This window comes from Eschrichtius robustus, chromosome 1, assembly GCF_028021215.1.
Source record: "Eschrichtius robustus isolate mEscRob2 chromosome 1, mEscRob2.pri, whole genome shotgun sequence".
NCBI lineage: Eukaryota > Metazoa > Chordata > Mammalia > Artiodactyla > Eschrichtiidae > Eschrichtius > Eschrichtius robustus.
Window position 1 is genome coordinate 166,639,158 of NC_090824.1, and position 234,832 is coordinate 166,873,989.

At 48.5% G+C, this 234,832-nt stretch overlaps 4 protein-coding genes, 1 long non-coding RNA gene and 1 other non-coding gene across 7 annotated transcripts; 3 read left to right on the forward strand and 3 right to left on the reverse strand.

Moving 5' to 3' along the window:
* Window positions 1-14,517: 14,517 nt before the first annotated feature.
* Window positions 14,518-17,376, reverse strand: TLNRD1 (talin rod domain containing 1). The gene has a single exon (XM_068558935.1). The coding sequence runs from the start codon at window positions 16,274-16,276 to the stop codon at window positions 15,188-15,190; it is 1,089 nt and encodes a 362-aa protein (XP_068415036.1). The 5' UTR covers window positions 16,277-17,376; the 3' UTR covers window positions 14,518-15,187.
* LOC137773875 (uncharacterized) lies at window positions 16,774-26,099 on the forward strand. The gene is made up of 5 exons (XM_068558947.1): window positions 16,774-18,520; window positions 19,894-20,090; window positions 23,329-23,432; window positions 24,965-25,090; window positions 25,858-26,099. Exon 1 carries the CDS (start codon window positions 16,999-17,001, stop codon window positions 17,614-17,616), a length of 618 nt encoding a protein of 205 aa, XP_068415048.1. The 5' UTR covers window positions 16,774-16,998; the 3' UTR covers window positions 17,617-18,520; window positions 19,894-20,090; window positions 23,329-23,432; window positions 24,965-25,090; window positions 25,858-26,099.
* A 2,326-nt stretch (window positions 26,100-28,425) lies between these two features.
* MESD (mesoderm development LRP chaperone) lies at window positions 28,426-38,166 on the forward strand. The gene is made up of 3 exons (XM_068558953.1): window positions 28,426-28,683; window positions 35,316-35,548; window positions 36,901-38,166. Exons 1-3 carry the CDS (start codon window positions 28,477-28,479, stop codon window positions 37,157-37,159), a joined length of 699 nt encoding a protein of 232 aa, XP_068415054.1. The 5' UTR covers window positions 28,426-28,476; the 3' UTR covers window positions 37,160-38,166.
* A 16,189-nt stretch (window positions 38,167-54,355) lies between these two features.
* On the reverse strand, window positions 54,356-215,213 carry CEMIP (cell migration inducing hyaluronidase 1). 2 transcript variants are annotated; one of them, XM_068558975.1, is made up of 29 exons: window positions 214,959-215,213; window positions 127,428-127,537; window positions 123,207-123,353; window positions 122,557-122,695; window positions 121,597-121,833; window positions 118,254-118,433; window positions 115,782-115,852; window positions 114,912-115,007; window positions 114,182-114,303; window positions 108,734-108,866; window positions 107,747-107,938; window positions 96,180-96,355; window positions 93,858-94,067; window positions 85,050-85,255; window positions 84,199-84,268; window positions 83,046-83,174; window positions 80,517-80,602; window positions 79,438-79,569; window positions 76,398-76,433; window positions 76,162-76,317; window positions 73,411-73,591; window positions 71,771-71,986; window positions 68,393-68,604; window positions 67,213-67,398; window positions 63,383-63,587; window positions 63,100-63,183; window positions 62,224-62,381; window positions 59,004-59,104; window positions 54,356-57,322 (listed from the first exon to the last, which is right to left on the reverse strand). In XM_068558975.1, exons 2-29 carry the CDS (start codon window positions 127,519-127,521, stop codon window positions 57,195-57,197), a joined length of 4,083 nt encoding a protein of 1,360 aa, XP_068415076.1. In that variant the 5' UTR covers window positions 127,522-127,537; window positions 214,959-215,213; the 3' UTR covers window positions 54,356-57,194. The 2 variants fall into 2 exon arrangements, with proteins under 2 accessions (XP_068415076.1, XP_068415067.1); XM_068558966.1 differs by having other exon boundaries at window positions 63,100-63,186.
* Window positions 215,214-217,583: 2,370 nt separating this feature from the next.
* LOC137761139 (uncharacterized) lies at window positions 217,584-224,729 on the forward strand. The gene is made up of 3 exons (XR_011073395.1): window positions 217,584-217,854; window positions 218,293-218,456; window positions 223,785-224,729. It is a non-coding gene; the product is annotated as an uncharacterized lncRNA (long non-coding RNA).
* Window positions 221,605-221,677, reverse strand: TRNAA-UGC (transfer RNA alanine (anticodon UGC)). Its single transcript has one exon. It is a non-coding gene; the product is annotated as a tRNA-Ala (tRNA).
* Window positions 224,730-234,832: the final 10,103 nt, after the last annotated feature.

A 234,832-nucleotide genomic window follows, 5' to 3' on the forward strand; every position in this document is an offset into this window, starting at 1 on the left:
AGAAAGCCCTCTCACAGAAACAAAGACCCAACACAGCCATAAATAAATAAACAAATAAATAAATAAATAAAAGTTCCTCCTTTTAAAAGCTCTTCATTTCTCAGCTCCTCTTTGCAAGAAGCCTGGACCCTGCTCCTTCATCAGTAATTTGGTTTGTACAAAGGTGTCATGCTAGACAGCCCAAGTCAGAAATGGACCCTGGGCAACTTCAATGCCTTCCAGCAAGTCCCATGGAAACTGTCCCAGATTGTTAGACATAATTAGATACCTAAAAAAGGAAAGTATACACTCATGCTTACCCACACCATTCAAGTATTTAAGGGGCCTAAAACAGCATCTCTAGAAGTGACCTAATCCAATGACCTCATTTAAAGATGAGAAAACCAAAGCCTAGAAAAGACAACTCATCCGAGGTCACGTAGTCTTGTGAAGGCAACCCTGATTAGAACCCTTGTCTTTGACTCCCAGGGAGCCCTGAATTCTTCTTCTAGGTGTTCATGTGCCCTAAGAAGGAAGGTTTTTCGGAAACCGCTTGTAGAGGTAACTATAGTTCTCCTTCTCTTTGAGATCAGAGCTGGTTGTATCTCTACCTAGACCCTGAGCTACTTGAAGGCAGGAAGCAAGTTCAATAATTTCTCCACCAATGCCTGGTACCGACTAAATACATGTTGCTAAGTGTAGAGACAGTTTCTGTACAATAACAGATCATTAAAATAAAGCTGTTCATTTAGTTCTAGAAATCTATCCAAGTGACCAGAAGGATGAAGGAAAAAAAGTCATTCATAAAGATGTCCATGCAAGTACTACCTGTAATTGTACAGTAGTGACAAAAAATAACCAAAGTATCTAACTATGAGGGAACGACCAATTATATGGTAGTATATCCATGCAATAGCAATGATAGTGTATTTAAATCATATTTTATTTAACTTAATTTTAACAAAATGGGAAAATGCTAAGTTAAAAGACCAAGTTACAAAATAATTTTTTTAAAACAATTAACCGTGTTAAAGAATGTGTATAGAAAAAAATTCTTGGAAAGACACACACCAGAAACAAAGAGCGGTTATCCCTAGGTAGTGGGCTGTAGGGATTTCTTTTCCTTAGATTTTCTGGTGTCTTCTAAATTGTCTACAATAAGTAAGCATTTTATGACAGAAAAAAGTCACTGTAAAAGTAACAATTGAGAAGCCAGCTTTTAGAAGAGTAGGTGCATCAGGTCTCACTCTACCAGGGAACTACCAATGCACCAGAGAAACTTACTCCTGCCCAAATGCCACGTGCTCCTCTATATTCCCAGATCTCTTACGATTAGGGCACATGATGACTTCTGCTCAGCCAATTTGTGTCACTCCTGGGCTGAATCACCGAGGAACTAGCAGCCTACTTCCTTCTCTGCTGCAGGGACAGAGAGCATTAGTTCCCGGTGGTGTAGACCACACTAGCCCGGGTACTTGAGGGACTGTGTGAATCAGAACACTTCCCTCTTCTCTACATCCTATTTGGATGCATAGGATGAGAAATAAACTTTTGTGGTTAAGTCACAAAGATCTTCAGAGTTACATCTGTTACCTAGTCCAGTGGTTCTCAAACTTGGCCAATCACTTGGACCCTTTTAAGAATCCCAGTACCCGAGGTATCTCAAACAATTAAATCAGAATCTCTGCGGGTTAGGACCCAGGCATCATTATTATTATTATTTTTTAACTCCCCAAGTGAATCCAACGTGCAGCCAAGGTTGAGAATCAGGGGCCTGCTCCAGTGGTTCTCAAAATGTGGACCGAAGCACAGCATAAGTATCACCCTGGAACTCGTTATGGGTGCAGATTTTCAGGCGCCATCTGAACTTACTGATTCAGAAGCTCTGGGGGCGGGGTCCAACAACTCATGTGTAACAAACCCCCCAGGTGACTCTGTTGCATACCCAAGTTTGAGAACCAGTGGCCTGGTTCCCTTGGTCTTGAGTAATACAGTCATATTTCCTCAAGTTGGTTAATTGGCAATAAATGTATTAATAAAATTAAGTAGTTGTTTTGTTATAACAAGGTATGCCGTGGCTCTTCAGAAGGGCTTCTTTGCTTGGGTTTACCTTTGAAAGTGTTTTTGCATATACTTTTTCAAAAATGATTGCACTAACTCAAACATGTTACTAAAGAAAAACCCTAGAACTCAAAATATTGCATGGGTGGTCAAGGTCAGTGGTTCTCAGACTTTGAGATTTTTGAGCACACAATATATATATTTTTAATGTTGGGAGGACCAAAATAAGGTTAATGGCTAATTTTGCAATGCAAGAATATTTTTTAAAATTGCAACTACCACCACCTACCACCATTATTTTCATAAGATGACATTTTGACAGTAAAGACAAAGGAAGGATATAATCTCAGAATAAAGAAAAGTCAATGGAAGTCCTATTAGGAACCTTACATTTCACTGTCCTCTTTTTCCGTTTTGCTCAGACTGGTGAAATCTTTGTCACAGGCAGGCTCTGCTCCTCAACCAGCATCTTGGAACCACTGATCTAGGTGACAATTAAGGCCAACTCTCTATTCCTCAGGACATTATGTAACAACCAAAGCCTTCCAAATGGTACCAGAAGTTGAAATGTCTAAGCATTGCTGTAACCTTCAGCATTAAATTATTACAATTCTCAAATTCTTGTTTCTTCCCATGCCCCTGTTCTATGTAGGCCTCAAAGCTTAGCTATTTCATCCATGGCATAATTCACATATTTCCCCAATCTTCAATATTGAAAACAATGACCAGGTCAGAGCATGTTGATAAGAATGTCCATAAGTAAGGTCCATTTATAAAGACAGAAGTTATGCTCAGTCCAACTCCCCACTGCCACCCCAGGAAGACACCACCACTAAAGGGACAGAGGACATCTCTCCTAGGGGACAAGTCACCAAGTACAATCTCAATCATTTTTTTAATCACTTTCAGTTATGAGTTGGTGGATTGTCTGGGAACCAAATATGACATCCTCCTTTTTGGCGGGGGGAGGGGGTCAGGCCCTGAAATCGATGCTCAGAGATGAGTTTGTAAGTATAAAGGGAGGGCAGAGAGATGTCAGTTGAGCAATTCAAGGGTTGCTGAGTCCAGATTTCCGTTCCAATATGTTTTGCCCCCAAAAACACCACCTCAGATTTATTCCTCTGAGCCTTGCAGGATTTGAGAGTTTCAGGGATCGCTACCAAAATGCAAGTTATGTTCTACAAGCATTCATTCTTCTTTGAGCATAGGGAGTGAGTCTTACTTTTGTATCATTGATGCCTGACCCCAGAGTAGGTTTCTGGGAGCTGCTGGCTGACATGACTCAAGCAGATCCAGGCTGGCAGTGGAGAGGCGCCTGGTATATTAGAAGGACCCGCTTGATAGAAAGAGAGGCAGTCATGTGTTAGGTAGTCAGGCAGTGAGCTGAGAAGAGCTTCCCTCCAAGAAATTAAAGGCGGGGTTGTTCTGAGAAGGTCGGTGAGCCTGGCTCTGCTGCTAGGAGCTAATCTCTAAGGATCAGGATGCAGGCATCCTAGGATAGGAAATATTTGGAGTGTCTGGGGAGTGGGCAGGGCGGTGCAAAGACAGAAAGCACAGACTTCACCGATCACAATCACGCTTTCATACTGTGAATGGTGATTCCTCCTTTGGCTGGGGGAACAGGACCCTAGATTGTGCCTGAGCCCTCTGGTAAGTTTCTGTGTGTGGGACCACTAAAATCGTTCTTCTTTTCACTTAGTCTTCTCAGCATTTTTTTCAAAGTTGACCCCACCGTCTGAGAGAAGCAGGGTCACTTGGTGACCCTCACACCATGGCTCCACACCACAGCCACTCAGCTTGTGAGAAAAGCAAGGCTTCCGGGCACACCCCAGTGTCCCCAGCCATGCCCGATGCTCTTATGATCCGTGTCACGTCACCAGAAAGGGGACACGAGCAACTCAGTTCAGTTTTTGTGGAAACTGTCATGGCAATTCACTGTGGTCACGGTAACCCTACCTGCTTATTACTCCACTGAAACTGGAGTGTCAATGGTGGAAGGGAAAAGTTAAGTAAGTAGATGTAATGCCTTTGTTTTAAGCAATTCCTTTAATTTTGATAAGACAACCATCATTTTATATTTTTTAGGTAGTGTCAACAATCAAATGCAAAACAAATCAAATTTAATGTAGCTACTCAAAGGGCAGGTATAAAATAGCAATTCAACCCCAAGGCCCAAGTGCCAGTTTGCTGCCGACATTGAGGCCCTTGAGGCTTTTAGTGGCCCCCATTTCCAGGGGGCTTTGGGGCAGCACCTCCTTTTTCCTCCCTAAGGCTTCAGCTTTTTTTCTCCATTCACAAGAGCCTGGGCAGGAAAGACGTAGGCAGAGGATGCCACTGAGCGTCCGCTCACCCCAGAGCTCTACTTAAGTACACTATTACAGCCCAAACCTGATTATGGAAAGCCGTGAGTAATTTTTGTATTATAACAATTATGGGATTGAAAGCCAGAACCCACTCCCTCAGTCAATTCTCACGCTGGCTTCAAGGGCTCCCCAGGGAATATGGTTCTAAGTCCATTTGTGGGGGGGGAAAAAAAAACAAAAAACAAACTCACTTCTCCAGGCGGTGCCTCATTTCCACATCCCCACTGGGCCCAGCACCACCCTGAGGAGGCTTCCAAGAATCCTCACCAGGTCGGCACCCACTCCTGCCTCTCACAAACCAGAGCCCAAACTTAGCTAAGGCTCTGAGGTAAGAGAGAGAAGAGAGTTTGGTCCATCCAGGGCCTCTCAAGCACCCCTCTGGAATCCACACAAATCCCTGGAGGGTCTCCAAAAGGCCAGATATGTCTGGGCCAACCCATACAGCAGTCAAGAGTACCAATCTTAGGACCCTGGAAGCGGTCTGCACTCAAGGGGTCAGTAACTGTTCAGAAGGATGGGAAAGACATTTCGTGTAGAGGCCAACAAAAGCAAAAGCACAGAGCTAGGAATAAGAGTGCGTGGGATGGCCTGAGATTCCTTATGCTAGGACAGTGGCTTGAGTTGGGGGTGGTAGATGAGGGCCACAGCCTGAGTAAGGCCTGGTCCTATCCACTGTGGGAGCCGTCCAGTGGCACACCATTGGTACTCAAGAAATGTGTTGAGCTATTGGCTACTTGAAGGTGCAGTTTAGGGTCTAAATTTGCTGCACCAAAGGCATGAATGATGGGCAGGGAGATGAGGAAAAGCAGGCCCAATTTGGCTGCACGGTCCAAGCTGTAGCCAATCTCCAGTGAGATTCGTTCTGCAGCATCGTCCAGATGGAGGCCAGTGGACTGGACCTGGACTGGGGGAAAGGAACAGAAACTGAGGGTACTAGAAGGGAGAATTTGGATGAACTTCGTAACTAACTTAAGGGGACCTAGGCAAAGGGAAAGGCTAATGATATCTTTTACCTCTGGGCTCTTCCTCTCTAAAAGCTTGATATGACTCATGAACACTACATCTGTTCATGCAGGAATGTTTATTAGGGCCTACTATGTGTGAGGCAACTCCATTAGTCACTGGAGACAAAAAGATGACTCTTCCCACCCCCCCCCGCCCCCATGAGGATACAGACTGGGAATGTGGGTAAGTAAACAGAGGGTTACAAGAACTTGGTAAGTACTCATATAAAGGAAGTAAGGGGTACTACAGGGACCCATGGGAAGGGTTGCCACCCAGGCTGGAGTCAGGGGAGGTGGGGAGAAAAGCTGGGTGCAGGATGAGCTGCCCAAGAAGACACAGCTGTGCAAGAGCTCAGGTGAAAAAGCAAGCACGGCAACGGGAGGGACAGTGCAGGTGCCATCGCGGGTGGAATGCAGTATGCGGGGAGCTGTGAGGGACCAGACTAGCTAGAAATCCCTCAGTTAGGCGTTTGGCTTTTATCCTAAAGTCAAGGAGGAAACCATGGAGTGTTGCAAGTGGGCAAATAACAAAGATATTTGCATTTTAGAAATCCGAGTGGAGGTTACTTGACGAACCAGAGGTCGATCTTCAAGCATTCTCTAGGACACCAGGATCATGCGGCAGGTAGAAAGTCTGTGGCTTTATGAGGGAGCTGTGGGTATCTAGGGCCCACTACAAAAGGCCAAGGAAGGGCTCAGACCAAAGGCTCAGGAGGAAACCCGCACAAATTGTCATTCATACAGTTTAAAAAAAAATGGGGGGGGAGCATTTCAACCTCAAAAGGCAGAGGGACTCCATCCTAGAAATTCATTCATTCACTGTAGCCAAGCGGCGAAGGATGCTGGGCTCCATGAGACAGACCTTGATTTTTACCCTTATCCCACTACTTCCTAGCTTTGGGACTCTGGGCAAGTGCTTTCAGTCCAGCATTCTCAACTGTAACATGAGAACAACTCTTCATACCTCAAAGGGTTGCTTTAAAGAGACACAACGTAAAGTTCCTAGCATACACAGGGGCTCAAAAAATGTCGGCTATTGCTTTTCTTTCACTGAACAAACATTTATTGAGTACGCTGGCCACCTGCTAGGGACGACAGAGATGAAAAAGTCCCGGTTCTTGCCTTGGAAGACTCCCAAGTCTATCAGCCAGCCCCTACTCCCGGCCACATACATCTTCAGGTACCCCCATCTGAGCTCTAGGTGATCCCCAAAGGTGATGAGCAGCCAGGCCCAGGACTCCTCTGCAGGTAAGCTGGTCCCAGCAGCCCCACCCAGGGCTCCTGATCCAAGGCCAGGCCAGCAGCTTGAATAAAGAGAGAAAAAGCTGTTCTGCTTCCGGTACAGCAGAGCTAGTCCAGGAATAGCCCTACACCCTGCATCAACACTACTCAAAATTAATGAGCAGAAAAAGAAAATGATGCTTAAGCCTTGGAATAAGGCCCACTCTTGAAGGCGCCTGCAATCTCTAACTGAAAACTACCCTCCGGTTTTGGTAGTTTTTGGTGAAAACTACCAAAAATAAATTCAATGAAATTCCCACTTAAATTATATTCAGTCACCTGGCACCCGAGAGTAGGAAAGACCAGTTCTGATGCCAAAATCACTCCCCCGTCGCCACGACAATATATCTATTTTGATCAACTCTAGGAGCTACAAAGGTCCCAAACAGCCGAAGACCTAGACTAGAGGATCCTCATTAACATTAATTATGATGCTTATCCCAGTCTCATGTAATTTGTTCTCCCTTTCTATCACTTGTACTACATTTTAAGCTCATCTCCATATTCCCAGCTCCCAGTACAGAATCAGTCTTAAGAAATGTCCACTGGAGATGGCTGAAAAATCCAGAGAAAGGCTCCCAGTATCTTGACGTCCCCCTGAGGCACCAATTAATGTCCTGTCCTCTGTGAGGAGTTTGTGAGCCATTCTCTTTTCAGCCAGAAAAAAATGGGTCAAAACAGTGTAGGAGGAACAATCTAGGTTAGGCAATTAGGAAGTGCTTCAAAAAATCTAAATGAATTCCCAATAGACACTGCAGAATTCACTTCTCAAAGTATTAGGATAGAAACATCTAAAGTCTCTCAGCCCTGATATTTAACAATCCATAGACATGCACACCATATGGAATTTCATGAACATGTTTACATGGGAAAAGATCAAAAGGCCTTTCATTTTTAATATGTATTTAAAACCGTTTATTGGAGCATTTAAAGTGAATAACCCTCAGATACCCAGGAAGGAATCAACCCCCGTGATACCAAAACCATTTACTGTATCTGAAAGGGAAGATGCTCTGGTGAATCACGGCAGCACCTACATACTAATCCTTAGTCATCCAAACAATGAGTCCTCTGAAAGCCATGCTTTCTCAGGCTTGTCTTTTGCAGTTATATAGATGTAACACAAAAGGATGGTGGACTTGGAAAACATCTCTGTTGGAAGACAAACCACATCACAAATAGATTTTATTGAGGATGACAAAGGATGGGGCTTCTGGGTCTGTTTCTAACATTGTGTGGCTTTGAGTCATTCCTCTTAAATAAGGTAATATAAAGAATGTGCCTAAATACTGTCCCAGATGCTGAGTCAACGTCTACTAAATCAGGAATGTTTTACCATCAGACTTGCTAAACCTGACACTATTCTAGACCCAACTAATGAGAGTGTAATCATCAACAACTTGATCCTATGTGACAATGGTCTCACACCCTCATCTATTATTACTGCGGCTCTATCAGGTGTTCTGTGGTTGTCCGGGATGAAGCAAGAAGTCCTAGTGAGGTCAAGAACTGCCTGTTTCTAAAAACCATGGTGGGCAAGAAGGTTTGAGTTGAGCTCCAGAAAGAGAAGGACGAAGGAACTAGAACACTTGAGCCACCTGCAAGGATGCATGCTTCAAATTATCTCAGATTTCATATCCATTCAGTTCCACTTCAGTTATGTGAGTAATCTAGGTGGAAAAACTTCTATTTTGTCCTGAATTATCAGAGCATTGTGGCTGAGCCACATTGGATTTAAAGCCATCTCCATGGGACTATGTTTGGTCACTGGCCTCATCTACCCAATGTCCATTGCAGAGACTCCACTTAAAATTTACAGGAGGTATCAAGGAAATTGGTATGGAGTATATGACTCCATCAAGACAGGTGAAATATCAGATGATCTATTTTTGTCAGTTCTATGGACAACTTTCCATAGCATTAACTGACACAAAATGCCTACACACCTTAAAAATTAAGTTCCAAGTGATAATAAAACTAGAATCATATTCATGTTTTTAGAACTATCTTTATCATGGAACTTACCAAAGAAGGAATATTTAAGTAAAACCCAGCCTCCAAGGGAACTTTTAGGAAAATTTTTATACCAAAATTCTATCTGAAGGAAGGTACTGGAATGACTTACCTATTCATTTTAGAACAGGAAGCTGATGGTCATCAAAAAAAGTCGAAATGGAAAGGGCATCAGTAAGCACTAAACTCACCTAGGTTTCCTACAATATCTCTCTACTGATTTCTAGAGGTCTGACATCAATCCAGGTCTCCTATACCCCAGGCCACCAATTTGTGATTTTTCACTTGATCAGTATCTTGACTGCCATCTAAAACTTAGGCAAATTAGAAAAAAGTCAGAAACTATTAAATATTAACACTGAGGTTATGCATTGCAATTGTGGCAGAAGTTTTTCAGGGCAATATGCTCATTAACCTTGCATGCATAGCATATATATTTCCCTTCCCGAAACAGAGGATTTTTTTTTTTAAAGCTCCCTCTCTGTGTCCCACTTCAGCATAAATCAGGATACATGTATGTTATTAGTGAATACTTAGAAGAGTTTGAAATTAGTACATGGATTCATTTTTAAACTATGCCAACAAATCTAAATTAGGGGCTTCCCTGGTGGCGCAGTGGTTGAGAATCTGCCTGCCAATGCAGGGGACACAGGTTCGAGCCCTGGTCTGGGAAGATCCCACATGCCGCGGAGCAACTGGGCCCGTGAGCCACCATTACTGAGCCTGCGCGTCTGGAGCCTGTGCTCCGCAACGAGAGAGGCCGCGACGGTGAGAGGCCCGCGCACCGCGATGAAGAGTGGCCCCCGCTTGTCGCAACTAGAGAAAGCCCTCGCACAGAAACGAAGACCCAACACAGCCATAAATAAAATAAATAAATAAAATTTTAAAAAAAAAAGTCAAAAAAAATAAAATCTAAATTAGCATTTAAATGCTTCCCGGAAGTTTGACATTTTGAAGAACTTAAGACATCCAATGTTTCCAAGAACCTGGATAGGTTTGCCACATAGAATAACAGAAGACTTAGAAGACAGGGCTATGCTCTTTATTTGGGCCATCCTTGAGGATATCACAATACAGCTGCTGTGTCAAGTTACCGGAAGGGTAAAAGCAAGATCATTAGGGGAAACTGACTTTAACATAAAGTGTTTCAGATAATACTTTTGATGATCTTGTAAGTGGATAGGTCTAGTCTATGGAGCTCATCACAAGGTCTTGCACTTCATGGGAATTCATCATAAATATTTGTTACAATGGGAAAACAGAAGTACAAATGTTTAGATGACATGCACAGTGAGTAAGACCTGCCTACTTCACAAGACTGCTCTAAGGACCCAATTACATAACATACATGAACACACTTTATAAACGGAAAAGATCTAAATAAGCATAATAAATGCCTAAGTTCCCACAGTAAAGAGTAAAGCAATGATTTGGTCATAACTACTACACAGCATCTCCTCCAACAGTGCTTCTCAAAGTGAAGTGTGCCCAGAAATCACAGGGAGATCTTGCCAAAGCAAATTCTATTGGGTAGGTCTGGCATGGGGCCAAGATTCTGCTATCTACCAAGTTCCTAGGCGATGCCAATGCCAGCTCCCGGAACCACCCGTGTGAGTATGGAGGCTCTAAAAGACCATCCTAATCCTTGGTGCACGGTTGGCCTTACAGGACATATTTCCTGAGTATATTACAAACTTTGGTTATCCCTAAAATGAGCTTTGGAATAAGCAAATAAGTCTGTATGCTTCATTTGGATCTGAATAGAGTACTTTACAAACTCAACAGCAAAGTGTTCTTTCTTGGGCAGCCAAAGAGCTAAAGGGTTGGTTTTTAATTAGGTTGTCTGCTAGTTCCAGTTTTCTAGGACAAGAGTCAACAGCATTGCAAAAACATAGAAAGCTAAGTTGCCAGTTTACTATTATATGACTTCAGTTCATCTCAAAAAGGAGGTAAGAGAAGGAGGACACTGTACTTATAAATACACACACACACACACACACACACACACACACACACACCCAAAAGAAAAACCTGCCAATTCCAAACTGGCAGGAGAGACTAAATTATCTTTTCTAACTGAAGAAAAGGGCTCAAAATATCCAGGAGAAAAAAAACACCTGAGCAAACAAGCAACTTGCAGAAATGCTGCTGCCTCTGGACACAGAAGCTCTCTGGTCTTACAGAGGCAGTAGGGAGTACAAAGAAACCAGCAGGCCCTGCAGACCAGTGCTTCTGCAGACTGGGTCTGCAGCAGAATCACCTGGGAGGGCTGGATGACACTCAGATTGCTCCCACACCCTGTGTTTCTGATAGAAATAGCCCTGAGGTAGGGTCCAGGATTACGCTGTGGTTGCTACTGCCAGACCACTGACCAAGTCTGGAGCAGCGCCGAGTCTTTGCAAGGGGAGGAACCATGACCCCCTCACATCTGGACCCCAGGGCCTGGTACAGTGGCTGGCACCCAATCAATAGTTGCTGAATGAATGCCCATTATAACTTTCATTTCCAGAAACAATTTGACTACTTGCTTAGTACACTTGCTGCAGGCATCTTGTACACACATTCATTTAAAAAAAACTACACACGTGAAAGGCATGACAGCCCATGACCTGAAGGGGCTTTACAGTTCAATTAAATCAATTCCAATCATAGATACAAGTAACACAATTTTCCCCTATACTATCGGAACAGTTCAATCTTTGAGCCTCTGCCACTGAGGTGGAGCCAGACAACTCACCTATCCAAACGACCCTAAAGAAAAACCCTACTTCAGTAAAATAAGCCAATTCATTTCACACATACTCATGCAAAAAAAATATATTTTTTTTTCATCAAGACAAGAATTTGCCTGGAGGGAACACAAATATCTGTGTCCACACTGGAAACCCAGAGATGGCCTCCTTCAGGGCTCTTCCAGGAGCTGGAAACCTAGGCACCAAGGAGCCAGTGCACCGCCCCATAGGTGAAAGCACTACTAAGGCTTCACAGATTTCTTCTCTAACTCCTGTTTACCGAGCAAAGCTCAGAAGGGGCTTTGGCAGGAGTTTTTCAAATCCTCTGCCTGACTGGCATGTTACCATAGTCACATTCATTCCGACAAAAACAGGTGTTTCTGTTAAAATTAGCCGTTTCAAACTGTCAAATATTTTAGATCCCTATGCCAGCTTTAAAAAAAAAAGTATTTGTAAAATAACCAATCAGGTGTAAGTGATGCTTCCAGAATTATAAACTCTTTAGATAATTTTTGAGAAACATGACCTGAAATTAGAAAAACAAACAAACAAAAAAAACTGGGTGGAGATGAGGATGGGGGAGAAACATACACACATACAGACACACACACACAGACACACACACACACACACACACATAATTTTTGCATTTCCTAAAATCAACCCAGAATGAATAACAGAAAAAGGCCAAGCTTAAACAGCCAAGGAAAGACAGAGCTGTGCTTTTTCTAGCTAAGCCTTGTGTTTGAAAGCCTTTTGTCCCATTGACTTTGGTGGACTGTCATAAATAATGGCTTTTGTTCCAAGAACACACAGCCATAATGATTTCCTTCTCTCATGACCATTCAGAGGAAGCTTTTCAACATCCCTGGTCAGGATGGTGCCCATTAAGCCCGTGTAAGAAAACTTGCCCTCGGAAGTCAGAAGAGCCCAAGGATAGATGTCTTAAATTAACCCGTGTGGTTTAATTTAACAACAACAACAACAACAAAAATCAGGCCACTCTGATTTTATTCCTGGAAACAGTATCTCTGCTGCCCTTATTAAACCCAATGAAATAGGTCTGAGATGTTCCTTTTACAAAATCAGGGCTATTTCAAAAACAAGTTTAGCCACCTGGTACACTGGGAGAAAAGTTAAAATGTCAAAGACCTGTGCCCAGCTAAGTGAGTGATACACACAGAAACACTGTGCACTCCTCACTCTGCTTTCCTGAAGCCTGCTGAAAACACACAAGCAGAATTCACTTCAAGCCACCTGCTGGATGAAAAATCCTAAGCTTTATCGTAGAGACAGAAGGAGGAAAAAAGAGGTCAACACATCACTGAACCTTTTAACTTCAGAGGACAGAGATTTTGACTACAAGTCAAAAAACCTTTAATATACAGAAATATTAAAAGCAACTACCACTTAGCTAAGAGGAAGAGAAGTTTCAAAATTAATTTGGTGACTAGCTAGTTAACTGCATCCAAGTAGATAGGAAAAGTGATTTTTTTGGCTTGCACTGTCCTGAAAATTGCTTCTGCAAGGAATGAGTCCAAGAAACAATTGGCAATTCTTTTTTTCCTAATCAGATACCAAATTTGCAGATTTCTGGCTCTGATTGTATTTTACTTTGTTCCTTTCAGTTGACTCTTTGTGATCTGCATAGGCTAAAGGAACCATACAATTATAAACTTCAGCATTACTTATGTAAATTCAATGGATAAAAATAAGTAAAAATTTCTATATGCAAGCAGGATTGTCATTGGCACACGGGTTAGGTAGGTTTCCTTCCCTCAAATACTTCCTGAACCTGACTGATCTAGACTTAAAGAAGGGCAGGGGGAGAGGAATAAACATGCAAGATCATTTTCATCTTTTAAAGACTTCAGAAACTTAAATCTACCAGGACCTAAGACAGCAAAACAACTGCTCCCTTGACCGTTTTTAAGAATGTATACACTCGACCACTTGGAAGACTTTTTCAAACTTCAGAGCTCAACAGTTGTAGTAAACCCAACACAGGTTTAAGAGGTTCTATAGGCTGAACATGATGTTCATATAATAAATACAGCCATTCAAGTAAAACCAGTCACTACAACTTTCCTCTCCGACATATCACTGTTGAAAAACCTTTCTTTTCAGATCTGTGTGAACTGCAAATGCTTAGGCACAACAAATCCCAAGAAAAATGTAAACGGAGCAAATTTAAAGCATGTATGAGTTTTATCCATGTGGCTCTCTCAGGATAAGCACGGCAAATACATTTGTTGTTCTTTCAGTGGGAAAATGTTCAAAACTCAGCTAGGGTCAGCAAAACCATACAGCCCCTCCCCCAAAAGATTTTCTTATAATTGTCTGCAGAAGGGACCAACTACCTTAAAATAACTCCAAATTTCATTGAACAAAGCATCCTTCCAACATACAATCAACCGGGGCATATCAGATCAAGGTCACAAAAATGAGCCCTTTGCCTGCAATCATGCTGTGGGTCTAGAAAGTTCTTCTCACACTTTCCAGAATACCTCTCCCTCTATTAAAACAGTCTAGAACACTCTACGTTTTTGTGTTGTCTTTTTCTCCTAAAATCATGAGCAACTGGATCTTGTCTGAACAGACCTGTCTACATACTCTCGCTTGATATACAGTACTTTTGCAGGTCCATACACAGATTCTCTGACCTGGGAAGGCGGGCATTCCACACAGGATTAGGAAGAGCCTTACCCTGAAAAAGACAGGCGGAATACAAATCAGACTGCAGTCAGTCTGAACCCTGTTCATTAGGACAGAAAAATCAGAGGGGACAAAGGAAGCAAAACTACTTTCCAGGAGAAACAGGAAAAAAAACCCACTCTAGCACTATACGTAATCCAACCATATATGTGTCCCCTGCCTCTACAAGGAGAGTGTTACACACAGTTCTCTCTTCTTGAATTCTAGGCTGCTCAAAGAAGTTAACTCTTGAGGAAAAAGCAGAAAGGGCTGAAGATTGGGAACCCACCTCATTGCTCCCAAGCAAACTTCCCAGGGCGCCTTTCCATAGATGACATGCAGCCTGCAACATTACAATGATTAAAAGTCAACAATACTTGCAAAAAGCCATCTGAGAAACATAACATTTTATTAATAGATGAAATAAATACTCCAGTACATGCAAGGTAAAAACTTGACATTGGGGGCGGGGGGGAAATCATTCTATAGTGTAAATTAAAAAATAGAACACACACTCACAGTAGCTTTTCCCCCCATTTGCAAATCACATGGCAAAGTCATACTCTTTCCACACCAAGTATACGCCTAACCCATCACGACTGCTTAAAAAAATAACAACATACAAAAAAGGTAGCTACATCCATGTCTAAGGAGTGAAAACTGAGGTAACCTTTCTCTTAATTAGGGGAAAAAAAAAAAAAAAGACCAAAAAAGAAATGAACCCATGACCTCCTTCCTGCCCAATTAATAATAAAATTTAGTGGAGGAATTCCGGAAGAGGAGCCGGGGTAGGGGGCAGGGGTAATACCGCACCCAGCAGATGACACATCTTCCATCTCCTGGCGTGGGCTGCTGGGCACCGGGGGCCCTCCGAGTGCGAGTGCGCGTGTAAATGGTCTGCATGGCCCTGCCTTCTGGAAGATTCCTCTCGAGCATTTAACATGGGGTGGGGGAGTTCACTTTTGATTTCTTTGGTATAAATGGAGAGGGGCAGAGAATAAGTATCTTCCTTTAGCCTGGGGGTGGGGGGGTGGAAGAATGGGATGAGGGTGGGAGGGTGCTAATTCACAGAATTGGAATTCACTGGCGGTAAAGTCCTGGGCGAAGACCTCTCCCTTAAAGCCTGAGATAGCAGGGTGCAGCCTTCAGACACGGCGCAGGCCGAGTTCCTCAGCCTCTCCCTGTGGTCCGACATCTTGGCGCCCCCGTCAGGGTGCTGCGCCAGATCCCTGAGGCACTGGGTCAGGAGCACGCAGGCCGACACCACACTCATGGCGCCGCCGAGGATGGCGGTCTGCACCGCCTTGCCCTCGGCGCTCACGGCCGCCGCGCGACCCAGGAACTGCGGCTCGGTGGCGAAGCCCACCAGTGCGCTAACCGCCTGCACCAACGGCCCGCTGAAGAGCGCGCAGCGGCTCCGCGCCAGCTCGCTGGGCGCCGCCTTCACCTCGCGCACGCAGGCCAGCAGCGCCGACGCGCTCGTGCTCATGCACTTGACGCCCAGCTTAAACTGCTCGCGCGAAAAGCGGTCCCGGGACTTGTCGCTGGCCAGGGCGCACGCGTCCGTCAGGAACTTGAGGTTGCGCGACAGGCCCTGCGACACCTCCAGCAGCAGCTGCGGGGTCAGGTCGGCCAGCGGGGTGGCGCGCAGCACTGCGCAGCCCTGCTCCACCTCGTGGCGGCAGCGTGTCACGCGGTAGCGGTCCACCAGGCCCGGCTGCGCGGGCTGCGCGCCCGGCGTGGCCACAGCCGCCAGATAGGCCGCGTGGGCGGAGCACTCGGTCAAGGACACCACCAGGTCGCCCAGCTCCACCAGGCTGTCCCCCGCTTCCCCAAAGCGGCCCATGTTGAGCTGGCTCTGCACGTCGTGGGTGAGGATGGAGAGCCCCTTGGTGCGCGCGATGATGGTGTCCCGGCACTGCTCGAAGGACTCGGCACCGGCACAAGAGGAGGCGGGGCCCTCGAAGAGCACAGGCCGCGCCTCGCTCGACAGCAGCAGCAGGTCGGCCACCAGCTGCATCTTGCCCTTGCAGTGGTCGCAGACAGACACCAGCCTCTTCCGGGGCTGCGAGCAAGCCCCGCCGACGGCGCTCGCTGGAGCCGGAGAAGCCGCCTCGCCAGTGGGCTTCCCAGCGCTGCCGCTAGCCATCGCGCCCGGGGGGCACTGGCATGCCGCTGGGGAGCCCGCTACCACCGCCGCTGCCGATGCCGCCGCCCCCGCGGCCGTCGCGACTCAGCTGGCCAAGGCCGCGGTGCCTTCCCCGCACCATCATGCCATCCACCGCCGCGGGCAGAGGGCACTGGGCTGCGGCGGCCGGAGCCCGGGCGGCGCGGAGCGGGCCCGGGGGCCAGAGAACGCAGGAGGCTCTTCGGGGCGCGGGGAGGGGGCGCAGCGTTCGGCCTCTTGGAGGGCTTGCAGGAACCATGAACCGGAGCAAAGCAAACTCACAGACCGCGCTCCTCGTCGCCGGACTGCCAGGAAAGTCCCTTCTGCTGGGCTGCTGCCGCCGCCGCCGCCGCCGCCGCCGCCTTCCTGGGCATGGCCCGGTCCGACCGCCCGAGCGGGGGGGCGGGGGGGGGGAGTGGGGCGGGAGAGGGAAGCTGGGAGTTGTCCTTCCTTCCTTCCTTTGAAATCAAAATCCTTTCCTCGGGGAGGAGAGCGGGCGGCGTCTCAGGCGGGCTCTGCTGTCAGCCACCTCGGGCTCGGCGGCGCACGTGGGCTTCAGGCGCCCAGACACCGCCAGGCGGCACTTCCCCGCGACGGCGGCCGGGGCTGGCCCTCTGGGACGCGCGGCCACCCCGTGGGCATCTCCTGCCTCCCGCTCTCGGGAAGCGGCGCCGGCGGCGGCGGCAGGGCCGAGGGTGTGGCCGATGCTGGCGCGGCCGAGTCAGAGTCGGGCGGGAGCCTGCACTGATTGCGCTCAGCGGCCGCCCCGCTCGCGCTCTCGCCCGCCCGCCACGCCCGGGCGTGCCGGGAGCCGCGGCGGCCCCTTCCCGCCTCGCCGGTTCACAGAGCGCGGCCCGGCGCCGAGGCGGCACGCCCTCCCGGACCGCGCGCCCCGCGGCCCGCCGCCGGCTGTCGGCGCGAGTCCATCCCCGTCGCCTCCTCCTCGCCTTGGGCCCGCAGCGGCTGAGCTCTCCCGAGACCCCGGGCCCTGCGCATCGGACGTCGCCGCGCGCGTCTCCCCGGCGGCCCGGCCAACTCAGAAGGTCCCCGCGGCGCTGCGGCAACTCGCCCGGGCCCCGGCTCCTGCCATTTTTGTCAACCTCCAACTTCCGAGCGAGCCGGGAGAAACTGAAAGGAAGGGCGGGGGCCGAAAAGCAGAGGGGAAAACACCCGCTTCCTCTCCCCGCGCGGCTTCACCTCTGAGCGCGGCCGTGGGTGCGCCACCGCCCGCTCACCCGCCGGGGCTGCTGGAGGCTTTTCCTCTTCCCGGCCGCGCCTCGCCCCCCAGCTCGCCACCGCCGCCGCCGCCGCCTCGGCCGTAACCTCCCTGGAGCCTATAGAAATCTTTTGTGTGGCGTCACCGCCTTTCGTTTAAATCCCGCTTCCTCCTCTCGCCCTTCCTCCCGCCCCCTCCGCCGCTCCCGGATGCTTGCGCGATGCGCTGCTCCTCCCCCGGGAAGCTGGGTGGCAGCGGGGGGACGACCCCGCCCAACGCGGACGCCGGCGGCGCCCGGCCGGTGGTCCCCGGCGGAGAGGCGTGGGGAGCGGACCGGAGGCAGGCCCGCCCGGGCCGGGGGCTCGGAGCACACCCTTGGGAGACCGGGGCGCAGCCGCCAGTTGGCCATACGTAAACTCTCAGCCCAACCGGGGGGCTCCACGCCTCCTCCCCGCCCAGGGAGCAAGTCTAAAAGGTGGCCTGTGTTCTGGACCGAAGGGAGGAGGACACTGGATACCATCCCCTAGAGGTTTGCTGGGGTCCGGTCATCGCTTTTTGCGGGACGTCGACCGGTTTGCCAAGCTCTCCCCCGCCCTTTGTCGTGTTTGCTCCTCTTCCACGGTGGGATTCTGGAGGGGCTGTGCGGGATGAGAAAAGAGCCCTGGAGATGGAGCCCGCAGAGCCCGGCTAGACGCTTCCCGCTTCCGTCCTTTAACTGAATAGCCCTTGTATAGTTAGAGCGCGAACTTTGAACCAGACTTCCTGGGGTCAGTCTTCCCCCAGCCATTTATGAGTTGTGTGACCTTATGCAAGTTATCTCTCCAAGTTTCCGTTTTCTCCTTTCGAAATCAGATACTGTGCACTGACCGCCTGAGTACTTGGCTCATAAATGTAGCTCTTAGACTTGTGAGCCTTCACCGGCACAGTTTGCCCTCTCGTAACTTCTGTGTCTCCAGCTGTATAATGGAATGATAGTGGCCACAGTGAAATAAGAGAAACAGCCCTTGAAGGTAAGCGTTATTATTCCCATTTTACAGATAAGGAAAGTGATGCTCAGGTGCCTTAAGTGCCTTCCTAAGGTCAAGAAGAGAGCAAATGCATGAGCAGGGAGCCAACCGCCAACCTCATTTTCATTTTACCCAGTCCTTACTCTTCAGGAAGTGGTTGAAGCATCTAGGCTTCCCCCATTCCCCCCACCCAGGGGTCCCCCCACCTCTTAGTCCTGAAACACGTCTAGCTGCCCAGCCCAGCACAAGCTGGGTGTGTACAGCCAACGGAAATGTTTGTTCTTCTGCCCCTTCCTCGGACCTGGTGTCACCTTTTTTCAACCCGTTGTAAATGTCACTTGTAACTAGGACGACCTTGCAATTTATTGTCCAACCCGAAACAGTTTCGAGAGTGCCTGTGAGACATGTTACTAATAAATTAACCGGTAACAACAGATCCAAACCTAAATGGATAGTCACCCTGCTTATATCAGTAACTTAAAGGGTCCTTATATATCTTCTAAAATCTAAATGAACCCACTTATTTTGCAAACCAAGGCCAATAATACTGCTGATTTGCTAAACTAGTAGCAATTCCTGTAGGATTAATCCCTTTTATTTTTCTACCAGAGAAAAACAGTTGGATAAGTCAAGGTCTTCCCATGGTAACCCCGGAATAGCATCCTAGTCCGACTTAGCTCTGAAAACTTATGAGAAAGTCAGACCCTTCCCTCCATGCCTAGTTTATTCATGAAACTGCTCTGGGATCAGGGGATTTTTTTTTCCAAAGCCACTTGGTGCCCCTGGGGTCCTATTTTCCTTTTCTTCTACATAGGCACTTTCTTTGCTTGGTGTTGCTGGAAATCTTGTACCCCAACAATGAGCTGTGTGACACGTAAAATGTCTCGCTATATTCAGTGACGTTTGGTTTAGCTTTTAAAATCGGATAGGATTGGTTTCTTGGCCCTCCCTGCTTCATTTTTCAGATATGGCATCTCTTCCTAAACTAATCCTTCCAGATACTGACTCCACCTTCCTCTAGGTCACCTTTACTTTCTGCCATCTTTCATCCACTCTACAAACACTGGGCACCTACCATGTGCCAGGCCCTGTTAGAGAATAAGTAATGTGAGGGCTCTACCCCTTCTGAAGAGTAGAGTCCAGAAAGAGCAACAGGGAAAACAGGTCACCACAGCTTCACTATTGGTACAGTGAGAGCACAGAGTCCAGAAACTAGAGTCGAGAGAGGGGTGCTCACCAGATAGTCCAGTTGCAATTAGGCAGGACCACGTCATCAGTTCTGAGCAATGAAATGTAAGTGGTGGTGATGTGCGTTATCTCGGACGGAGGCTGTGGAAAGCCAATCCGTAATTGTCCACTCTCCTCCCCTGCTGCAGCTGCTCGGGAGACTGTTCTAGGTGGTGCAGCTGAAAGATGATGGAGCCGCCATAAGCCTAGGTGACCGTGGAGCAGACCCTCTACTGACTGTGTGGAACATGTAACATGAGCAAAAAGTAAACTCAACTGTGAAGCCACTGAGATCTGAGGGTTGTTTGTTGCTGAAGCATATTTTCGTCTAACTGGGTTGACAGAGGTAGGCAGCATCTATCCCTAGACTCACAGCAGTAAGGGCTTTTTCTGTAGAAAACGCCACCCAGTACTTCTTCTAATCCTCTTTTAAAATTCAAATATGATATGAACCAAAGGTACCATGCAAAGTATTTTTCATTACAGTGAAAATTGACAGAAGCAAGCTGAAAAGTTGTGGGCTGAAGGACTGGCTGGGGGAAGGTGAATAGAACAGACAGGAGGAAGCTGGGGGCTGTACAGAAAATGGCTTGGCCACTGGAGAATGTATTCTCAGTGCCCAGCTCAGGGCCAACACGAAGTAGGCATTTTTTTTTTTTTTTTGAATGCAAACTAAGACCACTTGACTGTTACTGAAATGAATAGCCCAGTTTGCTTTTTTTTTTTTTTAAAGAAATTCACGTTCTTTTATTTATTTATTTATTTATTTATTTATGACTGTGTTGAGTCTTCGTTTCTGTGCGAGGGCTTTCTCTAGTTGCGGCAAGTGGGGACCACTCCTCATCGCGGTGCGCGGGCCTCTCACCATCGCGGCCTCTCTTGTTGCGGAGCACAGGCTCCAGACGCGCAGGCTCAGTAATTGTGGCTCACGGGCCCAGTTGCTCCGTGGCATGTGGGATCTTCCCAGACCAGGGCTCGAACCCGTGTCCCCTGCATTGGCAGGCAGACTCTCAACCACTGCGCCACCAGGGAAGCCCACGTAGTAGGCATTTAATAAATAAATGAATGAACATGATGCAAATAGAGAGCTGACTGAGGATTTGGGGAGGAAAGGTGGAAATGACAAAGGCCAGATTAGGGAAACATCCTTTCCTTCCTTCTTTGCCTATTCCAGTAGGTGCATCTTCCACCTGGACTTTAAGCACGTATAAGACAACAGTATGAGCCTCTGATTTTTTTTTTATTGTGGTAAAATATTCATAACATAGAATTTACCATTTGGCCATTTTTGTGAACCTAGCCACAGGTCCGTGGTATTAAGTGCGTTCACATTGTTGTGCAATCATCACCACCATCCATCTCCAGAAACCTTTCATCTTCTCAAACTGAAATTCTGAATCCACTAAACAATAACTCCTCATTCCCCTGGAAGCCACCATTCTACTTTCTATCACTATAAATGTGACTATTCTAAGTAACTTATATAAGTGGGATCATATATTTGTCCTTTTCTATCTGGCTTATTTCACGTAGAATAATGTCTTCGTGGTTCACTGATACTGTCACATGTGTCCGAATTTTTTTCCCTTTTAAGACTGAATAATTTTCCATTGTATGTATCTAGCCCTATTGGGTTTTGATACCCAACTTTCACACTGCACTCCAGACTTTAGCAGACTAACAACCAAGCTGTGTCTGGTCTACAGTGCCACCTGGTGGTCAGTAAGGGGCATTCTCTGCCCTAATGTATCTTTCCTTTGCAGCAGTGTGGCTCTGTTTTGTTTTTGTGCTCCTAGGTGGGCCAGTTCATTCTCAGGCATTCTTTCTTACACGTGGCCAAGCATCATCCTTAATATCTTCCTTTCAATGTCTCTTCTAAAGGAGAGAAATTTATATCTGGAAAAATTTACCCCTAACCCTCCTTTTCCCTGATTCACTCATCCGCACAGGTGATGAATGACAGTCTGACATACATTGGACCACAGTTCATTTAAGAAGCAGGATCACTGTGTGACAGGTCACTCTCCTAACCCAGCATGTCCTCTTTCTCTCTGGTGTATTTTGTTTCCATACAATAAGAGCACCTGGGCAGGATCTCATCCATCACTCCCAGATACCAACCTCCCACCCTCCCACCTTCCACCCTCCCTCCCTCCCTCCGTGCTGTCTCTCTGTTCACCTGAAGCTGAGTGTGTGAGAGAGGCCTGTGTGCAGGGCCAGTCATAGCATGGCAGGCACACCTGAGCCTTCAGGTCCCAAGATCTGGGAGATCTGGAACTTTCTGCGATCTAGTTTACCAGGGAGCCCTACATGGAGGTGAAGGTTGCTTTCACAGATAAATTCTCTACCCCATTTCCCTACTGGTTAATGATCTTTGGATTTATTTTCCATTTTCCAGAATTCTGTAGGGGAGAAAAAATAAGTACTGAGACCTAGGCTCCCCAGACTCCTAACACTAATTATGCCTAACCATTTTTTGATATCTCTCATGGTGCCTAGCACATAATTAGTCAATAGCTACAGATTGACTAGCTTTATTGCTCCTTTACATGGAGCCTCCCTGACCCCCAGACATACTCAGGCATTTCTGCCCCCTTGTGCCTACTGTGCTGTGTGCCCAGCTTCAGTGTGGCCATGAGCATAGTGTATTTGTAACTGTCAGCTTAACTCTCTCCCCACCACCCTGTCATCTCTTTAAGGACAGGATTTGATCTGTTCATCTCTTCCCCACACTCAGTGCGTTGCGTGGTTGTCAATAAATGTCTGTGTAAGTAATAAATTAATGAATTAATTCATTTGCAGTTCTCTGCAAGGAAGGCATCCTTTCATTGAACCAAAATCCTGTTGCCCGCAGCTCTTACTCAGTAATGAACAGAGAGTCATGGACATTCATGAACCCACAGCAGGGGCGCGGCCTGTGTGTGATCATGATCTACCGCTCACAGCTCTAAGATTGAATGCTTGGCCTTTGCTTAGCAAGTGTGTTCACCCCATTTCTCTTACCAGCTTGTTTTGGAGGGTCCAGGAAGCTAATTCTCTGGAAACAGAGATTGTGAGTTCTCTAAACGTAATTGCATATATCTGTGCTGCAACGTATAGGTGATGTTTCAGATAACACAGATAAAATTCCTACCTTTTCCTCTTAGGAGAGGAATTCAAATCACTTCCCTAAATTTTCAAGGCAACTGCAGTATTATAGACAATTTGAATTAAGTGTATTATTTTGAGAATTTCAGTTGAAATTAGACTTTTTTTTCTTACATGTTGGTGAAGAGAACAGTATCAATCAGTATTTTAGGAGCATCGGTGCATTTATGTGGGTCCCTCACCCCCTTTAAAATACAACTGATTTGAAATCCCATGCTCAGAGGCAGCCACGATGTACATGTTTGCAGCTACTTTCCCATACATACGTATACATATCTATATCATTTTAATACCACGTTATAACATTTTGTCATTTAATAATATAAAATAAACATCTTTGATATCAACAAATATACATCTATGACATCATATTTAACGACTGCATTGTTTTGCATTGTAAATGTGGATTTTACAGTCTACTATGGTTGAACACTTAGGGTGGTTCCTGCTTTCTCCTCTTACGGAGAGTGTTACATAAGATTGTTACAATGCGTAAATGAAGAAATACACGTACAGCATTCAGAAGAGTGCCTGCCACATAGTAAGTGCTCTGTATTATTACCATTTCTATTATTTTCATTGTCTGTTTCCGCAGAATCATTCTTGGCAGTGGAATTACGCATTTTTTTTAGAGTTTTGATACATTTCACCTAATTTTCACGCAGAAAGTCCCCATCCCCATAAGTGAATGAGAATGCTTTTTTACTGAGCCTTGCCAACGATGTACAGTATCTTTATTTTTATTCTGGCCCCACTGATAGGCAAAAAATTATATCTTATTTGAATTTGCGTTTCTTTGATATCTCGTGAGATATCACTTCTGCACTTTTTTTAATGTATAAACAGGTTCATTTATTTTGGAGAAATAAAAATATTATTCATCTCCTTTCCCATTTTTCAATCAAGGAGTTCATCTTTTTCGTACTGATTTGTAAGCTATTTTTGTCTCTGCCATGTTGGAGTTTTCCTCCCAATTTACCATTTGCCTTTTAACTTTTCTTCATGGTGTTTGGCAAACACAAGTATTTTTGTTTGTTTGTTTGTTTGTTTTTGGAGTATGGTTGCTTTACAATGTTGTGTTAGCCTCCACTGCACAACAAAATGAATCAGCCATACACATACGGATATCCCCTCCCTTTTGGATTTCCCTCCCATTTAGGTCACCACAGTGCATTACTAGAGTTCCCTGTGCTATAGGTATGTTCCCATCAGCTGTCTATTTTATACATAGTGTCACTAATATATATGTGTCAATCCCAGTCTCCCAATTCCTCCCACCCCGCCCGCCCGCCCGCCCTTTCCCTCTTGCAAACACAAGTTTTAAGTCTTAAATTTTTTTTTTTTTCAAATTTTTATTTATTTATTATTTTTGGCTGTGTTGGGTCTTCGTTTCCGTGCGAGGGCTTCCTCCAGTTGCGGCAAGTGGGGGCCATTCCTCATCGCGGCGCGCGGGCTTCTCACTGTCGTGGCCTCTCTTGTTGCGGAGCACAGGCTCCAGACGCGCAGGCTCAGTAGTTGTGGCTCACGGGCCTAGTCGCTCCGCGGCATGTGGGATCTTCCCAGACCAGGGCTCGAACCCGTGTCCCCTGCATTGGCAGGCAGATTCTCAACCACTGTGCCACCAGGGAAGCCCTAAGTCTTAAATTTAATGATACGAGTCCTGTTCACAAGTAATGATGGTGACCAGGAACAGACACCCACCCCAGCCTGGGCCAATCACATCCTCTCCTGGAAATCTGTAATTGTAGTCAAAAGATAATCAACTAGTTGCTACATGTGAGTAAATATAAAGCTCAGGAGATAGGTGGTGACTCTTCTTGCACCGAGGTAAAAAGTACTAAAGTAAAGAATGATAAATAGTCATGGCCGCCCCTGTCTCCGCCTCAGCCCCAACCTCAGGACCCTCTTCCCATGATTACCCATGATTCAGTCTTTAAAGGGTTAATATTTGGCACCCCAGAGCCTCCAGAGCCGAGCTGTACCCTTCAGGTCGTAGGACTCGGTTCTGAATAGCTGGAAACTGTGCCATTCCAGTTTTTCAGTATTTTGAATATCATCCCTGCTTGATTACAGATATTGCTAGACGTCCTTGTGTGCTGTGGCATGACACAAGCCAGGAGGAGCCCAGCTGAGGCCACCTAAGATGGAGAGTAGATGGGGGCTTGATTTTACCATCTGCAGTCACTGAACCACTCAGAGGTACGGTTAGTATTAAACCCCGGGGCAGTAGTGGCTGCGTTTAAGCCATGACCACACAATCTCTTTCACTTCTGTCCCCTCCTCTCCTGCCCTACTACACGGCCTCAGGTCAGGTTCACACTCTTATCTCATCCCATCTGAGCATTCCCACCTCCAGGCTCCTTTTCAACGGGTCTTCCATCTGGCCTCCACTTTAACTCTCCTGAGTGCCTCGGCGATTAACCCAGATGGAGATGGTGCTACGCTGGGAGAGAGATACACCTCGTCATCCAATAGACCTGGGCTAGGCTTCTTGCCTGCCACTTCACAAGCTGTGTGACTTCAGACAAATGACGCCGTTCCAAAACCAGGGTTTCCTCTTGTTTAAAATAAGGATATTATTATCATCGTATTATCCCTTCAGGTCCTGACCTCCTGCAATCTGCATTATACTTACTGTGTATTGTTTATCTCCTCTGCTAGTTTGCAGGCTCTTTAGTGCAGGGACCTTCTTATAGTAATCTTTCCATCAGTGCCCCCATGTGGTTCTTGATTGACAGTAGACCCTTAGTAAAACTACACTCTCGCAGGGTTGAACTGAATCAAGTTCCAAACCTCAAATTGGTGAAAATGCAATCAATCCAGATGTTTGCACATCACTGGATAATAAACTGAATTGATTTCCTCCTTAGATGAAAGGAGCCCTGGAATTTTGTTTTACACAACTCCAACAGTTTCTGTAAAACACTAAACGCCTTTTTTTTTTTTTTTTTTTCCTGTATCACTAGGTACTATGGACCAGGAATCCCAGCACTTCTGCACCTTAACTTGGCAGCTGGCAAAATGACCAGGGTGACCCCTCCCAGCAGAGCACATGATCGGCCACAGCTGTGCATGTTTTTTAGCATGACTGCACCAGGACAGGGCACTGAGCCACTGGGTGGAGCAATGCGCTCCGGGGAGAAAGCTTATGACATTTCCCCTATGATTTCAGAAAAGAAAAGAGAAGAAAAAAACGATTTTTTCCTTATGAGTTGTTTCTGCTCAATGTCAATAGGAAATGGCATAGCGTGTGTATATATAGATGTATGCACAATCTCAGCCACCCTACAGTGGGAGGGCTTTAAACTTCAGTGGTCCTAAGCTTGAAGGTGAGGCAGACATTGTTAACTAATAGTTACCTGCTCAACGTCCACTTCCTCTTTTCCCTTAATAACAGAATCCCAGTTTTATTTGGAGTGACAATGTAGACAGCCAGAAGACAGCCTCCCTGAGAAGGCTAGGTTCCAGCCCATGAGATGTAAACAGAAGTGCTGTGTGGAACATCCAAGTAGGCTGCTGAAAAGAAGCTGACTCCATTAAAAGGTGTGCTCCTATTGGCTTTCCTTCCTTCCTCCTTCCTCTGGATGAACGTCATCTTGATGGCTGGGGCTCCAGTAGCTATTTAGGAACTTGTGACCTTGAGGATGGAAGCCACAGGCCAGTATGATGGAACAGGATGAGAAAGAGACTAGGTGCCAGATGACCAAAGAGCCAAAATACCAGCCCTAGATGCTTAGTATCCAACTGTTTCTGTGAAAGAAAAATCAGACAATAACAACAACACTCTCTTGCCTTGTTTAAGCCACTTTTTTACAAATTCAGTTTTCTCTTATATGTAGCCTGTAATCCTATCCAAGCAAGATATATTAGCTTGCTAGGGCTGCCATAACAAAGTACAGACCAGGTGGCTTAAACAACAGAAATTTATTTTCTCACTGTTCTGGAGGGTAGAAGTCCCAGATCAAGGTGTCAGCAGGGTTGGTTTCTTCTGAGACGTCTCTCCTTGGCTTGTCAATGGCCATCTTCTCCCTGTGTCTTCACATGGTCTCCCCTCTATACATGACTGTGTCCAAATTTCCTCTTCTTTTACAAGGACACCAGTCATATTGGATCAGGGTCCACCCTAACAACCTCATTTTAACTTAATTACCTCTTTAAAGATCCTATCTCCAAATACAGTCACATTCTGAGGTCCTGAGGAGTTAGGACTTCAACATATGAAATTCGGGGGGATACAATTCAGCCCATAACACAAGGCATGAATAAAGAGGTTTATTATGGCTCTTTTTTTTTTTTCTTTTGGTAATAGCAGAAGAATTGGTAGTAAATGCCCATCAGTAGGGTAATAAGGAAATAAACTATTGGCATATTAATACCAAAACATACTATACTGCAGTATAAAGAATGAAAGTTCATCACGTCATACTGGTAAGTGGAAAACCCTTAAAGAGCTGATACGCATACCGATTTGTAGTGTGCTGCCATAAACACACATATAAATGCAACAAAACCATTTCTAGAGACACTTTGATGTTTGTAAATGTATAGAAAAATGTATACAGTATTCGACAGGCTGATAACTGTTCGGTGTGAAACAGAATTGTGACTGGTGTGGAATAGAGTAGACTGTTTTTGTACAATGGTCGAATATTTTACAGCTTCAGTAAGTGATTCGTGTCTTATTTATCCAATTAAAAGTTTAAAAGAAGTCAGCAGATCAGCCATTTAAAATCCGTGGAATTTTAAAGCATCTCTGGGCTGAATCTTTTTAAGTAAGAAACAAAAAACAGAATGATTCAACCTTGAAAAGGATTAAACAGAGCCGACAGTATTACGTTAAAATCAGAAGAGATACTGAAGCTGTTTTACAGATGAGAAGTAATGATTTTTTAAAAACCTTTTTCAAGTTCAAGAGATGACAGTAATATTGAGAGACGAATTGAACTCTCTGCTGAGCAGCAAAGCCCTGGGCCCGATCTATTTACGATCTCCTAAGAAAGTTGCTCTACCTGCCACTCACGCCTTTTCAACAGGCTGTTTTCAAAGGAAATTGCAGGAGACTGGGAGGAAACGTGTGACCTCGTGAAACCGGCTTTCTTAGAGCAAAGGAAGCTCCTAGAAGTTCCAGCTCTAATTCATTTCACAGGCGAAAACCTGAGGCCTCGTGAAGCGCTGTTTGAAGATTCCTAGAGGCCCTGAGGGAATTTTTGGACCTGGCCTGCGTGTTAGAGAGAAAAACGTCGGCCTCTGGAGGAAAATGAAGACGAGCACTCGGGTCCGAACCAGCCCGAGCAGAAAGCCTCAGCCGGACCAGCGGGAGAAACCCGTGGGGCGGGGCCAAGATGGCGGAGGAGGCGGGGCTTCAGGAGGTCGGGGCTGGAGGAAATGGGCCGGGGCGGGGCCTGGTAGGCTACCGAGGGCAGGGAGGCGGAGCCACGGGGGCCTCCAGCCTGTAGAGGCGGGGCTGGAGGCGTGTCCCGCTCAGGCGACGGCAGAGGGCGGGCCCGGGAAAGTGGTGGCCTGGGGCGGGGCCGGCGGTTCGCGCAGGTCCGGTCCCCGCGGCGGCACGGCGCTGCGCGACGAAGATGGCGGCCTCCGGCTGGGCCCGTGCCGCCGTGGTCCTTCTCTGTGCCTCTGAACTGCTGCTGCTTCTACTGCTGCCGCTGAGGGCCTTCGCCGCTGAGGGCCCAGCCGAGACGCCCGGCGAGGCCACCCCACCTCTCCGGAAGAAGAAGAAGGATATTCGCGACTACAATGATGCGGACATGGCTCGTCTTTTGGAACAGTGGGAGGTCCGCGGCGCGCGCACACCCTCTAGGCTCTTCTCTGTGCCGGGCCCCTTCCCAGTGACCTCTTACCTTCTCCGTCTTGGGACCCTTTAGACCTCCGTCTCGGAATCTTCCGACCCACTAACCTCCTCTCTACGCATGCCATGAGCCCTTACTGACCCACTCCAGCCACCGCTAATCTTCATGCCTCCTCTGACCCCCGATCACCCTGCCGACCCCCGTCCCAGGCCATTCATCCCAGTGTCCTCTTCCACCATTCCCCGGGCCACTCCAATCACGGGTCAGCCTCTCCCTATTCAGCCCTACTTTGCCTTCTGTGCCCTGGTCGCCGCCGCGTTGCTCCCCGTGGTCAGTGCGCCCTCCTAATGGGGAGGGAGACCTTTTCCATTACACTCCTGAAGAATGGGACGAGTGGATGGGAGAGGGGCATGGTGAGGATTATCTTTCAAGAGGGCCGTTTCAACTTTCATAGTTCTCCCGTGTTCTAAATTAGTAGGAATTCAGAGTGCCCATTTTGGTTATATGTCCCTGCTGAGAGTTTTTGTAATTTTGGAGTGGCTTTAATTTGAGGGGGGAGTGGTGTGGGAGGCGGTAGCAGAGGCTAGTGGCGCTCTCTCTTGGAGCTCACATTTTTCGCTTAAGGGAGCAATGATTTGTTTTTGTGAGAGTCAGTTTTCTGATTTGTTACTTGAATGCACTGGAGTGTGTCATTACAGGGGGTGGGTAATAACCTTTTTAGGTAAGGTTGACTAACCAAAACCACGTTGCTGCCTCTTTTGCATCCAGAGGTGGGTGTCTTGTCCTGGTTCATTTGCACAGCTGGCGAACCAGAGTCAGAAGCTTGGGTTCTGCTCACTGTGTAACCTTGGGCAAGTAGGTCTCCACTCTAGACCTCTGGTTCCTTATGTGCAGAATGAAATTTTACTGGATGATTTCTTTCAACCCTGATGTTTTGTTATTTTGTGGTTTATCTGTGTGTGTTTGTATTGGATAGAGGCTTTCAGACATGAGTTTAAAGTACCATCCGATGCATTTGACTGGAAGAAAGCAGTTTTCATGTTGACCTGCAGCTGAAGGAAAGCTCGGGGTCGATCTGGGTGTTTGCCAACCACTGAGGAGAAAGGAACTTGGTGCAGCAGTTCCTTCCCCACTTTCCATCTCCCTTGCAATCTCCCAATCTCTTTTTGGACTCTGGCAAATGCAGTTTTTGATCCACCAAAGTGAGAATCGCATCTCATGCAGAAACCCTAGCCTGGAAATACTCAGACCCTGAGCGAGACAAAAAAGGGTGCTGCAGAGGTGTACAAGGGATCCAACCATCAGGAATAGCAGTTAACAGTAAAAATAACTGCAGTACACAGTAGAAATGGCTGAGTGCTATAAAAAGAAAGTGCTGTGGGAATCTCAAAGGGTTTCAGGAAGGAAATGGTGTTTTAGGTAGACCAGGGAATGTGGGAGAATGGCATTACTAACTGAGTAGCATGAGCTGAGGTGGATGGGACGTGAGGAGACTGGGCAGAATGGTGTAAATGTTAATAGCCCAGGCTGTGGAGTTAGACTGCCTGGGTTCAGACCACTTCAGCTTGGAAATCTGGACTGGTATAGAGCCCCTCTGGACTTTAGTTTCCTCACCTGCAAAATAGAGGTGTTAGTACCCACCTCAGAGTTGTTGTGAGGATTAACTGAGAAAACTTGGAAAGAACCTAGAGTAGTGCAGCTCTAACTATTAGCTACGCTGATATAATAAATTGGTTAGGTTGGCTGGAACAGACTTTCTGAAGCCACATAGTGAGAGGTAAGGATGGAAAGGTTAGTGAGAACCAGGCCCTGCTAGGCCTTGAATCCTGTGGGGTTTGGACTTTATTTAGAAGGAAAAATGTAGTCCCTGATGAGTTTGAAAAGTTGTGTTACCCAAATGTTATAATACTGGCATGTTTAATCATCCATAACTTCATCCCAGAACATGTGTTGTAGTCTTTTGGTTCTGCTTCTGTATTCAGACATAGTTTTTACAGCTGAAAGCATAGCATCAATAGAATTTTTTGCTGTTCTTTTTTTCTTTTGCTATATATTAAGCATTTCCCCAGGTTACTGCATAATCCTTGTAATATTTTTAAAAGGCTTCAGAGTATGCCCTAGAGTGGTTGTTTCAGCTGTCAAACGTTTTTGAATAGTGGAATATCATGATTAGGGCTGAAATTCAGGAAAATTAATTGGTCAGCAAAGTTTAAGATGGAGGAGAAACTCTGAAGGCAGAGACAGCCTAATATTTATTGAGTGTTCATTAGCTAATAAGGCTAAACACTCTTATCTCATTTAATCCTCTTACCTGTTTGTGGAGGGAGGTACTTATCTCTGTTTTCTAGATGATGATATTGAGGCACAGAGAGGTTAAGTAACTTGCCCAAAGGCACACAGCAAATTAGCTTAATTTTAAATTCAGTCACTTGACTTTAAAGCTTGTTCTTTTCACCATTTTACTACACTGCCATACAGATTGGTGAACAGAGTGCAAACGAAGGGAGATGAGGAGGGCCTGGGTTAAGCTAGAAGCTGCAGTAATGGATTAGAAGGGAGAAAGATATGTGAGAGATTTTATGCTCTTAACACGACTTGGCAGTTGATTGACTGCATAACCAGGAAGGTGACAAGGATAATGCAGTGAAAGGACAGAGGTTTTGAACTCAGCCTTAACCCTTGGTAACTGTGTGATCCTCATTTTTCTTATCCGTGAAGCCAGAGAACATCCCACTTCGCAGGGTTCCTTGCAGATGAAATGAGCTCATGTTTGCAGACGCTCTGCAAGCGTGAGCGCCCTTCCCCAGTAGCAGTGATTTTTTTCGGTGGGAGAGCAGATCCATCTCTGGTCGCTTTTTTGAAGGAAGCAGTGCTTCCTCCCCTGCTGGCAATCCCTGAATTCTTCCCGCACTCCTCTGCTACTGTGAGCTTCATGCCCGCAGCGAGAGGCCTGCCTCGGGGGTGGAGTGGGGCAGGAAGGGGAGAACTCCTTCCACTTCCACCGTGTTGCAACTACTGCTGAGTCCCGGCTGGTATAGGAAAACCGAAGGTGATTCCTTCTTACATTACTGTAACCAGGTGCCGCGGAGGGGTAGGTGGGGAGGGATCCAGAGCCAGACTGTGAGTCTGTACTTCAGCATCAACCCCTTCAAGCCTGTGGCCTCGAGTAGGTTACTTACCTTCTCTGAGCCTCATCCACTTCTCTATTCAATGGGGATCTTGCAGAATTGTCCTGAGGTGGGAAATAACAAATGCCTGAGACACAGTAGCTACACGGTAGATGGTAGCTGGTATTATTATCAAGGACCCTGGGAGGAAGAAAAGGATTTACAGGAAAAGGGAGTTCAGCTCTGTAGCTGTTTAATTTGACAAACAGCAGTGGAGAAGTGGTGAAGCCGGTCAGAAATGCAAGACTGGCCTAGAGGCAAGCCTGGGTAGGGTGTGGGGAGGGCCGCTTGGTCTTCCCGCCCCCCCCCCCACCCCGGCCCTGCTTGGGGGTAAGCGTTTGATTGCTTTCGGTTTAGGGAAAGTGATAGAACAGGTAAGCTTACTCAGGGAAGCGGTGGAACTAAGAATAGACCTGGACAATTGCTTGCGTCTAGTGTACTGGTTTTCTTTTCCTTTTGTAACTGAAACTCACCCTCAAACATATAAAATGGAAATTAAAAGTTCTTGAAACGATCCTAACCTTGGCTGTATGCACTAGACCTCTGATTATTTAATTATATTTTCATGAAAAAGAAATGGTGCTTGTGACCTACTGAGTTAATGTCATGACCATCAGTAGGATCAGCTTGAAAAATAAAAATATTCTAGGTAATTGAACCAACTAGACGTCTCGAAGTATTTTAAGGCAACCGTAACAGATGTTATGGAGAAATAGAAGAGAATACAGTCAGAAACAGCCTGTGAATTTGGCCACCGGGAGCTCCTGTGTACTTTGAGAGGGTGATTTCCATAGTCGGCTGGAGGCCAGGTTACAGAGGGCCAGGTGGTAATAGGCAACATGTATTAAGTATTTACTGCTTGCCTTTGTGTCATTAAATCCCCCAAACAAGCTTAGGAGGGAGATGCCGTCATTACCCTCTGCCCGCATTGTAGGTGAGGAAAGTGATTTTCCACTTCTCCAAGCTATAGGGGTGGGACCTGGAGCCGAACCCAGGTCCGTGTGCCGGTGCAGCCCATGCTCCTCCCTGCAGGTCACCAGCAGCTCTTTCAGAGCAAAATGAGGAAGAAGTGGGTCAGTTGAGAGGGTGGCGGAGTTGAGGAAAAGGCTGGCTTCACACTGCTAGGGCCTTGGAGATCACCTAGTTCTGCTTTTCCTCTTACGGACGAGGAAACAGGCCTTGAGGATTGTGGAGTCTTGTCCAGGGCCACACAGGTTACTTAGGTGGAGCTGAAGTCAGATCCGAGGTCTGATACAAATATGAATCACCTTCAAACACTGCTTCAGAATTCTTTCATTCTCATCTTTTATTAAAAATGTTTACTACAGTACATTAGTGTTGTGTCTTAAGCCTTGGCCCTTCAATGATTTGTCAAGAGGCCCAGGTAGTATACAGGGGCTTTTTGTTTCATTTTAGGTTGGGTTTTTTCGTGTGATTTTTCTTCTTTTTTTTGATAACAGCTTTATTGAGATATAATTCACATGCCATACAGTTCTCATTTAAAGTGTACATTTCAATGGTTTTTATAATATTCAGAGAGTTGTGCAGCCATCACCACAGTCAATTTTAGAACATTTGCATCACCCCGAGAAGAAACTCCGTAGTCTCAGTCACCCCTCCCTGAGTTCCTCCCAGCCCTCCAGCCAGCCCTAGGCAACCTCTCATCTTTCTGTCTCCATAGATTTGTTGGCTCTGGACATTTCATATAAGTAGAAGCATACAATGTGTATGTAGTCTTTTGTGTCTGGCTTCTTTCACTTACCATAATGTTGTCAAGGATCATCCATGTGATAACATCGAGCAGTACTGCACTTCCTTTTTTTGGGGGGGGAGGGGCTGTGTTGGGTCTTCGTTGCTGTGCGCGGGCTGTCTCTAGTTGTGGTGAGCGGGGGTGCTCTTCGTTGCGGTGCGTGGGCTTCTCATTGCGGTGGGTACTGTTGCGGAACACGGGCTCTAGGCGCAAGGGCTTCAGTAGTTGTGGCTCGCGGGCTCTAGAGTGCAGGCTCAGTAGTTGTGGCGCACGGGCTTAGTTGCTCTGCGGCATTTGGGATCTTCCCGGCCCAGGGCTCGAACCCGTGTCCCCTGCATTGGCAGGCGGGTTCTTAACCACTGCGCCACCAGGGAAGTCCCTGCATTTCTTTTTGCTGCTGGGAGTAGCCTTTTCTCCAACGAACACAGGTTCTTTTATGTGGTTTTAATTCATTTATCTTCTATTTATTGGTTGGCATTCTACCATTAGCAGTTAACTCACTTGTTTGTTTATATGGGTCTGGATTCAGTGGTTCTTATTTTATTTGGGAGTTATAAATCATTCTGTCATTATTTTGATTTTCAGATTATTCCAGATTAGGCCCATGAGCTCTGTTTCATGTTGGCTTCTGTGTCATTCTGACACATCCCATAATTCTCTGAGCACTTTTTCACTTTCTGATACAAGACGATATTCCAGACTCATCTTCTGTTTTCTTTGCTGGAATTAGCCTTTTCTCTGTGGAACCCTGGTTCTTTTAAATATTATTATCTATCTGTCTATCAAAAATCATAAGTTCCTTCTGCTGCCTCCAATGCCAGCCCAGTACCTCAGGTGCATTCTTCCCCCTTCTGTATTTGTAGCTCCCTTCCCCAAAGGGAGGAACCTGGTTCTCATTAGCCTCAATACAGTTACTCCTTTGCTCAAGCCTAGAATTCACAGATTGTGGTTCAGAATTGCTAGCTTACACCACTGCAACAACCAAACCTACTACCTAGAATTGAATATTTGTTTATGGTTCTTATTTTTTAGGTGGAATTGATGTACACGAAATGCAGATTTTCAGTATTCAGTGAAAATTCATGAGTTTTGACAAATGGATACATCTGTTACGTTATCCACACCCCTGTGAAAATACAGAGCATTCCCATCACCGCAGAAAGTACCCTTGTGTCCCTTCTCAGTCAGTCCCACCTTGTAACCCTCTCCCCCAGAGGCAGCCACTGTTCTCACTTCTGTCAGCCTGGATTAATTTTACCTGTTCTTGAATTTCAAATAAATGAATTGTATAACGTGTCTGATTTTTGTGCCCGGCTCTGTCACTCAATACAGTATTTTTGAGATTGGTTGCATGTATCAGTATTTGTTTTTCTTTGTCGCTGTGTAGTATTTAATTGTATGACCAAACCCGAATGTGGCCGTTCTTATAATCTACCATACTGGGTAGATTCTTTGAGGGTGAAAAAGCTTTAGAAACCCATCACGTGGGGTTCTCTGTGACTGGTGACCTGGAGTGATGAGTGCTGCCTGAAATTTAGACTTTGCTTGAAAGTCAAGTGGAGGAGGGAATCCCCTGGGTTTACTTCTTTCTGTTATAATTTAGATCATAAACCTACACCTGACATCATACGCAGATGTTCTTGCCTTTGCCAGTTGAAATGCACACTTTATGTGATGCTTTTTTTCCCCCATCCTTATAGAAAGATGACGACATAGAAGAAGGAGATCTCCCAGAGCACAAAAGACCCTCTGCACCTATAGACTTCTCACGGATAGACCCGGGCAAGCCTGAGAGCATATTGAAGATGACAAAGAAGGGCAAGACTCTCATGATGTTTGTCACTGTATCAGGAAGCCCCACGGAGAAGGAGACGGAGGAAATCACAAGCCTCTGGCAGGGCAGTCTTTTCAACGCCAACTACGATGTCCAGAGGTAAAGCAGCAACAGCCTTGCCGAGAAAATGGGGGCTGTGCTGGGGCTTTTTCTGTGTCTGTGTAATGGCATATCCTTCCTGGCAGTATTTATAAGGGCCCTGGACCTTTCCTATCTAGTCTGTCTTCTTTTACATTTATTTATTTACCTTTTTTCTTTTCTTTGAAGAAGAGCACTCATTTTTCGTCAAAGCCAGTAAATTTATTTATTTGTTTGTTTTAATATCTCATTTGATCCTAAAGCTATTTATGTTTGTGTCTTTAACTTTTCTTTTATCTGAGTAAGAAGCTGTATAGCTTAGCCTCTGTGGGGGGCAAATTAGTTACAGTTTGACAGTAGTGTGCCTCATCCTTTAGAAGTCTCTGGTTGTCAGAGAATGCTTCTCTGTGTAGCTATGTTTACACATAAGCTTGGACCAGATTGTTACTTTAAAGTGAAGGAGCCCAGTTGTCAGAGGTCAGTATACTCCTAAGATGCAATTTTAAGGAATTTCCTTTTTCTTCCCCAGTAACAGTTCTGAAATTTAGGGTCTTCAAATATCTTAGTTCGGGAAATGTAAAAGGAATGAAGGAGTACTCAGAGCATGTCTAGGATGGCAGAATGCTTTTGTTAGCTTAAGTAGACACTTAAGGGAACAAATCAGTGCTGTGGTGGTTACTGGTCCAGAGCTCTCACCGATCTCTGGAGTGGTGGGGCGTTACAAACGGAAGGGTGGTGTCGTAGGTGTAGCCCCTCGGGAACAGAAGGATTGTGCCCACTGGCCGCACTAGTGGTCCATCCACCCGGGCTCCATCCTGTTCCTCTCTGCTCCTTGGGGCCTGGTGAGTGTGGACGTACTTGGACGCTTGCTGTAACTTCCAGGGTTAGGATTTCTGTCCAGTAGCCGAGCATCCTCCTGAGCCCTTCATGGGCCTCTTATGACCTGATCTAAACTGGTGTTTTTCAGCATTTATCAGCAGAGGCCTTTTGTCAAATGAAAACTTAGCTGGACCCTTCAGGATGTAAAACGGACCCAAATGGCAGCCTCCCCCTCGCTGCCCCGGCGGAGGCCCTGAGCCCGTCTGCAGCCTCCCAAGGCCCTCTTCCTAATCCCGCCCTTCATGTGAGCAGCCACTTCTACATCACACACCTCCCCCCAGGTTCTCCTTTGTTTTGATCTGAGCCAAGGTGTTAAATAGTTCAGCCAGCTAGTATTTTCAAACAGTGACTGTCAGACCTTCGAAAATAGAATGTTTTGTTCTGTATTCATGTAGAATTTGAAAAAGCTTTCTCGCTTAAGTGCCACAGGACCGCTCTGACCCATTAGCCCTGTACTAGCGGTGAGCTGACTGTGGTCCCGTCTCTCTGTCAAGGTTCATCGTGGGGTCAGACCGTGCCATCTTCATGCTGCGTGACGGCAGCTACGCCTGGGAGATCAAGGACTTCTTGGTCAGTCAAGACAGGTGTGCCGATGTAACTCTGGAGGGACAGGTGTACCCTGGCAAAGGAAGAGGAAGCAAAGAGAAAAATAAAACCAAGCAAGAGAAAGGCAAAAAGAAGGAGTGGGGAGAGCCGAAACCCCGGGCTTCGAAGGAAGGCAATCGAGCTGGGAGTAAAAGAGAAGAGCTGTAGCAGGGCAGCTGCGGGCTCTGCAGAGGAGCGCGGGGAGCTCAGCCAGGGCGCCTGGGCCGGGGGCGGGCGTGGGAAACCCTGAGTTCTCTGCTGGAAAAGGTCTGCCACATGACCAGTTTCTGGTCAGTGTAAGAATTACTGTTGAAAAGGCTTCAAGTCAGAGGGTTTTGTAATTAACATGGGACACTGACAAATTCACGTTTACTATAAAATCACTTTAAATGGAAACCTGGTGGTGTTGCTCTTTCCCATAAATGTGAGGAGTCTCTGGCCGGACTGTGGCACCGCTCCCTTCGCTGCACCTGCTCTCATCCGGCAGCCTGCTGTATCCATACTTTTTATTTCTGTTAACTGAAAGGATACCAGGTTCTCATCGGACAAACTTAAGACTCCTGACTTAATTGAATCAGGCTCTCCATGCCACAGACATCACTTCATTACTGTGAGATTAAAAACGCTCCACAGGAGCACTGCACAGAGCTCCGGTATCTAAACATACAATCAGGACGCCAGGATGCGTAAACCCCAAATCTGTGCGGAAAATGCAGAGAACAGGAAATAATGCAACTTGGAAATCCTAAGTATTCACTTTGAGTTTCTTGGACTTGAATCCCTCTCGTCAGTTATAGAGAACTCTTGGTATCTGTCAGGTTTCATGTGGTCTGTAAGGCCAGGGGTTCTATCAGAATAGAACTTTATTTAGGAAAGAGTAATGCCGGTGTTGAGAGTTGTGTGTTCCATTTAATGTGATGATTTTCAAGGGTGTAAATCGGGCATCAGCAGAGTTCTTTGCAGAGTGAAGCGGAAGACTCAGTAACCTCATTCACTTCTAAACATTTTTCTTTGATAAAGTGCCTAAATTTGTGGTGTTTTTGTGTGGTACTAATATGATGTGCTACCTGTTACTGTCTGATGTTGCTATTCATACGTCAGAGCCTACTCTAAGAGTTACAGAATTTATACACAGGTGTCATTTTTAAGAACTAAAATTATTTGTTCAAAAAGTCTCCCATTGTGATTTTAACAAATTAAAAACAGCACGCACACGGTTAGAAAACGTCATCGTTAAAGAACGGTACAAAGCAAAAAGCCTTGGCCTCCCCTGCTGCCACTGCCTTGTCCCAGTGGAAGCTACTGTTAATTTGTTTTCAAAGAGAAAAGAAAGGTACACTTACTGGTTTATAGTGATATGTATTTGTTTTGGCCTTACAGCCTCTATTTCCCCTTCTTTTGGTAACTATTCAGATCTCCCCACGGTGATCCACGCCCTCTTCGTTTTCTGTTCTGTGCTGTAAGGGGATGTTTGCCCTGCAGGCCCCCCACTCCAGGGAGGAATTAATCCCAGGGTGAGTCTGCTTGAGCCACCTCAGGAAGAGGCGTTCTGTGTTTCTCATACAATCTGAACCCAGGGGAGTGAGGCTGGAGCTGCTGCCGCCCTCTTGCCCCCTCCAGGGGAGGGCTGTCTGAGGATGAAGCCGGCAGTGGGGAGAAGCAGGGAGAGAGCCGGGTCCTGGTGGTATCGCCTAAGCCCCTGCATCCAGCCTCGTCTGAAACCAGCCCTGCCCCTGGGTTTTTTCGGTTTTTACTTGGGCGATTTGTTGGGTTTCTGTCATCTGTAGCCGTGATGGCCTCGTATATAGGGCAGCCGTCCTGATTGGATGCTTGTCTTCATTAAACAGAAGGGCGCACACCCTCCACCCTGCCCAGGACCTTGTGTTGCCACTTAGCTGGCTTTCCGTGTCACAGTGTACACGTCTGTCTCATTGCTTCCTATGGGATATGCGGCCACATCAGCCTGTATTGACAAAGCTTCTGTTACATGCTGGGCACCACTAGATGCCAGCAACAGTGTGGATACAGCCCCTGCCATCGTGAAACAGTGATTTGGTGGGGAAAGACAAATATTAATCCTATACAAAGTGAAATGGCAACCGTTGAAATAGGAAAGAAGTACAGTGCCAAGAAGTGGAGGAATCTTGGGATGGTCAGAGGGGGGACCTCTCTGAGGCAGGAGGACGGAGTAACCTAGGCAGAGGAAACAGTCCATGCAAAGGCCCTGTGGTTAGACGGAACAGAGGAGGGACAGTGGGAAGGCCAATGAAGAGGCTGGGGCACAGCACAGGACCAGGCTGGACAGGTGAGTTATGGAGGTTTTATGGGGGCCTGAGAGCTTATACAAGTCTGTGGGATCTCTTAAAGAAACAGTACACCTTTATGAATAAGAATTATGAAAGTGAAGATTTATTTGGAAGATTCCTATGTAAGAGGGGCCCATTCACTTAGAAAATCCACCTCTGCAAGCCAGCTGTTCAGGTACGGAACTGCCTTACCAGGCGATAAAGCTAAATGCCTGCTGTCCTGACTCCTGTCTCCCTAGCTACCCTCCCCCGCTCCCCCTGGGAAGCCCTAGACCTTGTACGTTCCAGTAATGAGGATGAAAGCTGGAACTGTAGCATCTGTGTCGGGTGCACAGGGTCTGGTAGAGATTCAGGAGGACTGAAGGATGTTAGCTGTGGTGGGGTGGATTCGAGCGGTAATCTGATTTGCACTGGCTACACCAGAGAATTGATTGGAAGCGGGCAGTGGTTGGTGTGAGAGGCAAGTTGGGAGGGTCTTTGAGTAGTGCAGGCCTTGCTTGAAGGTGGCGCAGGATGAGCTGGGTGGTGGTGAGGTTTGACCCACGGTTCCCCTGCACAGTCCCTGCTGATGCACATTGAGTTTTCAGGGTCTCGCTAGTACGTACAGTGCTGCGCTGGACATTTTAACAGATATTACCAACTATTTTGGTAAACTTGTGTTTATATCTGAGGGGCAAATTCCTAGCAGTGGAATTGCTAGAAGAAACAAATTTTAACCTTCCCATGTAGACTGCCAAATGACCCTCCAATGTGGTTTTGTTAACTTAGCTTTGCTAACGGTAGACCTCAAATCCTGGCCAGCACTGGGCATTACACTTGCCAATTTAATAGATGTGAAAACCACATCTTCATTGGCTACCCTGAAGCCACCCTAGTGGAGAGGCCACGTATAGGAGCCACACAGAGAGAGAGATGCTCAGAGAGCCCCACCTGTTCCAGCCCCAGCTAGGAGTCATCCCAGCCCAGGCGCAGACAGGTGAGCAAGTGAGCCTTCAAATGCTTCCAGCCCTCAAGACGTCCCAGCCATGCAGGAAGCAGAAAAGCCACGCCCAGCCTGCAGATTCATGAACAAGAGAAATGTCATGTTTAAGGGAGGGGCGGGGGGTATGTAATACATATACACATGCACATATATAAATTCATTTTTACTTTTCTTTTTAAATTTTTAAAAATTTTGTCCACGCTGTGCGGCATGCAGGATCTTAGTTCCCCGACCAGGGATCGAACCCATGCCCGCTGCACTGGGAGCGTGGAGTCTTAACCACTGAACCACCAAGGAAGTCCCCAATTTTACTTTTTCATGTTTGTTTTCATGTCTCTTGATTTAATACATTCACATGACATCTTTGACTATCAACTATGAAACATGAGAACTTAATAATTAGACATCCTTCCACCCCCCGGTTTTTGATAGTTAGGTGTGGTTTCTAGTACTTGTTTCCTTTATAATGTTAAACCTCTTTTTCTTTTTAAATTAAACCAACTTAGTATGTATTAATCCCTCATCAAGGTGGAGGAATTCTCAAACTTCCTTCCGTCTCCTGATTCTTCTTTAAGAGTGTTATTTGTACACTGACAAGTTGTGTAACACATCCATTGGAGTGGTCTGAGGCCAGCCTTATCTTTCCTCTTAGAAGCGACTGCTTTTTCGATCAGATCCTGGGGATCCTGCCTCTTTCCTATCGTTCAGTAATTTTGCTAAAAAGATTTTTCAAAATCTTTTTTTATTCTCCTAGAATATGGTGTGTCATTTCCAACTGCAATTTAGGTGGTTTTTTTCCCATCATGTGAAAAAAAAAATTATCTTCTATTGTTAACTTATTTTCAGTTTTGTGTTGGTGTTTTGGGCACCAATTTTTTTCTTAGCTCTGAAATGAGTTTTTTAAAATCTCGTTCTGTTTTTAATCTGTTTTTATTGAGCTGTTTTTATTAGAAACCAAGTTTTTATTAAATTCTGTGAATTCAGGAAGTCCAAATGGAGACTCTGTACCTTGCGGATTTTGTTTGTTTGTTTGTTTGTTTGCTTTTCTGCAAGAAACTGCCAACTTTGTTTTTGTATCTCATGTTTTTTCATGTTTGCTTTTTATTTATTTTCTTAAATTTTATTGAAGTATAGTCGATTTACACCTTGTGTTATATTTTTTCCCAGAATAGAATATTTTTCTATGTTTGTACATATATTCTTTTGTGGTGGTTGTTTTCTAGTTGCAGCATGTTTGGATAGATACCACGTCTTTGTTTTTTCCCCTCTTGTTCATGCTTTGTAGACACAACCTTTCCCAGACCTTGGCCTAGACCATCTGTCTTTGGTGAATTCTCCTGACTCCCTTCCCTCCTTATCTGAGCATTGTTTGTTTTCCTGGAGCTGCAATTCAAGGCCTGAGTATTGCTTTTTCTCAGCTTTTCTATAACCTAACAGGAAAGGGAGGGGGCTCAGGCTGTGTGGCCTTGCTTGATGAGTAGGCTGTGCCCTCCTGTGATTTTTACCAAATGTCCTAGACCTTGGTGGGGTCAGTGTGGGGGGGGTGGGTAACACTCTTCCTAGAAGGTTTCCTGTCCAGCCTTCGGAGAGTCCCTCTGATTAGCAATGGACCTCGGAGCCCTGGCTGCCCTCTGGGAGGGTCAGGCTGGAGTGTTCCTCTCTATCTAATAACCATGTTTCTCCCGCCCCTGTAGAAGGAGGAAAGGCCATGCCAAATGCTGCTTTTGGCCAGGGAAGGGCTAGGCATGGACAGTGAAGCACTTGCTACAGGCACATGATGTAAGGGGCATCACAAAACTCAGTAAAGAGAAATAATATTTTAATTCTGTATTTAAAAAATCAAGTTAATGTTAAAAAAAAAACTGATGATGAAAAGATGAAAATGTTAAAAGCAGGAGCAGTCAGAGCAAGGATGAGGGTGAGACAGTGAGGCTATGCAGGTATGGGGTCGAATCTAAGGTCTTAAACCAGCGGTCTTTAAGAAGTATTTCTTCATATTTTAAGAGTTCATATTCCCTGACTTACCAGGTTCGTGCTTTCAGAATAAGACTTGAAAGCCTTATTGTACAGATGTTACAAGATCTCCATGAAAGAAAGAAATTCACCCACCTGCACAGCCTCCCAGCTATTCAAGCCTTGTTCATTTGACCAAGCTTCCTTTCAGGTTATTATCTCTGAACTTTCAAATCACGTAGTTGTCATCATAGCAGAAATAGAATTTTGTTTTCGGCTTTTTCCACTTAGCCTTGTGTCATAATAAAGCTTCCCTGTTGCTATACGGTCTTCACATTTAACATTTCAGTGGCTGTGTAACTGTCCCATCCTTTTCCTGCAGAGAAAGTTGGGCCAGACCGCAGCGTCAGACGTGGCACTGCTACTTACAAGGGCAAGAGTCTAATCTGTGTCTCATCCGCCTCCCCTTCCAGGAGCGTCTGCTTCATCCCAAGGCTGCCCTGTTCCCAGGAGTGACCCTACTCCCCTATCCCACCCCCCTTGGATGGTCACAGTCACTTGGACCAGAGGTGGGCACCTCACCCTGGGCACACACCTGGTTGGCAAATCAGATCCTCTCGGCTAGAGATTGAATGATTTGGTAGCTGAGTCATCAGCAGTGGGACAACTAGAGTGAAGGTTTCAGAACTTCTGTTGGTGAAATTTCTGGACTTGCCCTGAGTTTCTGACCTCCTGGGTCTTGATTATTCTGGTTGTTCCTGGATTCTGAGAGCTCTGGATTCTGAGAGCTCTAGATCCTTATGAGCTTTTCACTAGAGCTACTTTGAAGAAGTTTCTGCAATTGGTCTGATCTCCCCACTCTAACTTTTTTTATTCTCTGTTTTTATCTGTCTAAACAAGGTATGAAACAAAGCAAAGATGTCAGGACCCTCGTTCTGTGCTGTATCGCTACTCTCTTGACCTCTTCCTATATTGTTGAATATTTGGGTTCTTTTTAGTTACCCACAATTGTCAATTTCATTGAAATTAGTTTTTCTCCTGCCTTAAGATGACTCCTTTAGTAGTGTTTTCAAGATTACTGGAACAAAGGACATGTTTTTATTATATGTTGTCATTTTACTTCCAAAAGGATTATATCAGTTTGCACGGTCACCAGCAGTATATGAGCAGACCCATCCATTCTGCCAAAAACTCACTAGAATTGGGCATTATTTTTAATTCATTAATGTATTTATTCATTCAGAAATATTTATTGATCATCTACATGGCAGGCATAGTTTGAGGTATAAAATGTTAATTTATTTTAATTTGCATGCTTCTCAATCTCTTGGTGGACTCTGTTAAAGAAAAATTTTGTACTAGACACTTGCTAAAAATGGCAAGGAAGATTTTATTTACGACTGTTGCAAAAGGGGAAAGAGATTGAATTCAAGTCTGAATGCAGTTAGTCAGAGAGCAGAGTGAGAGGGTCAGTGGATGGAGAATTAGATTAGCTATCAAGGGTAGGGGAATGCTTGCTAAACTGGCTTCACTGGATTCTTACCAAAGACTGGCCCAAGGCTGAGCTTTCAAGGCGGGGGAGGATTAACCTGACCTGGGAGGATTCTTTGCTAAAAGAGGGCTCAGCAGGCTGAGGTTGAGGCCTAGTTGAGATGAGGCTTCAGAGGAACCTGACTCAAGTTTGCTCAAGGAGGGCGTCTTTGTCCACTCCAATTTTTTTTTTCAACTCCAATTTTTTTTTTCAACTCCAGTTTTTGTAATGTGTGTGCTCCTTATTAAACAGAGAAATTAACCCTTTGACTGAAAGCTGATGAAAAAAATGTTTTCCTGTGATGATGCGGTGAGGTACCTTGTTGACCAGGCTGGGTGAGGCCAGGGCTTGAAGCTGAGGGGCCTTTACAGGAGCCAAAGCTTGGGCTCTTCACTCGGGGGTCCTTGAGGGTGGACATCCGGGAGGAAAGTCCCGAAGAACAGGCCAGGCTGAACTCAGCTGGGGAGCAGAGGAGGAAGATGTGGATGGTAATGACTACAACAAACACGTTTTGGACTTGAGAACTTCCACCGGCCTCCCATTATTATCCATCACGTGTGAACCTCACACCTGCTCTGCCTTGGAGGTGTGGGCGGTCCCTGTTCACAGGTGAAACGGGGTGGGGGTGGGGAGGGGGTTTGCCCCTGATCACAGGACCAGCCAGTGCTCTGCCTGTTTCATAAAACCCCTATCAGGTGAGGTAGAAATGTTCATTCTCTCCACCTCACCGTCCAGAGAACCAAGGCACAGCTGGGGAAAGTGATTTGGCCAGAACCCTCTAGAGCAGGGGTCCCCCTGAAGAGACCATTAGCATCTTCCTGTGAAAGAAAATAAGTCAAAAATTTAAGGGACACCATCGACATGTCCATTGACAGAGGAATGCATAAAGAAGATGTGGTACATATATACAATGGAATATTACTCAGCCATAAAAAAGAATGAAATAATGCCATTTGCAGCAACATGGATGGACCTAGAGATTGTCATACTGAGTGAAGTACGTCAGAGAAAGAGAAATATCGTATGAAATCCCTTATATGCGGACTCTAAAAAGAAACGATACAAATGAACTTATTTACAAAACAGAAACAGACATACAGACTTAGAGAATGAACTAATGGTTACCAGGGGGGAAGGGTGGAAGGAAGGAATAGTTAGGGAGTTTGGGATTGACATGTACACACTGCTATATTTAAAACGGATAACCAACGAGGACCTACTATATAGCACAGGGAACTCTGCTCAGTGTTAATGTGACAGCCTGGATGGGAGGGGAGTCTGGCGGAGAATGGATACATGTATATGTATGGCTGAAACTATCACAACATTATTAATCGGCTATACTCCAATATAAAATGAAAAGTTTAAAAAAACAAAGAAACCAAAATAAATAAATAAAATTTCATTTATTCATTAATTTAAAAAAAGTTAAGGGACATGCCCACTAGGGGGCAGCAGAGACCAGCATGCTTCACGGCATCCACATTGCTCGAAGCTCTGACTTTGCCACCCACCCTTCGGGCAGAATTCTTCAGCTATTATTTTAATGAACAGATCACTCAATCTGTGCTTGCCAAATATTTGTGAACATCTGCATACGCCTCTCTCTCTGGATTTCTCTTTGAAACCTAAAAGATGATCTGCGCCGTGTGTCCTGTTCTACATAAATTAATTTACGTCATCCTCCTAGCAACCCTGTGCAGTCGATACTATAGTATCATCCCCATTTTACACACAGGGAAACTGAAGCACAGAGAAGTTAAGTATTTCTTCCGCGGTCGCACCACTAGGGAGTGTCAAAGCCAGCACTTGAACTCAGGTCGTGGGGCTCTGCCTGGAAAGAGGGCTGCTCCTGTCCATCTGGCCTCATTGCACACCCGCTCGCCAAGTATGTACCTACTGAACACCTACAAGTTCCAGGCAGAACAAGTAAAGAGCAGGCTCTTTACATACTTTACTTCATTTACTCTCCACAGCCCTGCAGGGTTGCAATTCGTTAGCTGTTAGTGTGAGGCCCGTTAGAGCACAGCTTAGGAGTTGCACTGCCAGGTCCTGCATTTTAGGAGCTGTATCATCTTGGGCACATCATCTAAGCTCTTCGCTTAAGGGCACTAATAAAAGTTCCTGCCTCACAGACGTGTTGTGAGGATTAAATGAGTGAATCCACGTGAAGTGCTTAACACAGCATCCTGTACGTGTTAACTGTTATTGTATTTTTCTTTTTTTATAAATTTATTCATTTTATTTCTTTATATTTTTGGCTGCGTTGGGTCTTCGTTGCTGCGCCTGGGCTTTCTCTAGCTGTGGCGAGCAGGGGCTACTCTTCGTTGTGGTGCACGGGCCTCTCATTGTGGTGGCTTCTCTTGTTGCAGAGCACGGGCTCTAGGCGCGCGGGCTTCAGTAGTTGTGGTGCACGGGCTCAGTAGTTGTGGCTCGTGGGCTCTAGAGCGCAGGCTCAGTAGTTGTGGCGCACGGGCTTAGTTGCTCCGTGGCATGTGGGATCTTCCCGGACCAGGGCTCAAACCTGTGTCCCCTGCATTGGCAGGCGGATTCTTAACCACTGCGCCACCAGGGAAGCCCTTGTTTGTTTTTTTAGATGATTAAACAGAGACTCATAGGGTTAAGCCTCTGGCCCAAGGTCACTGCTAACAAGGAAGGAATGGCATCCTTCCCTTCTGGAGGCAGTGCTCTATTCACTGGAGCACCACAGCCTAAGGAGGGGGATGGGATAGAAGTCTGCATGGGCTGCAGAGATTGTTCCGGAGGAGTGGCCATCTGCCCAGTGCAATGTATGCAAGAGCAGAGTGGGTCTCCTTCTGTTCAGGCGGGAACATCCACCGCTCCCACCTCCTTGGCACTGCACTCCCAGATACTTGCATGGTTGAGGACCTTCACGCTTAGGTCATGTGGCGTCACCCTGAAAATGACTAGGGGCAGAGCTGCCCTAGTCCAGGATGGACTGCAGGCTGACTGTGCTGTTTGCTAGGACAAGGAAATTTCCAGGGGGCAGATTTCAGGTCTCATCCAAGTGTCATAAGCCAGAAACTCCGGGGCCCTCTCCACTTGGCCCAGCATCTGGGGAAATCTGAGCTGGCAGCCGGGGCCACGTGGTAAACTCTCCCTAGATCTTGTTGAATTGATTCAAGCCTGTCAATGAGCCCATCACTCAAGTTCTGTCAAACTCTGGATCTGAGCAGCCCCCCTTGCAGGATTTTTAGATCTTAGTGCACAGTGCCCTAGCACACTCAGAGCAATTTTTTTTTTTTTTTCCTCCAGAGAAGTCTGCCGAAGTTGCCAGGGTGAAGTTTCTGAGCCCACAAATCTGAGGCCTGGAGTTGGGGCCGCAAGGAGGGCTGCCCTCCTGGAATGTCAGGAATTCCAGGGACATCTGGCCAGCTTTGCCTCTGCTGGGCCCGACAACCGGCATTCTTCCTTGTGGGGAGCGAGGCTTCAGTGATGGGCCTGGAAACACTGAGGCCCCTTTGATCCCGGCCTCCTGCTGCAGCCCACGTTGGATGACCTTGAGTGCCAATTTGATGTCCCTGGGCCTCACCTCTTCTATAAACAAGGGTGACAAGTTCTGCCAGGCCTGGAATCCACATACCAAGGTCTGGAAGAAACTGAACTAGAGGAATTCATTCCAGCGCCAAGGAGGTCCCTGAACCCCTAGTAGAGAAGCTTCTTTCCAAATGCCCTAAGGTCTTTGCTCCTCCTTTAAATTCTCTTGGGCAAAGATGGCGTTTTCTGCCTTTGGGCTCCTACTTATAGTTTGTTGTTTTTTGTTTTGTTTTTTTTTCTACTTCTAGTTTTAGATCAATGTATGCCCCGGGCTAGAATGGATCACCTCTCTGTACCTCAGATGGACCAGACAGCTCTCACCAAGGGAATTTAACCAAGGGAAGCGGCCACCGAGGAGGACTTTGCTATCGCAAGCTAGTTCCTTGGGCTTTTGAGAGGCAGGATCAGGAAGGAGGGAGAAGGGGAGGGAGGAGGAGGCACAAAGGCTGGAGGGACCAGCGTGGAGGCTGTGGAACTGCTACCCTCAGAAGGAACGCGAGTGTGGGCTTGGTGGAGGTGGCAGGGCTGGAGGGGTGCGTGTGTGTGTGTGTGTGTGTGTGTGTGTGTGTGTGTGTGTGTGTATGTCTGAGAACATCTCTCACTTGCAGAATGCCAGGCCAATTGAGCTCCAAGGTCTTTTAGCCTGTAATATTCTGTGACTTACAGAACCCACAACGATTTTGCAACTGACTTTGCAAATGTGCAGTTTGTTATTACAAACTCTTTGTCAATATTATTTCAGTGAGGTGTAATAGTTCATCAAATGAGACTGTAATTTATTTAGTCACTCCCGTGGAGTCAAACGTTTAGATTCTTTGAACGTGTCAAATGATTATAAATAATGCCATAAAGAACATCTTTATACCTAAGCTTTGTTTCCTTAGGCTACATTCCCAGATAAATAATTAGTAGGTCAATGAAAAGGACTATTTCTAAGGCTCTTGATCCGTAATGCTAAGTACTTTCTAAATAGTTATTTCCAATTTCCAGAAGTTTTTTATTAAGGAAGTATTTTAAATGTACACACAAACATGCAACTAGAGTGAGTGGTATAATGAATTGCCGTTCCTTATCACCCAGCATTCATAATTATCAACATTTCAACAGTCTTTTTTAAAATTTTATTTATTTATTTATTTATGGCTGTGTTGGGTCTTCGTTTCTGTGTGAGGGCTTTCACTAGTTGCGGCAAGTGGGGGCCACTCTTCATCACGGTGCGCGGGCCTCTCACTATCGCGGCCTCTCTTGTTGCGGAGCACAGGCTCCAGACGTGCAGGCTCAGTAATTGTGGCTCACGGGCCTAGTTGCTCCGCGGCATGTGGGATCTTCCCAGACCAGGGCTCGAACCCGCGTCCCCTGCATTGGCAGGCGGATTCTCAACCACTGCGCCACCAGGGAAGCCCTCAACAGTCATTTTTAATCTTCATTTTGGGAAAGGGACTGTATCTCGATGTAGCCAGTCTGATTGCTGACTATTTAGATTGTTTCAAAGTTTTCATTATCATATAAAATGCTGCAGTGAATATCCTTGTCACAAATGCTGTGCACTACTGTAAACTCTTTCTTTTTTTAAAAATCAATTAATTAATTAATTAATTTTATTTATTTAGTTTTGGCTGCGATGGGTCTTCATTGCTGTGCGCGGGCTTTCTCTAGTTGCGGCGAGAGGGGGCTATTGTTTGTTGCAGTGCGTGGGCTTCTCATTGCGGTGGCTTCTCTTGTTGTAGAGCATGGGTTCTATGCACGCAGGTTCAGTAGTTGTGGCTTGTGGGCTCAGTAGTTGTGGCGCATGGGCTTAGTTGCTCCATGGCATGTGGGATCTTCCCGGACCAGGGATTGAACCTGTGTCGCCTGCATTGGCAGGCGGATTCTTAACGACTGCGCCACCAGGGAAGTCCCAGCTCTTTCTTGAGATAAATTCTTGGGCAGAATTTTGGAGCCAGAGTCTGCACAAATTTTCAATTCACTTTTACATAGTACAGAATTGCTTTATGGAAAAGATGCACCAAATTATTTTTCTGTCCTCATCTAAGAATGTCTGTTTCTTCTTGCCTTGTAGCATTCTTTGCAATATTTTCAGTTTGATAGGTGATTAATAGTATCTCCCTGTTGTTTCAATTTGCATCTTATAATCACCAATGAGGCTGAATTTTTTTTTTTTCTAACTAGAGACTCTTTTATTTTATTTTTTTATTTCCCCCCCGCCCCGGACTAAAGTTTCTTCCTTCCTTCCTTTCTTTCTTTCTTTCTTTTCTCTCTTTCTTTCTTTCTTTCTTTATATAAATTATATAAAGAAAATTATATAAATACATATATTTATTTCCCATTTAAATATTTTTTCTGTGAACTGACGCCTTCCTGTTTTCTTTTGGTGTTCCCCACCCTCCCTTTACTGCTTTGTAAGAGTGTCTCATATATAAAATATCAGCGGAGTCCCAGTAGAAAGCAGATGGCATCGTACCAATCCTTTAATGAAGGGACCATTTGCAAATTATGTGAATAAAGTTTAGGGACCCCAACAAGGAGCATAATCCTGCCATAATCCTGGGCTTGCAAACGTGTGTTACCAACCAGGGTTCTTGGCCTTCCCCAAACAGTAGAAATTGACCAGAGGCCAGACAAGCAACTCAGGCAAGGCTTTATTGGGGCCCCTGCTGCGGCTGGGGAGCGAGAACAAACAACAGGTGCCCTTGCTTGCTCGCTCCCCGAGGGAGGGCAAGCTTCTTTCTTATATGGGGTGAGGGTAGGGGTGTGTCCAGGGGTCAGGCCAGGGGGGTGGCTTAGGTAGTCTGCCCACCCCTTAGGTGGTGTTGTGTGCAGGGGGCATGCGCAGTACCCTGCTTTTGCTCCAGGCTCTTCAAAAGTGGCAGTTGAGTTTTTTGGTCTTTTTAAACTCATTTCCTCAATTTATTTTTTTACAATTTTAAATTTTAATGATTTTATGTCATCCTATGAACAAATCTTGGTGATTTCGCCTTTGGGGTTTTGCTTAGGAGAGCGTTCTCCATACCCAACATTGTAGCATTATTCAACCTGATGTAATGTTTTCCCTCTAGAGTCGGAAGGGGAAAAAAAGATCTGTTTAAAAGCTATAAACAAGCAAAACTCTTATTTGAGCAGCTTCCTTCTTCTAGGGAGTTGACATGACACTTTCCAGGGGAGTATAATCCTTATACTCTTCCCTTCCACTCCTTGTAATTGTTTTGTTGAAGGAGATGATTTTGAAGGATACAAACTAGCAGAGCTGTATTTTTTCTCAGCGCCGCCTTCAACTCCCCTCTGTCGACTGAGCCTTCGCTGAAGCCAGCAAGTACCAGCTTGCAGAACCAGTGGTTAAATAGACAGGAATCTTGGGATCTGGCTATTAAACCACTGTAGCTGGAAATTGGCCGATGAGAGTATTTACACCGTGGACATCAGCAAAGGCTAAAAACCAGGGCTCTCTCTTCCTGCTCCTTAAAGTGAGTTTACCTGTTCTCCACCTACTTGGGCCCTGTCTGAGCCCCTGCAGGGGAGATGGGGGTGGAGAAGTGGGGCTATTTTTTCTCTTCTTCCGCCTTGCTTCCCACTCCACTTCTCCCATCATTCCCCATTCCTGCTGGCTCCTACTGGTTTGGGGCACAGAGGGGGGGATTAGAGGAAAAGGGGTAAAAAGTCTTCAGTAATTTGCGCTATTGCAAACTGTCCTTAAGTGCCCTCTGTTATGGCAGGTGTTATGGCTCTTTGGCACCGGATGTCTTCTGGTTTCTTCCCAAATACTCCCTTACCCACTTGGATCTGAGCAGTACATTTCCCAGCTGAATACGGGTGGCGCCTCTTCCTTTTTCAGCTCCTGCCTTTGGAGATGCCCCGTAGCCTCTTTCTGCCAGGTATCCCTTCACCTGAGCAGGCAGCTGTTTGGGGCAGGGTCCCTTCAAGCTAGCTCACTTGCACTAAGCTCCACGATGTGCTCTTTAAAAAAAAAAAAAAAAAAAAAAATTTATTTATTCATTTTTTGGCTGCACGGCTTGTGGGATCTTAGTTCCCCAACCAGGGATCGAACCCACACCCCCTGCAGTGGAAGCTCGGAGTCTTAACATTGGACCACCAGGGAAGTCCCTCCATGATGTGCTCTTGATGCATGGAAACCTCATGCATCCTCACCCAGCCAGCGGGTGGAGGGGCATTTACCCAGAGGCTGTTCTCCTGGGAACCTTGGGCAGCTCCAGCCTGCATCCACCTTCTGTCACCCCAGGACGAGAGCAGAGGCACCTTCAGCCTCTACTCTCCCAAATGACAGGGAAGTTATACGCCAGAGAATTCTCATCCCCAGCTCCGGCAGTGGTCCGGTGGCCTGTGAGTCTAGGGCCTCAGTAAGCACTGAGAAGTAAAATGTCAGTCTCTTCTTCCTGCAGATACTCCCAATCTCCCCACGAGGGGTTCTCTTGGCCCCCCCTCACTTGCTTAGGGATGAGCCCTTAAGAGAGGGGAACCCCCATAGCATACTCCACTCTTCTGAATTTCCTATCTTCCTCTATTTTCTTTCTTTTTTTTTTTTTTTTTTTTTTTATCTTTTTTTTTTTTTTTCTTTCTTTTTTTTAATTAAAATATGGTTGATTTACAATATTGTGCTTGTCTCAGGTCTACAGCTAAGTGATTTGTTTATACATATATATGTATATATCTAGATTCTTTTTTAATTCTTTCCCATTATAGTTTGTTACAAGATATTGAATACAGTTCCCTGTGCTATACAGTAAGCCCTTGCTGTTTATTTTATATATAGTAGTGTGCATCTGTTAATCCCATACTCCCAATTTATCCCTCTGCCGCTTCCCCTTTGGTAACCATAAATTTGTTTTCTGTATCTATGAGTCTGATTCTGTTTTGTAAATAAGTTCGTTTGTGCTGTTTTTTTAGATTCCACCTGTAAGTGATAGCATATGCTATTTGTCTTTCTCTTTCTGACTTACTTCACTCAGTATGATAATCTCTAAGTCCATCCATGTTGCTGCAAGTGGCTTTACTTCATTCTTTTTTATGGCTGAGTAATATTCCATTGTATATATGTACCACATCTTCTTAATCCATTCCTCTGTCAATGGACACTTAGGTTGCGTCCATATTTTTATGGCTGTCTCCATGCAGACAGGGGCTAGGTGTGCTCACCTTGTCACGTAACAGCCTGGCGGTGACTCCCCTGGGCGTCTGGTGACTGTTGAAGAGACAAGTGTGGGAGGGGCCCCCAAGTCCATCCTGTCTCTCCACTCTGGGCTGTCTCTTGCTCCGTGCGCCCTGTGCTGAGCTGGCTACAGTCTCCTGTTGCTCAACCAACACTTCCTTTGAGCCTGGTCTCCCAATCCTCCCAAATGCCTCTTCGACTTCACCGACTGAACCAGTGGGCTGTGCACTCACTCAAGCAGCGAAACTGCTGGCTGACGCGTCACAAGGGACCCCCTCCCACAGTCAAATCCAGGGGTCCCTAAAACCTGCCCAATGTCTGGCCAACCCACCTTCCCTCTCAGGATTGCTCTCTGGTTTATGCCCAGCCGTCCTCAAGTCCACACCTCTGGTTACTTTCCTGGCCCGCAGGCTGTGCCTCTTATGAAAAGGCCCCATCCCTCGTCTGACCCTGTTTCCCAGGCTGACTCCACTCCCACCTCTGCTCATTGACCCCTGACCACTGCAGCTGGTAATTCCTCCCTGCCCTGGGAGCTCTGCCACACCACTCACTGGGCGTGAGGACTGCCGGGTCCCCACGGCGCTCCTTTATGCTCCTCTTTGTGCTGCGCCGGCACAGAGCAAGTGCCCGACAATAGCTGTTGAATGAGTGTACAAATGTGATCTCTCCCTCCAGGTGAAGTTTCTTGAGGGCAGGGGCCATGTGTCTTCCACTGCACACTGACCTAGGATGCTCAGGCTGCTCTGCCAGGTGGACAGCTGGCCCTCCATATCCGCAGGTTCTGTGTTCGCAGATTCAACCAGCCGCGGATGGAAAATACCACACAATCAGAGGCTGGTTGAATTCCCAGATGCAGAACCCACAGAAACAGAGGGCAGACTGTAAGGGATTTGAGTATCCTCGGATTTTGGTATCCATGGAGGTCTTGGAGCCAATCCCCTGCGGTTACCGAGAGACGACTGTATTTGTTTATTGACAATTTGATAGCACCAATCTGGTGCCAGCCGCTTTAAGTGGACTGAACACACACACACACACACACACACACACACATATATTAGGAGCATAGATTTTTTAAAAGTCCAGTGTATGAGCCCCAGAAGCTTTCTGGAAATCATTAAGAGAAGAACTTTCTTTGTTGATGGAAATATTTTACATCTTCCCTGTCCGGTATGGTAACCACTAGACATGTGAACTGTTGAGTGCTTCAAATGTGGCTAGTGCGGCCAAGGAACTGAATTTTTATTTGTATTTCATTTTACTTCATTTCAATATAGGTGACCTCATGTGGCCAGTGGCTGCCTTACTGGAGAGAACAGCTCTAAGACTTTCCCATTCACCCCGTTCTAAGCTTCTCGCTTTGTCCTCTCCAGGCCCCCTGAGCCCCTCTCACCTCTGCCTAGGTGCTTCTGCCCCTGTTGTCTGGCAGCTTGATTTGGACCTATTTCTCCAAATCCTCCTATTTCTTCAACCTCAGTCTCCACATTCTTCTCAGATACCGTGTTTGGCCTCTGACCAAACTGTGCCCATGAGGAAGAAACAGTCTGGCTTCGAGTCCAGACTGCTGACCCCTGGCTTCCCCTCGGGGAGGGTGCTGCCCTGACAGCTTACTGATGGCTTAGGAGTAAGAAGGACGTAGTCCATCCTGGATGCGGCCGGCCACATGAACAACATATTTCCTCTCCTAGGACCATCTCCACCTGCTCTCTTGGGCGCCCCCTTGGGGCAGGACAAGGTAGGACTCTGACACATGAATAGTTCTTGGAAGTGAGAGGCAGATGCAAAGGGAGATGTCCTCAATCTTATTTTCTGTAGCTCTCTGGCTTAAAATGAGGCCCACTTTAATGGAAAACAAAACAAGCAGACAGGTGGATGACATCCTTTGTATGTTTACTATGGTACAGCAAGATCTTCCAAACCAGAGCCCGTGTCCTCTGCTGCAAGCAGAAGGCCCTGGGTACACCCCTTTCAAGTGGTCCAAAGGACATCCCCAAACATGACATTTAAGACAATTCTTCATTTCTCTGACAATGACTTCTCGAAGTGTACACAGAATAAATAAATAGAAAATATATCTTTGTTCATGGTGACGCCTACAAGAAATGTTTACAGGCAGAACACACTGTACATCTAATTCCCGAAAAAGGACCAGCTATTTCGGCAACAGGAAAAAGACAAGCATTTCAGAGGAGTGTGCTTTTTGTTTTTTTGTTTTTTAAAGGCCTAACTCATTTTGAGGCTTACAAACAGAAAGAACAACAAGAACAGTTTTCTAAGCAGTAAGAAAATTTGTGCTACCAAGAACATGCCCAGACACGGGCTCTCGGTGAATGGTTTAGGAAGGAAAGTTTTATGCACAGATCCTGCACTGTTAGACATATATACAACTCTGAGGATTTTCAAATAGATTTTTTTTTTTTCCATGAACTGAACCAAAGACAGTCAACATTCCTGGCCATCTGAAGTGATCACATCCTAAGTGGTTCACAGTATGAGACCCTTGCATTAAGAGTTTAGGAAAACTCAACGGAACTATAGACAAGAAGAACATGAGGTCATTGAACTCTCCTCCCCATGGCCTCTGATCTGCCTGGAAGAGGTCCTTCCTGGGACCTGGGCCTTTGAAGCTGCCAAGTCTTAAGCAGCAGAGTCCCACTGTCACCTGCTAGCAGCGAAAGACCTGTTTAGTGGGGAAGACCTCTTTGGCAACTGGCTCAACCTGGGGAGTGGACTCTTGGGCCGAGTCTCATTGGGTGCAGCTGGGCAGATGGAGCCAAGGAAGGAAAGAATTTGTGGTTGGGGCAGGAAAGGGGACGAGACCCAGAGCGACCCTGGTGTCTCACGAGGGAGTATAAGCCACAGATAAGAGTTTTCTTTCTCTGGAAGCTCTCCTGGCTCTCTCCAAGGTGGGCAAGGGAGAGAGCAGGTTATTAGGCAGTGGCTGAGAGGGCCTGGGGTGGACCCAAAGCTCTTCAGACCCCGGAGCCACCTAGCTGGCTCACCGAAAACGTGTCTGCTGGGCGCGCCTGCAGACCTGCAGAAGCAGGTAGCACCAGTGCAGTCACCGCAGCTGCTGGGCGCTGCTCGGGAGGGCAGGTAGTTTGAGCCAAGCGGAGGCTGCAGGACCTCCACAGCCCGGAGGAGGGCGCCCTTGTGCGAGCGGAGGACCAGGAGAGAAACAGTCATCGGCCAACTCTCTTTCTATTCTGATCTTTTTTCCCTTCAAGGGGACTTGCCCCCGTTTCGCGAAGCCACGCAGGCCGGCTGTTGAGGCAGCGTGGTGTGGCAGTAAGTGCGGGGAGTGGGGCTCCCGTCCTGACCCTGCCCTGGCCGTGTGGTTCTTCCCCAGCTTGGGGTCTCATGTGTCCCATCCATACAACGAAGGCTTTGGACTAGGTGTTTCCTAAGGTCCTTTCCAGCTCTGAAACCCCAGGCTCACTGAGGTGTGAGCGTGTCCGTGTGGGGCTCCGCGAGGGCTCTCAGGGCCCCCGATGCAGGAGCTCCCCTTTCTCGACTTGACTCCGCCCTCTCTTGGAGTGGTTGGTGGGCCGGCTGACCCAGCGCTCTGGCCATAATGAGCTCAGCCCATCACCCCCTCTGATGCCCGCTTCTCTATTACGGGTGGCCAGCAAGTCGAGGGCAAAGGGCGACCTTGAAGTCACCCATCTTCGGCAGATGTGGGCAGGAACCACTCCAGAGGCTGCCTCATCTCTGCCCACCCAAATGCCCCTGCCCTTCGTTCCTGCAGGAAGCTTCCTGACCACCTGAGGGCGTAAGCTCTTTCCCTCCGGGAACTGGCGCTGGCATCCTCTTTACCTCTCTTGGCTTTCTCCGCCTGGCATCAGAGGTCCACACACCCGACCACCTGTTCCACCAGACTGTGAGCCCCTTGCCTTAGGGAGTGCTTCTCCCCGCTCCGTCCTGTACGCCCGGAGCACCCAGCATCATGGATGTTGGCTGAAAGGGACGTTCTCACCTACTGCTGGGTTCCGGGCACAATGTGAAAAGCCACAGCATCGCAGTTCTGGCATCTCAGAACTGAAAGGACCTTTAAAAGTCACCTAGTCCAACTCCCAACCTGGGTGCCATAGTCTTCTGAAAGGTTGAACCCCTCCGGAGGCAGGCTCGCCCTTCTCCGAGGGTAGCCGGTTCCATCTTGGTGAACGGAAGACGGAATCCCGGTCTACACTCCAGCTCCGAATCCCGCGGAGGTCGGTTCTTGCTCACAGTTATGAAGATTTCCTTAGGACCAGGGCTCTTCCTCCTACACCGACCACCCTAACGTGCGTGCTGGAGAGCATGGGGATCTGTGGACGAACCAGCACCCCCTCCAGGCTGCCTCCCAGCTGGGTCAGAGCTCCCGCCAAAGTGGACTTTTGCTGCCAGCGCAGCGCAGGTCTCCTCGTACGGTCCTCACACCCCCCCACCGCAGAGGCACAGATAGGAGAGAAGCACCCAAGAGGCTGCAGGAAAGAGAAGGTTTCCAGCATCAGCCAACACTGCCCCTGGGGCTGCAGGTAGACACTTGAGTGGGGGCAGGTGGCAGCACCGGGGGTCTCTGATACCCTCCCCTTGGCCCATCAGGGCTGACACGTGGCCTTCCCCGGCAGCTGCTGGACAGGGGCTGGGGGACCAGCCAGGCTGCCCCAGACGGCTGCCAGGAGTCCACCGTCAGAGTCGACTGTGGGGCGGCGCTGAGGTGGCAGCGGTCCTCACAGCTTCTTCTTCCTCACCACGGGGACGGGCACAACTTGGAATATTTTGGCATGGTGGTCCTCGGTGTCCAGAGTCACCCAGGTGGGCCGGAAGCTGCCTTTGAAGCCAACGAATGCCATTTTCTCTGAAAAGCAGTGATGTCACATGAGCAGAAACTTCACGAGAGCATGGCTATGTGCCACCACCTTCCAGGGTTCCCCATCGCCATTCCCCTGCCCCCACCAGGCACCCCCTCCTCTAGCCACACTGGACTGTCCCCCTCCGGGAAGAGCTTTGTGGCCGGTTACTGGTGGTACCCGGCATTGGTTTGTACGGGACACACAGGGTCTCACCTGAGCCTCCCAGCCACCTGTGCAGAGTGCTGGCTCTGGTTCCCACAGGAGACCTCCCAGGAACCCCAGCCACCTTTGAGCTGACCCTACAATTAGCAGCGAGTCTCTGAAGCCCAGTGTCCCTATCTGTCAAATAATGGCATTCATCTACGAGATTTCTGCCCCAGCTCCAACATTCTGTGGCCTTAGAAGGGACTTCTGAGAAGTGGAGGAATTTGCCCGAGGGCACCGAGTAGATGGTGCAGCCCAGACCAGAACTCTAGACTCCCGAGCCCCACGCAGGGCCCTCTGTCTCACAGCTCAGAGCTTGACCCCGTCCGAGGGACTTGGAGATCCATGTCTACACTCAGGAACGGCCCGGCCTGGCAGGCAGCACACACCCATCACCACTGGGAAAGTGTCCCTTGACTTATGTCACCTTTATGTTCATCAACTTTTGGCAACAGGGTCTGAATTTAAAGGATAGAGGCCCCCAAATGCTTTCAGGACCAGGCTGGAGAAGATGCTTCTATTTTCCTTGTGTTCTCTTTTGGATTGTTTGAAGGACTTTCACTGTTCCTGATTTTTCTCTGAGAGCTGCCTGGGATAAGCGTCCCATATGATAGATAGGCTGCTAGCTTTGATGTGTTTTGCAGTCAGGATGGCATGGCCACTAAGGATGGCTGGCTTTGGATTAGAAAAAATAAGGATCCAAATTCTAACCTTAAATTACTTAACTAATTCTGTTTCTTCACCTTAAGTGGAAATAACAGTACCTGTCACACAGGTTATTAATGAATAACTGAGATCGTTATTGGATGTTCGGCAAGGTGCAAGGCTGAGCATTACATGGTAACTACGATGGACATTATCATTATTATCTGGAGGGTTGCTCGGCCTCCCCTCTCGACCTCCCCCAGGACTCTCCCATCACACAGTCTGTAATGACGATAATGAAATGCTGACATTTTTGTCCTGGCTGGCTTCTTCCCTAAGGGGTCTGTGCCAGGCTTTATGGCAGAAGAGCTGTGTGTGTGACCTTGGACACGCCACATAGCTTCTCATATGAGAGACTTGCCAACTGCAAAGGGCTGTACAAATGCTGGCCATCAGCTGGAAAGCTGCAGAAGACGTAGGGCCCCTGGCCGACTGGAGTAGCAGGAACTGGGTAGGAGGGTCAAACCGAGCCACTTTTCTGCTGATACTTTTGCGGAAAAAAAGGGCCACCTGCTGAGTCGTTAGGTGAGCAACTCGAGCAGTTTCCTTCCGGTGTCCAGTCACAAGTTGGAATGCTGTTGCTGCGGGGCTGGGATGGTGACGAGGTGATCTCTTGCCCACACACACCTGCAGACCACTAGTTGTGTTGAGGATTCTGAGACCCCACCCAGGTTTGGGGGGAAAGTGGTCTGGTCTCAGCAGCGGGTAGCAGCAGCCTGCGCACCGGGCATCTGGATTCACTCACGGTCAGGGTAAGGCCCCGACCACACCCCTTACCTTTCAGTTTGAGGCCCTTGTCTGCCCCGAGCTTTTCCAGCACTCGAGTCCACGGGCCTCTGGAGATGTATCTTCCCTTCGATGCCATGAGAACTATGGAGCTGAGCAAGAAGGGATGGATGAGAGGACTTGACGACAAGCTGGAGTCGGGGGTTCCCTGGGAGGGATGCTGGATTGTGCCTGGTGGGACGTGAGCTAGCAGTGCCCAGAGGCCCGCCAGGGACTGGGGAAGGGCAGCCTCTCCCGCGTGCCGAGCTGACCGGCTCTTTCCATGGGATAACCCACATCCTGCGCACCCTCCCACACATCTGGCTGCAGTTGGTGCCCATGGCCTTCTCTGCGCCTGCTCTCAGCTCACTGCTGCTCCCTGTCTGTCCCCACAGGGGACACAGCAGGTACGCAGAGCACACCATCTGGGGGCCAGCGCCTATGCCGGGGCTGGGCACACAAACGACTGCAGCACGCATCTCTTAACTTAAATATGCGAACCCTGTTTGAGCAGGACTGGATGGAGACATGGTGCTGGAAGAAGCCAGAGTGCGGAGTCACCCGGTGCTCAGCGGAGGGTTAACCCCTTAGGTTCACATCCTCCCTCTCCGCTCAGGCAGGACGGTCTAACTGTTCCATTTTACAAAGGGGGTGATGGAGGCAAATAGTATCTGAGAGGACCTGCCAAAGGGGAAGCCGTGCCTGGGCGGAGGCAGAGGCCTGGGGCAATGGGCGTGCCCAGCCTGAAGGTCCTGACTTGCAAAAGCCCAGCTTGGGAGCAGAGAGTCTCTATTCCCCTGCCCTGGTTGCATTCAGGCCAAAATGCTGGGAAAACAGCCGTCGTCGTGGGGGCAGACTCAGCCTGCTGGACCAGACGGCAGGAAGTGCACACCTCCCCCAGGAATAGAAACAGGGGCAGAGGCCCGACTGGGGCTTCTAGTTTGCAGCTCAGAGGAATCCTGTAACCACAGACCACAGTCCAGACGTGGAAAAACTGTATAGGATTCTGGAAGCCGTTGTTACCCCCATTTGTGTCCCATTGGGAGCGGAAGGCAAGCTCTTAAAATGCAAAGAGCTCGTGTGCAGGAGGGGCAGAGGGGAAGGGAGCTGGGACTGCATCTGGCTCTTCAGGAAAGCAGAGGGATTGATTGGTGGCTGTTAGGAGATAGGGAGCATCGCAAACACATCCTCAGCTTTGGATTCGGGCTCTGTTCCCGTTCAGAAGAAAAGCTAACATCCCTTTGGCTCAATTAAGCCTTCTTGCTGGGCTGGACTCAGACAAAGGTCATGCCCTCCAGACGGGGCTCCCAGAAGCGGGACAGGGAGACAGAGCTACTCGTGCGCCCAGCCTCCTGACAGCACCCAGAAGCTGCCTGCACACTTCAGGTGTCCCTCTCTGTCTCATATGGGCATCTCATGCCCTCCAAGCCCCTGACCTGTCAGCACGGAGGTCCCCACAGGGTGGCTGGGCAGAGACAGCCCCTGAGAGCATCCCTGAAGGTTCGGGTGTGAGCAGCGGCCTCCTTCTTTCCCTGGGACCTGGGGCAAGGCTGACCCTGTGGAGGGGGTGGGAAAGGGGGGCGGCCTGGCTTGGGCCTGCGGTGACAGTGGGGCAGGACCTGCCTTGCCCCATCCCCTGCCGCTTTCCCGGAGGTCAGAGCGGGGTCTGGTGGTACCCAATTCCTGTCTGGGTACCCAGTGCCAACCCAGGGTGCGGCTCACACCAGGTACTTGGCAAGGTGCACCAGGGCTGCAGCACGGGCTGAAAGCAGCCCTGCATGGGGTAGCCCCACGCCTCTCACCCCTGGTTCTAAACAGAGCAGCTCCGCATTTCAGTTTCTTATTCCAGGCTTCTGCATCCTGTTTCATTTCCAGAAAAAGTCCTTTGGCCCCAAAAGGCATGAAAGCTAAAAATCTCTAGATGATCATGTATTTCCCCAAATTGGCAAATCCGGTCCTTCTGTATGAATCTGCACGTGAAAATGTCATGCTAAAGAAGCTTGTGATGGGGGAAGAGAGTGGAGACCAGAGGTGGTTAAGCGAAACCCCATTCTTTGGAATCTCACATAGCGTCTAGTTCAATTCATGCCCATCATGCGGCATCTCGGAAGTGCATTTGTTTTCGTCAATAAATATTTACCAAGCACCTCCTATATGACAGGTACCACGTTAAGCACTTAGACTGTCTGCTGTGCCAGGTTGTGGCTTTGGAGTGAACTCTCCACCCATTATACTAGGAACGTAAATATGAGTTAGATATGGTCCCCACATCAAGAAGTCCATACCCTACATGGGGGAGTAGATATGTCCACTGGTCCTACGGGGTGCGGGGGGTAGGTAGAGCTTTTTGGCTGGATTGGAAGAGACCTCACCAAAGAGGTGATATGTGAGTTAGATTTGGAAGGTGGTGGGGGGATTACCAAAGATTTCTAGGAAGGGGACAGGAGATACATGTATTTAAGAAGCTCAACCCCCCCAGTATGGTGGGTGGATTCGAGAGGGGGAGGCTGGACAAGGGAGCCTGCTGGGTGACTGCCGACAGTGTGGGTGGCAGACAGGGAGGCCCCAGACAGAGCAGCGATGCAGAGGATGCCGCAGGATAACTAGCAGGAGAGCAACGGTGCCGGTAGAGTTGACAGGACGTGGTTATAGAGCGTGGTGGTGGCGCAACAGAAGAAAGACAAGAGCCCAGCATGATGCCCAGACTCGAGGGTTTTTCCCACCAAAACGTGGAAAAGAGGAGTGACTGGTTTGGGGGATTAAAAAAAAAAAAAAAGAAATGATGAGAATTCAGTTCCATAGGAGACATCCAGGTGGCATGGTCCAGGTAGCAGTTGGATTAAAAGTATCTGGTGTTTCAGAGGGAGATCTGGGCTGGAGATTCTCAAGAGCCACCAGCATTTGGATCATACTGAAAGTGTGGGAGGGGATGAGCTCATGCCGCGAGAGTGGGTCGTGATGGGGGCATAGGGCCAGGGCAGGCTTCCCATTTGTAGCTGGGTAGACCATCCACCTCAGCCTGACCTACCTTCACCGCGGCCCTGGCTCCAAAGGCAGAGGCACCAGGCAGGGAAGCTTCCCAGCCAGCACCCATGATGTGTGGGCAGACCGTGGACACTCCCCAAGCCTTCTCAGACCGGACTGTGCTGAAGGTCTCAGGGACAGGGAGGGGGACTCGGGCAGGGGTCTGCGGCGCCATCGGCCAGTTCCCGAAGCAGAGGTGCACACTCACTTGTCGGGGATGGCCAGCACGTAATTGAAGAGCTGCCACGGGATGCCCTGCAGGATGGCGGTCCTGAAGCTGGCTTGGCTCAACACGTGCCCTTGTCTCCCATCAATTACCACCACCTGGATGCCATCCTCCGAGCTCGGGTACTTCTTCCCATCCACCTGCAGACAACAAGCAGCACACGGTGTGATGCAGGGGTTCCCAAAGGCAGCAGAGCCCCGAGGTTCTCCTGCCCCGGGGGGTTCCCACGCAGACTCTGAAGACAGAGGTCGCCGGTGCGGCTCTTCAAAGCATAAAACTCACTTCAGTCAGTTCCTTGCAAACCTCTGTAGTGGGCTGAGTGATGGCCTCCCCCAAAGATACATCTACTGCAACCTGTGAAAGTGACCTTATTTGGAACTAGGGCCTTTGCAGAGGTAATTAAGTTAAGGATCTTGAGATGAGGTCATCCTGGATTTCAGATGGGCCCTAAATCCAGTGGCAGATGTCCTTATAAGGACTAGGCAGAGGGAGGTGTAAGGCTCAGACACATGGGGGAGAGACCATGTGAGACAGAGGCAGAGGTTGGAGGGACGCAGCTACAGCCAAGGAACATCCAGGGCTGCCGGCAGCACCAGAGGCTAGAAGAGGCCTGGAATGGACCCTCCCTCAGAGCCTCCAGGGGGAACCAACCCCGCCAGCGCCTTGACTTGGGACTTCTGGCTTGTGAACTGTGAGAGGATAAGTTTCTGTTGTTTTAAGCCACCGGGTTTGCGGTCATTTGTGACAAGAGCCCTAGGAAACTAACACCACGTCTCAGTGAGCAAAGCCCCTCTGGGCAGGGGTGAGGGCACGTCTCAGTGAGCAAAGCCCCTCTGGGCGGGGGTGAGGGTTGCTTACTTCGATGTAGGCAAAGTCGTTCAGAAGGTGGAAGAAGCGCTGCTTGGCACTTTCCATCTTCACCTCCAGGAAGTGGTCCTTGGTCTTCTGGAAAATAAACAAAACCCAGTGCGGTTGTCAGGTTTGTGGAGTCAAGTGCACGGCCCGATGGGTGGTCAGCCCCCTCACCGCCCCGTACCCCCGGTCACGGGAAACGGTCTGAGGAGCGCAGCAGATGCCTGGAGGGGACCCTGGTGGGGTCTGGGCCCCCTTGGAAGGCCCGGGCTCGCTGTCGGCCACTCACCAGCTGAGAACCAAAGAGCTTCTTGGGCATCGGCACGTCCACGACGGCCTTCTCCGCGAACTTGGGGTAGGCTGTGGCCGCGCAGTTGCTGACGCCGGCGTTCTTTGGGATCAGAGCTTTAATCTTTATTCTCTCGCAGCCTTTCACAGAGCAGAAGGCGAACTTCTCTCTCTCGTTCTGAGCTTTCAGCTTCAGGAAAAGCAGCCTGCGCACAGGAGCAGAGCGGGGTGGTTCCCTCCGGCGTCCACAGCCTCCTCTTCCTCCCCCTCCTCCCCCACCCCTCCTCTCCCAAAGAACTCCTCACCCAGAACTACGTGCCGGCCACAGTGGTCAGAGCCGGTGGGCCCTACAAAATGGATCTGTGTCTACCACAAGGTTTTTTGTGTTTTGTTTCTAATTTTATTTATTTTTGGCTGCGTTGGGTCTTCGTTGCTGCGCGTGGGCTTTCTCTAGTTGCGGTGAGCGGGGGCTACTCTTTGTTGCGGTGCGTGGGCTTCTCATTGCGGTGGCTTCTCTTGTTGCAGAGCACGAGCTCTAGGTGCGTGGGCTTCAGTAGTTGTGGCATGCGGGCTCAGTAGTTTTGGTTCGCGGGCTTTAGGGCCCAGGCTCAGTAGTTGTGGTGCACGGGCTCAGTAGTTGTGGCTCATGGGCTTAGTTACTCTGTGGCCTGTGGGATCTTCCCAGACCAGGGCCCGAACCCATGTCCCCTGCATTGGCAGGTGGATTCTTAAACACTACGCTACCAGGGAAGTCCTACCACAAGGTTTTATGTGGTTGGAGAAATTAAAAACAAATGCATTGAAGAAAAAGCTAACACTGACACTTTTCATTTTCTGAGCACGTACTCTATGCCACGCTCTGCACATGCCGTAAACTGATATATTATCTCATTTAATCCTCAGACGGTCCAGTCCAGCAGGCACTGTTATCATCCCAATTTCTCAGATCCCAACGGCTCAGAGAAGTGAAGTAACTTGCCAGGACCACACAGCACGAAGGGGACAGAGCTGGGATTTTCCATCCCAACCCTGTGCCTGGTGAGGAAAATGCTCACCAAGGGAACGTGTGTGAATGTGAGGAGAAAGAGGGAAGCAGAACTGGGCGGGCCATCTGGTCCCTAGGGCTTGGCTGTTTTCAGCACAGGAGCCCAGGAAGCCCAGCTGGGATGACTTCCTGAAGATGCCTTGCTTCCCTCTCAGGAACACCTCCACTTTGTTTGAGTTCACTTGAGTGGCTTTACGTTTCTTGACATCAAGCAACCCCTGAATAGAATAGTGTTCATATGGAAGAACTGCTGGGGGAATCTATGCTCCGGCTGAGAACAGAGCTTCTTCCTCTGCATTCCATGCTCTGCATGGGGCGGGGGAAGCTTTGAGCTGCTTAGGAGGAAGGCAGTTCAGTGCTGCCTGTCATCATTTCTCCACCAGAGGCTCCCACACAAGGTCAGAAACCACCCCAGGGGACAAGGTCATGAGCAAAATCCCAGAAAGAGACCCAGAGACTCTGTTCCTAGGGCTTCTGCACAAGACTATCAGTATTCAGGTTTCCCTGCTGTCATGGTATATCAAATTATCCAAACTGGAGGGCCCTAGAAGACCGTCTAGCTTCCACTCCTTATTTTCCAGACAGCAGCTGCCCTCTCTAACCCTCACCTTCGACATGCATGTGTCCCAGTCAGCTGGAGTGGGAGGCCCTGGCATCAGTAAGCCTGGGCTCAAATCCTGGCTGTGACCAGGTGGTATTTCAGAGCAGCCCTACTGATGGCCGTGCACCTGAATACTACACTTATGTATAGTTTAGCAGTACCTCGCTTAGGTGGCATCTGGCAAACTCCAGGACACAGATGAAATCACCTGAGTGGTTTTTTTTTTTTAACCTCGAAGGATTTACAGAGGTGATTCAGGGTGTGAAATATATTTCACACTTCGGGACCCCTTCACTTGTAGCCTACTTACTTTTTATTTTACCCCCAATTATAACAAGCTGGTGGTCAAGTGTCCTAGGCCATAGCAGAATAGAAGGTAGCCATTGAAAGCAGGTGCTCTGAACGTGAGTAAGAAAGAGCAACACATTTGTAAGGCAGAAAGATCATGAAAACAGCCCTAAGAATTCAAAAAGCCCAAGAGTTTGGGCTTTTGCACAGGCAACAGACATCCTGTAACCTATCTCATAGTCCCTAAGGCTATCATTGAATTAAAGCACAGCATAATAATCAATAGGTATGATGATTAACTAAGCTACCAACAAAAAGGTTGAATTAAGCAGCAAAATCTGCTTGAAGGGGAAAAATCACAAATTTTTAAATGTGTTGATCAAAAAGGTTCAACTTGTTTAGTGGCCGTTTGCGTTTGAAAAATTCACACCTTTGCAACATCCCAATTCTCACGATCCCATCGATAAAAGAAGAAATTATGCACAGGTGGTGCTATGAAGACTTTTACCTTATTACCATTTTTTAAATCATAATATTGATCGTTTCCGCTGTTGTATGAAGGACATTTAATTCCCCCTCTGGTTTTCACATGGAAGGGTTTTTCTAAACACTCCTGGACCCAGCCCATCCCCTCACTGACGTCTTCCCGGGCGAAGTGGAGTGACTCGTGTGGTTGCTGGATGGGGGTACATAGGTCAGCCCACAGAGAGGCGGACTCTGGTCTGCTCCCCCTGCACTCTAAGTTTTGGGAGTTGGGCTCTGAGTGGGGAGCCCCCCGGTTGCTCAGGGCTGCCTGGGACTGGGTAGGTGCACCCGGGGACAGCATTGGGAAGATCTGTTCCCCAGCAGCTCCGTCATCAGTAGGACAGACAGTTCCTTCTTCACCTGCTGTCGTGCTCCACCACTGGCTTAGAACTGATGTGGGAAGAGGGGTGCTACTTGCTGCTTCCCCTAACCCCAACATTTTTACTTACGCTTCTGACTTTCAAATTTGAATTTTCCTTTAATCAAACCGATAAAGCCCTACCTTTATAGATATTTCTAAGCATCTTCTATCTATCTCATTATCCTTGATTTCACTACAAGAATGGAAAAAATGGCCGTAAAACAATCCTTTACCCTTAGTCCCCGGAGGGCTGGCTAACAACAGCTTCACCGCTTTGGAGACGTACTGGCATTCTGCAGATGTTAGAATACTCTCTTTTTAGGGGAGGCGACCAAATAGCTCACTGTCTCCGGGAACAGTACTCTGTCCCCATTGGATCCCTGCTGAATAGAACCTAGTGCAGTTCAGCAAAAGGGGGAGGATTTTGGTTACAGGTAGGTGTGAGCTCAAAACTAGCCATGCCAAGTTTGTGCGGTGTCCCCGGAGCAAGTCATTCCTATTTATCCTGTGCCTTCTTTGACCCTCTCTAATTTTTTTTTTTTTTTGGCCGCACTGCGCAGCACGCGGGATCTTAGTTCCCCAACTGTGGCTCAAACCTGTGCCCCCTGCAGTGGAAGCGGGGAGTCTCAACCACTGGACCACCGGGGAAGTCCCTGCCCGTCTCTAAATTAGGGATAATATCATCTGCTCCGACTGAGTTGTATGGAACTGAGGTCCTGTACCACATTTTCTCAGTTCTAAGATTCACTGCTTTCACGTTTTTTTCCCCTGAAATAGGTATATTCACTACAATCCATGTGTATATTAATAGAGTGCTTATTTTACTCCCAAAGTGTCACAGCTTTTAAAATGTCATTGGTGGACGGCACAAACTGCCTGAGAATAGAGGTGCCTAGGAAAGGATCCTACATTAACCGGCACCAACTGCATGGCAGGTCTGAGGATTGTTGGAAAGGCCGGGGGACAGCATGAGAATGACCGCTTTCCAGCAGCCAAGAGGGGGCTCCTCACCCCGAGTCCTCGTCCCAGTAATAGTGGCTCTTGCCAGGGTAGCTTTGCTCCACTTTGTCCATCTGCAAGGTCCTCACGAAGATGCCCGTCTTGGACGTTTGCTTCAGCAGGCGATTGTGAACATCCGAGAGGATAGAAAAGGTGGTGCCCCGGGGGTAGCAGAGCCCCACTCGGATCCAGTCGCCCCTAGAACCGGAAGTGCAGGCAGGTTACAAGCGAGGATGTCCAGGCCACAGGGCCTCCTCGGTGTGCCTTGGCCAGAGACCAAAGCATTCTCCACCAAGTGGCACTTTTCAGTGGGAATTTTTGAAAGAAGGCTTGCTGTTGGTAATGACTGCGTCACAAAGTGTTAAGGAGAGAGGGAGAAACGGTGACTGCAGTGAATGAGAGGGATCATTGCAATGGGTCGGTGGGGCGTCCCCAGGGCCTGCATTGGGTGCTCTATGTGGATTGTTGGCTCGGGGCGGGGCGGGGGGGTGGGTGGTGGCGGAAATGAACGTTCTTTCAATAGGGCTGGAGTGAAAGAGCCAGGATCTGTAAGACCTGGATTCAGCCCCTTCCTGGTCCAGCCTGACTGTGGGGCCCATTTCAACTCTTTGGGTGTCATTTTCTGCAACTGATAAGTGTCTGTCTCACGGGACTACTGTGACAAGTTAATGATGTGCATAGAAAATACGTGAATGTAAATACATGAAGCTCTCTCCACATGCCCTCAGCTTAATCCCTCTAACTCGCAGAGCCTTGTTCCCACCCCCTTCCCCCACATAAAATGGTAACAAGAGCCACCAGGGATTTTTGACCATATACTGAGCCCTTCATAAAGCCAGGTCCTGGGTGAAACGCCTGCCAAACACTGTCCCACTCGATCCCCATTGCAGTTCTGCAGAGTAAGACTATCCCCATCTCCTAGATGAAGGAACTAAGGTTCCCAGGGGTGAGATGCCCTGCCCGAGGTCACCCACGCCCAGAACAAGGGCTCAGCCCAGGTCTTCTGATTCTTAACCACCGAGTGGTGTCACGTCTAGATCCATCCTCGTGCAGGGATGGCGTGGGCGAGCCTGAGGGTCTGTGAGCGGGAAGCCCGGGGCTTTGCAACGAGGCATCGTTACCACTGCTGCTTTGAGCTCAGCCAGAGCAGCTGTCCCCATGTCGCACTGCTCCTGGCCAGGCACCCACTCACTTGTTGAAGTTGATGAGCCAGATGGTGAGCTCGGCAGGGGCCGTCTGGTCCCAGTGGATGGTGTAGCCCTTCCGCAGGGTGATGACTGGCTGGTACTGCTGGTAGTGGGTGCTCCTGGTCAGGGCCCCCTCCAGGTAGAGAGGGTGGCTGGGGAAGTCATTCTTGATGATCTTCATTCGCAGATTACTGGTCTTGTAGGCCTGAATGTACATCTTTTAAAGCCCAGAGAGGAAACACACAACGAGGCAATGACAAGGGATTATTCCAAGAGCGTCTGGTTAGCATCTGACTACAGACTACACTTTCAAAAGCACTTTCTCTTCACAGAGCCCTTTTTAGAAAGCTTGAATGAAAGAAGGCCAAATAAGGGGGCATCTCTTTCTGCCGGTGAATGCAGCCTGAGCCGTACCGTGCAATCCAGCTAACGCTTTCTGTACATCCTCAAAAAAAGTGTAGAGGAGAGACCAGTGTAAACTTGAGGGGAGTCGGCTTAATAGTCAGCGAATTTTGGAAAAGGAGGGGTATCAGGAAGGAGGAGGAAGGGAGAGAGTTTTATTACACTTCTGCTGCAAATGCAACTCCCCTTTAACCGGCTGCTGTCCTGTCTGTATCTGAGAAAGAGCCTGATGTGTTGCCTAATTCTCCCTCTGATTCTCAGTGTCTGGCCTGTGTGGCCAGTCCATGTGGCTATCAGTGCACGTCGGGGGATGAATGGCATCTCATTTCAGAGACAAATATGAAAGCAAGACTGTCAGCACTGAGTCCAAGGGACAGAACAAAAGAGCCCGGATGATTTGGGCCACCCTTGGTTTAAAACACTGTGTCCCGATAGAGAACAGACCTGTGGTTGCCAAGGGGAAGGGAGGGAGGGAGAGGGATGAACTGGGAGTTTGGGGTTGGCAGATGCAAACTATTATATTTAGAATAGATAAACAACAAGGTCCTACTGTATAGCACGGGGAAGTATATTCAATATCCTGTGATAAACCTTAATGGAAAAGAATATAAAAACAAGAATGTCTGTATGTGTATAACTGAGTCACTTTGCTGTACAGCAGAGATTGGCACAGCACTGGAAATCAACTCTACTTCAATAAAAAATTCGTTTAAAAAAAAAAAACACTGTGTCCTGTTTTAGGACCTGTCCCATTTCATTAGGTGACATCCCTGTAGCTGTGGCCAAGAGAGACCATCGCATCAAGATGCAATAATGTTGTGCCTTTGGAAAGAAGGGGTTATCTTCCTCTCTAGTTGTATCACATATAAAATGGGAAGAGAAACTTCAACCCTGCCCTAGTATGGCGTTGTCATGGGTATAAGAATTTAAAGGTATAGTAAAGCCTTTTGTAAGCTGCAAAGTGGAGGGAGGAGATTATTAATAATAATTCACCAGTAGCCAGGTATGGTAACCTCCAAGCTCTAACTAACAATCAGCCCTTTTCGGCAGAAAATAAAATAAGCAATGTATCAGAAAGAAAGGGTGGGAGGGAAGCTCAAGATCAAGGCTCCACATGGGATGTCTCGCCCTTGAATCAGGGATGCTATGATGCCCGCAGTGTGCCTGCAAGCCTTAAGGGTTTGGTCAGCCTTTAGTTATTCAGGTCATGACCCCAATCTGTCAGCTCCTTCTGACTCTACTTCCCTTCTTATCTGCCCTAGACCATCAGGTCAACCACTCGCTCCCGTAGCATCAGATCCCTTGCCCTGCCCACCCATCCAGACGCCTCGGCCTGGATCATTCCACAGGTCCACCTCCTCTGCAGGGCTCTGGAGCAGGGCTGAGAAAGTCCTGCAGCCAGGGAGAACGGTGCCCCTTCCATGCTCCGTCTGCAGTCTCCACTGGGTTTGCAGCACCACCTGGCACTCCTTCCACACGCCTCTGTCAGCATTTTCCAGTCTCCACGGCACCTCTTCCCAACCTGATCGCTCTTTGCAGGCCCCCCGGCTCAGGCCCACTCTCTGCCCTCTCAGTGCATGACCTCCCCTTCTACTGCGGAAAGAAATACCCTGGACCTCCCTGCCCCTGGCCCCTGCCTTCCTCTTTGCCCCCCTCCTGCTAACACTGGCCCCTCCCACCTCCGCTGGCACCTGCTCCCAGCACGGCCCCGCCTCCAGGGGCCCACCTCGCCCCCCATGGCCCTTCCCCTTCACTGGCACTAGCCCCCTGCCCCATCCCTCCCCAGACCCGAAATCACTTTTAGCTCTTTTCTCTTTTTTGGGGGGCCGTGCCTCGGGGGTTGTGGGATTTTAGTTCCCTGAGGGATCGAACCCAGGTCCCCTGCAGTGAAAGCATGGAGTCTTAACCACCGGACCACCAGGGAAGTCCACCTTTATCTCTTTTCTAATGCCCGGAATGCTGATGCCCACAGTGGTGACAGTGATGCCTGCCTGTGGGATGGTTGTGAGGATTCCTCATTCCTACGTTTTCCTGCCCCTTCGGGAGTCACTGGGCTCATGTGCTTCCCTCCTGACCTGACAGCTCTTCGTTTCCTCGGGGGCTCTCTCCCCCTGCTTATCTAGTCCTCAGCTATCCTTCCAAATAACATCAGTAACAACACTACAGTAACTCATGTTTTCACATTCCAGGCTCTGACTCAGCCTGCTGTCCCATGTGGCCACTGGGCACTGGAAATGCGGCCGGTGTGGCTGAGGACCTGAATTTTAATTCATTTAAATTTCAAACCCAAAGCGGGTAAAATAGTTTTCCAGCTGAATAGTTAAACATAGCTTTATTGTTTGGGTAGGACTAGCTTTTACTTTAATTGTAGAAAATTCGAATCCAAATTGAGTGGGCTATAAGTATAAAATATGCAGGGAGTTTCCTAAGACTTAGAACAGGAAAAAAATATGAATGTAAAGTGCCTCATTAATGATTTTTTTATACTGATTACATGTTGAGATGGTAGTATTTTGAATATATTGAGTTTAACAAAGTATATTATTAAAATAGATTTCACCCATTTCTTCTGCCTTTTTAACGTGGCTACTAGAACATTTAAGATCACCCGGACGGCTTACGTTGTATTTCTGGTGGAGAGGGCTGGTAAAGCACTCCATGTGCTCATTAAAAGGGTTCAACTATTATCCTGATTTTACAGATGAGGAAATTGACACTCCAAGAGTTTAGGTAACTTGCCCAAGGTCACACAGTTAGTAGGTGCCAAAGCCTGACTTCTTTTTCTAAGCATTCTGCTTACAAAGTGTTTTCACTTGGACTTTTTGAAAACCCTACTGGGTTAGCAGAAAAAAATAAAAAGAAAGAAAGAAGAATGAAGAAGAAACCTATGTCCCTTTCTGGCCTGGCAGAGGCTCTCACTCAATGCTTGTCCCGTGAGTGGGTGACTGGTGACACTGAGGAGGTGTGCCCTGCATCCCCACCTGTGCATAGCGCCCACTGCAGATGGCACCTCTCCAGTCCGGAACGTTGATGCAGTCTGGGTGCCGGACCAGCCAGTTGTCGTCCTTGGTGAGGTAGGACCCAGGGTACTCGGACACGGAGCCGTCCACGTCATGGAACACTGATGTCTTGTCCCCGTCCATATCCAGCTGGTTGAACCAAGGCCCAGGCTCTCCGAAGAACACTCTGGAAGTAATCTAAACAGAGCCCAGGAATGTGAGGCTGGACCAGAAGGTGAGAGGAAGCAGCAGCTGTCGTCAGGCCAGGGCGAAGTTTCCGATTTCCAGACGTTACAAACCAGCCAAACCAAAGATGCTCTGGGGCAGCATAGGAAAGCGCATGGCTGACCTCTCGGACGGAGCCAGAGAAACAGCCAAACGTTCACTGTGCCTCAGCTCTCAGACCCAGCACGTTCCTTTGGCCTCTGCTCACTGGAGGGTTGGCTGCTGTGTGTGACCCTGGAGAGAGCTCTAATACGCGGCTCAAAACACTGCAGGGATGGGGAGGCAGGCACAGGAGTGTGTGCGTGTGAGAGTGTGTGTGTGAGAGAGTGTGTGCGTGTGTGCGCGTGTGTGTGTGAGAGTGTGTACGTGAGTGTGTGTGAGTGGGTGAGTGTGCGTGAGAGTGTGTGTGAGTGCACGCGTGTGTGCGTGCGTGGGTGTGTGTGTGAGTGAATGTGTGAGAGTGTGTACGTGAGTGTGTGCACGCGTGTGTGCATGAGTGGGTGTGAGTGTGTGTGTGTGTGAGTGTGTGTACGTGGAGAGGGAATGAGGCTGAGGTGGCAGTGAATGTATGAGAAAGTACATATACATGTATAATAAACGCACACACACACGTCGCGTGGATACGTGTGAGAGAGAACGTGTGTGAGAGTGTGCGGTGTGTTTCAGGAAGACAGTCTTTCAACACGAGCCCTTGCAGATTTCCATGGCTGACCTCTTTCAGGCCCTCCGTGGCCTGAGTAAAGAAATTCAGTAACTTGAGTTCCACATCTTTTCCCTGAGGCTGCCAGGAACTGGGCAGACAGGCAAAGGGCAGGAGCAGAGAGCTGGAGGAGGAGGGGAGGTCTGGGAAAGCTGTAACCCAGACAAAAGGCACCAGGAGCCCTGGACCTGCCTCGTCTCAAAGCGCAGCCCTTTGTCCTGACCTCCTCAGCCCCGGCTCCTAACTTGTTGGCTGCCGAGGGCTAGGAGGGAGAAATTAAACAGAGCATCTTCAGGGACGATTCCTTTGGGCATTGCTGGGGGGTTTTTTTAGATGAATTGTGCTAACTGAAGTGGCCCGGTCACCAGACTCGGTAGGTCGAACCCAAGAGCCTTGGAGGAACACAGCCTCAGGACCTTGAGGGCAGTGGAAAGTTCCTTCTGAGGCTTGGGTGGGTTCTGAGCAGGGTGAGGGCAAGGGGGCATTTACCCAGACTTGACCTGTGGGGCAGCCTACACTTGTACTTTTCCAGTTTGGATGCAGACAGACCTGGGACGTGGCCCAGCCTGCTTGAAGGAGAATGTTCAACCCCTGCGGTGGTGGCAACGGCTCAAACTCCAGGCCCCCCAGGGACTTGTGAATCACCGCCCAAAGTCTGGGTTTGCTGGGAGCTTGCCCTGGCGCCTCGAGGACTCACCGGGACGTCCTCAAAGGCAATGCCGGTTACGTTGTTATGGGGGCAGCTCTGCCAGGCGTTGTTCAGACGGAAGGCCAGGGCGCTGGTGTGCCGGCCCTCCAGGGCTGCAAACTTGCGGAAAGTGCAGTTCTGGATGTTGATGGGGCCGTCGTAGAACTGAATTCCTCGGATCGGGAAATTCCTATGGAGTTAAGGAAGCCAGATGTCAGGCTGATTGCCATGTCGTGCCGCCACATTGTTTACACCCTCCGAGGTGGATGGTAAGAGACCTTCTGGGTAAAACCATTCCTGATTCCCACCCCCAAAACTCCCCCTATAACAGAACATTATTGATGCATTAATTAATTCACTGAGAAAGCATTTATGGACACAGTAAATGTCAATAGATGATTACTCAATGAATTATTAGATGGATGGATGGATGGATGGAGAGATGGATGTCTAGCTGCTGGCTTGGGGTTTGAGAGATGGTCCTCTATACAAACATTTCCCCACATATTCCCATCCTGTGAAGAGTCATTGGATAAATACTGTAAATATTACTGGAGAGAGCCAGTATCATGTCCCTTGGGAGGGTAGAGCCATTACTCAGTATTGCCTTGGTCTCAGTTGCTATAACAATTTAATTAGATTAAGACCCAGATGAGCTTCCTCTCTGTGAGTAAGCCTTTCGATTGGCAGTATGCTGGGTTTGGGAAACTAGGGAGAGGAAGGACACAGAATGGAAGGTGATAATGAAATGGAAAAATAGCTGCCTGGTGATGTTTCAAGCTTCCCTAGAAGGGAGGGCAGGCCCCCCTGGGAGGGCAAGACTGTGAACTGCCAGGGGACCCCAAGAAGGGCCTGATACCCCAGAAGCAGGGAAAGATGGAGGAAGAGGCAAAAGGCTTGGAGCTGGAGCTAGGAGGGGCTGGAGGAGAACTGGGGACTTGGAAATTCTGCCTTCGGCCCAGCAAGGGGGCAGAGAGCTCGAGATGCCTCTCTCCTTTGCCACGGACTCCCGAGCAGGGCGTGGGAAACAAGGGCCTAGGAGGGGCTGGCTGGGCTGATCCTTTCTGGGCCTGGCCCCAAAGCTAGGCTTGCTCATTCTTCAAGCCCAATGTTTATGCTTTTACTGGTATCTCTACTTCTGGGTCAGGGCCTTCTCCTTCCATGGTGAACATAAAGAAGAAAGGGCAGAAAGAGGGACAAGAAAGCAGAAAAAGGCAATCTATGGGGAGAAGTCACATTCCAGCTGGTCCCTGTCTTCAGCGCTGAGCTCCCCTCATCAGATACGGTTCCCTGAGGAAGGGCCTGGTAGCACCAGTCTCGGCAATGCGCCTTCAGCACACGGTATGCCAAGGGCTTCTGGTATTTCTGTATTTTTATATTTGTAATTGATTAATGTCATCGCCTTGAATCCTGGCTCTCATGGAGTGGCTCCATGCATTTTTCCATTTAAGGTATTTTAGGGACAGCCCGTTCTCACTAGCTCTATATTTAAACTGTGTGCTTACTTTACCCTTGGACCCCGACCCAGGCCCATACAGGATGAATCCCTCACGATCAGGACCGTGAGGTCCCGGGCTCCTGCTCACAAATGCAGTTTGAGGGACCTGCCTGAGTCTGACAAAGCTGTCAGGCCTCCATAAACAAACTCACCTCTGGAAGTCGTCAGAACATTCTGGCCCTGGGGAGGCTGGTAACCCTCAGCGAAGAAACCCAAATATGCAGACCCAGAGTTGCTCATAAAAATGATCTGAAGGGATTGCTACACCACTTAGGCTAGACAGAAACAAGGGCTTCTGGATCACTCATGCCAAAGGAGACTGTGGTTCTCTCTGCAAAATCTTTTCAAAGATACCCATCCCACTAGCGCTGGGAGTTTAGGCCTATGTCCTACCTGTAGAGGCAGGAAGGACATATTCCTAGAGAAAGAGAAGAAAGCTCAGAGGGGCAGAAGGGGCTAATCTTAGCCCTCTGCTGCTTGTGGCTCAGAGTCTTGTTCTCTGGCTTGAATTCCTGTCTGAGCAGAAACACCATCAGAAGGAGAGACTTCCTCACCACTGACCCAAGCTGCAGCTTTCCGAGGAGTTAACCAAGTCCCTTTGCTCTGTTGGTGCGTCAGCTCTCCAAGTCACCCCCTCCCTCTCCAACCACCTGCTTATCATCCAGCAACAGAGAGCCCGTGACCCTCCAGGACAGGCATGCTATTCTGCTCTTTAACAAACCTGACTGCTAGAAAATTCTTTCCTGCACAAAACCAATTCTAACCCTAACATAGAGCGAGTTTCATCCTGTATGCGCACAGCAACCCTGAGAATGTGTGACAGCATCTCCTGGGCTGTTCCCCCAAGTCTGGTCCCAGCTTCTGGTTGAAGATCCCAATCTGTGTGTGACTATCACTCTACCACCATCAGAGGTGGATGAGATGCTCTGAGTGGGTGTGCTGTCCGAGGAGAGAGGAAGCCATGGTCGCCCATCCTGGACACTAAATTCCCGTTAACGTAGCTCAGAACCACGTTATACGTTTTGACAGCTGTGTCTCCCTGTTGAGTCATATTCAACACAGTTGTTTGACTTCTCTCTCTGATTCTAGATTTCACCCCCCTGCTGGTTAATCTCAATTGTTTCAGTGATTTCTCTGACCAGTAGAGGACGGAGGAATTCATAGTCAACAGGTAGAAATCACATCCTAGCATCTTCCCTTCCACTGCTGTCGTTTAGGTTAAGCCACGCAGAACAAAGAAGCTGCCATGCTTGCAAACCTACTGGCCTATGGGGAGGGTCCTTCCGCTGTGGTCCAAGCCACCTGGGCCCCAGATCCTGTTGTCCATCATCTCCGTCCCCACATTGCCACTCTCGCCAACAAACAAGCTGTTCTTGATCTCCTGCTTGGAGCCATCATCATACGGGAAGGTCCCACCACTGTAGAGAGAAGATGTCTGGAATGAGATGTCCAGAGACAGCAACCCACAGGGTGCCAAGGGCAATGACCTGGCTCTTACCTGGCCAGGGTCAGGCCAATGCCATTGTCAGCAAACCTGGGGACAAGAGGAGACAGTCAGTGAAGTCGTGGAGGGAAGGACTCCTGCCTGCCCTGGTGTCATACCGTGGATCCTGTGTAGGGGAAGGGTCTTTGCATAAGCACAGGGTTTGCTGAGGGAGCTGTGGCTCACACATTCTGCATAATAATGGGATCGCCTAGATTCCCGCCCACTCAGTGTCTGACTCCAAAGAGAGAAGAGTGAATGCAGGGGCTCTCAGCGTTTGATGCCACGTTGCATTAGCAGCATTCAGACTGGACTCCATGGGCCTCCCTCTCCAGCCCACCCCCATCTGTGATTCCAGGGCTCAGTGGGATACTGGACCAAGGGGACGTGGAGGGTCTTGCTACCCTCAGGACCAGCCCGCCCTGGGTGATGATGGGAGTACATGGATGCAGTTCCATTGCCCGTAGCCATCCTCACTACTGTTTCAGCCACAGCAGGAAGGACCACTAATAGCTGATTTCTAAGTTTCCCAGAAGTCAGGCAGATGTTGGCCCTGAGAAGTAAGTTTGCAATTACACTGTAGCGATCTCATCAGCTCCCTTTTGCCTTTGTCCATTGTGAGGGTCAGGAGGAACACGTTTCTGGAGGGAGTCTGGTTGTGAGTGATAAGGGGTCCCACAGAATCTGAGCCGAGCCTTGGGTCTGCACTGCCGTGGACCGTGGGTCCAAATATGGCGGCTGCCTTCACTTCCTTTGTCCCAGGGGTGTACAGCCCCTCGAAGTGCCACTCTCTGCTTCCTAAACTCTGGTGGCTTCATAGCAGCCATAAACCTAAGCCAAATCCTTGCCCTCATGCTTCAGGCCCAAGTGAATCCACTTTCCCTCTGCTCCAGGGAGGGTCCCGGCCGCCTGAAGTCTCCCTAGTTCCCGGTTTGCTTCTGCTTACCCTGTTCCCCGTCCTCGGGGACGCGTGCACTTCTCCCTGTCTGAAGCCCATCCAGTTCAAATTCACCGTTCAAGGCCCATCTTCCAGGGCCCTGTGCTCGCTAGTTCTCTCCCAGGACTCCCTGATTTTTGTTTCTCAGTCTCTTCATGGCTTTCCCTTACCACCGCTGTACCCCAGTGCTCTGCCCAAGGTCCTCTCCTTCTGCACTGTGCCCCTGGGGACGGCATGAAGACTCACAGCCTCCACCCCTACCAGTCTGCTGGTGACTCTAAAATCAGCCACTCTTCCCCCCTGCACTTCCAAACTTTGGTGTATTTCCATGGAGTATCTCAAAAGCATCTCACACTTAACGCACATAAAACAAAACAGCTATCGTCCACCTAAGCCTGTTCACTCTCCCAAAGCATATTTTCACCTAAGTTCTCACTGTAATTCCTTCTCCTCTGGACTACTGCCGTATTATTAGTTGTCCCTCCCACTTCTAGGAGTGCGTCCACCCACGGAGTGGTTGCTGGAGTGACCTTTCTAAGAAATGGACACAATGGCCAAATACTCAAAGCTTCTCAAGGGATCCCCATCTTCTGTCAGCCCCTGGCTGTGCCCACTCATGGGATGACAACCTCTGCACCAGCCAGATTCTGGGCTACCTTGGAAGGAGGCTGGTGAAGGGTTAGAAGATCCACCCCCGCTGGCAGGGGCGTGCGTCACAATTTGTCTTTCGGCCCCAAGTCTGGCATCCACTCCCTCTATGGGGACCTGAACTTCCAACAAGCCAGAATCTGGACATTCACTGGCTGCAGAACACCGCAGAGAATTTTAGCTTTGACCCCCATCTGTTTTCTCTTTCACTCACCTCTTGCATAACTTCTCTCTCAAGTGTCCTTGGGCCTCTATTCTAGGGATGAGCAGCTTATCTCATTGACTAGCCTCTTGTGCTGCTGGAAAGTTCTTCCTGCTACTGAGTGGAAATCTGCCCAGATCTGCAACTTCTGCTCTCTAGAGCCAATCACAGAGCAAGCCTGCCTCCCGTCTGATACCCTAAATGCCCTTCAGAAGCCCAGAAGAGGCTCTCTTCTTCCCTTTCCCCTGTCCTCAAAACTCTCAAAATCCTCTTCTTTCCCTTCCTCTCTTCTCTGACCCCACAAAAAACCCCACCCCGGTTTCTCTGCCAGCGACATTCCCTTTCCATCCCTGTGTGTGTCTGGCTCTCTCTGGGGTCCATCCATGGGTCAGTGTCTGTCTTGCCCAGGCCTCTGCTTTTCTGAGAAGCCTTTACATGTGTGAGCATGTGTGTGTGTGTTTGTGTGTGTGTGTGTGTGTGTGAAATCTGTCTCTCTCCTCACACACTCTCACTTCCTCTTGCTCCTGTCACGAGCAATTCTCCCTTCATTTCTCCTTTAATTGGTCGTGATAAAATGGAGAAACACACTTATTTCCCACGTAGAGTTTCTGATTCCCATTTTTTAGCACCGAAGGCAGATGAGGAGAACATTCCATGCTGCTCCTTTAGAGGAAGTCCCAACTCAGCTGCCTCTCCCTCTGGTCCTCGTCCAGTGTGGGCCGGGGCTCTCCATGGGGACCTTGTATCAGAACTCGGGGTTCCTTGTCTTCTTCCTTTGCACCTTGGAGTCTGATGTGCTGACATTTCAAGTCCCAGTTCAACTATTCACCTTTCGGAAAATTCATTCAACTGAGCCTCACTGTCTAAGACGGAGATGAGAATTTATATCTCCAAGAAACACGGTAAGAAATAAATGCAACCAAGGATCCAGCACACGGTAGGTGCCTAGAAAGTACTGGTTTCCTTCCTCCTTCCTTCCTTCCTTTCGCTGACTGGTTATATGACAAGTTATGTGACTTACAGCCAAGCCCAGTGACTATCTGGGGGCAAGTCATGCCCCACAGCCCCTGGCATGGTGGGCTGAAGCCACATGCTGCTTCTAGGGGGTTCTCTGGGTCACTGCCCACTGCCATTCCATTCTCCTGCCTGGGTGGGAGACCAGAAGGTCAAACACCGGTATGTCTGGATTCCTCTCTCTGTCTTGCTTGTGTCTGTCCCCTGCCCAGGGGAGAAGCATCGTCCCCACGCTGTGCCAACGCCACACTCACCGGCAGCTGTCCAGCCACACGTCCCCGCCACGCAGCCAGGCCCCATGGTCCTGGTTCTTGTAGGCGGTGAAGTGCTTGATGATGGCCGGCTCCCGGGGCTTCAGAGGGTCGGCGTCCTGGTGGGGGCTGTATCTGGAACACAGCACGGGGAGGCACAGGTGGCCGTGTTGGGGGGACCCCTGAGCTGACTCCCTTCTGGGCAGTGAGTTTCTCTCTGCTTATGGTGCTCGGAAGACTCGGGCTAAACAGCGACCAACTTGCACCCCCTGGGCTCTGCAGTGAACTTCCTGAGCTTGCTGCGGAAGTCAGAGGTCTTGTCCCCAGGGCCCAGCCCCATGCATCCTACACACATGTCACTTCTCTTGTTCATCATCACCACTGGGGAACCCCGCCGCCCCAAGGAGGAGTCAGATCACAGAAGGAATTTCAGACAGCCAGTCCCAAACCTGGCATGCAATGCAGCCCTGGGGCCGGGAAGGGGAGTCTGAGGTGCCCAGCTCTCTACTCCCCTAGGGGGTAACCTTGACCTGGTGCCTTTCCTGGGCTTCTACATCTTAGCCACCGAATGGAGCACTGAGCCTGGATGCTCCTGATGTCCAGGCCAGCAAAAGTCTTCCATGTCATGTCTTCCACGGACATGATCATGTCATTGGTGTTACCCACTTTTGACAGAGACCAAGCACTTGGTCTCCTTAAAGCGTACTGATTTGCCTAACTACCTTGAGGTTTTGACAGCATCTCTTAAAAGCAGCTCCCGGCCTTGGGCTGAGCCCCAGATGTACTTATAGGTACAACCTGAATGTTCCTTCCTATTAAATTGATAGCGAAATTCCTCCCTTCTTTTCTCTTCACCTTTTTATCCTGGTCCAACCTGCTGGGGCCCTGGCCAGTCCTGTCAACTTACCAAAAAGCAGGTATTGGATTCTGCTGATTTTTTTAGAAACCTCTCGGAGTTTATTTTTCCCTTCAGCTGCTGAAGCCTCAACCCTGACTCAGATTTGGCCCTGCTCAGATGTTCACCACGGTACCCACAGCAACGAGCTCAATGTGCAGCACACAGAACGTGCCCATAGAATTACCTGGCAGAGATAACGGAGAGGAAGGGCCGCTTGTCCTTGGCAGAGGCCTGGGTAGTTTTGACTCCGTTGTCTATGATCATGCCAGCCTGGGGAGAGGGGACATTCAGGGACACATGAGCTTGGACAGCAGATTGCAGGCATCTTCTCACACCCAGCCTCACTGCGTACTCTTGAATACTCCAGTGAAACCAGCTTCGCTCTCAGGATGCATTAATAGAGGTAGGGGGTCTGCAACGAGGGAGGTGAAGAACCTGCATTGCTCTGCATTGCTCAAGTCAAATCTGGAATAAGGTGTCCTCTCGGAGGTGCAGACGAGGACCCTGAGGTTTAAATTTATTTTTTAAATTTATTTATTTATGGCTGTGTTGGGTCTTTGTTTCTGTTGCGGCGAGGGGGGCGCCAGTTGCGGCGAGGGGGGGCCACTCTTCATCGCGGTGCGCGGGCCTCTCACTGTCGCGGCCTCTCCAGTTGTGGAACACAGGCTCCAGACGCGCAGGCTCAGTAGTTGCGGCTCACGGGCCCAGCTGCCCCGCGGCACGTGGGATCTTCCCAGACCAGGGCTCGAACCCGCATCCCCTGCATTGGCAGGCGGATTCTCAACCACTGCGCCACCAGGGAAGCCCTGGACCCTGAGGTTTAGAGGGGTTAAGTATCTTGTCCAAGGCCACACAGCGAAGTCCATGCCCCAAACTCACACTGCATTGGGCAGTCATAAGCCCAGGCCCCAAATTAAGGATGACAGATGTGCTTTCTTGGGAAATGTGTCTGCAGTGATGCAAAGAAAATGCTGAACTTAAGTCCCGTCTTTACCTTGGGGCAGGGGTCTGGGATCCTGCCCCAGTCTTGTCTTGGTTTTCGCCTGACCCAAGGAAAGACCCTGCTTTCTTATTTGGCTCCAAAGGTGTCCACTTTGTCAGCCATGGGTGAGCGGGAGTGAGGCTGCCCAGTGAGGCCCCATTCAGTCCGCCTTCAGGGCTGGATGCCCTTGGCCTCCTAGGGAGGCTTGGGCTCCTTATCTCTTCTTTACAGAACTGGAGGACACTGGCTATTGTGATCTTCAACTGACTTCTAATTAAGCAGTGGTGATGTGAGTCAGGAGAAGTGGGACTTGATTCCCAGCTCTCTCTCATGAGCTAGGACCTTGGGTAAATCCCTTCACCTCTCGGGCCTCAGTTGCAGTCTCTGTAAGACGGGATGATAACACTGAATTCCTGCTGTGAGGACCAAATAAGAGAAGCCAGGTAAAGAGTCCGGGGAGCAGGACCCTTACACGGTGGCACGGAGGCAGGGCTCACTGGGTGTGAACACCACGCGCGGGGATCCTCCTTGGCTCAGGCAGCGGAATCCATCCGGCTCGAGGGTCCTCTTCGCTCCGTTCCCACCCTGCCACCCCTGAGGGCCCCTCCCTCCATCTGTGTGTGGCCAGGAGTCCTTGCCTACTTCCCTGTCGGAAGCCATCCTCCCTCACGTATTCCTCCCCTTTCCAAACACCCGGGTACTGCGTGGCCCACCTGCGCCTCATGGGAAGGCTTCTCAAGGAAGGGATCTCGACAAGCAGCACTGCCCCCTGCTCCCCACCGTCCCCAGAGCCTCTGCACCTGCTCTGCATGGAGACGGCTCTCCCAGGCCCACGGCAGCCTCAGGTACGCCCTGCGCTAACTCTCTCCTCTGTCCAGGTGACATTGTTGCCCTCTTGCCTCCACCCTCTGCCCCATGAGACTCTTCTTTCTTGGCTTCTAAGACATGACACTGCCTGGGGTCCTCCCTCTGCCCACACTGCCCAGTCCTCGTCACAGCCCACCCCACCTCCTAGCTGTATACACAGGTCTATTCTGAGATTATTTCTCATCTTCATGGGCTTCTCCCTAGTTGAGTCTCTTTGGTTGTGACCCTGAATGCATCCATTCTCCTCTAGGACCCTCTGTTTCTTCATCTGTACCACTAGGGAGTGGACCAGAAGAACAGCCTTGACATTCGGGCCTCTACCTGCACACTGCCCCTGCGTCCCCAAGACCATCTCTGTCCCCAGCACGGCGTCTCTGGTCTCAGTCTCCCTCCCCAGCTCCGCTGCCACATGCCCACGACTCTGGTCTGGATGCTGTCCTCAACTGGGGGCCCTTGACACGCTCGAGAGCCCGGTCCCTTTCCCCAGCACCTGGCTTGGTGCTGGACACACAGAACTACCGATGAGCAAACGAAGAGGACAGAAATTTCTGTTTTCCACCTGCCTCCTTGGCACTGCAGGGATGGAGGCCCCGCTTCCCAGAAAAAGAAAGCGGCCAGAGGAGAGGATGCTGGTGCTGCCTGCATCTTCCTGCAGAGCCAGGTCCTGACCTTCCCCAGCTCACACATCAGGCCTGGCTTTCCGGAGTCACCACCGCGCCCATCCCCACCAAGTGAACCGCGAAAGCAAACTCAGGGGCCCGGCTCCGGGGCTGCCAGGGGGAGCTGTGGCTCTTCCGGCTCTAATCATGCGCAGGCCTGGGAAGGAGGACGAGTGGGCGGGCGGGGAGGCCTGGAAGGACTTACCCGGTAGTTGGAGTGTGCTCGGTTGTTAAGGAATTTCCCCAGTGGGATGTGCTCTGAATAACCTGGGGAGTACATTCCGGCTGAGGGGCCCGTCGGTACGTGGTGGAAAATGAACCAAAATCCAGTTTCCTGGTGGAGGAGGACATGGGGGGAAAGCCACAGGATTCAGCACCAGGGAGCTTCTTGTTGGGGGTGACTGGATTGCCCAAACTAGGGATGGGCCTAGCGCTATCACCCAAATGGCCCCAACGCCCATTCCCAAACACACCCGCAGGAAACAGCGAGAAGTTTGAGGCAAATATATTTTGGGGGGTGGGCATCCATCCTGACTGTTAAAACCCTTCTGTGGTCCTACTGTGTCTGTGGTCCTACTGTATCAGCCATGGGCGCCAGATGGCTGGATTTCAGAGTCACTGCCAGGGTTAATCTCCCCCTCCTGACACATAATGGGAGGATTTCCTGAGTGTTCCTGGCTTTACCCTTTCATTCTGCAGCTATGGAAGCTGAGGCCCAGAGATGGCACCTGACCTGCTCCCAAGGACGGTAAGCAGCACGGAGGGGTGGGTAAGGGCAGGGCTGTGTAGACAGAATACCGTGTTTGTATCCTGTGCATGTTCCTGCCTTACTTTCCTCCCCACCATAGTACAAACCTCATAGGGTTGACACAAGAATTAAATTATTGGAGCTTATGGGACATCCCCGGAAGTCCAGGGGTTAAGATTCCATGCTCCCAAAGCAGGGGGCACAGGTTCAATCCCTGGATGGGGAACTAAGATCCCGCATGCTGCGTGGCATGGCCAAAAATAAATAAATAAAAATAAGTGAACTTGTGCACACACCAACACACACAAAAAATAAAAAATAAATAAAGTGTGAAAAATATAATTAAAAAATTCGAGCTTAGAACACTGATGGGCCAGGCATCTAATAATGCTACTGATTACTCATTAGCTATGCTCACCAGTGTGACAAAGGGCCAGAGGCATCACTTAAAAGCTAGTCCATCTGCCTCCCAAGCTGGCTTTTCCCTCTTCACGCTAAGCCTGACTGCGTGGATACCTAGACTGGGGGCTCAGGGCACACATCTTTCAGGGTTGGCCCCGGCCGTCTCCTCTCCCCCAGCTCCACCCAAAAAAGGGATGTTTCTGCTCACCTCGGATCCCGCAGCAGCACAGTTTATGAGGTTGTTGTTGGGATTGGCCATCCAGAAGGTGGACACAGCACTGTGGGCAGGGGGCAGAGATTGAATGGTGTCAGACCGAGGGCTACTGGCTCCCATCCTGCTGCCCGGGGCGGAGGGGTGGCCCGTGTCAGGGACTCTAACATTGCTTTGATGAGCCTCTTATCAGTGACTTGAGATGCCCTTGATTTGTTGATCTGAAACCCAGTTTTCTCATTAAAGTGGGGTGCATTTATGCCTTGAACACGTTCAGAATTTGAATGGGGCATGGCTCTTGAAGGTATAAGCAAGTTTGTGGGTTAAATCTGAGATGGACCCTAGAAGAAATATGTCAGGAGAACCCAGAAAAATGGCTGTCTCTGAGGGAGAGGCCCTGGACTCAGAAGGTTGACCGTACAGGAAGCTCTCTCTCTCTTGCTCTCTCCCTCTCTCTCTCTCTCTCTCTCTCTCTGTCTCTGACTCTCTCATGGCAAGAAACAGACCAGTGCAGCTGGTGCCCACGTGTACACGCTGTGGGCTCCGAGGTGGCCGCCTGCTTCCTCTCCTCAAAGGAGCGCGGCGTGGCCTCAGGAAAAGCCTGAGGATGACAGCAGTGGTTCTCTTTGGCCAAAATCGATGCCCGTGAGGCACACTGAGAAGGGAGAAGTAGAAAGCACACTCCTGCCCTCTGTCTGAGCAGCTGAGAGCCTCAGGTGCTTAAGGGCTGTGAGGTCCAAGCCGCTCAGGAGCCCAGGAGTGAGAAGTCAGATGCTGGGCTGGGCAGTCGTGTGAGCACGTGCACACAGGCCCGGCATGGTGCAGGGCAGGGAGAGGGAGGTGCTTACTTGCAGTCCTGCCTGGGCTTGGGGATGTACCCCGGGTAGGAGTCTTCTGTGATCATCTTGCACATCTTGCTGTCGCGGTCGGAGGGGAGGAGGGTTCCAGACTTGACAAGGAGGCCGAGACAGTGCTCAAAGGTGTTGCGTTCCTCTGGCCCATCTTCCGTGAAGAAGCAGTGGCCCAAAGAATTATAGCCCACAATGTCCTTGACCTGCAGGGGTCAAGACAGGGCGACAGTTCACCCAGCGTCGTTACTCATGTGCTCATTCATCCATTCAACAAACATTAAACAGCCTCAGCCAGGCACCAGGCTCTGAGAGGGGATCTGGGGGTTTGGAGATGGACCTGACATGGGTACGACGGAGCCGTGACTTTAAAGTCCTTTCCAGCTGGAGGTGTTGCAACTGAGCCTTCATGGGGTGGGGAGAAGAACAAAATGCTAGAAGTGGGCCCGACTGGAGACCGTGGCCGAGGCCTTGTGAGCCTAATCTGGTGAGGACACAGCGAGTACACGTCTCACAAGGACTTTATGTGGAGGCTTTCACCAAGAGGTCCCACCAGAAAGGGGGGGGGAGGGAGAGCTCCGTCTGAGCCAGGCCAGGGGGCCTTCTTAATAAGACTGGTTCCTCACTGCGCCCTCTCCGTGGATCCAAGCCAGCTTCGAAGCCCGCAACCACATCAAGCCACACTTGCAGAAAACCAGAAAATGCTGCAAACTCCAGCTCTTCAATATTCCTCTTGGAATCACAGAGTCAGTGGGCCAAGTGGAGAAACCACTTGAAGACACAGAGAGACGCGGAGTACAGTCTTAGCTGTACTTAGCTGCCCACAAGCATCACAGGCTCTTAGACAAGTCTGCCAACCTCTCGCCAACACACTTTCCCCACCACACAATGGAGGAGTCCAAGTCCAGGATCTCCGAGGCCCCTTCCGGGTCTGAATCTCTATGAACTCATCAATCTGAGAACGAGAAGGTGGGTAGAGGGCCTCTGGCCTGAGCCCTAGCTCCCTTTCTCAAGCAGGACTCTGTTCACGAGCATCCCTGACAAACGGGCATCCTGCTTCACCTGAACACCCCACAGGTGAGATGCTCGCTACCTCCCAAGGTGCCCTGTCCACAGCGGGGCATGAGGATGGTGAGAGACACCTCACTAGCTGTCTGAGATCTTCCATCCTCATGCCCACCCCCAGGGTCCTGACTGCCCAATGATGTCACCCAACCAGGGAAGCTCCTGCTCCCCTATGACATCATTCTACCCACACCTATTAAGTGCCCACTGCCGCACCAGGCCCTGGAAAATTCATACATCATCCCCAAACAACTCCCCCGTCAGCACTGTTACCATTTCGAGGGGCGTCCTGTACATTGTAGGAAGTTGAGCAACATCCCTGGCCCCTACCCACTAGATGCCAGCAGAACCTTCTCAGCTGTGATAACCAAAAATGTCTCCATTCGTTGCCAAGTATTCCACTGGGGAAGGGAGGTGTCCAGACCCGGGCCCGTAGCTCCTCGTAAATCCTAGGCACCCAGTTCCCCGCTGTCTGGATCACACTTTGGGTGTCCTCTTTGAATGCAAGTGAATAATGAATTGGGTACATTCTTATTCTAACAAATGCCTGAATAAGAAATTCCCTCCAGGCCCCTTGAGTTGTGCTCTGGAGAGAAAAACCCTTTTGGAAAGGAATAAAAATAACTACTGGGGCTTCCCTGGTGGCGCAGTGGTTGAGAATCTGCCTGCCAATGCAGGAGGCACGGGTTCGAGCCCTGGTCTGGGAAGATCCCACATGCCGCAGAGCGGCTGGGCCCGTGAGCCACAATTGCTGAGCCTGAGCGTCTGGAGCCTGTGCTCCACAACAAGAGAGGCCGTGATAGTGAGAGGCCCACGCACCGCGATGAAGAGTGGCCCCCGCTTGCCGCAACTAGAGAAAGCCCTGGCACAGAAACGAAGACCCAACACAGCCATGAATAAATAAATAAATAAATAAAATTAAAAAAAAAAAAAAATAACTACTGTTTACTGGGTGTGACATGTTTTACATACATTATCTCATTTAATCCTTATCGAAACTACTATTCCCTTTCTACTGATGGCACCGAGACTTAGAAAGTTGCCTGAGTCACTTCTCTTGCAAGGATGGATTGAGACTTGCTTCTCCATCTGTCTGATCCAAAACCTGTGTCCTAATCAATTCTCAACAGCACCAGAAAAGAAACCTCCCATCTTGGGTTGCATTTCTTTCTTCTCATTAGTAGTGGGGTGAGGTGGCATACAGAGTCCAGAGAGGAGCATGAGAAGGTCGAAGAAAGCCCTGGGCTGGGAGTAGAAGACACAAGTTCAAGTTTGGTTTCATCACAAACTTGCGGTGTAATTTGCCTCAGTGTCCTTAGGGACACTTCTGAAATCCCTTCCAGCTCTGACATTGTACGATTGTTCTTCCTTAGAACATTTCCCAGAATTAGATACTAACTGTGACATAGCTTGAGATGGACAGACAGAGAGAGATGACAGATAGATAGGTAGATAGTAAGTAGCTGGATAAACAGACACATACGTATGGACTTACGGGTGCCCACTGAATCCCCATGCATGCTATCCAGAAGCAGTGTGTAAGCTCCCTGCCGTTCTCTTGCACAAACTGTATTTTCCCTTTGTTCTACTGGACATATTCCCTTATGATTGACAATCATGAAAGCGATTCTTGAGAGCTGTTTTAAGTCTTCAGCTGTTGTTAGGTGGAGTCTAGGCATGACATTGTGAAGGATGAAACTCCCCAGCTCTCAGGAACTGCTTCAATTAGGGTGACCATTTAGTTTGTTGTCTGAACCAGGACATTATCGAGAGTGAAAGGGGGTACCGATAGTCATTAATCTGGGATAGCAGGTGTAAAATGGAACTGTTCTTTGCAAATCAGGGCATAGAGTCACCCCAAGTGATGACTTCCCCCTGAAACCTGTACACAGTACGAAAAATAAATTTCTGTTTAAAACAAGTACACACAGAAATGAACTATATCTCTGACTCTGCCTTCTAGGGTGGGTATGATATAATTCATCTTAGTCAGAAACCTGGCTACAAATAGGATCCTATTAAAAGAAAGACTGTAACTTCTGAGCTTCTGCTGTTTACTTTTCTATTTTTCTTTTTTTTTGAGCTGCTAAAGAAAAGAGCCTTGGAGTAGGTGGTAATTTGCTTTGCAGGGTGTGTTAATGAGTTTCTGAATATGCAAATAGAAGCTGGAAGAGGAAACGGAGAACCCAATCACTCTGCCTAATAAGGAGAAGAATGTGTTTTTTGTTGTTGTTGTTTTGCCCCGCTGCGTGGCACTGGGATCGTAGTTCCCCAAGCAGGGATAGAACTCATGCCCCCTGCAGTGGAAGCGCAGAGTCCTAACCACTGGACCGCCAGGGAAGTCCCGAGAATGAGTTTCTAAGGCGGCCCAGGAGCGGTGGGGGAGGAGGAGGAAGGACCCCCCGCAGCCAGGTGGAGAGGAGGGGAGGGGAGGGGAGTGGAGCGGAGGGGAGGGTTTATGAAGAGGGACCTGTTTCTCCATTTCCAGTTGATTTCTGTGCTGATCTATGATGCACCCCTACCTCCTTCCCATCTCTTTCCCACTCTGCCAGCAGAAGCCCTGGCCAGTGAAACTTTGGGGGAAAACAAGCCCAGGAGTCTGGGTTCCTCATTTGGGCTCAGGAGGGAAGGAGAGATGAGAGCAGCTCATGAAGCAAGAAATGAGTGAGACCGAATTCAAGAAACTGGAAAAAGGGGAAACCAGGGAAAACAGAAGCCTCGCCCACAATCCCCAGAGCTCTGAGACTGGGACAGAGGGCACTGAGTTTCCCACCAAAGAGGTAAAGGAGCTCCAGTCCTCTTTAGTGCAACGCCAAAGGGAAGGTGTCTCCCTAAGGCTGGAGGGCTTGAGGGCTGGCTGCAGTGCATGTAGGGCGCCCCCTGCATAGTCAACGTGGCAGCCTGTTGAGGACGTCCTGGTTGCTACTGGAGGCCTTTATAGCAAAGGTAACACATTTGGAGCAGTGAATGAGGTGAGAAAGAAGGACAGGACATGTTTACTTCTCCCATCCACTCTGCCGTAAAAAAGGAAAAGAGGAGAAAACAGAATCCATACCGGAGTCTTTTTTACCTTTCTCAAGACAACTGGAATGGATTCATTGTCTTCCAGGAAGGAACACTTAGGTGACCCCGGGTCCTGCCTCAGAGCTCAGAAACACACAGTAAGATGCGGCGTGAGCCCATCTTACACCCACAGCTGTCCGCCCGCAGATAATGTGCAGTAGCCCCTTCCTCTGAAGGCAGGCTTTGCCCCCCATCTGCCAGCATCCTGGAGCTTTGGTGCAAACCCCCCAGTTTCAAGAAGGACACCATCAACAGTGTCAGTATCACGAAAGGCATTTCCCAGGCTCTGTTCTGTAGAACACTAACTCTGTGAAAGGCAAAGGTTGTATGAAAAAAGGGCTCTGCGGTGAAATGAGTTTTGACATTGCTAGGATCCTCAGCATTAAGTGCATTTTTACTGCAACCTTGACAATGCTAGTGTGCACGGTGAATTCCTAAAATGGGGAGGAGAGACACATACTCAATGTTTGCCAAGGTCATTTAATTATTGGGTTTACCCTGTGTGTGGGAGGGATACCTACTACTATCTCATGGAACCAGTGAGGTTTACACAGAACACAGGGAAAGAGGCACAGTGACAATACTATTTAATATCATTGCTAAGTATGTCACATGCATTATCTGCCTTAATCTTCCCCCAAAGCCTTTGAGATGGGTTCTATCATCACCCTCACTTGACACAGGAGGACACAGGCTCAGAAAGTATCCATCAGTCAAATTCACGCTGGCAGGATTAGAACACAGGTTGCTACGACTCTATCCTTTTAACCTCGCTAGTTGACTGATGCCGGCAATCACTGTCACGATGGGAATGGGTAAGGAGTCGGATGAGGAGGGAGCAGGGGGCAGTGGGCTTGCAGAGCAGGAGCTGAGTGCTAGTGTGTGGCGTTACATTACTGACAGCCGTCACCAGGGCTCAGGGGGGCAAAAGTTGCGAAGCCCACCTTTTTGTTGGTTAAGAGATGCTGGCAGAAATCTTAAGTTCAGAACACTCCTTCCAAAAGTTGGTGGTGAAGAAAGGGAAAGACCAAAGGTGGGCCGCCCCAGGAGGAGGTGGGGATGAGGGAAGCTGTTCTCTGAGGATGGGGGTACCAGGGCGTGTCTAGCAGTGGCAAGGGAGGGGCAACACCTCCCAGCTGGGCACACGTAGGAACCCCTTTTTCCAACAAGCCAGTGACTGCCTGTCTGGGGTCTAGGGCACCTCCAGATTGGGGATGGCGTGAGGGAAAAGGCATTCACGATGTTACTGAGTGGCCTCTGCTCTCTAAATGAGAATAAAGTCTTTGTCTGCTGTTGGCCTCCTTTCATCCCATCAGCTAAAAACATCCTTCCAAACATAGCCGTTGGTAAATCCTTAGAGCCAACATGAAGGAAGCAAATGTGAAATCCCGGTGGAGGGAGTGCAGCTGCCAAGGCAGCGTTTCTGAACCTGGAAGTGTCTGCCCCAGCGATGGAGCCTTTATAGGGTGAGGTGCTAATCCGTAAAACCCCAACTCCCGTCCAGGGGTGCGGCTCTCAGAGAAGGGCACAGAATGCCCTCCCTTATCCTGCTGCCTCTTTGGCTCAGAGATGTAGAGGCCTGTACATCGTCGAGATTCTAAGCCATGGCTGTTTGGTTTCCCCTTGAAAGGCCACAGAGATCTGCAGGCTCCAAATCCTTAGCACCAGCTTGGCTGTCAAGCGCGGGCCTGAGCGGAGTGTGGTTGGAGCCCCGTGTGGCCATCGAGATAAGGCTGTGCTGGCACCTCGGCAAGGCCTGTGCAAAGCACCTGGGCCACCTGGCGTCTGGATGACATCCAGGGAACTGATGGATGCGCCCTCCCAGTCTGGTGACTGGCATCCCTGGCGGCCAGACGGGAGGAAGGCTTTGGTAGGCAGGGTCTTCGGGTCCTGAGTTGTCCAAAGCTCTGGCTCTAAAAATCTATCCCTGCCGTGGGTGCAACTCACCCATTTGGCTGTTCTGAAGGCAGCAGTTCCGCGGCGACTCCTCGCCTCCTGCCTTCCATGCCACCCCACACAGCTCTCCGTCCGCTGCCCATATCCATGAACTTGGACGCCTGGCCTGTGCTAACTTTCCCCACCTCTCCCCAGCCTGCATGTCCGCGGAGATGCTTCCTCTTAGCGCTGCCGTGATGAGTGCCCCCGAGAACGGGCCCTCTGGCTCCACCCACAGCACTTTTCTTGCCCTGCCTCCCCCTCCATGAGCCCGTTCTTGTGGCTGAGACCTGGGATCACTGCTCAGAGGAAGGTCTGTATTACTACCTTGGCCCAAAATATCGCATATATAGTTTCTAACCGAACAGCCATGGGGGATTGCCATCCTGTTCTGCACAGCACGTATGAGGAAACTGAAGACCTAAGTGACTAAATAGCTTGCCCGAGATCACACAGCAAGTGGGTGGGAAAGCACAGCCATACGTCCACAGGGCAAGTATGTGTGTGTTTGTGTGTGTGTGCGTGTGTGTGCGCACACGTATGTGATTGCCCAGAGATTCAGAACAGCTTCCACTCAAATCAACCCAAATCTGGAATTACAGACTTCTTGTAATCTTCGTATTTTTTCTCTTAGGAACATTAGACACAGTCGAATTTAAGTTAAACTTAAGGACAAAACTTTAGAACAAATGCTTAAAGCAGGTCCAGCTCCTAAGGCTCAGCCCTGTGATGTTTCCTCACCACTTCTACGTTGTTCTTTTCAGCACGCGTTCTCAGCTTAGTCACCAACTGCCTTCAGTGCATTCACTCAGCACACCGCACGGGCGAACGGGACCACCAGACGCCTGCTCCCAGGGCCCGACCTGGGCCAGGCCCTCGGCGCGGCATGTCCATGTCCTTTGCTCCCCATTTTACAGAAGAGGAAACAGAGGCATGGAGACGACCTGACCCAGGTCACACAGCTAGGAAGTGGCAGCCAGATGGGAACCCATAGTGTCTGGCTCCAGAGCCCAAGTTCATCCTGTGTCTTCTACTGCATCCCTAACCTTCCGAATTTATTCGAAATCCTGTTATCTTTCTGCTTTTGCCAGAAAACATCTTCCTTTGCCTCTTTCTTGGACCCGAAAAATAATCCCATGTCTCTCAGCAACTACTCCAGCTGCAACCCTCTATCCCCCTGCTGGGGGAACCGGCCCTGGTTCCTAGCCAACATTCGCACGTGAGCCCAGCGGGCAGGGCCCCGGGTCTTGGGTCTCCCTCGTGGCGCTGGCCCCTCAGAGCCCTATGTGTTTGGTGTTATGTCCCCAACCTGATGGAGGAGGGAGCTGAGGTTGAGAGAGGATAAGCAACTTGCCCGAGGTCCACAGCCCATGACCTGTGGACCAGGCCCTTCTAGACTGTGCCCCCAAACCCATGCTCTCTTCTTTATACTCGGGGGTTTTAAGTCAGAGCATTGGAAATACAGAAACAGCAGGCATTCCTTTGTAAGAGCACACTGGAGAGAACTGCAAGTGGCTTCACCCGCCTGACACTGACAGGCCTCCTCCTCTTCCTATCCCCGCATGCGTGGTGGGAGGCTCCTTATGTGTGGATTAAAGCAGGGGTCACAGACTCAAATGCCCACGGAGGCCAACAGGCAACGAGGTGAGTGGCCCTGCCCGGGGCATTTGCTGTAGGGTACTAGGAAGTGGTGGGCAGGGCGTAAACCAGAGAGCATAAGCCCAGCTTGGTGGGGTGCTATGACTTTGCCTGAATCCATTGCTGCCAGGCAGGAACGTGGGTCTAGTGTTGCCAATTCCATCTACTTTTCAAGAGAAGCCAAGAATCCAGAGTTTTATGTGAAATCTCTACACGTTTGAATGATGAAAACTAATTCAAATGTTTCTTGAAACACTTAAGCCAAACAAAGCACATCTGGCCACCAGGTTCAGTGTGCTGGGTGCCATTTTGTGACATCCAGTTTAAAAGTTCATAGAGGATATGAGCTTAGTGCATTGAAAGAAAGTTCCATTTTGTGTAAAATTATCAAATGTTTCTCTAAACATGATATAAGCCAAACCAAACACAAGCTGGATTCAGCATGCAGGGTGCCATTTTGTAATGTCCAGCTTGAAAAATTTATGGAGGATATAAGTTGAACTCATTTAAAGAAGGATCAATTTAGTGTAAAAATTATCTGTGCAAATCAAGACAAGCCACACACACACACACACACACACCCCAATTTACTAATGAAGGCATTTCTCCCAGCAGTGCTTGCTCTGATGACACTTGGTTCAACAGAAGAAAAGGGAAAAGGGCCCACTGCTGCCACTACCTCAAGCCTGTCAGGCAGATGCCACAGTACAGAGTCTTGGCGTGACCCCTGCCTTGTCTGCAGTTAACAGATTTGCCATGGCACACAGTCATGGAATGATCCTTGGGGAAACCTAGGTGCAGCAAGAGCTAGACTCCCAGTGACCACTAATTGCTCACCCATCTCTGTAGCTTGGTGCCTTCGGCAAAGATACACCCCTACTTTCTCCTTCTTCTTTGGTCAGTGACCTGTTCTCAATCGATACTGTTCTAAAATCTGAGCTAAGGATGGTTCAACCCCCAATGGCCCTGGACCAAGTGACTAGATCTAAGCATACTGCCATTGCTAACGGTCCCTGGGCCCAGCAGTGAGCAGACTGGCATGCAGGGAAGGGATGAGAGGGTGAAGGGGCTCTGGATCCCTGGCTTCCCCGGGAAGGATGTGCTCACCAACAAGCCATTGGAGCCGTGGACAGTGACGCAGCGAGAGAACGTGTGGTGGATGGAGAGGTCCTTGACATACGTGGGCGGGTCGTAACCTCCCTTCTCATCCACATCGCCCGCCAGGTGGAAGTGAATTGGGTACTGACCCACCAGCTGCTGGCCCATGTTCTTCAGCTCCACGCCCTCCAGGTGTGCGGCCTTGAACCCCAGTGCAAACTGGGAGAGGAGAGCCCAGAGTCAGAAGGAGTCCATGAGATGCTCCCTGATACCCCTCGCTGCTGCCCACACTCCAGAAATGCACACGTGTTGTCTTCAATGTGCTTTGCTGATCCCCACCTCGGGTACTCAGTGAATCAAAGACATTCTCTGCAAATGGGTTAAGATGCCTGACTCTTCCCATCTCAAGGGAGACAGGCTGCTGCTAATAACACAGGAATGTTGCAAGGCAGTGAACTGCTTGGAATCAAGAGGTGCAGTGGGACAGTGCAGCGGCTGGGGCTTGCCTCAACCCTCTTTTCCTGCCTCCTAAGCCACTGAGTGTTATGAGAAAGAGATAACCCTGGGTAATCTGGGGGAGACTGGCAAACAGCATGCCCTAGGACGGTTGGGGAATCCAGGACAGGCTGGACCTTGGGGCAGTAAGAGCCCGTGCTTGGTCCACCATCTGAGGCCCTCTCTTGGCTGTAAGAAGGGGATGCTGAGCTCGGGGTCTTTGTCAGCCTGTGACTCTGGCAGCGTGTGTGTGAGCTGTGGGACGCTCCACATGCTCACATCATAGTACACCCAGAGCCATTCCTACACATTCCAAAGGAACCACCTGATCACACTCAGTGTCTACACTCCAGGAGCTCACCATAAAAGCACAGTTCAGAAATGATTCCTGTCCCAAGCTGAGCTCAGCTAACTTCTACTAGAGAAGGATGCCTTATGGACATGCTAACCATGCCTTCCAAAAACAGGTGTCAGCTGGAATGCCAACTCCAGTAGTGGCTGCCCTGGAGAGCTGTGTTAAGAATGATTCTGAGGCCTAGTTTGGGCAAAGTGGGAAGGAGTGCTCTGATCACTTAGGGATTACTCTCAAAATGGGAAATGGGGTTGCAGCAGCTTGAGTAACATAAACCTGCTATTTTTGCTTTAGTCTCCCTAATGAGTTTCTCAGCTGAAGATTATACCACCACCTCTGTCCCCATCTCATCCCTTGAAACTGACTGGAAATATGGAGAAGTGTTTTTGGAGGTTGCAATGACTGGGAAGCACTGCTAGCATTTAATGAGCAGGGGCCAGGGATGCTAGAAATCTTATACTAGGCCCGTATGACAGAAAAAATGGTCTTACCTATGCCAGTAGGGCCCCCATTATGAACTCTCTAAGTTTCACTCAATTATTCCTTTCAGTTAGATTACCAAAAAGTCTCATTCTTAAAGCATATGAGTTTAACTTCTAAAGAACTGTCTTTACAAAACACCAAGGTAATATTGTTATTCTACCAGCTTTAATCTCAAATCATTGGAAGCAATGGCCTCGTGAAGAACATTGGGGTGTCTTATGATATTTAATATGCCAGATAAAGGCACCTTACAGAGAGATGCAAAAGGAATTCCTCTTTGAGTTGAATGCTAGGAAAACATGAGCTCCAATGAATTGATACCATTTTCCTTCACTGCGCAGTGAGAACTCTGCAGCTCATCATCTCTGTCTTGGTCTTGAGTCTCCACCAGGAAACTCACAGGTAAATGTAATGCTAGAACTTCTAGTTCTTCTCCCCTGCTTATCATCTTCTCTGTTTTTTTGTTTTCTTGTTTTCTTCTTTGGCCGCGCCGTGAAGCATGCGGGATCCTAGTTCCCCAACCAGGGATCAAACCCACGTCCCTTGTTGTGGGAGCACGGAGTCTTAACCACTGGACCGCCAGGGAAGTTCCCATCTTATCTGTATTTTAATGGATCTATTGCAAATGCAAGTTTTTGTGAGTTAAATGCCCGTTCTTTTAGGAAGTGGCCAGGGTTAAACAATGAAGAAAGGGAATGAAAGCTATGATTGAAAGTTGAAAATCATGAAGGCAGGGAGCATGAAGGCAGTGTGACATGTGCCATGTGACTGCAGGGTAAGAGGCGTTCCTCTGTCATCTCTCTTGTTCCCAAGTATTGACAGATGGAATTGCACACAGATGGATAATACATAAGACTCCTCCAATTTCCAGAAAGGTACCCTTCCTTTGGTCCTACCTTTTGCCCCTCCATCCCCTTCCCTACCGAGAATCCCTGCCTATAGGCTGGCATCACTGGAATCCTCCTGGTTGGGTTGATGGCCTCAGCCAGGCAGACTCATACCTTGATGTGGCCCCCAAAGGTGTCGAAGTCAAAGAAGTTGCAGATGTGGTTGCTGTAGGGGTAGCATTCATCCTCCATCTCCCCCATCACCACGATGTTCCGGCTTAGGAGCCCAACCTCGGCCCGCATGTCCACACCATCTACCTCCTCCCCAATGTGCAGGTACATTGGTTTCCCTAGGGCAGAAAGGAGGGAAAGTGTGAAATCAGAGGTCCTGCGTGTGCCCACTGTCTTCCAGGGCCCTGCCAGGTGCTTCCGCTGCTTACATGGTGCATGGTGGTCCCCGTGGCCCCGAGTCCCATTTTATAAAAGCATGAAGCCCAGGGAGGTGAAATTACTTGCCTGAATGAAGAGGCAGGATTCACAGCGTTGCATGCTTATGTCTGAAGCCCATGGCAAAAATGACTATTTGTCCCTCAGTTTCTGTCCCCTCTTCTTGCTTGTCCGTACTAGAATCTTCTATTTTAACTAGACACAAGGCTCCCCGGGACAAGCACATTTCCCAGCCTCCCTGCAGGTCAGTGTGGTCACAGGATAGCAGAAGCAATGTGTGTACCCTTCAGGTGGCTCCTGCTCTCCCATAGGGCTGGGATATGGAAGCTGTGGGTGGGCCAGCCTCGCCCATGCGGGTGTGAACATACCCTGGAGATGGCACAGCAACGTGAGAGAAGAAACGCGGTCTCTGGATGATCCCACAGAGCTCACGCCCTGGACCGCCTACCAGCTGGGAGTCTTACAGACACAAAACCAACCCTCGCTTTAAAGCGGTGCAAATCCATATTCTGCTGAAGTAGGCAAATCTATGTTTTGCTTCCTCAACCTCCTGTAGGGTGTGTGTCTACAACTGAATTTTCTAGAAAGAACTAGATTGGAGCTTCTGTGTCCAGCACTGCCGGGCTCTGGATGCCACTATGGCAGCACATAGAACAATGAAAGAGAGCTTGCACCCCACTCTGTGTTGACCTCACCACCACCTCCCTCCCTCCCGCTGACCTTGGAGGAGAGGAAGCTCTCTCTCCCTCATACCACTGACCTCAGCCCCAGCCCTTCCCATAAGCTCAAGAGCCTTGAATCCAATAGCCCTCCCCTTCTAGTAGCTTCATGTCATCCCTCATTTGGGTTCATGTTCTGTTTTGAGACTCGTCTAGGCCTTCCTGTCTATTTTTTTTCTTGATGTTATAAATTTTTTTGAACTTTTTTTTTAATTGGAGTATAGCTGCTTTACAATTAGGCCTTCCTATCTTTAAAAACTAACAATCAAAAGACCTTCTTCTTCTTCTTCTTCTTTTTTTCTTAATCTTTTGGCTGTGCCACACAGCATGTGGGGATCTTAGTTCCCCGACCAGGGATCGAACCTGTGCCCCCTGCACTGGCAGCTCGGAGTCTTAACCACTGGACCGCCAGGGAAGTCCCCCAAAGACCTTCTTGCCAGACTCTGCTGCCCCTTCTAGTTACTGTCAGTCACCTTCCGGCCATCGCCAGGGTCCCTCGACTTTGGTCTGTACCTGCCCCTCTGTTTTCTCTCTGCTGTCTCTCTCCCACCCACCACTCCACTCAATCTCTTGTCAAATCCACTTTGCTTTTCCCTCCCGTCTCCGCCTCCTCCTCCACCTGCGCAGCAAATGCACCTTAAGAAAGGTGCAGGGTGACAGGAGTTTGGAACTGTGGAACTGTCTTTGATTGTCGCCTCCACAACAATCCCAAATTCTTCTCTGGAATAAAGAGACCTCAGGCTGCCTCTAGATTCAGCTGGTCACTGAGACTGCTGACCTGGCTTGTAGGTGCTTTCTCTTCTTTTTGAGGATGCAACTGTAGAAAGAGCAACGACCTCTCATGACGATTCACAGCCTGAACCACACCACAGACACCACTTGGCTTTCACTTGACTTGAGCAACAGGGCACAGCTCAGCCCCGTGACACCACTGGTGCCCACGTGCAAAGGCTGTGGTTATAAAAGCCCTGAGCAGCACCCACTAATGGTGACCTCACCCTGCTCTCTCATCCCCGGGGAGGGCTGGCTTCCCTGCCCACCCCTTCACCCAGCTTACATCCTGTGTGTGGGTCTGCAGCCTTTCAAAGGATGTTTGTTGTTTTGGAATTCTGCAGACTCAGGGGGACGGTGGTTTCTTTGAAGCATCTCAGTTTAAGATGTGAGACGGGTGCACGGCAAAGCTGAGAAAATATTCCCTTTGGAATCGGTATTCGCCTCCTCTGGCTGCTGTAACAACTTACCACAAACTTAGTGGCTTAAAACAACAGAAATTTCTATTCTGATAATCCTGGGGGTCAGAAGTCCAAAATCCGTTTCACCGGGTCAGCAGTCAGGAAGTTGCCAGGGCTGGTTCCATCAGGGGCTCCAGGGGAGAACCCGTTCCTGGCCTTTTGCAGACCCTCGCAGCTGCCAGCACTCCTCGGCTGGTGGCCCCTGCCTCCAATACGCTATGTCATCACATCTGGCTCTGACCCTCCTGTATCCCTCCTTTTAAGGACCCTTTTGATTCCACTGAACCCACCCAGATAATCCGGGTTCACCTCCCATCTCGTGAGCCTTAATCACATCTGCAAAGTCCCTTTTGCCACATAAGGTAACACATTCCCAGTTGCCAAGGATTAGCACATGGACACCTTTGAGGGCTGTTAGTCAGTCTATAACAGAGTCCTTCTTTTAAAAAGTCTCAGGTAATAAAAAAAAATTAACTTTTCAAAGAGTCTATTTACTGGAATTTACTGTTATCCCCTGAGCCGAAGGTCTGTGTCCCCTGTCAAAGGGGTGCCACGGATAGGGGCTGTCAGGCCTTCAGTCTCATCCAGGGTCCTGACATCAACCAGTGGAAAGAGTTTAAACAAGTTAGTGCTGCAGAATACTGGTGCCTCATCCACCAGCACATCCCACTGTGGCTTCTGGTTTGGGTCACAGGGCCACGAGTCTGTCCAGTTTTAAGGTCCAGAAGCAGAGTCCCCTGTAGCACCCACGCAGGAACCTCTCTCCCATCCCTGGCTCGTCCTCTGCCCATTGGCTCTGGGGACTTTACAAGCAGCCAGTTACGAGGCCCTCAGGTCGGTGGGAGGTTAGGGTCTTCTGCAAAAAGAGCTTTGCCCTGGGTTCTGAGTGACCCCAGCTGGACAGAAAGCTGCACCCAAAGCAGCGTCTGAGGCTGATAAGGAAAGAGACTCCCATGCATGCCAGCTTTGAACACCCGAAGTCCAGTGACTGATATACTGAGCATTGATCATAATTGTATCTAAGGATAGACAGTCAGACCCGGAAGGATACAGAATGGCTTTCTGCCGTCACTTAAGCCAGCTCCCTAACTTCACATTTGAGGAAATGGAAGGCAGACGGTGCTCAGGGCCGGCCTGGTGGAGACAGGGCAAGAATGGGGGGACACGGCCCCCAGGAAAGGATGCCCTTTCAAGCCCTTATGACTGGTGCTGGGGGCACTTTCTCTTCACCACCAGGCTCTGGCTCTGGGACCCAGTGAGCGCCATGAACCTGGACCTTCGCCATAAGCACATGAAACGTGACACCTGTCTTTCCAGCACCTCTTTACTCTCCGTGGACCCTTGACTCTGACTTCGAGGGCTGAGCATGTCACCTACGTCCAGGCAGCAGTGATCTCTCATGATAGCCACTGGGGGTGCACTGCCTCCCCTCTCTCTCGGGGAGAACCTGCTGCAAGGGGGTAGTCAACAGACGGCCTCCAGCTCAGGAGCCACCTGTGTTTGCTCCAAGGTCATGCTCTCCTTGGGGTCCCAGTGACTAAAGCACAGCCGAGGTCCTGGAGCCTGCCCACTGCTTCCCCACGCAGGATCCCCTGATAGGCAGGCTGTGCTCGGAGGCCCCCCCTCTCCCTAGTCTCCCGAACCACCCATCTCAGAACACTCCCTGCAGGTAAGTGGGTCAGGAGAAACGGACCCTTCTTTTTTCCCAGAGCTGGGCATCTCTCCCTAAGTACTTGCAGGCTCCTGGTCTTCCGGGCCTCATGCCTCTGGGCACGGTGGACCCAGACCTCTTCTTCACTAGTGGACACCCCAATGAACAGCTCTCCTGGCAATGCCCAGAAAAACTTCCAAAGGCTTCCTCAACCAAGCAAAGCCACCTGGGACTGTTCTTGGGGTGCAGAAGGAAGCGCTGCCTGCCAGTGCCCTAGAGGCAGTTCAGAGGTGAACTTGCCAAAGCAAGTGATGGGGGCCTGAGGGTCTGGTCCCGAGAGGCACAGCATAGAGCATGCTTCCCAAAGGGATGTTCCCCCGAGCCCCGCCACTCAGGGCTGAGCACGTTACAGAAGAGGTTGCAGGGAGCAGCAAGCTCCGTCCTAGCAGCCAGAGGCGCGGGACAGGAGCTTCCCATGCAGCGCCGGGGAGCACAGCGGCTGCCTAGCCGCCCGCAGGATGGAGAGAGTAAAACCCAAACTCTTGTGGGCTTACCCGCCATCACTCCCACACGTCCCCTTCTGCTCCAGCCAGACCCGACCACCCATCATTCCCCGAGCAAGCTTCTGCTCATTTACATCTCAGAGCTTTTATCAAAGCTGCTGTCTCTAGTTGGGAGAGCCTCCTCCATTTGTCCATGGAGCGAATCACTTTGTCCCTCAAGATCCAGCTCTGATGGCTCCTTCTCAGTGAAGTCTTCTCCGACTACCCTCAGCATTAGCCTTTGCATCTTGGGGTCTCCACAGTGCTTGGGAGAGCCAGGAAACCAGGCCAAGCCTCCCCATCTCTAGGCTATGCATCTCCAGATTCCCAACCATCCCGCAAAGTGTATGCATTTCAGAGTCCAGGAGGCTCCTCTCAATTTGTCAGCACCCGCCCCCCCCACCCCCCGCCCGTAAAATATGGTGTCCAGGGACTTCCCTGGAGGTTCCAGTGTTTAAGACACTGAGCTTCCAATGCAGGGCGCGCGGGTTCAATCCCTGGTCGGGGGCTAAGGACCCACATGCAGTGCAACGCGTGAGGAAAAAAAAAAAAAAAATGGTGTCCAGGCAGGGTGCTGACCAGAGGCTTCTGTTCCTGTGGGTGGCCAGAGGGCCTTCCTCGGGGATCCAGTGTCAGCACAACTGGAGGGGTGGCACAGTGGATGCGGAGGACCGTGGCTCTGCAGCCAGGCTGTCCGGGTGCGATTCTGACTCAGATCATAGCCGTGAGTCCCTGAACACATTATTTAAGCTCCAGAACCTCAGACCCTTTATCTATAAAATGGAGACAACAATAGCACATATCTCGAAAGGTAGCTATGGTTGTGAAATGAGTTAATCCATGGAATGTGCCTGGAACAGCCCCGAGGGCAAGGTAGGGGGCTACTGTGACAGAAGTGACACATGCAGCTGTCCCCAAGTGAAGGCTGGAACCCAGGGCTCCCACCACTAGCTTCACGCCTATAATGATGGGGAGTTGGAAGGTAACAGGTTTGACAGCTTTCTTTGTGCCACGGGGGAAAGCAGCCAGGGGATAGGGGTGACTTCCAGGTAGATGGACGAACTGTGCTGATTAGACTCCTGGGAGCAGACTCAGTAAGACAGATTGAGAGCTGAAAGAATATTCCAGTCCCACCGCCTCCTTCCCCTGTGTGGAGCTCCCTATCAGGATTTTACACATCTTACAGCCAGTTTATCTGTCCCGCTGCTGCATTTACAGCCCACTCCCAGGCCACTATCCCAGGGAAGCTGTGCACCCCGCTTTCCCAGCATCCCATCCTGTCTGTGGAACTCTCCCACGCGGCCTTCACCCCTCCCTTCTGTCTCCAGGCTCTGATACCGGAAGGCCAACCAGGGGAAAGCAGACGTGGCCAAGCCAGATTTGTCCCGGATAATCCACAAGGCCCATGAGCACGGATGAGGGGTGGGGAAGGCGTGGGATGCAGAGGGACTCTGCACAGTTGCCCCGCACAGGAATAAAACATTGACCTTTCCAAGTGCTCACCCTACGGCTGGCCCGGTTCCACAATCCGCCCTCTTCCAAGCCCTCTCCACAGGGCAAGCATGGCACTAAACACTCTGGGGTCGAGAAGAGTAAAACATCAAGGATCTTCCAGTGGGAGAAACAGACCCCTGTACGTGTGGCTCAGACACAGCAGGGCCCAGGGATTCTGCGGGAGGGGGCAGTGGGGCCTGCCCTTCTCAGACCACGAGGACAAGCCCAGAGGGACTTAGGCTGGAGGGTCCCAGAAAGGCAAATTTAAACTACAGAGCTCCCAGATTCCTCCTCCAGTCCAGTCATCTTTGAGAGAAGATGTTGGGAACAGGGTCCCTCCTGGAGGAAGGACGAAGCGGAACATATCACCTTAGAGCCAGAGAGCTCTGAGTTTGAATCCTGGCTCAGATCGACCAAGTAGACTTGCTTGGTCTATACCAGCAGCCCTCACTAGAAAGTTCTGAGATGATGGAAATGCTCTATTCCGTGTTGTCCGATATGGTAGCCACTAGCCACATGTGGCCAGTGAACTCTTGAAATCTGGCCTGCAGGGCTGAGGAACGGAATTTTTAATTTTATTAGTTTTAATTAGATTTATACAGCCACATGTAGCTGCTGCCTACCATATTGGAAAGCATGAGTCTAGACGTTTAATTCCCATGGACTTCAGTTTCCCCATCTGTGTCATGGAGAAAACAGTAGCACCCACCTTGTTAGGTTGTCATGAAGAGTGAGCAAGATGGTTTACGTAAAGTGCTTTAGCATATCACAGGAAACTCAAACAATGTTAATACTAATTAGTAGTAGTACTTAAAAGTGTGTGATGCGGAGCTTACAAACAAAGTGGGAAGTTGAGAATGAAAATAGGGTAGAAAATTGAGGGGATTTCTTTTTTTTTTCTTTTCTTTTTTTTTTACTGACAAAGGATGTATTTATTTTAAACCATTACATAAGATTCAGCTTAAGAATCATAAAGAGGAGATTTCTAATTGCCATGTCGGGAGGTGTTGAAAATCACACTGTGGTTGGCAAAACTTTGAAATATTGTTTTAGATGATTCACACATTTTCATGACTTTGTTACCCCCATCTGTTTCTCGTCAGAAAATCCTTAACATGCAAAAAGACCTGTTTACTGGAATTTGTGGGCAGTGAGGAAGGAGGATCCAGGAAGGCTGTGTCCCTCTCTGCAGCCAGCCTGGGGAGGAGAACACTAATTGGTAATTGGATGGGGGCACAGTTTTGGAAAAGAACAAAGCCGGTGGAGTCCTTGCTCCATGTCAATGGGGGATGGAGGGCCAGAGAATGGGCTTGGAGCTGAAGAGGAGAAATGTGAGCCTCCCAGGACAGACAGACAAACAGAAAGACACACACACACACACACACACACACACACACACACACCCCTCCCAGATACCCCTCCCTGGGGCTTTTCCAATGCTGTCCACCAGGAGGCACTGTTTTCACGTAAGCCCTAAAGCTTCTGAGCAAGATGGTCCACTCTGAGCCTAGTAACTTTCAGGAGGGAGGGGCTCGGCAGGGTTGCGGGGCTGGTGGAGATACAGACACAGGCAGTCCTAAACCAAGGGCGTTTGGAGGGTCCTGAGGGGGATGCATCATCTTCTCCACTTACCCTTTCCTCCCTTGGTAGTCAGGGCCCAGAGCAGCCCCATCTCACACTCTGTCCAGCCTGCACAGCCCTCAGGAAGCCCCTGGAACTGTTGGCCAAACATTGCCACCTGCAGCAACGCGCCATCATTCACAACCAAACCACGCCGTTGGGTGGAGGCGGGCGTGCCCCAGTATCGCATGGGTTCCTCATTCTCAGGGTCACTCTTGACACACACCGCTGCCCTATTAGGACCTGCTCAAGATGAAATTTCCCCTCCAGGCCTAGGGTGCTCAACACTGAGGTGCAGATGAGGGCTGGTGTGAACAAAGTGCCTCTCCCAGGGGTGCGCCTCCTTCTACCTCCCTGCAGACAAGGCCTTAAAGGCAAGCTTTCACCCGCCCAGAAGCCACAAGGGCAGCCCCAGCTCCATGGGTCACTTAACAGTGAGCAGTGACATCACCTCAAATGGCCTGAATGCCACTCCTGACAAGAGTCCCAGAGGACACCTGGCATCCCGGAAGGCCTGTCCACAGGTATTGTCCTCAGGAGACACAGAAGTCACCCAGTGAAGACCCAAGGGTCCAACACTCACTAGGAATTGCTTCTCTTGGTGCTGTCCTGTAAGTGGGGATCTAGGAAGTCTGATAAGCCATTGTACCCAGAAGAAAGCCCCAAGGTGCCATTTGGGGTCTCCTCTTCCTCCAGCCCCACGCAGCTCCCCCGTTTCCCTCTCAAGCTACCTGGGTCTTCTTCTGGAGCTGGAACGCTGCCTGCTCTTCCCGGCACAGGGTCTTTGCTGCCCCTCCCCTCTTTCCTGGTTACCTCTCTGCCCAATCATTAATTCCTGTGGGGAGTCTTCCGCGCCTTTGCCAAACCCCCCTCTCCGACGCTCCCGTCAATCCCCCATCTTCCTCTTCCACAGCCTTTCTCACGTTTGGGATTTCGTTTTTATTGGGATGATTCTTTGCTGGATATCCATTTTCACTGCTGCCTAAGGGCAGAGAACTTGTCTACGTGGTTCACCATGGCTTCCCAAAGCCTGGAGCATTGCCTGGCATAGAATATGCGCTCTTTGTTTGTTGAATCCATGATGGCCTGCTCCTTGCCACCTCCCTGCGGGCATCCCTGTGATGCAGGAGTGAGGATACCTGTCTAGTCTGAGGGTGGGGGAAGGGCGGGGCATGCACATTCACAGGAACGGCCACCATACCCAGAAGCATCGGGACACGTCGACAGCTGCAGGCCTGGCAGACCTCGTGTGTCTGTTACTAATAATGACAGAAATGGCTTGCTTCTCTCCCTCTACAACTGCCTTTAAACTGGATGTCCCCAAAGAGCAGAATCGATAAGCTATAAAATATACAGGTTTCAACCACTGGCCTGTGGCTCATGCCCCTTCCTTCCTTTCCATCCTTAAGTTCAGTTGCTAAACTATTGCACCTAATTCTACTACTAGTAACAGCTAACACTGATGGAGCACTTACCACGTGCTAGGCACTATTTTATGTAACTCTTTAAGTATCTCTTTAACTCCTTTAATCTTCACAACAGCCCTTTGAAGTAGTTGTGATCATTATCTCCATTTTATACACGAGAAAACAGAGGCAAAGGGAAGTTACATAATTGTCTAACGTTCTTTGGCTAATAACTGCCATTCCTAGAATGTGAATCCTCTTTAAACTATTTTGCCTCTACAAAAAAAAAAAAAAAAAAAAGTCTTCCTCAAAATGTCTTCAGAAAATGTGACAACCAGCATGACCCTCCGTCTAACATGATAAATCAGACCGTAAATAGCCACACACAGAGAGCACCTTTGCATCAAACAGTTTCCAGGGTGACGGTTCACGTTGTTGTGCAGTATCCATCACGTGAAAGCCCCTATGACAGATTCCCCAGTAGCCCAGAGCTAAGGGAAAGTTGCCTCTCTTGGCTTCCGGTCACCTTCCTTTTATTAGACAATATTAGTTAAGTAATTTGTGAAGTTCCTTTCTCTGCTCTGGCTGACGGGAAGCTCAGAGATACATTTTATGGTCTATTTCAGTAGCTTCTGCTAACTTCATTTCCCACCCCCCTTTCTGCTGACTTTATTCTCCATGCATCAGTCTTTCATTACTTAGACATGTATCTTTCACTCTGTTCTTTTTTTTTTTTTTCCCCTGGATGAAGATCTACCTGGACTTGTGTTCATCCTAAGAGACCCCGAAAACTTTTTTGAAGAAGGTAGGGGTTTCAAACAAATTATCATTTAAGGTATCATTCTGTTACCTTGTCAAGGAACAAATGTTTGGTCATCTCAGCCTCTGCCCACAAACTGCTGCCTCCTTCCCTCTCTCTCGCCACACCCACCGCATCACCATCTCTGGAAACATTTACAGCCTTCCTTTTGCAGTTCTGAGTCTAGAGTTGGTGCCTCAGGATCACAGCTGCAGCATTTGTGGACCGCCTCAGCTACATGCCCTCCAGGGTCCCCATCCCCATGAATAAAATAATGGCATTGGACTCCATCACAGGTTCTCACTTTTTTAAACCTTTGTGCCCCCAAATTCTTTCTCAAGCACACTTCCACTAGCCAAAAAGATTCTGTTGAATTTTACCTTTTGTAGTTTTATTTTCAAAATAATAGATATTCTGAATATATTGGTAACGCTTTCCCAATTCATAGTCTTCCTTCTACCCCCAAATTCTAATACTTCTCCAGGTGCAATGGTTCTGTGGCAGCCAATATATATATTTTTAAAATTTTTATTGGGGTATAGTTGATTTACAGTGTTGTGTTAGTTTCAGGTGTACAGCAAAGTGATTCAGTTATGTATATACATATATCTACTCTTTTTTAGATTCTTTTCCCATATAGGCCATTACAGAGTATTAATAGAGTTCCCTGTGCTATACAGTAGATCTTTATTAGTTATCCATTTTATATATAGTAGTGTGTATATGTTAATTCCAATCTTCCAATTTATCCCTACCCCCCTTTACCCCCTGGTAACCATAAGTTTGTTTTCTATATCTGTAACTCTCTTTGTTTTGTAGATAAGTTCATTTGTACCCTTTTTTTTAGATTCCACATACAGCAGCTGATATTTTTAATGCCCAGTATTGCTAGCCAGAGGGTGAGCACATGAGACACCAGCCCAATCAGTGCCATCTCCCTGGAAGGTAACTTTTGAGCACCATGTCCCAGGATGTGCAAACAGTGATGCCTTAAGGATGCTGCCCATTCGTTCCTGCTACCCAGACCCCTGAAGCTGCCCTGTTCCTGGTCCTTTATTGCAGCTTGGCCACGCAGCTTTTACTTAGTTCTCTAAATTGAATAGCCTCAATGAATTCGTTTTTTTGTTTAAGATAGTCAAGTTGGATTCTGTTGCTTACAACAAAGAACTCTAACTGATACAAAACTCTCCCAACTAAGAATAACTGACCTGGACTATACTTGAGGTCTCTTTTACCTCTAACGATCTGTAATTCCAGTAACCTCACACAACATAAATGACAGGGCATCGAAGTCAAGATTTAGGAGAAGAAAAAGGAAAATGTGAAAGCTACAGAAAGAAGAGATTTAAAATTTTGTGGTAGGTTAATTATTGCCTAGCAAATGTTCATTCCCTCCCTTCTATCTTAATGGGAAAAATAGAGTTCCCCATTCATGTTGAGTTGGACCATGTGATCTGTTTTGGTCCATGGAAAGTGGGTGTGAAAGGGTGCTAGTTCTGAGTGCAAGGCCTTAAGAGTCCTCCCATGTTTCAGTTCACTTCTCCCCCGTGAGAAGAGTATGTCCTGGGAAGAATGAGACTCACATGGAGCTGACCTGAACCCAACTCTCAGCCTGGAGCCAAGTTTAGTGTAGAGAAGCTGAACCCTAGACAGCCTGTAGATGCATGAGTAAGAAATAAATGCTTGCCATGGAACTTTAAGGATTTTTTTTGTCATGCAGCATTATTATGGCAATAGCTGACTGACACAAATTTGTTTTGATTTCAGTCAACTTTAAGCCTAACAATTTTCAGTTTCATCAGGCCTAGGGAGGGGTGAAGGAATGTCCTACCTGCTACTTTGACCTGCTTGGAGGCACAGGCTTTGCAGGGGAGCACCTGGAACTCTTCTGCCTGGTACATGGAGTAATCGGTACTGGCAACGACCAGGATATCTCCGGGCTTCCATGATTGTACATTGTCTTCCAGATTGAGGATGGTGCTGTTCACGTTGGTGTCGATGGTGACGGTGAGTTTCGGCCTCACTGTAACCCAAAACAGGAGAGACTGAGAGATAAAGCTTTGCTCCTGGCAAACTTCTGACTCCCCACCTCTTCCCTTCCCCTCCCTAAATCAGTAAATGCCAGGTTTGCCTATCCAAAACCCAAATCACCAGGCTCACCCCATTCCAGTCTTGGTACAGGTTTTTTGAAGTCAACAAAAACCCTACCAGAAAAGAGCCATTCATTAGCTCTGGGCAGGGGAATTTTCCACTAACTCCTTAGCTGGAGTTAAATGTGCCTGCCTCACCACACCCGCTTTGCAAAAGATGTGAAACAAATATAGTCCCTCTCAACTATTATTTTCAGTAGCTGTAAGCCGCCCCTCCAAAGAACTTCCATCCCTAATGACTGCCTTCTGGAGATGGCCAAGTGCCCCCGAGAACAAACCAACCATTTTCAATCCCTTCTAACGAGCACCTCGAGGAGTGGGTTTAAAATAATAGCACCCAAAGAGGCCACTAGCTGCGTGTCTATGCAGGGGAGGGCTGCAGGAAGGTCAGCTCTGTCCACTGCACCCTGGTTTTCTCGGACCAGGCCCTTCCCCTTCCTGAAAGGCATCTGGGCAGGGTGGAGCTCTGCTGGCTCCTGCCAACTCCAAGGACCCTCCCACGGCTCCTGTGTCACAGAAGTGCTCTCTATCGCGAGCTCGACAGGAGCACGGGGTCACTGAGATGCCCAGAGGCAGCTGACGCAGCCATCAAAACTCCCAATGCATAGCTGCCAGCACAAGGAACCGAGCCACGGTTGCATTTCTGTCCCCAGCAAGGAGCTGCTTACCAGGCTTCCCACAGAGGAACCGCACACGGTAGCTCTGGCAGTCTTGGCCCTGGTCATAGCACACAAACCTATAATCCTGGCCTCTTTTGTAGACCACCTCGGTGGTGAGGTTAACTCCATCCACTGTAGTGGCCTGGGAACAGCATGGAAATTACAGAGCAAAGTCATTTCTTTTTGTAAAGAAGGAAGGTGATGATTAATGTTATAAACATATACGCACGAGTCTAAAACTGTTTCTGCTGCAAAACTTATTTACAATGGCCTTACATTATTATTCTAACGTTTCCCCTTCTCGATTTTGTATAAGAAAGACAGCATGAAGTCACAGGATGGATAAACATCTTGCCCAGGGTCCTACCGTATTTGGTACCCAAACCAGTGATTGACTGCCCTGGTGAACATTTTCTGGAGCATTTACAGCAAGCACACACTCTTTTAGGAGCTGGGCTGGCTGTTTTCTTACAACTTGTACCACTCACCACCACCAGCACCATCAAGAGTGGCCAACATTTATTGAGGACTCACTATGATCAATCCACTGGTGCCCAAATGTGGCTCCACATCCTGTGGGGAGTCCTTAAAAATACTCATGCCCAGGCCCCATCCTTGGAGTCTCAGATTTGATTGTGTCCAGGGGGCAGCCTGGGCATCAGAACTTTTAACGGCTGCCCAGGTGATTCCAATGGGAAGTCATGTTTGAGAACCCCTCTTGTAGTTATGGAGCTACATACATTATTTCATTCCCTCTTCTTGGCTATGAGGTCTATGAGATTGTTGCTGGTTTTACAGATTTGGAAACTGACGCTCAGAGAGGTTGGGTAACTTGCCCGTTTGAATCTGGATGCATCCAACTATACGGCTGGTGCTTCGCAGCCCTTCCCACTGCTGCCCTCAGGCACTACTGCCTACTGCCCTTGGTTCAGTGTCTGTCTCCTTCCAGTGGCTGGTGGGTTCTGGAAAGGCCAGGTTTTGCCTCCCTCCCTGATCCCAGCATCCAGCCCAGGGCCTGGCACAGAGCACAGTCTCAGCTGATGAGAGCTGATGGGCGAGAAGCTTCAAGGCCAGGTAGAGAATTTAGGGAGTGGGTTCAGAGAAGGGCATGATCCCTGCCAGCTGGGGCTCATCCCAGGGCCAGGGTATGTCTGCATCATGACTGTGGCTGTCATCAGAGACTTGCAATTTAGAACAAGGGCTGCAGCTGTTGTCCTCTTTGGCACAGAAACCAAAGGGACCAGGGCTGGGCAAATAGGAAGGTAAAATATAGTCAATCTAAAAAAGTGGGGTGGGGGACACTTTTAGGAAACCCTGTTTGGAACCCAGCAGATAGCCGCTGCCTTTGGCTTGGAAGGAGAGCTATGGAGACGTGAGTCCAGCCAGAATGAAAATTCAGCCCTTTCATGCAAGCAACACACTCACAGCCATTATCTGGGGTGGTCTCCGCAGCAGAGAGGCAGGCATTGCAGACTTGCTCTTAGAGGAAAACACTAAGCCTCAGAGGGCTTTAGAAGCAAGCTCAAGGTCACCTGACTGTCAAGCCCATGCCTCTGACCCCTGGATCTTTTCCCCTGAGGCCAGCATATTTTTCAGTAAGACACCCCTTAATATTGAGAACTGAGCCTGAAAATATCATCCAATGGAGCTGGACATTTTTTAAGGTGCAACATCCAATAAAAATTTCAGGAAAACATCTACTCAACTTTGCTGCTTTTCTTTTTTTCCTTTTTCTAACCGTTAAGAACAACCTTAGCTTTGGATAAGAAGAGTAAAAAGGGCTTTACCACTGTCCAGTGAACCTGATCTTCACTTTAAGAAGACACAATGTGATTGTTATTCATGATAATAATTATAAAATAACTAGCAATATCATAATAAACAATAACATAGGAAAATAATTTTTAAATTATTTTAAAAATTTATATTTAAAAAAAATATTTAGGGCTTCCCTGGTGGCGCAGTGGTTGAGAATCCGCCTGCCAATGCAGGGGACACGGGACACGGGTTCGAGCCCGGGTCTGGGAAGATCCCACATGCCGCGGAGCAACTAGGCCCGTGAGCCACAATTACTGAGCCTGTGCGTCTGGAGCCTGTGCTCCGCAACAAGAGAGGCCGCGATAGTGAGAGGCCCGCGCACCGCGATGAAGAGTGGCCCCCGCTTGTCGCAACTAGAGAAAGCCCTCGCACAGAAACGAAGACCCAACACACCCATAAATAAATAAATAAATAAACCTAAAGTTAAAAAAAAAAAATTAAAAAAAAATTATGGGCACTCACGATAGGTCAGACACTTCATGTACTGTTGCATTAAATCCACAAAATAATCCCATGAGGGAACAATTATTACCTCCATCTTTGCTTATGAGGAAATGGAGACACTAAATTAAATAACTTGACTGATATCTATGGCCAGGATTGCTAGTGAGGATGACCCAGGGTGCAAGATTTAAGGCAGCACTCACTCTCAGGGCCATGCCGAGTGCACAGTCGGCACCTGGGAGCGAGTGCCACCTTAAATTTTGTGCCTTGGGCACCTCACACGTCTAACCCTAACCGTAGTCCTGTCACTGCTGATAGGCCATAGCTCACATGTGGCCGAGCTAGGATGCCAACTCGGAGCTATCTGGTTTCAAAATACATCTTCCAACCACCAGACTGACCTCCAGCCACTGTGCCGGGGACGAGGGGGAAGAGGGGACTGCCCAATATGGTCTCAGCCCTAAGGATGTGTGAGTCCAGTAGGTCCCCCTGGCCTTGAAGGGCGGGTGGGTTTTAAGGGAGAAGGTGGGAGGAGAGGAGATTTCAATCCAGGAGAACCTCAAGAAGGGTGATGACATGGGAACAGGGGACTGTGGTTTTGGTTTTGATTCTGCAGAATCACAAGCTATCAGGTCTGGAAAAAATTTCCTTGAGTTGAGGTCAACTGTGTTAGTCCTAATTATTTCCTCTTTCTTTCCAACTCGCCATCCTGCCTAGGTGACAAATGTCCTTAACAGCCCCTCCCCCTCCAGAGGATTTGACCGTGTCAGGGCAGAGTAAGTATCTGGGGGACCCCTTGTGTGGGGCGGCCACAGCCCTGGAGAGTCTTCAGGTGCACTGGGGCCTGCACGGTGGTCAGAGGTGGCAAGTGACCACAGTAACCCGTTATTTCCCATAGTGGCAAAAATGGGCACATGGGCATTTCACTTTTGTTTCAGTGTCTCTGGTGGGTTAATTAAGTAGGGCATTTAGCTCCTGGCTGATGTGTCTGACACTCTATTTATAAAGAGGACGTAATCTTGCTCTTCTCACCTGTGGTAAACATAGGACAAGCCTGGCTTTGCTTTTCTGACTTCAGAAAAACCCGGAGTGTACTCTACCTCATTGTCTTTTATGACTAGAAAGAGATGTTCTGGCTAAGTCTGGGGCCACTACTGATTAAAGGTTGATGGTGAGGAGAAAAGGGGTGAACCCGGCACTTCCAGGATGGAGCACTTCCTCCTTTCCTTTAGAGGTGGAGCTTTGATTCACTTTTGGAGGCAGGTGACATGTTTTTAGATGACTGCCTCAAGGAACCTTTGTTTTGCCAAAAAAAAAAAGCCAAGATCTTATTCTGGAATTGAGAGTTTTGAACTAATAAGGGGTTATAACGCTCAGCAAAATATTGTCAAAGAATGCACTTTTGCGGGAAGGCTGGCCCAAGCTTCTGGGTAATGGGGAAAACTGTTGTCTGGTCTTTTGTTCTTCTCTGGACCTCGAATAGTTGAGACCTTGAACTCAGGGAATTCATTGTCAAGGATACCGCTTTTGTTGGAAGGAAACTGGGCCCTGCAATATGGCGGCAGACTGGTGGTTACAGAGTCTGGGGTTGGGTCCCCGTGGAAGGTCTTGGATTATGGAGTTGGTGAGCAGTCACATACGATTATATATGTAACATATGGAAAAATCTGCATACTTTCTCCAGTCTCTTCCGCTATCTCCAAGCCTTTAGTAAAGTTTCATTCACCGTGTCAGCCTGGGATTAGTTGTGCTTTGACGCTCTCAGGGAAGAGCCCGTATCTGTGCTGGGAGCAAAGTTACTGAGAGCTGGAAACGCCTAAGGAAAGCTATTTTCCTAGCATGGAGAAGTGGTCTTCTAAACTACAGTGATCTGGAGCCAGGCAGCTGGCAGGGCAAACACCAGGAGGGATTTGCAGAGCATGGAAGCATTCCTCGAGGATTTCCAGAAATACTTGGGGAGGGAGTGCTGGTACAAGACTGGACTTCCTGTAGCCAAGTGAACTGGAGGAAGAAAATGACGGCTCTTTCAGAATTAGAGCTGGAACATTCAGGGTTGCAAGAGAAAATTAAAATTAAATCTGGGAAGTATGTGCTTTGGGGGAGTCAGCACTTTTTGATTCTGTTGGACCCAAGAAGAGTCTCCAACGTGTAACTGAATCTGGGTAAATCCTTCTCAGTAACGTTGGAGCCATGTGAACGGAAAGCCTTAGCCAAACAATGAGAAAGGTTTCCCTGGCCTTTGCTAACTGCAGAACAGAGTGTCCTCTCTCGGAAAAGTGGTCCCTTGTCCCACAGTCCCTCTACGATGCAAGGCAGAGGGCAGAAGTCCTGCCTCAGGGTGGGGGTCAGGGGGTGGAGGGGTGGAAGCAGTCAGATGACCTGGGACCTGCGGTTAGATAATCTGAAAGAAGGTGGTGTACAAATGTTGCTATTTGTATTGGCTGAAAGAGGATACAATGGGCAGGGATGGTCTTTCTCAAATGACTCCTAATTCTCTATCAAACAGTTAAGTGGCCCCAAACCTTGTTTTGGAAGAAGACCAGGCATAAGGAAATAAACTCCATTTCCTTGCCCATGTCTCTGTCTTTCTTATGGTCCTTTGAGCTCGGAAGCTTACCAGCTGAGCCACTGAATCGTGAGGGCGGCCTATTCACCCCACACTTTCATGATGGAGCCAGCTGAGAAAGTCTAGGTCCCCTTTGGACAGAGTTAACTCCAAGTGAAGATCCCGAGCAAACACCGTCCGTTCTGCAAACGCCGGCTTTCATTAACTGAGTGGAGAACAAGGCTGCAGGTGTTCTCCACCTGGGCCAGGCTCAGCCTGCACCCAAGTCCCGGCCAGATCCTGTGCACTCGAGGCCCCGAAGGAGACCAACGGAGGAGTGAAGTTGAGTAGGGCAAACCCAACCCCACGCTGGGCACCCTCAGCTGTGGCTGAAGAAGCAGCCGGGGAGAAGGAAAAGGAACTCAGCAGTAGGACCTACGAGAGAATTTGAGGCCTAGCTTTGAAACTCACTGGTGGGGAGGCCTGGAGCAGATACACAGCTTCCACGTCAGTCTCTAAAATGAGAACGGTCCTCTCTGGCTTTACCAGCGTCACAGGAGGGCCGTGAGACTCACACCACTCAAATGGCGCGAAAGCCTGTGATCTACAGAGTCTTCTTCAAGACAAAGCCTTTATAACTATTTGGTTACCTGTATATCAATGGGGCGATTGCAGATTTTCCCTGGGTGAGTGGCCCGGAGGTCTGAAATTTTCTCCCCACCTTTAGTGTAAGACACTTGGTCATGTTCAAACCACTCCGTCCATTCCACGTCTGGGAAGAAAGGAAAGAGCAGGGTCAGACGAGCAGGGCGCAGGAGAGCCAGCAACACTCGGTGTAGCCCCCAAGCAGCCTCGGCACAATGGGAATTGAATACCATCTGTCCAGGTTCTCAGCAGGCTGGGTACCAGAGGCTTCTAAAGCATCTGTCAACTTCCCCCACCTCTCCCACCTTTCTATTAAAAGGGCCTCTTATCGACTATCTTATTTTATAAAAGCAATAGATATTCTTCACTACTGCCAAAAGGAGAAAGATGAAATCCATCCATGAACCCATTATCCGAGGATGGCAGTGAGGCTTGCTGCTTTCCATGCCCCCATCCCCGTGTGTGTGGGCTCCTTGAGGGCCGGTTCCCACTCCTCCTGTGTTCTCTGTTCAGTGCCATCGCCTGGCACAGAAGACGTATTCCCTGAGAGAAAACATCCCTCTGGGCTATTCACCACGGAGCCTTGATTAATTCAAGACAGCTCTCAGTTGCAAACTAAGTCGACACTGCCACAGTCAAGAGGTCCTATTGGTGCAAAAGGAAAGTCCTCGTTCTGCAAAGCCCTGGCCTTTTAGCCCCCTGTGAAATTTTACCAAGGTGTCCCAAACTCCTCACCTTGAACCCACTCGCTGGATGAAGAGACATTGAAAAGCTCGCCATGCTCCGTCCGGAAGAGTTTGAATACCCGGGCAGCAGCAGAGCCGTGGTGTCCTGTCAAAGAGGAGATCACAGGCGTCAGCAACCAGACCGACCCCCAAATTCAGAAGGATGTGACGCTAATGCAGAGAAAGCCCCCTACACACATGGATCTTGAGTCATTTGGTTAAAAAAAAAAAAGTTTCAGGCCAATCTTTCCGGAGCAGATTATTTCTTGTCCCTTCTTTTGCTTCAGTTTTGCAAGCTTAACTGCAGTGTTCCAACAACGCTATACTTTGGAACTCCATCGTTTCTCATGTGAATTCCTCTCCAGGATTAGAACCGGCAGTACCTTCCGAAACCTTCCCTGGGCAGAGGAGGCTGGTGCTATGTGCTAACAGCCCACCCAAAGCATCTTTTTTTTTTTTTTGGCCACACCGCAAGGCTTGTGGGATCTCAGTTCCCCGACCAGGGATCGAACCCAGGCCCTCGGCAGTGAAAGCGTGGAGTCCTAACAACTGGACCACCAGGGAATTTCCCAAAGCGTCTTTTTAGCTCAAAATATTACCCTTGCTGGTTCTGTCCCCGTTCTCATCTTTCCTGTGTCACTTGTTTTGGATTAAACCAATGACATTTTCTTTGCAAATGTAAATGTTATCTTAGTGATTGGCCTTAAATCAGTATGGACTTTTGCCACTCATGTAACTTGGCCATTAAGCAGCTAGTCACTCAACAGGGTGTTGGGTGGTGGATCAGCCATGTTCTGAGGGTGGAGGGTGGTTCAAAAAGCCCCTGAGTCTCTTGGTCAGAGAGACACTGGAGGGAATTTGGCCTCTCGCCATTTATTACCGTGATACTCAATGTGGTCTTCAACAGAAGAAGAGGGATTTCCTTTCACAGTTAGGAAACTCCAAGGGTGTCTGAAAAAAAACAACAACAAAAAAGTTCTTCACACGTCTGAGCCTGTACTGGAGGTAGAGTTGATGCAGAGTGTCACACAGAGGCTGTTTGGGGAAATTAGTTTCCAGGCTGGGCTTCCCTTTCTCCAGAAGAAAAAGAGCCTTTCTCTGCAAGCCCTGGCCTTCCGAACCACTCGGCTGGCCTGATGTTTGTGGACCGTGAACCTCTGCAACTCCATTCTGGCAGTCGACAGGGTATGAATCACAAATAACAAACAAGCCCACAGACCTATGTACCACCTGCCAGGCTCAATTAGGTTCTGAAGCAAGTGCTCTGATTCCTTTAGGAAAACAAGGAAACATGCTCCAAGGGAGAAAGGTTATTTCTCTCATGAGTTAATCTCGAGGAAAATGCCACAGGCAGATGTGACTGAATACCCAGGAATCGGCATTGGGCCTTGGGAAGGAAAGAAATACCTCTTCTTCCTAATGAGAAGCAAAGGAGAAAAAGAAGGGGTACCATTTTGGAAAGTTATACACTCCTCTTTTCTCCATTGAAGCGTGCACTGCTCTAGTGTGGGAAGGTTTTCTTATCCATTTTTGTCTTCCCCCTAATACCTAACCCAGCCTCTCGCTTACTGTGAGATGTCAGTAGGTCTTGGCCCTCAATAACTTTGATTATTTTTGTTTTGATCTCTTATCTTGGAAAGTAAGTCTTCATTGAGGTCGGGGATTTGACTGTGTCACTCTTGCTTAAAATCTTTCAGTGCCTACCCATTTGCATAAAAAGCAAACTCCTTGGCCCAAAGCAAGAGGCCCTCCTGTGCCCACCTTGGCAGCTTCATCTCTCACCCCTCCTGTTCTTGTACTTTCACGCCCCATCATCAATTCCCATTTAATATCTGCCTCCCGGCGAGGGCTCAGTATTTCCCGAGACAGGTCAGAACTTACCATGAGAGCTCAGTACAGCTAGTCCAGCCCTAGTGCCTTATGCCAATATTTGCCCTTCCTGGCTGAATGAACAAATGATGGGTCCAAGTCTCAGATCGTCTACTGATTTTAGGTGCTTTGAGTTTGTCATTCAAAGTGGGTCTATACAAATGAAGGGTAAAAATGTAATTCCTGCCTACCTATCTCCTTTACTTATGGAACATAGCACCCATCCTTCCGTGGCTCTCGTTTATAAGGAGAGAATAGTTGCTAACGTTTACTGAGTTCTTATTCTGTGCTACACACAGTGGCAAATATTTTGCTCATATTATCACATTTACCCTCCTCCCCAGAGTCCTTTGAGCTGGCTCCTCAAATACCCCATTTTACAGACATAGGAAGCCTGCAAATAGATGGTGAGTCACTTGTGCAGTCACCTAGCAGGAGGTGCAGCCCAGACTCAGATTCAGGCCAGATCGGATGCTAGCATCTTGGACCTCCTTCTGCTGAGGCCCTACGTAGCCAGTCCCTTTGTGGTTCTGCCTCTCATTGGAAATTAACTAACTGGCCTTTTGGCTTATAACACAACGAAATAGCAGCGCCCTTGGTTTTTGTTAACAAAGGAGTTTTACAATACTAAAGTGTCACTGTCATCTTTGGCTGCTTGAGTTTCCTGCCCAAACCCTTCCAGAAGGAGCAGCCCATGGGCAGTCAGAAAAAGCACCCTGGAACCCGGAGTCCTGTCCCTGCCCAGGGAACCTCTGCCCAGGCAGTAAAATTGCTTTGCTCAGAGCCCAGAAAAGGCTCTGGCCTGCCCGCATTTTGCCCACGGTCTACAGAGCTGGAGGGAGGTGCATCCCTATCTCCAATGGCCACGGGACAGATGATCTCAACTTTCCACTGAACCGAGATCTGATTCAACATGACTAAAAGGTGTGGCTACTGTGGGGTAAACGGCTTCCTCTTGGTGCCAACAGGTGAGCATGCCAAAGTCAGGCATGACGCTGCAATCCAAGGCAAACGAAACACGCCCTGGAGCACATCAAAGGGCCTCTTCTGCCGGGGGGCTTGGCTGGGCAGACGCACTTCATGTGGTCTCTAAACAGATGTCTGCCAACCCCCCCAGGCATGTTCTGACCCCGTTGCTAAAGGAAGGGAAAATGACCATTAGCTGTACATCTGAGGCACGGCTTTTACACACAGTAGATGCTCAATTAATATTTTGTAAGTGGCCGATTGAATGAATGACTTCATATACACAGAGACCTGTGGAGCTGCAGAGTGGAATATGCTTCTAAGGAAAACCAGGCTCCCTTTAAGAACAAGCCTTAACATGTCCAATGCGGATGGATCACATGTCTGCATCCCCCAGGGTCACCACTGAGGGTGATGTCGCCTGGGGAAACAAGCAGGGAAGTTAGGTAAAGTCCGCCTGGGGTAGCAATGCTTCAGTGTTCTGGAGCCCTGGGGAGGTGGAAGTGATGGGCGATACCTAAATCCAAGGTGTAGGAAGTGTTTGCTGCCCAATTTGGTCATCGCCTTCCTGGCCACGTCGTCCAAGTTTCGAGAGCCTTCATCATTCACGGCAACAGAAAGGATCCTGCCGTCGGGCACTGTGTTTAAATGCTGGGCCAGACGTTCACTCTCTTTCTTGGATCTATAGGTGTCAAACCTAAAAAGGGCAGACAGAGGGGATTTTAATAGTCCTAACAGCGGCCCAAAGAGAGAACCCTAAGCACCTGCCTGTGGTATGACAACTAACACGCCATCCAAAGATCTCAAGGGCTGTGATTTTTAAAGAAAAAAGCTTTCATTACAGCAAAAATCGATCATCTCAAACTTAACAAAGATAACCCACCCTCATCCACATACAATAGCTATGAAATAGAGATCTCAAAAAACCTATATCGCAGGTGACAAGAATTTACAAAGGAAAGACCCAGTTGTGTAATGATCCCAACTCTAAGTATAAAGTGAGCTTATTAAGTATAAACATTTTGTAAAAGGACAACGGAAATTCCGAAAGAATCTGTCTTAGAACTTCACAAGCAAAATAATTCTAAAACGAGTCTAGAAAAATAAACCAGCATGAATAGCCAAGATTTGGGAAAAGGAAAACAGTGGTGGTACGGGGAGTGGGGGGGAATGTATGGGCGCTCCTGAGTCCTCCAACTTGTTTTTAATTGTTCCCATAACCTGGTCTGACCCCACCTAGGCCCCCTCCTTCTCCACTGCCCCGCCCCAGGAATCGTCTGCTATGAGCCTAGTACAGCTCAGGGTCCCATGACCATACCCCATGCCCACTCCTGCCTTCACTCATTCATCCTTACCTTCTCTCCAGCCAATCAAATGCTTACTACCGTTCAAGAGCCGACCTAAGTTCCTGTTTCTCCAGGTACCCTCCAGGTAACCAGGTCTCAGGTGACCACAGCCTGCGTTTCTGTGTGTGTTCAGGGTTTATTAATATCCTTACTCACACACATTCAGCTCTCAGATTCTTGAGCCCACTGACTCATACTTTACCCGAAGGAGGTTAGGAAGGAGCAGGGCTCCTGTCTTTGGAACCCCCACATCAGCTATCGGGATAACATCTCATTATGCACTTCAGTAATGAATTCAACTTCAGGTTGGCTGCTGCAAGTAACCATATTGTACTACTTAAGAAGCAGCGCCATATCCGGAGAAAACCAGAATTCAAAAGGATGCATGCACCCTGATGTTCACTGCAGCACTATTCACAGTAGCCAGGACGTGGAAGCAACCTAAATGCCCATCAACAGATGAATGGATAAAGAAGATGTGGTACCTATATACAACAGAATATTACTCAGCCATAAAAAGGAGCAAAATAGTGCCATTTGCAGAGACGTGGATGGACCTAGAGACTGTCATACAGAGTGAAGTAAGTCAGAAAGAGAAAAACAAATATCATATAATATCACTTACATGTGGAATCTAGAAAAATGGTAGAGATGAAGAACTTATTTGCAAAACAGAAATAGAGTCACAGATGTAGAGGACAAACTTATGGTTACCAAGGGGGGAAGGGGGGTGGTGGGATGAACTGGGAGATTGGGACATATATACACTACTATGTATAAAATAGATAACTAATGAGAACCTGCCGTATAGCACAGGGAACTCTACTCAGTGCTCTGTAGTGACCTAAATGGGAAGGAACTCTAAAAAAGTGTGGATATATGTATACCTGTGGCTGATTCGCTTTGCTGCACAGCAGAAACTAATACAACATTGTAAAGCAACTATACTCCAATAAAAATTAATAATAAGAAAAATCAATTGAATATAATATAATAAAATTCAAAACAAAAAAGCAGCAGCACCAAGGAGCCAGAACGCAATCTAGAAGACTGTTCTCTCTCCTGTGAAGGCAGAGGCTCTCTGATAGATATTGTGTCAATCAAGCTCAGCCTGGCTTCGTTAACTGTGGTCTGCGGATTGCTCCGTCCCAGGCCAAGCAGGTGGCTGTCAGCCCCCGTGGGGACAATATAGTGGTTTAGGGCCTGAAGCAGATCTGGGTTTGAATCGCAGCTCCAACACTCCCCAGCCTTGTGACTCTGAGCAAATTTAGCCTCACCCAACCTCAGTGTTCTCACCTGTATAACAACAGAACCCACCTGACAGGGGGTTTATGAAGATTCAGTTATAGATGGCAGATAAAGTGGTTAACACAGGGCTTTGCACAAAGTCCAGTGATCATATTATTGTTACTAATATCCACCAGAGGGCAAGGTTGGCTGTCCTGTGTGCTTCTGCCCACCCTGGCCCATATCACAGCTGATTCCCTGCTGCTTTCCTGTGGATGCTCACAGCTCATGCCCTGTTTTTGAGGAGTTCCATATCCCCATCCTCCAGCAGCACCAGGAAAGCTGTCTCTGCTTGCCTACTCCAGCTGTGCCCTTCCTGGTGGATCTTTCTCTCTGAGTGGCCTGGGACAGCCTCTGCAAGGCCAGGGCAAGAGCCCCCGGGAGCCTACAGGACAGGTCAGGCCTCTGCAGAATCTGCCAGCTGATACCTGAGACAGGGCAAGGGGCAGGGAGCGGGAGACTTGCCCTATCTGCCTCCTAAATATCTCTCAAGTTCATCCACTTCTGTTGCCACTGCTTCTACCTGAGTCCTCGCCAGCGACCTTGCTTGCCTTGACCATGCAGAAGCCTCCTAACCACCTCTGCTGGCTTTACTTTTGCCCTCCACAAACAATCCACTCTCTACACAGCAGTCAGTTCTTTTCAATCAGATCGTACCCTTCTTAAAGCCCTTTGGTGGCTTTGCATCCCACTAAGAATAAAACCCACCTCCTCACTGGGCCTCCAAGGCCTCCACACCCGCCCCTGCCTAAAACTCTGGCATTATGGCATCTCATTTCCATCCCTCTGCCCTCCCATATCTCTGCTGGCCCTTCTTCCTTGTCAGAACATCACGCCCTTTCTCACCTCTGGCCCTTTGCACTTGCCGCTCTGTCTTGAAAACTCTTTCCCTGACTCAGCCTTACCCGGCGGTCCTCAGCTCAAATGCCGCTTGTTTGCACTGGCCTTTCCAGACCACATGATGCAAAGTGGTCTCCTCTAGTTACCCTCTACCCTCTCACTATGTCTCTTCCCCCTAATTACCGATGATCACAGCCTAAAACTATGCTGTGCTTACATGTGTGCATGTGTGTGCAAACATGCCTGTTCCTGTTCAATTCAGCTTGGATTTCTGTCTGTTTCACTCACTGCTGTGCTCCCAGCACCCTGAGCAGTGTCTGGCTAGGACACATGCTCAGTAAGTGTATGTTGAATGAATGAATGTGTTTACGTGAAGGCAAACCTTACCGGTCAGAATGGATGACTGTCCCTGATTTGGGGTCAATGACATGAACAATGACTCCACGGTGACCCCAGCTCCTTTCGAAAAAATAACCTCCCTCTTCCATGCCACCGGGGTGAAGAGTCTTGTTCAGAAATGTCCAAGAGAGCTTCTTCTGTCCATGCAACTCAAGGGTACCTCCTCTGTCGACGCCGATGTACTTGAGGCCAAAGTAAGGGTCTGGCTGAACGTCTTCATCAGCCCTACAAGAGAGAACAGCTCTCCATGGTTGGCCAATGCCTCTCTTTACTGGATGCTAAGCCCAGAGGGGACTGCACTGCTCTTGACTCCCACTGTGGCCACCTTAGACCCAGTTACACCTGGTGATTGCTCAAGGTCAGTAGACATAGCATTGGCAACCAACATTGTCCCACACCAGACCAAAATGAGTCCAACAGGCCAAGCAGAAATACTTATCAATAGTTAACATGCTGGCACTTCTTTCCAGTTCTAAGTATGCTATATTTTGGTCCATATCAGATGTGGGATCACCTGGACCTGGACTGCATACCCTTGTGTATTCTTGGCTACTGATTCTGAGAACTCTCAATTGCTTGAAGAGGGAGCATAGCCAGAGGCAAATACTGCATGGAATTTTTCTTTATCTTGTCCATCATAACCTATTAATAAACATTCACAGAGACTCCCTCAGCCCTGACATGATTAGAAGGCAGCTGAAAGGCTGGCAGGGATTTCTGTAACTTAAGTCTGGACCTGAGCCACAATAAATAAAATGCCTCATGTACTCCTCCAGCTCACCCAAATCACCACTGTCTGTCTCATTCATGATTACCATCTGGCAGGACCTAATGATAATTCCTTTCTTGAACTAAAGCCTCGCTGTCTTACCTCACTCTCTTCCATGAAAAACCTCCTTCCCGTCAGATCCCAGAGTATCATGTGACTCATGGAAGCTGTCTACTCACCTTCCATACAAAATGATGCTGAAATTGCCCTGGAAAGGGCAGAGGGCACTCCCAGCATGCAGCTCTCCTCCGTTGTCAATCAGGATGTGCCGGGTACGCAAAACAATTGCCTCATCTTGGTCTTTAATGACTAGCTTTCCTGAAGAGGTAGGAATGGAGTGAGGTTTAGGAAGACAAGTCTTAGTGGTGAGATTATAGCAGAGTCAAGGGCAGACCTCCTAAGCCCCTCATGTCATCCAGGCAGGCAGAGAGGCGTGTCTTTCCAATACTTCTATGCTTGCTGTGCTTACGGTGGTTACTTTTCTCTCTGCCTTGTGATGTGTAAATAATGCCTCCTTGGTTTACTGCTATCACTGCATATGCTGCATTCAATGAGCAAGCATCTGAAGGTCAGATAAGCAGGACTGCTCAGAGCACCAATAAGAAGTTTCCTCTATAAATGCTTCTTTCACTAAGATTGGACCTCTGACAAGCCATTCCTAAGTGCTCAAAGCTGATGGTTATCTCAAACAACCAGATGCTCTGACGTGAACCCAAAGCATGTGACATTTGTTCTGTCCATTTACAGTTATGGCAACCTGCATCCCATCTGCTAGGCTCTGAGGCAGCGGACCAGAGACAGATGGGGCAGGGGAGGGAGATTGGCTTACCTCCCTCTGAGATGCGGATGGAATGGACCGTGGCAGAAGAGATGAGCAGCAGTGTTCTGCCCTGGCCTATGTGCACGTAGTAGTCTGGGTCATGGCCAGGATTCCAGGGCTGCAGCTCAGGCCACTGATCAGGGCACTCAGCCGCCACTGCCAAGGACAGAGAGATGTCACTGCTACCACCCACCAACCTCCCCAAGCAAGGACTGCCACAGACCACAAGCAGGGTGGGGTGAGGAGTCTATCATGCATTTTCATGGCCCTTGCCTTCTCCCTACTAGAGCCCAAAGCAGGGCCCTAGAAAGCAAAGAGAACCCCTGACATAGGAGCCAGGAGGCCTGGGATTTAGTCGAATGCCCTTCATTAGTTCATCCTTTATCTGTGAACAAGTCACTTCCCTCTTCTGGACTCAGTTTTTCCCTTTGTAGAATGAAGGGTAGACCAGATGACTCCTCAAGACATTCCAAGATCTAAAGTTAGGCAATGATTTACCCAGATTACTTGTATTCCAAGGCATCCTTTCCCCTGGAAAGCATTGTTTAAAAAGTTGACAAAGCCTTTTCCCCTTCTGCCTGAGAATTTGACTTTTAGTTAATTTTCTCTGTTTCCCTGGAAACCTGAGAAAGATGGTATTCTATAAAGCATGTTACCAAGCAACATCTTATAACAAAAGTCACCCCTGATTAGTAAATGGCATCTGAACTGGGAGGAACTATGCAAAATTTATAATGATCCTGGTGGAGATGTCTTGCTTGGAGGCTTCCCTGAGTGCAGGCACTCTCGTAATTGGGCAAATCCCACACAGCAACTCTGAAAGATACATCTATGGAGTTGCTATAAGAGATACTGGCTCTGACGGGGCAATCCCCACACCTGTCCAATGACAGTCTTGTTTCCTCTCACCTAAGGAGCTGTCTCACCTGGGGAACAAAAGAAGATAGCTTCTGGAGGCTTGTAGAATGCTTCCAAGACCACCCTCACGGCAGAGAAACGCCTGACGCTGCTCTGATGGTGGGCGGTGTTTCTGTCCTAGGCCCTTTGAAGTTATCCTGATGCCAAGCATGGCCTGTGGTAGCCTCATGAGTCTGAATGTTTAGTTGAACTCAAAGCCCCCATGGTGGGTGTTGCAGACTTCTCCCCGATGCAAATAGAAGCACCGGGAAGAATCTCTCCTCCTATGGCTAAGAAGGCTCTGTACCCCAGTGGGGTACCACGTATGGTGAACAGAGGAGGACTGTCTCAGAAATTGGGAAAATCTCCCTGGACAGCAAGGAAAAACCCAGAGGGAAAGCAACAGGAAGAGGCAACGGGCAAAACAAAATGAGAATGGCTTGCCTCAGAGATGGAGCCCCAATGCCCATCTTTTTTTCTCTCACTAGAAAGTTGTGAGCAAGCATGAAATAGTAGATTTTTAAATAACTGGCGCGGGATGGAGGAGAAGGAAGGTGAGGTGTAGTAAACCCATGGCAGGGGCAAGGTTTCAGATGGTGAAGACCCTGGGGAAGGTACTGGAAGGAATGGATGCAAATTCCACCCTTGGGCACCGAGCAAGGGCCACTAAGGGAAACCATGTCTCTTGAGCCAGGTGGGTGCAGTGGACAATATCCATGACATTGGGTGGGACCCCAGAAGGAACTCTGGCTTCAGTACAATTACTAGCGTGTCACTTCTCAATGTGACTTGATTTCGATGCGGCTGTCTCTAGGGTAAGATCCCATGTTTATACATTTCAAGAGAACTGGAAGGGCGCTGCCCCTTTATCTACTCAGCATTGCCAGATGTGGACTCCGGAAGCCCACATCACATCATCGTCCCGGCCCATCTGAAAGCAGCGGCTGGCCCTTCTCTTCTCTGCAAGGCACAGTGCAGGCACCTGGTGCATGTTTCCTGAGTCTCACTCCCCACCCTCCCCTCCCCTGCTCCATAACATCCTCCTTTATGCCCCATCTGCCTCACTGTCAGCCCTAACTCAGGTTTTGGATCTTTTTCATTAAGAAGAGAATTTCACATGTTTTTGGAGTTTTGCTAAAGCAGCTCTTCCAAGATTCTGTAAACCCCATGGGACTCAAATAGTGGCAAAACAATGAAAAAATGTGGCATGTACTCATCCGTGGATTTTTCATTTTAATGTAAGAGCAGGGTTGCCAGCAAGCTGCCAGGATGGGCCGAGGTAGGGGTAGCGGGGCTGGGGGCCTCTGCCTGGGCACTCAGTAGCCAAGGATGATCACGAGGGCTCTGGAGCCTCCGTCCAGCTGAGGGGCTTCAGAGGGCCAATGCCGAACCCTGGGTTTGCCTTCAGATGGGTCAAGTGCTTGGCTGGCTTTCAGCAGAGGTCAATCAGAGGCCCTGGGCTGCCCTCCACCTAGTCCTGGACCTGGAGTGTCTGTTTCCAAGGTGGTGACTCCTCAGCCATGCGGGGAACGCACGTGGCGACTGGCGAGCCCAGTGATCCAGGCATGGAGCCATGAGCGTGCCGAGAAGGAATCGTTCCAACTCCACGGGACAAAGCCCAGGGTCTCACCGCCCACATCTCCTAGGAGAATCCCAACTGCTCCTCTATTCTCCAACTGCACGTGTTTGCGTCAGTCTTTGCATCTGGATGTGGAGGCGGTCAGCCTGACACTTGTAGGCTCTCCTGTCATCAGGGGCACAATTCCCAGAGCTCCAGCAGCTCTGACCCCACAGCATAAGCACCGCAGTTACAAGACTGGCCGTGGATGAACGCCCCTTCGCTGGAGCTGGAGATTTTGCTCTTGGTAAAAGTTGGTTTCAGTGGCTCTTCATTTGTAGGAATCAGTGAGTAGCTGGCAACGGTCAAGGTCTTTGCTGAGATATCACCACAGCAACCACCCTTCCCAGGAGGGGCTGCAGGAAGTGGGATTCAGAGTGGACATAAGCCCTACTTGGAGCATGAATGGCAGGGGGTTGGCTTCTGCCTCCCTCTGACGTCAGAGAAGAGCAAGGACCAGAGGGAACCAAAGGCACAGCCTCCTTTCCAAATGGTTTATAGTCAAACAGAAGAGAGAGACCCAGGATGTAAGAGGAAATACCCAGAGACCTCCCCAAGGCCGCGAGGTGATTCACCGTAAAAGAGAACCCTAAACCCAGTTCCTGGCACAGGGTCAGTGCCCCCTTGGTGGTTATTAATTGAATAAATGATGGAAGGACTAAATGAATGAATTCAGGTAATATTGACAATTGTTGCATTGAGAGCGAAAATATTGCTTGCTTGCTATGTCCCCTGAGGACCAAAAAGATTCTACAAGGAATCACATTGAAGGGATTTCACTAGTTATGATTAGAGATTACTTCCTTGCACCAGTGGGTTGAGAAAAACAAGATGTTATACAATGTAAGGTCCTTTATTCTTATTGTAGAAAAGCATTCAGCTCAAGTGATAATAATAGCATTTTTTAAAAAGCAATCCATGGTGATGGTATTATTACTCAACCTCTATTCAAAATTTTAAAATTGTCCCCATCTCTCAACTTCTACCCCAAGCTTGGTTTATTTGATTGCTTTTTTTGTAGCCCACACAAACTTGCCTTGTGCTTCTGGATTTTAATTCAAAAATCACTCAAAGAAAAAGTTGACGATATTGAGATCAGAAAAACAGATCTAAACCTCACCTAGAGCATCATGGCTAACAAGGTGCTTTAATGCACCCAAATCTTATGATGGCAAAGCAGGAAGGGAACACTGAGGTCAGGTGGCTTGGAGGCGGCAGGCTGGCTGGCAGATATGTGTTTTTTGCTCTGCTCCACCACCACCCTGAGTGTTTCGTAAAATTTCAATTGGTTGCCATCCTTTAACAAGTAGAGAGTTTTTACATGAAAGTCTAGATTTCTGACTTCTCTTAAAAATTCAATAGGTCTTGCAACAGGGGCCCCGCCGCCCCCTGTGGCAGCAACTGGCCGGGACTGAGAAGTGGGTGTCCCTGAAGAGGGGCCTGAACTCCCCAGGTGACCACATCTCTACCTGGCCAGCTTCACTGCTTTGTGTCACGTGCCTGGTTCCTGTAGACACTGAGTTTCTAACCCCTGAGCCTAGTCTAACCCCCTCATTTTGTGGATGACGAAACTGAAGGCCAGGATAAGACTTGCCCAGGATCAACCAGTTAGCAGGGGCAGGCCAGAGCCCAGTCACCCTGACCCCACCCTGCGGCTCCATCTCCCGGCCTTCCTCGTTGAGATGCAGAGGTCCAACTGCTCTGCAGTGGCTCACCTGTGGATGCGGCACCAGGAAAGCGGGCCAGGACGAACCAGCCGACTGTCAGCATCACCTTAAAGGAGACGTCCAGACTGTGAGCAGCTCTCATGCTGGCAGAGCGCTCCCTGAAATAAAAAGGCACACTGAGTCAGACCTGCAGCCTCCCCAGGCTGGAGTCGGTGTGTGGCGCAGACACACACACAGAGACAGGGCCACATGCACACACAGAGGCCGTGCCAGTATGGGCATACTCCAGCCGGCCGGTGCAAAGTCCTCAGCTGCCATGACTCAGGGCTGGGCAGATCAGGGCATGACAGGCCTGTCACTGTCCTGTCTGTGTCCTGCAGCTCAGAGACCCGGTGACGGATGGGATTTCATCCTTGGCGCGCGAGCTCACTACCCTCCAGAATGAAGGGGTTTTTTTCCCTTAAGTTAAAAAACAGAGAAAAACAAAAAATATTCCCACTGAACATGAAGCTGGAAAATAGATGCCACCAACTTGCTGTGTGATCTCAGCTGATTTGATTAACCTCTCTGGGCTTCAGTCTCCTAATCTGAAAAATGAGGATGTGGACTAGCTGATTTCTAATATCAGTCTGTGCTTCTAAAACAAGTCTTGATGATAATATTGAGATCCTAATTATGATGCCTGTGTGTTATAAACCCTTCTAATATTACCCATCCAAGAGGGAGGCAGGGCAGAGATAGCTAATTGTCCCCTAGTATCCATTTTTCCCTGGAAAAGAACCCCTGGGTTTTTATCTGGGCACACAGCCACCTAGAATAAAGGCTACCTTCTCCAGTCTCTCTTACGTTAGTTGTGGTCTTGGAATTAAGTTCTGGCCGATATAGCAAAAGTACAGTGTGTGAATTCCAGGATATGTCCTTAGGGAAAGCAGGAAGCCTTTCTTCCCTCTTTCCTGCTGGCTGGAATATGGATATGATGTCTGGATCTTCAGCAGCTATCTTTGGCCATGTAATGGGAGCCATGTGCTGAAGATGGCAACGCAGAGGGTAAGAACCTAGGCTCTGACCCTGTGGAGAACTGAAACAGCCCTAGACTGTGGATTTATTTTTATGTGTGACGGAATTAAATTAATTTTATTACATTTCTATTTTATGAAAGCCACTTTCTTCCCCCTTGTACTCAGACAGAAGGTGAATACGGGGATCTGTCTAGATAAACCTCAAGACAGGAACTTTAAAAAAAAGATGCCCAATTCCCCTTTCATAATATAATGCCTTTGGAGAAACATCTCTGTCTTCAAGTCCTGTGTGCCGCACAAGAGTGCTTAGGCAGGGCTTGGGGAGCGGCCAGCTCCAGCTTCCATGCCCACGTCCCCAGGTCCTCCCCAGAGCATGACTGTAGTCATGCCTGGAAACAAACAGATATTCTCCCACACTGAGAAAGGGGCCAAATGTCTCTCATCCCACACAGGCTCCTTCCTTTGAACGAGCTCAGGGACAAATCTGATCATCCCTGACTTTTCAGCTCCGGGTGAAGCACTTTGTGAGAGCTCGGCAAGAGGGTCTGAAACAGAGCACCCTGGCCCTGTGCCTGGTCCTTCCCGCACAGGTGCGCCGGGGAGGCCAGGGGAGGGAGGAAACCATACTCTCAGCGTCAATGCCCGCAGTGTCCTCCTGGCGGGCACCCTGCCTGGCCCTGGCCTGATATGCCGAGAACAACAGGACCCATTCTAGTCGCCTCTGCAGGGCCGCTGAAGTCAGGCGTCACAGCATCTGGGAATGGCGCCTTTCCCATGGCCCCCAGAAGAGGAGTGTCTGCTTTCACGCTCTTTGCAATAAAAAGAAGGGGACACCGGGACAGGAGTGCTCTGTGGTCCTCGGGGAAAGCCAGAGCCCAGCTCTCGAGTCTCCATCTGTTTAGAAAAACCAAAGGTAGTTTGCTCTTTGCTGCTGAGAAGCCCCAAATCATCCTGGGGCTCCATGAAGGCAACCCGAACTTTGGGCCGTGAGCTGGCAGAGGAATGTGGCCGGCACCCAGGGTGTAGGTACCTGGGTGCGGGGGGCAATCTGGGTGCGGGCACCCCTCCCGCCTTAACTGCCGGGTGACCCTCATCCAGACATTCCCCTCTCTGGGCCTCAACTTCCTGTGTGCAGAGTGGAAGGTTGGGGTTCAGGGAATTTGTGGCCCTGACATCTTCTGACCATTTCAGAGACAAAAAAGTAATCACTTTCGGGATGGATGTAAAAACAATTCCCCCTGGCAGGATAATGCTCAAAACCTCTTTTCCCCAACATTCAAGAGAGAGACCTGCTGTATCTGAGTGCCACTGGATACAGAGAGGTCCCCCTGCTCCAAAGAGGTCGCGACCCCACATTGCTGGGGGTGGTCCTCCACGAGTGGCTTCCAGGGCCTGAGTACAGAAACCTGGAGAAACATTCTGTTGCTGTGAATCCCAAAGCTTCTCAAATTTCACTTGGGAATTCTTCACCAAGAGAGGACAGCTTTCTCAGCTGGCCACTAAAAGCTCTCTGGCAACATGAGTTAGGATTCAGCTTCTCCAGCTGGCAACATACAGTCTTGAAAGGGTGCCCAGCTGCTGAAGGCCTGCGAGGAGTGCACAGTTGGCTAACAACGCTTGAAGGCTCCGCAGGAAGCTGTTGGCTGGAGGCTGGCTGAAGGCTGCCCTTGCTGGGTCCCAATGGTCCTGAGCTGGCCTCTTCCTTACAGGGTGCGGTGAACCCCTTTGGCAGAGCCATTTGGAAGAGGAAGGGACGGCACTCTGGGATACTCCACAAGGCTTCACATGAACAAGCTAACGTTTTCCAGAAGCTCAGCATCTTCCCGTCCAGCTGCAGCTCCATGCCGTGTTTGCCAGGCCTCACAGGGGCGCGGAGGGGCAGGAGCAAAAGCAGGGACAAGAGGCGTTGCCTGCTACCCTCTGTCTCTGTGTCTCCTCGCTGCTGCCATCACACACCAGGGGCTGGGGCTTTGCTCTTCCTTCAGCTGCCCTGGGGTGGGACCTGCCACCTGCAGAGAGAAAGGAGCGCGGTGTTATTCAAGCCTCCAGAGAGGCCCCTACATCTCTGGGGCAGCAGCATTAGCAAGTACACGCCCCCTGGCATCCCTGACCCCAGGGGGATGCGGGTTCTTGATGCCTGCAGAGCCTGCAGAAGCCAGAACTTTCTTCAGGGATTATCATAAACTATCAAATGTAAAATAGATAGCTAGTGGGAAGCAGCCGCATAGCATAGGGAGATCAGCTCAGTGCTTTGTGACCACCTAGAGGGGTGGGATAGGGAGGGTGGGAGGGAGACGCAAGAGGGAAGGGATATGGGGATATATGCATATGTATAGCTGATTCACTTTGTTATAAAGCAGAAACTAACACACCACTGTAAAGCAATTATACTCCAATAAAGATGTGAAAAAAAAAAAAAAAACAAGAAAGAAAGGGAGTAGGGGGTAGTGGGGAGGGTCAGTGTAAGGTCTGAGGCCAGGGGTGAGATGGGACTGCAGGGTGATCCGGAAGCCAGTTTGGGGGAGGAGACAGCACAGTGACAGCCGTCACTCTCCCTGTCACACCCACACTAAGGCAATTCTCATTTCATGCAAACCTAGACGAGGCTCGGCTCAGACCAGCAGGACACCGTGGTGACCAGGAGCAGAGGCTCCAAAGTCTTCTATCCCAGCCATGCAGTTCACATCGGGGAAAACCGTCTGACCACTTGGGCCTCGCTTTTTTAATCCGTAAAACTGAAATAATTGGGACTTCCCTGGTGGCGCAGTGGTTAAGAATCCGCCTGCTAATGCAGGGGACACGGGTTTGAGCCCTGGTCCAGGAACATCCCACATGTCGCGGAGCAACTAAGCCCATGTGCCGCAACTACTGAGCCCACGTGCCACAACAACTGAAGCCCGCGCACTGCAACAAAGAGTAGCCCCCGCTCGCCGCAACTAGAGAAAGCTCACGCGCAGCAGCGAGGACCTGACACAGCCAAAAATAAATAAATTAAAAAAAAAACCCCTGAAATAATGCATCTTAAATTCCAAGGTCATTGTGAGGATCAAACAAGATGCTCTATACAAAGATCGTAAAGCTCTGGGCCTGAGCGGTGGTCAGTGCTCAAGCTGTGGGAGCTGCTGGTATGAAGGATGCACAGCACGATGGGTGAAAGAGCCTGGGAGATGGAATCTGAGAACCTGGTTTGAGTTCCAACTCCGGCCCTCACCAGCTGTGTGACCTTAGACAAGTCACTCAAACTCTCTGGGCCTTAGCCTTCTCATTTTTTAAATGGGAACAATAATACTACCCATAACCAGGAGTTACTGTTATGAGGCTCAGCTGAGATCGGCTGGCTCTAAAAACCTCAGTTCATCTATCCTGGTCTCCAGATTATGTCCTGTGGGTGGTACAGAAAAGAATCAGATATGAATCCTGCCCCCCACCCTCAAGCCTGGCATAGCCTACTGTCAAGAGGAGAGAGAGGCAAGCACACGAGGCACTATATTCCAAAATGCCCAGCTGTTCACTTCCTGGGCAAAGGGAGATAAAAGAGGTGGTACCACTGTCCAGACGGAACAGTCTGGACATTCCCTCTTTGCCTCACTGAGCGGAGCTCAGGGGAAAGATTTGATTTCAGCCTAATGGATCTGGACACTTCCCTTATGATGACACACGTGTATATAGGCCACTCTGTCTCCTGCTGAGACGGCGGTGGGGAGCTTTGGAACAAACACACTCTCATGAATTCTCTTGGACATCGTTTGATTGACTTTTACGCCACTTAATGGTTGAACCTGTTACGGGCTGAACTGTGTTCCCTCAAGAGTCATATGCTGAAGTCTTAACCCCCAGTACCTCAGCATGGGACTGTATCTGGAGAAGGGGCCTTGACAGAGGAAATGAAGGTAAAATGAAGTTACGTAGGTGAGTCCTAATGCAGTATGACTGGTGTCCTTATAAGAAGAGGAGAGCAGGACACAGACACATGGAGGGAAGACCACGTGAGGATGCTGGAGGAAGACGCCACCTACAAGCCAAGGAGAGAGGCCTCAGAAGAAGCCAAACCCGCTGAAACTGTGATCTTGGACTTCTGGCCTCCAGAACACTGAGAAAATACAATTCTGTAGTTTAAGCCACCCAGCCTGCGGTACTCTGTTATGGTAGCCCCAGGAAGCTAACACAGCATCCTTGAGTAAATTCGTTAATCTGTCTGAAGCTCACAGCTTTCTCACCAGCAATGCCAATAATGATAATCATAGCAAACACTAACACAGCCTTTTCTAGGTGTCAGGCACTGCTTTACGCACTTTTCGTCTACTGGCTAATTTAGTCTTTCGTAGCTAGGTGTCGTTATTAATCCCTAGTTTATAGATGGGGAAACTGAGGCACAAAGAGTGTCACTTTTTTTTTGGTAGCCAGGGTACACAGCTAGCAGGTGGCAAAGTTCAAAGCCTGCTCTCTCCTTCCGAAACTGTGCTTCCAATTCCTAAAGATTAAATGATTTGCAATGTCATCTCAAACTAAGAGAATGTAGGAGCTGGTAGGATAGTGAGAGAGAACCCAGCTAGCACTTCTCCAACTTTATTGCACGCAGACATCCCCTGGAGAGCAGGCTAGAATGCAGATTCTGATTCAGTAGGTGTGTGGCGGGGCCTGGGATTCTGCTGAGGGTCACAGAGCTAGCAGGGGGCCCATCCAGGATTTGAAGCCAGGAGGTCCGGCTCCAGAGTCCACGCTTCATAAAAACGGAACAATAACACTACCCCCACCTACCTCCCGGCCAGGCACACTGGGAGGAGGCAATGTTTGATTTGAGCCGTGTGGACAGATTAATGATCCTGACAGCAAACCGGGGTGAAGTTTGGGGAAGGTGGCAAGAATCTCCCTCCAGCTCTCTTGCGGTCAGGAAAGCACTGGTGTTCCCTTTCACTATGACCTAGGTTTCTTGTTCACAGGCCCTAAAATCTGTGCCATGGTTCCTGGAGGGCCCAACGGGGCTGGTGCAGGCTGGGTCACCTGCACAGGCTCGACTCAGATCCTTCTCTGGATAGGAAACCACAGGTCCACCTCAGTGGCTACCAGAAACCATGGAAACAGGAAAGCAGAGCCCCAAGAGCTCGTTCCCTCTGGACAGAAAGCTCCCCTGATGAATTGCAGGAACCCCTTCGTAACATTCCCTAGCAGGGGTCCCCCCTCCTCTCCTGAACCAAGCAGTGGGCAGCCAACTCCCTGGTCTGCCGGCCACACATCCCAGCCCAGGCCCAGCTCCCCCCGGCAGAGAAAGGCACCTCTCTGGTCACCTGGTCCTGACGCAGCATCCCCAGGGAGAAGGAGGAGGCAGGAGACAGGGCAGCCCAAGTATCCTTCTGGATCACAGAGAAACACAGGAAGAGTCCCAAGTCTGGAGAACCCTGGCAGCCCCGAGCCCTTTCTCAGTGTGAGGGTGCTATGCTGGGGACCCCAGGGATAGGGACCCCAGCTCCCTCCTCAGAGAGAAGCATTTAGAAGACCCTTGGCTTCTGCAAATCAGAGCATCTCCCAGGGTACCCCATGATACGTGCTCCGCTGACATGAGCTACTCCTTTCTTTTGGAAACATACCTGCGCTGACCTCTCTCATTGCTGCAAAGATCCAAAACCTTCCCCAAAGACCAGGGACATTCCAAAACCTGGTCTCTTCTCCAGAAACTGGGCTTCTAATTCCTCAAGACTAAGCCACTTGCCAGTTAGCGTCAGGCTCACAGAATGCAGGAGTTGATGGGAATCGGAGACCCTTTCCAGCCAGCCCTTGGCTGTGCACCTGAACCACGTGGGGGAACTCGTTAAAATGCAGATTCTCGTCCCACAGGTCTGGGGTGGGGTCTGATTCTGCATTTCCAACCAGCTCTCAGGTGAGGCTGCTGCTGCTGGGCGGTGGGCCATGCTTTGATAGCAAGTATCTCGTGCAATCCCACCCTCCCCATTTTACAGATGGGCAAACTGAGGCCCACAGTGCAGAAGATTGTTGCTCATGATCAGGAGCAGTAAATGGATAGGAAAATTGTCATCTGACTCCAAATTATGGGACATGTGTCGCCTTCCCTGCCAACCTGCTTGCCTGGGAGGAAGGGGAAAAGGGGGGAAGACTGGGCTCATCTGTTTCTGCCCCTGTTTCAACTGAGGGTTTAAGTCACAGTTTGGATAGCCTCAGGAACACTTTATACTTCCATAGAGCCTTAAATTATCTTCCCCAAACAAAATACCTCCTTTGATAGGGGAAATCCCCGGTGGGGAGCCACCTGCAGAGCCAAGGAGGAGAGACACTGCAGATCCCCGTGATAAGAGAAATTCACCATCACGGACCACTCCCATCCCCAAGCATATCTGAACAAATCCTGTCAGGTCCTGCTGTGCCATCAAATCCAAATCTCTCATCTCATCACCGAATCAGCTACCGGGGCTGGGAGCATCAAGGCCTTCACCCATTGCAGCTGGGAGGAAGGCAGCTCTGAAACCAGTCTTCCCTCCTGTTCGTGCAACACACGTGGTCTTAGTATCCCATGAGTGGGCACTGTGCTGGTCCTGGTGGAAAAGGAAGGTAAGATCCCTGACCCCAAAGAGATCCCCCGGTCCCACCGCCCTCTGCATCAGGCATCGCAGTCTAAATGATGAGGCTGACCCTCCCAGAAAACCAGATGTTTCCTAAGGAAGAGTTTCTCACTTGCTCACTTGAGGTTAAACACTGGAGTGAACAGTTTAGCGACAATGACATATCTAACTTGCCCTTTTGTTTAGAGCTATGCCTGTCCAATACAGTAGCTGCTAGTCGCACGTGGCTATGGACATTTACATTTAATTAAAATCAGATACAACTAAAAACTCAGTGCCTCGGTCACACTAGGCACATTTTAAGAGCTCGATCGCCATTGGTAGCTCGTGGCTACCATGTTGGGCGCGCAGATCTGGAACATTTCCATCACTGTAGAAACTTCCGATTTAGAGCCTCAGTACTCAGAGTGGTTTAGAAGATCAAACTAGAGCTTCGAGACGGTTCGGAGCCAACGGTTCTTATGGTGGCGTCCCTGACTCCACCTGTGAGAAACTCAGATTCTCAGTCCCATTCCAGACCTACTGACTTACTGACTCCGCCTCCGGGGGAGGGCCCAGCCACCTGTGCTGTAACAAGCCCTCCAGTGATTCTGACGTTGCTCAAGTCTGAGAACCACTAGTTCAGAGAGTCACTTCAGTCCAGAGACACTTGTCAACCACCAGTTAAGTGTCACTCATGAATACTCGACGGCTCATTGGCTAAGCATGCAGGCTGTGTCACAAGATCCAAGTTGAAGTCTCAGATCTCCCACTTAAGAGCCATGTGTGGGGACTTCCCTGGTGGTCCAGTGGGTAAGACTCTGCATCCCCAATGCAGGGGGGCCCCGGTTCGATCCCTGGTCGGGGAACTAAGATCCCGCATGCATGCCACACCTAAGGGCTCACATGCTGCAACTAAGAGTCCACGTGCCACAACTAAGAAGTCCGCATGCTGCAACTAAAGATCCTACATGCCACAATGAAGATCCCTTGTGCCACAACTAAGACCCGGTGCAGACAAAAATAAATAAATAAATAAATAAATAAATAAATAAATTTTTAAAAAATTAAAAAAAAAGAGCCGTGTATGAACTTGTCCATTCATTTAACAGCCCAAGGCTCTGTTTCTTCAGCTGTAAAAGGGGGGGAATCCTTCCAACTGCCTTCTAGGACTCCTGGATGGGATGGAAAGATGCATGCCACGTGTGTGACACAGTGAGTGGTCCGCTGGGCCGTAAGGTGCCAGGACGTCGGTTTATCACCATCATCCCTGCCTGGTTTCTGTTCACTGCCTGATGCAGCCGATCGCCAGCCTCACTCACTACATGGGATTTTTAACCTCTTTCACTGACAGACTTGTAGCGCTATGCCATCCACTGAGAGGTACCGCAAAATGAGAGATGGTTTCTCAAAAGCTTGACCTAGAGGACTTTACACAGGGAACTTGCGCCCAGTGGGGCAATGTGTTTTTGTAGTGGGGGAAGAAACACAAATATGACTTAATGGAAGCCCCACCCTGGGCTCTGGGCAAAAAGTCCTGCCTGGATAATGTGAAGGGTGGCAGACACGGCAGGCCAGAGTCTTGGGTCCTGAAATAGGAAGCTTTCTTATTAGAAAGAGTACAGAGAGGCTGGAGGAGATGGCTGCCACCTCTGAGGCCCAGGGGGAAGGTGGGAGGAAGTCCTTTCGGTTGGTTCCCTGTTTTATTCCACGAGGGCTTGGCCTTGGCCTAACGTTGAAGCAAAACAGAGCTCCCAAAAGGGAAGAGGAGGGAGCTAGAAATAAATAAATAAAAGATGACTCATGGACACACCCCAGTATTAAATGACCACTTCTCTGGGGGATTCCACGGATGAAGACACGCCACCTGTGGGGTGAGGGGGGATGTTAAAAAGGTGGTGAATGGGGGAAGGAAACAGTACCCAGAAAGCAGATCCATTCTTGGTCCCAGAGTGTTACACGGACTTCCTACTGGCCCCCCAATGGCCCCCCGCATGCTCTGTTTCTTCCTTGACATAAACATCTTTTCTCTGCCAGGGTCCTCCCAGCTGCCACGTCTGACCTTTGGAAATTGGCAGTTTGTTTTAAGATTCCATTTCTAATCCCCCTGAGGAATTCCCTCTGGCCCTAAAGTCTATAGCAATTGCTTCTTCCTCTGCATTCACAGCTTACTGATCAAATCTTTCTTTGAACTATCTCCTTCTCTCTTTGGAGGTCCTCAATGTTTTCCACACTGGGCTGCAGGCTCCTTGAGGGCAGCCTCTGCGTAAACCCATTTGTCTTTTCCTGCAGCCCAACACACGGGGGCTGCCCAGCGGACGTAGACAATGAGGGAATGGGTTTGCCCAACGATCGCTGGAGGAACAACCCACTTGGCTACTTGCCTGCTCTGCAACTTTTGGGCTCTGTGTCCAATGCTCTCTGAAAAAAACAGGTGGGAGTATGGAAGCAGAAACTGGAGGCATTTAACAAGCTGATAAGTTTTTAAATTATAACTCTTTTTTAAAAAAATCTTTTAAGTCCTCAATTGAGGAAAAAAGAGTAACTTCCCTCTTAAAACTGGTTTTCTCCCCCAAGATCATGAAGGAAGAGGGGAAGTCAGATGACTGATACGGGTGCATCTCCCCAGACTCACCAAGTCCAAGGCCAGCCTGCCTCTGCCGCTGTCTGAGGTGACCAGAGGCTGCCACGAAGGGTCCTGGCCCCTTCCACCAACCCCAGCGCTCTCTGGAGAGGGCACTGCCTACTCTTCAAGGTAACCCAAGTGTCCCGGTGTCCCCTACCCTTAGTCCCAGGCGTTAGACACCTGACACCCCCGAGCCTCCTTATTCACAGGGGAAGTCCGGCCCCTTGCTTGGTTCCTCTTTCCTCCAGGGTATCTGAGACTCCTCCTGGCCACCTACACGCATCTACAGATCGGTCCTGTCTGCCCCGAGATGCCCCAGCCACTCAGCTCGGGGCTTAGCTGAGCAACAAGCAACATCCCTGCCCCCCGCCGGCTGAGCCCCGCACCGCCCCCCCTACCCCCCTGCCGCAGGGGAGGCGAGCCCACTGCTGCCAACTTGGTGCATGGCGCTGGGGCGAGTCCCCACCACGGGAGCTGCCCGTCTCATCGCACAGAGAGGACGAGTCCGCCCTGTCACACTCCCACAGCCAGCTGACCAGGCTCCTGAGGTACGTATTCGGTTCTTTCAATGTACACAGGTCTGGGCAGAGGCCTCTGCTGGGGCAGCTGGGTCCCCCTCTACCCTGTTCCTTTGGCCCCAACATTGAGTCTACAGGGTGCACGATGCTTTCTCCCAGTACAAGACTGCTCTCCCAGGAGCCTCACTGCCCTTCCCTGCCTTTGAGCATACGACTGGTCTTCCCAGCGCATCAGATGTGTCCACAGATACGCGAGCCTCATCCGGAGATACAGGGTACGAACGTTCCACTGGTCCACTCCAGCCTCCTCAACCTCTTTAGCCTCCTTACACATCAGTGGATGCACGTAGGTCTTTGGGGACAGGAGCTGTCACCTGACTTCAAGGACAAGTTGACCTGGGTCCCAACTCTGGCTTTGCGGGGCATGATCCGCAGAGGGCACAGCAGCCCCGCCGGCTGGCGCTCCTCTCCTTGCCAAGGGAAAGCTTGTCAGGGAGCCCGGGGTGCTGCCCGGCTACGGGGCTTTTATCCCTTGCACCCTGTCCTGGGCAAACGCCGTGAAGCCCAGCCATCAGAGCCCCGTGCCCCCCGCGGCTGGCAGCTGAAAAATCAACTGATGCTCAGAGCAGCCTCATCACAGAGTTCAGCGACCCTCAGAGGGAAGTCTCTCCCGGGACTGAGTCAGAACTTGGAGCTGCCCAAGTCGAACCATTGGCTACACACCTTCCCCGCTCATGTTGTGTGCTCTGCTAGTGGGGAGGTGACTGTAGCAATAAACACTTCATCAGTTGTGTTTTTTAACTGAAAATACCAGCATCGGCAGTTGGCTTGGCACTTCTCCTGGCCTGAAGTTGCCCTATATGTGCCCACTTGTGTCTGAGGCTCCAGAAAGATTCCTGTGAAATGCTCCAGCCCCTTCCTCACCACCTCCTGGGGTCTTCTGCTGGCCCCCTCTGACCCATCCTCCACACTAAGGGGTGCTGACTCATTCCCACAAATAGCTTTATTTCAAAGAGCATTTTCCCCTGCTAAATAAGAGTGAGGGTGCAGCCAGAGCCGAGGAACGGCAGAGACGAGCAGAGCGTAGGATCCAGTTCCTGAAGCACCTTCGGTGTGAAGTTAAGGAGTTTGGACTTTATCCTAAAAGCCTGGGGGGCCCCTGGCAGAGTGGAGGAGCCAGGGGAACACATGTATTTTATAAAGATGCTGCTGGCAGGGACGAAGGGGAGGGACGGGCAAGAACGGGAGTGCAGCCCGGAGGACTCTGCTGGGGTTGGATTAATTCCACACATATTTATTGAGTGCCTACTGTACGCTGGTTCTAGGCACTGGGCCACGGAGGAAACAATTCAGGTAAAGACCCTGCCCTGGGTTGGGTTAGAGCTTAGTCTAGTGGTGGCGGTGGGGTGGGAGTAGAGAAGGAATAAAGAGCAAATAAACACACCCTGTATGTGTCCGATGATGTTAAGAGCTATAGAGAAAAGTCAAGCAGATTATGCAGCGAGAAGCTGCTATTTTATATGGACAGTCAGGGAAGTTCTCACTGAGAAGGTGCCACATGAGCAGAGACCTGAAGCGACAGGGCAGGGGTGCTGTGAGGACATCCAGGCAGAGGGACCCAGCAGGGGAAGGATGCCAGGCGGGAACAGGAGGCCAGGCGCTGGAGCTTAATGGGGAGGGCAGAGGATGGCAGGGGACCACACAGCTGGGGCGGGGGTGATGAGAAAAACCACGCCTCTCATCACAGCAGGGCCCACATGGCTCAGTGCTTCATCAATTATCCAATCAGGTGGGGCTGGCTTAAAAAAGACCTACTGTACAGCATAGAGAACTATATCCTCCCTCAATCTCAGTCCCCCTGCTTCAAGTGGGGCTGACTCACCCACCTTGGCTCCCGAGGTAGACACGTGACCCAGCCCGGCCAATGAATATGTTCCTTTCCCTGGCTGCTGTGATTGGTTCAGGGATGGTCACGTGACCCAAGACAAAGAAAGAGGGCATGGAACTATTGGGAAAGCTGGTTCTCGTCCTGCCATGGCTGGCAAGCCTGGAGTTGCTGGGGCCATCTTGGCCTCTGTGCTGGGAGAGCCTGCCTGACAGTGAAGCTTGTACAGAGGAAGGCAGAGCCTAGAGATGGAGAGAGATGACACTTGAGCACCCAGATCCAACTCTGCCTGAAGCTAGTGCCGTCCCTGGACTTTTCAACTACCTGAGCCAATAACGTTCCTTTTTGTTTAAGCCAATTTGAGTTATGTTTTTGACATTTGCTATAGAAACAATCCTGACTCATAAGGAACCAAAAGGGGAGGGCAAGATGGAGGTTAGTTCTTACAAGTCTTTCTGCTCTCATAAGATGTCCATTGCAATCAATGAGGCCTCAAATTACTTTGTTGGGGAAAGAGACTTCCTTTCTCCAATTGTAGCAGGTCCCCCAAACATGCGTGTCCCTTGGAAAGGTGACCCACATTAGGAAAAAAGAAAGCCACTGCCACCACCATGGTCTAGGACTTTCCTGTAGGATTCCATAAGAACCATCTAGTGGCCTACTCCCCATCCCCATCCCAATCCATCTTCCACAGACCAGCCAGTCTGCCAGATCATGGCACATTTTTGTTTCAAACCCTCTAATGGCTCCGATCACATGTAGAATGAAGTCAGAACTCCTCATCTAGCCCTGCACAGCCTGGCCTCTTCTCCAGCATCCTCTCACACCAGTCTCCACTCCTGCCACGTTGGCCCCTTTATCATCTCCTCTGAAGACATCAAGCTGCTTCCTGCCCCAGGACCTTTTCACATGCTGTCCCTGGAATGCTTTCCTCCACTCCAGCCATCCTCGGGTCTCAGTTAAAGCCCAGACGGAGTCAGCCAAGATGGCAGACTACAAAGACCCTGAGTTCACCTCCTCTCACGAGCACACCAAAATCACAACTATTAGCAGTACAACCATCGATGAAAAGCCATGTTCTTAGAGATGCTTTTCCTGACACCTTCTTCCCATCTGAAGAAGGTCCTCTCTGACAGTGCCTTTCACAGTGTCCTCTCTTCACTTGCCACAGTTTATAATCATATATTTGCTTGTGAGTTTGCTTATTGCCCATAGGCTTCCTGCAGGGAGGTTCTGGGACCATTGGTGGTGCTTCTCAGAATGCGGTCCAGGGACCAGCATCATCAGCGTCACCCGAGAGCACGTCAGCCACGCGGAGTCAGACCTGCTGCTTTCTGTGCATCCCTTTCCATCTCCCTCTTCCCCCAGGAGCACTAACATTAACCAGTAGGGCTACCAAACTCAGGACAAAGGAGGTAGACTGTGAAAGGTTCCTCAAAGCACCGGGGGCCCCAGAGGGCTGACGTGAGAGCCCTGAGACCAGCGTGTGGCCCACGGGGGAGCCCCCTGGGTTCGGACACAACAAGAAGCCAATGTGCTGGCACCTGCTGCGTCTGGAAGCCGGGCTGGAATGTCATGAGGCAGGGCCTGGCAGAAGTTCAGAGAGCGCAGCCTTCCTCCCCACTCCCGTTCTCAGGCTCACACAAACCCAGGAAGGGCAGAGACAGAGAGTGTTTGCACAGCAGATAGACTTTCTCCACTCCTCCCTCGGCCCGCCAGATCAGAGTCAAAAGAGCAGGCTCGATTTTGGTTCAGGTTTAGGCCAGAGTCCGCCTTTGATCTGAGGGGCTTGTCTTTGCCCGGGTTATTTATTTGTAGAAACCACTCCGGTTTCCTACTACTTCAAATACACCTACAGGAAACAACACCAGGTGGAGTCCCAACCGAGGTTTGTTTTACTGCCCTGTGTGCCACTGGCTCCTTGCGCCCGGGATCAGTTACCTGTACTCCTGCACACAGGTGTGATTCGCAGCCTTGGGCTATGAAACAGACCTACTAGAGAATGGACTTGAGGATATGGGGAGTGGGAAGGGTAAGATGTGACAGGGTGAGAGAGTGGCATGGACATATATACACTACCAAATGTAAAATAGATAGCTAGTGGGAAGCAGCCGCATAGCACAGGGAGATCAGCTCGGTGCTTTGTGACCACCTAGAGGGGTGGGATAGGGAGGGTGGGAGGGAGGGAGATGCAAGAGGGAAGAGATATGGGAACATATGTATATGTATAACTGATTCACTTTGTTATAAAGCAGAAACTAACACACCATTGTAAAGCAATTATACTCCAATAAAGATGTTTAAAAAAAAAAAGCCTGTGATCCTGGGGGGGAAAAACGGGCTCTGATAAACCTGAAGTGACTAGAAATCAGCAGTCCTGGCTATCCTGGGAGACTCTGAGCAAGGCTCCTCCGGGCCTCTGTTTTTTATTTTCTGTAAAGGAAGAGCCAGGGAAATGTGTATTTTCGTGCTTATTCAGAACTGGGTCCCACACAAGGGCTGTAACAGAAGTGAATAAGGATGGACGGTGCCTGCTGGGAGAAGCTCCTGGAACAGCTCTGAGCTCTGGGGACCCCCTGCTTCACCACTAGGGGACCCCAGGGCTCCACATAACTGTTTCCCCCAACACTTTACTATGAAAACTTTCAAGCATACAGCCAAGTTGAAAGAATTTCACAGCAAACACCAACATACCCACGACCTAAACGCTACCAGTAACATTCTGCTGCATTTGCTTTATCACATAACTATCTATTCATCTATCTCTCTATCCATCCAGAAATCAACCTTATTTTTTGGTTACATTTCCAAGGAAATTGTAAGCACCAGTACCCTTCCCTCTAACTGCTTCAGCATGCTTATTATTAACTAACGTTCAATATTCATTTAATTTTTTAAAATCTTTTGAGGTAAAATTTACATGTAATGAAACACACAAACCTCCAGTGTACATTGGCTGAGTTTTGACAAATGCATATACCTGTGTAACCCAAGCACCTATCAAGGTATAGAACATTACCATTACCCTTGAAAGTTCTCTCATGCCCTTTCCCAGTTAATTCCCTCTTGCAAGAGGCAACCACTATTCTAGCTGAGTAATATCAGAACCATACCATAGATTCGTTTTGCCTGCTCTAGAACATCATATAAATGGAATTATCCAGTATGTAGTCTTTTATGTCAAGCTTCTTTTCCTCTGCACGCTTCTGGGATTCATCCATGCTGTTAGTTGTATCGATAGTTCATTTCTTATGACTGCTGAGTGGTAATCGATTGCATGAATATACTACACTACATAATTGCTTTAAGAATTTACTTATTTATTTATTTTTTATAAATTTATTTATTTATTTGTTTTCGGCTGTGTTGAGTCTTTGTTGCTGTGCGTGGGCTTTCTCTAGTTGCGGTGAGTGGGAGCTACTCTTTGTTGCGACGTGCAGGCTTCTCACTGCGGTGGCTTCTCTTGTTGTGGAGCACAGGCTCTAGGCGCGCGGGCTTCTGTAGTTGTGGTGCATGGGCTCAGTAGTTGTGGCTCACAGGCTCTAGAGCGCAGGCTCAGTAGTTGTGGCGCATGGGCTTAGCTGCTCCGCGGCATGTGGGATCTTCCCGGACCAGGGATCGAACCCGTGTCCCCTGCATTGGCAGGCAGATTCTTAACCACTGCGCCACCAGGGAAGTCTCCATAATTGCTTTAATATTTCTGTTCTAGGGAACCCCAAGTGAAATGGAGCTTGGGAGAAAAAAGGAGGAACAACTTTGCTACTATAACACAGCCAGACAATGCTATGTTTGCCACTGTCCTCAAACCCAGTAAGATGCACAGGAGGCGGGTGTCCTTGGCTCAAATCCCCACTTCGCCACCTAGCAACTGTGTTAAATTTGGCAAGTTTTGGTAGTTCCCTGTTCTCCAGGCTTCGTCATCTGTAAGATGCTGGTAATATTGGAAACTTCCTCAAATGGCTGTGACAAGATATGCAAAGGGATGGGCAGAGCCCGTGGCACAAATAATAAGTGTTCTAAATGTTACTCTATGTTGGTGAGAAGGAGCTCTGATTTTCAGATGTGAGTTTGAATCTTAACCCTGCCACTAAAAGGCTCTGCAATTCTGGGAAATTTCCGTAGGTTCTTTTTAACCTAGTAGCGGCTTAATAATATTTTATGATAGTATCCTGTGGATTTGTTTTTCCTCCTCCTGTTTTTCCTTTTCCCATTCAACTTTTTAAAACGACCTCCCTTCTACACTGTAGGCTAAGATTCCTCTCCAGCACACAAAGCTGTTAGTATCTTCCATCTAAGGGAGATTTTGAGAAAATTGAAAGAGATAATGTACACAAGAGCTTAGGAGAGCCCCTGCTATGCAGTTAGCACGCTATAAAAGTTACCTTCCATTACTAGCCGTGCTCTCACTCTCGGACAGGGCAGAAGAGCAACTGATTCATATTTGCTGAAAACAGCAGATGCTCAAGGAATGCTTTTGAGAAAGTCTTGCCCTGAGAAGTCAGGACACCGGGCATGCATGCAGGTCAGCCCCGGGCTTCCTCCCCAACAGATGCTATTGAAGATGGGATTCAAGAGGAGGGAATGCACAGAGCCTGAAGCGTCCCCCAGGCCCTTGATCTCCTGGAGGCTACCGCCCACACCTGGTTCACAGCCAGGAATAGCTACGGGGCAGCTCACAAAGCCTCCACCTCAGGCTCTGGCTTCCTCTGCTGAGCTGAGCTGAGCTGCGGCCCAGGATGCTGGCCTGAGTTCAGCCCAATTTGGCTGTACTGCCTAAGATCTTCTAGAGGCTTCAGCTGGAAAAAGTTATTACTTGCTTTTCACCATTAAATGGGAGAGTGCTGGCTCAGATAGGAGGTGGCATTATCAACTCGGGGCAGGCCTGCCTGACTCACCGAGGGCCCGCAGAAGCTGGGGTGGTGCCTGGCTGGGATGTGAACCCACAGCTATCTGACTCTGGCTTTTTCCTGCCTCTGACTGTCAGTCTGCCCCAGGATTAAATCTGGAAGTTGTATTTCCAGCACCTTGGAGCAAGGAAGGACCTTCAAAACCATGGAGCCCATGATTTGCCCAAGGTCCCATAATGAAGATTCAAAGCCAGGTCCCCGTGGGATTCAACATACGAGTATCATGTATTTAGTTGAACAATATGAAATCGTTGCTATTCAACCATTTTGAACCTTAGAAATAGTAGTTTCATATGATTCAACCTATACTTGTATCCAGCCCCTGTTACGTGTACACTGCTGTCCTTGAGTTGGGGAGGTGAGAGTAGGGAGCCCAGAGATGAGGGAACAGTGCTTTCCCAGAGAGTTTATGTTGGTGTCTACACTCTCCATTGCAATCTCTTTCCTAAGTAGTCTTAACTCTTACAATGAGATCCACACCATGTAAATTGGGTCAATTACTTTTTTAGAGTTTCAAAGACCCCCATGTTCTTTTTTTTTTTTTTTTTGATGTACAATTTTATCTTACATCATCTATAAAACATTTATCAGCAACAATTTATAATATGAATGTTTGAATATGAAGCATTGGGGTACAATCTCTTTTGAAATGATAAACAGCTGTTAGTTCATATATCTCTGTTATGTTAAAAGTAAACTCCTAAATGAATACTGCAGAATCATTCAACACCATATGCGGAGTACATCACTTCATCATATTTTAAGACCCCCATGTTCTGAGGCTTCCAAATCTCTGTCTTGAGCCAAGGTCTCTACTCTGTGCTCCGGACCCTCCGTGATCCCCTTTCACAGGGTGGGCCCTCCTGGAGCCATGCTTGTTCAATAGAAGTCCTGGATCCTAAGCCACACTGATTGGACCGGGGCGGGGGGACCACTGACCGAAGCTAGGCTGACTCCTTTTCTCTTGGTTCCAGTCCCTTCCAGACGCTTGACTTTATATCTGCCTTTTTTATTCTAGGAGACAACCTCTGTGTCCTTATAATAAATCCAACCTTCCGATGTTTTTTTCATTTTTGCTAAATTTAACGCAACTTGGTTTCTGTTACTTGCAATAAAAGAGTCTTAGCTCTTCAGCCCATAAAAGAGTGATCTGGCCTTGCTCTCTTAAGGTCTTAAATGGGCATTGGTACTTTCAGACACAGCACATTTTTCTGCATGGATTTCTACCCTATTCTTATTGACTCTCTTATGTGGCTACACAGTCCCTTCTCTGGTAGCTACGACTTTGTTAGGATAGAGGATGTGATGCCCCCGACTCACTCCATATCCCGAGACCGGAGAGGATTGAGCTGAGCAGGACTCGGAGATTGCACACGTGAGTGAGGGGTGTTGGGGGCATTTCACCGCTTGGCTATGTCGGCACCTATTAGGAGCTGCTCTCGTGTGTTTACAATTCAATTCATGTTGGGACAAAAACAAGCCGAAAATCAAATAAACAGCTTCCAGACACTTAGCACAGCACACGCTTTGTCTTCTTTCTCTCTGAGGACTGCAAACGAGATAAGCACCACCTTGTTTGTCTCTTCTCCAGGGCCCTGGCATAAAAGGGTAAAAGGAAGGGGGTGAGAGCATCCCTCAGAGTGTGTCCTGACATGAAAGCAGAGGAGTCAGACCCTTCTTTGAAGGGGGGCAAACGAGTTTTTTAAAAAGGAAGGAAGGAAGATGGTGCCAGAGGAAATGACCTGTAAGCCCGTCAGAACGTTTCTCGTGCCATGAAAACGAATTGCTGTCCTCGAGACTCAACTCATTCCATTACTGCTATTAGTTGTCATTTGTACCTCTCCAATTTCCAAAAAACAATATTGAAAACAGCCATCGATTCCCAAAAGGTTCCGATTCTGATTCGAATGACACATGTTGAGAGCCTCCTATGTGCCAGACATTGGGCTATTTACTCACTGTCTAGCCCCCCTCCCTCCCCATATCGCAGAGGTTAAGCGATTTGTCCAAATTCACATAATCAGTAAGTGATACGTCTCTTTTAGGGTGCAAACTGTCTGGCTTGCAAGCCACTGCCTTTCTTCCGGCTGCTCCATTATTATAAGGAGCTGATAGTTCCTCAGGAGAATAACAGGGAACTCTCAGACTGGCGCTTCTGCCCCAGCAAACTTTGTCTCCTCCCTGTCTTGCTTGTGGATTCACCCCGCCCATGGTGAAGTTCTGCAGTGACCTCCTTCCTCTTCCCCTCTCTCCAATCACGAGCATGAGACCTCTATATTGCCTTCCTGGACACTCACGGTGACCTCCTGACCAGCCTGCCATCTCCAGTCTCTTCCTCCTTGTGATCCATCCCCTGCTCTGCTGCCAGAATAGTCTTAAGGCATCTTGTACTTCACACCCTTCCAAAACCTGTGATGTCTGAGGCCCCTCGTGAAGTGGTCCCTAGCCGCCTAGCCAACCTTACGTCTTGCCACTTTCTATCTCCAACCTTCTAACCTACACTCTGGCGATCCTAAACCACCAGAAGACCCCCCTCCCAATGCCCTACACACTCTCACGGTCTGTGCCTTTCCTCATACCACTCCTTCTGCATCACGGCCTGGAGAATCCCTACCCCGCCCATCAAGGGCAACTTAAAGTTCACCTCTTCCTGGGGCCTTTATTGGATTTCCAAGAGGAATTCATCACTACTTTCTTCCTTATTTCCCATCTCTGTTTAGCACTTATTTATTATTATTATTATTATAGAATTTATCATATGTCTCTCCCATGCTAAAATGTGAGCTACTGGAGGGAAGGGAATCTTATTTTTTTTCACCTCTGTAGGCCTGGTCCAGGGTCTTGCACAGAATAAGGATTCAGTCAATGCTTGTTGGACGAATAACAGAATCAATGCACCAACAGATCCATGAACAAATGTCTTAACTTGAAAAAAACCTCATCCAGAGAGGGATTAAATCGGTCAGCCAATCACTGGCCCATCTCACTGTCTTCTTTATCCTCCCTTATTTCTCCCTGTTTTTTTGTGAAGGGGTGGTGGACCTCACAGTTGTCTGCCCACCCACCTCCTCTCTTCCAAAACCTGGCCCTCCCTCTTCCATGTGGTCACTACAGGGACTCCTATGAGTCAGCACCTCTCCAATGCTGGCCCCAGCTGACTGGTCCACAGGTCAACACCTGACTCAAGCCACCCAATAGGTCACTTCCCTGGGACTGTGGACTTGGGGCTAGAAATCGAGATGGAGGACAGCCTTGCTGCTATGGGGGAAGCTATTCAATACAAGGCAACAGCCCTGGCAGTGACCTGGTTCCCTATCAGTCCACCCTGAGGGACCCAAAAGGCAATGAGGGGGGACAGGGCAAAGCCTCGACAGCATTTCAGCCCTGCTCCCAGCTGTTCCTGAGATGTGACCTCCCTACTACTCTTTTTACCATTTGCTCTTTCAATGCTACCTAGAGTCTTTTGGTGCAAGTTACTTCAAGTTGGGTTTCTGTCACTGGCAACCCCAGAGCCCTGATGAGTGAAGAGGTGAACGGACAGACCTGCAGGAAAACTGGGCTGAGGCACTGTACCATGGCCCCGCTGAGGTGCTGTGGGCCTCCCTCCCGGCCCTGCTCTCCATCCCTCCTTAGTATCAGAAAAGTTCCTAAAAATATGGCTTCTCCTCACCCTACCCTTCAGCACCTGTCTGTCTCCTTGGAGGACTGCAAAGAAGACACCAATGAAGAAGCTGCCACAGAACCTGCTGTATAGCACGGGGAGCTCTACTCAGTGCTCTGTGGTGACCTAAATGGTAAGGAAATCCAAAAAAGAGGGGATATATGTATACGTAGAGCTGATTCACTTTGCTGCACAGCAGAAACTAACACAGCCTTGTAAAGCAACTACACTCCAATGAAAATTAATTTGAAAAAATAAAATTAAAAAAAAGAAGAAGTTGCCCCACTCTCTCTTAGAATCACTCCCCCCGCCAATGCCCACCGAAACTCCCCCGCCCATCCCACCCCTGCCGACCCCCTGACCCTGACACGGTCCACGCTCTGCCCAGCCACAACAGGCCCCTCTCTCCCCGGCCCATCTTGCCGCCAGAATCATCCCTGAACACATAATTATTTTGTGTCCGTCTTGCTCAGAAGCGGCCGGTCCTGCCCCATCCGCCACCCCAACACGACCTACAAACTTTCGATGGCTCAGCGGAGCGCAGCCCTAACCTAACTCATCACACTTTGTGCCAATTAATCTGCAGCCTCGTGGGTCACACACTGTCCCCCAGGTGGTCCTTGACTGCATCTCCCTCTGTGTCTTTGCTCGCTCAGTCCCTCCTGCCTGGAAGCCCTTCCCACCTATTCTTTATTTTGACCGTGGGATCTTAGTTCCCCGACCAGGGCTGGAACCCGCGCCCCCTGCAGTGGAAGCGTGCGGTTTTAACCACTGGACCGCCAGGGAAGTCCCCCCACCTATTCACATATTTTGCTTACTTCCGCCTATTTCCATTCTGCCTGACTTTGAGGACTTCCCGGTGAGCCTAATTGACACCTTGCTTCCTGATAAACTTTCTCTCTCTCTCTCTATTGCTCACTCCCCTTAACCAAACGTGACTTGCAAACTAAGAGACACCCTACACATCCTTCGTGACCTTCTTCTGCCACATTCATCTGGCTCTGGTGTGCACGGACGCTGGGCACCGGCAGAGCCGGTAACTCATCCTGTTGCGTGAAGGGGGTGAACTAGAGGGAGGAGATCAAGATGACGCAGGGGTTTGTAGCTGGGGTGGAGGGAGGGTGGAGGGAGGGTGGAGGGAGGGTGGAGGGAGGGTGGGCCCCCGCCAAAAGAATGGGGAGCAGATTTCTCTGCTGGCTGGAAGGGCCTGCTGGATTTGAGATGCCCTCACGTCCAAGCGTCGATGTGCACCAGGCAGCTGCGTGGGTGGGTCCGGAGATCAGGAGAGCGGTATGGGCCGCAGATGCAGTTTTAAAAAGTCCCCGAAGCCACAGGGCTGGGGGTGTGAACTCATCAGGGGACACATCGACTGGGAGAGCCCTGAGAGCGCGCTTCAGCTGGGGTGACCCTGCAAAGTCCGCCTGGGCCCCTCTTAGGTGGCTGCAGCCCACACTGCAGGGCTGGCCTTGCTTTCGGAGGCTGGGAACCCCGCTTCCATGCAACAGCTTCCTCCAGCCCTTCCTTCTGCCCAGGCCCCCCTTCCCACCCACGGGCAGTCTGCGCCCTTTGGGCCAGCAAAACCGTCAGAGGATTTGAAGTCCCCACCTGGTGCATGCAGGGCCGGCGGTCCAGCTGCCAGCACCTGGCTGCCAGCCAGGCCCACCACCTGCTCGATCAGGTGCCCCGCCTCCCCTCAGCTCGACTCGGCTATGCTCCCAGCGGCCCCAGGCTGCTGGGACTCTCTGAGGAGTCTCGGACCCCCCCAGGAACATCAGGAGGTGGTTTCCTTCCTTTCCTGCTGATACCCATTGAAAGAGCAACCCCCAGGAGAGATTCTCCACAGCTCGGGGGGTGTGAACTGAACTTCATCTCTCTCCCTGGAAATGCCAGCCACAGCGTGACTTGGGGCCCAGGAGAAACAGCCCCGTGGGCTTAGGTCTTGACAGGCTGAGGCTCTGCCTCCCCACCAGCTGTTCCTGAGCCAACAGGCCTGTTAATGTGTTACAAGGTGTCATGCAGGTTGTGTGAGGCCAAACCAAGGTGCTGAGCACAGGGCAGGAGGAGCTGAGGGGCGGCTGCCCGGGAACCGAATCTCTCATGGGCGCCCTTCCCAGAACCACAGCCTGTACATGGATCCAGCCCCTGTTATGTGTGGTTTCTCTAGAGGAAAGAGGCTGGCAGAGGCCAGGTGTCGAGGCCAGAGTAGAAGGAATTCATGTGGCTTGAATCAGAGATCTTCCCATCAGCCCGCCCAGACCCTGTAGCATCCTGCAGGGCTCTCTCGGAGGTTTTTTCCAAACTTGCTGCTAAATAATCCACTTTCTCTTTTACCACGGTCATCTCCTTCTTAAAGGTCTGAAGATCATCCTGTTCAACATGTGGAGAGCTCTGTGGCCTCCTCTTGGGAATAAAGTCCCCTTTGTCCCAGCAGGAGGTGGGGACCCAGGCTGGAGAGCTCTGCGTTGTGGCATCACCATCTCAGGAAAGTCACGGAGGGCATCCCAGGAAGAGCCGTGCGTCTCTGCAGCTCGTGATACTCACTTGCTGCTTCGGGTCCCTCTTGTCTGGGCAGACAGGCTGATTAGCATCTGCCGCTTGGCCGGCGATCATCCTGCCTCGGCCTCCTGTCACTCTGTAACATTCTGAACAAGGCCACGGTTTTGCCACGCTGGGAGAAGATGGCCTCTGAGCGGGTCTTCCGAGCACATGGAGTAGCACCTGTCTTCTCAGTAGCATTGCTGGCCGCTGCCCCTGGCAACCAGGATCATCACACAGCCACCAAGTGCAGTGGATGATCAAAGGCATCTTGCTGCAGAGGAAGGGGAGGAACCGTCTGAGGCTGAGGGTCCTACGCCCGGGTCTCACAGTGCGACCAACCTGATCGCTACCCGCCGTGGCTTCTTAGCTCTCTGGCTCCTCATAAAGTGGTCCTGAGTTGCTGCTGGGGATGCTGGAGCGCCCAGGCTCCACCTCACCCTAGGAAGCCTCTGGTGGCTCAGGTTAGCTTTATTGATAGTATTTTTATTTGCACAGAGTCTGAAGTTCACTAGTCACTGGTTCACAAAAGCTACATAATTACCACCTCGGGCACTTTAAAATATACAAATACTTGAGCCCTTTCCTGGAGATCTTGATTCTATACATCTGGGATATGACCCAGGAATCGATCTTTTAAAAAATGCCTTCAGGGCTTTGGATACACAGCCAGAAAATGGGAATTACCTGTAGCCCCATCCCCCTGCCCAATCATTTCACCAGAACAAGGATGATCATTAGGTTTAATATCTGTAGCTGAGTTGTTGAACCAAGAAACAGGGCTTCACACTCATGCTTAGGAAGCTTCCTTTTCATTTCAGCTGCCTGTGATCTTTCAGATTTTAAGCTTGCCACCCAATTCCTTCCCCAGCCAATGGCATCAGAACCTCTGGTAGGCAAGCCTCCCTCATTTCCATCTGAGTGTCTGAAAAAAAAGATGAGCTGATCTCCAAGCTGCCGATGGTCACCAAACAGAGACTTTGCCAGCCAGGGTGGTTTCATGAAATACTCAGCTCATTGCCTGGAACATAGCACACGCTCAGTAATTGTTAGCTTGTGTGTTGGTTGTTGCCATTATGCATTCGCCAAATATGCTGGTCTCAGAATCCATGAACACCACCACTCCAAGGAGAAGACGAGTTTGGACACATCCTATTTGGACATCGGTTTTATTGGCCCAGCTGGCCAGGCACATGAATATCTGCTCCAAAGGCCCCTGACCCACAACCATGATTAGTGCACGATAAGGCACCACTCAGAGTAATCCCCCCAGCAGTCAAAGCACAGGCTAGGTTTAAATCTGTGTGCTCCCTCATTCATAGCTGCTGGGAATGTAAAATGGTAAGGCAGCTTTGAGAAATAGTCTATTTGTTCCTCAAATGGTTAATCATAGAGTTACCAGATGATCCAGCAATTCCACTCCTAGGTATATACCTAAGGGAAATGAAAATATATTCCACACAAAGACTTACACACGAACGTTCATAGCAATGTTATTCACAACAGCCAAGAAGTGACACAACCCAAATATCCATCAACTGATGAATGGATAAACAAAATGTGGTCTATCCATACAACGGACTATTATTCAGCCATAAGAAGAATGAAATACTGATATATGCTACAACACAGATAAACCTTGAAAACATTACACTCAGTGAAAGAAGCCAGACACAGAAGGCCACTTATTATATGATGTCATACAATATGTGAGATATATATTAAATGTCCAGAATAGGCAAGTCCACGGAGACAGAGTAGATGCTCTCTCTGGTTGCCAGGGGCTGGGGAAGCAGAATGGAAAGTGATTGCTAGTGGGTAGGGTCTCTGCTAACTGGGGTGATCAAATGTTTAAAAAATAGATAGTGGTGGAGGGACTTCCCTGGTGGTCCAGTTGTTAAGGCTCCGCGCTTCCAATGCAGGGGGCACGGGTTTGACCCCTTGTCGGGGAACTAAGATCCCACATGCTACATGGCCAAAAAATTCAAAAATTGAAAATAATAGATAGTGGTGGTGATGATGGTTACACAGCTCTGTCAATATCGTCAACACTACTGAATTGTATATTTCAAAAGAATGAATTTTATGGTACATAAATTAAAATCTCAATAAAGCTGTTAGAAAAAAAAACCCCCACTGTCGCTTGCTCTCCATGTGCCTTTGGACAAGTCAGCTTCTCTGAGCCTCAATATTCTAATCTGTAAAATGGTGATGAGGGGACTTCCCTGGTGGCGCAGTGGTTAAGAATCCGTCTGCCAATGCAGGGGACACGGGTTTGATCCCTGATCCGGGAAGATCCCACATGCCATGGAGCAACTAAGCCCGTGCGCCACAACTACTGAGCCTGTGCTCTAGAGCCCGAGAGCCACAACTACTGAAGCCCAAGTCCTCTAGGGCCCGTGTGCCGCAACTACTGAGCCCTCGAGCTGCAACTACTGGAGCCCACATGCCTACAGCCCGTGCTCCACAACAAGAGAAGCCACAGCAATGAGAAGCCCGCGCACCGCAACGAAGAGCAGCCCACAGGTAGAGAAAGCCGGCGTTCAGCAACAAAGACCCAATGCAGCCAAAAATAAATACAATTTTTTTAAAAATAGGGATGAGAATGCTCTAAATTAGAGCATGCTTGTAAATCATGGGACACATATGTGCACTCATTAAACACCAGAACTATCATTATTATTATCTTATTATTATCATAAGAATCATAATATGAAGCTGGGCTCGGTCTACATGATTTACATGCAGTATCATAATCCTTTCAACAGCACAGCTTGGGGAACAATTTTGCTTCTGTTGACAGGTGCAAAGGGAGGTGATGTTCAGAAAGATGCTCGTGGCCCCTCACCTAGGAAATAGCTGAATCAAGATTCAAATCTTGACTTGTCTCACTCCAAAGTCTATCATTCATTCATTCGTTCATTCATTCAACAGTCCAGCTCTGAGCCAGGCACTGGGAAATCAGTACTCAACAAAACAACCTTGTTCCTCATCCTCTTGAAGTTTACAATCTATTGGTGTGATCAATGTTTATCAAAGAGTCACAAAACCAAATGCATAATGACGCACAACATAATGAGTTACGTTCAGTGAAAACACGGGACGCTATGAAGGAGGACAAGAGGAGAAGTAAATGTAGGTTGGGAAGGGGGTGGGCAGGGAGAGCCTCAGGATACTCAGACCTGCAAGATGCACGTGACCTGCCTGAGGAAGCAGGGGAAGGGTGCTCCTGGCAGGCTGAGCGACTACGTGAATATGTGAATGTGGGTCCCACACCCACTGTGTGTGTGAGCTGATGGGTCGGGGAGGCATGCACTGATCCAGCAAAAGGGTCAGGCAAAAACTGCTCCATCAGCTGTCCTTTCCGAGGCCCATCCTTCTGGTTCCACCTGTAGGACCTGGTCTGGCCCAAAGCACAAGGTTTGTATGGAGATGCAGACTCAGTGGGTGGGGAGAGGAAACACCTGTCCATTACCCTCCAGCAGTGGTTTCGGGGTGGGATGGGTGTAGCAGAGGGCATGCCCACCCAGGACAGGGTGGGACTGAGCTGTCGCCGGGGTGGGTGGGATGAAGTGTTTTAGAAGGGCTCACCCAGATCTGGACGGTGCAGGCAGGAGGGGCCAGCCCTGGAACGTCTACTGGTTTCCCCAGTCATCAGCGTCTACACGAGCGTCCAGGATCACAACCTTCTCCCACTTTCCTGGCTCTAATCCAGCCCCGCCCAGTGACTCGATCTACCTCACCAACAGGACTTTCTATCTCATGATGGTTCACCTACCCCATCCCAGGTGACAGCCCAAGTCACCATGGAACTCTTGAAGGCTGTAATAAGTGCTATCCTGGGCCCACTAAACCAAAGTCAAATTCATAGAAACATTCAGACACCTGTCTTCCCTGGATGGAGACCAGGGGAAGGAGGGGAGGGAAAGACCAGAAAACCAGAATGAAGAAGGAGGTGGCAATCAGCATTTCCGATCTTTACGCATTTATATATCCCTGAGGTGTTTTTCTTTATGACGTGATTATATACTAGCTGTAGCCCAACATTTACTTAATACATGTCCTTTATTTTTTTCTTTTTCCTTTTGGACCGTGCGGCATGTGGAATATTAGTTCCCCGACCAGGGATTGAACCCATGGCCCTTGCAGTGGAAGCGCAGAGTCTTAACCACTGGACCGCCAGGGACGTCCTGCTTAATATATGTCTTAAATGTATTCCTCCTCAAATAGTAGCTCCATCCTCTAATAAATCAGTGTCAAATCACTCATTACTTCAAAAAAACTTTTTTAATTTGTCCACGTTTTGAAATCATTTCACAAACCGTTCATATTTGGGACATTGTGGACTAACTGATTTGGACATTCTTTTTAAAGAATGAACAGAAGTTGGTTGTGGTATGTGATGGTTCTGGGGCTCTGGGCGCTGCCGACCAGGGCAGCTGGGTCTGGCACCTCCCCTGCTCTCCCACCCAGGGCCGGCCCGGCCCGGCTCCTCGCCCCAGCCTTGCTGCGTTCCCAGAGCGGCCTCTGGCATCCCTTGCTCTCTGCTGTCATCATGTAGGCTCCCTGGGGCTGGGAGGCCCTGAAGGGGAGGTGGGGACACAGGAAATGAGGGGCAGCCCCAGCCCCCTGCGGAGCAGCTGCTCAGGTCCAACTGGCTTAAGAAAGCCTCCACCGACAGGAGCAGGCATTCTTCTCTGGGCCTCTGCAGCCCATGAGTCATCCTGGGGGTGGCTCTCGGGATCACACTCCCACGTGGAGGCAGTGGCCACCCAAAAAGAGGAAGGAGCAGGGCAAAGCAGTCGCCCGGCTAAATCTGGAAGAGGGGCCTGCAGCTGTTTCCACCCCCTCCTGCCCCTGCATCCTGGCATCCGGCTTCTTTAACAGCCTTTGCTCCCGGCCAGCTCTGCTAGCTCTTCTCCCCAGGACACCCTGAGCCATTAGGGAAGGGGCACAGGCCACCTGGGGGCTCAGGCAGCTGCAGCTCACCCCCAGGAAGGGGAGGGTGGCACACGGGTGGCAGGGGGCACGTGAGCAGGAAGTCCACGCCCACTGACCAGTTGCTCCTGAGTTGGGCGTGGGTCCCAGGGAGGCCAGCTCGGGCTGTTCGGACCTGCCCCAGTGGTTATTGGTGGGAGCCTTGGGGCCCTGCCTGCCTGGGATTTGAGTGTGTGAGGCCGGCTCCCCCAGGGCAGGCCCCGTGGAGAGTCAATGACCTGAACGAGGGGAAGCCAAGCGAACACAGGGCTGTGTTCCCATCTGCTCTGTCCCTGATTCCCTGGGAGGCCTTGGGCCATGCCTGGGTCCTCCCTACCTCAGTTTCCCTCTCTGTAAAATAAGGGGAGGTCTCCTACTTTCCCAGGTGCCAGGCCACCATCATCGTAGCTTTTCTCCCTAGTGAGTGGCAGGCCTCTCTCCTGAGCCCTGGCAGGGCTGCTGGGAGCCGGGTGAAAGCACCCAGGGCAAGAGTCTCTGCAGGATCGGCTGTCCCTGGTGTGCTGACAGCACCCGCCTGCTCTTCCAGCCCAGAAACACCGTCTTGCACACCCAGCCGCCTCTGAGCAGAGTCAGCATGTGCAGTAGAAGAGGACCCACATAAGGGGAGATATTCTTGACTGATAAATCCAAAGCACCAAAAGTGTGCCAGCCTCATAGTAGGTGCTCAATAAATGGCAGTTGAACAAATGCATGAACAAATGGGTGGGAAGATAGGCTGTCTGAGACAGACTCACGCTACTGGCTCACTGTGTGACCTTGGACCAGTTGGTTACCTAACATTTCTTTTTTATTTTTTAAATCTAAAAAATATTTATTATAAGCTGTTCTTAAGAAAATAGATCTCTATGAGGAAGAATTGTTTTACAAGTTGGTAATTTAAGTGTTTTTAGATCTTGAGAGACCAAAACAAAAACCATAGGGTACTTGACGGAGGACTATATAGAATTTTAGATTTTTTAGAAACATACCCATTTTTAAGGAAAAAGTGAAAGCCATCACTGACTTTATACTAGCCATGAACACTTTTTAAAATAAATTTTAATTGCAGCATAGTTGCTTTACAATGTTGTGTTAGTTTCTGCTATACAGCAAAGTGAATCAGCTATACGTGTACGTATATCCCCTATTTTTTGGATTTCCTTCCCATTTAGGTCACCACAGAGCATTGAGTAGAGTTCCCTGTGCTATACAGTAGGTTCTCATTAGTTAATCTATTTTATACATAGTAGTGTATGTATGTCAATCCCAATTACCTAACATTTCTGAGTCTCAATATATATTCACCGGAAAAGTGAATCTGGCCCTCCTGGGGCCATTGTGGAGATTAAATAAGAGAGAGCATTGAAGACACTTTGTATTCTGGCTCATGGCAGGTTAACCATTATCACTTACAGAATTGCTCTACCTAATGTCCCACCAACATCTCAAAGGCCACCTTGCACAGTCTAACTTGACACTTCTCAGGGCAACACTTTTTCTCTGCCGCTCTCACTCTCAGTTGGTGGCATCTACCCAGCCATCTAAACAGAAACAGAGGTTCCTCCTGGCTCTTCCCATTGCCTCATCCCTGGCATCTCAGTATCCAATACCTCCTCCCCATCCTCCCTCTGCAGGTCTCGGGCCTCCGTCTCCTCTCCGTTCCTGCCTCCACAGCTCTGATCCTTTCTGAAGCCTCACTACAGATTTCACCAGACGTCCTCCCTGCCCCTGGCCCCTCCAGCACCACGAGCTTCCCTCTATCCCCATCCTGGCTACAATCATCCATCTGCCTACCTGCCACCCTCACTGGCTGTGGGCCCCAGGAGAGCAGGGAGCAAGATGTGTGCTCAATAAATATTTGTGGGCTGATGAGTCAGTGAACACCGGAGACCGGAGTAAAGGTCCTGGTGGGTGGAGAGAGGCCAAGTAGGAAGAGAAGAAAAGTGGAAGGCTACTTTATACATAAGTTATTACCTTTCGGTCCACCATGGTTTTGTTTATAGGAGATGAAGGTAAAAGATGAAATGGAAATACATCTACAAAACATGGGCAGATGGTATCCAACTTGTTTCTTCTGTTCCAAGAGTGTGTTTATAAGTTGGTTGCTTAGAACCTGGCACTGTATCTTCTGTCAGAAATTCAAATCAAGAAGAGTCGGAGATCAATGACAGCTATAGATTAGCTCTTAATATATGTGCCAGGTACTGTGCTAGGCACTTTCCATAACCTTTGTATTTAATCGTCTCCAGGGAGAAATTACTATCCCCATTTTACAGATGATGGAAGAGAGTTGCAGGAAGGTTGGATAACAGTCTCAAAGTCATAGAGCCAGGTGGAGAAAGAGCTGTGAGTTGAATCCAGATCTGTCTGATCCTAAATTTTGTGCTTTCTTCTCCTATGCTAAACTGTCATGAATTCCCACCAATATTGCCAACTGCTCTGATTGGTTGGCCACCAGCCTCCCAGCTTCGTCATTGGTCAAACCTCCTAGGGGGAGGGCTCTGGTGGCCACAAGGACTTATGGGGAGGAAGCCGTGGACAGAGAGGGGAGCAGAGTGGGAGAAAGACCCTCATTGTGGGCAAACTTTATCAGCTAAGCCAGCAGAATGAGGTCAGGCCAAGTGCAACTGGAGATGCCTGAGAGAGAAATAAGGTCCAAGTTCTGGAAATCATACCCCTCTCCTCCTGCCCCTATATTTGCACCAAGATGGCAGATGAGAACCAAGAAGAATTGGAGCAGTTCCTCCCCTTTCTGGGGAGTGGGGGCAGGATTATGCCTTTCTCGCCTGTGGACTTTGAGTCCCCTCTTCAAACCTTCTCGCCATCCCACCTCCATCCCATCACCTGTGTGGGGACCCTTTGCTTAGGCAGTCCTTGGATTCTGAAGGTCAAGAGCAGAGGTCACTAGTTGGCAGCCAAGGGACCAAGTCTGGCCTGCAGATGTGTAGTTCAGCCTGTGTAGCATCTTTAAGAATTTCAAAAATTGAGAACTTTCACAAATACCTAGATTTTCAGCTTTCCTGGAAGACCTAAAGATCTGGCAACTCGGGTCCAAACTCCCACATGGCAACAATCAGCTGGCACTGAGCTGCAGCTGCCCCTTCACGTCGGGCACAGTCTCCCCTTCTTGGAAGAGAAGGGAGGGCCCCTCAAGCCACCCTTGGCCATGACTCCATGCTCTGGGCTAGCAGCTTGAATGTTTCCAAAATCTGTGTCTTCCTCCACTTGCGGCTGGTGAGGACAGAGAGCGGCTTTGTCAGCTAATGGAGTTGAGGCACGGTGGCCACGCAGTGGGGAGCCAGGCCGCCTCCAAGCCTGCCTGTTTCTTGACCACTGGACTCAGTCCACTCCAGGAAGCCTGCTGCTATTTCTAATGTGACCTAAAACACCTCTGGCTTCCTGGCCTGCACCCCCTGGAGCTCCCTCTCAGGCAGCCAGGCCCCCATGCCCCCAGCTGCTCTGTCCAGGGCACCTGGGCAAATACTCAGGGGCTGCAGGGCCCAGGGCCCTCATGCCTCGGGCTGGTGCCCCCCAACAATCCCAGCCGTATGGCCACTCCTGTGGAGCTGTATTGCAGCTCCCCGGGGCTCCGGCCTGTTTGCTTCCTCAGGGAGTGATGCCAGAGCCAGGCCTGCTGATGGGGGAGCCCGTTTCAGGCAGATATTTCATTTCCACTTCAAGGAGCTTCCAGAAAACCCAAACAAATATTTGGAAATGGCTGTCTTTCCACAGTCCTAGAGGCAGCACAAAGGCACAGTGAACAGACAACGTGCCTGGAGGGGTCTGGCCCCGGAGGAGGGTCGGGATAGGTCTGGCCGGTCCCAGAGGTTCTGCCTGGCGTCCCCTCCGCTTCAAGGGCCCTGGGAAACACCAGCCCTCTGGGAGCCAGCCTCTCACCCGCTCTGAAGTCTCTCTGAGCTGTGAACCCCGCCTTTCTACTTTCCACCTTCTACCAGAATTGAGTGTTTATGATTTTCTCTTCCCTGCTGGCCTGGGCAACCCTTGGGAGGAGGAAATTCCGAAAGACTCAGCTTCAAATCCAGACCCCACCCTTACCAGCTACGTAACCTGGGACCCATCACCGCCCCTCTTTTTACAGTTTACATCCTCGTCCCCCTTTGCTCAGCCCCAGGCTGGTGATCTGGAGCAGCCCGAGCACCCCACGGGCAAGCTCTGATTTCTCCATCCCACACAGACGTTGCAGAAGCCGTGAAGGCCAGCGTTCCTCCCCTGGCCGCCCTCCCGGCCCTGCAGAGGCTGCAGCAGCCTGACGCCTTGCGGAACAGCCCTCTGCTGCCCAGGGAGGCCGGGCGGTCTGGCCGGCTCTGCAGCCTAAGAAGGTGGTGGCCCCCCTGCAGGCCCAGCTTGGGGCAAACACGTGGGATGGGAAGCAGTGCAGAGAGCCGCTGGTGATTTTGCACTTGACTTTTTCAGACGCACACATCCTCCAGCTCCATACTTATCTCACCCTCAGTTAGGGACAAGCTTCCCTTCTTTCCTTCTTTGTCTCTTTAACTCACTCTTTCTTTTTCAGTTTTTTTCTTTTTTTAATTTTTTGGCCGTCCCGCCCAGCATGTGGGATCTTAGCTCCCCGACCAGAGATGGAACCCACGCCCCCTGCAGCGGAAGCGCAGAGTCTTAACCACTGGACCGTCAGGAAAGTCCCTTTAACTCTTTCTTAGGTCTGGCCTCCAGAGAAGACACACACACACACACACACACACACACACACACACACACACACACACACAAACACAGGAGCCTTGGCTCCTGATGGGGCCTCCTTTGAACAGAGGGTTCCTGTGCTGTGGAATGCGGTTCCCGCTGACTGAGGAGAAATGGCATCTGGGCCCCTGGGCAGGGCGCCTCTTACCTGAGTGGGTGTGAGTGGGTGTGGCTGCCCCCACCGCCCATCAGCTGCTCCCCTCCGCCTCCCCCACTTGGACAGCCTCCGCTCCCTCCCCCCTCCGAGGGCTCAGCTGCAAACCAAGATGCCTCAGCTCCTGAGTGCCAGACACTCCTAACCGGAGCCCCAATACCTGGGCACCAAAGATGCACAGACCACTTTGGATGCCCCGAGAGAGCAGGGAGGAGCAGGGAGCACGCGTCCTGGAGCCAGGCAGGCCCAGAATCCAACCTTCGCTCTGGCCTTTACTTACTGAGTCATTTAAAGCAAGTTGCCCTACCTATCTGAACCTCAGTGTATTCCTCTGTAAAATGGGAATTCCTGCCCCATGTCCAGAGAAAGGAGGCGGGAGTCCTCTGTGAATTTTAAAGAGCTGCGGAAAGATAGGTTCCCATCGAATAGGACATTGGTATGCATCCTAGGAATACCAGGATAAGCTACGTGGGGATTCTGCCCTAAAGGACCTCCTGACTAGTGAGGTAGGTGAGAACCATGGAGAAATGTAGAAGAAAGAAAGAAGGCTACTTAGAGGGTCCAGGGGATGTGCCCGGGAAGTCAGTCCAACCAAATGCCTCTGGGCATGAGGGGAGGTGGCACTGGCCTGGCCTTGAACCTGAGGAGGGTGTGGACAAGCAGAGAGTCCGGGGCAAGGGAGAGCAGAGTAGAAACCTGAGGGTGCTGTAGCACAGAGGACACCCTGGGAACAGTGGGAGGGGACAGAAGGGAAAACTCATTTGTAGAGTTTGGTGGGAGAAAGAGTCTTCTCACCTAGACACAGAGAAGTTGGCATGCCCGGATGCAGGGCACAGCGAAGGGCCACGAAGACCACGGTCTGCACAGGGTGCAAGGTGAAACCTCCAGGTGGGGTGGGTTCCCATGAGCAACTCTCTGTGTCTATACCATGAGCTCAGCTGGGGCAACCTTGCTCCCGCCAGCTGGCATCTTGAATGAAATGAAATGAGCGCTAATGACGTCCCCGAGATAAATGCAAGAATGCTCAGTTTAGGTGCTCTGGAATATCGAGGCACTTCCTCCTGATGGAAGGCAGATGGGAAAGAAGGAAAACATTATCAGATAGTATCTGGCACAAGATTTCCAGCCAACCAGGGGCAACCTCTTGGAGACAATATGGCGAGGGGGTGGGTAGGACTGTGAACTCTGGCATTCCATCTGAGTTTTGACTGCATGACCTTGGGCAACCCTTAATTTTCTAGGCTCCAGCGACCTCGCAGGGAAGCTGTGAGGATGGACACAGATGGTACCTGGGATGCGCCCTGTACCGGGCTGGTATAGAGAAGTGCTTTCAAGTCTTGGTATAGAGGATTTTTTTCAAGTCTTGCCGTTTTGAATGCCTCTTCCCCAGGAACCTGGGAAACCCTCTGCTTCCCTGATTCTGGACGATACCACTGGTTATCTATACCCCTCCCACGTCTCTCGGTCCATTCCATTTGCACATCTATCTATCACTCTGTCAAGCATGGAATCTGGTACAGCAACATTCTCTCACAACCGGCAGCATCTTGAAGTATCTGGTGAAAGTTCTGCTGTTTCTACGAAGCGAATCCTGCTGAACAGCCACAGATTCCCTGAGGACCCAGGCTGTCAGGAGGGCCTGGCACTGCACTGAGGTCTTAGCACCTCCACCTGCGCCTCAGGCTGCGGGACCCAGCTAGGGCCAGATACATCCCTTAGACCAGGGGTCCCCAAGCCCCGGGCCACAGACCAGTATCAGTCTGTGGCCTGTTAGGAACTGGACCACACAGCAGGAGGTGAGCGGCAGGCAAGCGAGTGAAGCGTCAACTGTGTTTACAGCTGCTCCCCATCGCTTGCATTACTGCCTGAGCTCTGCCTCCTGTCAGCATTATTGTGAGTTGTATAATTATTTCATTATATATTACAATGTAGTAATAATAGAAATAGTGCAAATAAATGTAATGCACTTGAATCATCCCGAAACCATCCCCCCAATGCCTCGTCCGTGGGAAAACTGTCTTCCATGAAACCGGTCCCTGGTGCCATAAAGGTTGGGGACCACTGCCTTTGACCACATTCAGCTGAGGATCACAGATAGAAAGAGACTGCTGGGCTGGGTCTGTCCCCAAAGAAGGGGAGGGTGATTCCTAGGCCAGCTCTGCAGGATGGGAGCTGGGGGTTGGGAGAAATTGGAAATAACCTTTCTAGAATAGGGCTCAGTGCAGCCAGGGGCTCAGACATTCTTCTAGGACTTCTCTGCATAGTCCTTCCAGTACTGCCTTATTGTTCTGACTTGTTATAAAAAGATTATCTAAAACTGCCTACTGCTATGGTTCTGGTAACGGCCTTTTGCTAAAAACCCTGTTGGTTGGAAAATGAACATCTGGGCATGGAATTTGACACCAGACCAAATTTTTCTGCATGATACAGGAGGGGGGCCTTTGGATTTGATGGGGGAGGTGGGAAGGGGATTGGCTGGCAGAATATCCAGGAGGAAAGAGAAAAGAGAAAGGGCTTAAAAGGGTGGGACGATGAGGAAGCAGGAACTAGGGAACCCAGACACGCTGGAGAACGGTTTTCAAGCTGTTTTTTATGACGTATGTGTCGTAAAACCCTCCTTCCCCATGAAAACTTCAGTAAAATTTCCACCACGCTCACTAATGCTTTTGTTGTAAATGAATGAAAACAGCTAATTTAGATGGCCAAAAAGAACATGAAAAGATGTTCAACATCACTAATTATTAGAGAAATGCAAATCAAAACTACAATGAGGTATCACCTCACACTGGTCAGAAAAGTCATCATCAAAAAAACCTATAAACAACAAACGCTGGAGAGGATGTGGAGAAAAGGGAACCCTCCTGCACTGTTGGTGGGAATGTAAATTGGTACAGCCACTATGGAGAACAGTATGGAGGTTCCTTAAAAATCTCAAAATAGAGCTACCATATAATCCTACATATATCCGGAGAAAAACATGGTTCGAAAGGATACGCACACCCCAATGTTCACTGCAGCACTGTTTACAATACCCAAGACATGGAAGCAACCTAAATGTCCACCGACAGATGAATGGATAAAGAAGATGTGGTACATATATACAATGGAATATTACTCAGCCATAAAAAAGAAAGAAATAATGCCATTTGTAGCAACATGTATGGACCTGGAGATTATCATACTAAGTGAAGTAAGTCAGACAGAGAAAGACAAATATTATATGATATCGCTTATATGTGGAATCTTAAAAAAAATGATACAAATGAACTTTTGTACAAAACAGAAACAGACTCACAGGCTTAGAGAATGAATTTATGGTTACCAGCGGGGAAGGGCGGGGTCGGGGGAGGGATAGTCAGGGAGTTTGGGATTGACATGTACACACTGCTATATTTAAAATGGATAACCGACAAGGACCTACTGCATAGCACAGGGAACTGCGCTCAGTATTCTGTAACAACTTAAATGGGAAAAGAATTTGAAAAAGTTTCATCAAATCTTTAACAGTGGTCATTTTTAGGTCTTTTGTCATTTACAGACAGTTCTGGGTGTACTCTGATGCTTTTGCAAATATGTTCCTATAAAAGGCTTTCATCTTCAAGAAATTCATGGAAAAGACTCTGACAAGTACAGGTTTCTGGTAACTGACTGTACTGCTGAACTGAATGAATAAGCATTTTCAGAACTCTAATGAAAAACTGATGAACTCATAAAAGTGCTAACAAAAGATCAAGGTGAAAAAAAAAATTAATTACATGGGACTGAGTGAACTGATGAGGATGAGTATAATTTTTGTGACTTTCTGTCTGAATTAAAAAAAAAAAAATCCCACAAGGACTCAGAGGCAAAGAATATACAAATCAATTTTCACTGCAAAGTAAAGGAGCTGTTACAGTGGAGGATTACTGGACTGAATGTCAATATTATGACATAGTATGAGTGTGTTTCATGTTTGGTAATTGCAATCATTGTTGCTTTTGTTGTGGTCATCCATGTACAATGCTTGGTGTCAGTCTACTTATCTCTTGTAAAAATAAAATACAGTGTGTGTGTGTGAAAAAAAAAAAAGAATTTGAAAAAGAATAGACACATGTATATGTATAACTGAATCACTTTGCTTTACACTGAAACTAACACAACATTGATAATCAACTATATTCCAATACAAAATAAAAATTTTAAAAAAACAGGTAGGGCTTCCCTGGTGGCACAGTGGTTGAGAATCTGCCTGCCAATGCAGGGGACACGGGTTCGAGCCCTGGTCTGGGAAGATCCCACATGCCGCGGAGCAACTAGGCCCGTGAGCCACAATTGCTGAGCCTGCGCGTCTGGAGCCTGTGCTTCGCAACAAGAGAGGCCGCGATAGTGAGAGGCCCGCGCACCGCGATGAAGAGTGGCCCCCACTTGCCGCAACTAGAGAAAGCCCTCGCACAGAAACGAAGACCCAACACAGCCATAAATAAATAAATAAATAAAATTAAAAAAAAAAAAAAGGGAAAATTCTCTAAAAAAAAAAAAAAAAAAACAGGTGATTTGCAGAGACAGGTAGATGTCAGAAAAACACTCTTTTTCACCACTGCCTTCATTTCACACAGAGAAAGTCCTTCTTCTGCTCTTCCGCACCCTGCCTTCAGCTCATGACTAACACCTGCCCCGAAAAGATGCTTTTTCCATTTAAAAGAGAGTAGCAGAACTCAAGGTCAAACAGAGCTCGGCATCTTTAACTCTTCAGCTCAGGAAACGAAAGACCACACCAGCATTGTGAAGCCAGGAAAATACACAAGCGGTGGAGAAGGTGGAGAAATTTTCCAAGCTCTCTTTGGTTTAAAAAGAAAAATAGAGAAAAACTCAATGTGAAAAATCACTTCTCTCTCTCTCCTCTCTAAATATATTAAGTATGAGCCTCTTTTTATGAGCGGACCAAGTTACACATTGATCTATTTTGATGTTTCCCAACCAACAAAGGGACTTAACATTTTAAAAGGACACAAAAATAAACATGTAGGTATTTCCATTTTCACCTAGATATTTATTATGATTTTTCAAAAAAAAAAAAAAAAAAAAAACTCCATGGTTCCAGTTGGGGCAAGACTCTGATCTGTCTAGACTAGCCGTGGTCAAGGGTGAGGCAGAGAGGAAGAGAGAAGGGAGACAGCGAAGGGTGTAGCACCACGCCCAAGGTCCCTTGGGATGGAGGAATGCCAGAGAAATCCAGGGTGTCCACAGACCCTGGAAACACAAGGGAACATGCACAATGTCTTCATCGATATCTCCCATCTATAAAACAATAAAATAATATGATCTGTTCCCAGAATTTGTGGACACCCTGTAGATTCAGAACCCCAAAGACAGCCTGGTAGATTCCACATGCTTGAGACAAATTGGGCCGTTCTGTGGGCCAGGCAAGCACAGACTGGCTGTCCCTGGAAGGTGAGGCTGGCCATGCAGGGCTCTGGCCTTCACCCAGACCCAGGACATTACAAATGTCACAGTTGAGCCAATACTGACTGAGCTCCCACCCTGTCTGCGCTTGGGCTAGGTGCTGATGACACGAGGCATTTCTCCGCCTAGAAACGCCTACTCATTCTTCAAGACTCAGCACTGGTGCCACGTCCTCCTCAAAGCCTTCCCTGACACCGCCCACTGCAGCCCTAACGCTACGTCCAGCGTTAAATGCTCCTCCTCGGTGCCCACCTGCATCGCCAGGCGTACCACATGTACTAGGGTTGTCTCTGTGTGTTTGCTAGCTCTTTGAGGGTGGGGTGAATGGCTTAGTCTTCTCTATAACCCAGGAGCCCGGCACAGGGGCTGGCATTGAGAAGAAACTCAGGATACGATTAGTGAACGAATGAATGAATGAGTGAGTGAATGTGTGAATGTTTGCCAACATAGTCCCATCCGACACTCGAAGGAGGAGACAGACTAGAACGCCACCAACCCCTACATACAGTGACAAACGCAAGGATGGATGGTGTGACAAGAACCCTAGGGGACACAGAAGAAGGAGCAATTCATTCTGCTTGGGGATGGGGGTGCTCAGAACACTTGACCTCGGCCTTGAAATACAAGCAGGATTTTATCAGGGGGCCACCTTGAAAAAAGACATTCCAGGCAGAGGGAACAGCTTGAGCAAAGGCATGGTGAATTGAGGGAATTTAGAGTAGCTTCACAAGACTGAAAAAAAAAAAAAATTAATACATAGGTGGGATAAGGAAGGGCAGGGAGAAGGGTGGAGCTGGATTGCCAAACCCACTGAATGCCAGGCTCTCTCTCTCTGCAGTGAGGATTCAGGATATTTTTTGGTCCAAAAAACATAAACTTTGTAAACACAAATAGATCCTTATTTTGAAAAATAACAACACTTCATTACTATAAGAAGCACCCCTCCAACCACCCACCCCCCAAGCTTTATTTTAAACCAATGCTTTAGAAACCTGAAGGAGTGTCTGATATGGTAAATTGCAGGCAACTTAGATCAAAGAGTGAATTACTCACGATTATGACTGTCATGAGTCACACTCACTGAAATGTTGCTAAATGCGGAAAGGGCAAAGTTTTTGAACATGATTTTGCAAAACAGGCAGGCCGACTTGGAAGACTGCTTCTCGCTCCGGTGTACGCCCAGCATGCAGGGCTGCTTCTGCAAACGCATTCTTGTCCATTTGGACCAGAGCAGGTGATGCTTAACAGGACTCATCTGAATGACAGTCAATGGGAAATGTTTGCAGCAGGTTCTTTCTACCTGTGTCACCCTCGCGGTCACTCCGTTTCTAAATCCACCTTTCCTCTGGAGCTCCGTTTGTATACAGAGCGGAGTGGGGAAGGCCAGGGAGGAGGAATTTGGCACTGCAGCCCTTGGAAGACTCCTGCGGCCAGCAGCTGTGCCCAGAGGCCCTCTGAGAGGAGGGACAACAAGCTGTAACTGGTGGTCAACCTGGGGACACCTGACCCTCACCACCAAGCTTTCCCAGCATGAAACCCTCTTGACATCCAGAACTGCAGGTCTCTGTAAAGCGATCAAGAACCAGGGAGATCAGGGAGCCCAGAAAGTCCCGCCTGGGCTTTGGAGCCATCAATGCATGGAGTGTTCAGAGTTGCGTATGTTCTTTACCTCTACATGGGACCCCCGTTCAGAGAGGTTGGTCTTTCCCTACTCATCACCTGCTCCTTGGTTCCCAAAGTGGCGTGATTATCCCAGGCCACAGCTGCCTCCTCTCCAAGATCCTGAGTCAACAACCTCCACACATCCTGCCCCCCGACTTACCTCTCACCCACACTCCAGTACCCCCAGGAGACTAGTGGTATTGATTGTTTTGGAAATGCTGTGATCAGCTGAATCCGCCATTTCATTCATTGGTTGGCAACCGTGGATATTTCCAGAAAGGCATCCCCGTAAGCTTTCTGTCCTCTCCCACCCACTCCCCACCGCCCCCCCACCCCGCAGCTGCCTCATGCTTTTTCTGAGCCTCTCCCCATGGTGCCTTCTGGAGCTCCATCTTGTAATTCACAACCTTACCTAAACCTCAGCACCTTCACAGAACGTTCCTTCCACCTCCTGCCTGGACCAAGCATGTAAAGTTCTTTCCCAAGCACACAGAGTCCCCATCAGCAAAGGCCTCCAATTTCTCACACCTCCCAGTTCCTCTGGGTTGGAAGGGGAGGTCATTGTCCTCTAGACTAGTGATTCTCAAACCTAATGGTACATAATCCCCCCTGTATTGTAACTGCCTCTTGATTTACTTCCCTCTGGACATGAACTCCATGAGGGCCCAGTTCTGGGCCTCGCACATGGTTAGTTTACACACACAAAAATGCATAAAACACTCATAAATGTTGAATGACTTAATAAACACAAGGCAGACATCATTGCCCCCATTCTACAGATGAGGAAAGTGAGTCTCAGAGAAGATAACAGACAAGCCTAGTCACACAGTAGTAGGGAGCAAAACCATGGCTTGAACTAGGTCATCAGGATCCACGCCACCTTGCTACCTAGTAACATGACTCAGCCTACAGGGTCTTTTTTTTTTAGGATCTTTTCTGGTGTAGACCATTTTTAAAGTCTTTACTGAATTTGTTACAATATTGCTTCTGTTTTTATGTTTTGGTTTTTTGGCCACGACGCATGTGGGATCTTAGTCCCCTGACCAGGGATCAAACCCGCACCCTCTGCATTGGAAGGCGAAGTCTTAACCACTGGACCACCAGGGAAGTCCCAGCCTATAGGGTCTTGATTAGATAATGAAGCTAAAAAAATTAAGATAATTTTGTTCCCAGTTAACACAGCCTTCCAAAGAGTTCACAGATGGCAGAAAGAAACAGTAAGGGGTTCCCCTGGTGGCGTAGTGGTTGAGAATCCGCCTGCCAATGCAGGGGTTCCGGGTTCAAGCCCTGGTCGGGGAAGATCCCACATGCCACGGAGCAAGTAAGCCCATGCCCCACAACTACTGAGCCTGCGCTCTAGAGCCCGTGAACCACAACTACTGAGCCCGCGAGCCACAACTACTGAAGGCTGCGTGCCTAGAGCCCGTGCTCCACAACAAGAGAAACCACTGCAATGAGAAGCCCGTGCACCGCAACAAAGAGTGGCCCCCGCTCACCGCAACTAGAGGAAACCTGCACACAGTAACAAAGACCCAATGCAGCCAAAATAAATAAATAAATAAATAAAAAAAAAAAAAAAAAAAAGAAACAGTAAGGAATCTCCTCAAAGAAACCAAAGACATCCATCCATAAGGCAACTCCATGGGGCCCCTTCCCTGTCTGCACTGCCCTTTAGGCAGGAGGGAGGGGACAGTGGTTGGTCCTGGTAGGTTCCAGGGCCCCCAAGACTGGCCTCAGCCATGGGCAGAATGGGGACGTCAGAAAAATCACAGTTCTAGAACCAGAAAGACACTTGAGGGAGGTCCTTAAGTAAGAGGAGGGGCTTCCTCCCGGCAGTGTGGCTCCAACACTGTGACACTAACAAGACATAAAAGTGTTGAGTACAGGCGTCATGATCATAGTTAGTTATGGGCTGGTGTTTCACGTTGATTGCAGTAATTACTGCAGGAAACCGAACTGTGATTTGTTGCCAACAGATAAATATGAAAGAATGAAATTACCAAATCTGGAGCAAATGACAAGTAGAAATATTGAACAAAGAAAGTTTATGGGTGGATGTGAAAGTGACCAGCCATCAGCCCAAACCAGGAAACCTGGCCCACGTGGGATTGTAAGACAAACAGGCTTCTGTGCAGAGCTGCCCCAGATGCCCTCAGAACACTAAAACCAGGTCAGAAGTGGCCAGAACTCTGGAGCCTGGCTACCCACTGGAAGAATGCACACACACAGGCACACACACACGCAGACACATACACACATCCCTTCTGCTGTGCTGTGTCAGGATGCATTAATTCACAAGAGGCTCTTAATAAAAGATAACAGCCTGGAGATTTGTGAGAGGGGATTCATGCACAATAGGATTTGAGGAAATATCATAAAGGAAATGCTGGCCTGCCGGCCTTCCCATACTCCTTACAAAAACCTAATACTCCTTGAGGTGTTTGGTCAACCTGCAGAAACCCCTGCATCTGCAGTGCAGCGCCCCAGAGCGGGCCTTCCACGTGGGTCTACCTGGGGAAAAGAGAGGAGCATTTCATGTGGACACAACCATGGTTTTCAAACTTTATTTGTGAGCACGAGCGGCAAGGCCCAACTCTCATAACCTCTTCACAAAATCCCGGTACTTACAGGGAAGAAGAGAGGTGTCCCGGATGAAATGGGATGGGAGCCAGCTGGCCACTCCTCTCCTCAAAACACCTGAGACATGTGTGTCAACCCTAGGGTTCCACGGAACAGCTGATCTAAAATGGGTCCCACCTGGCAGGGTGGTCTAGAGGAATGAAAAACATTGGTGGCTTCTGAAAGAAGCATCTCAGTGGGGCAGTGAAGGTAAACGTGGGACAGCAGGAGGTCGTGAGGGTGATGTGGGATTGACGGTGGCAGATGCAGGCCTCTCATTCCCAAATGCATCAGCGCGAAAAGGGCAGCAGCTGGAGAAGGATGAGGAATCCCACGAGGGTGTTCAGATGTCAGGAACCCACCTGATGAGAGGAGGTGGAGGGAGGGGCCCAGGTGGGAAGGACAAGTCCTTCTGAGACCGGAGGGAAGGACAGGGATATGGGCCATGACCGGGATTTCAAGGTGGGAGTTTGAGGGCACTTGGGCAGATGGCTCAGGCATCCATCAGGGCAGGCAGGGCACTGGGAGAGCAGAGAAGAAGCCACGGGCTGTGCTTGAGAATCCCTCTGGGGGCATAAAGCGTGGGCTCCTCCGTGGGGCCCCAGTGTGGGCTCCTCACAGACATTCTCCCCTTTAATCTCATAAACCACTTTCCTGTGGACGGAGAAGGGCAAGCTGCATCATTGCCCTCCAGTAAAACAAGAATCAAGAACCAGACTGAAATTCCAGATGCTAGATTCCTACCCAATTCCCGGCTCACATAGGTTCAACCGGCACTGAAACATGGCTGCCATTTTTGAGTCTACCAAAGACCACTCCCACGGAGACCCACTCGTTGGTGTCACCTACTCCAAAGGCTTGTTTGTAATTATGGAACCTGCGACCCAGGCTGGGGAAAGTGAGAGGAAGAAAACCATCACCTGTCATCTCAAAGTTTCTGTTACTTTTTTTTAGCAGATCCAACTCTGCTACATCCTGCTTTGAGGAAACCCCGTGTGTGAAATTCGTCAATAAGCTAGGGAGAATATATGTACGTTTTCAGGAAAATGTTTGCCTGTACAAAAAGGGGAGTCACATTACCAGTGATTAGCATAGGGTTCCTTTAAAGAGTGAGGTCCAGTGTTCAAGATATGTCTTTCAAAGCAAGCTTAGTGATTGAATCATTCAAATTGTTCATAGCCTTATTTACTTTGGACAATTTGATACTTGGGCCAGAACATTTATTTCCAGGTTCTGGTACTCGGTGTTCTGAAGAAGTCTTGGGGCAAACCAACGTGCTTTTCTTTGCACGAAATCCTTTTTTAAAAACCTTCAGTAATGCCTTTCTCCTTTATGCCTCACATTCAAACATCTCAGCTGGTCCCATCTATTTGGGATTCTCACAGAGATGGTGTAGACCTCTGTTCAAACATTTTAGAGACAGGGAAGAAGAGATGGGGACCATTTAGATTTATCGTAGAAACGCGCAACACTCAACTGATAGCAAATGAACTTTGCCAGCTTAGAGATTTAGAGATTCAGCTGTGTGGAGGGGATGGAGGGAGACCTCCACTATACCTTACTAAAATCTCTCCAAGTCTCAGGTATGTGTACGCAGCCACCTTAATTCTCAGTGGCAAAGTGATGTTTCCCATTATAATTTGTTTGGTTGTTTCAGTGGGATTTGTCTAGGGAGAGGTTTTGTTTTTTTTTTTAACTTTTAATTTTATATTGGAGTATAGTTGATCAACAACGTTGCATTAATTTCAGTTGTACAACAAAGTGATTCAGTTATACGTATACATGTATCTACAGTATTCTTTTTCAACTTCTTTTCCCAGTTAGGTTGTTACATAATATTGAGCAGCTGTTCCCTGTGCAATACAGTAGGTCTTTATCTATTTTAAATATAGCAGTAAGTACATGTCAATCCCAAACTCTAGGGAGAGTTTTTTAAAGTTCTTCTCAGATCACTGTCTTCAGGCTGAAAACTGTCAGGCTATACAATGGTCTCTGTTTATATTCAGTTTCCTTTCTCTTATTCCCCTCTCTCCAGCGATGGCCTTAGCCGGGCAGGGCCATATTCTCTCTCTCTCTCTCTCTCTCTCTCTCATCTCTCACTCAGCTACAGAGAACTGAGTTTATCATATGCTTCAGGTCATGGGAAAACTCATCACCGGGGCCATGTCTTTCCATCCCCCTGTCTCCAGGTCAGACCTGGCCCACTACTACTGTGCGTACGTAGTAACGGCCTGTCTAATGGATGAATGAACAGGTTGGAAACAGCACAGCTGTGTGGAAGAGCAGGGATGTGACAGCAGGAAGACCAAGCCCACCTTCAGTCCTGCTTCTTACTGTGGGACTTTGGGCAAGGTACGTAACCTCCAGATGGGCCTCGGTTTTCTCATCTACAAAACATTTTTCATCAAATTATTAAAAGGACTAAATGAGACTGTTATGCTAATCAGGAGGTGGAGACTCAAACCCATCCGGGAACAGGTAGGTAAGAAACAAGAAGGGAAACTGGGTGAGAGGCAATAAGGAGTGGTAGGGACTGTGGCCAATAGGAGAGCACCCTGGAGCTTGAAGGCCACACTGAAAGACATTCAAATTATAATAACAAAGCCCAAAGGTATTATTTCTGTTGGCCAGATTTTGCCTGGGACTGTGACCTCCGTCCCCCACTCTGGCATACAGTATGTCTTTAGTAATACTAGCCAAAGGTAGAGGTTCTGTGACTTGAGGTCCACATAATTCAGAAACCAAGAGACCACAGCTCAAGGTCAGGCCTTAGTCCTCTGCCAGTCTCACCCCGAGCAGGTAATGAGTTGGGACATAAAGCAGCAACTCAGTTTACACACGGATCACCTGGGACCACCCTCACTCTCACCATAAAGTGTCACAGCACACACACACACCCCGGTGCTCACTGGGCCATACTAAAGTCCTAAGGCAAGGCTGGGAAGCACCACAGAATCCAGGCTGGCCAACGCTGACTGTGCAGCAGGAAGGCTGTGGAGATGCGGGGAGTAAAGAGCCGCCCACAGAGATCGACCCAAGGAGACGACAAACACATCCCACCGGTAACTTGATGGCAGATGAATTTTGTAAATAACGCAAAATTTGTAGCATCTGAAGAAAATGTGTTATTAAGTAAAAAAAAAGAGTTCCCTCTTTGAAGGCGGGATCATATGTATACTTTTAATTCTCCTACCATGCATAAGGCAGCCTGAGCTCACAGAAGGTGCTTGGTTAACTGCAGAAGAATGAAAGTGATTGAAAGGTATTCCTGGGGAAAAGGAAAGACATGCAGACCGTGGAGTTCCCAAGTGATGACTTATACACTCGCAGGCAGGACAGCCTAAGAGGTGAGCCTCTGCCTTTCCCAGCAGCAGGGAGGAAGACCAGGTCACAGTCGTCTTTGCCTTTATCACAGATGTTTTAGTGGCCTGGATAATAGCAGGCTTGGATGCACCCTCAGGTGGCCTGTGGGGTCAGGAAGGGGGAAGTGCGGCAGGGCTTTGGGGGGAGGACGGTCTGCAGGCTCCGAAGTGCAGGGAGAGGCTTTAAGGTTGACCCTCAAAACCAAAGGGTCAGCCGTGTGTCCTGCTGCTTCACCTTTGACCCGAGTGACACCTGTGGCTTGGCTGCAACGTGCAATGGCGGATGGAGACGTGGGTTCTCTTACTTTTGTTTCCTTCCCAGATGTTAATGAGAAGGCGCGATGGCCTTGCTTACTTGTTTGAACCCTGGCCATTTATGCTGTGGCTTGGCTGGCTCTCAGCACTTGGAGTGGTTTAAACAGCGGGTCAGACAGAGGCCTTCCCAGCCCAGCCCTGTCCTGGAAATTCTTATTAACATTTCCAAGAATAAGAGAAGAAAATAATGCCTGCTTTGCTGAGGGTGGGAGAAAGGGCTCAGGCCTTGGAGTTAGGAATTTTACCTTTTCATCCTGGTTCAGGTATGTCCCCTTAGCATGTGTCGTTAGGGACATTATTTAACTCCCTGAGCCTCAGTTTCCTCATATGTAGATTGAAGGGAATGCCACCGTGAGTTAGTTGTGAGAGTCACTGAATGAGCTCACACACACACACACACACACACACACACACACACACAGCATGGTGACACCATCAGTACTCACATGGTACAGAGCAGACACTCAGTGATGGCCTTCATCTGCAACTGGGGACACCAAGGCCTCTCAAACCCATATCACAGCAAACCCAAATGGAGGTCAAAGTGTCCACTTCACTCAGACTCCCTGGTAACAGCTACTCGGAAAACGTTCCAGAACACTACTTGTCCCAACCCAAGTGGATGAAAGCTGGGCCCACAGGTAGGACCAACCTCCTTCTCCCACAGGTCCAGGGAGGTCACTTTGAGCTGGAGAAAGGTGGGTTGATTCCATCTGCCCCACGTGGTCTGCTTACCACACAGGAACTGCCCCCACCCCCAGCTCAAAGAGGTCAGAAGAATCAAAGATAAAAGACAGTGAGTCCTGGGCTTCCCTGGCGGCACAGTGGTTGAGAATCCACCTGCCAATGCAGGGGACACAGGTTCGAGCCCTGGTCTGGGAAGATCCCACATGCCGCAGAGCAACTAGACCCGTGAGCCACAACTACTGAGCCTGCGCGTCTGGAGCCTGTGCTCCGCAACAAGAGAGGCCGGGATAGTGAAGAGGCCCTCGCACCACGATGAAGAGTGGCCCCCGCTTGCCGCAACTAGAGAAAGCCCTAGCACAGAAACGAAGACCCAACACAGCCAAAAATAGATTAAAAAAATAAAAAATAAATTAAAAAAAAAAAAAGACAGTGAGTCCTTCCTATGTAGTAATGGTCTTTCAACTATTAATGAAGCATAAACCAGTGAAGTGAGACAGGATAAGAGGGCCTGCCGCCCTGTCGAGGAAAGCTGGCCAGGCTGCTGATGTCAGAACAGGATGGAGGGGGAGACTGGTGCGGACACCTCACCCGCCCCCAACACAAACAGAAGCCAGCAATTCCAGATGTAGTGGCTGGGGACACAGCCAGCTCCAAGTGCCCACGGGGAGAGGCTGCTGGCCTGGAGCAGAGGATGCTGGGAGGTCCACTCGGGTCTTAGGATGAGAGGCTGAGAGTGACACACAGAATTTCGAGGGCAGACGGCAGGGATGCCAGCTGAGTCAGACGGAGGTGCCTTGCCCGGCGGCAGTTTCAACCAGAAGCTTAAAAGATGGGAATCTGAGGCCCAAACAAGAAAAGGCCTCATGCCTGCAGAGGCCAAGAGTAGGTGAATGGGAGCAAGAGGAAAAAACACCAGCAGGAGGAGGTGGCTGAGCCAGAGTTGTGAACAGGGCTGTCCGGGTTGCTAGACCAGAGTCAGCCAGAGGTAAAGCAAACATCCCTCATTTCCCTTCTCAAGCGCCTGGCAGACATCACGAATCAAACACCACACCCTTTCCCAGGGACCCCACCATCACAATCCTCCCTAGAGTCAATAGGCAAGACGAAACATAATTGCTACCCCAGGCCTAGAGGAAAGACCTCACAGGAGGGAGCGTTCCATGCTTTGGACTCGCCAAGTCCACGGTCACGTCAGCCTCATCAGTGTTACGCCTACACCAGAGTCTTGGAGTCTGCACACTGGGAGTTAAATTTCAACTCTGCCACTCACAGCCGGGCCCTTCCCGATCTGTGAGATCAGGGTACATCCCGGGGGCACGTGAGAATCCCCACACCTGCCCTGCTGCTCGTGCCCCTGGGATCTGTTGAAAGAGGGTCAGCTGTCTCCTTTCTTGTATCCATCATTTCCCCTCTGGAGGCTCCCTCACCTGACCTCAGTCCAAATACAGAGCTCACGGAATATCCTTATCATCTCCCTCTCTTAATGATTATTAAGCCTGCTATGATTTACCCAGACATGGCTTAGCAGGGGCACCCCACAAGGGCCGAGATGGAAAAACTGAGACTCCTCACGTCTAGTCTCAGAACAGGAGACCCCAGGTGATGGCGTGGGTGTGTGCAGATTATAGAAGAGGGCACGGCACAGAATCTCCAGGGCCCGTGGGAGGAAGGGGGCCTCTTGGAGAGTCAGCCTGGGACTGAGAAGTCCTGCGGGGGCCACACGAGGGGCCTTCTGTTGTTGCCAGCGGGGTCCTGAGTCCCCTTCCCTATCCTGAGTAATCCTGGCCCTGGGATGACAAGATTGGATTCCCCTGGCTCATGGCATCTTCTCCAAAGGCCCTCATATAGGTAGATGCTTTGCTACCGGCCAATCCTCTGGGGAGTCCAAGCGTGTCTGAAGTTGGCTGCCATCGATGGAATGACTTGTATTTAACTCAGTTGGAATTAACACATACAAACGTCTGGAAAACCCCACAGGCTGACGTTCCCCAGGGGCGTAAACACAGGCATACTCTCGCTTCAGCAAGGAACTCAAACGAACTGCCTTCTCCAGTTCCCTTCCCAGGATCCTGCTGTCTCCCATTCAAATGTGTGCAAGAAAGGCTCGTGGTATGTCATCGTCCTTGTTGTTGATTTTCATGTGCAAGATTGTGGAGCCCCAGAGAGGGTAAGCAATTTTCCCGTGATCGCACCATCAGCTGGTGGCCCAGCCAAGACTGGGTTCTGGCCCCCTGACTCCCAGGCACCGTGTTCTCTCTGGGTGTGACAATTTCCCAAACTTGGCTCTGGTTCCTGACCATCTGTTTGAAAAGCTGAAGAGTGAGGTGCCCTGTGCGGTGGCAGATGGAAGTCAGTCAAGGCACAGAAAGCAAATGGCACCACACTGTGGGGAGGGACACTATCAAACTGGGAATGTCCTTACTTTATACCACAAACAACAAGGCAGAAAGAAATAAACCAAACCGTTCACCAAGCAGCCGTGCTCCCTTCTGCAGAAACTGAGCCCCTTGTAATGGCCATCGTGGCGGAGCAGGTGACTGCTTTAAACGTGGTGTTGACTCTGCTAATGTTGGGTCAGAGCTTTCTGCTCTGGATTTGTCCACAATCTCTTCTGTCCTTCCTGTGGAAAACTGAGGATAGAGACAGGGGCTTGTGCAAATAATCGCTACGAGAACCGGTCAGCGGGAGCTTAAAGGGAGCTCGCGATACCCACGCCAAGGGGAACTTGGCCCCCGTTTCAGAGACCTGATGGCTGGCACAGGCTGGGTTTGGCTTGGAAAGGGACAGAGCTGTGCCTGCACACACAAGAAGACCGTCAAAACAGCATGAGGCCATTACAAACATCAATCACCCTCACTTCCTGCAAGGGCTCAGAGGTGGAGGCTCCAAGGGATGGGCAGCAAGGAGCCGCATATACTCAGCCAGGAACCATGCCTTGAGAGCCCGCGGGGAGCCAGGCCCGGGCTCGGCTTTGGGACTGAAGGGAAACACCTTTATCAAGGACCTCCCTGGAGCCGGGTAGCCGAGTACAGGAAGCATCAAGTTTTCAGCCGTGTCTGGGAGTATCTGTCAAAGCCACCTGGATGCTTCTTCAGGGGCTATCAAACCCACCAAACATCTGAGACAGGGAAGATTTGGATAAGTTGGTAGACTTTCGTTTATTTTCAACTTGAGGATGAAATACCATCCAATCACTGGACCAGAGTCTCAAGTTGCAACAACCAGGAGGAAAGGGAAACCAGCTATGTCACTCTTCTTGTGCCCAATAATAGACATTAGTCTTCCAACATGGTGGTCTCTAGAAAGTTCGAGAGCTATCAGGACCTCCTGACTTGTAGCCCTTCTAATCCCACCTGGGGACCTCTGGCAGAGGCCCCTTCAGGGGACCCCGGAGCTCTACCTCGAGTTATTTCTCCGCCTCCTCTCAGCCCCAACTCTGTTCCATGACCCACGGGCATGTCAGAGGGAGCCCATGAGAGGAAATTCCATGGAAAGAAAGGAGACCCAAAGGGATGTAAGTGCCCCTCTTCTCCCCACAAGCTCTCATCCTCACTCCCTCCCACTTCCCCATCTCACACTTTGATTAAGTGGCACCCCAGTCCACCTGTCTTCTTGGATAAAACCTGTTAACTTAATTTCTTATAGACCTCTTGAATCTGTCTCCCTATTTTGGGTCCCTGTTATTTTTACCTGGTTGGTGGAAAAAGCCTCCAAGTGGGGCTCCCTACCGTTATCGACCTTCTCCCTACCAACCCATGTGGCTGCCACAGTCGTCTTTCTAAGATGCAAATGTGCCCATGCCTTTCTCCTGCTCCAACTCTTTCCATGGCTCTCAGTTGCTTATGGGTCATAACTTGTTAGCATGACCCTTTATAAACTGGCCTCTGGTCACTCACAACACTAGTCAATGAAACCACTAGGAATAAAATAGAAACCAAACTTCCTGAATACAATAAGCCAGGGAAGAATATGGTCTTCCATGCTCTGGCCACCTCCATCCTCACATGACACAGTCAATGGCTGTTTCCCTGTGGGAGGATGCGCTCCAAGGGGCCAGGGGATCGGTGAAGTTCATCTCTAAGTTCTGAGCAACTAGCACAGAGCCCAGGGCACAGCAGGCATCCAGTACATGTTGGCTGAACAGAACTCTGGAAATTGAACAGGTCCTTGCCGACAGCTGCCTTCTTGAAGGTTTCACATCCTTATAATGAAGACCTAATTTAACTTTTCTTTCTTGGCCTCACCGTGTGGCTTGCAGGATCTTAGTTTCCTGACCAGGGACTGAACCCGGGCCATAGCAATGAAAGCACCAAGTCCTAACCACTGGACCGCCAGGGAATTCCCTAATTTAACTATTTTGAAGCACCTCTTATATTCCAAACTCCGTATCAGATACTTTCACATCATTAGCTTATTTGAACTTCACTGCAACCTTGTAAGCTAGGTAATAATAACAATAAGATGGTCATATCCAACATTCATTGAGCATTGCCAGTGCCAACTATTGTCCTAAGTGTTCCTATGTTTTAATTCATTTACCGTGTGCAACAACCCAATGGGTTAAGTACTACTGTAATCTCTACTCTATGGATGGGAAAACTGAGCTTGCAAAAGGGTGAGGGACTTGCCCAAAGTTCCTTAGTTTTCAAGTCCCTGGGAATCAAATCCAGAGCCATCAGCTTCTATAGCCTATGCCTTTAGTAACAATTATCATCCCATTTTACAGATGAGGAAACCGAGGCTCAGAAAGTTTAGGGAGTTGTTTAGGGTCACGTGGCTGGTAAGTGGCCTAGCCAGGCCTCCTGACTCCATATCCCTTGCTGAGAGCCACCACCACTCCCTCTATCTGGTGATCAGAGCTGAGGTTTGAGTAGACTGAGGAAAGAACTTTGACCAGTTGAAAATCAGGTTCCTAAGATAAAAAGACCCCAGGAGGACATGAGAATCTATGAATACAAAGGATGCACTGTTCCACCAGCCCTTGGGAAATTTATGCAAGCTAGAGGAAGAAGGACTTGGGTTCTGCATGAATATTTTTGGCAGTTGGGGAGACACGTGACTCATGGTATTTATAAGGAACAGGCTGCCCACTTTCCTCCAACTAGTCTGGGTAACAGCACTACCACGGAATACCGCTGCCCAAGAGAATTCCGGGTTAAATAAAAGAAAACCAATCAGGAAGAAGAAACACATACACACATGCAGAAGAAAAGGTGGCATGTTTTTGCACAGCTCCAAAGATGTCTGGAAAGGTCCAGAGCAGGAGCTGAGACTTTAGGGGAGAATGAAGGATGAATAATGAGCAAGAGGGACTTCCCTGGCAGTCCAGTGGTTAAGACTCCATGCTTCTACTGCAGGGGACATGGGTTCAATCCCTGGTCGGGGAACTAAGATGCTGCAAGCTGTGTGGTGTGGCCAAAAAAAAAAAAACAAAAATGAGCAAGAGAAAGGCTTGATTAAGCTTCCCTCTCCCACCCTCATCATGCTCTGCAGTTTGGGATGCCCTCAATCCAATTCTCAGGCTACCTGCAGAAGCCCAGGGGTCCCAGACTTGCCTTTGAATCCTGACCCTGCTCTAATATGACCGAGCTGACCAAGTCATTCAACTTGACTGAGCCTCAGTTTCCTCATCTGCAAAATAGGATAATCGAGACCTATACCTCAGGGATTGTTGTGAGGCTCAGTGAATAACGTAAAAGAAGTGACTTGCACAGGCCTAGTGCATAGTAAGCGCTCAATAAATATTCATTTATTCTCTGCCCCTCCTTCTGTGTCAGAGGAGATACTTTTCTCTCCCCCATAAAATAATAAAATAGGCTGAAAAAATCTAGCCAATAATTCTCAATTATTCAATGCCCCAATTTCTTGTCATGAATGCTATAGAGCAATAAGGAGGGAATGCACAGGGTGTGTTTCAATAGCCTTGGTGAATATAAATTTGAGGAGTCACACCAGGGCTCCCATTCCAGGTCACATCCTGTCATGAGCAAGACATAAACGGGTATGGCAAAGATCCCAGATGAAAAGCGATTTCTGAATTGCAGCCACTGGCCTCCTGAACAAAGCAATCATAGGCAAGCTGAACCCAGCAAGACATCTGGGACCATCCCTAAGAGTGACCATCTCTCCAGATGGGACCCAACCTTGCCAGGAGTGGAATCAACTTCCTGGCTTACGAGGCTGCAGAGTTCAAATCCTGTGCTGCTCTGTGGCTTCCTGAGATCCTAACCATACAGTGACATGGCATCTATGCAAGAGGGGAAATGGGCGAGGACACTTTAAGGATTATATAATCCTCTGTTTTTAAAAATAGGAGTGTGTATTTTTGGAAAAAACTGGCTGGTTGAGTTGTAGAGCAGCCTTTCTGGATAGCCTGTGGAAACTCAGAAGATGGCTTTCTCTCTGGGTCTCTAGAAAGATGTGCCCAGTGTCACCAAAGAGGAATGAAGATGCCCACGTGGGGTTGAACTATTAGAGAAAGGCATTTTAAATTGGGACCAGGCAGACATAGGATGATCCTTTATAAGCTCTGGACCGGCTCTGGAATTCACACTAAGGAGTAGAGTTTGGAAGCCATCCTCTGGTGAATCTCTGCAGGCAACAGTCTTCACCAGCCACTGTGAAGCCCTCAGAGGGATACAACTGATCCAGAATGATAAAGGCCTGGCGACTGCTCCCACTCCCCACTTCCTGTTCCCATGTTAGACATTACTAATCAATCCCCGCTCTCCTTCTCTCTGAGCCCCTGACCCAGTCCTTTCACACAACTCTTCCAGAAGCCACCAGAACTCACTAAGAGGGGGCATGAGGTGACACTCCTTCACTCTCTCTGCAATAGCTAGTGAGCTGCATACTGGCTTCCATTTGGATCCCTGCTGCATGTATGGGCTGACCTGTGGACACAGCTGAGAAATTCTGACGTCAGGGAGATGCTCCCCCCAGCTTACAGGTCAGGGTTTCTGTTGTGATACAAACACAGCAGGTTGAAGCATAGAAACATTCATATTTGTCTGGGGGTCAAATAATAAGTACTTTCAAGTATAAAGCACTTTGCCAATTAAAACCATCCACATAGTAAGATAGATAACCAACAAGGACCTACTGTATAGCACAGGGAACTCTACTCAATACTCTGTGATAACTTACATGAGAAAAGAATCTAAAAAAGAATGAATATATATATATAACTGAATCACTTTGCTGTACACTTGAAACTAACGCAACATTGTAAATCAACTATACTCCAATAAAATTAAAAAATAAAAACAAAAACAAACAAACAAACAAAATCATCCACAAACACTCTGATTTGCCCCTCCTTGGGCCCAGGGTAAGTTTGGGCTTTCCTGCCCCCTGTGAAGTTAGTCATGTGACTTCATTTGGCCAATCATATGTGAGCAGAAGTGACGTACATCACACATGTGAAGTTTTAGGAACCAGTGTGTGGTCACCATCTTCCCTTCCCTCCGCCTGGTGGTTGTTGAAGCCCGTGTTGAGATAGAGCTTCTACCGGCTTGGGGCCCTGGGTGACTGCAATGGGCAGTCCCTCCTTGCTGAAATTCATATACTCTACTCAGAATATTTCCCAAGAGGTGGGGCACGTAAGCAAGTCATAGATCTCACTGAAAAATTAAACGTTATCTGAAAATTGACCCTGAAACACCAAAATTATTTCCAAGATGACTCAACACAACCGTTTAAGAATAAAGTCAGAATGTACCACCACAGGGACTTCCCTGGTGGCACAGTGGTTAAGACTCCGTGCTCCCAATGCAGGGGGCCTGGGTTCAATCCTCGGTCAGGGAACTAGATCCCACATGCGTGCCACAACTAAGCGCTCGCATGCTGCAACTAAGGAGCCCAAGAGCCACAACTAAGAAGCCTGTGAGCCGCAACTAAGGAGCCTGCCTGCTGCAACTAAGACCCTGCGCAACCAAATAAATAAATATTAAAAACAATAATAGTAATAAACTCTGTCTTTAAAAAAATTTACCACCACAACCTCTTAAATTAAAAACCTCACTCATCTTTGCAACTGTCATCCAAATCCTCCTATCCAGCCACACCTAACCCCTGAATGTTCCCATAATGCTCTCTGCCTCTGCTCACACATTATTTATGGAAATCCTATTTTCCTGTAAGCAATATCCAATTCTTTAAACCGCTTTCCCTCCACTTCATCTCTCTCAAATGGCAGATACTACACGTTCCTGGGCAGCCTGCCCCCTGGCCTTCCACATCCCCAGTTCCAAGCTATATATAATCATAATAATTACACTAGCTAATGCATCGTAATTTTAGCTCTTCCTCCTTTTACATGGCTTTCAATTTATGTCTCTGCATAAATAGGCTTATTGTAAACCCTTTACTGTCAGCCAGCTCCATTCTTTTCTGGAAGTAGGCAGAGTATATATTACCAACATAAAAATATAATCATAGATTCCTCCTTACTCTCTTCAATCATATAAATAATATGTGGTGAAGTCATGGGGAGGGGAGGCCATCTCTTTCACTTGCTTTGTAATTCCTCTCCTGGAGTCAGGGTGTGTGGCAGGTTCCTAATCACAAGTATTAATTGGTCACTCTTCTGTGCTTGGGGCTGGTCAGATACAGCACACGATCTTCTCCCCCAGTTCACCCTGTCTCCTCTCCCAACGCCCTGTCCCAAGACCCATGCCCTCCCTTCCTCACACAAACAGAATGAGAAGAGTTTAAACCCAGCAGATGGGGCCAGGTTAGAACACTGGAGGAGGTCTCAGAGTTGGCTGCAGTGGAGGCTGTGAAGGAGTCCGGAAAGGACATTTTGAGATCTGGAGTGACTGGGGAAGGCATCCCAGAGGAGTTGCGGCTTGAACTGGGCTGGGAAGCCTGACTTCTCTGTGGGGCAGTGGGAGGGCTGGCCCAGGTGAAGCAGAAACCAGATTAGGAGGAGGGAGGCAGTCACACCATGACGGTGGGCATGGACTTCAGCCTCCTCCAGGGAGCCTCTGGAGAATGAGGTAGAAAGGGGTTCAAGGAAATATCCAAACAACTCTCCTGCCTCCCTGAAGACTTCTGTGGCTTCAGAGCTTTCCCCTCCCAGGAGAACGAACGGTGAGGGCTATCTGGCCTACCTTGCCTCACCACCATTGAATGGTGATACGGAGAAGGGAAGCATTCAGGGTTAAGGGTTCCTACTGAGATGGGAAAGTATGGCAGGATTCTTTCACTCTCTCTCTCCTGCCAGCTAGATCAGATCAATTCTTCAGGACGACCATATGCATACTTTGTACCAAAATCCACATGCAGCCATCACACTTTTAAAAAAAAATAGCACTGACTTTTCACTGCAAAATAGCATTGCAAAAGACTTGCTTTACAGGGGACTTCCCTGGCAGTCCAGTGGTTAAGACTCTGAGATTCCACTGCAGGAGGCACATGTTTGATCCCTGGTTAGGGAACTAAGATCCCGCGTGTCACGTGGCCACTACCACCCCCCCCCCAAAAAAAGAAAAAGAATGGAATATAAATGGAAAAGACTTGCTTTAGCAAGTCACATCCTCTCTTAACTCACTTGAATTTTAAGCATAAATTTCAATCTGGAAGAACATTGGAAAGAGGGCACCGGTGATGGACTCATCCCAGGAAAAGTATTTATTCTTGCCTTTCCTTGGCCAAGGAAAGCTTCTATGCTGGAAAAAGCACCTCACTCTCCACTGAGCTGTATGGCAAAGATTATAAATAGAAATAAAGAAGTCATTCTGACATGTTTATCATTTTTCCTTTAACTCCTGGAGCTCCCAGAGCAGAAAAGATCTGGACTTTTTCCCCTCCTTTTGGAAAAAAATCATATTTCTTGAGGTTTCTAAGTTATAGCTCACTAATAAAATATGGTCTTTTACTTTTAAAACAGGACAGACTCAATTTCTTTAATTGGAGAATATATAACTCCTCATTTTTATAGCTAAGAAATAAAGGAGAAAGAATGAAGGAAGGAAGAAGGAAGGAAAGAAGAAGGAAGGAAGGAAGGAAGGGAGGGAGGGAAGAAGGAGGGAAAGAAGGCTCGTTGAGTCTCTCCTCCATTCCAGGCACTGTACTGTGCATTTTCCACGTGGTACCTGATTTCATCCTCATCACCAAACTATCTGGAAAGTATTCATGGCCTTATTTCCATGATCAAAGAATTTGAGTTACAATGTTTCCCCATGTTTCTTTCCCAAGGTTACACAACTAGATAAGGGCAGAGCAAGAAGGAGAAGTAACCTCCTTGACATGTAGTCTAAATTCTAACGTCTGGCGTATTCATGAGTTCTTCAAGGCCAGGCTCAGTTAGCAGCATTCTTGGTTGGCTTGACGATGCTGTCTTTACCTGAACTCCCAGCTCAGGGCTGGGGAGCAACCGAGTTGTCCAGGAGACGATGGCCTAGAGCAGAGTGAAGTGATCAGCTCTGTCCATCCCTTAGCTCCTCTGGCTATCCCTGCAGCCCTGGGAGATGGACCAGGCAGCCATATCATTCCCACTTTACAAATGAAGAAACTGAGCTGCAGAGAGGCTGGCGCGGGGGTGTTGCCCATAGTCACGAAGTTAGTGAGTGGCAGAGGTTGGATAAGAACCCAGCTCTCTCAACATTTGCCCACTGTATTTTCGTCAGTGCTACACATGAGCCTATGGGTGGTGGATTTTCCCTTCCATGGGGCAGGAGAGGGTAGACCAGATACCCCTGACCATTCTCCAGGGAGAGGAAAGCTCTGAAGCCACAGAAGTCTTGAGGGAGGCAGAAGAGTTATCTGGATATTTCCTTGAACCCCTTTCTGCCTCGTTCTCCCAAACAAGTGAATTGCTACTATAATCTCATTGGAAAGACCCTCTCAGGGCTCAGGGAGAGGAGTAGGGGAATTGTCCACTTGCACTGACCACCTGCCAGTTATCAAAGGAAGGGTATAAAGCTGACCTCACCACTGTGCAGGGCCTATGGCCCTTGGTTCAGACCCATGAGTGTGCATATGGGGAGAAGGAAACAGAAAATCAACGCCATTGTCTTTGACTATCCCCCACCCATAGTCTAGAATTCTGCCACCAGAGTTGCCTTTTTTTCCCCCATGCAAATGATTGTCATTCTCTTAAAAACCTCTGTATAATGTCTGAGTAAGATCATGCACCAAACATCTACCCTGAGAATCCACAGGACTGAGGGGCCCTGGAGGCTGAACGCATGCAACAAGTAGAACACAGACACGTACTATAAGCACCAGCCAGAAGGGGCTGACATTCAGAGATTGCACCTGCTAATGAGGCTGGGCCAAACCAAAAGCAGGATACAGAAATCTGGTCCCTTAGGGTAGGAGCCCCCCTGCAGAGAGAAGTTTCCCTGGTGCAGGCTGCCCCCGCACCATGCCTCCCATTCCATGCAGCCTGTGAGTCACCGGACACACCCCATACCCAATGAGAGGTGCGGGCAAAGCACAGCTCACTGCTATTCAGGCCTAGATAAACCTCCCATTGTTAAAAATGAGTGAAAAACAAGACAAATTTAAAAGGATCCTATGAAAAAACTCTGCCAACATAAAAGAAGATGAATATCTCACCAGAGGCCAGACACAAGGATAAGCTTAACAACGCGTCTAATTCACAACCTCAACAAATTTTAAGAACACATGGGGGGACTTCCCTGGTGGCACAGTGGTTAAGAATCCACCTGCCAATGCAGGGGACATGGGTTCGAGCCCTGGTCCGGGAAGATCCCACATGGTGCTGAGCAACTAAGCCCGTGCGCCACAACTACTGAGCCCGCGCTCTAGAGCCTGCGAGCCACAACTACTGAGCCCGTGTGCCGCAACGACTGAGCCCACATGCTGCAACTACTGAAGCTCGTGCGCCTAGAGCCCGTGTTCTGCAACAAGAGAAGCTACCGCAATGAGAAACCTGCACACCACAACGAAGACCCAACACAGCCAAAAAAAAAAAAAAGGAACGCATGGGCTTCATGAAACAAAAAACCCAAGGTAAGGTGATAAGGCGAGCAAAAGCAAGGCAGCTACTGAAAACAGAGGTAAAAGGGGGACCCTGTAAGGTTATAAGGAAACTGAAAATGCAATGGTAGAATTTAAATCTGCATTGGGAGGGGAAAAATCATAGAATTAACACTGGAGAAAATAATGATTTGGAGGAAGTATTGGATGGCTCTCTCAGAACCACGCATTTCTCCAGGTCTGTGCCTTTTGGGTTTTTGTGGGTTTTTTTGGTCACGTGGCATGCAGAATCCTCCCTGACCAGGGATCGAACCCACAGCCCCTGCAGTGGAAGCGCTAAGTCTTAACCACTGGACCGCCAGGGAAGTCGCTCCAGGTCTGTGCCTTTGCCCTGCTGTTCCCTCAGGCTCAGGTACCCTTCCCATCTTCACAAGCCCAAAGCCGATCCTTTGAGGTCCAACCAAAGGGCCTCAGTGGGTGAGGACATCTTCTAAGGCACCCGCATGTTCTGCCTTGAGGAAAGAGGTGGTGACCTTGAGCAGGTTTTGAAGGACGAACAAGAGATTGTCAGGGACATAAGGAACTTGAAGAGGACCTTTAAAGGCAAAGGATTTAGGGAGGGTGGGAGGGAGGAGATATGGGGATATACATATGTATATAGCTGATTCACTTTGTTATACAGCAGAAACTAACACAACACTGTAAAGCAATTATACTCCAATAAAGATGTTAATAAATAAATAAAGGCAAAGGACTAAATGACCAGAGATTATGTTGAGGGCCAGCGTGCCGCCCTGGCTGGAGCCTAGAGGGAACTGCGGGAAGCAGGCAGGGTTGGCAACAGTCGCCAAGCCCTGAGTTGCTCTGACCGCCATGCCAGAGACAGTGGGCTTTACGGTGCTAGGGATGAGAGGCAGAGTCTCAGCTTTGATCAGTACACCTTTCCTGCTGCCAGGTAAGAAGCCAGGTCCTAGAGATACTCCAGCAAATGAAACACACCCTCCCCTCCCTGAGAAGCCAGGAGACTAGTGGGTTTTAAGTGAGAGAGAAAACGATCAGATTGGCCTTTGAGAAAGATATTTGTAATTCATATTTGTAAGATAGCAAAATTATTCTGAAACGCATACTTCAGAGCGCTGGCTTTGAAATCACCTGCCCAAGTTCAAATCCAGATGGGGGCCCCTTGCTGTCTGACCTTGGGCAAGTTACTTCACCTTTCTGGTGCCTCTGGTGCCTACTCTTAAAACAGTACCACTGCTCCTATCACAAATGATGCTATAGTGGCTAACGCTTACAGAACACTCACGACGTGCCAACCGCTGTCCTAAGAACATCTGCATTCACCCATTCAGTCTTGACGACCACCTTCTGAAGGAAGTGCTAAATTGCTCCCACTTTATTAACCCCTCTGGAACTAGAAGTGACCTGTTTCTGGCCACAGAAGGGTCAAGTAACTTGCTCAAAGTCAAGTGGGGATAGGTATTATCGGCTCTCATTTCTATTCTTCATAGTCCAGCTTTATTTCCAAGAGACAAAAGCGTTCATAAAATTACAGTGCATCATGCGCCGTAAAGAGAAAAACGCGTAGGGATGTAAAACAGCGAATTTCTTTTGAAGCCCGTCCTCCTCGATTTCAGCTTGGCTCTGGTGTAAGCTTCTCTGAGCTCAACTCTGTCTCGTATGAACTGTTTCTGGCCTCTGCCCCATCCCTGTTCACGACAGGGCATGTTAACCTTTCAAGATAAAGTGCACATGATTATCCCCTGGCCTAAGCTAAGTGTTTGTTAACTGCACGATTCATTTCAGTGTTTTCTCAGCCTAATAAATTAGACCCAGCAATTTGCCATCCTGCTGCGTTAAACAAAACTTGACATAATGTTTTTTATGAGGATGGTTAACCATAAAGCTAATTGGTCTGATCAGGGAGCCAAGTCTGCCTGTGGAAAAATATGAGAATTCTCACAACACAACTGGAAAATATCAAATGTCCCTAGAAATAACTACAATAACTGAGGACAAAAGCAAGTCCCCTCCTCTGAGTATTTTTCCTATGCTCTGGACTTTGCACTTCACATGCCTTACCCCACATAACCCTCATAACAAGCCCACAAGCAGGCGTCACTAGGTTCACTATACAGGTGAGGAAACTGGGGTTCAGTAAGGAAAGGTAACTCACACATGGCCATGCACTTGACTAGTGGTAGAGCTAGGATTTCAATCTGAGTCTCTAACTGTCTACAGAAGTAATGCTCTTTTATACCAGCTTGGAATACTAGCATGGGGGTGGTAAGCGGAAAAAAATGACCTTGAAACCTTGAATCAAAATTAGCCTCAGAGGGCTTCCCTGGTGGCGCAGTGGTTGAGAATCTGCCTGCCAATGCAGGGCACACGGGTTCGGGCCCTGGTCTGGGAGGATCCCACATGCCGCGGAGCGGCTGGGCCCGTGAGCCACAATTGCTGAGCCTGCGCGTCTGGAGCCTGTGCTCCCCAACAAGAGAGGCCGCGACAGTGAAAGGCCCACGCACCGCGATGAAGAGTGGTCCCCGCTTGCCGCAACTGGAGAGAGCCCTCGCGCAGAAACGAAGACCTAACACAGCCATAAATAAAATAAATAAATAATTAAAAAAAAAAAAAAAAGCAACAAGAGAAGGTCGGAAGTTGGAAGTCATAAAAAAAAAAAAAAAAAAATTAGCCTCAGATGGACCTGAAGACAAAAGCATCTAAGTGGTTCCCAGAACTGGCCACCCAGGTAATCGTAACACTGCTGAACGACATACACTCATAAGGGGTTTGCCAAAGTTGGCCACAAACAACCTGTGTTAAAACAGAGGACGTGGAATCAAAGTGAAAGCCATGCCGACTGTGAGCCCTCAAGCACAATGACATGAATTCTCTGGCACTCAAAGCAGCTGGACAAATTACACCAGACAGATCAAGGTGTCTGTGGGCTGTGTTTAAATCAGGCTCCCAGAGAGTGTGATGCAGGTTGAGACACTCTCCACTGTCGGTTGAGTAAGGTTGCCTCTGGCATGACTCAAGTGTGCATGTCAGTACTACACTTGACCATGTCCAGGAGAGAGTAAAGCAAATGCCACTGATCTAGCCCTCCAGGGCTGTGCTCTGGGATTCCTGCAGGACATCAATCACCCTGGGCGAAACAACACACTCAGAAGGGATTAGAGCACTTGCATTCTCCATGACGTGGGGAAGCAGGCAACAGGCTCTCACTCAGGGTGAGAAAACTCACCCTCCAAAGGCCAACTCATTTGTCTTCTCCTTGCCTGAGTTCCCCAGACTTGATTAGTTCCTACCTGCTTTGGGCTTCTAAACCACCTAACATATTCTTTTATTAAAGGATTTTTCATGTTGAATTGGAATTATCTGTTTACTTTTCTGTCTCCCTTCCCCACTAGAGTATAAGCCGGTTAAAGGAAGAGATTTTAATCCTAGTATCCTGGTGCCCACTGCAGGGCCTAGCACGTAATTAGTGTTAAAACAGCTCGAACAAATCGATACCAAAGATGATGTCTGGGTGATGGGTAGGCTGATGGATAGATAGGTGAATGGGTAGATGGGGGGTTGAGTAGGCAGACGGATGGGGGAAGTATAATTGAATAGACTGTTGGAGAGGTGGCCAGATGGATAGAAGGCCAGACGGATGGGTGGGTGTACGGGTGGATGGACGGATGGATGGGTGGATGGATGGACGGACTGGTGAGTGATTTGGTAGATGGAGAGACTAGTGGATGGGTAGATGAATGGGCAAGGAAAGTAGGTGGATGAACAAGGAACAGACAAGTTCCCAAGAAGCCAAGTCACTGAACCATTTTAAGAACAAGTTCCAAGAGCACACACGATTCAAAAAAACGGTAAACTGCTTTTCAGGAAGAGTCCAAAACGAATCTTACGCAAATCAAAAGGTAAAATAGTTGTAAGCTATATTTGCAAGACTTCTTTTGCATTATAAGACACTAAGGGTGGTCTCAACAAGTCACCATGCTGTACACCCATATCACTATCGAGAAAGAACCCAGTTTATCAGTTGTGGTCGGCAGGATTCTACGATTCCCCCACCAAGATTCCCAGCACCTGCTCGCAGTTATTTAGTCAACCACGAACATACGTGCTGCTGTGAAAGGATTTTGCAGATGTGATTAAGGTCCCAGATCAGTTGATCACTTCTTTAAAGCTGCCCTGAACACGTCCACCCCACAATCCAAACCTCCCACGAAAACTCATGGTACTTTGTGTTTCTGATGGTCACTTAGTGATCATCAATTCACATCCATGGGCTATTTCCTGTGTCATAAACTGAGGCTCTTCTGTTTTAAACAAACGCACCAGAACTTAGACATCCGGATGGTCATTATCTCATCCCACACACCCTCTGAAGGGACTGGGGACTTATGCTAACATCACTCTTCAGGGAGTGGCCTTTGAAGGCTGCAGCACCTTCTCGACACTTCTTAAAGGTGGCAAATTTTTACTCTTTTTAGGATTCAATTCCTGGAAACGGCTAGACATCATTTGAAAAGAGAAGTGGAAAGTAAATATGATCAAACAGTACAATATTGTGCAAAACGAGTGCCATAACTCTAAAGCTTAGATGTGAATTCTCTTCCGGGGCTTATAGTCTAGTTTAGAGAGCAGTTCCAAAGAGCTTCAAACTCTCCCAAGCCACTGTCTAAGGGAGCAGATGTACTTAATTTTACCACTGCCCTTTCTCATATCCCCTATGCTAGGTATACGAAAAAGATGGAGTTCCATAAAATACGTAGTGAATAAATGATCAAGTGGGTAAATTCATGCTATTTGCTCTTTCCTGGTTCCTGGGAGAAAACTCTTCTCTTGGACCACCCTTCACTGTTGGGGAGATATCTTTACCCTCTATGAGCACCATGGGTTTGTCTCCAGAAGAATATTTTTCAAAATTGGGGTTCAGAGACCCCTATGGACATCATCTCAGGGGCTCTACAACGTAAGTATATTCAGGATCATCCAGATGAGTACCTTACAATGAAGTGTTGCACACAATCTCAGCGCCAACATTTGCATTACCTGGGATCAACTTATGACCAAACCGATGTCTAGATGCCCTCTAAGGAGTTTTCATAGTAATTAGAATAAGTGGTAGAAGAAGTGAGTCATCACACCACATGTTGGTATGGGCATGCCAATCTCCCCCAAATTGTAGGATATTGTGAAGGCTGCTAGCAGGTGCACTACTCGGACCTTGACTTTGCCCAGGCCAACATTCAGTTGTTCGTTAGCAGTCAATAAACGCACCATGAAGAACATCCATTAACCAGTATTTGACATTTTTTTCCATGTTAGATATTGATTTCCTTTTACAGAAACTGGCTTAATAAAATAATGGCTTTGTGGCTCCAAATGAGTTCAGTGTTACCACATTGCGGGGGCGGCAGGGGATGACACAAGATAACTCCAACAATGGTCCTTTATACACAAAACCAAATAAATCAAGACACTAACAAGTGAAATATGAGACATTAGCGATATCAGCTTTTTTCCTATGAAGCCCAGCATCAGAAACTGAGAGGCAGCATATCGAGTTAATGTTGACGATCTGAATTTCATTCATGTTAGAGTTTTGTTTGCATATCATTTGTAAATTTGTTTTAGATTTATAGTTGTATAAGAACTCAAGCTGAAGGAATTTATACCTGGTGTTACATTTGTACATATTTAAATAACAAAATAATAAAGGTGATTTAAGTCAACACTGAACATCCTTGAGAATGCTTTTCCTGAAAAGGGGTCTGTGTCTTATTCAAGGAAGCGCAACACTGCCCTGGACTTACCAACCACACCGTAACCAACACAGAGCAGGCGGGCTCAGGGGGCTGGCAGAGGCGCTCTTTAAACACTTACCTTGGTGCTGGGCAAGGACGCCAGCATGGGGAGAGCCTGGCTCACAAGGCCATCTAAACCTGAAAAGAAGGGCTTCTTGTTTGCATGTCTGCTTTGTAAATATTGTCCCAGGCTGGGCAGGAAGAGGCAGATTTTAAAAACACCCATAATCATCATCTTCTGTATATTCCTTTGCTCTGGACCTGACTCATACAGAATGCAAACAGCCTTTAGCAGCTTTGTCAGGATGAAGCTGACCGGTTTTTCCCGGGGTGATAGGATCTCTCAGCTGATTTTATCAGCGCGCCAAGCTTGTTCTTTGGACTCTTGAGGTATCAGTCTGCCTCTCCTGCTTTCATGCAGTTGTGGGAGCTGGGGAGGCATGGGTATTGACACAGAAATTGGGGTTTTCGTACTAGCTGAACGCCTGCAGGGACAAATGTACACTCGCGGGGCAGCAATGATGGCTCAGCCATGTGACTTGCTCCTGGCATTGGGTCTCCAAGAAACTCAGGCCTGGGCTACCTCCCACGTTAGAGAGGAACTAAAACTTTTCCCAACAACGACAAAAGCAACATCAAAAATCTTTCTACCCGGCCCTTCTGCTTGCCCCATGGTTTAGGTACTAGGACAAGAAATCTGTCTCAGCTTGTTCTCACCAGAGGGAAGATCTTGGTTTTTATCCCAAAAGGAAGATCCGTTTGCTCTCATGCCAGAGTCCTTTCCAGAAGCTTTGAAACGTTCACCTGATGTGAAGAAATCCCAGTCATCCATTAGGAAAGACACAGATGCTTCAAAAGTCTGATCCTGCATGAAAATCTGCCCTCGGACGTCTGGAGAAGCTGGGGAAAGGGGCTGGCATCCTCCTCCAGGGCTCTTAGGGTCCTGGAGAAAATCCCACTCAACCTTCTTGTCTACAGGTGGGGAAACTGAGGCTCAGAAGCATCAAACTGCCTCAGGCCACACAGCCACTTGGTGTGGAAGCCGAAAATGAAACTTGGGGTTCCTATTCCTTATCCCAGAACTCTCGCCATCAAATGACCGTTAACGCTCTCAGCGCTGTCTCACATGCTCTGTGGCGGTGCAGCAACCTCATTAACAAACAGAGCATCCCCAAAGCACCATTATCTTCAGTAAGACGCAAGTCATAGAGATCAGCGTAATTCAGAGCTGAAAAGAGATCTTGGGGTCCAACGGATTCATTTTCCAGATGGGATCTGTGAGGGCCAAAGGTAGTCACTTCCCCACAGCAGAAAATGAGTGAGAAGAGACCTGAGCTCAAACAGCAGGCCTCCCCATCCACCCCCCACCGCACACGCGTGCAGATTCGCTGTGTGTCTTTGGGCCAGTTGTTTAACTTCTCTAGGCCTCTTTTATCTCATCTAGGTAGTCTGGATAGCACAGACCCAACCTCGTGGAGCTGCTGGGAGACCTAAATGAGGCAAGACACGCAAATATTTGTCACAGTGCCCGGAAGATAGCAGGTATTCAAAACACCATAACCATCATTATCACCACCTTCATTGCCTTGCTTCCCAGCCCAGGGAACTTTCCATTACTAGATTTGCTTCTTGCAAGATTCTTTTTGGTTTTGCTTTTGTTGTTTTACATAAAATCCTAAAATTAAACCTTCTTGGTTGCACATTTCCTAATCCAATTTGGCCTAAAAGTTTGGGTCAAAATTGAACTGAAGGGACTTCCCTGGTGGCGCAGTGGTTAAGAATCTGCCTGCCAACGCAGGGGACACGGGTTCGAGCCCTGGTCCAGGAAGATCCCACATGCCGCGGAGCAACTAAGCCCGTGCGCCACAACTACTGAGCCCGCGCTCTAGAGCCCGCGAGCCACAACTACTGAGCCTGTGTGCCACAACTACTGAAGCCCACGTGCCTAGAGCCTGTGCGCCGCAGCAAGAGAAGCCACTGCAGTGAGAAGTCTGCGCACCACAACGAAGAGTAGCCCCTGCTCGCCGCAACTAGACAAAGCCCGCGCAGCAACGAAGACCCAACGCAGCCAAAAATAAATAAATAAATTTATTTTTAAAAAATTGACCTGAATACTGTTCTTACAGCTATGGGGAGGGTGCCGCTCCTGCCTGGTCATCTGATAGCTGTGCGAAGTCATCCACCTCTGCACTGGGCAAGGAAGGTATGTGAGGAAATACAGAATGAGCTCTCAGGGCAGGGGCGGTTCACGACGGGGCTCAGGAATCACCCTCTTCTTAGGGCTCTGGGAAACATCAGCGGAGAACAATGGCGTTGAGAAGCCATTCTGTGTGGTAAGTCTGTACCCAGTGCAAGTGCAAATGATTTTCTCCTTCCTGCCAGGACCACATAGGCCTCAGAGGCGACCGGAATGTTGGCTCTCGTGGGTGGAAGGCTGGGGAAACTTAACAGAATTTCGTAATTGAGAAGATACAATCCCTTACCCACAAGGTATCGTTCAAGATAAAATCAAGGTGGGAGGGATGGAAACACTCAACTCCAGTCTCCATGATCCTAATCTGTGACCCCGGAATGACCCTTTCTTACTATTTATAGGTTTAGGGTTTAAAGGTCTGTTAAAATAGTAACCAACTGAAAGCCAAAATTATCCTCGGGAGAAAAACCTTTACCTGATAGCAGTGAGCCTGGGTCCAGTGAGAAAACATCCAGAGGAGAAACAGGCAGGACTGGGCCATCTCATGGGCATCTACGTGAGTTTCTGGAAGAGGCAACGCCTCTGGGCTGATGCAGCCCCAAGAGTACACAGTCTGGCAAGTTGGGAGCACCTCTGTGCCAAGAGAAACGTACCCCTTCCTCGAAGCAGACACAGCCCCCCTACCAGGGCACCCAGCTTCGTGCGCAGAGTGGTGGAGAATTTCCGCTCTCATTTCCCCCCTGTTCCAGCACCTTCGTGCAGTTCACACATCCCAGCGGCTCTGATGGAAGATCCCAGTTCAACCTCACCATTCCTTTACAAAAGCAGGGGTGGATCCATCATTGTACAAATAAGAAAACTCAGCGCTGGAAAAGTGAAGCTGGTGGTCCAAGTTCACACGGCAAGCCAGTGACAGAATCTTGAACCCAGGACCTCTGACCTCAAAGCCATCGCTCTCCTGATCACATCACAAGATGGAAGTGTCAACATGCCAGAAACCTTCCAGGACACGTACCCAACCAGTAGATTTATTTCAGTCATTCGAAGATGTGGAGAAAAGCAGCAGGAACTGACCCAGAATTGCAGCAAAGTGATGTCACCACTCTGGCCAGCCCACACCCCATGGTCATTATTTTAAAAGCGATGAGACCATCCATGAAAGCTGGTGCTGGAGCCATGCCCCTGTCAACATCCGGGTGTGTGGGCAGGACCTGGAGGAGGTCCTCTGGGGGCTGCATTGCTGACAGGGTGGGTAAGGGCTGGAACCTCAGCTGGCAGAACCTGCCCACCCACGCCCGGCTAAAGGCAAGGGCATCAGGAAGGGTGAACAGGGCTTCCTTCGGGCTCTGGGACCTGCCCTGCAGCAGCTGATGGCTTAAGCCAGCCTTCAGGAAATGCAGCCAAGATCCTGTGTTGCATGGTCCCCTTCCCACCACAGGGTCCCCTACCTCCTGGGTACTCCCACTCCCAGGTGCTGGCCTGTCCTTGTTACTGTACTTGGAGGATGGATGGATGGCCAATACATCCCCAAAAGATTAACTGATGACCCAGGTGCCAGCTGAGATGAATGCAAGTACCAGGACATGTTTGCACAATTAAGGCTCAGAGAGAAATCATGCAAGGTGTCACCATATAAGTACATCCGAGTGCAATATTACTATGGAGGATGCAATTCTATCCAAGGCAAGTGTCGTGGATTGATTACAAATATGGCCCCATTCCCCCCACCCCTTTGCTCTTCTCCGTGTCCTTTGCAATATGGGTTTGTAGCTTCTCCCATCACAAGGTAGAATCAAAATCTTCTCCCCTTGAACATGAGCTGGCCTTGCTTCAGAATGAAGCAGAAGTGATGGTATGCCATTGAGTTTTGAGATCCAGGCATGCTTTTCCCTCTGTCTCTCAGAACCGGATCAGTCACCTTAGAACACACCCAGGCTAGCCTGCTGGATGATAAGAGATACACGGTCCAGTGCCCCTTATTCCCTCAGAAGAAAGTCAGCCAACGCCAAGCATGTGGGCAAGGACATCCTAGACCAGCCAGTCTCCAGCCGTTCTGCCAGTTGAATCGAGACACAGATGAGCCAGCTGGTTGGCAGGTGCAGTCCGGCCATGGAAGGTCCCGTGCACCTGGCTGAGCTGTATCCCCATTGGCCCCCAAACCTCTAGACCATCAGCTCCACTTTCTAACAGGTTTTTGGAAATTTCAAAGGAGAGGTAAACTCAATGTCTTTGCCCCTACACATCTTTTCAATTGGGTCAGAAATAGTAGGAACCTTAATTACTTTGCAAATCTTTTTAGAATATGAATCTCTTCTCTAACTTGGATATAAAGTAAGTTTTTTGAAAATATGGTTTGCAAAGACACCCCAAGAGTGTGACTATCACATGTATTCGATGAAAAATAAAGCCTTGGATGAGGAAGAAGTCCTGAAGTACGATGACATTACAGTCAAGGTTTTCCCAGGACTTTAATAAAGAGAAAGACCAGCAGTTTAAAAGGAGTTGCCACCACCAATGTTAACTAGTCCAGCTGTGGGAAGACATGGAAAAGCCAGCCACAATCAATTATTAGTCATTCATTCATTCATTCATTCATTCATTCCATAGAGGTAGCAGGCAGTGACTCTGTCACAACCTACAATAGGCCCCGAGGCTCTATAAATAAATAAGAGGTGAGCTCCCAGGCAGAGGGGGAGAATGGACATCCAACCATATAACTCACGGGGTCTGTCATAACAGAGATACTGTGGGCACCCAGAGGATGGTGAGGGGATTTCAGCTGCCTCTTCAACATAGGCTAGGAACAAATTTCCTTACACTATTTGTGCATAAAACTTTCTATTTCGTGGAAGGGACTGCACCCAGGATGCTGGCATCCCTCTGGACCAGGCTTCCGTAGTCTGGGTAAGCATGGGCACCCCAGTGAGTGGTCTCTCTCAGGCTTTGACTCACTGGGACACAGAGATGACCACCCAACCCAAGGAGGAACTATCCAGCTCCTCTCCCCAGGCAGCGCTGCCCAGGGACTGCCCAGATGTAGAGCTTGCACGCCGGCTAGCAGCCCAGCGTGCCACCAGACTGATCCTCATTTGGCTAAATTGTTAGAGCAGAACAGCCGGCAGAGCTGGCCGTGTCCCTGCAGAGCTTTGGAGACATAGCCAGGCCTGGTCCTCTGAGATGGAATCTCTGAAGTCCGCCCAGATGGTCAGATCAAATGTCTGGCTGAATTCCTGCCACGCTAGCCTTATCACATTTCTGCCATCTTCTACACTGGTAACTGGATCAGCTAAGCTTTCACTGGCAGCACAAACCAATGGATAAAGGAGAGCTTGTTCAAGAAAACTGTGCTTGGATAACAGGTTAGTGGATTGAGGGGAAAACTAAGTTAGAATCTCTCTTTGCACCACGAACTGAAATAAATTCCACGCAGGTCAAGGAGCTTAAAAATCAATCCACAGGACCACCAGAAGACTCTAGAATTGTACACTGACTGAAGAAATCCAGAAGGAAATGATCAACAGATTGGACTACACGAAAAGATTTCACATATTTTACAAAATCACCCAAAAGGAAGACAGGGAGAGGGAACCGTCTCTGCCCATCTCTCACTCCAAAGCTTCATCTCTCGCCCCATTTGGCTTTGTCCAAACACTCCCGCCATATTGAACTGCTGGTAGCTCCTTTCACGAAACACATTGTCTGATCTCCCTGTGTCCAAAGAGCCCTTCTCTGACTGACGGACAGATGCTCACTATGTCGTAGGGTTCAAATCAAGCATTAAGTCCTCCAGGAATAATGGAGTCCTCTCACTTTTCTGCCCCCTCTGTGCCTTGCGCGAACATAGAATGTTTTACTATTCTCCTTTATTCACATGACCACCCCACCTTGAATTGTAAGGTAGGGGCATGAATTATTGTGTTTTGTACGCTCCGTGTCTGGTGTAGAGTGGTTGATTAATAAGTGTTTGCTGAGTAAACTGGCTAAGCAAATGCAATATCTCCTGGTTTTATTGATTCACCTGGCACTGACTCAAAGCTTCAAGGCCCTGGTATCTGTTTCGATAAAAGTCAGACTGATAAAAGCACTGCTGACTTATCACCCATGTAAGTGGGACACAGAGCATGCACCAAAAGTCCTGTGATAAGAGCATTTCATCCAGAGTACCTTTAGGCTGCTCATTCATTTCCTGGCAGGCTCCTGTTGAGTACAACTTTGGGTTTCAAGTTCTCAATCAGAGCTATCCAAGACGAAAAATGGACCCACTGAGGATACACATTAGTGACACTGAATTTTGCTGCAGACCTTACCCATTTGCAAAGCACTCTGTGGTCTAAGTGTAATCAGCAAAGAGAAGCTAACCCAAATCTCTGTCGAAAATCCTTGCTAAGGTCTGTTTCAAGGTGTTTTAAAAGTGTGGTGGGGCGGGGGGGAAAAAGCATCTCTTTATGGAAATACTTTCTGGTGCAAACTGTGTATAACTGCAATAATAAATTGCAAAGTGGAACAGAAGCAATTTCATACCTTACCCTCAGAGATAATCATTAAACACTCCATAGCATTTAAAAGTCATTGATTTTTTGAAAGCAATGAATAACCCCTATTGAAAAGATGCAAGGATTCTTGCTTGGTCATGGCCCTTGGTGTCGTGACTGTGTATCTCCAACCCAAATCTTCTCCAGTCTTCCCAGCATCCACCCAGGTACTCAGCCCCCAAACCTGGGAGTTTCCCTAGACACCTCCCTCTCCCTCACCCTATGTCCAAACCACCATCCAGTTCTGTCCGCTGTGTCTCCTAAACACCAGCTGGATCCACCCGCAGCTCTCCTTCCACCTCCATCTCACCATCTCTGCGCCCCTTGCCCAGAACCAGAGCCCCCTCCGTGCTCTTCCTGCTTTTGCCAACCACTGCCCAACCCCCCTCCACACCGCCACCCCCTACCAACAGGAAGTCATCTGAGAGCAGCCAGAGGGCCCTTTTGAAAAACAAGTATCAGACAATGTAACTCCCTTGCTTAAAACCATTTAACGACTCCATCGCATTTAAACGAAGTTCACAGTCTTGAACATGGTTTGAAGGACGCTGCGACGATCTTCCCTCTGCCCCACCGCTCTCCCCTACGTTCCACTCCACTCTTGCCTTGCCCCTCTCCTTCCCTGCCCCAGGCAGACTGGGCCTCTCTCAGGTCTCATGCCAGGGCCTCCGTGCACTCCTGCTGCCGGAGGCATTCCTGCCCCACTCTCGGTCTATCTAAACCTTCTCAGCACCCTCCTAGGCTCTGCCTAGAGGCTGCTCTTTCAAAGAGACTCTCCTCCCCCTCAACTCCTTCCATTCCCCCCTCCACCACCCAGCTCCCCAGATGCCCTGACTGTTTTCTCTCCTGGTACCTTTTAACTTCGCTTCGTATCACCAACCATGGTTTGAAATCACATATGCATGTGCATTTCCTTATAGGTCTCTCTAAACCTCTGCTGTTCAAAACAGTGGCCACCTGAGGCTAATGAGCACTTCAAACACACCTAGTCTGAACGGCGATGCGCTGTAAGTGTAAAATCACACCGGTTTCAAAGACTTGGTATGAATAGAAGACTGTAAACTACCTTGATACTTTCTATATTGATTAGCCATGGAAGTGACCACAGTTTGGATGTGTTGGGATAAAGTATGTTATTAAGATTAAGTTCACCTGCTTCTTTGGACTTTGTGTTGATGGGGCTGCTAGAAACATTAGAATTCCACATGTGGCTCACCTGACACATTTGTTTTTGGGACAGCACTGCTCTAGACTGCAGTCTCCGTGAAGGCAGAACTCGGCCCATTCTGTTCACTGCCGCATCCCCCAGGGCCTAGCACAGCATCTGGAATAGTATGAGCTGATTCCAGTGAATTGCTAAGTGCATGAATAAACCAGTGAACGAATCCAGGTAAGCAAAGAAAAAACTTGTGGTTGAAAAGACAGTCCTATGGATGTAGTTACGGCAAGTCTGTAAACTTGCTCTTACTTTGTGTCAGGTAATAAGAGGGAGAAATTTCTGATTAGGAACTGTTTGGAACAACAAGGTAGGACGCCCTCTTAAAAGCGAAGTAGGGCTAATAGACCATCAATGGTTAAACCAGAGAAAAGTCACCGATAGCAGAAAAGCAGAGATAAACTTCTGAAGGGTCTTTGACCCCTGGTTAGACCATTGTTCAAATCCCCCAAGCCAGGAACCCACTTGGCAACATTTTGTCCCCAAAATAAAACGATAAAGATAATAAAGATAACTTGACAAAAGCCTCCTGCTCAAATTCAAAGGTAACACCTGTGTTCATAAAACTGTAATTAGGGGGGCTTCCCTGGTGGCGCAGTGGTTGAGAATCTGCCTGCCATGCAGGGGACACGGGTTCGAGCCCTGGTCCGGGAAGATCCCACATGCCACGGAGCAACTTAGCCCATGTGCCACAACTACTGAGCCCGTGTGCCACAACTACTGAAGCCTGAGCACCTAGAGCCCGTGCTCCGCAACAAGAGAAGCCACTGCAGTGAGAAGCCCATGCACCACAATGAAGAGTGGCCCCCGCTCACCACAACTAGAGAAAGCCTGCACACAGCAACGAAGACCCAACGCGGCCAAAAATTAATTAATTAATTAATTTTTAAGAATAACTAAAAATAGAGCTACCATATGACCCAGCAATCCCACTCCTGGGCATATATCCAGAGAAAACAATAATTCAAAAAGATACATGCACCTAATGTTCACTGCGGCACTATTTACAATAGTCAGGACATGGATGCAACCTAAATGCCCATCAACAGAGGAATGGATAAAGAAGAAGTGGTACATATATACAATGGAATATTACTCAGCCATAAAAAGAATGAAATAATGCCATTTGCAGCAACACGGAAATGGACCTAGAGATTATCATACTAAGCGAAGTAAGTCAGAAAGAAAAAGACAAATACCATATATCACTTATATGTGGAATCTAAAATACAACACAAATGAACATATCTACAAAACAGAAACAGACTCAAAGACATAGAGAACAGACTTGTGGTTACGAAGAGGGAGGGGTTTAGGGAGGGAAGTATTGGGAGCTTGGGATTAGCAGATCCAAACTATTATATACAGGATGGATAAACAACAAGGTCCTACTGTATAGCACAGGGAACTATATTCAACATCCTGTGATAAACCATAATGAAAAAAATATGGAAAAGAATATATGTATATGTATAACCGTCACTTTGCTGTACAGCAGAAATTAACACAACATTGTAAACAACTATAGTTCAATAAAATTTTTAAAAATTAAAAAAAAAATTTAAATATTATTCATTCACTTATGGTTACCAAAGGGGAAAGAGGCGGGAGGGATAAATTAGGAGTTTGGGATTAACAGATATACACTACTATATATAAAATAAACAACAAGGACCTACTATATACCACAGGGAACTATATTCAATATCTTATAATAACCTATAATGGAAAAGAACCTGAAAAAGAATATAAATATAACTGATACTTTGCTGTACACCTGAAACTAACACAACATTGTAAATCAACTATACATCAATAAAAATTTTTTAAATTTATTTAAAATGTCATTCATTCATACATGTGTGTTAAGCACCAGCTCAGTTCTGGAGAGGCAGTGGTGAGCCAGGAGGACCCGGTCCCCTGCTCCCACGGATGCTGAACTTGGCACACAATCTTTTCCTCTGCACTCGACCTCTGGAGCACATGCCTGGGCCATTCAGATGGTGTCTGCAGGACTGGATACTTCCCCGAGTTTACTGAAGTCCGAACGTTTGAAAATGCCCCCAGAAGTTACAGCACTGCCCTCTCCATTTAAAATGTCTACTAATTCAATCAAGTCTGCCAACAAATGGAAGAGAAATGCCATTCTATATACCTCGTGCGTACCAGGTCACAACTCTGAGAAGTTTGCCATGTATTATTTCACTATTATTTGCCATGGATTATTCTCAGAATAATACACAATCATCCCCGTTTTAGGGGGTGAATAAACAACGAAGGCACCAAGAGGTGAAGTAACTTGTCCAAGCTCAGAGAGCTCATCAGTGGCGGAGGCAGATTTGCAGTTAGGTCTGCGAGGCTCCAAAGTTCATGCCCCTTTTCAGCTCATGCCACCATCTCTAACATCCTATAATCAAGGAAAATATAAGCTAAAGAGCTTGAAAACATGATGAGGAAGGAATATAAAAAACAGTTAATTCTGTAGTCAGCAAAATCTAAAGGAGTCTTTTCTGAAATACTTCCTTCATATTTCTCTCCATTCATCTGATTAGAACCATCTTGGAGATATTGATGATCTGAATCTAAACTAATATGTTTCTGTCAAGAGGGCAGAGCCCCAGACCTCGTGACCTCTCTCTCCTCTGGTCATTTGATGGGCCCTCTTAGATTTGTTGTAGGACGAAATACAGTCCTGGGTACAGGAGCAACACTAAGAGAATATCTGTGGATGGGTTTAGTTCACTGAAATCACCTAAATGTCTCATCGCAGCTACAGGGCAGGAAAGAGATGAAGGCTGGAAACTCACCCTGGCACCTCTGCAGGCCAGACAGCGTTCAGAGTATCTGTTTCATCCAGTTTCAGCTGGACTATTTGAACTGAACTAACATCTTTCGCAGTGACTGCTCTCTCCTTCCTCAAGGTGAGCCTCCCGTGAAAATTCTGTCCCTTTCGCCCACATTCCTTCCACCACTTCTGCTGCAGGTCAGTCAAACAAAGCAGTTAGGAATTTGCCCAAGAATTTGTGAAGAATTATGAAGGTGCTTACAAAAAAGTCAGCACAAAGGCCACGGGATGAAGACTAGAACACTCTGACCCCACAGTGAGACTGGATACAGAAAGCAGGGATGCATCAGTCTGGAGGGATAATCCCGAAGACTCATGAGTCTCAGAACATTTTTCTCAAAGGCTTGGAGCTCTCCCCGCAGAAGGACCAGACCTCACGTTGGCAGGGTCTCGGGCCACGAGATCCCTGAAATATTTCCAATTTAACGTTCTCCCTCTTGCCCTCTTGTCCGGGCACCAATAATTCACTGTAGGCAGTGCAGTTTTCCTTATTGCCTTTGCTGGGCCCTAGGAGCTACATTCTCAAGTGAGAACTGGTATTCTGGAATGGACTTCCTGCCAAGACCACCCTTAGGACTGAGGAACACAAGCCCAACCCAAGCCACCTGCCACCAGGAACAATGGTCTAATGTCCAACTACTGATGACACCCCTCCCCTCGTCAAAGCCACTTACATGAAAGGCCAAACGTCCTGACTCAGCTTTTAAGGACCACCACCACCTGCCCCCACTTTCACAGTCTCATTTCCAGGGAACTCCTAGACCTTCCCCCGAATATCTGCTTTCTAGATTCTCTAAATTTAGTTCAGGCTATTCCTGCCTTCCTAACCCTCCCTTCTCCGGCCAGCAAACTGGACACTCCTTCAAGGCCCCATCAGAACTTCCCTGGCTGTCCAGTGGTTAAGACTGCACTTCCACTGCAAGGGAAGCGGGTTCGATCCCTGGTCAGGGAGCTAGGATCCTGCATGCTGCACGGTGCGGCCAAAAATAAAAGAAAAAAAAAATTTTTAATTAAAAAAAAAGGCCCAATCAAAAAACAGTTCCCCATGATGCCTTGTCTCTTTCCCCAGCAGTTATTTCTCATCAATCTGTAGTGCTTCCACTTTGTCCACACCTGCCTTACAGCACAGACTGTAGGTACCTGAACGCCCGTCTGTCCATCTCCTCAACTGGGAGCTTCTCCGTGGCAGGCAGATGCTACGGGGTCATTTCTGAATCCCAGGTGTCCGGAAAGAATTGGTGAATCGACAAGTGTGTTTGGGTTGCCATTATTCTCAAACTGCTTTATTACGAATTACGATATTCCCCTAAACGTGCTTTCTCCAAGTTTAAGAATCAGGCAACATCAGTCATTATTCAGAGCATGGGTTTTTGGACTCACACAGACCTGTGTCAACTCCATGACATCCAGGCAAGTGACCTCAGGTGGATCTCACAGAGTCTCCTCCACCTGATGCCTTGAGTTGCCTCAGAGTGGTCAGGAGGATTAACTGAGGTGATGTATGTAAAGTTCTCTGCATGGTGCCTGAACTTAGTAAGCGCTCAAGAAGCACTGGATATGAATAAACATGATGGGAATAACCACAGGGCCACCAGTGTACAGACCTCCGAGAAGGTGATTGGCAGGCTCAGGGTTCATTCAATTCCCAGAGCAGAATACACAAGACTCAGCATCAACTCTATTCCACCGAGAAAAGTATATGCTTGTGTGGGGGGGGGGGGGGCGCGGGGGACGCGCGGGGGACTCAGAGGCAGGACTCATGCATTTGTACATTTAATTCACATTTGAGTACCTACTATGTGCTAGTCCTTGGGAATAGAACAGAACATAAAAGAGTCTCTGCCTCTGAGCTCTGAATGAAGAAATGACTGCCTTATCCTGGGAGCGGCTGAGATGGGAGCCAGCCCCGTGCTCCACACTGAGGGGAAACCCTCGCCTTGCCCCACGTTTCCCAGAAAGTCCACCAAAGGGCCCTGTGTGAAGCGGACATTCCCCATTCAAAGTGCGACTCTACCCCTCTCTGTTCCCCTTGACCTTGGAGAGGTGATGTCCTCAAGCAACCTCAGCAGAGCAGAAGCTCAAGTTCATGCTTATTAAGCAAGATTCAATAGAAGCATCATCTTTTTTCCATGTTAAGAATAGCTTCTTGTTTAAAGTAACTGTATGCGGGGAATGTTTAAAGTAAAAATGAACTTCACCACCTGGTCATTCTCAGAAAATCCTGGGATATGTTTATATGTTACCATTTGTAACAACATTGCCCAACCATTTTAAAACTGGAAACAGATTTCAGCTCAGCCACCTGGAAAGCTCAAGTGTATGCACAGCCCACAGTTAGGTGGCCAAAGGAAACTCCCAGCTTCTTCAAAGCTGTGAACCAGATCGACGCCACCGAGATTGCTGTGCCTTTTTATTTTTACAAAATCACTTAAATGAGAAGAAATCCTTGCATGCGAAAGTTCCAAAGCCCAAATCCCACAACTGCTCTCTCTTTTGTTACCAGGAACTGAATTAAGAAATCTGGTAAACACAGTGTCTTCTTAAGAAGTCACAGACATAGTGACACATCCGCCCAGCATAACTGGCAAAACATTCTACAAGGGAACACCACAATTCCTTCCCTCTCCAAAAAGGAAGGTAAGCAATGGAGAAGGGAAAATATCGGCTTCAGACCACATGGACGTCTAAAGAGGACCCACATACGTCTCTCCTCCACTTTCCCTAAGACTTCTACACCCCCAGTTCAGATCAACAGGTAGGTTAAGAGCCGGAGACGCCTTTAACATCCCCAAAGCTTGTTTGTCTGTCTCTGGCACCGATGTCTGCATCAGAAAATATCAGAACAGAACCAGCACTGACGGTAAGGACTTTGACCTCCCAACAGGAAAGAGCCCTAGAGGGGGTCGGTCGGGAGAAGGGTGAGAACTCAGCCATCACTATAGCTGATATTGTAATCAATATTTAACAAATTGAAATTAATGCAAAAAATCTATAGTGAATGAAAAATCGAAATGTTAAATAAAGACAGAACCAGTATTACGGATTTTTCTTTTTGCCTCTAGTACCTACATTTGCTTTTGTCTCATAGAAGGCTATAGAATCAACGAGCCACAAGCCCGGAGCTCAGCTGTGAGCACCCATTGGGTAGGGCCTGGGGACGGCTGTGGGAAGGAGAGAGAAAGGACCCAAGCACGCTCATGGCTTAGCAATGTTGGGCAAATAACAACCTTTTGCTGAGTAACATGGAAATAGATCTGAAACATATGGATTAAATTCCTCCCAAAATAAACACAATTTTTAAAGGAAAGGAAAAGTACTTAGCCACTATGTTTGAGGTTTTCCTGAACCCAAACCTTTGGAAAATTAGCATACGAGTGAATTACTCAGGGGCTGTAACAGTCAGCTTTCCAACAGTTCGTCATAAACCACCAGTTTGTTTTTAAAACGAAAAAATTTAACAGTCTGCCTAAATCTGCTCCCCGGCTCAATCCTTTTGAGGTTCATTGTTGTTGTTCTTTACAGGAAGGAGAACAGTTTGGCATGCCCGCTGTCCCCTGGGAGGCTCTGGAGACCCAGCAATTTGGGGGACTCGAGGAGACCAAGCTGGGAACAACGGCCCGCACCACTCAGCAAGGACAAGAGCCCTGGAAAGAAGGCGGGTGAGTGATGCACTGGACTAAGAGCTAGACAGACACCCAAGATGTCATCCTGTACCAGCTCTGTACCCTTGGGCATCAGTGTCCTCATTGCCCACATGCAGGCCCCACTGCCCCCTCAGGGGAGTGGAGGGAAGGAGGGCATGCCGTGTGGTGAGAGCCGGGCAGCAGCCTCTGCATCCAAGTGGACAGCTCAGGCTCATCACTGGCCACCCATCAGACAGTCCTGTGGGATCTAGGGAACCAGTGTCTTTGGTCACCCGTCCCAGCCTAAGTCCCGCCCTAGGAAGCAAGGGGAAGGTGAATCCCCACGCTTTGGGAGTCAAGCCCATAGTTCCAGGTGTTCCAGTTTCCAAGGCAATGGGGGCTGATACCAAGACCTCTGGACACGAGGCCATCTGGATACAGAGGCTGTTGATCACCAGCTCTCCGGCCTTCCCTGACACTGCCCAGTTCCATGGGTTGTTGGTCTGGCAGCAGAACAAGCCCCAGACAACTACAGATGCCCATCCTGGAGGGAACCCTCGTTTGTCCCTTCCCTCCATCAGGGTTCCTCACATACCCAGTGGAGCTCTCCAGACTGAACATGACTTACTTTCATCACCTTAAATCAGGCATATGATGGTGCTTTTGGAGCTGGCTCTGTGAACAGAGGGAGCTCTTCAGATCCCTTTCTAAGGACTGGGAGCACCCATCAGTGAGGGGTGGGGCTCCCTTTGGGCGTTGTCCCATTTAGAGTATCAATTTTCTCCTTTAAGAGAGCTTTGTTAAGATGCCCACAGGAGCTCCAGCTCGAACTGAAACCTTCCGCCTCACCCTGGGCCAGTGGAACTTTTCCATTCTTATATTTCTGGCTTACAGTCCCTTTTCAAAACTCACTCTTGGCTACATCAATGAAAAGGGATGCAAGATCCTGGGAAGAATTTGTTGAGTCTTATACCCTAGAAATATGCTTTTTTTTTTCTTGCCAGCTTTTATAGAATCTGAAAAGCCTTGTAAGATTAGAAAAGATTGAGTAACAAAGTTGAAAATAAAAAGCCCACTTCTGCAAGAAGCTCACAGCTCCATTTTCCTCCTCCGGTGGTCCTCTACGGCTGGAGTTTTTTGAAACAGCACCTGCCACGTTTCCTTCCCCACCCGTACCCCATATACCCCACGTTTGTTAGAGTGTCACACGGGATACTTCTGGTTTCTTTTCATTGAAAATTGTTGACACAACAACCAGCAAGACATCTAGAATGTGAAGAAGACATAGCAAGGCAAACCACGATAAGACTAAGATAACACTCTTAATGTGACTGTCAAAAGCAAAAGGAAATGCTCCAGGACAGAGGTTTCCAAACTGTGTTCCTTGGAACCCATAGAGCTCCGTGGAATCCCTTGGGGACCTCAAGACAAAAATCAAGCCCCTACTCCCAGCCGCAGCCACATTCCCTCTGGTTTGTACATTAGGATTTAGTAAGATTTTATGAAAAAAATATGGTTAAAGTAATTTTAAACCACTGGCCCAAGAAGCAAAAGGCCCCAGAGACCTACAGCTGCCCGGTAGGACTCTCTCTCCTTGGTCAGGTGTGGCCCAAGGTCTGGGCAGTTCAGGTACAGAGCTTTGTGCAACTGAGGGGTTGCAAGAGGTGAAAGGTTTAAGCCTGTCTATGCTTCTGGATCTTTCCCCATGGCCCCCTCTCTGTGTAGAATGCCTTCTAAACTCCACTTCCCACATGGGCCTCACCAGAAAAATCCCTGTAAACTCCTGCTAATCCTTCTAGACACACCTCTTCTCATGCCCCTTCTCAGGGAAGCTTCCTGGGATGTCCCCTGGCTTTGCCTTCCCCCCAGCAGGCCCCTGCCCACCACACCTCCTGACCCATCTGTCCTAGCCTCGGTCACACTGCATGGCAACTGCTGACATTGACGTCTGCTCCCTCCACGGGACTGTTAGCTCTGGAGGACAGAGACCATTTATTCAGCTCTGTCTCCCCAGTGGCTAACACAGGGCCTGCCCCGTAGAAGATGCTCAAAACCTTGTACTCAGTTTCTTCCCTGCTTCCAGATGCGGCAGTGGGTGACTGAATGCAACTGCACCCTTGCATCTTGGGCTGCAGGGGGCATCTCTGATTACCAGCTCATCCCCACAGGAAGGCTACAGGGAGGGCAGCTGAGGAAGATAATTGAGCCTTGAATTCCATTTTCAGGTTCCAAACAAAAAAAAGTTGTGATCTTTAGAGTCAAGTAAAGTTGTTTAAATGTAAACAGGCATTCTCAGTGTCTGGAACCAGAGTGAGATGAAATTCCCCAAGTGATCTCTTAATACCACCAAAATTACATTCAAATGCCTCTGCCAGGCAAAGATAAATTGCCATTTGCACAATGGTCTTGCACTTAAAAGTAACTCGGTCCAGAGAGCTTTGGAAAATTTATTATGACCAGGAAAAGGGGAAACTCAAAGGGGTTCAAGATATTTAGTCTACTGATAAGACAGCTTAGGAGTGACAATAATTATCTCCAAGAATTTGAAGGGTCGTTAGAAGGTCATTAGGAGGACATAGGCCAGCTGGGCCCCATCTCCTCGGACATCAGAAATGGACTTAAATTATACCAAAAAGAGTTGAGCTGGCATCACAGAAGGTCAGCAGTGATGTAAGCCCTGGAGACCCAAAGGGAGCTCCACAGACCATCAGCATCACCTGGGAGCCTGTGGGAAATGCAGATGCTCAGGCTCCACCCCAGATCCACCCGATCAGAACTTGCATTTTAACAAGCGCCCCTGTGATCTGTTTGCCTATGAAAGTCTGAAAAGTCCTGCCCACTGTACTTTCCTCAGTCCCATGGGCTGGGTCCATGCCTTATAGCCATAAAGTCTCAGGCCAACAGCATGAACTCCTGACCCCAGAAAAGGCCAAAGAGTGCAGCAGCTTCCTGGGGAAGTCTGCAGCCCTCCTGCCCCCTCCTCCAGTGATGTCTAGAAACAGGAGAGGCAAAAGTCTGGCACAGATACTTTACATGCCGGAAGGACCAGTTTCTAGACGTGCCTTCCCTGTAACACAAAATGCCTCGTGGCTAAGCTCTTTTAGGGACAGCTGAGGGAAAGAAACACACAGGGTTTTCAAAAGCAGTTGTCTGGTCAAAGCACTTTAAACCCGAGTTAGATCTATCATGTGGCTGTCCTTGCAGAAGATTCAAAGATAATGCCTCAGCAATATCCCCACGCAAGGAGCCAGACTGTCCGGAGCTAGAGAGAGGAAACCTGTTCTGAGTAAGTGCCAGTGGGGGAGGCCGGCTGCCTGTGCGCCCCACTCACCCTCCCCTACCGAAGGCTCCCACACCTGCAGGGGGTGGGAAGTGAAGGATGGATTCGGATGCCTGGAGCCAAGCTGAGCCTAGAGAAGGGCCCTGGAAAATAACAGGGGCAGGGGAGAGCAGCAACTCCTCTCCCTCCGGGTGGGGAAGTGTGTTTCCTGGCACCGAGGGAACTAAGCAGAAAGCAAATGTATATTTGATGACATTTCTCTGCGTGCAGCCTCTCTTCTGAAGAGCCAGCTTTGAACGAAGCCTCTCACCAAAGCAGACAGAGGAAAAAGAAGGATAGGGGACCTACCAGAGAGACTAGGATGGCCCTTGGAAGTGCAGATAATGAGAGTCGCTATGATAGGCACCAGAGTCCTATCCAATTTAACGAAATATCCACATGCCAGGCTTTTGGGAAAGGAGGCTCAGGGCCCAGCTATCAGCTGGCGAAACAATAAAAGGGAACTCAGTACTGAGAAGTCTCCCTCCAACCCATTACCATCCTAACCTCCTACTAACCTAACCAGATACGAGAGTAAGAATGTGATCCTTTCCTGTTCCCTGTTCAGAGGAAACTGAGTGGCCTCCATGTAATGATAAAAACCAAGCAAAAGGAGACAACTGATGCATTACTCGGATGAGGTGATCCATCTGGGTATCTGCCGTCGTGTGGAATGAGAGATGTAGCCTAGATTGATCATGGATATAGGCTCTTGTGAATGCAGCCCTTAAACACAACTTTGTTCCTTTTGGGAACCCAACACACATGCTTGTATTTCTGTTTTGATTTACCAGGAAACTACAAGTGCAAAATGTTTTTATCCTATCAAATTGTGCTCCTCTGTCAATATCACAGAAGGTACTAAAAGGGGGTCACTTAAGCGGCGGGCTTCAAAGGAGGCTGAGAGTAACTGAATTCACCCCTGTCATCCCGCCGGCCTTCCCCACTGAATGCCACTCTTGCCATTTGATCCGGCCGTCCCAGCCACACAGACACTGCTGCAACAGGCAGAATGTCACAGGATCTGTGAAGAGCCCCTTTCTGCCTCTCACGCCAGTCCCTCCCCTCTTTGGCCCCTATACTGCAAAAGTGTTCTGTAGTTCAATAGTTTTCCTACCAGAAAGTCTTGTGTGCTGGAAACCGGAACTGCACGGGAGTCCAGAGAAGAGAACCGGGACTTCAAGGTCAGCCAGGCCCACGTCGTCCTGCTCCATTCGCATTACCGGGTAGACAAAAGTCACAGAAAGATTCCCAGCATCTGCGGACCGCATCCTTCAGTTCCACTCTTTTCAGATGGAGGGAGCTAAGATTACTTCTGATCTACTAAGGAAAAAAATATGGAAAATCTAAGAGCCCCAGAACGTGGAACTGGCAGAAACACACACACACAGACACGCACACATACACACATACATTTTGTGGAAAAAAAAAAATCTAAATGTAAGATTGGACCCACTACAACTCCATTATCCAAACCTCTGTGGTGTGTCACATATTAGGGATTTCTACCACACAGACCCCCGAAGGTGGAGCTGGAGGAAATTTTCAAATCTATCTGAGAACAAATAAGTGGTAAGGCACCAGGCAGAGCGAGTGCGTGTCTTGATCAGGGTCTCACAGCCAAGCAAGGCTCAAGCACAAGGGAATGCGCTTCCTGCCTGGTAACGACCACTCAGGGGTTTCCTGGACCAGGTGCTGCCCTAGTGCAGCAACCCCTCACTTCATCCTGCAGGAATCCAGAAATGGGGCTGTGGAGGCCAATCTCCATCAACACCCAAGGGAACTTCACCTTCAAGAAGACAAAGAGGCCCCTCGGAAGATCCTGCATTCTTTTGAGAGAAGAATCAGGAAGAATTGATCATTTCAACCAGAGGGCTGTGATAAGATTCTGAAAATTGCTTACTTTATCTTTTCTCCAAGTGGTACAGGTGGGAAAAACAGGCAACTGATTTGTTTCATGCAAAAATTCTTCCATTTTTCTTTGGTGAACAAGTTTTGTTTGTTTTGTTTTGTTTTGTTTGTTTCAGCATTGTGATCAACTTCAGCACTTTCATCAATTCCATCAACAAGTTTTCGAACATGAATATAAAGTGGAGCTGGAGTCCCTATCAAACAATTACTAGGTTAGGAAAGAGAATAGAGGGCTGGTGAACATAAGTCAAAAGCAGTGCACAACCGTCTTTAAAATATACCTATAATCGCTACCATTTTAAGAGATCTCTCTGTGCTCAGCACCGGTATAAGTGCTTTACACTGTGCTACTTAATTCTCATCAGCAACTCTGCAAGGTAGATTGTGTTGTCCCCAGTTTACAGATGGGGAAACAGACACAGAACTTAAGTGACTTTCGAAAAGTCACACATGCTGCTCCAAAAGTAAATAAATAAAGATGCTTAATTGTTTTTACTCTCCATGGACCTTCGCCAGTCACAAACAGAAGCAGATCTTCTGAATTTCTTGCAATTTTAAAATGAAGGAAGATACATCTTCTGTATAGGTGAAAATGACAAAAAGAAGAGCCCCAGCCAATGTCATTTCTTATCAGAGAAGGGAGATGTTTAATTTACTCAGATTAACCCCTACAGGTTCTCTCCACCCTGTTTCCAAGCAACCAACTTGAAAAACCCTCTACTGGGCTAAAGAGGAACCAATGGAAGCTTCTTAAAAAGTGTTATGGACCTGGGAGGAAATGATTAGGATCGGAAAACAGCACAGTTGCTTTTGCAAACGCATCCAAACTCATTCTCTATGCACATGTTCTGTCTGATTCTTCTCCATTCTGTCACTGTAACTGTGAAACTAATATCGCCTCCCAGTACCATATTTACTAAATAATTTAATAAAACGGAACATGACCCTATATCATGTGCAGAAAACAGTTTGAGGGAGGTCAGTTAGGTCTGGCATTATGTCACTGCCTCAGTCAAACGCTCAGGCGTCACACAGTCATAACACCTCGGAGGGCCCCGTGGGGCTGCTGAAAAGCCAGAGAAGCGCACCTGCGACACCATTCCAGAGGTCGTGTACAGAGCTCAGCTGCAGGCTGATCTAGCAGCCGGGCACAGACCACGCGGGCTCCCTTTATCTTCCTTTTGAGTGGCTCACGTCTCCTTGGGACCGGACACCGAGGGCTCCCGCAGACTAGTGGTCCCTCTCCTCCTGCCCTGTACCCCTACTCTGAGTCTGGGAGGAAAGCCGCGCGACTTCCCCGGGAGACCCAGGGCCACAGACCGGGAGTGGAGGAAGCGGCTGGGAGCTGTCCATGGTGGCTCCGCGCCTGGGCACGCAGAGCCGCCGGCTCCCGCCCCCGGGCGCGCCCGGGATAACGCTCCAGACCGCCGGAATGGAAAGAGAGACTCGCTCCCAGGCTGCAGCCAGGCACTGGCTCACACATCAAAAGGTTAGTTTAAAAAGGGAGTTCTCACCTGTGGGCAGCGTTGGCTGCATGAAGCAGGACTCAGGACCTCAAACCCGGCTCCTGGCGGCGCGCCGGGGACGGCAGCAGTGTTGGACCCTTGGGGAACGGCGGCCGTCTCTGAGAACGCGGACAGCGAGTCTGCGGCGGAGGACCTCGGCGCACTGAGCTCCTTTCTCAAGAGCACATGCGTCCGGCCGGGTCCATTCCAGAATGTCTCTGGCCCTGGTTCCCAGAGCGGCGAGCTGGAGACCTGGCCACGGCCCTGGCCTGCACTCCACCAGGTCCCTGACTTTCTTCCCAACCTAATATGACCTTTCTTGGAGCTGACGACCCTTGCCAGGGACCGCCGAACCCTCTTGCAGCGATGGCAGGTTGGGGATCTCAGCCTAAACAGCAGTAGGGGCCCTCGTGTCATCTAATATTCAATTGCCTCCACCCGTCGCGTGCCAGAGCGATGCTGGGTGCCTAACGCCGTCGGGGAGTGCGCGAGCGTGTAGGCAGCGGGAGGCGGAGGGGAAAACCAGAAGGAAGACCGTGCTGAAGGCCGAGCAGCAGGGCGCAGACCTGTTGCCCGATGCATGCCCACTCATGCACAGTGTGAGCCGGCTCCTTGTGGGCTGGACTCCGCGACCTGACCCTCGGAGCAGTCCCTCCTCGGCAAGACACTGTTTGGGGCGCAAGCCCCCCCGAGACATTCAGAACGGGGGAACTCTAAGGAAAACGGGTATCTGCCCCCGGCTGGATGCGCTCCGGGGACACTGGAGCCCCTGGCACCTGCTGCTTGCAAAGGCTCACACGATCTCACAGAAATCCCACAGCGGACAGAGACAAGGACGTGTGCCCCTCAACAGACACGTGGACAGACAGACAGAGGCGGACCGCACAGCACTGAGTGGACAAACAGAAGCCAATGACGGGTAACGTTTTCCCTATCACTGGTGGAGGCGCCGAACCCCCAATCTGCCCCCCCCCCCCGAGGCTGGGCAGTACGCGCAGCCCTGGCGCGCCGAGCCCGGCCCTCTTACCTCCCGGTCGATAGCCAAGACAGTGGCACGCCTCGCGGGCCAGAAGCGCAGCGGCCGGAGCGGTGGGTGGCACACTGACGGGCCCTGCGATCTCCCGGGACGTGGGCAAGCGGAGTGGTAGTTCGTCTGGGAAAGCAGGGCTCAGCCCCTGACCGCGCTCAGCTCCTCCGGCCCCGAGCGCCCCGCCGCCGCCGCACGCCGCGCCACTTGCGCTCGCCAGGCTCAGCCGGGTTGCAAGGCGCTGCGCTCGCCCGCGCTCCCCGGCCGCCGGCCAGAGCGGCGCCTTTTATAGCAAGCTGCCGCTTCAGCCGGCCGCGCCGGGCTGACTCCTCCCCGGGGCCCCTGACGCCCGCGCGCCACCGACCCGCCCCCCGCTGAAGCTCCCCCCCTGCCCAAGTGGGGCGGGGGCCCCGCGCCCCGGCCGGACCCGGGCGGGCTCTGGCGGCCGCTCTGGGAGACGCAGACCCGAGCCTGCGGAACCCGGGCGCGCGGAGTCCAGCGGCAGCAGCCAGGTGAGGGCGCTGGAGCCCAGGACTCGGGTGGAGCAGCCGTAGCGGGCCGCTCAGAGCCTGTTCTCCGGACTCAGAGGCCTTAGGGTCGCCGGTGCGCAGGGTTAAAACCCCACTCGCGCCCAGTGGTAGGAGAGGCTATGGAGGAGAAAGTCCCGCGTCTGGAGCACAATCGCGGGGAGATAAGGTTCAGGGTTATTAAGCCTCAGAATCTTTTTTTAAATTAGGGTGTAATAGGGAAGAACAAATCTGACCCAATATTAGATGTTTCTTTTTAACCTGTGTATTCTATTGCTTTTGCTTCGAGTTAACATTGTTGCCTGTAGCCTGAAATATACAGGATAGCCCGTGATAAACCTCTGACCTTTACGAGTATGACACTTTTTCATGCATAAAGTGATAGAAAGTTGCAGAACAGAGAATAACAGTTGTCTTGTTGGAGGTTTACAGAAACACCGTGACCTGACCTAGGTGGACAGCTTCAGGAACAGAGGATTCCTACACCAAGAAGTTTGCAATAACCAACTACGCCCCTCCCTCACCTTGCCTTTAAAAATGCTTTGCTGAAACCCTTTGGGGAGTTCTGGGTTTGGGGGGGCACAAGCCACCTGTCTCCTTACATAACCCTGCAATAAACCTTTCTCTGCTCCAAATTCCCACATCTCGGTTTGTTTGGCCTCACTGTGCGTGGGGTACACGAGCTTGCGTTTGGTAAGCAGACAGTGGCCGTAGAAAGAGATCCGGGTCTAGGACCTAGCGTTCCCTCCGAGAGGAAAAGCCGTGGGGCCTTGGGTTGAAACCAGAGTCAGACACGCCAGGCATGTGACTGCCCACATGGATCTTAACCTCCCTGGGCATCAGTTTCCTCATCAGGAAAATGCGTTCTCTGATGCTTCCTTACTGACTGGTAGGATTTAAGTGAGGTCACAATAGTACAGGTACCTAGCACACAGCAGGTCTTCAGCAAGTTAGAATCCTTCCCGTACGTGGGAGAGAGCTCTGTACCTCTCTAACTGGACAGACTGAGGTCCTCAAGGGTCAGAGCAAGAAGGCATGACTGCACTAGATAATCCCCTGCCCGGGGAAACAGTACTAGTGGAAAGAGCCCGTTGCAGGTCCCTGCGGCACGTGGAGTCTCCTCTCAACTCCGCCACTAACTCACTTTGTGATTTGGAGCCCTCTACTCTCCTTCTCTGTTTGTTGCATTCCCTCCCATTTTTTTGGAGCTTACAACTCAATCCCTCACCTGTTTAACTGGAGTCCTCCTAGGAGGTACATTCCTTTCTCCCTTCCAGCCAGTGCCGTGTGCGAACCGACCCGGCAGGGACAGTCCTCATTCTAGGCAGCACACACCGCTTCGTGAATCTATGTCTGGGCTTTGGGGCCATAGTCAGAAGCTGCTGGAGTCTGTGTCCACGTTTTCTGCACTGGGACAGAAGCCTTGATTACCTGGCTAAGCTGGGGAAGTAATGCATTCTCTCTCCAGGCCTTTCTCAGAAAGCTGATCTTGACCGTCACTAGGTCTGTTATCGGGATTCTCTTTCTTGACATCTTGACTTTCTTGACTTCTTGGGAGGTAATGAGCTGGGTCCTATGGTAGGTTTCCCTCCCCAGCCTTTCCTTTCCAGCAAATTTAGAAGGAACCCACCCAAGTGCCCCACGCCGTACCCTAATTCCTGATTTCTTTCTTAAGAGGACCCCCCAGATTCCAGGACCCACAAGCATTTGGAGGCTGCTGAGCATTTGGTACAGGTGGAGAAGGGTCAGCCTTGCTTAGAGCAATGAGAGGGATAGGTGGGATTCTCCTCTCTCCCATCAGGAGAGAGTAGATTTGGGGCCTGCAGGGAATGAGGTCTCTGGAGAGAAGCCTGCACCACAGGCGTCTGAGAGATGAAATAGTAAAGAAGGATTCTTGTCTGCTGATGGGCTCTGAGAAGTGCTTAGTCATGTTTTCTCAAAGCACAGAAATGCCCAGCACATTCCTTGGTGTCCAGCTTTCTTTATCACAGACCAGTGCCCCGGGGAAAAAGAGCAATGCTGATGAATTACAAACAGGCTCTGCTTGTCTAAAAACAGATTCTTCAGGCAGAGCTCCATTCAGCACTTCCACTCAGCACTCAGTGATGGACGGGGTACGTGGGTAGTTCTTTTTTTGGATGAATGTTGGCAACATGACTCTGGCATAATTACTACCCATACTTTCCTCAAGCCAAGGTCTTGCTCTTATACATGCAGACACAGGAGCTGGTCAAGAAAAGCTGCACTGGGTTTTCTGGTTTTGGGCAGAATCTCCAGATAGAGAGGAAATATTCTTAAATGGTGTGACCCCACCCAGAAAGCCTGCCCTTTTCCTCCATGTGAATTTGCCTCCAGCCTGTCTTCCTCAGGTAAGCTGCTGCCCCCCTCAACCACATCCTTGTAGTAGAATGGCCTACCTGCTCGCTGCTCCCATAAGCTGCCCAAGTCTGGTGTTTTCAGTCGGCTGGCGGGATCCAAGTTTGTCACTTAGAGCAAGAGTCACCGCACTCTACCCTCTGGCCAGCAAAGCCAGCCCCCTGCCCCTATAGTAGCCTGCCTGTGTGATGTTTAAAAGCTGGCCACAACTGTGGCTTCATCCTTCAAGCCCCAGACTTGGTTTTCCCAGGCAAACAGCAGGCAAACCTGGGGCAAGGGGGGGCATGGAAAGTTGGGAAGCAGCTGGGGTAAGGAGCGAGTGGCTGTTGGCTTTAAGGCTTCCAGCAGACCCCACAAAAAAATAAAACCTCAGGGATGCCAATCCTAATAGCAGCTCTCAAATAATGGGCATATTTCAATTCCACCAACAGGGGTCGCCCTTGGACACCAAGCCTGAAGCTGGCATCCGAAAAGGGAAATTCCCAGCCATGGGCCCTGGGGCCAGATTTCCAAGACTCAGAACTGCTCAGTTCCTGTTTTGTTGGATGCAGATGAGGTTGCCCAGCTGAGGAGAGACAAGTCCTCAGTTTTTCTGGTGAGTGGAGGTCTGCACTGGAATTTGGGACGGGAAGTCCTAGGACACTGGCCAGCCACTTAGGAGCTCTGAAAATAGGTTTCTACATCTTTCTCTGCAGTGTCCTCATTACCATACAGAACGAACGTTCTTTCCTGTGTTTTTTCTGTCTAAAATACATGTAAACTTGTGTGCCTGTACATGTTTTCATATCACGTTGTTCTTTTTCCTAAATGCAAAAATCATACGTGTTCTTTGCAAAAACAAAAAAAACCTCGAAAATTCAGAAAATGAACAAAGGAGAAATCAACTAACTGCAAACATAATGTATGTACATTACAAAAAGCTCAGAAAATATAGAAAAGCACAAAGGAAAAATATCATTTCTACTCAAGATCATCTCTGTTAACTCATAGTGTATAACCAAGTATTTTTCCATGTATAAATTACATATACAGATGCACAAATATGTACATGTATGTAAGTATTTATTCCATAAGTAGTTCAATGTTTAGCTCAAAATCCTTCTCTTCCACCAGCTCCCACATTTTGGGAGAGCAGGGGCAGAGTCTCCCAAGTTCACCCCTTTACCTACAGTAGCACCTATAATGTCCAACAGAGAGTTGGTGTGTAGGAAGCGTTTACATGATAAATAAATGAATACACAGATAGAGCATTTTTTTTTGGCTGCGCCGCATGGCTTGCAGGATCTTAATTTCCCGACCAGGGATTGAACCCGGGCCAGAGCAGTGGAAGAGCCAAGTCCTAACCATTGGACCACCAGGGAATTCCCCAGATGAGCATTTTTAATTAAAATGATATATTTATACATGCAGTTCATGGAAAAAGAGACCCAAATAGTTCATAAACATTTGAAAAGAGGCTCAACTTTGCCCATAAACAAAGAAATGCAAACTAATGCTACATTGAAACCCCTATCAGATTGGCAAAAATCCAAACATTTGCTGATACCACCTTTGTTAGGGGATGGCGTGAGGTTGGAGAACAGAGCCTTGCCTTATACCTTGCTGGTGACATTTCCATTTGGTACAACCTCTGAGGGCAGTCTGCAAAGACTTTTGAGAATGTACATAATATTTGACTCAGCAGTTCCACTTATAGGAATTTATCCTATAGACAGTGTTGCACCATGTGTGAAATGACATGTGCAGGGTTATACATTGCAGCCCTATTTGTAATCACAAAAAATTAGAAACAGCCTAAATGCCTAGTGGTAGGACTAACTAACGTATGTTACATTCACATAATAGAATACTATGCAGCTATTTTTTTTTAAAGAATAAGGATCAGTTTTATGTATTAAAATGAAAAATCAAAGTGTAAATCAATGTATATAGCAAGCTACCGTTTGTCCAAAAGGGGAAAGGAAAAAGGATATATATTTGCATTTACTTATAGATGCATAAGAAATCATCTAGAATGCTATACAAGAAACCAATAACATGATTTCCTGTCTGTTGCTGGTGATGGTTTTGGTGGGGTTGTAGGATGATGGAATAAGACAGGAATAAGAAATAGACTTTTCCTTGTGTATGTTTTTGTGCTTTTTCATTTTTGAACCAAGTAAATGTGCTACCTAGGAAAAAAGTGAATAAATTTTTAAACGGCAAAAAAATTATGCCATATATAATAATAAGCCTTTTTTCACTTAATAATATACCGTAAACATTTCCCCAAGTCTTAAATCTCCTTCAACATTATCTTTAAATGGTATACTGTTTCCTAATATGGACATAATTTATATAATCAATCCCCTAATACTGGTTTCAGTATTCTAAATAAGGCTATGATTTTGAACATCTTTGTACTTCTCTCTCATTATTTCTTCTGGATAAATTTAAATTTGCATCAGCTTATTTATTTATGTATTTATTTGTTTTATTTTTGGCTGCGTTGGGTCTTCGTTGCTGCATGTGGGCTTTCTCTAGTTGTGGCGAGCGGGGGCTACTCTTTGTTGCGGCGCACAGACTTCTCATTGAGGTGGCTTCTCATGTTGCGGAGCACAGGCTCTAGGCGCACAGACTTCAGTAGTTGCAGCATGTGGGCTCAGTAGTTGTGGCTCGCTGGCTTAGTTTCTCTGCAGCATTTGGGATCTTCCCATACCAGGGCTCAAACCCGTGTCCCCCGCATTGGCTGGCAGATTCTTAACCACTGGGCCACCAGGCAAGTTCCTGCATCAACTTAAAGCCAACTTACCCTCTAGAAAAGTTAGACCAGTCTCCATTCCAACAATCCACACATGAGTGGGCCTCTTGCCCTGAATCCTCTTTAATACCTGGTATTCTTTTTTTTTTTAACCCATTGCCAACGTAGTAGAAAAATATTATATTTCATTGTACTTTTAGTTTTCATTGCTTCTAGTTAAACACTTTGATGTGAGCTTTTCTAGTTCTTTCTTTGGAAGTTGTCTGCTCCGGAAGAGAATATATCACGGGCCGATCACACCAAGCATTTGTGAGCTTAGTAGATGTTACTGAAGAATTGCTGCAGTGAGGGCTCTAAACTGCCTTGATATTAGACAGTGTCCTGGCAGGTCACAGAAGCATTGCTCGTTTCTCCAAAGATATACAACTGGCCAACAAGCACATGCAGAGATGCCCAACATCACTAATCATTAGGGAAATACAAATCAAAACCTCAATGAAATATTCCTTCACACCCATTAGGATAGCCACTATAAACAGAACAAAACAAAATTAGAAAATCACAAGTGTTAGTGAGGCTGTGGAGAGATTGTACACTATTGGTGAGAATGTAAAATGATGTAAGCACCATGGAAAACAATATGGCATTTGTGAAAAAATTAAAAATAGAACTACGATCTGATCCAGCAATCCCACTTCTGGGTCTATAGCCAAAGGAATTGAAAGCAGGGTACTGAAGAGATATTTGTACACTCATATTGATTGCAGCATTATTCACAATAGCCAGAAAGTCCCAAGTGTCCATCAACTGATGAGGAGATAAACAAAATGTGGTATATCCATACAACAGAATATTATTCAGCCTTAAAAAAGGGATGAAATCCTGACTTGGATGAAACTTGAGGACATTATGCTAAAAGAAATGAGCCAGTCACAAAAAGACAAATACTATATGCCTCCTTTTGGGGGGGGTGGGCCGTGCCACACAGCTTGCAGGATCTTAGTTCCCTGACCAGGGATTGAACCCAGGCCCCCTGCAGTGCAAGCACAGAGTCCTAACCACTGGACCGCCAGGGAAGTCCCTATACGCCTCCTCTTTAATGAAGTACGTAGTCAGATTCATAGCGTAGAAAGTAGAATGGTGGTTGCTAGGGCCTGGGGGGACAGGGAGCCGTCGTTGAACAGAGGTAGAGTTTCCTTTTTGCAAGATGAAAAAGTTCTGGATATTGGTTGCACAACAGTGTGAATATACTCTGAACACTACTAAACTGTACACTTTAAAGTGGTTAAGATGGTAAATTTTACCACAAGTTACAAAGAAAAAAAGAAGCATTACAAAGGAATTATGACTAGGATTTTCCTTCCAACACGGATGTCAAAACATGATCCTTCTCTACTCAAAACCCTCCAATTTACTTCTCACTCGGAGCAAAATCTGGAGACGTGATGGGCAAGGGCCCACCTGCTGCCACTCCAACCACAGGCACTAGACATCTTGCTTGCTTGACTCTAGCCCCCTTTGGCGTCTTGCTGCTTCCTCAACACATTAAATGTACTCCAGCCTGAGGCCCTTTGTGTTGATACTCGCTGTTTCTTCTGTCTGAAATGATGCCTCTTCAGCTATCTGCATGACCCCGTGCCTGACTTTATTCAGGTCTCTGCTCAAAAATCACACACTCAGAAAGGTCTTTCCCATCTTTCCTATAAACATAGTCTCCATCACCATCACTCTCTAGCCCATCCCCTTACCCTGATTTATCTTTCTTTTATTTTTTTTCTTTTATTCGTTGTTTATTACCTATTGTCCCAATACCACTGGAGTGTAAATGCCAGTGGATCAGAAATAGAGTCGTTTATGGGACCTTCCTTGTGATGCAGTGGTTAAGAATCCGCCTGCCAATGCAGGGGACATGGGTCCGAGCCCTGGTCCGGGAAGATCCCACATGCCATGGAGCAACTAAGCCCATGCCCCACAACTACTGAGCCTGTGCTCTAGACCCCGTGAGCCACAACTACTGAGCCCGCGTGCAGCAACTGGTGGAGCCCGCGAGCCTAGAGCCCGTGCTCTGCAACAAGAGAAGCCACCGCAATGAGAAGCCCGCAGGCTCGCCGCAACTAGAGAAAGCCCGCGCGCAGCAACAAAGATCCAGTGCAGCCAAAAATAAATAAAAGAAATAATTAATTTAAAAAAAAGACTCAAATGTTGCTGCCATTGGGAGACTTTTTCTGCTCTCCCCCATCCTGAGTTCTCATGGAAACTTGTAGAGAATTCTGTTGTAAAATCACAGCCCTGTGTGTGTTTGCGCCCCTCTCTTCCTCCTCCTCCCCACCTCCGGCTGTGAGCTTTGTGGCACAGAGATGCATCTTACCCATCTCTCTGTCCGCAGCCTAGCACAATGAGAGACTGAGTAGATGCTCAATAGATGCATTAATGGATAAATAACATTTCTCCACTGAGATTTATACTGTACTCTCAGAGAGAAACTCCTGGCATGGGAAATAAATACATATGAGCGAAATGGTATTTACATACTCCATGAAATTCCTAGGTTTTGTTTTGTTGTTATTGCTAATACCCTTAGCCAGAACCTGGATACCTCATGGTTTCAGTGGCAACATAACAAACACATTTGATATTTTTTTGTAATGCCATGAAATGTTCTTTCCAAAAGTATAGAAAGTACAGCAGTGTGGGAATGAACTGTATTTGAACTGCCACTAATGTATAAAGTAGATAACTAATGAGAACTTACTGTGTAGCACAGGGAGCTCTACTCAGTGCTCTGTGGTGACCTAAATGTGAAGGAAATACAAAAAAGAGGGGATATAGGTGTACGTATAGCTGATTCACATTGCTGTACAGAAGAAACTAACACAACATTGTAAAGCAACTATACTCCAATAAAAATTTTTTAAAAAGTTAAAAAAATATTATATAATTGCTCTTAAGCTTGCATTAACAAAATAACACATTTTCTTGAAAAATAAATAAATAAACAAACTGCCACTAAATCAATTGTTCTTGGGCATTTCCCTTTACCTAGATCACCTCTTGTATAAAAAAAGAAGGGGCGGTGTATGTGTCATAAAAATGTGACTGCCTTTCCATGTCACCACTTCTTTACTCAGTACTGCCTCACACCTGGCCCACTTTATGCATTTACGATGCCCTCTTCCCCCGTAGGTGGCAGCGGCTCTCATCTCGGACTAAATCCAGTTTTCTGCATGGGGTGCTGAAGGAAGAGGCCTCTATTCGATATCTGAAGCAAAAAGCTGGATTCATCGTTTGCAAGGCAGTAAACACGGCAGACTGCGGATCTCCTGTAGAGTAGTTGGGAAGTGTGGGGCTGGGGATTAGTAGACTCTTAACAGTGGGAGTATTCAGGCATTAAGTGACCTTCAGCAGAGGCATCTTGGTCACTGGAGCAAGGCTGTTGCTGATTGGCTGGCCCTCAGAAGCACATATACTGACCAGAGGAAGCTGTCCTTGATGAATTGGGACAGCCTGAAAACCTGTTCTCCTGGTTACTTGTTCCAGTGGCCAAAGAACAGTGAGTCTTTTCTTGATCGGGAGGATAGGAAAGATTCTCGGTAGGATCCCTTTTTTATTTAAATGTCCAATAATCCAGCTCAGAGATTTTCAAACTTTAACATGAATCACATCAGATCACCCGGAGGGCTTGTTAGAGCAGACTATTGGGCCCCTCTCCTGCAGGGTTTCTGGTTAGGTAGGTCTGGGAAGGGAGCCAAGAATCTGCACTTCTAATGAGCTCCCAGGTGATGAAGATGTTCCTGGTCCAGGGCCCAGACTTTGAGAACTACTGGTCCAGCATCCTAGGACTTGTAGTTAATTATTTGCTGTTCAGAAAATATTTAGGGGGCTTCCCTGGTGGCGCAGTGGTTGAGAATCTGCCCGCCAATGCAGGGGACACGGGTTCGAGCCCTGGTCTGGGAGGATCCCACGTGCCGCGGAGCGACTGGGCCCGTGAGCCACGATTACTGAGCCTGCGCGTCTGGAGCCTGTGCTCCGCGACAAGAGAGGCCGCGACGGTGGGAGGCCCGCGCACCGCGATGAAGAGTGGCCCCCGCTTGCCGCAACTGGAGAGAGCCCTCGCACAGAAACGAAGACCCAACACAGCCATAAATAAATGAATAAATATTAAAAAAAAAAAAAAGAAAATACTTAGGGAATTCCCTGATGATCCAGTTGTTAGGACTCCGTGCTTCCAATGCTGGGGGCCTGGGTTCGATCCCTGGTTGGGGAACTAAGATCCCACAAGCTGTGCAGCGTGGCCAGAAAAAAAAAAAAAAAAAAATATATATATATATATATATATATATATATTTAACACAGTAAGTTACTGGTGAGTCTAAGAATTCTGTAAATGATTTTGTAAAATGGTTATTAATCACAGCCACATCTATATACATTTGAAAAATAATGGTAAATATATAAGAGAAAGATAATACTCCTTCTAAAGTTAATGACTAGAAAATGTGAATTCCAGGACATATTGCAGTAATTCTGTCCTGTCCCTCCCCTCCTCCTCCTTTCCCACCTTCCCCCTCAGAATGTGTGAGGCATCCTGTCCTGGGGAATCCTAGACCAGGTACTTCCCAAGGAACCTCCCAGGTTTGTGATTCTATGTCTGTGGCAGACCGTGGTTTAACACATGAACTTCTGGTCAAGGTATGAGCCATGTCAGTAAAGTGATGTTAATTGAAAGTACAGGAGGCAAGGAAGTTTACAAGACAATTGGGAGAGGAAGAGAGAAGGGGGAGGAGGAGGAAGAAGAAGAAGGAGGGGGAGGAGAGGAGGGAAGGAGGAGAAGGAGAGGAGGGGGGGAGGAGGAGGAGGAAGAGAAGAAGAAGGAGGGGGAGGGGAGGGGAGGAGGAGGAGGAGGAAGAAGAAGAAAGAAAGAGAGAGAGAGGCTGGCTGACTTTAGAAATTCTCCTTCATATCACCAAGGAAAACTGTCCCTCTTTATATCAGTGTAAGTGCTGGGTGATATCAGATTGTTGTGGTCTGTTGAAGATAAACCATGTTGCAGGCCGGACACACACTGTCCTCAGAAGGAGAGTTTGGCACGCCCCTGCATTTCTACTGTGACAATCTGAGGTAGGGCCATTGCGTGTAAATGTATGGAAGAGAAATGGAAACACTTTGTGTTTCTGAAGAAAATTTTTACAAGGAAAATTCTGATTAAACAAAAAAACCCCAAGGGATACTAGGACACACAAAAACCATGGCTCTGCATGATACGGTGCCGGGAGTGAATGCTGCCATTTTCCCATATCTTCCCAAGAGGCTTTTACTAATGGGTTCATTGGAAAATTCTTTCAGTAGAGACCACAATGTTCTATTTCTACAGGTGGTAATAGCTAGTATTTTTATTGAGAGCTCAGTATGTTCTAGGCTCATACAATCCTCACCTGAGTATTATGAGGTAAGTACTAAGTCACCCTTATTTTACAGGTGAGGAAACTGAGGCACAGAGCGGTCACATTGTGTCCCTGTGACACACAGGGAGTAGCCAGTGGAGCTGAGATTCAAGCGCAGGCAGAGGGACTCCCCAGATGCATGTTGAACCGCTAGGTCATAATCCTCTCAAAAGCCTAAAGATTCGATCCCCTTAATCACTTTCTCGGCTTGTTTGTTGTTTCCTTTAGAACACATTATGATTTGATTTTTTCATTTGTTCACCTGTTATTGTCTGTTTCTCCTCCTAGCATATAAGCTGCAAGAGGATAGGGGCTTTCTTCACTGCTGCATCCCCAGAACCAAGTGTTTGGGCTCATAAACATTTGTGGAAAGAAGGAAGGAAGGAAGGAAGGAAGGAAGGAAGGGAGGAAGGAAGGGAGGGAGGGAGGGAGGAATTCTGAGTATCAGTCAGCTTGATAAATGAGGTCTGATGAAAAGAATGCCTGTTATATTTTTTTTTCTATCGACCACTAATTATGCATCGAGCGGTCTTGCTTTTAAAGAAAAGCCCACCTGTGTCTTGCACTGAAAAGAACAGAGGTCATCTTTAAGGTGACAGCAGGCAGTGCAGAGACAAAGCACTGCCCAGCTACATCCATCTGCCCTTTATGTACATCTTCCCTTAGGTTGCACTGAGACCCTGAGGTAGTGGCATGGCTCCGTATTGGAAGTCCCAAGCTTCCTTCTAGTATGTCACCTGGGTCATCTCTGGTGCGTGGGATTAGTAAAGTAGGAAAGAGGAGGCAAAGAGGAGGCCTCTCATCTTTTTACTTTAAATATTCCTGTATTATTTGAATTTCACCACTCCCCCCCATGAGCATGTGTTATTTCTGAGATGAAACACAAGCAACAGACAATATAAAAAGAAGAATTTGTAAGGCAGGGATTGGCAAACTACAGCCCATGAGCCAAATCTGGCCCACCACCTGTTTTGTTTTTTTTTTAATTTAATTTAATTTTTTTTAACATCTTTATTGGAGTAGAATTGCTTTACAATGTTGTGTTAGTTTCTGCTGTACAACAAAGTGAATCAGCCATATGCATACATATGTCCCCATATCTCCTCCCTCTTGCGTCTCCCTCCCACCCTCCTCATTCCACCCCTCTAGGTGGTCACAAAGCACAGAGCTGATCTCCCTGTGCTATGTGGCTGCTCTGCCACCTGTTTTATAAATCAGGTTTTCTTGGAACACAAGCACATCCCTTCCTTTACACACTATCTATGGTTGCTTTAGTACAACAGTGGCAGAGTTTGAGTATGGAGACCATATGGTCCACAAAACCAAAAATATTTACTCTCTGACATTCTATAGAAAACATTTTCTGACCCTTGATCTAAAATAATTTATTTTAAATTCCTTATAGGTTCCCCCCCCCCCCCATAGAAATGAGACCTAGTGAAACCAATTAACAGAACTGGGTTCTTTCTGCCTTCTAGGAAGGTAATCACCGGCTATATCTTGTTAATTTATTCAACGGCTATGTTCTCTGCATATACAAAGAATATAAGATAATTGTTCAGCTAAAAAACCAAACCTTTCTTAGCATTTCTAGAAATACAAACATCTGTCGGGATACTGCAAGACTCAGGAACAACTACGCTGACCACCCTGCTTGACTTTCCCTCAGAGCATCTGGTAACACTGGGCATATTACACATTTATCTGATTATTGCCTGTTGCCCCACTGCCACCAGAATGTAAGTTTTACTGCATTAGGGATATAGTAAGCATGATTTATGTATAAGGAGCTTGATACTGAGGCAATCTAGATATTTGGTGTTATTGGAATTGATGGTGTTTATCGATTTCTTCCTGTGGTTTTGCAAAAAAATTTAATGTATTTTGAGTCTACTTATTAAAGTAATAATGAAGCAAAAACCCATTAGGGTTTCCCCAAGTGAAACTGAGAATATCTGTTCCGCAAAACATGTCACGAAGAAAATAAAAAGGCGAGGAACAAACTGGGAGAATATATTTGCAGCACGTGAAAATAAAAGATTAGTTTGAATATCAAGAATATATAATCACCTGAAAAAGAGAGAACTCTATCAGAAAAGTGGGCCAGAGTCATGCACAGACATTTCACATGAAAGAACGTACAAAAGGCCCGTGTGTTTTTGGAAAGTTGCTCATTCCCATGCATAATCGGGGATGTAATATTTCACATACACTGTTTAGGCAAAAATTCACAAAGTCAGACGATGTCAAGTGTGAATGACTAGGGACTTCCCTGGAGGTCCAGTGGTTACGCCTCCACACTTCCACTGCAGGAGGCGCGGGTTCGATCCCTGGTTGGGGAACTAAGATCCTGCATGCCACGCGGCACAGCTGAAAAAAAAAAGTGTGAATGACTAGAACTTCTATCCAATGTTGATGGGAGGGAAATCAGTGTCTTACTTTGGAAATGACTTGGCATTACCGAGTGAAGCTGAACAGACAGATCCCCTACTCAAAATGGGGCCGTGCAAGCAGCATCGCTTGGGAGCCTCTTAGAAATGCAGAATTTGGGGGCCCATCCTGGACCTACTGAGTCAAGATCTGCATTTAGATGCCCACTGGAGGCCCCCGGGGAGCTTTTAAAAGTCCAGATGCCCAGGTGGCACCCAGACCAGCTAAATTGTAATCTCTGAGGGTGGGACCCAGACATCAGCATTTAAAAAAGCTTCTCAGTAATTTCGACATGTAACTAGGGTTAAGAAGCAGCAACCAGACGCCTCTCATATCATGAGAAATACAAAAATATCTTTAATAGCTAAAACTTGGGAGATAACCAGTATGTCTACCAATAGTAGATCACACACACACGCACACACACATACGCACACACACGCACACATTCTTACTATAAAGAAAAGCAAAGGAACGACTAGTAGAAGATTCAGGATAGTGGTTACTCTGTGGGGTGAGGGAGGAAAAGGCATGTGATTGGAGGAGACGCAGGGAGAAGGTGAGTTTCTAAGGTCCTGGTAATATTCTATGTCTTAGGTTCAATAATGGAAATATGGATGCTCATTTTCTTCCCCTTAAACTAAAAAAATAGGTTTTATCCACTCTTTTGGATAAAATTTTAAAGTCTAAAAAGTGTTTTAAGAGGGCATCTTTCATATCCGTTCTTCTGAGCTGCCTTCTTCAAGGCGTCCCACCCTTTCCCAGACCTCATCTGCTGCTCTCCTCCAAGCTGGTTTTCTCTGCCTTTGCTAAGAAGTCAGAGTCAAGAGGATCCACTGCTCTACCCACCTGGATCTTTTTTATCCCAGAAATCCTGGCCCACTCCAGGTCCCATCTTAGAAAGTTCTGGACGGGCTCAGGATCTACATGTGCCTCCCAGGCCCATCTAAGGGGCATCTGGAAGTCCAGGGAAGGGAGATCTGAAGGGCACTGAAATAGGAGACAGTATCTGCACATGTCTGGAAGGCCCTGGGCCCTCCCACCCTGAAGCAGAGCCAGACAGGGCCAGGTGTCAACAAGTTGTGTCGGGCCAAATGGTAAATCATTTAGCAGCAGAGTAATGATTAAGCTACGACAGGGTAGACTGTCTTAAACTAGAGTTTTCAAAGTGTTCTCTGTTCTGTTCTAAACCCAAACTCAGCCAGACATTTAATGAGTGGGTCTAAGACCCCACTACCTCTTACAAAGCTTTTCTACCTGCAGAATTTCATCTGATCCTACCAGGACTGCGGTGGGGATTGCTACCACTTTAGAGATGAAGAACAGGCTCAGAGCAGTTAAGAGAATTGCCCAAGATCACACGGTATCATGGCAGAAAAAGTCACAGCCAGGCCTGCTGTCTCCAAGATTCTTCCAATGGTCTCAGCCCCTTCTGGGTCTGTGAATGCTTCTGCACTCAACTCCCGCACATCCAGAGATGCCCTCCTTATGCAGAGAGCTCTGACCAGCCCATGCCCTTCCCTCCCTGGGCCTGCCTGCAGAATACATTCAAGCTCCTTAACCTCCCCCAAATCCGTACTCACAGTTCCTGGAATTCAAAAATGTTGACTTTAAAAGGAGCTGTAGGGCTTCCCTGGTGGCACAGTGGTTGAGAATCTGCCTGCCAATGCAGGGGACACGGGTTCGAGCCCTGGTCTGGGAAGATCCCACATGCCGCAGAGCGACTAGGCCCGTGTGCCACAGTTACTGAGCCTGCGCGTCTGGAGCCTGTGCTGCGCAACAAGAGAGGCCGCGATAGTGAGAGGCCCGCGCACCACGATGAAGAGTGGCCCCCGCTTGCCACAACTAGAGAAAGCCCTCGCACAGAAACGAAGACCCAACACAGCCATAAATAAATAAATAAAAATTTAAAAAAAAAAAAAAAAAGAATTTAAAAGGAGCTGTAGACATTACTGTCTAGTTCAGTGATTTTAATCCTTCAGAATCACTGATACCTTTGAGAGTCTGCTGAAGTTGTGGACCTTCTCCCCAGAAAAATGCCCATAGGTACAGACATCTCAAAGGGGCCACAGACCCCAAGACTCTTGTTAAGAATTGCAGATCAAGTATTACAATTTTGGTGTTTTCTCCAAAAAGTAAAAATAGAATTACCATACAATCCAGAAATTCCACCTTTAGGTATATATCCAAAAGAATTGAAAGCAGGGTCTCCAAATATATGTGTGTGTGTGTGTGTGTGTGTGTGTGTATACACACCCATATTCATAGCAGCACTATTCACAATAGCCAAAAGGTGGAAACAACCCAAATGTCCATCAACGGATGAATGGATGAACAAAATGTGGTCTATCCATACAATAGAAAATTATTCAGCCTCAAAAGGAAGGAAATGAAATGTTACATGAATGAACCTTGACAACATTCTATTAAGTGAAATAAGCTAGTCACAAAAGGACAAATACTGTGTGATTCCACTTCTATGAGGTACTTAGAGGAGTCAAATTCACAAAGACAGAAAGTAGAATGGTGGTTTCCAGGGTCCAGGGGAGGGGAAGTGAGGGGTTAGTGTTTAATGGGTACAGAGTTTCAGTTTGGGAAGGTGAAAATTTTCTGGGGTTGGATGGTGGTGATGGCAGCCCAACAGTGTGAATGTACTTAATGCCACTGAACTGTACACCTAAAATTGGTTAAAATGGTGAATTTTATGTTACATATATTTTCCTCTGGCTGGGAAGGAATAGGGCCAGGCCTCCTTGTTCCAAGGGCTGCGTCCCAGGCCCTCTGCCTGGGCAAGCTCTGTGCAAGCTCCTGCAGGCACGACTATGTCTTCTTTGCAGAAATCCTGGTAGGCAAGGCCTCAGGGAAGAGGAGGCATCGGAGCTGGACGGCATGGGATGTGATATTTATATGAACTTCGTCTATTGGCTTAGTAACCCTCACACATGAGAGAATGAGATCTACTGAGGATGACTTGTTCTTTCTAGCTTGGGGAGTAAGACAGTGCCATCCAATGGATTCCAAAACAAATTATTTTAACAAAAGATCCTACTGATGATATGTTTTATAACCACTTCGCATGAATTCTGAAAGAAGGTTTGGGCTTTCCTCTTTATAAAGACTTATTGACAATATAATTAAACATCAACAACAAAGATGTCCATCTATTAGCATTTCAGTGCATATCCAGCTCTTGGTCCAAGTTTGAATGTGTGAGGGTGTGAAGAGAAGAATCATACACGGGAGCTAGTTAGTGATCAGTAACGTATTTTGGCAATTTTGTCATGCCACTAAATGTTGTTCTATAGCATCGTTTATGATGGTTACAGAATAATGCATTGTACGGACATAATAAAAACGAAATCCCTGTTGCTGGAAACTTAGATTGTTTGCAAGTTTTCACTTTTACTAACAGTGTAGCAGTGATTATCCCATATAAGCCCACGTCATCTTCTTGATTATTTCCTAAGGATAAATTCCTAGAAGCCAAATTGCTAGATTAGGCTTTTGATTCAAAGTATACTTTAGAATGTTCGTACCAACTTGGTGTGTAAAATTAGCAATATAATTTTAAAGTAACTATTTATCCAAACCTTTACCACCAATGGGTATTATAATTCAAATATTTATACCAGCTTATAATTTAAATGGCATTTAATTATTTGAATGTATTTTAAAATATATCTATTAGATTATTTGATTAAATCTGTAAGTGATTATTTTGGGCAATAATCTCTTCAAATAAATACTGGGCAACCTCTTCAAATAAATATTTGTACCAAGTTTATAATTTAAAATGGCATTTCATTGTTTAAATGTATATATATTTGATATAGTCATTTGATTATTTGATAGAATCTGTATGTGATTATTATGGACAATAATCTCTTAAGATAGTCTCTTCACATCCTGTGCTCTTTGATAAAGAATGCCTCATCATTTGATTATTAAATATATTTTTACATTATATGTCCTATGCTTTATAATGTCGCCCCAGTTTGTCACTAGGTTATGCTATTTTTTCTTTTACAATGAAAGTTTTTTATTTTTAATAAATCAAACCTAGAAATGTATTCCTTTGTGGTTTCAAGCAGTAATGATATAGCTGTGGTCAGGTGAGTACAGAATACTGAAGCAGCTGTTGGCAGGGGCTACAGTCAGGGTCATGAAAAGTTTTCTAGACTCTAGAATCTGAAGGACTGAGCCTTTTCAGTCTTAAGACTTCCCACCTGGAATTCTTCTATCTGGTAAAGCACGTGTCTGCATCTTTTTCATCTTCAGTTGCCCTGGCTATTCTTGGCACTTTGTTCTCCCATACAAATTTTAGGATCACCTTGTCAGTTTCCTGACAAAAAATCCTGTTGGGATTTTTACTGGAATCATTATTAATCCTATAGGTCTATTTGGGAAGAATATATTAAAAATGAGCCTTCTTATTCATTAACATGGTATAGCCCTCATTAATTTAGGTTTTCTTTAATGTCCTTCAAAAAAGTTTTATGATTTTCTCCAGAGTATGTCTAACATGTGTGTTAGATTATTCCCAGTTACTCAATATTTTTTAAAGCTATTGTAAATGGTATCTTTGTTTTTAATTGAATTTAAAACATTTTTAACTGATTTATAGAAATAAGATTGACTTTTCTATATTGATTTTTGTGTCCAGCAACCTAACTAAATTCTTATTACATCTAATAATTTGTAGATACTTTCTGGTGTAGCTGTCTGGTGTTTTATCCAGACATCATAATCTGAGTTTTATTTATTTTTCATTTCTTTAAACATTTTTTATTATGGTATAATCTACATATCATAAAATCTACCCCTTTTAAGTGTACATTTCTATGATTTTTGGTAAATTTAGTGAGTTGTGCAGCCACAATAATCTGGCTTTAGAACATATTCATCCTTTTTATTTTTCCATGTCTTGTACCTTTTTCATTTCTTTGACTCTGCTGCATTTGCTAGGGGCTTTGTGTAATTTTGAGCAGAAGTGAGAATGGTACTATGGCTAATTCCCAATCTAAAATGGAATAATGCTTCCACTGTTTTACCACTTAGTACAATGCTTGGTTTTTCAGTTTGTTTTGAGATAATCTGTTCATAAAGTTGCTTTCTAGCCCTAGTTTGATAAGAGTTTGCTTTGGTTTTTAATCATGAATGGGATATTGAATTCCATCAAATGTTTTGTCTGTGTCTATTGAGATGATCATATGATTTTCCTCTAAAAAGGGAAGCTTCCAATTAGTCTCCCCACCGTGGAGGGCGCTCTAGGGTTTGTTTACTGTCCCCTGAGCTCCACCAGACTGGAAAACCGATGCTCAGGTTAACCTAGTCCAGAAAATTCCTTCCAAGAGAAAACTGGCTTCAAAGCTCCTCATCTTTACCTAGTATTTGGCCTACATAGTCTTTATTTTCTTACCAGTTCATGCGTCTAAGATTTTTCCATTTTATTTAGTAGTGCTAGTTTGTTTTTGCTTTTTTTTTTTTTTTTTTCCCCACAAGGAGAGTTGGTCCTCACCCCAAGTCCATCTTACAGCAGAAAACAGAAGTGGCCAGATCTTTCAGGTTCAGTACTAAGTATGTTTTGTAATCTGAAACTGTCATGAATGGGGTCTCTCTTGGGATTCCCACTGTCATCACACACGCCATCCTCAGAGAAAGGCTGTCCCCATGTCAAACTCTGCGAAAGAGTAGACAAAACCCCCTCCCCGGTTTTGGGGAAAGAGACAGGAGTCAAAAAACATGAGCTGCTTCCAATAGATATAAACCGCCTACATCAAGTTATAAAAACAATGAACTGAAAGGGCTTTGCCACCTTAGCTCCTGTAATTGTCAATCTTATTATCGTTTCCCATTAACTGCTGAAATTCGGCGGACAAAAGTAAGTTTACTAAATAGTTCAGGAGGGAAAAAAGGGGGAACTGGTTACAGAAGATGCAAGCAGCAGACAAACGGGATCAGAAATCAGGTCTCTGGAAACCTAGGTTAGCTGCTCTCACACCCCAAAGGCAGGCTGCTGGATATGCTTCTTTCCCTTCTAGGTCTCCTGGACCTCTGGGATGGTACCACCTCTATAGCTTCACTGATGACTCCCCTAGGTGAGCAGGGCCCCATCCTTCCAAGGTCCCCCATTACAGGTACTGATCTAAGACCAGGAAGTAGCCTGCAATGTGCTGGAACACACACTCACGGGAGCATAGCTCACGCCCTTACACCTTCCCTCCACCACCATTTCTCTTCCTGCGTGCCCAGAAGGGGTGTTCTGAGAGTTGAAAACAAGCATCCCTCAGTTGCTCTTTTTCTAGTCAGTGATAAAAGGACTGAAAAGACTCAGCTCAGGTTTTCCAAAGAAACAGGCCT

Bases quoted from the DNA above. Each gene is read 5' to 3' on its own strand.
- TLNRD1 (XM_068558935.1), bottom strand. From the start codon at position 16,276: ATGGCTAGCGGCAGCGCTGGGAAGCCCACTGGCGAGGCGGCTTCTCCG.
- LOC137773875 (XM_068558947.1), top strand. From the start codon at position 16,999: ATGCTGGCGCGGCCGAGTCAGAGTCGGGCGGGAGCCTGCACTGATTGC.
- MESD (XM_068558953.1), top strand. From the start codon at position 28,477: ATGGCGGCCTCCGGCTGGGCCCGTGCCGCCGTGGTCCTTCTCTGTGCC. The intron at 28,684-35,315 runs GTCCGCGGCGCG...CCATCCTTATAG, and splicing joins GTCTTTTGGAACAGTGGGAG to AAAGATGACGACATAGAAGA. The intron at 35,549-36,900 runs GTAAAGCAGCAA...CTCTCTGTCAAG, and splicing joins GCCAACTACGATGTCCAGAG to GTTCATCGTGGGGTCAGACC.
- CEMIP (XM_068558966.1), bottom strand. From the start codon at position 127,521: ATGAGAGCTGCTCACAGTCTGGACGTCTCCTTTAAGGTGATGCTGACA. The intron at 123,354-127,427 runs GTGAGCCACTGC...TGTCCTTGGCAG, and splicing joins TCCTGGTGCCGCATCCACAG to TGGCGGCTGAGTGCCCTGAT. The intron at 83,175-84,198 runs GTGAGCAGAAAC...CTCCTCCACCAG, and splicing joins GTGCTGCTGCGGGATCCGAG to GAAACTGGATTTTGGTTCAT.